Source organism: Callionymus lyra, chromosome 15 (assembly GCF_982586985.1).
Source record: "Callionymus lyra chromosome 15, fCalLyr1.hap1.1, whole genome shotgun sequence".
NCBI lineage: Eukaryota > Metazoa > Chordata > Actinopteri > Syngnathiformes > Callionymidae > Callionymus > Callionymus lyra.
The window spans coordinates 20,909,124-21,188,363 of NC_141832.1; the positions used below are offsets into that span (position 1 = coordinate 20,909,124).

At 38.6% G+C, this 279,240-nt stretch overlaps 14 protein-coding genes across 22 annotated transcripts; 3 read left to right on the top strand and 11 right to left on the bottom strand.

Moving 5' to 3' along the window:
- Positions 1-817: 817 nt before the first annotated feature.
- tspan4b (tetraspanin 4b) lies at positions 818-10,257 on the bottom strand. 2 transcript variants are annotated; one of them, XM_087809887.1, is made up of 9 exons: positions 10,029-10,257; positions 8,376-8,442; positions 6,436-6,505; positions 6,173-6,364; positions 6,021-6,095; positions 4,920-5,015; positions 3,942-4,055; positions 2,934-3,017; positions 818-1,701 (listed from the first exon to the last, which is right to left on the bottom strand). In XM_087809887.1, the coding sequence occupies exons 3-9, from the start codon at positions 6,502-6,504 to the stop codon at positions 1,633-1,635; spliced, it is 699 nt and encodes a 232-aa protein (XP_087666013.1). In that variant the 5' UTR covers position 6,505; positions 8,376-8,442; positions 10,029-10,257; the 3' UTR covers positions 818-1,632. The 2 variants fall into 2 exon arrangements, with proteins under 2 accessions (XP_087666013.1, XP_087666012.1); XM_087809886.1 differs by lacking the exon at positions 8,376-8,442.
- A 1,825-nt stretch (positions 10,258-12,082) lies between these two features.
- Positions 12,083-13,832, bottom strand: LOC148065307 (protein unc-119 homolog A-like). Its single transcript, XM_087808378.1, has 5 exons — positions 13,619-13,832; positions 12,776-12,889; positions 12,538-12,628; positions 12,299-12,471; positions 12,083-12,225 (listed from the first exon to the last, which is right to left on the bottom strand). Exons 1-5 carry the CDS (start codon positions 13,830-13,832, stop codon positions 12,083-12,085), a joined length of 735 nt encoding a protein of 244 aa, XP_087664504.1.
- A 1,066-nt stretch (positions 13,833-14,898) lies between these two features.
- Positions 14,899-22,585, bottom strand: LOC148065308 (chaperone Ric-8A). The gene is made up of 13 exons (XM_087808379.1): positions 22,496-22,585; positions 22,322-22,402; positions 21,973-21,990; positions 20,379-20,466; positions 20,002-20,335; positions 19,063-19,198; positions 18,748-18,933; positions 18,232-18,323; positions 18,025-18,172; positions 17,866-17,961; positions 17,594-17,738; positions 15,149-15,431; positions 14,899-15,073 (listed from the first exon to the last, which is right to left on the bottom strand). The coding sequence occupies exons 1-13, from the start codon at positions 22,583-22,585 to the stop codon at positions 14,899-14,901; spliced, it is 1,872 nt and encodes a 623-aa protein (XP_087664505.1).
- Positions 22,586-25,016: 2,431 nt separating this feature from the next.
- On the bottom strand, positions 25,017-49,555 carry prr12b (proline rich 12b). The gene is made up of 17 exons (XM_087810144.1): positions 49,435-49,555; positions 48,982-49,397; positions 44,445-44,602; positions 42,701-42,862; positions 38,099-42,516; positions 37,565-37,777; positions 36,662-36,736; positions 34,037-34,841; positions 32,578-33,167; positions 31,501-31,617; positions 30,059-30,192; positions 28,897-29,972; positions 28,498-28,617; positions 28,319-28,416; positions 28,105-28,236; positions 27,044-27,139; positions 25,017-26,004 (listed from the first exon to the last, which is right to left on the bottom strand). The coding sequence occupies exons 2-17, from the start codon at positions 49,062-49,064 to the stop codon at positions 25,870-25,872; spliced, it is 8,412 nt and encodes a 2,803-aa protein (XP_087666270.1). The 5' UTR covers positions 49,065-49,397; positions 49,435-49,555; the 3' UTR covers positions 25,017-25,869.
- Positions 49,556-49,745: 190 nt separating this feature from the next.
- On the bottom strand, positions 49,746-54,919 carry prrg2 (proline rich Gla (G-carboxyglutamic acid) 2). 2 transcript variants are annotated; one of them, XM_087808727.1, is made up of 7 exons: positions 54,758-54,919; positions 54,586-54,681; positions 53,535-53,707; positions 53,427-53,460; positions 53,128-53,260; positions 51,781-51,924; positions 49,746-50,045 (listed from the first exon to the last, which is right to left on the bottom strand). In XM_087808727.1, exons 2-7 carry the CDS (start codon positions 54,668-54,670, stop codon positions 50,003-50,005), a joined length of 612 nt encoding a protein of 203 aa, XP_087664853.1. In that variant the 5' UTR covers positions 54,671-54,681; positions 54,758-54,919; the 3' UTR covers positions 49,746-50,002. The 2 variants fall into 2 exon arrangements, with proteins under 2 accessions (XP_087664853.1, XP_087664854.1); XM_087808728.1 differs by having other exon boundaries at positions 54,785-54,915.
- A 1,773-nt stretch (positions 54,920-56,692) lies between these two features.
- Positions 56,693-66,117, bottom strand: rras (RAS related). The gene is made up of 6 exons (XM_087808729.1): positions 65,471-66,117; positions 62,161-62,248; positions 59,810-59,912; positions 58,900-59,008; positions 57,967-58,085; positions 56,693-57,883 (listed from the first exon to the last, which is right to left on the bottom strand). Exons 1-6 carry the CDS (start codon positions 65,555-65,557, stop codon positions 57,796-57,798), a joined length of 594 nt encoding a protein of 197 aa, XP_087664855.1. The 5' UTR covers positions 65,558-66,117; the 3' UTR covers positions 56,693-57,795.
- A 2,500-nt stretch (positions 66,118-68,617) lies between these two features.
- Positions 68,618-71,640, bottom strand: LOC148065312 (uncharacterized). Its single transcript, XM_087809261.1, has 5 exons — positions 71,584-71,640; positions 71,099-71,193; positions 70,388-70,547; positions 70,194-70,317; positions 68,618-69,533 (listed from the first exon to the last, which is right to left on the bottom strand). The coding sequence occupies exons 2-5, from the start codon at positions 71,189-71,191 to the stop codon at positions 68,825-68,827; spliced, it is 1,086 nt and encodes a 361-aa protein (XP_087665387.1). The 5' UTR covers positions 71,192-71,193; positions 71,584-71,640; the 3' UTR covers positions 68,618-68,824.
- Positions 71,641-73,092: 1,452 nt separating this feature from the next.
- ap2a1 (adaptor related protein complex 2 subunit alpha 1) lies at positions 73,093-89,693 on the bottom strand. The gene is made up of 22 exons (XM_087808439.1): positions 88,930-89,693; positions 85,351-85,562; positions 84,209-84,402; positions 83,993-84,122; positions 83,811-83,912; positions 83,465-83,724; positions 82,783-82,951; positions 82,572-82,709; positions 82,318-82,500; positions 82,024-82,121; positions 81,707-81,938; positions 80,397-80,585; positions 80,172-80,326; positions 79,096-79,158; positions 78,467-78,529; positions 77,182-77,264; positions 76,639-76,725; positions 76,191-76,317; positions 75,805-75,921; positions 75,670-75,739; positions 75,452-75,586; positions 73,093-74,548 (listed from the first exon to the last, which is right to left on the bottom strand). Exons 1-22 carry the CDS (start codon positions 88,994-88,996, stop codon positions 74,471-74,473), a joined length of 2,952 nt encoding a protein of 983 aa, XP_087664565.1. The 5' UTR covers positions 88,997-89,693; the 3' UTR covers positions 73,093-74,470.
- Positions 89,694-90,942: 1,249 nt separating this feature from the next.
- Positions 90,943-95,262, top strand: prmt1 (protein arginine methyltransferase 1). Of its 2 annotated transcripts, none has more exons than XM_087809583.1 (10): positions 90,943-91,065; positions 92,358-92,453; positions 92,545-92,700; positions 92,781-92,844; positions 93,024-93,166; positions 93,376-93,463; positions 93,527-93,642; positions 93,714-93,864; positions 93,940-94,061; positions 94,135-95,262. In XM_087809583.1, exons 1-10 carry the CDS (start codon positions 91,039-91,041, stop codon positions 94,216-94,218), a joined length of 1,047 nt encoding a protein of 348 aa, XP_087665709.1. In that variant the 5' UTR covers positions 90,943-91,038; the 3' UTR covers positions 94,219-95,262. The 2 variants fall into 2 exon arrangements, with proteins under 2 accessions (XP_087665709.1, XP_087665710.1); XM_087809584.1 differs by having other exon boundaries at positions 92,367-92,453.
- A 2,841-nt stretch (positions 95,263-98,103) lies between these two features.
- Positions 98,104-123,153, top strand: trpm4a (transient receptor potential cation channel, subfamily M, member 4a). The gene is made up of 28 exons (XM_087808936.1): positions 98,104-98,190; positions 103,437-103,498; positions 108,127-108,304; positions 108,369-108,549; positions 109,471-109,640; positions 110,431-110,608; positions 111,492-111,556; positions 111,660-111,899; positions 111,965-112,067; positions 113,964-114,082; positions 114,163-114,459; positions 114,536-114,637; positions 114,719-114,847; positions 114,931-115,060; positions 116,303-116,448; positions 116,525-116,637; positions 116,706-116,807; positions 116,873-116,919; positions 116,990-117,222; positions 118,140-118,255; positions 118,315-118,447; positions 118,876-119,050; positions 120,034-120,199; positions 120,279-120,460; positions 121,667-121,799; positions 121,922-121,994; positions 122,302-122,398; positions 122,799-123,153. Exons 1-28 carry the CDS (start codon positions 98,113-98,115, stop codon positions 122,822-122,824), a joined length of 3,774 nt encoding a protein of 1,257 aa, XP_087665062.1. The 5' UTR covers positions 98,104-98,112; the 3' UTR covers positions 122,825-123,153.
- Positions 123,154-124,002: 849 nt separating this feature from the next.
- LOC148065316 (MAGUK p55 subfamily member 3-like) lies at positions 124,003-144,910 on the bottom strand. Of its 3 annotated transcripts, XM_087809162.1 has the most exons (20): positions 144,826-144,910; positions 139,069-139,131; positions 138,875-138,993; positions 137,569-137,646; positions 137,141-137,221; positions 136,945-137,082; positions 136,797-136,878; positions 135,000-135,085; positions 133,938-134,012; positions 133,380-133,576; positions 132,892-132,956; positions 131,447-131,467; positions 130,109-130,150; positions 129,030-129,095; positions 127,935-128,090; positions 127,648-127,728; positions 126,419-126,512; positions 126,247-126,355; positions 125,954-126,082; positions 124,003-125,091 (listed from the first exon to the last, which is right to left on the bottom strand). In XM_087809162.1, exons 2-20 carry the CDS (start codon positions 139,103-139,105, stop codon positions 124,912-124,914), a joined length of 1,836 nt encoding a protein of 611 aa, XP_087665288.1. In that variant the 5' UTR covers positions 139,106-139,131; positions 144,826-144,910; the 3' UTR covers positions 124,003-124,911. The 3 variants fall into 3 exon arrangements, with proteins under 3 accessions (XP_087665288.1, XP_087665289.1, XP_087665290.1); XM_087809163.1 differs by lacking the exon at positions 129,030-129,095; XM_087809164.1 differs by lacking the exons at positions 129,030-129,095; positions 130,109-130,150.
- A 9,344-nt stretch (positions 144,911-154,254) lies between these two features.
- Positions 154,255-174,866, bottom strand: LOC148065317 (uncharacterized). Of its 4 annotated transcripts, XM_087809588.1 has the most exons (15): positions 174,748-174,866; positions 161,480-162,616; positions 161,142-161,225; positions 160,967-161,065; positions 159,156-159,265; positions 159,035-159,093; positions 158,846-158,979; positions 158,653-158,787; positions 157,402-157,450; positions 157,246-157,283; positions 157,086-157,173; positions 155,934-156,117; positions 155,057-155,089; positions 154,811-154,856; positions 154,255-154,440 (listed from the first exon to the last, which is right to left on the bottom strand). In XM_087809588.1, exons 1-15 carry the CDS (start codon positions 174,794-174,796, stop codon positions 154,379-154,381), a joined length of 2,307 nt encoding a protein of 768 aa, XP_087665714.1. In that variant the 5' UTR covers positions 174,797-174,866; the 3' UTR covers positions 154,255-154,378. The 4 variants fall into 4 exon arrangements, with proteins under 4 accessions (XP_087665714.1, XP_087665716.1, XP_087665713.1 ...); XM_087809590.1 differs by lacking the exon at positions 155,057-155,089; XM_087809587.1 differs by having other exon boundaries at positions 154,255-154,856.
- A 1,690-nt stretch (positions 174,867-176,556) lies between these two features.
- znf281a (zinc finger protein 281a) lies at positions 176,557-187,486 on the bottom strand. The gene is made up of 7 exons (XM_087809224.1): positions 187,322-187,486; positions 185,592-186,021; positions 183,560-183,661; positions 182,960-183,086; positions 180,957-181,040; positions 180,739-180,857; positions 176,557-180,659 (listed from the first exon to the last, which is right to left on the bottom strand). The coding sequence occupies exons 2-7, from the start codon at positions 185,982-185,984 to the stop codon at positions 179,148-179,150; spliced, it is 2,337 nt and encodes a 778-aa protein (XP_087665350.1). The 5' UTR covers positions 185,985-186,021; positions 187,322-187,486; the 3' UTR covers positions 176,557-179,147.
- Positions 187,487-192,306: 4,820 nt separating this feature from the next.
- Positions 192,307-217,569, top strand: LOC148065319 (G protein-activated inward rectifier potassium channel 1-like). The gene is made up of 3 exons (XM_087809057.1): positions 192,307-193,250; positions 207,935-208,151; positions 215,179-217,569. Exons 1-3 carry the CDS (start codon positions 192,585-192,587, stop codon positions 215,817-215,819), a joined length of 1,524 nt encoding a protein of 507 aa, XP_087665183.1. The 5' UTR covers positions 192,307-192,584; the 3' UTR covers positions 215,820-217,569.
- Positions 217,570-279,240: the final 61,671 nt, after the last annotated feature.

The window sequence follows — 279,240 nt, forward strand, 5'->3', positions numbered from 1 at the left end:
ACCTGATGAGATATGAGCAAATGATGCAGACTAAAATGTCGGCAGACTTACATCATCAGCTCACTTCCCTGCATCCCTGATGCGGGAGAAATTCTCAAGATATTTCATGTTTCGTAAGTCTCTTTAAAGTTCGGCTTCTGCCGGAGATTAAAGCTGCCCACGGTCCGTGACAAAACTTTATGTTCAAAAGTGGCCTCCTCCTGCTCTTGCTTCCTCCTTTGAGGGTTTGAATGAACTTTATTAACAAATCACACATTCTCTTGACATCATTGTATCCGTGGATGTATTATAACCTTGATGACATTAAAAAGATGTCAAATCCAGTACAGTAAAGCCTTTATTTTTTTGAAAATCTAAACCTTATGTTTCTGGTCTGCTCATGTTGTAAATGTCCGCGGCTAAACACATAGCAATAAATAATCCGGAGAGTTTGGTCGAAAATAAGTTCAAACATCTGTGCGTGGAGAATGTCTTCACGCTTTTTCCTAAAGGGCAGATAATGCGAAAACCCAACTCACTCACATGTTTCAAATGTTGAAGTTATTACTTTAGCGGTCACGAGAGCAGAGTTCATGATGATGTTATAACGGCTTCACTCCTTCTCCAGCCAGCTGTAATCACGCCCACTTTGTTTATACAATGAGTCCCTTGGAGGTGGGCTTGATTGTTATGTGTGTGTGTGTATTAATGTATATTATTTCAGTTGAAAGAGAGTTTTCTACAAACAGAGACACAATAGAGGCCCAACATCTATTTAAGAGACACTTAAACAACACATTTTTTGCTCTTTAATTTCAGCCGACCATCCAAATTGAACTGAAGCATGAGAGGTGGAGTTTAGAACAAGTGAAAGAAAACTGCATTAACATTTTTTTTAATAAAGATTAAAGATGATTACTATACAAGAAATAAACAACCCCAGTGTTTGGTTAAAAGTTGTCCTTACATTGTTTGTGTGCGTGTGATCGTCTCAGTCACACATCTAAGTTTAAAAACAAAATATGCAAAAAAAATCTCTAATCTCAGTTTTACATTTTTTATTATTAACATGCTACAATTTCTCAACACAGAGTTTAAAAAATGTGTATTAAAAATGACTTTATACAAGAAAAGAACATGAAAAATCATACAGAAAAATGTTTTCCAGTTAAGAAGATTGTGATAAAAAAAGCATAATCTTTGTGATGAAATTCAATTTACAGAGATATTATAAATACAAACATTAGTAAACTGGCATTTAAATCTAACATTGTTATGATGCAACAACATGAAAACTGAACTAAAAAAGACAATTATCCATCATCCAAATGAATGAATAAAGATTCAGATTGTTGAAAATGTCAAAATAAAAGCATGACAGCTTGATTCCTCTGCTCATGTGAATTCAATGTAATGTTGCAGGAAGTTAAAACTTGGCTTAAATATTTAAATACTAGTGACGTGAATTACTTTCTTTCGTCTTTTAGAGCAAACTGTTTGTGTTCCTCCGACTACTGAGACCAAACAATCCTACATTTATCAGTTCAGGGATGATTTTAATGTGATTTAATTCTTGTTATCATGGACAGCTTCTGATTGGTGGTGATGTAGGAGGAAGTGTGTGTTAACTCCACATATGTGTGTGTGTGAGGGTCAGTGCAGGTACTTCTCAGCACATGTGATCTGGCAGTACATCAACATGGAGAAAACCAGAGCCAGAATCTGAGGAGAAATGAAATGTCATGTGTCAATCTTTAAATCATGATGCATTTCCTGGAAGTCCTAAAGGAAATTCTGGCAAAAAGAAATCCTCATAAACATTTCTATTTTTTTAACATTAGAAATGTGTATATTTTATATAAATACACATTATATATTGATATTTTTAGAATATAAACGTCAATACAGTTTTTTTTCTCTCATTTGTTAATTCTTTATTTTATTTAATTCCTATATTTTTTTATTCTTCTTATGGTGCGAGTGCGTCTCATTCCTGTGCGCGGAATATCAATCTTTTACGGCCTCGCTCACTCAATCACTCCCGCTGGTGTTTTATTTGAGTCGTCAGGTTCGGAGCCAAGAGCAACATTTGAGATTCAGCTTTTGTCTCGACGAAAGCGTCGCCGGCGCTTGTTGCTGAACCTTCGCAGCTGCTCACCATCAGCTAATGAAAGCAGCTGTTCGTTTTCAAACTCCGACTCCAGGAGTCACTTTGTCAAGTGTCCGAGTCGACACTGAAGGCTTTATCTTTTGTATCGTTTTTTTCCTTTTTTCTTTAACTTTTCTGTCGTTTTCTGCTCATGTCTGCATCTACACGTTTGTCTGTGTGTGTTGGTTTCGGCTTTAAGGACATTGTTGCGTATTTTTATCAAACATTTACGATTGTGTTCAGCTTTCTTTTTTTTTTAACCCTTTCTGAATCCAAACTGAATTTAAAAAAAGGTTTTAATGTTCTTTTTTGTTGAACAATCTTCACGGATTACATCCACATATTAAAGACCTTTTTTTTAAAAAACAAATCTTAGTGAGTGTAAAGTAGCAAAATTCACTTTTAGAAATGTTTTTATCGCAGCTTAAACTTTATGTTGTTTGTATAATTAAATAATCTTATCTTATTATATTTATAAAGAGACAAGCATTTGAGCCTTTTTTGATTACAATTGTTATCACAGTATTATCTTTATTTTATATATATTTATTGATATAAATTTTCTATCACATACTCGAGGGTCGAGGGGTGGCTGGAGAAAATCCCAGCTAGTTTGGGCAAGAGGCGGGGGGACACCCTGAACAGGTTACTAGTCTGTCACAGAGAAACACAACCACGACACACATGCTGGAACTCAACCCACAACTACAACTTATTTGAATTAAACATTTGTTGTTGTTAAAAACCTAATAACAAGAAAATAAAAAGAGGTAAAAATATGTTTAAGACAAAAGGATGACGATACCTGCACGACACCGATGCAGACTCCAAACACCAGGACTGATGGGATGTTGTCCAGCAGCCACTGACGCGCCTTGTCGTAACACGGCTGTACAAGTACATTAAGAACAGAAGGGATGCTACGTCAATTATTACAAATCTATTTTTTTTAATCATTTTACTTTCCACTTACATGAGCATTCTGTTAGTATTTTACTAAAAGTATATTTTTTCTTTGTATTTTCACAAAAACAAAGAAAAAGAAAAGTACAAAATGCATGGTCTTGAAATTAAGACTGAAAAACTGTGACATGCTGCCAGAAGCAATAAGAGTAAAGTGTCTTGCTCACAACAATCTCATCTGGAGCTGGGACTGAACTCGCAACTTCTCTACCATCTGAGTAATGACACAAATGCATATTTGTGATTGAAATACTAAAAAAAGAAACTACTTTTTTCTAATCATGTAACATGCTTTACAATGTTTTTATTTTAATCTCAGTTCTTTATATTCTCTCATGTTTTTTCTCTTTATGTTCTTGTTCTTATTTTATTTTGATTTATTTTTTATTTTTTATGAAAAATTTCTGTATTTTCTGTGGCTATTGGAAAAAAACAATTTCCCGAAGGAGACCTCCTGAGGGATCAATTAAGTTTTACCTTACCTTACCTTATGTCCTTCCTACACTTTTCCGACGACTGAATCTGCTCTAAAAACATGATGCAAATGACTATTTTCTCTGCACACTCTCATATTTTCTTCCTCTAACCTACTTTCCAGGTGAACATTTGGCTTTGATTCGCTGCTCCATCCTGCAGCAACATTCTTGTGAGCTGTCGAGTTATGACTCTTGTTTGTGTGATGCATCGGGTTCTGGTTTACACTTTTATGTGCACGTGAAGCCAACGGTGATGATTACACACGTTTCGCGGAAACCTTTTGCCGCGACCGCTGGCATACGTCAACCGTTATATATCGCACATCTGGATCCGTTTGAGCTTCATCGTGAAGTCTATCTCTGAGGGAACTGACCTCACTCCACCCCTCCACACAGTGGTCCGTCCCCACGGAGCAGCAGGACGACGGCAGCGTTCCATTCAGGACCTCATACCAGTCCGTCTTGTTGGTCACACCGCAGCATTTGAACTGAGACACACATGAAACAATTAATAAATCAAACAACATTGTTATCCTTTTATTTCAAACAAAACTATATATTGTTTAAAATAATAATAATCTAAATAACTATGAATTATTCCTGCATTATTGCCTACCACCCATTAACTCCCTGACGTTCTGGCTTTAACAAAGACACAGTTTCTTTCAGTAGAAATCACTAAAACCTTTACAACATCGTTGGATATGATTTATTCGTTTTTTTTCAGTTGTTATAATCCAGTAACTGTAACTTTACCGCCCAGGAACACATATAATAAATGTTAGACTGTTGAAAAATTGACATCTTTTAACTATATTTTAAATCTCCAGTTTAATTATAAACCTAACATTATTTATTTGTCACTTTGCTACAAAATAAATGGGGGGTAAAGATAATTAAATCGGTTCTTTGGTCACATTGTGTCCAATTTATGATGTGACGAAAGTCAAAGAAACATTGAGTAAAGAAATCACATTCTTTCCCTTTAATACATTTTCCAGCTGCTACTTAAACTTCTCTGGAATCATTCTGTTGTGTCGTTTCAGTTTCATCGTCCAGAATATGTTAAAACGTTTTCCATTTTGCACCGACCTCCCCTGCAGGAAGCCCTCGTAGACATATCGATTGCCATCTTTGGAATCTGCTGAGTCGACTAAAATGTCTTAACTGACTTACACTTTGTTATTAATAATCAGGATTAGGGTTGAACTACCAACCCAAATAACAAAAGTTATCGGAGTCAAAGACAACAATTTAAAATGACTGCTCTTAAAGCAACTGGATTATAATCTACTCTAATGTAAAATTTGAAAGAAAAAAACCTCCTCCTCTCGCCCACTGTTGCTTCTCACCATTTTCTGTACGTTGTCCCAGGATTTCTTCAGTCCAGGGTCTGAGTGATAAATGTTCATTCCATCCCTTAATTCATCTTGAGCTTTAGAGTCCATCTTGAAAATAAAGGTCATAATATTTGTCAGAAATGTCTTTATGTCGATGTCGTGTACTGCCTAAGGAACTACATGAAGTACGATGTTCACAGTTACGTGGACATATCAGGGAAAGTCGAACAACATCTTGTAAGGTTTGACTCATAGATCAAAATCTAAAAGTTTCTATTCTAAACTAATAAATGCAAACATTTGTCCATGAGTGATTGAATTCTCTGTAGCAGTTCTGACTCATAATACCTCTCTCTTGACATTCTTGTTTATTGAGGGATTGTTTATTCGTCTTTCAATTCTCTTAATGGCCTCAACTCAAATTACTCGTTTTTTTTTTCTTTATTTTTCTGCCACAGCGAAATCTCCCCTGTTCCAATGTTCTTCTCATTTTAAGAACATAAAAGAGTCCAAAAATAGTTGTTATTTTAAAGCAGTGACAAGTAACATTTAGATTTTTTTGGGGTATTTTCTGGTATAATTAGTTGAATTTTAGTTTAAAATGAGATAAAAAAAAACTTTTATGAACTCTATTATTTTAATGCTCTTTAATGTCACTTTTTCTAGACAAGTAGCTAGAAACAATATTTTTAGACGTACATATTTTTGCTTAAAAATATATTATGACATTAAAATAATCACACCTGTTTATTGTTTTGCTTGTTTTTATTATACGGTTATCATTTCATTTGTTTTTAACCACAGTAATAAATTAGTAATTATTTCCTCTATTATCTATAAATTATTCAATCATGTCATTAAATCATACTTAAACTCACAAAATGACTTGTTTGATCTCTACTTGTATCTTCTATATTGTTTTTAAAAAATACTTTGTTTTAATAATTAAATAAAACGTCATGTTTATAACATATTATAGTTTGTTTTTTTTCAGCATTAAGGAAACATTCATTTTTAAATGTATTTGTTGTTTATAATAAATATATATATATATATATATATATATATATATATATATATATATATTTCAAGTTGATGTGTTTGTGAACTCACCTGGTCTCTGAAAATATGAATAACCAAAGTGAGAGTGACTTCGGTCAGAACCAGCAGCAGGAGGATGACGAAGAACTGCAGGAGCGAGAACATGTTTAAAGGAGGATAAGATGGAGTCCAGATGAGCATCTGTCGCGTCGCTGTCGTCTCACCATGAACAACAGGCAGCGCTGCTCTTTCAGGGCTCCCAGACATCCCAGGAACCCCGTCACCATGGTGATCCCCCCGGCCACCAGCAACAGGTTGGCGGCCGAGAGCGACGGGAAGGAGAGAGGCAGCGACGAGAACTCGGCCTGCGTGAAGGACAGCCAGACCCCGACGCCGAACAATCCACATCCTCCCAGCTGCTCGGGAAACAGTCACTCGGAGGTCAGGTGCAGGACGGTCACATGACTCGAAGGGGAAAAACACTCACCCAGAAAATGAGGTTGAAGATGAACATCAAGTACTTGACGCAGCATAAACACCTCCGAGACACCGACATCCTGGAAGAGACATGTGAGGATATGAAAGAACTGTTTCGGAAAACTTAGTTTGAACGGTATACTAATAATAATAATATTATTATTATAATAATAATAATAATAATCACAAATTAAACTCTAGAGGTGACTCTTCATGGTGAAATATACAGTATGTCTGATATATATTAGTTGCAATTGTATAATGTAATGTGTATGAAGTCCTTTCAGATGGAAAAAGATCTAAGTTCCATTTTCTCCCAAAATGTACTCACATTTTTTTTATAATTTCAATTTCTTTAGTCTTTTCTAAGTTAGCTTGGCCCAAATAAACAATGTGAAAAAAAGCTGCACACTTCCCAACTTTCTTTTTTATTTCCCAGTTTTGTTTTAATTTTATTACCAAAATGCTCTTTAAATAACATGTTATCTCAAATTGAAAATCATTTACTTCTATGTAAATTTCATTTTAAAAATCAATATCATTCTTAATTAAAATAATAATAATAGTCATGTGTGTATATGTGTCTTGCTTTTCCTAGTTTTATATTTGTACTATAAACAAACTATTTCCTTGTTTACCTGCTGCTAGAATGATCTGCAAAAGTTTCTTACTTAGTTTCAAGCTTAACACGATCACAGCCGAAAGATTAGTTTGATTAATTCAGTGCTTTCTTCTCCTGGAATCTGGACATGAACCAGGAAAACCTCGAAATCCCAGGTGACGTTCTTTGCATATCCCAGAACAAATCAATAGCTATAGCTTGTATTTTATTTTGTTTACTGAAGAGTTGTCGTTCAAACCTGGTGACCTCACAGGTGTCAGCTGACCCACTTCCCTTCTGTCCTTGACTTGATAACAGACCGAGAAGGTCAAGGTCACTCACGGGTCCTGAAATCCTGTTTGTTGCTTCTTATTGGACTACTTATGTAGGAGAACCACAGAACTATGGTAAGAAAAAAGAACATTAACTTTATCTTTGTGTTCCTACCACGGCGATAGAAAAAGTGTTTCACTGTCTTCAGCTGTCAATCAATCAAATGGATTGATTGGGATTAGTTATTTATCTGACCTTTATTCTATTATTATTATATAATATTATAATATATTAGATAATATATAATCATAAGCTTTGGAACAATCTTCCTCTCTCTTTGCGCTTGATGGATCTACTGACTCCTTCAAAAAACATCTTAAGACGTTTTTATTTGTTCAGGCTTTTCCTTGATTTTCTGGAACTCCTGTGTTGTTCTCAGTATTATCTTGATCTTTAAATTATATACTTTATTGAATATTGTTTTGATTGTTTAAGCGCTTTGTGACCCTGGTCTAGAAAAGCGCTATACAAATAAAAATTACTTACTTACTTACTTACTATTAGATTTTGAGTCAATTCACAATAACTTGAATTCTCGTTTTCCGTCAGGGTCACAGAACATTTAGAAAAAGAAAACAACTTTGTCCAATCAGAGAAACAAATCAGAAATGATGCGTTCAAGTCAACAAATGTTCACTATTTTTAGATGAAACTCATCACTGGATATTGAGATTGTGAGTAAAATGTGAAAATCCCCATAAATAGTAAAGCAAAGTCTAAGAAAAACTGATTCAAAAGTGATTTAAATCCATTGTATAATGCTTACAAACACACTGAGTTTGAAGTGGCCCTCCTACTCTAACTACTGACCCCACACAGGAAGTCAAGCTGCTGACAGGAAGGAAGTTCCCTTCCCTCTTCTACAGAACTAATTATACTGCTGGAGGAATTTCCCAACACGACAAGGACGCCTGAGTCAGGAGCGCTCGAGGACTAATCTGGTCACGTATGTTCCATGAGAACACACATGTGACACGTTATACATTCATGCTCTTGTCTCAAGTAACTATGGTGACCTTTTAAGTGGACGGCTCAGGGAAGAAACTTGCTTCACTCCTCCAAACTCGAGTTGCTGATAAGGAGCTGATAAAGAAGAGGAAAACAGATGAGTGGGATGTGAAGGGAACTCATGTGAAGGATAAGCTGGTCTGAGGTCAGTGAAGAGGTCGTAGATCACTGGTGAGCAATTACATTGGCTCAGGGGCCACATTGTATACTGAGAATGTTAAAAATAAATAAAAAAGATAAAATAGGAATAAATAAAAGGACAACTTAAATAGGTTTAAATTTTACTATGATTGTATGTCATTTTTCTCTCAATTTTCATTTTAAAATTCTATAGAAAAATGGTATAATTTTACATGTTAAAATTGAAAAATCCAATCCTTCTCATTTAAAAAAGGTGTTTTTATGACATTCGCAGATTTTTTTATATTATATTTAATATGAATTCGTTTTTTTGTTTTTAAAACATAGATATTTAACATGTTTTATGTAGAGTTGAACTAGTAATAACATGTTTAAATAGCCCTTAGAGACATGTTGGTCATAGATGGCGTCAAGGGGCCACAATTGGCCCCTGGGCCGCATCTGCTCAGGTCTGTTGTCGATACATCAACTTCCTCTTAAGATTAAAATGCATTTGGAATTTATTTTTTTTATAACATCTTTGTTTTATCTTCCTCTGTTGGTTTTTTCAAGTTTCAATTCAAAGGGCGACACAATAGTTTTTAAAATGACACTAAATAGGTTTCATCACTTGATCAACAATCTTGAGTTTTTGAACTTTGTTGGGCTTCAGTTCTGTTCAGGAGTGATTCAGATTTATGTTTGAAAATATAGAAAAGTAAAGGCTCACATTACGATCATAACAACTTTTTTATATGAATAATAATCCTAGAAATCATGGCTTTGAATAAATTCACATTTATTGATGTTGTTTCATGTTAAAGAGCTCAACTGCATCCTTAAGTATTTGCTGTATTATATAAATATATAATATATAATATATAATATAAGTTTCATACTTTCAAAGATCTCAAAGCCTTCAAAGTTATTCAGGTGAGAAATCTTGCTTTTTATAATCACAGATAATAAAAAATTTCCAGCAGAAAAAAAGCTTCATTATGATAAATATGAATCACAAATTAATCTCTGGAGGCGACCTCACATTATGTAATACTGATCTGAAAGCAGCAATTAAAAGTGAAGAATACACTGTAAAGAAGATCCAGTTTATAGTTCAAAGTAAAATCCAAATGCATGAAAAACCTTGTTCTTCATCAAACAGCTAAAATAAAATTCACTTTAATATCCTATATTTTTGCTCAGAATAGTTACTTTGCTTTTGAAGAATAAACCGTGTTGGTTTAAATTCTCTTATCAAATGAGGTCAAACTTTAAATCTTGACTTTATTAAATGTCCTCAGGGAAGAAGGTTTTCTGCAAAGGAGAAATATTCATCTGTCAAAGCAGGTCACGGTGTAGCTCAAAACCGTGCAGAGAAACTTCGTTTTGAAGTCTGAATGTAAATCCTTGTGCAAAATAAAAGTCATGATCTCAGCCTGTGATCTCCACATGTGACCACAGAAGAGACGCTGCTGAGAAAAGATTCATTGTGTTGAAGACGTTTCTTCAAAATGAATACAAAGTCATGCAGAGAGTTTTACCTGAAGCTGATGAGTCTTTCTTCTGTTGTTTCCTCCTCCGTTCAATCTTTCCCTGAGCTCCTTTTTATTCCTCAAAACTTCGACTGAGCTGCGAATTTCTCACCTTTCCCCCCCAAATTTTACTTGTCTTCTTTACCAGATTCCAAACTTTCTGACTTCATGTATTTTTCCATGTGGGAATTCTTACCCTCCTCGGAGTCCTCAATGCTTTCCAGATGTCCGACTTTCTGCCAGTTCCACAGAACTCCTCCCATTCCCTCTTCTTTCCCTCCTCCCCTTGTTCCTCTGTCCCGCTTATGACTTTCAAATCTCTTTGTTCGACATATTTTGGCGAGCACCGCTCGGAATACCAACAAGCCACACGAGACAATAACTGAATACAAAGCTGTATGAATTATTTACACACGAAGCTCTGATTCTTTAATTCAGATAAGAATAATAACTGAGTTCTGTCTTAGAAAAACTCAAATGAAAATTTCTCAAACATTTGCTTCGACTTCGATAAAGTTTTCTTAAAAAGTATCAGATGTTTTCTGAACTTCTACATGTTTAATTTAATTAATGTTGATGTTCTTGTCTGATATAAGATAAAACAAACAAAGTCATACGACAAGTTGTGTTATTGTCTAAATAAAGAGGATCTGTTTTGTGGTTTAATAAATATTCAGTAAAACTTGTAAATATGTTGTAAATGAATGGATCAAATAAAGCTTTATTTATATAAAGTGGGCTTAAAATATTAGTTGTCATTTCAAGGAGTATTCTATTGATATTAGTCAATTGCTGTTAAAGCCTGATTTTAAATAGTGCTGCTTTAATAATAATAATTCTTAAATTAAATATGACAAAAGTCAATATCATAGTCGTGTGTCTGAGCTGCTGAATTTTCCTGGTTGAAAAATCAACATATATTTGATAATAACTGATGTTAAAATCTTTCCACCAGTCCTGTTAATCTGAACCCGTCAGGTGATCACACATTCATCACAGTCACACTACACAAATTAGGCAAAATCTATTGACATATTTTTGGAGAAAAGACACAAGAAGCTTCAGATAATTGTGCATATTTCTATAATGTTTTTATTTCATATTGTACATGTGTGTTGATGACAGAGACCAACTACTAGCGATTGTCTGATGAAGCTTCGAGAAGCAGCGGCATATTTATTAATATAGTAATACTCAGTAGGTGCATCTACGTCACTTTATCAACCATTAATGAAATAGAAAATAATGAAACCCAGATTGCATAATATGGGCCATTTATGTTTGGACTGAGGTATTACAACATTTATTTCAATCTGTAAAAGTGATAGTTCACCCAGAATTCTAACTCCACTCATTTTCTACTCAAGGGTTAAGATTATTTTCAGAGTAATCTGTTCTTTTTTTTACAGTTATAGGCAAAAATATAGATCCATTTCCACTTGTCTTCATCTTTATCTTCGTCCAAAAAGATACTTAAAAACATCCATACTGCTCTTCTGAAACGTCCATCTTGTATTGAAGCCTCGAAAAGGGACATTATTTGGAAGAAAAATGTGTCTATATACAGTATATTAAGTTTTAAGTTTCCAGTCAATCAGCCCCTCCTTAAGTTTTTCCTGATTGAAAAACATTGCTATAAACAAGTGTAAAATATGGGCTTAAAATATAGAGTTTTTCCTAAACAATTCTTCTCATGTCGAGGCTTCAATACAAGATGGTGCTTACAGATGAGCAGTATTGAGGTATTTGGATGTTTTTAAGTGTCTTTTTGGACGAAGGTCAACACAAAGACAACTGAGCCCCAGTCACTACATTAAAATGAACAAACATTTTTGCCTATAAAGTCCGAACATGAGGGTGAATAGAAAATGTGTGAATTATGAATTCATTTTTAGCAGGTTAGTGTTAATAAATATATCAACAAAGACAATAACGTCACTGATTAAGTTATTGTTGTTGTTTTTGTTTACTTTCCAGCTAAGTCTCTTGAGATCATTTGTCTTTCTGTAATTATTCACCAGAATACTGATCAATATTTGAATCAGAAAGCGCACGTTTGATTCTTAATCACCGTTTTCTTGCGCCGTATATGTTTGTGTTTGTGGACTGAAGGAATATTCCGCTTTCTGATGCATCACCAACTTGTTGTTGACAAAGTAGAAACTGTCCGAGCGCGTCTCGAATGGGTTCCCGATCATTTCATCGACTGTTGAGGAGGAGAAAAATGAGAAAAAAAAAAAAGATCATCAAAGATTCCCATCCATGTGTTGTGGTGTCACCTGTGTCTGGGTCCAGGGGCGGCAGACAGTAGATGTGCTCGCACGTGTTCCTGCTGTGTGGTATGCAGTAGCCGATCTCGAAGTCAAAACTTTTGAGGATCAGATTTCTGAAGTAATGTCTCTCGATGAGACGGAATCGGTTGAGAGCCCTGCTGCCGACGGTGAACTCCAAGCTGAGACACACAGAGAATAGGAAAGCGTGAAGAAATGAAGTCTCAGGTGTGTAACGTCCGACTTACGTGGCTCCAATTTCTTTGAGGGTGAGGAAGGCCGGGGAGAAGTGGTACTGGATGAATCTGCTGGGGTTCAATTCAATCAATTCTTCAATTTCTGGAGGATAAAAAAATGAAGTATTTTAAGTTGATTTATTTTTAATTGATTTATACACCATTACAATGAAGGGCCTGATTGTATTATCAATGTTTCCTCACAGCCGTTACATTCGGAAGACATCCAATAAAACAGAAAGAAACTCACCTAATAGCCGATGCTTCTTTATATCCAGAATGACCGCATCGCTCCCAAGATCTCTGATCTTGAAGCGAGAGAAGTTGATGTTGTAGATATTGTCTTCAGGATGGCACAAATAGTCTGACAAGCAAAACTCAAGTTAGCTTGTTATTCCATCAAAACTCAACACTCTCAAATTGAATACAATAAGAAGACTCCAATAGAGGGTAATAATAAATAAAACCTATTTTAGTAAATTAAAGTTAGTGTTAGAGTTAAAAGAATGAACACAAAATTTGTCCAAAAAAATAAGTTGCATTTTCTTAAATTTTTTAATTATAAAATAAATGTTAACATAATAACATTATTAAATTATTATTAATGATGCTCTAACCCTGTTCTTACTGCTCCCGTCCGTCCATAATGAAATGTCATGTATTTTATTTTATTTTAATTAATTATACATTGTCATTTTATGGTAATATCACTCATTTTATTTTTTATTTATTGTATTTTATTATATTAATCTCTTTTTATTTCATTTGTATTATTTAATTTTTATAATATTTAATGCCGCCACAACAAATTCCAGTTTAGTGTTCACATTTTTTCTGATTGTGATTGTGATTAACTTAAGGGTTAAATTGTGTGTATATGTGTGTGAGTGTGTGTGTGTGTGTGTGTTAGATGACTTGCATGAAGGGCTTTGCCATGCACTGCTGCAAATAATTGACCATGACTATGTTTTTTTAAACATGTTGAATTTTTGTACTTAAGACCAAAGATTTATCAGGGAAAGCAAAACCAAATTCAAGATAAGGCATTAAAATATATTTTTCTTTCTTCTGGTTTCTCTAACAAAACACTGACCTGCCGTGTAGCCGTCCAGCTGTAAGACCTGCTGCGGTGTCACAGCTTCACCTGCTCTCCATTCCACCACCTCTTTTTGCACAGCGGTCTCGGCTGTCGTGTCGGAAAGGACTCCAATCCAGTCCTCCACGTCACCTTCAACAACCGTCTCCACGCCTCCATAATAGAAGTCATCTTCCTCCTCTTCTTCCTCAAACTCAAAGTCTCCCTTCATTGTTTCACCTTCCATTAGATGGAAAAATTCCGGCCCGGAGTTTCAATGGACGAGGCTCGTACAGCGTCTGGAATGATTACAGTCAGTTGGGATTTGACGTCCAACGTAATCCCTATTAAACCTGCCCTGGACCTGTAAGTCATTAGGGATCTGATTAACATACACAGTCTTAACGTGTTCGTTTTCAGTTCTGAAGGACGGATGGGTCAGAACCATAAGAACGATAAAATAATACATTTTATTATTTACTTTCATTATTACTGTCTGAATGATGTTTCATTTTGATAAAAGGTTGTATTTTCTTTAACATTAGCCTTTGACTCTCGACACGTCAAGATGGTCGTTTCATTAAAGTTAACTCAAAAAATAAACCTGTAAACTGGTGAAAATGGTTAAACACTAACACAAACACATTTTTTTTTAACTTTTTTATCCCATCCATTAATATAATGTCGATATTAAACAGGTCCGCAGTGTAAAAAGTGTCGAGGATCGCTACCTACACAGTTTATGACAGTTAAAAGTCCTACCATGGCACTTAAGGATTGAACATGTTTGTTTAGGGCTCCACCTTTGTTGGAACAGTGTATGTGCATTAGAAAAAAAAAAGGAACACTAGCATTTGTTTACCAAACAAGATAAAGGCTCTTCTTGTATCAATTTCTGTTCATATCCTTTCTGGTAACTCGTTTCTCAGTTCTTCTTCTAGAGCAGTTTACTGGTCAATAATCTTCTTTTGAGTTATATTGTGTAAATAAACCAATAATCAAAGAACATTAAAATTAATTCACAAAAACACAAAAATTAATATTGTTTTTTATCGTTTTTTAACCATTATTATTTCTTCAAATCTGTATATTTTAATAGAACTACTTATAATAAAAAAAAAGTCCAAACCCCCAGCATCAAATAACCTTTGTGATAATATGTAAAAAATAGTACAAAGGCAAAATAAGGAAATAAACTTTTATTATTCTTAAACACTAACAGCAGAGATGCAATTAATAACATAACAATCTAAGAGGAGGGAGTTGCATCTAAAGGTGCTACATGTTACAATCTGTTTTTATCCTATTTCATTGTCCTTCCTTCCCTGCGTCATCAGATCCATGTCCTCCTCCTCTTCTTCTTCCTCTTCATCCTCCTCCTCCTCCTCCTCCAACATGTGTTCCATCCTTCCTCCCCAGAGAGGAGCCAGACCCCCGACTGGAGTCACACCCATGGGCTGAATAATCTGGACCCTGCATGAAGAAGAAGAGGTTGAATAAACCCACCAAAGAACGAAGTGAAAAGAATAAACTCATCTACCGTCTCACCGTGAAAGCCTGTCAATCATGTTGATGAGACGACGCGCCTCCGTTTCTTTCTCTTCCTCCGTCATGCCTTCCATCGGATCAGGCTGTTCCGCCTCCACCCGACCGGTCACCAGGTTAATCCTGGATTTGGCCTCTCTGTACTCATCTGTGTCCGAGTCTGAGTCGCTGGAGTACCTGGAGATGCTCTGGCGCTCGCCGGAGTTTCTCCGTCCGTGCAGAAGTCCTCGGGCGGCCAGTAGACCCGCGGCGTTTCCATAACCCGTGTACTTAACGAAACGGCTGACTGTGAAGAGAGGGCGACGTGAGAAACATCATCTCCTTGTGTTGCTGAAATCAATCACCTGAAGTCAATTTCTAATGATCCTGAGAGCTGAAGACAACTGATGTATTCCACACTGGGACCCCATATATAATCTGCTCCTCATGAGCGGTTACTATTCACTGATGGTTTAAGAAGCTCAGCAAATACATGGAGCAGGAAAATTGGTATAGTGGCTATAGTTTGGCTGTAATCACCCTATGCTATGGCCCAGTGAGTCCGTCAATGCTATACACCTTAAGAGTATTATCGCCTCTATTCTACTGGCCTATAGAACAGGTGATATATTGATGAAAACGGTCTGACAACAGCAGTATTTTTTTTATTTTTTTTAATACTGTATTGATATCTAACAGCACTGTATTTTATTTTTTCTAATAGTTTAGATTGGGGATCACACATGAACTATTAATAATCTATTTATTTACATGTGTATTAACAGCCACACCTTGTTCACTGTGAATATATTCCACTCTATTATACTACAGTAGTATGATGCTATGGATACAAGTTTAGTTTTGTTTTCCTTAAAAATAGGAAATTATTAAAATTGAAATACATCTCTCTGTTTATACTTAATTAGCTTTAAACAAGGAGACGTTAGTTTTCACCGAAGTTCATCTTTAATTACTTTTTTTTTACTTTTAATAATCAGTACTGACTGTTGTTCAGCTTGAACTCCTAATTCTCATGCTATTAAGGTTTCAATATAGTCACGATGAACAAGGTGTGAGTTAGAACTTTATTATGGTTAATAAGAGTCTAATTTGCTGTTAATACACACATAAATAAGTAGCTTATTATTAGTTAATGCTTTCCCCCACTCTAGTGTTAACCGTTTTTTTAGATTTCAAATCACATGTTATTTTCTTTGGTTGTATTCCAAGTAGGTGTGTGTAAAATAAAACCATTTTTTAAATATATTTTTTAAATCACAATCAAACATGCAAATATTCACGCTCTTCTAAATGTTTGTGTTTTTTGTGTAATTAAACTTCCTGCCGCAAGATGGCAGCAGTCACTACGTCCTTCGCCGCTAAAGAAACGTGGAATTTGTGCGATAAGGCAATGACTGAGGATGAGAAGATACAGTTTCCTTTAGCAGCTTTTAAAGCTGATGTTCGGACATATTTAGTTTCAAAACAAATGAAAGCAGTTACGAATTTGTCTTGTGGTCTGTAAATTCTGCAACACCAGAGTCAAGTAATTGGACAGAACTACAAATATATCTTTGTTCCTACAGCATCACAATATATCAGTTCATAGCCCCTGAACCATGATACCTATCGTATCGCCAGATTCCTGCAAATAAATACAGTCAAGTTAGTTACTTTCCAGCAAGTTTACGACTTAAATGGTAGTTTAGCTGATAGCAAACGATAGCTGCAAGAGACGCAAGTGAACAACGGACGGGTGAAGGACTAAATTTAATTTAATTAAACGGAAAGAATTCATAAAGATTTTAGTAATTAAAGAACACTATTGTCAGGATAGTTTTTTTTATGTACAAGGCTGTGTGGTGACTGACTAGATCAACAGCTATGATCTGTTTATCTTAATTGAGCTTTAGCTTTTTTGGATCGAAAAAGAGTGAAAGTGACTGACGGTGTTACTGATACTGACATGACCCCTGATCTGTTTTAAACCTGCAAATGGTTACAACTAACTGTCAGCTGCTAAAAGTAATGTTGTGATGGGCTGATGAAGCTTCATGAAGCTCTGTGCTATGATCAGTGGTCAGTAGGTGGCGCCCTCAGTTTAAAAATAGATAAACTTAATGAGATGAACTTTATTAATCCCTCTGATATGAGGTTTCAATAGAATAGCTGTTCATATATATATAAATATAGAGCAGAGACCGCCATCTAGCGGGCTTTGATAATATGGACGCTGCTTCATGAAGCTTCATCAACACATTACTACTTATCTGCTCTTTAAAAGATCGAAATATTTCCTTCCCAGGAAGTAGAAACAACTGGAATAAAACGTGAAAAGATGCAAAAAACCCTGGCTTTAAATTTGAAATGTCAAACTATGTTTAAAGCTCTTGTTCAGTTTTGCATGATCAATATATATATGGAGGTGAAGTGGTTATTGAACGATGACCAACCGAGCGGGTATTTTACCATTCTCTTTGCAGAGCACAAAAAGAAACTCAGCGGCGCAGTGCTTCACATCTGTGTCCACATGTGTCATCAGACACACCAGCTGACCCCGGAGCGAGCAGTCCTGCTCTGGACGGGTGTTTACGTCTCTTAATGGTGGGAGAATCTGAAAAAAAACATAAAGAAGGAATAAACACTTGTTTTTTTTGCAATAACACATAATCTAAAAAGAGATAGATTGCATGAATGTCATTTTGTTTTAGCTCAGATGAGACTTTTATTTTTATAAATACCTGTTGTCGTAGGTAGTGACGAGTTTCTCGGTGAACTCTAGAACTCTCCGTCAGCAGGTTCAGTAGTGGGGTCAGTTTCTCCTTCAACTTCTGACCCTGGGGTCAGAGATGTATTGTTGTCGTACAGTTTGAAACCCTTTCATTGAAATGGTCACTTGCCGTGTTCAGACGTCTCTCCATCAGCAGCACCAGCGTGTGCACACACTCCATGTTCACTCCCTCCCAGATGTGCACGACTGTCTCGGCGCCGCACAGCAGGACGTCCAGACACGTCAGCGGCAGCACCGACAGGACGTTCACTGTGTGTCTGTCCAGAATTTTTCAAAAAAAACCTCCTAATGATGAGAATTTTGGGGAAAGTCTCACCCTTGTATTTCCTCCAGATGTTCTTCTTCACGTGACAGCAGCATGCAGTGTCGAAGAACAGCAGCTAGATGGCGGTATAGAGCTGCATCTTCCTAAAAAAAAAGAAAAAAGCTTGATATTGACATATATAAATGAATTAACTGTCTCTTTAAGAAGCCACATGATCACTTGGAAGAACCTGCTGAAAAATAAGAACATTGGGGTTGAACCAGCACCAGATAAGAAGCTATTCTTCTCCGTCAGGAACATGGAAGTCTGGGCGTTTCTGATAAGAACATAATCTTAACAATGTAATCCTTGGTTTTATTCTGCAATGTACAGTGTTGTCTCGATGTCTACTTCCTGCTAAAAATCCGCCCATAGAATTAAAACCAGAAGTTTGTTTTTCATGTTATTTTATTGAATGTTTGCAAGATTATTTTATTTCGTGGTTGTTACCATGTCAAATGTAACATTTATTTTTCTGTATCCACAAACCTTCTTTCCCATATTTATTTGTCTAAAGTGTGTTTTCACCTCATCCGGCTCCAGTCCAGTTAACCTGTGGCAAATGTTGAAGAGTGTCTTCAGGATCTCGAGAACCTCCTGACATGTTTCCTTGGACAGCAGATCCGTCCTCTCGCTCACCACAACATAACCTTCTCCCCTCCTCACCTCCAAGCTGTGCTCAAGGGCTTGAGTCAGAACAGAAACGCCGTGCTCCTGGAAGTTTGGAGACAAGCACGAAAACAAGTAAAGACACATATTTTATTTTGAAATACGACACCGGATGTACTTCCTCAGCTGGTCACAGCTATAGTCATAGTAATATAAATGAATGATTGGTTGAACCTGCTGTAGTTGCTTCCTCAGTTCAGGCCTCAGTGCTGTCAGCAGAAAGAGGAGCCGCAGTTCATAGAATCGTCCACCAGAGGGCGCACTACTCTTCGTCCCCCGCTTTACTCGCTCCCATGCAGCGTGAAGCAGCCTGTGGATGTGAACCCACAATTCAGAGCAAGAACCGAAGGAATATTATTTAATATAATTTTAGACCATGTTTTTTTAATTGAGGATTTTTTTTGCATTTTCTATTCTTATATAAAGTCTGATGTTGCGCATTTAAGAGCAGCATTAGCACTTTTTTCTAAGTCAAAGAGTGGCTTATTTATTCAAATAAAAAAATTAATTGATTAATATTGAGATCTAAGTATTGTATTTTTGTATTAAGTTAAAACCAGCTGAATCAGCAATATCTATCTATCTATACCTAACATTGATAGGTCAAGTATTTGCATTTATATTTTATACATTTATTTTGAAATTCTAAGTAATGTTTAATGTACACAGTTATACTAATACCTTTTTTTTAATGTATAAAGAGATACATTATAGCGTATGAAAACTTTTACTTCTTGTTTTTTGTATTATAAAAGCGTATTGCATTAATTCAAATGACAAAATATATATTTTTGTGATTAATATTTATGTTTTTCGGACTCATATATTTATTGTAGTTTTTTTTTGGTTATTCATTCTGTTTTACGCGGTAATAACGTTTTTTAATGCTGGTTTTTTTTCCACCTTTTGTTTGACAAATGTTTTTTTCTGAATTATCGATATCTTGTGACGATACGTGTATTTCTTCAGTTGCTACTTCTATCCTCAGCAGTTAATAAAAGCTAAAAATAATTGATTTTATGTCATTTTGAAGAAACTGAAAGAGTTGAGCATGACAGGACATGATTTGTACGTTTTAACCCTTTTTTTTAAAAATGTTTTAAAAGACGTCACCTGAGGGCGCTCGCTCGTTCCTGAGCCTGAGGGCTGTTGTAGATGACGTTACACAAGACCTTGATGGCCTCCGTCCTGCAGCTCTCTTCACCCCCCGACCCTGCAGTGGTCAGTGGCTCAGGACAGTGGTCATCTGTCGCAGCCTCCAAAGACTGACTCAGGCCTCCTAGTCGGGCGAGGGTGACCAGGGCGTGGGCGGTGACCAGAGGCTTCAGCGCCCTGTGGTCTCTGGACAGGATACGCAGCGTGTGCAGACAGGTGTGCAGCACCGACGGCTGCAGGTGACCCGTGATGAAGTCCAGCAGGGCTGTGGTCAGTCTCTGGAGGGAGGAGGCTGGTTGAACGGTTTCTCAACAGAGAGATAAAAACACAGAGACGTCTCACCTGCCGGAGGAGAAGATCAGGCTCATCGGAGTCGGAGTCAGAGTCCGAATCTGCAGCGAGTCTGACTTTGTTCTGACGAAACTGTTCGGACAAGAGAGGAGAGTTTTTATCATCCTTCAACTGTGGTGGTCTTCACTGGGGCCTGAGGGCCACATGCAGCCTTCGCCTGTAAGTGTGACTCCAACAAGTCAAACATTCAAACTTTCCCTTATCTTTGTCTTCTTTGGAGAAACAGTTTTTTTCTAATCATATAGCTAAATTAAATTCATTTAAAATAAAATATTAAATGCCATAACTCGATTACATTGTTGTTGTTGCAAAATATATGAAATATAAAAAGGTTTTCTTTTTCCTCTTGAAATAAAATAAATGAAAAATTGAGTAATACACAATACAATGTAAGCCTAAGCTTATTTTATAATGTATTTTTCCTATTTTTTTTTTATTATTGTAGGTTTTTACATAATTAGATACAACTTTAATTTGTCCCTTCTATCCTTTGGCTCGAGGGCCCCTCACAACAGTCACAGTATATTAAATGACCCCCTGAGGGAATCTAAGCTCTTCATTTCATTTTTATGTTGTTGTTCATCCGTCTGTGCAAATGCTGCCTCTGATCAATCACCTGTCGTGAAGTTATTTCTCTATTTCCTCAGTTTTAGAAAGAATCCTCAAGTTTCTGATTTAATTTACAATTGTTTTTTTCTCATATTTTACTTTCATCCAAGTAGATAACAGAAAGATGATTGTGCTCGTGAAGAAGCTTTAGAACTTACAGACATGAGACTCGATTAAACATACACACAACTACACACGTATACACACACGCACAAACACCTACACACACGCACTTACACACACACCTACACAATCACACATACGCACAGACACACACCTACACTCACAAACACACATGCACACACACACCTACACACTCATCTGCGCACACCTACACACTCCCCCTCACACACCTACATACACACACACACCTACACACACGCACTTACACTCACAAAAGCATATGCACTCCCAAAAGTACACAAACTCCCCCTCACACACCTACATACACACACACTCACCTATACACACACGCACTTACACTCACAAAAAAATATGCACACACACACACTCCCCCTCACACACCTACATACACACACTCACCTACACACACACACTTACACTCAAAAAAAACATATGCACACACACACTCCCCCTCACACACCTACATACACACACACTCACCTACACACACGCACTTACACTCAATAAAAAATATGCACACACACACACTCCCCCTCACACACCTACATACACACACACTCACCTACACACACCCACTTACAGTCACAAAAACATCTGCACACACACACGTACGCACAGACAAACACAAACCTACACTCACAAACACATATGCACACACACCTACACTAGCACACACACACCTACACACTCAAAGTCACACACATCTACACTCACAAACACGCATACACACGCACACACATACACACGCAGACACACACACTCACACTCATGCTCATACTTACATGCACATACGTTCCAAAATGTAACGCACGTGCACTTACTTACCTCGTCTAGTTTGGCTTGCTGTTGTTAAAAGTCCAGCAGATGACAAACAAAAACAAATATATAAAAATAAAAGAGAGAGAAATGCAATTAACAAGATGTTATAAAAATAAAGCAACTTAAACTTTCAGAGTAAATTCATCACTGAAAATGAAACGTATTTAATCTCTAATAAATCCAGTATTTTACATAATTATTATTTAAACTTTAAATCTAAAAATATTTTCAATAACATAGATCATTGTTAAATGATTAAACTCAATTAATTCAAATTATCTTTAATAAAGTTGAATATTTATTGGCTATATTTAAATAAATGTACTATTATTTCATGTCATTTATCTCATGTAACCTTCAAGGTCAGAAGATAGCATGAAGTGTTGACCTTTCTCCTCTGGCGCGCCTCCGTGCTGACAAAGAAACAGTCGGCGTGCTGAGGGCGAGCAGATTAGTGACAAGTACAGTTATGTGGCTGATCGTTTCCATGGAGACGGAAGTCTCTGATGTGGTTGCCGTGGCAACAGACCTGGGTATTGTAGGTGAGCAGATGCTGCTGGACGGCGTCCTGGTCTCGTCGGCTGACGCTGTCGATGATCCGCTCCACATCTGGATCCATCGTGAGGGGGGCCAGCTGTGCGAAGAGAGAAGCAACGATCGGAATTGAAGTAGTTTTCTTTTCTTTTCCCATCACTTCTTCAAGTATCATTCCAGCTGTGAGAAAGTATCTGAACGAAGGTTTCCAGCGAACAGCTTTTGTGTTTTAATTTTAGTCATAACCCTAAAAGTAGTGAATGCATGAACAAAAAAAGGAAAAGTTCCTGTTAAAGCCCTAGTCAGTAGAATTTAAAATAGTGCTTCTGGCTACCTCTAGTGTGGAAATAGTGTAACTGTAGTGTCAAATTCTTCATTTCGCTGTTGCTTATTTTCTGCGTGTACTTTTGTTTATAAAACAAGATAAGGGCTCTTGCTGTGTCAGTTTCTGATTTTATCTTCCTTTTAACTTCAAATACTTATATTAAAAAAAAAAACGTTTTCTCACCCACTACTGCAAAGATGTTTGCTGGTCACATGACCCTCACAGACTTCCAGACAAAGTTACAAATTAAAGAGCTTCGTTAAAATAATCGTTCTACAACAGAAAACAATAGGGTTTAAAACAAAACCAATCATTTCAAAACTTAAGTTAAAATAATATATAATAAAGTAAAAATACTTTTAAAACATCAAATCACTTAAACCTAAATGAATATTTAATTCACAGCCGTCTACTCACCAGTTATGTTAGTGTGTTTGCTGCTCCACTCTCGCAATAATCTTCTACCTGCGTCTCCACTGAGCTCTGGATTTACTCTTCCTCGTCATCTTCATCATCATACAGTGCACGTGACCGGCACTGAATCCCTGACAGCTCGGATCACAAATAAAAGACATAGTTGGACGATAATTTGGGACGTTCTTCTACACAGTCATGGAAAAAAATATCATGCTTGTCTATTTGCTTTTGACTACTATTTGAAATGTCCTTCATTGACCTTGGCTACTTGTGTCATAATGACATAGTGGACAAGAACTGTATCACAATTTTTACTGCCCAGTATTTTTTATTTATACATATGTGTGTAGCCAAATATAATGGACTTTGCTTCTTTGACTTTATATCAAGTACAGCAATTGTCTGTAAAAAGTGTTGACCTTGAGCGTCAAGAATTTACAGGAACTGTCGAAGGTTGAGTTGTTGTTTATCTATTGCCTTCATATGAGGAATCTTCTATTATGTACATTTAAAATATTTCTGCAAAGACTGTCTCTGAAGAATGGACCTCTGAAATGTGTGTGTTTTGTTTCCCATTTCAACTCCAACCTGATTTATCTTCTACATCCTTTCTTTACCGGCTTCTTCTATCCTTTGTTTAATGTTTATTTGTCCAAACCGTTTGATTTCAACATTGTATATTGATAGATAGTAGGTGTGTCTGTCAAATTCTGATCCAATTTAAAATATTTAGTACATGCCACATTGAAGGGAAAAAATCTAAATCCAAAAAGGCGCAATTTCAGACAAATTTTCACCATTTTTAAGGATGATTTTCATAATTCTATTTCCTCTCTGCAATGTTAAGGTCCATAATTCACCTGAACTTGCCTCCTGTTATATCTCATGTTGCAATTTATTCATCTGTTTGTCCTACTTTGCTTTTTGTTTCCGAAATTTGATAAGGTCCACTTATACCTGTTGCTGTGACGGCAGCTGTGGCTCCTAAAATACAGTTGTGCAGCTTAAATTCCACTATTTCCCCAGCAACAGGCGCCAGATTGTTACCTTCCTTGTACGGTACCTCACGTCTGAATTTTTCTTCTGTTCTACTTTGGATTACCTTTAAGTTAGGTTAAATTATTTTTTATCATGGTTTTCATAAAACATGGTTATTTTCCATTGTTGCTTAGCCATGTTTGGGTCCGGCTGTCTTTTTATTTGGTTTCAATACGTATTTTTAATACCCTGGAAAAATTTAGGCAACATTTATTTGTGTTAACAACTTGAACTTCGGTTTTGAGGCATTTGTTTTTCCATTTTTAGAGACGTTGAGTTTTGCACATTTTTATAACGTTTTTGAATGAAAAAATGTTGATTTCTTTCCATTATTTTGAGACTGCAGAAATCACACTTTTTAAATTTGGGCAACATTTTTTTGTGTTCACCTGGTCCGCCTGATATTGAACTTCGGCTTTGCAGATTTTTCTAGAAAAAAAAATTGGAGACGTTTATTTTTGGAAAGAAAAAAGGTTGTTTTTTTTTAGAAAATAACATTCTCAACATGTATTTGTGTTCACTTGGTCTGTTGGATATTGAACTTCGGTTTTGCTGCATTTTATATTTGATTTTTGATTTTTTGATTTTGGGGCATTTTTTTTTCCTTCTTCGATTGAACATTTTTTAATTTATTTTCCCGCAGCTAGTACGGTATAAATGCACACTTTTTTTTACACCAATCTACACAAATCTACCCACACAAAAGGCTAATGACACAAAAATTAAGCTTTGTTCATCATCATCACATCTGCCGTTGGAGCAGTTTTTATTTACTTTACTTTGTCAAATACAGGAATTTCATGTACAGAAGAGGAAACCGGGAACTAGAGAATGAAGAAGCTGTACACTATTTACACATCAAAACAACAAATATGCTCTGCAAGAATCTCCTCCGAGAGGTCAAATTATGGCAAATATCAACCAACAACAAACAGATAAAAATGACATTGACGTTAAAACACACACATTAATGCTTTTGGATCATTTCACGCCGACACTTTCTTTTAGAAAGTCGTGCTATTGTTTTTTTTTATTCTCCATCTCCTTGATCTCTCTGCTTTTCTTTTCAAGAACGAACAGAAAGAACACAGCTTGGTTTTTTTTTTTTTAAATACATTAAACCCCTGAATCTCAACCGCTTTCAAAGTGAGGCAGGTATGAACAGGAGACTATTACATAGTCTTTCCGGAAACATGTTCCGGTCAGCGCTAGTTTGATCTCTGTTGGTGACAGAAGCAAAAAGGAAAAGAAGAAGGTTCATCATATGTACACCTCTTCAGTCAGAAATGAGCCAACAATCTTGAGAGTGCCTTTTCTTTTTTTTTCTTTTTTTTTTCAAAAATGTATAAATAATACAAACTTGTTATCAATGCATTACTTATAGACAGTGTGTGTCTGTGTGAGTGCATGTGTGTGTTTGAATACTCAGTAAGCCTTCCACGAAAAGTGCTTGATCACCGTCTCTTAACTTTCACATTCACGACTACGACCTCCTCCTGCGGTCGGGACGATCTGCCCCCCATACTTCTTTTTTTTTTAAACAACAAATACTTTTTTTTAAAGTGAAATCCTCAACACTGGCTGGTCCTTCAGGCTTTGGTGCTGAGAGCCAGGAGCTCCATGAAGGAGTTGAAAAGACTCTCCAGCCAGCTCTGGTTGGCCATGCACTGCTGCACCACCTCCTCCTGGCCGGGATCCTCCGCCGCCTGCTCGATGCTGTCCGTCTGAACAGACACACGTGTTAGTAGAATTCCATCCTCAAACATATTTACTCCTGTGAGTGAAAGTATACAAGATAAGGTTGTCCCTCAATGCAGGTTAAAAGCAGCAAAAACGAACCAAATAGAAGAGAAATACAAATGCAAATGAAATAAGCTGCAGTTCACCGAGTAACCACTTGAGGCAACATAGGTAATGTATCAACAAACACTATACCCGGGGGATTTTACGTATTCTTTTACTTTATTTGTAAATTTGCATAATAGTGGGCGTGGTTGACTTGACTGACAAGTGATTGTAAAAAACTCTCTTGAATAGTGTCTACATTTCCTGTCAAGTTTTTAGTGCTCGTGTCAATTCCCACGTACATGATCAACAAGATGGCTTCCAAACACATGGTTTAGTAACAGTAAATAGATGTCACAGATACTACGGCCATGTTGGTGTATGGATTAAGTGCCATAAAACTGTTATGACTTGTTTAAAATCTGTGTTTTAGGACCTTAGTTTCTAATCAATAATAAGAAAATAGTTCTGAAATTGTTTATCTATAGTTCTCTAATGTTTTTTTTGTTTAAATAAAATGCATACAACATTATATAATTAGGTTTAATAAAAACCTTTTTAAGTTGATTGTTATTGACATTTGTTAAATTCAGTTACAAAAGAGATGAATTATAAAAGTTTAATTGTCCACACTCGTTTCTATTTATCTATCTAGGCTCCCTTTTTAACATCCAATTCCTTTGTTAAACATCCAAACACTAGTGATGGTCTGATGAAGCTTCATGAAGCATGTTGTTAAGAGGTCAGTAAGTTGCGTCGTTAGTTTAAAAAATGATGTGATGTTCCATTAGAAAAGTTGTTCAAAACAAAGGAAAATAGTGCAGAGACCGCCATCAAGTGGTCTCTGAAAATAATGACACTGCTTCATGAAGCTTCACCGGACTACACACCACTAAAAGAAAACTTCTTCCAGCGCTCGTGCTCTCTACATAAATGTTCATTCCTGTTTTAAGGTCAGAAAAAGAGTTGAGCTCTCACCTCCTTCTTGCAATGCAGGAAGGTGTGATACTTGTAGTGGTGAAGGGAGTGATAGAGACTGTAGATCCGACAGGTCTCAATTGAGAGCTTGAGATCCTTAAAGAAGAGAAAAGAAAACAGTTAGTCAGCAAAAGGGGAAACGTTGTGTGTTTTTTTTCTCTCTCACTTCACTGTTTCTGTGTCATGTACGAATCATAGAATAATAGCTTTTTCGACATTAGTCCTTGAGTAATAATGGTCAGATTTCCATGCCTGGTTCATAAGTGATGGGTTATATTGAGGCTGACTTTAAGAATCTAATAAATTGATAGAAATTGTGTATTTTTTATTTTAAAAGTTCGATTATGTCTTCGTTTACACCTTATTAATTGTATTGTAACAGTTGCCAGGTGCATGGACGATCAGTTCCCAGTGACAAATGTAGAAATAAGGCTGGAATATTGAGGTTTTAGCTGTATATTGTTTTTGATTGTTAAAGTGGTTTGTGACCCTGGTCTAGAAAGGTGCTTTACAAATAACATTTACTTTACTTACTTTACTTTATTAGTGTGACATTCCAGGCCTCTAGTATTCCTGTCGAGTTTGGAGTCAAACATTTTTCTAAATATAATATTGTATCAGTTTAAACCTTCTTATTATTCTGTTTATCTTTAATTTGTGTACAAGTCTAAACAATATATTGTCTTTGATCCTTATATCCAAATTCAGCAAACCAGGAAACACATATTTAAACACCTCAAATTGCATGTTGAATTTGAGTAAACCACACCTACACATTTCTTTACTTCTGTATTGTCTTTTACTTGTACTAGTAATTACTGTTGTATTTATTATTATTTTATTATAGTTATATAAAAGTTTGTGATATTGCTGCTGTGACAAAACACATTTAGTTGTTATTATAACATGTCTGACTAGATTCATGACTTATTATATAATGACTTGATAAACAACAATAAAAATGTATAATAACAATATGATTTCAAAAAGCATGAATGGATCTAAAAATCTGTTCTTCATCTAACGTTGAATATGTTTATCACAAAGTTCTTCAAACCCACCTGTTGTTTGGGAATACTCCTCTTGCCTCGGTTCAGTGTTTTGCGGTTGTACATCTCCCCGCCCAGATGAACCTTGACCGTCCCCGACTCCAGAGGGTCCGCCGTCATCTTGGGGAACACATTGAGCGACTCCTGAACGGAAGAAGAAGAAGAACCAGATGATGGCGGTTAAGACGCTCATCATTTATAGGTCGGAGAATAACGGAGGTCTTACCTGGTGCTGAGCGCTCATGCTGACTCTCCTCAGCAGCCTCTTCTTCTGCTCGCTCAGAAGACTGTCGATCTTCCTCATGGGCGGGAGGTACAGCTCGTCTGGGTGGAAGAGGAGGAAGAGTCAGACGTCTGAAGTGAACTCGTTCTTGCGATCGAGAGCATGAAGACGTGGCGACTCACCGTCAGTGTCCTCCAGGGCTTGGATCATGTCGGGATCAAGAGCCGTGCTGACCAGCATTTCCACGTAACTCCTGAACATCTCCCGCATGGCCCGGCTGTTGAACCCAGCTCGCACTGGTCCTGAAACAACAATCGAGTACTTTAACTTCTTTTTTAGGTCAAATTGGTCGACATTACAAAGTCTTATATAAGAAATATTGTTGAAATAACTTGTAAATTTAATTTATTATAAGTGGTCTTTTGGTTGTCAATGTAAATTTTAATTGTAAGCGCAAGAAATATCAATTTTAATAAAAATAAAACTGATTTTATACGATTAAAGCGGTTCACTAGTGCAATCTGATGTTTGACCACTAGAGGCCGTCGCCCTCCACACCAATCCCTCCATCAGCCGCTGACCTTCATCTTCGCTGGGAGAGTCAGACTCAGAGGACGAGGTCGGAACTTCCTTCAACCACTTCTTCCTCTTCTTAGGAGGAGGCTCCGCCTTGTCCTTGGAACCTTTGGCTCGGGCGTCGATCTTGACCTTCTCTCCTCTCCTCTCCTCCATCTTCTCCACCACGCCTCCTTTCCTCTCCTCTTTGACCTGCTCCCTCTGCTTCTGTTTCTCCTTCTCTTGTCTCTCCTTCTCTTGCCTCTCCTTCTCTTGTCTCTCCTTCTCTTGCCTCTCCTTCTCTTGCCTCTCCTTCTCCCTGCCATCCTTTTCCTCCCTGCGCTCCCTCTCCTGTCGCTCCTTCTCTCTTCGCTCCCTTTCTCGCTTCTCCCGCTCCTTTTCCCGCCTCTCTTTCTCCTGTTTTTCCCTCTCCTTCTGTTCGGCCTCCTGTCTTTCTCGCTCTCTCTGATCCCTTTCTTTCCTTTCCTTCTCTCGGCGGGCCCTCTCCTGCTTCTCCCTCTCTTTGCGCTCCCTCTCCTGCGCCTCCCTCTCTATCTGCTCCTTCTTGTTCGCCTCCTTCTCTTTCTGCTCCCTCTCCCGTGCCTCCCTCTCTTCTCGTTCTCTCTCCTGTTGCTCCCACTCTCGCCATTCTCTTTCCTTCTGTTCTTTTTCCAGTCTTTCCTTCTCTTGACTCTCCCTCTCCTGTCTCTCCTTTTCCCTCTCTTCCCTTTCCTTCTGCTCTTTCTTTTTTCTCTCCTTCAGCTCATTTTCTCTTCTCTCGCTCTCCTGCTTCTGCAGAATCTTTTTCTCCTTTTCTCTGCGCTCTCTCTCTTTTTGCTCTCTCTCCAGCTTTTCTCTTTCTAACTCGTTTTCTCTACGCTCTCTCTCCTGCTGCTCTCGTTCCTGCTTCTCTTTCTCCTCTTTTTCTCTCCTCTCTTTCTCCTTGAGCTCTTTCTCTACCTTCTCCCTGTGCTCCCTCTCTCTCTGGTCTTTCTCTCTCTCCCTTTGCTCCTTCAGATCCCTCTCCTTCTTGTCTTCTCTCTCGGCCCGAGGTGGAGTTTGACTGTGAACCGTGGGCAGCTGCTTTGGTAGAGACTGTCGTCTGGAGAAGAGAAAGACATTAGATTGTATCAAAACTGAAGCACAGGTGATGATTAAAATCTAAATAAATAATCTTTTCTTTCTCACCTCAAGGTCAGGCCGGCTCTGTGCCATGGTTTTCTGGAGCAAACACGGACATAATCCTTTTTGTTGACGTTCTCCAGAAACTTCACGTACAAACGCTGGTAGCGCATTTTGGCGTCGCCGAAGTATCCCAAATACTTGAAGGAAACAAAGAGAGCAGACATTAACATCCAGCGACAAAAGCTGCCGTCAGAGTGCAGGAAGAATAGGTCTTTAATTTCATTCAGTGTTTGGAGGTGAAAATAAAAACCGCTTGGATTTCTACTTTTTTTTTGGAGCACATAAGTAAATCTCTCTTCGCGCTTCCAGTTATTTGCTTGATTCTGACTATATGAGATAGAATAAATGCTATAAATCAGGGCCAGCTTTAAAAAAAACTAAAAAACTTTTAAACTCTTAAATAAGCTCTGATCCAAACATTGGATTTTGTTCACTCTAGTAATGAAATAAAAGTTAATTAAAGTTTACCTAACCTGCGTTTCCAACAAGGATGGACAAATATCTACTCTATTTACAAAAATAGAAGATTATCGGAACAGTACTGTGAAGTTTAGGCTCATATGAATTTTTATTTTTATTTTTTAAACAATGTCAATTTTGAACGCAACTGTTGTCTCTAACCCATAAATGTGGTAAGTGCTACTGCTCAAAATGCATCGATACAGAAAATATAAAAAACATATTTGATTAATATCATTATGATAAATCTTTCTGCCTTTTAAATATTTGTCTTCGATTAAAAAAAAATAAAAAAAAAATTGTCATAATCAAAGAATCTTCGGAACAGTTTGACACAGTCAGAATCTGGCAACGAAAGAGAACAAAAATATATGAGAGCGAAGAACTCTTGTTTATAGTGGCAAGGTGACATAATTAACTGATCAGACGTTTCATTTTTGCCAAACTTTGTCGGGTCTCTTTTGTCATTTGTGAAGAACCGCCAGTTTTTCTTCAGCAGATGGTGATACTCCTGCTCGGACTCCATGTTACTTCCAACATAATGGGTCTGATAGCTCATCAGAATCACAGTCAGGTCCACTTTAGCAACACTTAGCGAACCATTATTGAAGAGGGAAAAAAAGTACTTATACGCGTCAATAGTTGAGTGTCCATTTTTATATATAAGTCTTTTGCAATCATTTCCATTTGTACGCTCACTTAATATTTAATAAAAAAAAGAAATCAGGAACAACGTGAGGATTATCTTCAGGAGGGGAATATTAAGAGAAACACTATCATGTTAGTTCTCAATTTACGCATCCCAACGAACCCCTGATGATCCGTGACTAAAGATTTTTCATTAACTTTGGACTGCCTTGAGGAAATTGAACTGTGTTTGGATCTCTCTCCGGCTAATTTGCGTGCACATCAGCGCGCCGCTCTCTGCCGTTATTCACTATTGATTCCATCTGCGGGGGTGTCGGGACGTCGATGAGGAGACTCACATTGCTGGTGGCACAGAACTGTCTTTGGCCATCTTTGATCTCCGGGCTGAATTTCTGGAGCAGAGCTTTCTGCACCCTCCAGATGGGCGGAGGCTCTCGGCCGGTCTGCAACGCCAACTGGTAGCACAACAAAGTACAGCTTAAGGTCTTTCTTGACTGAATATTTTAAGGATGTACTCAGATTTATCAGTTCCGTCAGGATATTGAGTGGTTGATTTTAAACTTTTTTTTGTTGAAATATTGGGTTCATTATCATCATTTAATACTTTTTTTAATTAGGATTTAATTAAATTATCTATGTATTAAAACATTGAATTTATATTTATTCTATTGAATAATCAAATACAATATTTTATATTTAAAGGTTGAATGTTTTTTTTAAAGAATTGGATGAATTTTATTATCTTCAAATGTAAAGGTTTTTTTAAGCATAGAGATTATGAATTCAAGGTTAAATAGTGAATGATTTTTAACTGATTACATCAAAAAATGTATTTCCAAAATGGAATAATCTTGTTTTATACATACATTTTGATATTGTAATTCCAATAATTAAGAAATACGTTTTCAAAATTCTTTTTTTTTTCATTTGTAGCCTTTTAAATTCAGTGTTGTTTGGTGGCACAATTACACCAACAGACAGTATTCTAATATTGAATTGGAACGGCCATAAATTAAAAGATATTGAATTCAGACATTTTATTTCTTAATTATTGGAGTTAGAAAATCCAAATCTATGTGTAAAAACCAATCTATTCATTTGGGAATTTTTATTTTTATTTTTTATTCAATTATTGAAAGACAACAAATTAAGCCTTAAAATTTAATGAATTAAAAATGATTGGATTAAATGAAAAGAAAACCTTTTAATATAGTTAAGATATAAGTAATTGTTTTAATTAAACAAATTAAATACCTAAAAAACAACAACAACATTCCAATAAAAAAGTTGAATTATTTAAAAATGAAAAGATATGACAAACAATAAAAACAATATTTCAATAACAAAGTTCAAGTTTGAACATTAGAAATGTGAAATCCAACCATTCAACATTGATATGCTTCCATAGTGCTCACCTTGAGGGTCCCGATGTCTTCAGTGCGAACGACAAACTCGTCCCTTTCCCTGAAGATCCCCTCGCCTCCGCTCTCGCTGTCCTCCTCCTCGCTCTCCCCGGCGATGGCGGCGTCCGCCTGCTTTTTGGCCAGGTGGAGGGAGGTGAGGCGCTGAGACGCCGAGGACTCGTCCGGAGTCGGGGGCGACGGCGGCGAAGAAGAGGACGACGCCGGCGAGGAAGAGGACGGCGACGAGGGCGAGGCCTGCCCGGCCTCCGGCTCCTGGTCCTGATCCGAGCAGGACGGGGGCGGCGTGGTGGACGGAGGCGGCACGGACTGGGCCGGGGGGAGGCTGGAGAGGGGCGAGGACGGTATCGCCGGAGGGGAGGTGGAGGGCGGCGGGGAGGTGCCGGGGACGGGGGCGGCCGGGTGGAACTGGTCCGAGGAGGGGTACAGGGGTTTCACCTGCTCCTTGTCCTGCTGGAGGTGCAGGGGGGAGGAGGCGGCGAGAGACAGGTGAGGGAGGGGGGAGGGCGAGGAGTAGGTGGGCGGTGAGGGGGAGATGGTGGAGACGGAGGACAGAGGAGCAACAGCAGGTCCTGATGGTGACTCTGGAAAAAAAAATACATACATTAAATTAGTATTATTAGTACATACCGAAAATGAAACCCTTAAATAAATCAGCACAAATAGCAAATAACTATGAACCAAGATTCGTAGCGTTGGTTTCACGAAGCTTCATGAAGCAGTGTCCTATGTTGAGCTCAGTAAGTGACACCCTCAGTGAATGAAAGATGAGAAGATTCTTTATAGAAGTTGTTCTAATTCAATTTTAAAAGCATTCCATTATAGAGGGAGAGAGCGCCATCTAGTGGGCTCTGAGGAGAAGATTCTGTGTCATGAAGCTTCAGATGTTACTCATGAGAGTCCAGGATGAGATGAGCACAGACCTGAAGTCAAAAACGTCAAAAAGTTGATCTACTTTTTAATTGATATTAATTCATTATAATTTTAACCAGACATGGGAGACGTGCAGCACGGGGGCCAAATGCGGCCCTTTGACTGCATTAATGTGGCCCTAATGAAGTCAGAGTAAAATATGGAGGACATTTTTTCTGACAGTAAACAATTAAATTTTGTATTTATTATAGTATTAACTCTTAATCCAACGTTACTTTTTAAGCATTTCCTTTCCCTTTTCCTTCTCGTGTTAATAACATATTTAGAAAAAGAGATTTGATCGCTTTTCTTTTTACAAGAAATATTTACATATTTTATTCCCATATTCGCCTTATTCTCTCCGTTTCCTTGATGGCCCCTCACAACAGTCTCAGTATGTAAAGTGGCCCCTGAGGAAATGAAGTTTCCCACCCCGATTAATACTGTATTTATGCAGCAGATTGATCGATCAATGCATTGATTGATAAGTGGTTAAAAAGTTAAAAGATATTTTGACCAGGAAAAGGTCTCAACAACCAACCTTCTACAACAGCCGTCTCAGATGTCTGATGTTCGAATGCTCGTCCCTCGTCCTGCTCCTCCTTCTCCTCAGATGGCCCCCGATTATTACTTCTCGAGTCACCCATTCTTCTTTCATCATCCGTTATCATCCCCTGCCCTTTATCTTCTTCCTCTCCGACCTCCGGCTCTGCCGCTCTCTCCTCCTCGTCTCTCTTCGACAATGGCGAGACGAAGTCTTCCTCTTCCTCCTGCTGTTGAGAGTACGTCAGCACGTCTTCCTTCTCGTCCTCCATGCTGCCGGAGGGTATCAGCGGGGGCACGGCTGGAGGAGGAGGGGTGCAGAGCGGAGGCTCCTCGGGGGAGGGCTGGGCTTTCGCCAAAGCCGAGGCCATGGCCGCGGCTAGAGAGTGCGGGGTGTCGTACAGCGCCGAGATGGCGGAGGAGATGCTTTTCTGTAAGTCCTGGTTCTTACTGACGGAGTCTTCCTCGTCGGAGGAGAAGGACGGCAGCGTCTCCAGGTTCCGTTTGAGCTCCTCGTCCAGGGGTTTGCACGGACTCGGGCAGTTGCTGAGGGCCAGGTTCGTACCGTCGCCCTCGCCGTCTTCGTTGAACGAGCCCGGCTGCCGCCGCGGTGACGTCGGCGGGATGGGAGGCGAAGGAGACAGAGGTCTGATGCCTCCTTTCAGTGAGGAGCAGACGTCCAGGGCCTCCTGCTCGTCCGCGTCGGGTCCCAGCTCCAGATCCGGAGGTTTTTTGCCTGTCTTCAGGAAGTCCAGAAATGAGGCCATGAAGCCGGGTTTGAAGTCGAAGGTTTTGTCATCAGCCTGTGTGAGAGCATCAGCAGAGGTTAGAAATAAACATGGTGACATCACACCTGCTCCAACTGCAAACTGTGCCCGATATTTTTCTACATTTTGAGTTAAATGTTGTGTAAAAGTGTATCAGTGCCGTCAGAATATTGAATGGTTGAATTACTTATTGAAATGTTGTATTTTTCTTCAAGCACTAAATACTAAAAACGTATGAATTCAATATTTTACATGTTGAAAAGGATAAATATATTAATATTGAATAATTTAATTTAATATTTTGTATGTTAAAACAGGTTGGATTTATTTGCGTGTTTGAATGATTGAATATAAAAATTAATATTTTACAAATTAATACTATTGTTCAACATATACAGAATACCAAGTTAATTTCAAACTTTCAGTCAATCATGCGACTCACATTCAACCTTTGTTTCCTCATGTCAAAAGTTTTAGGTATAATGTATGTGAAAATAAAATAAAAATATTAATTTGAAAATGTATTTTTAATTATTGTAATCAGAATATCAAACTCTGTGTGTAAAATGTATTTTAAAATGTTTTAAGAAATCCAACTTGGAACTATTGAATTCAAATATTAAATAAAAACCTATTTGACCTTTCAATATAGAAATTATTAAATTATTATTTTAAACTCAATGTTTAAAAAATACAATATTTTAAACATTTAAAATGTAAAATGTAACCATTCAATATACTGATGCCAGTGATCTACTTGAATTGATATTCTATAAAATAAATGACAAACACATATTTAAGAAATTCTACGGAAGATTCATCTGAAAAAAAAAGTCCGTGAATAATCCGCGGAAGGTTAAAAGAAGAATGTGTCTTTATCCAGGATGTTGTGTAAAAAGAAAATAACTATCTGCAGTTATAGCTTTCCACCGCTAGGTGTCCTTACACAAGCTAATATATCGCCTGGTATTAAAACGTGAGTAAACAAAGATTTTACGTGCAGCATTTATGTTATTTGTATATTTATCTGTTGGAAGATCAAAATGCTTCATCATTAAAAAGAAGCCTCAAGGTTATTTTTTGTATCACAGATTAGCAGCAAACGTAAGACACAAGTGTAATAAATGTGCAGAACAGACGAGTACAGTCGGTCAGTCCAGTATATTTAATACAGTGCACTGTGTTCCAATCCAAGAAGGATCAAGGCAGTAGATCATGGAATACTGCATTAATAATGTGTGCAGGCCATATCAGAAAAGCATAGAAATTCTCTCTGTTCAAACACGTTTATGTTTAATATATTGTCAAATGGTAGATCTATGATTTTTTTCATCTCCAGCATGAAATACACAAACGCACACAGGGACGACAGTACTATTGACCACAGCCATTTATAAAACGTACATTTATGAAGAGGTAAAAGCATTTAATCGATGAGAAAAACTAAACCGTAGCAGCCGTTCTTATTCATCCTCCTCGTTCTCTACAATTATCTACTGTAAAGGTAATAACAAATAGGAGTCAGCAGGTGGCAGCACGAATCCTGCACAGAAAAAAACGTTGTAACCGTGGCAACAGCTGCCCTGGTAACAGTGATTTCTCTCCTCTCTCTTTTGTCAGTCAGAAAATACTGGCTGTCAGTCAGCTATAACCTCCTTCTTTCCAAACCTCCATCCGCAGAAACAGGACTGCAATATTTGCCCTTTTTTTTATATAAATCTTGGTAGATTTGCCTTTTGTGGACAATAGTCCTGTTTTTTTTTTTACTCTTAGGCAGCTCAAGTGTGAGGAACAGAGATAGATGGGGTATAAATTACAGATGAAGCTTGGTTTGGAGAGGCTCAGAAGCAACTTACTGAACTGGAGAGTTTCTGCATGCTGCTCCAGGATTCTGGATGAAGAGGGTCTTCCATTTCTTTCTTCCACGTCATCTGTGGCCAAACAGAAACATTAGGACGCGAGAGAGAAATGTACCTGCAATAAATTGACCAATTTATATGTTCTTAGTAAGAGAATACGAAGGTTAAAAATATTGAGGATTTCATTTGAGTACTAACTTTTATTATTTACAACATATTTGCTCTTGTTATATTTGATCATTCAATCTACTATAATGGTCTCTACGGTCCACTTAATCAGAGAATCCAGTTTTTAAAACTCATATAAAAGTAATATTTTATGAGCTACAGCTACATTGATTCATTTCTCTAGCGTTGTAAAGCCACAACCTCAACCACAATTAATGGCAATTGTTCAGCAAAACTACATCACAAAACACATTAAATATTTATTGCAAAACCACATATGACATGTAAACACAAGCGATGTTGCTCAAGTGTTGAGTCACGGCATCAATAAAATACAGTACACTGGTGAGCGTCCACTGGAAGGATTCAGTTGCCCCTTTAAACCATCACTGAGTGACAGGAACCTCATTCCAGCCAAAAAAAATCTAAATTCAAGAAAATTCAGTTTTACTCCAATTTTCTTGGAAGACATTTGTCGTTTTGCCACACTCCTCCATGTGGCAATCTCTCTAGGGAAACAAGAAAACTCTCAGCTTTGGTCACACGTCTCTGTGCCAGTCCATTCAAAAGTGCATGCTAGAAATCTCTGGTGGAATCAGACGAAGGACTTTTTGTTCTTAAAAACTCCCTTGGATACAAAATTACTATAGCATTTAAAATCAAGATGTAATGTGTGTAACCCGTGTGTACAAATAATTGAGTTATCATCAATATTTGAATATACATTTTTACCTCTTCAGTTTTCTGGTGATGCTTTATCATTTTCTCTTGCATCTGGTTGAGTTCATTTCTGCCAATGTCCATGGTGGAACTGGGTCCTGGGCTTGTACCCAAGGATGGCGCTGAACCGACTGATCCGTCGGATAGAACCGGATCAGCACTGGACAGCGAGTCTGTTCGCAACAGTGAGTCTGACGAAGTCATGGCCGAAACAGGCATTTTAATCTGGAATTCAAGAAGAAATATATTAATAAAGAAGGAACTAAAAAGAGGTTAAGATTGTAGTTGGTATGATCTACACACTATCATTTTGAGCCTTTTACTTCCCTGTTTGTTAACATGTAAAGCAACATAATCGGTTCCTAGAGGTCAATAATGTTGCTCCTTTTATCTCTTGAATATTCTCTTTTCTAGCCATGACAGCATAAGCACGCTGCAGGTTCATTTATTTATTAATCATGATCTGTTCTACATCAGTAATTGTGCGATTGCATGCACAACTATAGTCACACTATTGATTACTGCTGGTGTCTTTATTTGATTTACCTTCAGAGGTGGGATCGGCTCTTGCTGTGGATCCTGTTGATGATGATTCTGTTGATGCTGTGGGTGCAGTTGGTGTTGAGGGTATGGCAGATGCGCCGGCTGATGGTGCAAGAGATGGTGCTGCTGTGCTGCTTGGTGTAACTCTGGCTGTTGCTGAAGATGTGGAAGCTGTTGCAGGTGCTGCTGTTGGTTGAAGTGCTGCTGCTGTGGCTGCTGATAAAGCTGGTTTTGTGCTTTGTTTAGATCTCGATGCATTTCCACGATTCCTTCTTCCCTCCTGCCTCTACCTCGACCACGGCCACGACCCCTTCTGCCTTCAGCTGGAACTGTTCCCATCAGTCCCCTGCAGTAAGGAGGCTCGGGAAGGGGGCGTATACGAGGTCTGCCTCTCGGACGTGGAGGGCCCTCACGTTTTGGTTTGGTTGGTTTCCTGCCTCTTTTCTTTGGTCCATCTGGTGGAAGGAGTGGTTGAGGGTGTCCAAGGGATGAATAGCTAGATGGATGGCAATAGTCCAGATCACCCATCAGTGGACTCATCCCACTTAGGCTGGTTGTACCACCAACCTTTCTACAACTTGACACCAAATCTGGGAGCAGATCTGGAAGGCGTCGACTGTTAAGACGAATATCAGCTGGACCATCGGCTTTGTCCTCATCATCTTCAAACTCATACTCTTGCGCATATGTTTTCTTCGTCTGTGGTTGTGGCTCCCGCCGCTGTTTAAGCAAGTGAAATGAGCTGGTCTTCAACAATTTCTTGGGCCGAGAAGAACAAAAGATGGGTGAGGTGAGGCCGCTATTATTGGAACTTCCACCCACTCCCAAGTTGCCGATCATTTTGTTGACACTGGCGTCCACTGGAACAGAGGAGTTCATTCCCATGCTGGAGGTTTGTGACTGGATGAGCCCGAGCTGGTCAGTGTTCACAGTAGAGGGAAGCTCATGAGTCTTCAGTGACTCAAGGTCTAAGTGCATACTTCCGTTTCCCGGCCCTTGAAGGCTCTGACAGTACTGAGCATAGGCTTGATCGGTGTGATGACCCACCATGTTATAGCGCTCTGCAGGGCCTCCTGTCTTCAAGCCATCCATACCCTCTGGCCCTGGTCCACGTACCTGGGAAAGGCTTTCTTGAACTCCCTGTCCTTGGCCAGGAATCCCAGCACAGCTAGACTTGTAATCAGCTGAACAGAACATTTCATCCATCCCGGGAAAGAATGGCCTATCTTCATCATTTAATAGAGAGTCAGGAAAGCAGATTGATGATAAAGAAGCAAAGCGCTGTTGTTGCTCTTGTTGGTTGAGATTATGTGGTCCTTTACCAACTGGACTAACTGCATCAAACTGGTGTTGCTTGAGCTGTTCCAACTGGGAATGTGGCAACTGGTTTTCGGGTTCTCTTTGCTGTGGCTGTGATTGCTGGGAACTTCTCATATTTGTCGACATTTGGTGAGACAGCTGAGAGTGTGAGAGCTGATGGAGAGAGTGAGCCTGCTGGGGTAGGTGAGAGTGGGCCTGGGGCTGGTTGAGATGGTGCAAATGAGAAGATGTAGACAAGCCCATACTTGGCTCTGATAGAAAGTCATGGAGCTCTGATGCTTGTTGCTGAGAATGGTGATGTGATGCGAGACCATGCTGTTGTCTATGACTGTCCCCAACGACACCCTCTTCTACTGGAATGCTAACCCTGGGAGCAGTTCTATTCAGGGCTCCAACACTTGCTCTGCTGCTGGTCTGTGAAAGCGACTGGTCTATCATGTCGAGCTCAGACACCGTGTTCTGGGGGACTTGGGATTGATCTCTTGACTGGGCTCCAAGGCTGTAGTGGGCCTCCATGCTCTGAGTCTGAAGTTGATGTTGTAGTTGAGAAGTTTGGCCCTGTGGTTGGGTGTCCATCCGAACTGGCCCTGCCCTTCCAGTCTGACCCATTATTGCCTGTTGACCTAAAGTGTGTTGTTGCTGCTTGGAGTCCATTTTAGAAGAAGTGGTATGAGAAAGGACTGATTGCAACATGTGACTTTGTTGTGGAGAGTCTGTAGGAGAGTCCATCATTGAGATAGACACCTGGCTTTGCTGGGCCTGCTGCACATCTGGAGTGCTACACAAGTAACTGTCAGATCTCTCTGAGGACTTTTTAACCTCAATGTGACCATGGTGTGAATGAGGGTAGGTTTGCTGCGAGATCTGTGGTAGTCTTGAGTGCTGAGACATCAGAGATTGCTGACAGTGTTGCTGGGATTGTGATTGTACATGGGTGATATGGTGGGATTGTTGGGAATGCTGATGCTGTGCATAAGGATCTCCACGTCCATAATTAACAGAGTTAAGCGAATCATGTTGCTGCTGATGGGGGTGAGCAGTATGGGAGAGGCTCTCCCCGTCCCCAACCCCGCCACCACTGTTGGACTTTGTCAACTCTGATTTTGTTTGTTTTCTCGACATTTCTATTTGACTGTTTAATCCGCCCGCACCATCGGCAATTGATATCCCTGGGCCTGAACTGTTGGTGGTATTGTTGGCACGGATGACACTTTGAAGGTGATAGCGCTCTTCTGATATTTTGCTCATGTCGTAGGCAACTCCTTTGCCTTCTCCATCCCTGGTCATTGGGAGCTGCTGGGGTATTTGTTGTTGAGGGGGATGATGCTGTGAAGGATGACCACTGGAGCTTTCAGCATGCAAAATATGGTGTATGAGGAAATCATCATCATCTTGGTCATTTTGGGCACGCTCCACTCCCAGCATATTTGTCTCTGATTTTGGCTTTGGTGGTGTTGAGTGGTAGGACTGGCTCTGTTCTTGATGTGAGTCAGTATAACCTTGTGGTGAAGACATATATGTGGGGGAAAGTATGTTGGGTATATATTTGCTGGCCCCCGATGCTCCAGGGGACTGTGCAGGCCGGGCAGAGGCAGGCGAGTGCAAACCTGGTCGGCTGGTGGCAGAACTGATGGAAGGTGAGGAGCTTGAATCATTCACATGGTAAGAACTGCCACCCCCATTGCCAATGGAAGTGCCACTTCCTGATCCCGCTGATCCAACTCCACTTCCAAGAGTAGACCCTCCAGAAGGAGGTCCACCAGCTGATGATCCTGGAGCACTTCCATATCCCAAGGAAGGACTGTCAGCTGTTCTAAGTGACCCAGAGCCATAGCTTGAGTCACCATAGACTATCTCAGCTGAGAAAGAACGTCCTCCCGGACCTATTCCAGAATATGACTTCCCACCAGTGCCCGATGTGCCTGAACTCAGGTCCTGTGCCTGCGGTGAGCTAAAACCTCCGTATGACTGGGTCATGTGTGCAGATGAAGGCTGGTTAGGAGAGAACGCCTGGGTATGCTGTGGAGGTGTTTTGCCTTGTAGGCTTGAGTTGGATTTTGGCACAGGTGGAGATCCATAGCTTGAGAGGCACTGCTTAGGTGCTTGCTGTTGAACAGAAGCAGATGCCACTGCTGGTAATGGCGGTGGAGCTGACTGAGAAGGGGGCTGTGGATGAGCAGGAGTAGACAATGACCCTGTACTGGTCTTGGAGCTTGATGAAGATATAGACGAAGTGGATGAGGCTGATGGAGGAGTGTGGGGTGTACGAGAAGAGGATGACAAGGATCCTGAAGAAGAGTAGCCACTGCTGGAGCTAGAGTTCTTTGCTCCCTTAGTGCCTGAGGAAGAGACTGAGGAGCTGGAGGCTGTGGTATAAGGTGTTTGAATGATGGGTCGGTATGTCTGTGAGTCTGATTGTGGAGAGGGCTTAGGGTCAGAAGATGGACTTAGCTCACCAATGGGGCTGCAAGACAAACCAGGGCCACCATGTCGGTGGTGACTTGACATTTGGGGATAGCCCGCAGAACCGCAGCTAACATACTGTTGAAGTGGGAGTGTCGGAGCTTGAGCTGAAGATGAGCGTTGATAATGTTTTATCACACTGTCTTGACGGGGAATGGTCCTCTCCTGTGCCGGCTGGGACTGGGGGTGGCTGGTTGGCAGCAGAGCTGGTGTGGACGAAAACATGGAGGCATTATAGAGCTGAGATGACTGGCTGTGCAGTTGGGAGGATAGCAAGTTGAATTGGGCAGAGGGAAGATGGCAACTGGAGGAGGTGGGAGGAGCTTGGGATTGAGAAGGTGCCTGAAGGTCCTGCGAGCTCCGATATGCCGCACTCTGGGAGGATAACAAGCGATCGAAGCCCAAGCTGGACTGAGAGGGAGCTTTGATGTGTAGCAAGGGATCATGAGGGGACAGCAAACCATTGGAGTTGGGGCTATATGTGGGTGCGTCCTGGAGGGATAGTGAAGGGGTGAAGGATCTTCCAGAGAAGGACCCTGGATGTTGGTATGCAGAAAGGGCTGAGGAGGGTGGGAAGGAGCTGGAACCAGGAAGTGCCCCTGATATAAAGAGCTCTGCTGGGGCCGGTGTATGCATTGCTACAGGACATAACATAGCAAAGTTAATTTAGATAATAAAAGTATATATGTTTAAATAAGAACAAAAAAATACATCTGTATTATTATAAAAGCAGAAAAGAATCTGGACAAATACATTCTGCAAACAAATCTAGCAATATTTTTTTTTCTAATTCTGGCAGTCTGCTAACAAGCTGATACTCACCAGTCTGCCAAGAGGGAGTGCGAAACTGTGAGAGAAGTGAAGAAGCGGAGGGAGGGTGCTGAGGACCCCGGGACTCCAGCGCTGAAATCAGATTCATGACAGACGGGTCAGGACCCGAGGGGCTGGCATGGTGGAGTCCGGCGTCGAACAGCCCCGACAGGCCTGGCAACAAAACAAATCACATGCAGAAATCACATAAATGGAGCTTTTCAAAAACAAATAGCATTTTGTGGAATCCGCCTTTCAGCTTTTACTACCGACAATCCTGAAAAATGTTCAGTGACAGGAGACCTGAACATTGCACAGAGACACTGCTTCCCTCTTTGTCTTAATTAAAACTTAATTCTCTTTATTAATCCCCGTGAGGAAAAATCCAGGGCCAAAGGCTGCCATGGAGAGTTTCAAAAGCAATTAGGGTTGTCCCTGTGGACAATTAAGTGGCCCTATTTTACCTCATGAATCTTGGTCTGGGTTTACCTGTAAGCATGTTTAAGAATGTCAAACCACAGCCAGAATCAACGCTGGATTTTGGATAAATGGAGTTAACCAACTGTTACCAAGTAGAGGATAAATTCCTTAAAATCATTTTTACAAATATTTAAATCAAGACATGTAAATTAATGTTCAGAGTATGTGATCCATTATTAATTATGTACAACACCCATTTTTTTTATGTATTCGCTTTAAGTATTGGCTCTTTTAAACAGGTACTTTTTCTTTTTATAATGTTTCTTTGGCTCAACTTAAACTTGGCCACTAGACTCGTAACGTCCTGTCTGTCATGGAGCCAGTTAGCTGGGCTCGTAGATGGAGCGCCTGCATAATTTGGAGAGAGGGTCAATGTCATGTTGAGGGCTGGGCATGAGGACACCTTTAAAAATGGCGGCGATCGGACACAGATGATTAATGCTGCCAGGAAACTCAAACACATGTTTTGCTATGTTGTAGGAAGATCTTCTTAAGAGACTATTTCATGATCTAGTTCATGAAACTTTCATTTCTTAGCCCCCCTGAAATCCAAAATTTTGGTGATTATCTATTTTTTTGTTCACAATCTCAAAATGTGTACAAAGACTATTGTAGGGTTAAACAAACCCCACAGTAACCGTAAACCTCACCCTAACCGTAGACCATTACAATTACTGTACATCAAGTATTTAGGATTTTTCATGCCCAGAATATTTTTAACAAACATGGAAATTTATCAGAAGGTATCCAGGACTGGTTTAACACTGCTCAAGATCTGGAAAGCTATTCAGTACAGGATTGTGTTTTAGTTAACCATTGTGCTATCTCAGGCCTGGAAACAAATGTATTTGTGGTATCCCTTGTGTTGTCTCTGTGGCAAACTCTGTGGTTCGCATAAAAACATACTGCATGCAGTGGTGCAGGTCGTTCAATTTGACTCAGAAAAAATACAAAAAACACAATTGTTTTCGGGCCTTGGCCTTGACCCTGAGATAACACAAGGGTTAATAGAAAAACGTTTACAACTTATTTCCTGTTATTGTATTTCTGTTAAATTTAAAGAAATATTTGAACCCTCACACTGCCAAAAAAAAAACACTTACTTTCAGTAAAACCTGAGGCGAAGAACTCCTGTAATAACTGACTCATTTTAAACATTATACTCAAATAAAAGCAAATGTATTCATCATAAAAGGATCAAACACATGTGATGTATTTCATAAACTCAGCATTGACAAAATAGTTGTACAATTGGTCATTGAATGATAATTCTCACCAAGCGTGCGTCCAGCGGCGCCCCAGGCCCCTGCCTGCCTAGAGCTTCCTGGGTGGTGGTTGGTTGCATAGCCCTGGAGGGGGTGTGGGGTGCCATAGGCTTGCCGGTGGAGCAGCTCTGAGTCGGGGTGGGATGACCTGGAGCTCCCATACACCAGGCTACAAATAAAAGGTATGTTTCATTAACACCTCACAAGAGTCAGTGTTCAAAAATGTCATTAATAGCAAAAATGTCATTAATAGCAACAACTTGTGATCTTGAGCGTATAACACCAAATAAACAGACCGTTGAAAGTGGCCTCACAGGGGTGAAAGTGTGGTTTCTCGACAATGTTTGAACTAAAGAGGGACTTTGAGAAATGAATGATTTTTCAGTTGCCAGAACTAAAATTAAGCTGGAGATGACGAACATTCTTATCTTCGGGTTTGATTTCTTTTATCGTGAGATATCATTGTTTTATCGGAGGCCAATAAATTTGAAACAGTACCCTACTCTGCCGTTATCTCAAATTTGATACAAAGAAACTTCCATTTAACGTTAACTGATTATTTGAATGGTCTGCTTATCGTCACTTGTTTGTGTTTCATTTCGAAGGCTCTTGTTTAATTATAATTATATGAGCTTTTTATATTATACTTTGCCATTTTCATTTGAATTTTACCACTTGAGGGTTTTTGTTTATGACGATGTTGCTCCAAACCCTTTGCTTTCTGACATGTGTCTCCGCATCTGTCTTTGTCTTCTCGACCCACATCCATCAACAACAGCATATTGACTATCTGCCTAATATGGTGGAGGTCCCACTTTGTGCCGTTACATTTTAATTTCTGAAGGAAACCTGACCCACGTGGAACAATCTACAAATCCCTGTGTGTTCTGCCACCTGGAAACGTTTAGTTTTGACAGTAACTTGATCGTCCAACAGACTGACTCGTCTTCTAACAGCTTATTGTGGTGAGTCATCTCTAATAATGTTAAAAGTAACAATGTACTGTGTTATTTCAGAATTGTGTTGGAACCTTCTCTTAACCTTGAAGTACCCTTGGAGTACCTCCACACATTGTATCCTTTTCTCTGGCTTTGTAATGAAGAATTGAATTTTGTTTTTGCGGAGTCAACAACTTTCCCCCAAGACATCACTTTCAGAGTTTAGCTCTTTTTGATACAAGAGTATAAAGGGTTTGTGTCAGTGATTTTAGCACTTTTTATATAAGGATGTACCAGTGACTGCACCAGCCCACCTTCCTCAGCATCACCTACACAAATACTTATATGTTCACTATATAGATATTGATTTAGATTTTGGAAAAGGCCAACCTTGTAAGCTCTGAAAACGATGCAAATCTTGCTACTTCTAAGATGTTGTAGACGCTACACAAACTACCGTGTGATGAGGGCGCCTCAGAACGTGAAAGAATTAGCAACATTCAGTGTCGGATACATGGAGAGTAGCTTAACGGTTTTTGGGGTGTTATTGTCATTCACAACTCGTCAATATGTTTGAAAAGATCTGCTGGACCAAAATGAAGTGAAGCAGCATGCTTCAGTAAGAGAGGGAGGCACAAAAAGGAGGTTGAAAACTCCACTTGCTCAACTGCTAGATGACTTTCTACATCTTAAAGCATAAGGAGGCTTCACTAAAACTATTATGTTCTGGCCACCTTAACGTATGACCTACTTTGTAATGCACACTGGAACACATGTTGATTTCACACGGACATCATTAGAATCAAAGTCCAATAAAAGACCAAAATGTTGATCATAATATCGGTCAGTCTTTCCAGATTTCTTCTGATAAATTAAAGTAGATATTCATCTTCAGTACACATTTTTTTTTATAGTTAACACTCCACCTACGCTCAACACTGAAGTTATAGCGCTCGCTTTACATTTAACACTTTTGTTCTGTATATTCTGACCTTTAAAATATCCTCTCATTCTCAACACATCTCATAGGGAGAGCAGTTTTGTGGTACTTATGAGGGGAGCTGCACCTCGCTTTCATTTCTCCGTCCTCTAATCCTATATTTTATACCGACAGCGCTTTTCTCTCAGGCTTGAGCTGCAGACGCCTTAATTGTGCCGGACCTGTGTTCTGATGAAGAGGAGATTTCATATTTGGCTACACCCAGTGGCACTTAGTGGTTCTGAGCCCACCTGCTGAGTCACTCGCACGGAACCGAGCGGGATCTTCACTCTCGGAAAAAATTGAAATGGCTCAATGAACCCATCGAGTTTTTTTTGATCCGGGCAAAGTTTAATAACTGAACATGTTCTGGTCAGAGAGAAGCCAGGTTTCATTCAAATTATTTCAGGTAATATGTATTTTTAATGTGAGGCTTTTTTATGATCATTGACATTTATAAACAAATACATTTGAATTACAAACAGAATAATAGAGTCTGATTCAGAACTGGCCCACGGGCCACATGCTGCTTAAATGTGGTCCTCTCAGGGTCAGATGATCAGAATAATCCTGAACAAATGTATATTTTTAGTATTCTATTATTCATATTATTAATACTTACTTGTTCAATAAAATATAACTTGTTTATTAGGACCTTTCTCCTCCTTCTTTTACATATATTTTCCTTTTTTTAATAGGAAAGTGAAATGAGAAAGAGAGATATACTAAATTCAATACATTTAAAATTTTGAATATTTGAATTAGTTTTATTCACTTCTTGAAACTGAATATTATATCTTTCTTTTTGTTTCGTTTTTAGTTTTTCATCATGTTTTGTGCTCCTATCTTCTGGCTTGACGGCCCCTAAGAACAGTCCCACTATAAAACGTAACGCCTGAGGAAATGTAACTGTCCACCCTTGGTCTGTTTTTAATCATGCAACAACAGATGGACGGACCTGGAAAAAAATAAAATAGTCTTCTCTACACATTAAAACATCATTAGCGGTTAGTCTTTAAACGAATGATGACAATCACTATAAATAAATGTATGTGACTCACTCAGTAAGAATAAGAGAGTGTGTCGATAATGAAACCAAGTAGTGACTATAATTAATGGGAAATAATCATGATTTAAATGCAGATTAAATAGATGTCCTTTGTAGCCTTTGATCCAGCCTTTATCATTGATGTCATTTTTGTTGGTTTACTGGCCATCATATTTATCATTGAACTCAGATTAACTAGAAGTAAAATGTTAGTTTCTTTGTTATTTTTGGATATTTAAATCGCTCTGATCTCCGCTGACGTTGTCTATACGCAAAGATATACTTTTTAAATAAATCCGAATCCAGTTTCTAAAGTAAGCAGCGCCAAACAAAGGAGCGCAACAGAACCGTCGAACAGAGACGCGCTCAGAGGATGGAAGACTGATGTGGTTGTCAAGGCGACCGTTAACGTGGGGCAATGCTAACCCCTCGCTACCTCCCAGCTAGCAATGGCTGCAGGCCTCCGCTTCATTCCGACACAGCACACACGGTGACGCAGGAACAGAAACTCGACACGTCTTCCCGTCCGACTGCTCCGTGCGCGTCCGACTCTCCGCGCGAGAAGAGACGCAGTCATTTGTTCTCGCGACGACGTTAAACCTGTCATTGTTGAGCGATTAGCCTGTTAGCTTGTCGCGTTAGCCGCGGTGACGGTTCCATCCGCGGACGGTCTGCAGACTATTGTGTAAACACACTTTCATGTTGATATTCTACACATTTTTAAAACGTCTAAATCCAACTCTTATGTCGCACTAAAGTACGCGGTGGGTCTGTCACGTGACGCCCCGTAGTTCACTGTTTACTTATCCTCCCGAAATAGAAAATAAAGATACATTATGTTCACAGTTACAGTTGTTTCTACTTTTATTTGTACCTCGATCGTGAGGGAAGGAAGACTCTGACGCTGTCCCTCAAGAAAGTGACAATAAAGTGGATTTATAATGTTTGCAGGTAAAGGTGTGGATTTTAACTGAAACACTCTGGCTTGGGAATGCTTCGGATTGGCAGGGGCTGTCTGGAAAATCCAGGGAAAGTTGTCGATCAAAAAATAAATCCACTGGCTCTACAGTTCTGAGGAGACAACGATTGAAATAGAATATTCGAGTGGAAGTTTTCTCTTGTCATGGACCAGTGGTGGTCCAGACAGTACCTGGGAGCCCGGTTCTGATCCTGTCATGCACAGCAGACAAAAGCTCGCGGAGGGGGATGAGATAACAATGCAGCCCCTAAAATAAAATACCCCTTAAAATATAATTCTATCAAGTTTATTCCTATTTTATTTCTATCTGAATAACTCCAGACCCCCGGTTCCTCTTCGTACACACCTCCTCCGTGTGCCCCCCCCTCCTCCTCTCCTCTGTCTCTATCACAATTAACCTTCCATCGCATTCCTTTCGTTCTAGACCTCCATCCTCCTCCTCCTCTTCCTCCCCCCTCCTCCTCCATTCTCGCTGACAATACATGTGTACCTGAGGCTGGAGGAGCCGCCGTGGATGCCCCTGAACGAGCGCGTGCAGGACGGCTGCTGGTGATGCTGTGACCCCCCACACCTCCTCCCACCTCCTCCTCGCTCCAACCCTTACCTTGCTTTGGCCGATCTGTCGTAACTCCATCCCGTCCCGGACCCAAGATCTCCGAATCCTGCAGCGGGATAATTCCTCTCCATGAAAAGAAAGGAGCTGGATGGAAGATGGACAGATAGTGAGGGGGAGGGGAGGGAGAGGAATGTGTCTCCTCGTCTCTCTCTCTCTCTCTCGCGCGTTCACTCTCTCTGCTTCTGTTTATTTCTCCGCTTGACGAGCCTGTAGACTGGGAGGAATGGAGGGAGGAGAAGGAGCGAGAGGGAGGAGGCGGGGGAGGAGGAGGGGGTCACAACAGCAGCCAGGAGCACCTCCTCCCTCGCTCTCTCTCTCCCTCCTCCCTCCCTCCCCCCTGTGTGTTTCACTCTCTATTGTCTCCCGTGTTAAGCTGACGGGCTGCGGGACAGATGCTCCGTGTTCTTGTGCCTCCCTCTCAGAAGAGACCCCAGAAGAGACCCCCGCATCACACCACTGATCCAAGGCCCCTCACTCTCCACACGCCCGCACTTATTTTCCTTTCATTTCTGCTTCACAAGACGCCATTTTTCTTTTTTTTCTTTTTTTTTTTTAGGAGGAATGGCTGGGCTGGCTGTGGTACACCCCCCCACCTCACTCACATCCCACCCCATCCCACCCCCCTCCCTCTCACACACAATTTGTCATGCACGGCAGCAGTGTATAGTATAGTGGAGGACTGTGGTCTTCTTATGTCCTCACACATGCTGCAACATGTGACTGGTGTGATCCTGTCAGCAGTCAAATCCACCTTCAATCATGTTTTTTTTATTTATTGTAAAATCAAGTGAAACATAAAATAAATCCTTTTTAATATAAAACCCACCGAGAATGGTGAATGTGCCGCACCCTCACCTGCACCACTCAGTGGACTCTGATACAACTGTCCACACACTTCATGTCACACATAAATACATCGCTTCATACAAACGTAGAGATTTTTTTTCTTCTTCTTCTTCCTTCTTCAGGAGGAGCCAGTTTAACTATAAGATGAGGAATCTCTGCCAGCTCATTCCTGCTCTCCAGGGTCAGCAGGCTCGGAGGGCGCCCCCCTGTGGTGCGAGACACAAAGTGTACATTTGAACAATCGTTGCAGCATCAGGGTTCATTGAAGCAGAGGACACACACACACACACACACACACAGGACGAAAAAAAAAACATGAATTAAATATCGTGAGCCAAATAAAACCCACACATGTTTCACCTGCCGTCACGCCACCATGTTTTACTTATCATATGAAATAATAATTGCACTAATAAAATATACATGTATAAATACAGCGACTGAAATCATCTTTACACATACAATACTCATCTAGTATTTTTACACCTAATACCTGTCTTTTAATATTCTTTGAGACTTAAATGTAATATATTTGCCTCACTATATGAAACGATACAGAAAGAACTTAACGATAAATAATGGAAATTATACTGTATCCTAGTTAACTAAACTGTAATGAAAAACTGCATTAAAAAAGATACATTATATTTATAGGACACACTTTAATGTACTATAATCTTCTATTCTAGGTAAATCTTTTACGACTTTGTAACAATTCTGCTACACCAGAATCAAGTACTCGGGCAATACCACAAATATATCCTTGTTCCCTCAGTATCTCAATATATTGTATTGTTGCCCCCCCTACCTTAATACGTATCGTATCGCCAGATTCTTATATAAAATAATTTCAACCATATAGAAATATACTGTACTGTACTGTACTGTACTGTACTCTACTGTCTGTACTGTACTGTTATGTACTGAAGTCTACTCTACTCTACTCTACTCTACTCGACTGTCTGTACTGTACTGTACTATACTGTACTGTACTGTACTGTACTGTACTGTACTGTACTCTACTGTACTGTACTGTACTGTACTGTACTGTACTCTACGCTACTGTCTGTACTGTACTGTTATGTACTGAAGTCTACTCTACTCTACTCTACTCTACTCTACTCTACTCTACTCTACTCTACTGTCTGTACTGTAGACAGATGAGTACTGTATTGTATTGTGCCCTACTCTACGCTACTGTACTGTACTGTACTGTACTGTACTGTACTATCTATTCTACACTATGCTATGCTTACACTAAATGTCCAGGATATAATACATGGTACTCCATTAATTTATGTTACAGCAGGACAGGCTATAGGATATACTGTACTACAGAATACTATACTATATTATTATATACTGTGTTGCTCTGCTATGCTATGCTATAATGAACTCTTCAGGCTGTATTATATTACATTATCACTATAATACAGCAGGCCAATAGTACACTATACTGTACTATGTTATGCTATACTGTAAATTGAGTGCTTTGTTGTGGTCAGTGTGAGAAGAGGAGAGGGAAATATATGATTGTCAACACGACACGTAATAAAAAAAAACGACGTAAAGTCAATGAATCCCCTTTTTGTGCTGCACATATGCCTTCAGTTTGGCTCCCGGCAGCATCTCGGTTTTATCTGCACATCATTTGTTCACACGGCACCTCATATATAACCCCAGCGTTGGCCAAGAAATAAATTAAACACAGTCCTTTTGTGTTTGGTCTGAGTTGAGTCATCATCCCTGATGTCACCGTGCGTCTGAACGCAGGAGCAGCTGAGTGGTCTGTTTCCTGTTTAGATATGTCACCGCCTCATTGTGTCGGGGGCCCCCTGCCACGCACCCACACATTCAAGCATGTTTCATTGTGGGCTCTTATAAAGACGAGGTTCAGGTGGGGGGGAGGACTCCTCCCATGTCCTCGGCAGGTTCACTCACCCGGAGTAAGGCGGGGGCGGAGCGTCGTGCTGACCACTGCGCGTCAGGGCTTCGTTGTACGAGGGAAGAGCCGGAGCCATTATCCCTGCGAGGGGCACCATCTCCGGGGCCGGAAGCCCGTCCTGGGCCAGCCTCACCGGAACTCTGCGGCAACAGACACGGATCACACTGAGGAGGACCTGACATGTGTGTGAGGACCAGCACGCTCTCAACTGAAACCATCATTTTCCACACAGCTGCAGACGATAATTAATCCATGTATGCTTTGGATGAAACTCATGCAGACACAGAGTGAACGTTCAGTCCTTTCTGTCCATTAAACATGTGAACAGAATCTGTGATGAAGTCGTGTTGAGTCCAGCACTCACTCATCAATTCACTCACCCATTCATCCATCCATCCACCCATTTAACATCCATCAATTAATCTGCCCATTCATCCATCCACTCACCCATCAAAAAATCCATCCATTCACTCACCCACGCATATATAAATGCATCCATCTATCTATTCACCCACACACCCATCCAACAATACATCCATCCATTCACCCACCAGCCGATCCATCAATACATTCACCCATTCACTCATCCAACAATGCATTCATCCACCCACCCATCCAACAATACACCCATCCATCCATTCACTCACCCACCCATCCAACAATGTATCTATCCATTCACCCACCCACCCAACATTACATCCATCCATTCACCCATCCATCGATACATCCACATATTCACTCACCCACCCATCCAACAATGTATATATCCATTCAGCCACCCACCCACCCAACATTACATCCATCCATTCAACCATCCATCAATACATCCATATATTCACTCACCCACCCATCCTACAATGTATCTATCCATTCACCCACCCACCCAACATTACATCCATCCATTCACCCATCCATCAATACATCCATGATTCACTCACCCACCCAACTTACAATACATCCATTCATTCACTCACCCACTTATCCATCCATTAATACACTCATCCATCCATGTATTTATTTACCCACCCACCCATCCATCCATCCATCCATCCATCCATCCATCCATCCATCCATCCATCCATCCATCCATCCATCCATCCATCCATCCATCCATCCATCCATCCATCCATCCATCCATCCATCCATCAATACACTCATCCATCCATGTATGTATTTACCCATCCATCCATCCATCCATCCATCCATCCATCCATCCATCCATCCATCCATCCATCCATCCATCCATCCATCCATCCATCCATCCATCCATCCATCCATCCATCCATCCATCCATCCATCCATCCATCCATCCATCCATCCATCCATCCATCCATCCAACTTACTGCGCTGGTCGTCTGTTGTTCTTCTGCTTGGCCTTGTAGAAGTAGATTCCCACCACTGTGGCGATGGCAGCACATCCAAGCAGAGCTAAGAGCCCAGCGACCAGCCCTGAGACGTCCACTTTGGGAGAGTTCACTGGTAACAACAACCAGAATACATCAAAACATTTGTTTTATTTCAACGTCACAAGTTGACTTGTTTACTTCCATTTTATTTAAATTATGTGAGATGTTTTTTTCCAACAAACTTGACTTTTAATGCAATAAATAATAAACCTTATTAGATATATTTGGCTTCTCACCTTGGCTGTTGATGTAATCTTTCCAAAATACTTGCTACAACGACAAAAGAGAATCAGACCATGTTAAACTTTAACAACACGGGTGCTCGGGGTTGTTGCCGTGGTTACCGTTTTTGCATCGTCCTCGAACACCTCCCTGGCCTCCTCGTAGCTGCAGGTCTCCTCCACACACTCCCTCTCCAGGTTATCAGGCACCACCACCTCGAAGTCCCAGCTGTTGTAGAGCAGCGAGCGGGACAGGAAGGAGGACGCTTTCTCTCCGTCCACCAGCAGCGTGTCTCCTGCACACATATAGGCAGGTGTGTTGTGTAGACGTCACAGATTCAGAACTATGTTTTTCATTACATCTGCTAGCAAATACAGAGCATTCCCTCAAAATGACACAACAAACGACTGCTAGAAATGACAGTTGATATTTATATTTAGAATTAAAAATGTTGTTTTGTTAGTAATTGTGTTTTCCAAATATTTTTCGTTGTGGTTACTGTCTTATTTTGGTAACTACTTTATTCAGAAATTATTATTACTATTATATAGTTAGTTAAAAATTGAATCTCTATCTTTATTTTTTACAATAAAGAAAAATGACTAGACAAATGCATCTAATAAAAAGAGAGCCATGAGTTATGGATATATTTTAAGGTATTTACAGCAAAAACACAGGCTTTTTACGATTATTTTATGATACATATTTACACCATTTGAATAATAAAGACACCACTTATTCATCCAATTACATGAAACTATATCACAATTTATTACTATTTGAATTCCAACGAACATTCATGTGATTCTTCTATTTATTCTTTCTCCTTTTCTTTTTTTTTTTTTCAGGAAATACACAAATTGCAGGGTTAGATGTAAAATACAGAGGCTGAAACATGGGATGGAACAGTTACCCGGCAACAAACAGCAACTGAAAATGAATGAATAATTCCCCAGAGTGTCTGATTCTTAATGGAGCCTTTTTTTTCTTCTTTTATTTAACTACCTTCTGCTTTCACTCTTCAACATGTATTCTCATTTGAATAAAGGTTTTCTGTCTTTGGCTTGTACACAATTATTGATAAACCATTATATATATTTTTTTTATTTAACCATATAATTAGTGTTAGTGTTGGTGGGGAGCTGATGGGGGTGTGTGGGAGGTGTGGTCTACCTGCCGGGAGTCTGTGGGTGACGCAGAAGTGGACCAGCTGCAGCAGGGACAGAAAAGAAACCCATCCCGCTGACAAGACTGCCATCGAGGCCCGAGCTGCACACAAACACAGATTCACAACAGACAGGTTTTTCACCGAGGCCTGGAGAGTCACGAGCGTTCCGTAACTCACCTGTGTACCGAAGTCTCTCTCTCTCACCTGAGCACGTCTAACCCACGTCGGTCAGGACCTGAGATGGTTTGTTTCCAAAAAAAACAACTCCTTAAACTAACACGGTGTGGACAAGTTTCGAGTGGAGACGTCAGGGAGAGTCGTCGCTCCCAGAAGGAAGGTCTAGTTTCAAACCTGTCCGTCTGCATACCTGAAGGAGGGAGGTTCCTGTGTGAACCTGTCTGACAGCCTGTCTCTCTCGCTGACTCAGATAGCACCTCAAGACGAGTGGATCAGAAAATAAACATTTAGGAGGTTCGATCCGTGTTTGGTCTTGTTCAGAGCGGCAGCCTGGAGGTGAAGTTTCGATCACTTACAAGTCATCTAAGGTCAGGATTTCACCGATTCTTCAGCGAAAGCAAGAAATAAAGTGAAAATAATATTATTTTTAATAATTACAGTCTAAATACCTTTAGACTGTTTGACCACAGACTTGGTGGTAAAATATTGTTTTTTTACACCAATGTACTAAAATGTGTCACTCTTTAAGTTTGAAGTAAATAAACGTGATTATAAGATTTATTATTTAGCACAATATTTGGCCCAATAATAAGTGAGGCGATGAAAAACAAACCTTGAATATTACAAAGATATTTAGAAAAATAATTATTATTATAATATCAGTTCAATATTCTACAGAGATTCCCAAAAACTAATTCTGGAACACATGGGACATAAGTAGATCGACCCTATGTGTATGTTTGTACCAAGATAAATTTACTGCCAGACCTATTTTCATCTGCTCTCTTGTGCCGTCTTTGTTTTATCCTTTTAAATATTATTTTTCCTGCTTCGTTAATAAATGTAAATATGTATTAGTGTTGTGTATTGGCAAGAAAGTTGACGATACGATTAAGTATCACAATACATGAGGAACGATATAATATTGTATATTGTGGCATATTGTATGTGAAAGATACTGAAGGAACAAGGACATATTTGTAGTAATGACGTGTCACATGACTCTTGATGAAGTTGCAACTGCCTGCATTTGTTCTAAAACCAACATATGTCCTAACATCACCTTTAAAAGCTGCTGGAATCAACTGTATCCTCTTGAATCAACTGTATCCTCTTGTCCTCAGTCATACCAGACTCGTTCAGGATTTCATAATCCCTTTAGTGTCGGAGGACATGATGACTGCTGCCATCTAGTGGCCAGAAGTTTAAATGCAAAACATAAATGAACAAACATGTGAATATTTCGATGTTAATTGTACATTTATTTATTTTGCTTTTGCACTTATTTTAGAGCATCATGATGTGAAGGATAATTCTAAGATATTGGCAAAAAAATAGTGGGTGTGAGCTTATCATATTCGGCTCAAAAACCTTTTTTTAAGGTGAGATTATTTTTTTATTTTACTGTATAACTTTTTTTTATTCAGAAAGATGTTTAATTTCCATTAATAGTAAACAGTTACAGTATAAAACCATTCATCAATTTGAAATGTCCACATAAGAGAAAGTGCATCATTTTTTTTCTCACTTTTTGCAATAATTTGCTACTTTATTTCACATTTTTACACAAACGCATGAATCACTTGTTGAACCGACACGTGTGTTCATGCCTGAATTTTGCTCATTCAGGCACTTTTTATTTGGAGCAAGTGTTTGTCAAAGGTGAGGCACTCATGATCATTTAGGGGTTAAAGAAAGCATCTGTCTTGTCATGTTCTATGGAATGCCAGGAGTGCCATATTTATGTAATACAAAATGTGACTTGGAATAGAAACATGACAGGAAAAAAAAAGGAAATATATAGATTATATTGTAATACATTTAAATGGATATAAATATACACATTCCAATGGCTAAGGGGAAATAATAATGTAGGATTCAATGTATAGGTCCTTTCTTATGAGACTCTCAGGCAAAATCATGAAGAATCAGGTGTGTATCGCGTAAATGTTTAATTCAAGGTTTTTTTTGTCCTTTTCAATTGGGTATAAAACAGATTATGAGAAAAAAAGTAAAAAATACACATAAAATAAAACAGCCAATAATATTGAAATGTTAAAAGGAAAAAATAAATGAGAAATAACGCGAGAGCCGATGAGGTCCATGATCGTGAGAATGGGATGTTACTACTGTAGTGATGTCACAGTCAAGGCACGTATACATGTGGTATCAAGTGGTGCGAAGATTACAAACAGTCAAGTTGATTTGGTGACATGAAATGATGACTCGGCGATAAACCCTAATAACGCCTGCAGAAAATGGTATATCTTGATTTATTCTAAACATTGCTACGCTGGATTTAAGACATCGAACCTTCTTCTCGCACGATCGGATGACACGTGCGCAGAAGCAAAACACAAACACTTCATCCAAGTTGAGCGACGACAAGAAGCTGGAAAAATCATTCCAACATGTAAGACAACGCTGGTTAAAACATCTGCACGGCTGTTAAAGTCCAACAAATATTTACATGTTTTTTTTTTCCATCTTTTTGTTTTATAAAAAAAAGTACCACCAATGAAGCATTAAAATGTGCAAACAAAATCATTTTAAACACTGCTGTGTCGGAGCTGAATATTGCGGATTGTAGTTAAGACTTTGATGTCCTGCTTAATTTCCCCCTTTTATAAAATACTGCTGCGTGTCGACCCCTGCCGGCCAGCGAGGGGCACTACAGGAGTGTTCAGCAGAACTAACGATAACCAGGACATAGTGAAATGTAGATTTATGTAAAACCGGGCTGTACCTGCATTCTTTTCCCCTGAAAGCAGCCTGATTGTATGCGACAATGATTATAAGACCACTTTTTTTTTTTAATGTAAATATAATCTCTTTGAATCCTAAAAAAAAAGAAAAAAAGGCTGATTCAGAGGTTCGGGTGAAAGTGCAAATGAAACCATTCCGAGGAGAAAAAACGATGATCCTTATTTCCATCATTCCCTCTCTCGTCGCACAAAACCACACACACACACACACTCATACATTTTTTTTGGACAAGCTGTAGAAGGACAGGGCTTTGGTTTCCATGGCGACGGCGCTCAGAGGAGGACACAGGGACAGCCACCACTCTTCTTCTTCCCAGTGTGATGAGCTGGAGGGGGAGGACACTCGCTCTCCTGAAACCGTCTGTGGATGCAGAGAAGAAACAAACCCTTGTTAATCCAGGCTTCTGCTGCTGCTACTGCACCAGCACCGCAGTAATCCCACACCTGATAATCTGCACCAGCTCCTGAAAGCATTCGTCCACATTGTAGCGGTTCTTAGCCGACGCTTCCATGTAGGAGATCTTGTTCTCTCTGGCAAACCCCAGAGCGTCTTCCCTGGAGATCTGCCGACCAAACATGAACAATGTTCTCTGCTTTGTTGTGTGCATTTGTTGAATTCTGAATCTAAACATGTAGGTGTTGACACTTTGAGCTTTTTTATTAAAATGCTGTTGTTTTTTATTTGTTATTATACAATGAAATCTAATAATTTGTATATTGAAAGTTTGAATTTGTTTAATGTATTAATTCATTTCAATAATTTAAAGATGAAAAAATTAGAATGTTATTTTTTAATGAGTTAAACCACTTTAAAAAACTAAATAATTTCCTTTTTACACATCGTGATCATCATCTAAATTCAAAATATTTTATTCCAGAGCCTTTTAAATACAACGAATGAACAAATTTAAAATGCTACAAATTAAAACATTGAATTTAGAAGATAAGATTTGTAATTATTGGAATAAGAACAGCGAACTCTAAGTGTAAAAATATAAATAATTCATGTTTAGACATTTTAAATTAAATTATATAAAATTCAACCATTCAATATAAAAAAAATTGATTCAATTATCGCAAAAAATAATTAAATGCAATGAAAAAAATAGTTGAAAGGTTAAATTCAACAATTAAACATTTTGATGGTACTAATATACTTCCATATGCATGAGTGTTGTTGTGTTACTACATTTTTATCCGTTCATTAATTGGGAATGTTATGATTATTAATCCTTTACTTCCCGAACCAAACTATTCTTCTAAGAGCCTCCATTCATTTTATATTTAGAATTAAAGCACATTTTAATGGTGACAATATTTATATAATGCTATTTATATTCACTAAAGTGAAAATTTGGGACAAAAACCCTGGTTTACCACTCTCTGCTGCTCCAGGTCGGACTTGTTTCCCACCAGCAGCATGGGGAAGTCGTCCCGGTCCTTCACTCTGAGGATCTGGGTGTGAAACTTCTGGACTTCATGGTAGCTGCGAAAGACATCACGTCATCGAATTAAACAAAACCACATTTCCTTTTTTCTTTTTTCAGTTAACAATGTTGACATAATCTTAAAATGATTAAAGTTAAAATAAATAAAAGTTTAATTTATCAAATAATATTTTATTTAGGATTTTTTATAATTCTTTGTTTTTTAATTTTAATTTCCCCATGAAGTGCATTTTTAAAAATTTAATTATTAGTTTATTTCAGCCTGAAGATTTTAACAGTGTTGGAACAAGCGGAAACACAACTTTATTTCAAGAATGAAACACTGAACTTGCAGCACATGTGTACAATAATAATGATGCTATTAAAACGATTCATCCGTCAACAACTTCACAACCTCTTGGCAGCTCTTAATGCAATTTCCTTTGATCAAGTGAAGCATTAAAGAGCATTTACATTCGTATCCATTATTAAAAACTCTGGTCCACTGGGTCGGGGAACAGTATCGTTCACACTGCATTTTTTATCAGGCAACACAGAAGGAAACACATAACTTAATATCTGTTATTATCAGTTATTACTGTTAACTGAAAGGCTTTTATTAAAAGAAAAAGGCTGGTTTTCTTCTAAAATATGATTAAGGTCAAGAGATCTTGTTTCGATCAAGTTTACTCAAAATAATTCACCTGTAAACTAGTGGAAATGTGTCAAACACTAACTGTTAATGTTAACACGTTGTAGCTGAGAGCTCCTGCAGACTCAGCATTATGGTGACATGTATTTTTTATGATGTGTATGTTTGTCGTTTATGCAATTTATTTATTTTCTATTTCAACTCATACCTTCCCCGGTCGTTGAGTGCAAACACCAGCAGGAATCCTTCCCCCGAGCGCATGTACTGCTCCCTCATGGCACCGAACTCCTCCTGGCCCGCCGTGTCCAGGACTGTGACGAGAACATACGTGTGTTGGGAGTGACAAGCACAATAAGAATGTTTTAATATAGAGGAGAACGTTTCAATTCATTAAGTCGTAGGTGGGATACACACATTCCGATCGTGTCTCGGGACACACCTTACTGCATAGTTTTGGGCTGAGGGAGTGAACTGTGGCTGATAAGAAACCCCAATTCTATCAAAAAACATTCTTCATTTTTTTTACCTGCTGTTTAAATTCTGGACAGACTTGTGAGACACATATTACTCTGCTAAAGTTTATAAACAAACAATATTTATCTCTTCTATTCTAACCTTGGTCGTCCTCACTCGTAGCACTTCACTCTTCATCCATTCATCCCCTGATTATCGTCTTTTTTTAAAAACTTTTCCTCTCACTCGAACAGATAACCCCTGTCAGGTGTATCACCTAATTTTTTTTCTTTGTTTTAAAGCCAAAATGCGTCCAAAAATCAGTTTTAAAAGCGGCTGGAGCCTGGTTTGTCTTCACTTGTTCACTCATTGCTGCCATTTCTATGGTTTTGTTGCGACTTTGGCAATATTTCATTATTTCCTACGTGCCCACTAGTGGCCAGGCGTTGAATTGCACAACACAAATGAATGAACCCCCTGAATATTTTGAATGTTAATTGTTAAATTAAACATTGAATGGTTGTCTTTAAAACATACATTATAGAAATATAAACCATAAAATAACTTGAATTAAAATGTTATTTCAAAGGTTGTTTTTTTATAAATATCGATACGGTGCTGTAGACTATCGATACAGTATCTTAAAACATCGCTATATATCATCACGTCGATATTTTCTTATCCCTATTTGAAATAAGCTTTTACTACCACAGCTTTTCAAGACTTATATAAAAACACCCAAAAGGCCACCATTGATTGGATTGATGGATTCAGTTTGGGATATTATTTCTATTATTTTTTATCTTTATAATGCGTCCCATTTGTGTGACCAAATTAATGTTACCCTTCTTTAATGGCTACATCGATGTTTTTTTCAAACAGTTTGAACCCTGTGGCAAATACAATGGTGCTGCTGATATACGGAAGTTTAAACATTAACGGAGCATCCAGGAATAGCAATAGCAGGTACTGCGAAAAACAGGTTTTCTGGAACAATAGGTGGCGGCATTTACCACTATATATATATATATATATATATATATATATATATATATATATATAACAGGAAGTATTGACACCGCACGTTAGTTTGGCATCAATGCATTGATGGTGAGAAATGGTGAGACGGCAGCGTAAAGAACTAACTCAATGTAAAAAGTTGAAAAAAAGCCATTAGAGGTATAACAAGTATGTGTATCAAACTTGACAATAACATTTCTGGTAGGATTTTAAAGAAATCTAGTTTCACTGCTGTGAGTAAGTAAGTAAGTTATTTGTATAGTGCTTTTCCAGACCAGGGTCACAAAGTGCTTAAACAATCAAAACAATATTCAATAAAGTATATACTTTAAAGGGCAAGATAAAACTGATAACACAACAGGAGTTCCAGAAAATCAAGGAAACTGTGAAAACTGACTGTTAAAAGAGCATTTATTTGATTACATTTTCTGCACACTACGCAGACACTTATTATTGACAGGTGCGGTTTGTATACATTCATAAAAACATATACCGCTGTATATTGTTGTACTGTTGTGTTATCAGTTTTATCTTGATATTTAAAATATATACTTTATTGAATATTGTTTTTTATTGTTTAAGCGCTTTGTGACCCTGGTTTGGAAAAACACTATACAAATAAAAATTACTTACTTACTTACTTACTATATACTGGCAAATCTATATAGAATGTTTTTGTTTCATTGTTGAAACAGTACAATAAATATACACTAAAACATACTGACACAACCAAGTTCACCGTCTAGTGTAAAATTAAGCAACTAAACTTCACTTTGGTCGTCAATGATGTCTTTGTTTCGGTTTCTGACTCTGAGGTCAAGACTTTTTCCGACAAACTCATCGACTCGCAACAAGATATCTGCCTCTGGTTCGTCAAAGCGACGCTCGGCGTGCGACAGGAAACCAGCAGCAGCCAAGTTCAAGTCCTAACAAGGGAATGATGAAACATCCCGAGAGCAAACACGCTGCCTGTGTCATGTCACATCACAGTGAAACACACCCTCATGATCTCAGCACAGCCTGCACACACACACACACACCCTGCAGTCCAACGAGACCGAAAACATATGCGTGTCAGAGTCTTACTGTCCAGCCGGGTCTCCTTCCCGTCCACGGTGCAGATTTTTGTGTAGGAGTCCTCGATGGTGGGGTCATAGTCTGACACGAAGTAGGACTGAAAGACAAGAATATATGACATCACATAGAGCTCTTGTCGATCATTGAAAACTAGCATGGATTATATTTTATATTTGGAATGTTTGGATTAAGTTAGTGTTAAGATAAATACTCAACGTCTTCAACAGTATTTACTTTATTATTCCCATTTGAAATCCTAAAATATACTATATTCTGAGTCTGGATTAGGAAACAAACAAGGAAGTATAATAGTCACAGATGTAAAGAATATATATTCATAAGTACAGACAAAAGACTCACATGTGAAACATTTTAAACCATTTAACAGCCTTAAATAATGAACCAGTTTCATATGATGTGTCCAAGCAGCATCGAAGTGATTTCCAAAAATGTGGAATGCAACTCATAAAGTATATTTAATATAATGAAATAACTGCTGTATCACAAGGTTTAGTCTAAAATAAGACTACTTAAACTGTTCTGAAGAATGCATTGTTTACCCCTGAACTGTAAAGGAGTACACAGAAAAACTATTTTTTTAGTTTTTGTTTCCGTTTCTTTGTGGGTTTGTTTTTTTTATTTGCAATGGTTTTCACATGAAAAGTAAATTTAAACTCAAGAATTAATGAACTAATTGAGTTGTTATTAAGCTTAAAGTAATTGGTTTGGATCCGTGTGAGGAAAAGTTAGCAATATACAGACAAGATAATGACATTAAAATTGATTTTTGTGAGTCATGTTGCACCGAGTCGATCTAAAATAACCACAGGGAGCGGAAGTTATTGATCACTTCTAATCAGGACTGGTACGAGTCCACAGGAAAGTTACTATCAAACACAGAAATGACAAAAACAGCTCTTTACGCAGACATCAAGGTTACCAAACCTACTGAATATCTGGTGTATAAATGAAGATTATTGGCACAGTTGGTTTCATCTTAACTGCCAATATGATGATTCATTAATGGAGAGAATTTGAAGGTACACAAGTCCTACTATTAATAGAGAGTAAAGTTTTAGGGCAGTTTGTTTTTTTTCTTGGACGACAAACTCATAACCACAGGAATCTAAAAACAGAATGACTGGCATTGTTGCCCAATCCTGTCGGGATCCGTCTGCCAAACATTCGTCTGGAACTTGATGGCAACGGATTAAAAAAACCTTGTGAAACTTTCATCAGACGTACAGTCAGGTGGTGATGTCAGGATACAGTGGGGATACAGTTTTTTTTATACGACGTATCCAAGCAACAGATTTGAACTGATGCTCTGCTTTACGACTCTAAAGAACAGGATTGGTTACCCACGTTTCCTCAGGGACCACATTATATACTAGGAGTGTGTATCGGCAAGAATCTGGTGATATTATATGTATCACAATACAATAAATTACGATACTGAAGGAACAAGGATATATTTGTAGTATTCTCCAACTCTGACGTTGGGGAATTTACAGACTACATGACTGACGAAGAAGTCGTAACTTATTTTCATTTGTTTTGAAATCAAAATATGTCCAAACAGCGTTTAAAGCAGAGTAAACTGTATCCTCTTGTCCTCAGTCATTGGTAGGTAGGTAGAACGTTATTGCAGTGATCTTGCGGTATTTCAAGGATGATTTAGCTTCGGAGGACGTAAAGACTGCCGGCATCTAGTGGCTGGAAGTTTGATTGCAGCAGAACAATGTAAAAACAAAATTAATTATTTTACACACATAATGAACTATAAACCCAAAAACTATTGTTACACATACACATACATAGCATAAAATATGATTGGCAAGCCCAAAAAATGTTATAATTTTAAGTTAGGGTGTGAAATTAATGATAAAAATAAAAACAATAATATTGTCAGTAAAATATTAGCGGAATTACTACATGATCATGCTTTGACCTCACGGGGGCCACATAAATACAAATAAGAGATCATTTTTTTTAGATAACCAATACAGTGCGGTCAAATACGATACAGTATCATGGGAAAGAATATCGCGATGTCAACATTTTTCAACCACTCATATTATATACTGTGACTGTTGTAAGGGGTCAACATGCAAATAGAAAAATTTATGAAAAATTGCTGTGGATAATTTGGAAAACAACAATTTCCCGAAGGTGACATCCTGAGGGTTCAATAAAGTTCTACCTACCTAGAAATAAAACTACAGAAAAAATAGAGTGCCATGACATACTATAACAAAGCTCCCATTGTATTGCAACTACCGGTGGTCTGATGAAGCTTCATGAAGCAGTGTCATGTTGTTTAGAGATCAGTAGGTGGCGCCAAATGATGTGATGTTTCTTTAAAAACAGTTGTTTAAAACAAAGGGAAAATAGTGCAGAGACCGCCATCTAGTGGGATCTAAAAATAGGGACACTGCTTTATGAAACTTCAGACCATCTATAACTACCATATGAAAGTTGATAATAAGTAAGTAAGTAAGTAATTTTTATTTGTATAACGCTTTTCCAGACCAGGGTCACAAAGCGCTTAAACAATATAACAATAAAGTATATACTTTAAAGGTCAAGATAAACCTGATAACACAACAGGAGTTCCAGAAAATCAAGGAAAAGCCTGAACAAATAGAACCGTATTAAGATATTTCTTAAAAGAGTCAATAGATCATCAAACATAGAGGGAGAGGAAGATCGTTCCAAAGCTCAGGAGCAACAGCCTGGAAGGATTTCTTTCCTCTGGTCCTGAACCGTGTGCGAGGAACCATCAGCAGATTCTGATCCACAGACCTCAGAGCCCGAGCTGGGGTGTAAGGCTGGATCAGATCACTGATGTAAGATCGCTTGATGTAAGTGATGTAAGTGATGAAGAGTGATAATAGGCATAAAGCATGAATTTCTAGATATTTCTGCAATTTCTTTCAAAATTATTTTGGGGAAAAATTAATACTCACTAAAACGACAAATTAAAAAAAAAAAGAGGAAAACGGTTTGTTTGTTATTGTTGTTATGGTTCTGTATTATTTTGAAGTGAATAATAAAACTAAAAACAAAGATATTATAGATGATCATGATTTGACTTTTCCCAGTTCTGCTCTAAAGTCTATGAGCAAACTAGTCGTTTTTTTTCCTCCTACAAACTTTAGAGTAACAAACGAGTCTTCACAATTCATACGTTTCACCGTCTCTTCCTCGAGCGAGAGTCAACTTAAAACCAGTCAAAGTTCAGATCTAAGGTGTGTCATGGAGGAACGTGCTGGCAGTCAAGAGGGTCCACACAGGCCTCCAGCCACAGAAACAGTACCTGGATGAACTGGATGGTCAGCGCGCTCTTGCCCACTCCTCCGCCGCCCACCACCACCAGTTTGAATCTCTCCTCGTCTGCGCTCATGGTGTCGGGTCCGGGTGAGAAGCTTTACCGGGTCAGACGCTCGATCTTCCCGGGTCAGGATCAGAAGCTACTTTTTTTTTTAACAGAAAAAATCCCTGAAGAAGAAGAAGAAGAAGAACTCCGCCTGTTGCGTCTAATGTCGGCGGAGGATTGTTCCTGGACTGCAGCTTCACGCCTCTGTCCAACCGAAGCTTTGATCCAAACGAGTGGATCGATCGGTTCTTAAAAAAAAGGTGGATTCAGCCCAAGAAGTGTCCAGTCGCCTCTTCTTCTTCTTCCCCCCGGTCGTGGATTCTGCTCGACAGATCTGGAGGGCGGAACTGCTTCCTCCTTTTTTTTTTTTCTTTTTTCCCTTCTCCCCTCGCCACTAACTCACACACGCACGGACTTCACCAGCACCAGTTCCACGGTGCCTTCTGGACGCTGATAAATAAATAACTTTTACAACAAAAATATTTGTATTTTTTTGGTCTCCGAAAGTTGAACCGGAACGGAACAAATTCCTCCCGTTGGTGTCAGCGTCCTTATATGGTCATTTTCACTTTCGGTGACGTCACTTGACTTTTTCGGTGGACACGATGCTAGCTCAAAGTTTTTAAAGAGATTTAATCAAATCTTACACTTGTAACTACATTTATAAATGATGTACATGTATTTACAACGCCATAAAAACTTATTGTGCTATATTCATCTGTTGCAGGGTTAGTAGAGTTTACCCCTTTCTAAAAGTTACCACAAACTGAGCTAGCTTATTAGCTTTTTCCCTAGCTAGCTCACCCATTCTAAAAGTTAACACAAACTGAGCTAGCTTATTAGCTTTTTCCCTAGCTAGCTCCCCCTTTCTAAAAGTTACCACAAACTGAGCTAGCTTATTAGCTTTTCCCTAGCTAGCTCCCCCTTTCTAAAAGTTACCACAAACTGAGCTAGCTTATTATCTTTTTCCCTAGCTAGCTCCCCCTTTCTAAAAGTTACCACAAACTGAGCTAGCTTATTAGCTTTTTCCCTAGCTAGCTCCCCCTTTCTAAAAGTTACCACAAACTGAGCTAGCTTATTAGCTTTTTCCCTAGCTAGCTCCCCCTTTCTAAAAGTTACCACAAACTGAGCTAGCTTATTAGCTTTTTCCCTAGCTAGCTCCCCCTTTCTAAAAGTTACCTCAAACTGAGCTAGCTTATTAGCTTTTTCCCTAGCTAGCTCCCCCTTTCTAAAAGTTACCACAAACTGAGCTAGCTTATTAGCTTTTCCCCTAGCTAGCTCCCCTTTTCTAAAAGTTACCACAAACTGAGCTAGCTTATTAGCTTTTCCCCTAGCTAGCTCCCCCTTTCTAAAAGTTACCACAAACTGAGCTAGCTTATTAGCTTTTCCCCTAGCTAGCTCCCCCTTTCTAAAAGTTACCACAAACTGAGCTAGCTTATTAGCTTTTCCCCTAGCTAGCTCCCCTTTTCTAAAAGTTACCACAAACTGAGCTAGCTTATTAGCTTTTCCCCTAGCTAGCTCCCCCTTTCTAAAAGTTACCACAAACTGAGCTAGCTTATTAGCTTTTCCCCTAGCTAGCTCCCCTTTTCTAAAAGTTACCACAAACTGAGCTAGCTTATTAGCTTTTTCCCTAGCTAGCTCCCCTTTCTAAAAGTCACCACAAACTGAGCTAGCTTATTAGCTTTTTCCCTAGCTAGCTCCCCCTTTCTAAAAGTTACCACAAACTGAGCTAGCTTATTAGCTTTTTACCTAGCTAGCTCCCCCTTTTAAACCTTCAAATTAAGTTTTTGTATTTTTGAAATATATTTGGCTTGTTGGTGCACAAAAGTTAAATTGTTGAGCTACTAAAAATGCTTCAGCATAAACTAGGTCCATTTCAAGAGGACTAGCTTCAAGCTTTATTGGAAAACTAACGGTCATTTTATGTTTTTCAAACGTAAACATTAAATATTTGGGTTGTTTCTACTGTGGCTAGTTTGTGGTTAGTCTCCATTAATGATTGGAAGCAGAATAGGAAATAGTGAAAAGCCCTCCTGCTCCTGGTGGCGCCACCCTCTTATGTTTGAATGAGGTTTAAGTGTTTCTTAAAAAGTATTGCCTCAGGGCAACACACCTCGCTGCACCCGCGCCAGGAAATCCATGTCCTGTAGTTAGAAGTACAAGCAATGAGTTTTATTTTCCTGACTTCTTCTGTGGTTACGAGCTTCAGATTGACAACACATTAACCAAACTATGAGGGCCTTTCCTTCATGCTCCAAACATCTGGAGGAGGCCCAGGAGCAGACCCGAGAGACACTGGAAAGAATTGCAGGAATGACTCCTTGTGTTTTTTGTTTTTCTTAAAAGAGCAAGAGAAATGTCTTCAACATGACTGATGACCCTGCACTTGACATTTAACAATAAGATAAAACCGTTGGGTTGCGGGTGTGACTCCCAGCTGGTAACTGAAAGAACCTATGCCTTACTTTCAGTTACCAGCTGGTGAGTGACCTTTTCAGTTACACATCTCGACTTGTCTCACTGAGATATTTTTTTAGTGTATTTAAAAAAAGTATATAGTGAATAGAAGTCTATCATAAATAGACCCTCATGAGGTCAGAGTGAAACTAAAAATACTGATTATAAAAATAGGTTTCTTAAAATACTAACATTTTATTACTTCTTTCTAATAGTTAAAATGTACAATTTTATTCTTTATTCTTTGTCTTCAAATGCCCTTTTTATGAGTATTTACTGTGAGTATATTTTCTTTTTATTAAACTCATTCATAACATGGCTTTCTATAATATGTTTACGTTTTTTTAATTAAAATACATCTCTCTCGAGTCTCTTTATTCAACTTTACTCTCCCTAAAATGTATTTTTTAGAGCAGATGAGGAATATAATTATTTAAAAAATAGTAAAATAGAAAATAAAAAAAGAAGCAGCCGGTATAGAAAGCTATAACAAATACAATAATAAAAAAAACAATATAATTTAAAATTAAAATTCTCCTCTCAGTTCATTGGTCTAACGCTGTCCTCTCAAATTCAACAAATCAACAACTCTCATTTATTTGGATTACACAGTAATAGGCAGAGAAAACCTTTTTAATAAATATCATCTTTAATTATCCATAAATACATTTCAAGTGAAATACTTTCAAAATGTTACAAACAACAAGCTTTCCAGGAACAATACAAAAGAAGCAACACGAGGATGGACGTCATCTCTTCAGATAAATAAATAAATATGAGACAGAAGTCCGTGCAGATGTCCTCCAGCATCATACATGTCACATGACACAAACCTCCTCAGCATCTGTACGGAAGCGTGGGCTGTCCCATCTTCACCGGGTGCAGGAAGACCCCGCCGAGCAGAAGGCGCTCCCCCCAGTCCAGCAGTTTGTTCAGAGTGTAGTTAAGGGGGGACAAAAGTCCGACCTCTCTCCCTCCTGCTGTGCTGTGTTTGCTGGGGTCACTGCTGCACTCTCGTGCGGTTTCCACTGATGGCCGGTAGGGGGTGCTGATGTCACTCACTGTCTTTGCGTCACACGTTAGCTCCCTCTGGTGTACGGTTTTGGTACTGCTGTTTGTTTGGTGAGAGGATGCAGGGGTGTTTCCCAGAGGGGTTAGAGACAAACTGAGGGTTTTCCGTTTTTCCAGAAGAGAAGCAGACGTCGTGGAAGTGAACACTGGTCTGACCGAGACACTCGGCTCGGTTTGCTCCCCCTGCTGGTTATCAGTCCAAAGTTTTCCCGATAAGGACATTTCCCGGCTCACGTCAGAAGCTCTCTGCTGCGTTTTGTTTGTTTGGTTGTAAGGTGCCGAGTCGCTATGGTGACGGGGAAGATCCTGACCAGCGGGTGTGTTGATGTCAGCGATGGGCGGCAGCTCAGTCTCCAGCTGCTGGAGGATGAAGTCACCAGATGTGCTCTTCTGCTTCAGAGTGCCCTGGAAGTGCTGCAGCTGACCCAGGAAGTTGAAGTTTGGGGAGATGGAGGGCCGGCGCTCCTTGACGAACCTGATGGCGGCAAAACAAGTATTAAAATTAAAATTCAGGTTTTATAATGATTTATTGTTCGATTTTCCTCATTATTGAAGCTTCTCAAATTAAATTATTGATTACAAGTCTCTAGATATGACTACAGAATTTTTGTTTTAGGAGATTTGTCTTATGGCGTTTGTCATTTATGAGTATTTATTGCCGCTCAAAAATATAAAAGTGAATCCAAAAGATATTTGTAAAAAAGTGCATTTATTTATGAACATATATGAAACGTAATAAAATAGTGATTTCTACTATTTCTACTATATTGCACTATTTTTTACCTTATTAATATAAATATTTATACTTTATACATTAATTCCATGCAATATTTAAATTTATTCTGTTTATACTATATTGCACTTTTTTTTAATCTTATTAATATTTATACTTTTTTATATACATTCACTCTATGCTGTGTTTTTTTAATGGTTGCCAAGCAACAAAACTTCATGGCCAGTTTCACTCTGTTTTTTTCTGTACAATGACAATGAAAGAAAGTCTAAAGTCTAAATTTCATTACAGTTACCCTGATTTTATTATTTTTATTTTACTTTTCACTTTTTTGGGGGGTGGCTGATGGCCCCTTGCAACAATCTTTGTGTAAAATATGGCCCCCAAGTAAATTGTAATCACCTGTAAGCGTGGTCCATGTCCATCCCCAGACTGTACATGATGTAGGCCACAGCTAAAGCTGGGGAACGGGAAATCCCGGCAGCACAGTGGACCAGCACGGAGGCACCAGAGGACATGGCAGCATCTGGACACCAACACCAGACGTCAGTCAGAGTCACGCTGTTGTTGTCATCAAGTGTGTTTTGATAACTGACCTATGAAGCTGAACGCCTGCGGGATCCAGGGCAGCAGGTCGGCCCACAGGGAGTCATCGATTGGGATCCGTAGATACTTGGAGTTGGGGAGGAAAGCCGGTCTGGGGCTGCAACGGCTCACGTTGAGGACGTAAGAGATGCCAAGAGAAGCCAGTTGGTCCTGAAACATAAAAAAATGTGTCATTCATATTCTAGGCTATAAACACTTTCTTAACAAATAGAGTCATCAAGAACAGTGTTGGTACATTAAAGTATAAAGAAATAAACACTGCACATACATTTTTCCAAACAAAAACACTTGATAAATGTATCAAAACACTTTTTATTGTATCGTTTATTACTCGTGAATGTGTACATGTACTAATGTTAATTGTTGTTTATATATTTATCGTTACTTTATGTATTATTGTACTTAAAAAAAAAGAAGAAAATACTTTATCATAATTATTATGATTTAATTATTGTTAATTTATGTGTATTGTTATTTTCAATGTAATATGGCTTTTTTCTTAATTTATTTTTGTTATTATTTATTTTATTTGGTTTTTGTTACTTATTTTAATGTTTACTGTATGTCTTAACATATGTGTTTCGATGGTTAATCATTATTTTATGAAATAAATTAGTTAAAAATAGAATAAATGACAATACTGATAGAATTATAATTATTTAATAAAAATAAATAACTTTAATACAGGAAGATGGTCTCACCTGGGTCACATCGCTCTCAGCTCCCAGGTAGAGCCGCGGCAAGATGATTGACAGCCGTGGTCGCTCGCTCTCTCGCTCTCCGGACCAAACCATGTCTGCTCGAGCACGCGCACACACACGCAGATAAACAAACTTGTTATTGTTTAAAATATAATATACATATCAAACCATTTTTGCAACAACTTTCACGGGTACGTGCAAAATAATATACAATTTTTTTTTTTTTTTAGTCTCTATTAAAAGCAAATATATCAACGTGCTGTTTTAACATTTTCATCAAAAGTGCAAGTTTTAATCTCCCTGCATTTATTGTGTTATTATTGTGTTAACAATTGTTCTCATGCATGCACCACTTCTTCCCTGCACGAGTCTACACGTAAATGCGTCACTGAAACTGTTGCTCTGCGTCTAAAACAACAAACACGTCATGCAAACATTGCAATAACGAATAAATAAATGACTTGACATAACCAAACCATACTCACTGTGTTGTTGAAAGAGTTCCTCGTGCGTGTCTGCGCGTCTTCTCTGTGCTCCGCCAGGCTGAGTCTGAACGATGAGCTCATCCTTTTTCCATCTATAAATAAAGCCCCACTGCATGATGTCATCTACAGCCAATCAGACTCGAGTGTGCGCGCATGCGCTCGAGGGGAGTGGGGGCGCCATGTAAGCTGCTGCCTCATCAACAACATGAGTCTCTGCAGAACAACCAAGCGAAAAAAAACGGCTAAAAAAACGGCTAAGAAATGAATTAAATTGTAACATATTTCAACAATTTAATTTATATTCAACTCTTTTACTTCTTTAAATGCACTTTAGATTAATGCAATGTGTCATAATGGCGTGTTATGTTAGTTTGTGCACACATTATTGTCATGATGTAATAGAATAACTACATTTATATGCAAACATTGATACAATATGCTTTACTTTTTATTTGAATGTTTATTATGCGTGACGATTCCTTACTGAGTTCGGTTGCGTCATTTAAGAATACTATGGCACACCGCGAGTGACATAATTCGCATATAAATACAGAAATAAATTGGAAGAGATAAATGTGCCGATTTAAATATTAATAAGTTAAAATTAAAATGTAATATCACTCGTCCCGTGTATAGTCTCACATGTATTCTGGACGTTTGGTACTCAATTCTCTTATTCCATAGATTTTACAAATGAAAAAATATGACCCAATTAATTTTTAATAAAAACAACAAATTTAACTTTTATATTTTGTATTTAATTATATTAATTACAGATGTGGTTGACTGATAAAGCTGAAGTATCAGCAGTATTTTCTTTTCCTGCGAATCCTCCATAGAAAATGACAATCCCCCTTGATACATCATATTCTGTTGACATAGTGTGCAACATAAATACACAACGTCTGTGCTGACTCAAGAATGCGTCCTCACTCCATGTTTTTTCATCCTTGCACTGCAACACATCTGCTCAGTCTGGCAGGGGTGGCGTCATCAGTGGTGATCCGTGCAACCATTGAAAACAACACACACATCAGAGTGGTGCAGAGCCACAGAAGTAGGACACAAACAATCCAGGTCAACACAAGTGTGTCACATTTTATGTGCAAATCAGAGCTGCGTGTGCCTTTGTTCCTTCTGGGGAAAATATCCACCCTTAATATTTTTACTATTGGTTTTAGTGAAATATGGAACTTAAACTAGAAATTAACTTGTTGAATTATTGCAAACATCTATGATACTTTCACTCATGAATTAACAGAATTTTAAGTTTCTTTATGCTATTCATTTTAGCTTTTATAAGTTTCCCTTTTTAGATTTATGTCCCAATGAACACCTAAATTGTGCAATTTAAAGGAGCGTTATGACACTTTTACATTTTTTTTTTACTGTGAGATGTTCGGATCTTTGACGGGTCTTTTACTCTGTTTTTTCACACAACTGTAGATTCCGTCCATTGGTATGGTTTGTGATGTCAGTGCGGCAACAGTGAAGACAGGAGTCCACACATCAGATATATGGCATAGTTTTACTTTCACATTTTTTCCATTACAGAGTAAATCTTAATTCTAACACAGGTATTGGACAGGTTTCTTTTAAACATCAATACATGAGGCTGCATTAGCTAGTGGATACTGCATAGACACACACCCACTCACGTACACACACACACTCACAAAATGACAAAAAATGACTACAATTTTCCACCATTGAACTTCATTGTCATGATTTGCTGTGCAGCCACAGAATGGAATAAATCAGAAATGTCTCCAGGCTTGTTATTTTTCTGTCTGATCAGACGGGAGTCCCCCTGAAATGGACAACCGGGTGCGTTTACTTCCAGGCCCGGGGGTCAGAAAGCAGTGGATGCAGCATGTGGGGGAAGCAGGTTCTGTAGTGGTTGAAGGTTGAAGGCTTGTTTTAGCTGAAGGGTGAATGGTTGAGAGTAGAAAATGGTGTGAGGTGCAGGGTGTGACCGCTGCACATCTTGCTTTATTAATAATCTATGGATCACTTTTTACAGTTTGTAGGGGTCGGAGGGGGGGGGGGGAGAAATGTTATTGTAAAACACCTGAAAGTCTCACCCAGTACCCGTTCTCTCCTTCTGTCCTGACCACTTCGAACACAGGCGGTTTTTGGAACCAGCATCATGGAAATGTCAGAGAAAGCAATAATGAAACACACGGGCTCTTATTTACACACACACGCACGCACACCAACGACAGAAACAAGTGACACTGAACTGCAGAGCCGCTGTTACTCCAGGAGATGAGGGGACCTGATGGACTTCATGCCGAATGATGATTCAAAATATCCTTAAGTGCATTTTTTTTTTTTACTGGCCTGTCTGAACGGGGAATGATGGAGGAAGATAAAGTGGTGCTGTGGCCCCACTGGAGCCACATGGAATCATTTGTGTGCCGGGAGAGGACGTACACTGGACAGAATCTCCCACTTGTTGTCAAGGAATGTTGTATGAAATCTCTCGCACACACACACACACGCATATGTATTCATATATAGTAATATAGAGCAGCCAGGAGAGAGCTGAATGGGACTGCAACACACTTGCACACACAGTCCTGGCCACACACACACACAATCATACCAGCTACACAGGTAAACACCAACAAAAACAAGAATGTAGCATCATGTTAATAAACAAGTAGAAGATGAACTGGAATCTGGGACGAGGATAATGACGATTATATGGCCACTGCTGCTAACAGCGGCTGCTTATTCCCTTATGTAGGTTTTTTTACTCAAAGATCTTTTTTGAGGGAGGAAGAGGAGGAGGAGGCAGAGAGGTGTGGAGGAAGAGGGGTACGTCGCTGGTGGGGGCGGGGGGGAGGTGGTGATGGGTGCACAGGTCAGAGTCGATCAGGCTCTAGAACTGTTCCGCCAGCAGCTCACACAGACGCTGGGACACGGAATCTTTGCTGGAGCGCAGAGTCAGACGGTACATCTGCAGACACATCAATTGAGACACAATATTTAAAACATGGCATGGAAACCTTCTAATGTTAAATGTAAAAAAATATATTTGTATTGATGACAACAGACACATAATTTAACACAGTTTTATCTTGCAAACATAACTAAATGCAGCATTCTGAAAACAAGTCAAACAAAAGCACACTAGTCTTCCCTGATCAAAATAAATTGGGTTTTGCATATAAAAAAGAAAAAGCATTGGAATAGAAACGTACATAAGATCAACAGAACTTATATAACAAATAAAATAAACACCATTCTATCCATTTACTTGAGGTCGAAATAAAAAGCTGCACGTCTTCATATGAGGGACGACTGCTGAAGGACTTTCGTTCTTGATCGCGGTTTTGAACATATTTTTAATACATGAAATGCTTAATAATTACATTAGTATTAACAAATATCGAGTCGATGGATGTCGATAAGTTTTCCGTGTCTCAAACTTCAGCTTGTGATTCATGACCAATATGATTCGTTAGTAAAGCGTTTAACATCGTTATGACCTAAACTAAACTGTGTAATGCAATTTTCATTTACCATTAAAAACAAGTAGTTTTGAGCCGAGAGTCTACTGACACGGTAACGTCTCACACACAGGACTCTCAGCCTTTAACTAGTATTAAATACAAAACCAACATTGATTGACTTGAGGCAGATTGGGAAGATGGCGACATCATAAACACCTTTCCATCCTCGGGTATTAGCATCAGGTTATTGGCCAAGTGAGATAATCAAACCATTACATTGCCATGTCTCAGCTTTTAATTAATGGCTGGACAGCATTTGAGAAATGTACAAAATAAGAACTTTAAAATAACTAAAGATAAGAGCTTTTTGTTCAAAAGAACTGGAAATAAAATGATGAAGAAGGTACCTGTGCCTGAGCGTTGGGCTCCAGTCTTAGAAGACAGCCGACCTGCTGACCCTTGGTTTGAATAACTCCAGCACAGACGTAGTTCTCTGGGTTTGGGTCGACATTGTCCAGCAGGGCCGCGCCAAGTCCCAGTAGCTGAACACACGAGAATGACAAGGAGGTGAATTTAAAGCCAAGAATGAGAACTAGAAACATAAAACTGCACGCGAAGGTCGTACCTTCGCTTTAAGTACTTCAGTATCCATGCCGTGGTTGGCCTTGAAGATCTTCTGTGCTTCTTGCTGAGGCCTGGTGAGAAACATGCTTCGGCTCAGCGAACGCAGCAGATGACGCGAGATCACACTCGTACTTACTGGCTGAGCTGTTTCCAGCGCTGAAAGAAGTCGTTTGAAGCCATCTCAGTGGGCAGGAAGAACTTGTTGATGGTAACAGGCAGCTTGAGGGTCAGGTTCTGGAGAGCACCTCCATACCTGGAGGACACACGTTTATAACGCTTAAGTTCTTTTAGATTAGGGGGCGTCAAACGACAAATATTAAATATACAACATCTTAAATGGATCAAGAATGTAGATGTATAATAACAGGAGATTTAAATGGTAGCTTTAAGAAAGTACTAGGTCCATAACAACTCAACTTACTCCCAGTGATCTGTAACCTTTAGGCCCTTATTAATTCAACATATCCTGTTCCTCAAAAATGTTCATATCTTATTTAAAAGAACAATTTTTAACAACTTTACCTGAACTTAATGTTGAGCAGCGGCGCGTCAGAGAAGTCTGTCAGACACTCGATGTTGAGGACCTGCTGGATCTGAGCTCCTCCTTCTACCAGTGGCTCCACTGGTTTGGTCTGAACGTTAAGCTGTGGTTCGTTGTCAAGGAACCATCAAAAACATTTCTTCAAACCAACACCAATACTTTGAGTCATAGCATGAACTTTTACCATGATTTACTTCAATCAGCTCAGCAATAAGAATGTAAATAAATGTATATCAATTGACAAAACTAGGATAAATACATAATTGTGCACGAAGTAACAAAACCTCTTAACAGGGTTAAAGTTGTTTAGTTGCTAAGAAAGTTTCATGAAGGCTGAGGACACGCGACAGCCAACAAATGTAGAGTACAAGTGAGTGAATGTATCAGAAACATCTGAGAAAGACAACAAGAATAGAGAAAGGATATGAGACTGCAGTTCACCAGGACAGCTAACTGTGGTGGAGAAGCTGGCGAACTGAACCGATGTCTTGTTTCCGTAAAACAAGTACATCCTCCCTGAAAGAAAAGAAAGATTTAATTTGTGCCTGTTGTTGTATGATCCAGACTTACTCACATAATCATATTACACAGTAAAGCAAGTACATCTTGCTCTACCAATACTAAAGGCTTACATTTGTTTTAAAATAACCTAATTAAAGACGCTATAGAAGAACCAGGTAACTTCCACTACTAGTATGTCTGGTCAGATCCCCAGTTGCTTATGCCAATTCTGCTTTGTTTGCTCATGATCTTAACCGTTATCTGTTAATACTTGTGTTAGTGCCTTTTAGTCCTTCTTCCCATTTCACAAGTCATCCCTCAGTTAACATGCATCTTAACCAGTACAATTGATGAGACCCGAAGAACAGCATGAAGAATCTTTGCTCTCTTGTTAAATGATTGAAAACATTACTGAAAGCCACATTTTAATCAAAATATTGTTAAAAGATCTTTTCTTCTTTCTTTACTTACCCAGATTCTGTCGATATTCAGACTTGATGCCGATCTGGAGAAGCTGGTTCTCAAAGAGAACTCCATTATTCTTGCACACAAATCTGCAGGAGAAATTAAAAGAGGGTCAGCACTTTAAATGACTCCTCTAAATGTGAATTAAAGATATTCATTGGCACACAGCAGGGCTGGGCGATATTCAATTCGTTATAAAGGAGTAACGATGTGAAGGAAAATCAACTTGAAAAAAAACCAAACAAGTTTCAGGTCAGACACAGCTCTGTCACAGCCTCCAGCTTCTCTACCTGTAAACAGCAGCAAGGATGGACTTGTTTGACCAGACAGTGTCTGTAGTCTAGACCAACAAACCACAACCTATTACAAAGTTTGCTCTAGAGCCGTTTAGGTTGAAGCAACACAAATTGATTGCAGCACCTAAGGCAGAGGAGCACAGTCCAGTGGGACAAACGTAGCTCTCTGCATGACTCACAGGAGCCAGGTAGTTAGAAAACTGTTTTTAAATGCACTTAAAAAATTAAACAAAACATTTGCCGAAAAAAGGGTCAAGGAAAATATGTTGTAATGGCAAGAAGCATTACATATTTTGCTAGAATTCAATATTGTTCAAGAGGGAGAACATATGCTTTAAAGGTGCACAAAAACTTGTTGTAACTTTAACGTAAAAGGGAAATGTGTTAAATCTTCTAATAAAGCAGAATACATTTAAAAAATGTTTTCCTTCATTTGTCGCCTGTGATTAAAAAGGTGAAAAAAAAAAGAATCAGAAATGTATTATTAATAAAATATTTTTTCACACAGCCCTCACATATTCGAATGAGAAAATAATTTGTTAGAAGTATTTCTGCCTTAAAGAACATCAATTAATGACATTTTTACACCTGATCATTTGTACAAATCACAAACAAATCACAGACAGAAAATTTGGCCTGGAAATTGCAAAAAAAACATCCAACTTAAAGTAATACTAAATAAAGACAATCAAGGACTGTGTGTAATCCATGAAACTAGTTGTGGAAGCAGCAATACTTTTATACTAATAGTCTAGTTACACAGATATTTTATATCATAATATTTTCATCCACATAAACAAGCCAACCTGTTCTATGGAACTAAAACATATTAGGATTCACAAAGCTGAAGATCAAAAGTGAGTGATTGTAAAAGACAAAGGGACATGCTGTATTATGAACAAAGACAAAATGATGGCGTCATAGGACACGAAACCTTGGATTAAAAAAAGACGAGCCACTCCAACACAAAGCGTCCACGCAGAGAGAGACCTTACTTGTTAAGAAGTTCGTCAGCCTCAGACAGAGGGGGGGCAGGATCCTCAGAGGGAGGAGCAGAGCTGAGAGACCACAACACAATGCAGGAGTGAGGAGACAGCCCAGAGACACAGGACAGGTGGAGGGTGAGCGGAGATGAGAGCGAGAGAAGTTACAGAAAGGGATGAGAAGAGGGGGATAAAAGTCATATGCAGTTAGTAAAAGTGTACAACATTCCTGAAATGAGTGTTACACAATGGAATCTGACCACTAACGTATTACTAGTGTTTGTTGTGCACACAGATGCAACATGTAGGATGAATAGTAGTCAATACCATTAAACTGCTGTACTAAAGTATATTAAATCACAATTTGTACTTTTCAGTGTTATACGTCATCTTGGGCTGGTATGAACATAAACATAATCTACATAACTTCATTTATCACACACCATTTTAAGTAAATATAGAAATTACATTTTGAACTGTAGTAAAAGAATAGCAGCATTTGATACCAAATGTAAATGTCCAGTGGATCAAGTCTATAACTAATGGAAAAAACACATTTAAAGACATAAACACATTAAGTGTCAACAGCTATGCTTCTCTAGTTAAGCCTGTAGTTAACCATCTATCTACTTTGCCCTTACTCCGAGTCACCAGAACTCTCCACCAATAAGGAGTCAGAGGTCTCGGTGGGCGGTTCCAGATCTCTGTCATGTCCAATCACGGGACAGAGGACACATTCATAAAAAAAGCGCACACACAAGCGCGCACACACACACACACATACAGGGAAATGGAGAGAAGGAGAGAGAAAAAAAGACGAAAGACAGTCACAAACACAGTAAGATTGAAAAAAACCAGACAAGTTTAGTGGACCTGCAGACCCTGGAGAAATGTGTCGAAGCTTTCAGTTCAAAATGACCCGGACCGGAGATGATTCACCCTTGGCTTAAATTTGGGTTGAAATCTACACTTTAGACTATGCCTGAGGTGTAACACAAATGAGATCTAGACAACAATTGGAAAACACTGCTTCACTAAACTCAAAACCAAATCCTCCTCCTTCTCACACTCTTTTCACATCTTTAACAGATTATCAACAGATGTGCCACTGGTATGCTAGCCAGCTAAAACATGTAACACTCAAAATCTTTGAGAGGAGCCCCTGCCATTCACCCCAGCTTACAGAACAAAGCAAATGTAGGCTTATATTATATTAAAGTGTAAACAACAGAACAGCACATATTGTAATTTTTTATCAAATGAAGTTTCAGAGCAGCATGTGACGTGTCCAAACTTCAAGCGACAGAATTATGCATTGCATAACAAGAGTGTCAAACTCCAAACCTAATGAATCGTCATATGAAAGTTATCGCTTCTTTCTCCAGGGTGACCGGTCCAAATCAGACAAAGATAGAATAAAGAAAGACAGAGCAACATCACACATAAAAAACAACAACAACACGACCAAACGCATCATAAGAAGTTCCCAATAATGCCATTGCTTGAAAGATTTCTATCAGGTCATAACAACTTGACTAAAGCATATGTGCATGAAAAATACATTCATGCATTAGTACGGTATCACAGTTATATGACATTATATCGTTTTTTCTTAAGACAGCAGCATGTGAAGCTTTAGAAACTGTACTCATGCTTCTTTGAAAGTCATACTGGATTGTGGCTTAGAGCCGATTCCATGTGCATTTCCGACTTTTACCTCAAGAAGCCGTCGTCGTTTACAGCTGCAGAAGGGGCGGTTGGTCCTGCTTCAGAGAACACATCCACAAGCAAACTGCCAGCACTAGCTGGAGCACCACCGATTGGGCCAGTCGATCGGATCCCAATAAGGTCCGCTGATGGGGATGGTGTGGACTAGAACAAAGAGACAGTTAAGAGACTTAACGTTAAGGAATCTGTAGTAAAATACAAGTTCTAAACTTACAGCATTGGAGGCGGACATTGCCGATGCGTCTGGTCCACGGTCACCTCCACCATTGAGCTCACTGCCCTCGCGTTTATTGTCTTCCAGTTCTGTCACAGAAACAGCTCCAGGGCCCTTTTTCTTCTTGAGCTTGGCCAGGATAGACGACTCCCTCTCTGGGAAAGGTGGCATTTCCTCCAGAACAGTGGCCTAAGGGAACATTTTCACCACCAACATTACATCATTCGAGTAGCCATACCCGAGGTAAATCAGTAAAACCTGATGTTTTAAACGGCATATTAAAATGTCTATATATTCATTCTATTTTTCAGTGTATGCTTGTTTGACATAAAAATATTATATAGCGACGCTTAAAGTAATCACTCAATTACTGGAACGATAACAAACAACAAGTGGCACTTCACCAATTTTCAGGAGCCCAAGAATTTACGCAACCATGAATCTCAGATTCTCCCGATATGTTGTTTTCATATGGAAAAGGAATGTAAAGTATGTCTGGGAGGGAAGGACATCTGGGTGGCACAATAAGCCCTCTTCCTAGACTGAGCTCCTCCCTTTTCAAAACATTAAAACCATGGTGAAACGGATGACTATTGCGCTCCATTCGTCAGCAAAAAAAACATAGAAGCTGGACACAAACCCCTCATTACAGAGCTGACCAATACTGAAAATTCTGCCAAAACGCCAAAATACATGCAATGACCGCATATTATTTAGGTGGGAAAGCCTGAAGGTACCAACACAAAATAACTAACTACTCCTACTACTACTTTTTTTAGAATTTGTTTTATATACATTTTATCTATTCAATTTTCTATATTTTCTATTAGTTCCTTATTATTTTACTGTGTTGAAGGAATGTGTCACACTTCGTTTTCCAATTAAGTGCATTGAGGAAATACTGTATGTTAATAAATGTCAATTCAATTCCATTACATTTGTATATACATTTGTAATTTGCATTAGAGACAATGTTTTAGGTGGTGAAATAGAAGTTTAAAAAACAAAAGATAAAGAAATAATTTGGGGACAAAACAATATAGGTTTTATAGGGCCCTAAACCACCTTAGATTTTCACAGAACCGACTGTTCTCAAGTGCAAATTGAATCATAGAGAGACTTAAGCTTTGCAAAGAAAATCACTTTCATGTGAAACAGAAAAACGTGTTTTAAAGTAAACCATTTGAGAACAAACTTAATGACTCATTGCTAAGTTAGTAATGTCTATGTTTGCAAATAGCTTGAACTATAAACCAAATTTCTTTGTAACGTTTAAAACTTTTCAAAATTCATCCAGAATTAGAACTCACCAGGACGTCAGTGCTGGCAATAGAGGAAAGCTTCAGGTACTCCACTGCTCGCTGCTGCAGCTCCACATCCGAATTACGGATCTGGCTGTCGCAGCGTAGCACTTCCTGGATGGTGGCCTTGGTCTCTGGGAACAAGTTGATGAATTTGATGTATGCCGACAGCAGAAGGGCACGCGTTGGCACAGAGCAAAGGTGGAACTTGGAGTGGAGCAGGTTAAACTGGACCAGAGGGCTAGACAACAGGACAACAAAACAACTGTTAGAACTTGCATTGGAAAAGGCTTTAGATCATTAAAATAAGAAAATAAATCAATAACCTAGATCGAGGGTCTCCGGCGATGAGATTACCAAACTCCCCCAAAATGTAGCCTCCAACCTTTACCATGTTCTCGTGGCAGGCTGGAGCCTGCAAGGCCTGAAAATATACATTTGTATTTTTAATATAATTAAAGAACACACTTCAAGAGTACAATCAACAATGATTAGAATAAATGTGTAGCAAGGTCATTTTCACAGTCTACAGAACAAGCCTCAGTTTTCTGCAGCTTACAGTGAGTAGCTTTAGTTAAAAGGATCAAAAACAAGTCAATCGGCCAAAGCAAAAGTCATACCTCAAATACTGTCTTGGCAGCGTATCCCTGCACATCGTCTCTGTTGATGACAATCTGAATAACGCGATACCACACTTCTTCGCTGACGTAATCCCCGGCAATGCGGATGAGGTTGAGGATGGTGTCCACGTACCACGAGTAGTCCACCGCATATTTCTCAGCCAGGATGGCCACTTTCAGCACCTGTTGGACCATGCAAAGCTCCCGATGTCAACCATCTGTAGCGAAAACACAATAGAAAGTGTCGCACACACCATCTCCTCCCGGATGGAGTAGTCTGCAGTCTCTAGGTAGCTCAGCATCTCAGCGACAATCTGCTTGGCATTGCTACGGTCACACATAGCATAGAGAAGATCAGCTGCTCTCTGCCGGACACTCACGTCCCTCTCAGTCTGTAGACAATAGGAAAAACATTAACTCATCAGAAACTCTGATGTTTATAGGGGAATATTCCAAAGTATTTACCTTGAGGGCGTTGATGACAGTCTCAATGTGAGTCTTGACGGCTTCATGAGAGAACTCTGAGCTGGCGAGCGTGCACATGCTTTCGAGCGCCAGGTACCGCAGGTTGGTCTCTCTGTGTTGCAGGAACTGACCCAACTGATTACAGGCTCGTACAAGAAGGTTTGGCTCACTGAAACACAAATCATTTTATGTTCATGATTTATCACAGAAAAATCTGCACAATGCAGATGAAATTAGAAAAATAGGATAACATTTTTAAAAAAGATATCTAAATATATATATATATATATATACATAAACAATTGAAAGAAAGAAAATAAATGGTGTAATAAATTAACGTAGAGAAGTCTGTCAGAAGTTGCAACTGAAACCATTTCTGTGAACTCAGAAGAGTCAGGGTTTTTAGACTTAAGAGTCGGGATGGAGATTTGTTCAAGGGCCTGAAATACAACCATTTACCTGGAGCTAATGATCTATAAACACATGAAGATAATATTTAGATAAATGAAGATTTACCAAATGTAATTTATTGTTCCATTTTGGTTAGAAATAAAGTGAGAAAGGTTTAAAACTCTTTGTTTATCATCAGTATATAAAAGTACATAATTCCCATTATGTCACAACAGTTGTTGTATTCAAAAAGGCATTCGAAAATAAATCCAACATTGAAACAAAGCCTGACCTGTCATAGTGGATGATTAAAGAGATCGCCTCAAACAGGATCGCGTTCTTGGCATTGGAGTGCTGGACTTTCTTGGATTTTGGCGGCTCCTGGGCCTTATTCAGGATAGTTTCCAGACACTCAACCAGACGGCCTTTGACGGCACCATCCTCAGGTGGAGGATAGCATTGCAGCAAGCGCAACAGCTTGCAGGAAAGCCAAGGTGCAGGGACAAAATAGTAGGTGTAATCCTGCAGGTCTGTAGAAGCCGAAGAAACAATCTGGAAGGAATTTGTGAGTAGACTGACGGTTACACTTTGATACAAAAAAACAAACAAAAAAAAGGTGTTTGAAACGTTATACTGACCCTGCTGAGGCGGGACACAGCCAAGGAAACGCAGGTCTTAAACTCATCTGGATTTTTCTGGCTTAGGCAAGTGATTAGGGAGATGGCGGCTGTGACCACACCCTGAACAATAGAGACAAGAGTTTGAATTTTTAAACAGTATCTTTGACACAGCACAGCAACCAAAGCACGAATGAACTAACCATATGTTGGTCATTGAGGAGGTGCACCACCCGGGATGTCCACTCGCCCATCAGCACCAGGTCAGGGGAGGTTTTATACAGTCGCAGAAGACACAAAGCTGCCGACTGCTTCACACTGTCCATCGTGTCACTATGGCAAGAGGCATGGAGAATATTCCATTACAATATCAATAATGAAACTTTTAATTCATCTTGATGTGTAGCCGATGAACTTACCCCGCCACAAGGATGCGGGGGATCTCGCTGGCAAAAGCCTCGGCCATCTCACGGCTGCCAACATTGGCGATGCAGTGAAGGGCCAGGCACATGAAGGTGGGGTTGCGGCTGGACAGATCATTCTTGATGGCGTTGTTGATGAGACGGATCAGCTCGCTATTGCTGTTAACGAGTACCGAGATGAATAGGTATCCCTGAAACAAGAGAAAAATCATTTTTAAAATGATCTACAAACAGTGTTTTAGTCCTCAGGCCTACACAAGGTTTGATTTCTATGGACATCCAACTTTGGATGTTGTGGGTTAAAAGGTCACAGCTTTATTCCTTAAAAAGACCACAAGAAAGGCATATTGGCTTCTGCTGTCCAATTTTAAAAAACAAACATTATCCAAATTCTACTGACCTTATAGCATACAGGGCAATTGTGTGAATGCTAATCGTAGGAAGGTTTTACAGTTGTAAAGAAAAAATTCAAGCAGGTATTCCAACAATTCGCCCTCGATCTGTGCATTTCTCAGAATACAAACCAAGAATTAAACATAATTTAAACTCTTATCCAATAAATCAACCAACAAATAAATACTGAATAAAATGATCACTCTGATATGTGTAAAACTAGCTTAACGTCCTCTTGAGCCGAGTGAGGCGGGTTTCTATTATCAGTGAACATGAAGAGAGAGATAACAGCAGACAGTTAACTACAGCATGTGACATTACATTGAGTCTTTTGATAGCAAACATTGAATTTACAGCTTTTGATTTTTGCTGATGTCGGATGATTGTTTACATTCAAAAAGGACAATTTTTAAACATTAAAATAATTTCAACAGACATAAGAAGAAACAATCATTACTGGTAAGGATTTAAAAAGAAGAAAAAATCTGACCTATTTTCACTAGAGAATAGTCAAGTTCTAAAGGACCACAGCACTGGAACACACAATTTTCAAGAAATACCCCGAGTCAGCATGCTTAGTCAACATTTCCTGTTGCTTAAAGAACATGCAAGTCCACAGATAAAATACCCCAAAATGTAAAAACAACCACTAGGCCAATAAAGGCTATTCTATGCAATCTTTTTTTTTCATAATTCTCTCACTTTTAAATTGTGAATGACTTTTCTCCAAAATAAAGAGAACTTACGATCTGTTTCTCTGTGTACTTGTTGGAGCTCAGCAGGTTCACTGCCTCCATGTGTCCGAAGTCAATGTCGTGGCCGAGCAGGAAGATGAAGAGAAGCTTGCAGACATACTTCTTCTTGCTGTAGCCATCCAGGGCTTTGTCACCTTTGAACTTGGAACGGATGTTTGCCAGTTCTTTATTGATCCTTTTGATCTCAGCTTCCTTGCTTTTACCTGTGTTAGGAACAATAACACGGGATCAGGATACATGTTTACTTGCACAATAGTCTCTCAGCAAAAGAACATACTTAAATACCAGCATAGAAAAAAGGTTCCGGAGGAAAAAGTACATTGTCGCTTAGACTACCTTTATTTACCATAGCATGCCATCCAATCGATGATGTGATCAACCCCAAAAAGTTTTGCAAGCTAGAGACTACTGCCAAGCGTATGTCACTGGTGGCCTACCTTCTGAGAGAATTGAGAGAGCAGCAAGTAGTTGTTCAACTCACTCACACCTTTTTATTTGGATAGTTGTTTTATTCACTCTTTTTCATATCTCACAAGAGATACTTGAAACATTAATTACTTTTGCAAACCACAGCTGATACAGATCATGTCAAACAGCAAGACGGTTATGGTTTAGTAGAAACACTAATATTGTACTAAGAATAATAATCTTTGGAAGGAATTTGTTTACCAATTATTGGTAAAAATGAGAAAGAACCAGGGATATTTTTTGATTTTAGAAATCCTTTTTTTCGTAAGCAAAGAATTATAATGAAATAAGGTAACGTTGTCAATTTGCAATCCTGGTTTAGAAAAAATATATATATATTATTTCATCTTCTAGAGGTGAATAGTAGTGGCTGTTAGTCTCTTTAAATATTAACTCTACAAAAGGTTCAAAGTATAAGTCTACAAGTTTACATTCCCAGAACTAACCTACAACAAAACTGTTGACAGGTGTGTATGTAATTATATGATGTATTGTTAAAACCTCTGTGTTTTGAAAGCAAAACAGAACAGGATTTCACACGTTAGATGTTTCAAGAGCTGGTTAGTGGCCACATTAAAAATCATACATTTACACAAATGCGGGTCTCCAAGACTGTTATTCCCCTGTGTGCATTTGACACTGTAGTATGGCCTTTTGTGTTACTTTTGAAAAAAAAATCTTCTTACTGGTAAAGTAATAAGCCTATGTGGGTACTAGGTCATTCGTTTCTGATCTTGTGTTTATAACAACATTTACTTCTTTGACTTCACAAGAAGAGGTGTATTTATGATGTACCCAGAAAGTATCCAAAGATGTGTCTGTAGCAAACTCAAATGTTGTCAATGAACCCATCATGGTCTTTGGCATGATTATTTACATTTCCCTAGTTTGTTGAAGAAAATGTTAGTGTATGAAAGCAGACTACTTGAATAAAAAGATATCAAGTCAAAATGTTTACATTTTTCTCTCAATCTGACTCAACTATTAAAAGCACAAGCCTATTCCTATATAATTTCAAACTGGCAAAAAAATCAATTAAGAAAAGCATGGAAAAGGAGCCGATTACAAAAGTTCATAATAATCACAAATTCCAAATATGAGTAACCTTCTACAGCATGTCCTTACTAATAAAGGCAACCAACCCTTAATAACAAATATTTACTCAGGCCTACTTTATTCATAACATATTTCACAATGTGTCTAATAATGTCCTTCGAAACAAGTCGCCCTGTACAAAGATATTGTGAAAGAAAATTAAAACAAATATAACTGTTAAAATTAACACCACTTTGAACTTGAAGAATTCAGCTTTGGAAAGTGAAAAACATTGCACAGAATGGTAGTCAAGGCAGTCCACGTTTAATCAAAGACAAATAAAACAGAACTTTGCAAGTTCAAAATACGGACATTGACATTTCACTGAGGACAATTTAAAAAAAAACGTTTTTTTTAGTTAAGTTGCCCACTGTGACGCAATGGATTGGCCAAAGGAAACAAATGCTTAGCCGAATAGGTGTAACTGCTATCAAAATTACTAGTTGGCGTCATTTTGTGTTTGATCATGTAAATGATCCCACATAATCTCAGAACAGTGACTGCCTGCCTACTCAATGTTACATGACTCCACTTTCATGTGTGTTTGTCTTTGTATGTAGAGCAGGAGACTGAACCAAATCAAATTCACACATTAGATCTGTACATATCGTTTGAAGCTTCATTATAAAGATGTTGATAATAGATCAGGGTTCTTATTAGATTTAAGGGTATTTTAACAGTTTACAGACATTGCTAGTTTTGAGCATTAAGATGAGAAAACAGAGATTGACATCCGTTTGTCTAATTTATGACAATATTATACATGATGCAATACTGTTTGCACGAAATCACACTGGTCTTGTATTTAGATATAATAAAATAGCAATGATGCCACCCGATCTACCTTTTTTTCTTAAGGCATACTTGTCCTTTAATATCACTTACAAGTCACCCCTCTTTGAAGACAGTGCCCCTTAAGAAGTCAAATAATTTATGGTTATTCATTATCATTTTATAGCACTCCTTTAGAATCCCTGGACAGATTACAGAATTGGGGTTAGACCAAGTGGAATGTGCATGTAGTTCCCTAGCATATGTGTACATGTAGAACAGTTGAGCAATTCAATTTCCTCAGGGGCCACAATATATACTGTACTTTTGTAAAAGGAAATCAAGCCAATAGATAGAAGGAACAGAACCTCAATTAAAAAAAACAACATTTACATCAGAATTATTTTAAGAAAATATAAATGCTGGGAAAAAAAGGGACAAATAAAGGGGGAAAAAGAAAACGAATACATTTTATCACATGTGATATTTAGGGCTGAGTACCAAACTTTGGTTATTTTGTGGTACCAATCAAATACCGAGGTTTTAGCACCTAAAGGTTATTCAAATGATCAAGACTTGATATTTCTGCTTGTGAATGGCTGTTAAATTTGTTTCATGCTTCGCCTCATTCAGGAAAAGTACGTTGTAATGATGTTTTGATGTATATCGCTAATAAAACAGCTTGGAATGGAAATTTACTTAAAGTCGGAAGATGAAACTCAAGATTTGTACAATGTGTAACATCATTTTTTTTTTGTTTAAAGTTATCTTATGAAATTGGTATGGAAAAAAATATTCAGGAACCGGTTTTGAAGTAAAGGTATAGGTATTCGATTTTTTGATAAATTACCAGGCCTAGTCGTGGTTTTGTTATATGTTGAAATTAATCATAAAATAAGGTACACAACAAAATTGATGGTTGGCCATCAGAGGCCTTTCTACATGTCCATACTTTGACCTCATGAGGGCCAAATAAATACAGTCAAAGCAAAGCATGTGGCTCTCGGGTAGTATTTGTGTGAAATCACCGGTTTATACAATCGTTTCCGTCAAAAGAGTGAAAGCTAAATGTTGGCAGTCAGTGAGGACAGACAGCTGGAAATGATTTCCAGTATCATATTGTACAGGAGATTAAAACAAAAAACAATGCAACACTAAGCGCAAAAGGCGCCGCACAGAACAAGCTGAAGGACACCTTTTTAAAAAGTGCTACAAAAGATGAAACATGGCACTTACAATTTCTGATGTCCGAAATGAAAACTGCTAATCCTCGCATTCCATCGCCCTTCGATACAGCCGGCATGTTTGCAGTTTCCCGTTTCTCTCACTCCGGCCTAAAGAAAATCCAACTGCTGCTGGTCAGAGACTGAGCTGGAAGTGGAAGGTGGTCAACTTGACGTGTTGGGAGCAGCTAGCTACTTAGCGGTCCTTGTCCTTCCCTAAGGCTTGACACGACCGTTGCTCGCAACTTCGACTAACCTGCTGCTCTATAAAAGAACGAACAAGAACCAGTCAAAGTATCCGTTAACTGGAACGTTTCCGCTCGGCTATGGTTCAGCTATTTCATTCAATCCTTCTCTAGCTAGGATTAAAGCGACGGCGCGGCGTTTAGCAAAACCAGTGCCCCGATTTAAAACCACCAAACTGTTTGGATGTTTACTAGAAATAGTCGTATAGCCAAGAGTGACTAGTTAAATGACGCTCTCGGGAACGGTTTAACTTACTTCAAGTCACGCAGCGTAACGTTACAGCTAGCTTAACAGCTAGCTAGCTAGCTGGCTAGCACTACCATTCAAATGCTGCAATACATCACCGGTGGACGGAAACAACTGTGCGCGGAGTCGAGACTGCCAGCGAGTGTAACGGAGTCGATTCTATAGATGGAAAACACGCGGTAAAGATGGTAAATAAGACGTCCTGTATAATTTATGGTCGTTCTAATTCTCTCGGCTTGGACGAGGCTCGTGACAGCAGTACTATCACTGTGACCGCGCAACGCCCTCGAGTGCGCGCACGCAGGGTCCAGTCCGTCCGAACCAGTGCGGTTCCGCTCTGTCAATGTTCGCCAATGTAAACAGCGTTTATAAACAGTTGTTTTTGGACAAAGTCAAAATGTTGTCATTCGATGTACTGCCTGAAATAAGATGCATTAGAAACACCGACAAAATTACTTTGATACAGCATTAAATTATACAAAAAAAGTCGTACAAGGAGGGCGCGAACAAAAAAAGTAAGCTTGTTTGTTCATTTCCTTTAATTTTCGAATCCAATACATTATAAGTATTTCTTATTTTTTATTTTTTTATTTTTTATGAGCCTAAAAGCAAGTGCCACTGTTTGAAAATGTAAGATTGTGTATACAACATAGTCAATTATAAACAGATAAATGTCGCCATAAATAAAACAAAACAAACAATAAAAGATCAACGTCCGCCAAAAAAATGTTTACGAAATTTTTTTATTTTTTTTTAATAATTATTATTTAAATGTTATAACAACAACAAGAAACTGTGCAAGTCAACAGTGTGCAAAGCAATATCTCGGCACCCTCAGTCACTAACAGTATGTGGACAGTAAAAATCTTTCATACTGAGGTTGTATCACAGAAGTTTTTTATATTATGTCACAACCCTGGATGTTACGTAATTCTTTTCATTTGCCTGTTACTAAAAAAATGAAATTGAATTGTAATTTTCAGGTCATATTAATGATGGGAAGAGGAATTTAATTATTTTATTCTGCAATGCCAACACAAATATTTCCCTTTATTGTGTTTACAACTCTGGCAATTAAAGTTTCTTATCTAGATATGATTTATATTTGGTGGCTTCCTGGATTACGATCTTGATACACAAGTGGTGAAAGGAGCAACACTCCCCGTTTTGCCAAAGATTGATTGGGCAATATATTCGTTGTAGTTTATACTTTTGGCTCAGAGTTTATTGCCACCAGTGACAAATAATGTCACACATTGCCTGGCAAGCATCAGAAGTGACTATGGAGACATTGGTATTGGTGTTTTAATTTAAACTTCTCAATTTTTTCAAATAATTTACACATTCCGATAAAAGTGCTTTTGGTCTGGGACACCTATCTCTATAACACATTACTAATTAATTCACAAAATCGATTCAAATCGTATTATAGCTCAATATTCGCTTATTTAATGTGCTTATATTGGCTGCGTTTTACAGTTTCACCAGTGTGTGGCGCCAGATATTCCTGGAGCGCGCTCCAGTCGTACAAAGAAGTAGCCGAAGAAGAACGAGTGTAAAGCGTCGCGCTTTGGCGGAAAAGCGCTCACTCACTCTCACTCGTCCACCAGCGCCTACAGCTGACTGCGAAATGGCGGCACCAGCAGAGAGGATGGAGGTACGTTATACATTTAATACTAATGACTCTTATTTTTACATGTTCTTCTCTTAAATCTTTTAATAGATGTAAATATAGGGGTAGATTATCATGGCGATCTTAGAATCGAAGTACATTGATTTCACAATGTACGCAGTAGCTTAAGAGATGCATCCATTTTAACTACCAAATTGACGCTTTTGTTGCGTAACCGGCCTTAAATCGTTTTTCCCCGCAAAAACTGGCCGAAATAATTCGTAGTTATTTTTGAGACTATCTGTGTCATTCATGAAGATTTGAGTTAAGTTCTCGTGAATGCCGCTACCGGGACCGCATGGGTACGCATGTTAGCATGCTTGCTAGTTAGCCTCAATGAATGCTGCCTCATCCCTCCAATTCCAATGTCGTTTCTATTCCACTTTATTTGTCTTTTGGAAAACAACATTCACCCCTTTTTTAAACCGCTTATACAATGCTATTTAGACGTTATTGGCAAATGCTATTTATGAAAAGCTTTATGCTTATACCAACAATCGTTAATCGGTTAACTACGTATTTAAAGGAGACGTAAACTTTGTTGTCGCCCTCTGGATAGTTTTCCTTTGCTACGAACGTGATTCTGTCTGTTGACCCATATAGTGAAGTTATGGCCACATTTTTCCTCTCCAATTGTTAATTGAAGGCCAGAATCTCACCGGTACCATTAACCATGTGCTCTAGTCTTTTGTGCTGTAGACTTTTTTTGAACTTGTGATACAACCTTGATACATTAACTTATTCTAAGTTATTGATCATGTTAATACATATTTTGCACCCTTTTACGCCAAATATACAAACAATTAAATATATAATAGAGTGTACATTATTTTCCTTTTCGAACGATTCTTTTAAATCAAACATTTTCTTCAGCCTTACTATTCACAATATCTACAAGTGGTTACTTTCCTTTTATAGTTTCTCAAATAAGCTTTGGTAGAATTTGTCAAGATTGTGATTTCTTGCTATGTTAAATCAGAAACCTTTTATTTCCATAGTTTAGAGTGAAATAATAATGAAACATGCCACCGTTAAAAAGGAGGCAACGTCAGGGCTGTAAGATGATCCCTAGCCCATCTTTTCATGTTATGCCTTCTAGAAACTAATGTTGCTTTTTAATCATTGAGAATCTTAAGGAAGTGTGCAGACCCACTTTTAATTTATCAAAACTGGAAGCAAGTTGTGTTTGTTCTTGTAGCATTCTGGTTTATGAGGCGTTAATGTTGTTTTGTAGCAAAAATCCTGTTCACGTTTTAACGCTATATCTCTTTGTCGAGGTGTCTCAGGGGGAGAGCTCAGCCAAGCCTGCTGCAGAGGACATGACGTCAAAGGATTACTACTTCGACTCTTATGCTCATTTTGGAATTCACGAGGTAAGTTTTCTGATTCAAATCATAGCTTGCCAAACTTGATTGTCCAGCCTCAATTTTTTTCTATAAAAATCTTTACTTCCTGTTTCTGCAGGAGATGCTGAAGGATGAGGTCCGAACTCTGACCTACCGCAACTCCATGTTCCACAACAAGCACCTCTTCAAGGATAAAGTGGTCCTGGATGTCGGCAGCGGGACTGGTATCCTCTGCATGTTTGCAGCCAAAGCTGGGGCCAAGAAAGTCATTGGGGTAGGTTTTGATCATATGACGGTGTCTTTGCATCTCAATATAAAAATGGTATTGATGTTCTTCTGTGTTTGTTTTTTAAGATTGAGTGCAGCAGCATCTCTGACTATGCTGTGAAAATCGTCAAGGCAAACAAGATGGATGATGGTGAGTTTATAGTAACACGTTTTACCAACCAAAGAATCTGGTTAAACCCAACATTTATCGTGTATAACTAAACTCTGATCCTACTTTCATATTCGTGTAATACCTAATGATAAAATAAATGGATCTATATTAAGTGTTCTGCATACTTGTCCTAAATTGCTTGGATCATTTTCTTCCAGTGGTCACAATCATCAAGGGGAAGGTTGAAGAAGTTGTTCTGCCAGTGGATGGAGTGGACATCATCATCTCTGAGTGGATGGGCTACTGCCTCTTCTACGAGTCCATGCTTAATACGGTTCTTTATGCTCGGGACAAGTGGCTGGTGGGTTTGCTTTTCTGCATTTTTACTTGATTAGCGTTTTCTTTTAAATCTGACATCTGTAAGAAATGTAGTTGAGTAATGTGTCAATTTTAGGTAAACTTAACCAATCGCCTAAAATGCAACAAATATGACCCCAAGTTTAAATAATTTACTGACTTGAAAGCATGTAAAGTTGTTTACAAGTGTTTTCCTTTCTTGCCGCACAATAGAAGCCTGATGGACTGATTTTCCCAGACCGGGCCACTCTTTACGTCACTGCTATTGAAGACCGACAGTACAAGGACTACAAAATCCACTGCGAGTAGTCTTGGATTGCCATATCATCTGGTTCCTTTTTCCTCATGTATCATTTCATTTCAGGGTGGGAGAATGTTTACGGATTTGATATGTCCTGCATCAAGGAGGTGGCGATTAAGGAACCTCTGGTAGATGTGGTGGACCCCAAGCAGCTGGTCAGCAGCGCTTGCCTCATCAAGGTTTGTTTATAACCACAAATGATGTTTAGCATTTCTATTCTCCGACACTAAACAACTTCTTGGTTCTGCAGGAGGTCGACATCTACACTGTGAAGGCTGAGGACCTGAGCTTCACCTCACCGTTCTGCCTGCAGGTGAAGAGGAACGACTACATCCACGCAATCGTTACTTATTTCAACATCGAGTTCACACGCTGCCACAAGAGGACCGGCTTCTCCACTAGTAAGTTTATTTCTCAGGCCAAACGTAGCGACACTTTTTGGACGGCATTACTGACTTGTCTCAACCTCTACCCAGGCCCTGAGTCCCCCTACACCCACTGGAAACAGACCGTCTTCTACCTGGATGACTACCTGACAGTGAAGACCGGGGAAGAGATATTTGGGACCATCAGCATGAAGCCGAACGTGAAGAACAATGTAAGTGTTTACCATTGAGTTTTCGTTTCAAAGATTATGCTGTTCAACTAAATTTTTGATGGCTTCCTCACAGAGAGATCTGGACTTCACGGTAGACATCGACTTCAAGGGTCAGCTGTGTGAGGTGTCAAAGACGTCAGAGTACCGGATGCGTTAAGATGCCCCTCGCAGGCTCACCTCATCTGTCTCTAGTTTGTCGTTAGAGGACAGAATATACGGTTTGACCTGGAGTGTTTTCCTCAGTTAAACACTCCTGCAGCAGCATTTTAAAGACTCTTTATTTTTTTTGTCATTCTTCTCATTCAAATGTTAACAGTATTTAAAAGTTTTTCACATACAGGAGGTCAAAGAGAATTGGCGTAATTATACAGAAGTACACTCGACACAAAGTGTTAAGTGTACTTGTTATGTTTAACTTAAGACTTATCCAGCATGCATGAGCTCCTTGTAGACCCGAACACTGCGTTCCTGTTCTCATGTCGGTTGGATAATGCTGGATCCTTCTGTTGGGTTGTGATCCAGCTCTTGTTTTCTTGTGGGGAGCAAAGTCTTCTGTTCTGAACCGTGTATAACTGACAACCGAGTCACATCAACTGACGTCCAGGCTTTTGGGCCAGATGTGTGAACAAATTTGCTCATCCTCATGCACAGTTAGTTTCTTGACTTTTTGTGTTGATATAAGCGCACAGTTAACTTGTTTGGACTTGGGTTTAAGAGATATCACGATGCTGCTAGAAACTCATTTAGATCTGCAGTTGTCAAGCTCAACAGAACATGAACACGCTCAACTTGAAGTGGTTCTGCTCCCTGAACCGTGGTCTTGGTTTGCATCATGTTTGTCAGGTGACTGTTTCCATGCACCAACCGTCCACCTTTTTTGCTTTGACCAAACCTAAATCTTCCCTTGTGACTCTTTTTATAGTGTTTCCGTTATTTAAATGTGAATTACTGCAGCATCAGAAGATTAAAGGAAATGATTAAAAAATGGACCAGATACATAGATGCTGGGTCTTTTTAGAGTCCAGTGTCTTGAAAATCCTATAGGCCTTCAGTCACGATGGCGTCATTGTCTCGGTCTGAGCAGCATGTTCTGCTGTTGTGGACCAACGTTGGAATTTATTTTTTTCCATTCATTTTGTATTTTTGGTTGTCTGATGCTTCTTTTTATAGTAAAACTAATAAACTGTAAATTAAAGTCCTACACACGTCTTTGTCTTTTTCTGCATTTTCATGTGGGACTACATTTTACATGGCATTTTCCAGCTTTAGCATAACAAGTAAATTATAAATGTGTATATCTTGTAAGGTAAAACTTTATTGATCCCTCAGCAGGTCTCCTTCGGGAAATATTGCTGTACATGTTGCAACTTTTTTTTACCACTAGATGGCAGCATAAACGGTGACTCAGTGCTCAACAACCTTTTCAAACTCGGCGCCCACTTTTAGGTCTCAAACCTTTGCACCTCCGACCCTATAAATATGAAGGCATTGTAATGCGCTCATTTCCTTGTCGCATATATAAGGCTCTTAAGGAAAAACAATATAATGAATATTTGAAAATGTTTAATATCCTTTTAAACTTGAGTAAATGAGTAAAACATGTATTTTTATATTTTCAACCCTGCCACAAATTATAACTTTTTGGAAATGATTTTGCGGCCCACTTGCAATACCGTCGCGGCCTACAGGTTGAGAATCACTCGATGTTCCCAATAGTATACCAAGGCGCTGAAGTTAAAGTTTCAAACGTTCTCACCCCTTTACCCAAACTAGGAATATTTCGAGAGGTTATTTTTGGGTTCATCTGGTCACATGACATGATCCGGATGTGCATTTCCTGACTTGTCCAATGGTTTCCTGTAAACAAATGGACATCACTGCTCAAAATAACTAACACGGGACTTTTTTTTTGTGCTTTTAAAATGCAAATGTACAATTGAAAGCCTGCAAGGACATTTTTTTTTTTGTTCACATTGCTACATCAAACTTTTAATACACTTGTGTGAAAGCTGTGGCACTACTGAGTCACTAGCAGATGACAAAACCACATTTTTCAAAGATGTTGGCTACTTGACATGTAACTAGTGTTAAGTTTATGAACACGCATGAGAAAATAAACAATTATTCAATGAATGTTCTGGTAAACATCGTTTCCCATCAGGTTTCTGATGCATTTCCCTTCCCCTGTTTGTTCTTATTCAAAGGGTCCTTTTAAGAATCTGCTGGCACCTGATCTGACACCGTTGTAATCTATTCAACAACTTTATAACTTGATTTAGTAATTTTGTGCCAGTTTTTATTTCTTGTTCATTTTCTCCCACAGTAGCTGCATCACCTCGGGCAGTAAACATGCTTGCGTGTGCCCACAGCTGGCCTGTCTCCCATAAAGTAGCTCAGGAATGTGTGATCAAGTTCAAACTTGTAAAAAAACTTTTTTGACATCTTTTCCCCAACAAGTGATATTAGAAGTTTACAGTAATAACTATTATGACACAACTCAAAAAATTGCGACCAGAGTGATACCAATGAATGAACATGACCACTAAATGCGGGGAAACCTGAGAGATAATAAAAAAACAGCTCTACTTCCTCGTTCAGAAAAAGGAAGTCAAAATATTGGAAAAGTATTTCCCTTTATCTTCATTAAAACATTAGACAACTCTTGATACAAACATAAAAATAAATAATCCAAATATATTCTTCTCAATATGGCAGCTGTAGAAGCAAAAATAGTCCAAACTATGATTTATCTTCACACAACTAATACTGTAACATAATAATTGATTAAAAAAATAATAATAATAAATCAAACAAAGAATATACTTCAAACGGTGAAGGAATCGGGACATTCTGGTCCTGATGGATCACAGTCTTCGGTCTAAAGGAAGAAGTTTCAACTGAACTTCTTTAATCATAGTTCTTTTATGATTTACATTTCAATAAATTGTGGATAAAATAAAAATATTTTGGTATCTTATTTACAATGTACATGCAAATCTCCACATCTTGATCATTTTTGTGTTGGTATTCAACTTTGGCAATCATGTTATTCGAAGCTTTCGGAACAAGTAAAACAGTGAGATCCTAGCAATGACTGAGGGCGAGAGGATACAGTTGACTTAAGCAGCTTTTAAAGCTTATGTTTCAAAACAAATAAAGGCACTTAAGTACTCTGACAATACTACAAATCAGTTCCTACAGCATCAGTTCCTACAGTATATATATATTTATATATATATATATATATATCTATATACTGTATATATACTGTATATATATCCTATTGTTGTCCCTGTATCGTAGTACACACACATGCTTTGATGTCCTGTGACATACAGGTCTTGTAGCGATGGACCATCAACTATTTCTTTTTGACAAAATCCTTTTTTTCTGTCTTTATTTGTCACGCAATTCCCCTTCAAGCTGTCAAAATAGGACTTTACTGAACATCATACAGAAGGCACAGCTTCTGTTTCCTGCAGTATAATGCAGCTATATGAAGCTCATTGTGTGTCCCTCAGGTAACATTTCTTTGGTCAGCTCTCTCTTCTCATGTGTCCATTCTTGTGTAGTTCGTAAAGAAAAGGTTCCGCCCATCATTGGTTGTACTTTATTATTACGGGTTTAACCTCTTTTTCTTATAGTTATTTACTTCTGGAGGCTTCGTTTATGGGTGGATTTATCACAATAAACTAACTTTTACAACATTAAGTTTGGATAGTTGTAGGCCACGATAAAACTGTGTCATCACATCAACTCTAAAACTGTTGAGGATAGTTGTCACATGAGGATAATTTGAAAAACAATGTACCTCATAGAATAAACACATCTTCAAACTGGTTTGAACAGAAGGCTCCAGGAAAAGCGTCAACAGCCTCTCTGGTTCTCTGCAGGAACTCGTGAAAGTGGCATGTCAATATAGTCTAAAACTTGAGTTTGTGTTTGAGGGAGCGGGAGCGAGATAAGTTTGGCCGCAGGCTGTGGGCGGAGCCGCAGGATGTCGGGCTGATCTTCAACTCTGAACTGATCAGAAGTCGAGCAGCAGAGCAGGATGAAGGATCTGGACAGAGAGCGAGACACAGGAGGAGGAGGAGGAGGGAAGACTGGAAGCAAAAAAGAAAAAGATCAGGTATGTGAGAAGCATTTGGAAAGTTTGACAGGCATTGTATATAAATAGAACATCTTACGCATGTTAATGTTCACATAAAATTTATTAAATCCTAATATTTTTTCAATATAAAGTATTATTTTAAATACGATCATTACAAGAAACGTACAAACCTACTTTTGCTACCAAATATGTGGTCAGAAAAAAAAGCTTGTTGCAACCTTTTTGACCTATAAAAAAGTCTGTCTTCATCAATCTCCATTATACACACACACATACACATACACATACACAGGGGCGTTGTTAGGATCATGAGACATCGGGGGCTTAGCCCAGGGGCGAACATTGATTAAAAATTTTGCACGTCAGTTAGTTAAATGCATCAATCTGGTGCAGTAGAACAGTTAAAATTAAAATGTCAGTCCTCAAATGCCTGCTGATTGGATGCAGACCATTGGGTGTGGGTGAGTACTTATACAGGGTACAGGCTGTGCCAACTATTCTCCCCTTATTGTGATAAACTGTGTTTAAAAAATATATATATATATATATATATATTGGCAGCTTTATCGAACAGTTTGTCTTTAATAAACATCCAAGAGACAAAAGGTACATTGGAATAGAACATTAAATGCAGTCTACATATTTGTGTTATCTCGTATATGCCTATGAAAAACAATGATTCAATTAACTGATTGATTCTCAAAGTCCTGCCTGACACTCAACATCAGTAAAACAACATGCATGTACTTTTAAAGTAGAACAAATGGAAATCAGCCTGATATCATTGATAATGGAGAAAAGATCCAGACTGCTTCACATTTTAAATATTTAGGAATAACTGTGGACTCACAGCTCTCCTTCAAGAAACATGTGACGCAGGTGTGTAATAGGGTCAAATTCAATATAAGGAATTATAGGAACATTAGGAACCAGCTCCCTCTAGATGCAGCACAACTTTACATGCAATCAATCTTTTTATACATCTCATACTGCTGATCACAAACCGGAAAAACAACACTTGCTCCACTGTGAACAATTAACTAACAAACACTCATGGTACTGGACAAAAAGCCATTAAGATATCACTTGACCACTGTACAATAATTTTAAAGTAATCGCGGCAGCATTGTACATTGAGAATGCATTGTAAGTTAGCATTGAAGCTAGCGGGACCTACAAGCCCTGTTCACAAACACACACACACACACACACACACACACACACACACACACCCCCCACACACACACAGCCTTTCATCACCCTCACACTCAATGAATTCCTGCTTGTCTTTGTTTTGTGTCTGTTTTCCTTTTTTTGTTGCATAAAATCTAGGCTATCAGTAACATGTAGTAGACTAGCTTTTCATGTAACTAAACCACACAACGGTGGTTGTCATGTCTCTCTGCTTTTTTGTCTTTTACTTAATCAGTTGCTAAAAAAGAGAGCATCAGTCCTAGCTTATCTTGCCTTACCTGGCTTGGTTTGTTATAGCATCGGATACAGTATGGTATTTCACCAAAAATTAGCATACAACTTTCACAGCTTTCCTCGCTTAGAGATGGTTGCTATGCCAACGCAATGTGGATATGCTGCCCGTTCTATGGCCAGGGGAGAAACTGGAGCAATTCATCTAAATTTTCTAAAACATACATGACTGCTTTGGAAAAACGTTTGCTTTATAATCAGCGAATGTTATCGCGGGGCTATAATTTTTTAACAAAAAAAAAAAATAATGCCACTGCACATACACACATGCACACACACACACGCACACACACACACACACACACACACACACACACACACACACACACACACACACACACACACACACACACACACACACACACACACCAGTTTGTAGAAATGGTGATAGAGAAAATTAAAAAATGAATGATTACTGAGGGTGTCTGCGATGTCACATCTTTCTTTTAGTTTATTTGTGTAGTCTTTTTCAACTTAGTTGGGGAAAAGTCATGTGATTGACTGAGAACAAGAGGATAAAGTACAGTTGATTTTAAAGCTGATGTTTGAAGACATTTATTTTTCAAAATGAATGAAGGCAGCTCATACAAAAATATATGGTGTTCCTACAGTATAACAATCTATCGTTACATAAGTACAATAAGTATATGGTATTGTGTAATAAGTGTGTCTGCGATGTCACACATTCTTGGTTTGTGTAGCCTTTTTCAACTGTCTTCAATAGATTTTCCTAATCCAGAGAAGGAAATCAAATATTGCTGGCTCAGACTCGCGCTGATATTACACAAAATATATTTGAATCAATTGAATTTTTTGAACAGTGCTGGTTCTTTCTTAGGTTTGTATATAACCTGGTCTTGCAACTTTGCTGGACGTGGTGTTTTCAGGACAGAGAAAAGCATTTGTTGTTGGACGCAGGTGAATGTTTTGAGTGGTCCCAGCTGGGCCCAAAACCTCTGTGTCCAACACACACCGTCTTGAAGGAGAAACTTTTATCCTGAGCCAGGAAATTCCAGCTTAAACACTCACACGTGAGAAATGTCTGTTGTTGTGATTGTGAGAAGTCTGGTTTACGACTCTTTTTCCCAGCAGAGACAACAGAAGTGTGTATTGTTGAGACTCAATAAAAAGCCATTTCTGGTGTTTGCATGATTGTCAGCCAGGTGAGAAAGTTATGCAATAGATGCTACTTTCATTGTCCAGTTCTAAAGAACTGCACATTTTGTGTGTCAGAGTTGTCGAGCTGGTGACTTTATAGAAGTCTTCGCAGCCAGTAAATTCATGTCTCAACTTGGTTTGTCATCATACCTGGCATTTCTGTCATTCTCTTCACATCTTTAATCTCGGTTCGCCTCCAGTGCTCTTTTATTGTCTCAACCTTTTTCTTTGTTCTCGTCGCTTCTGGTTTAATCCTTCGTCTGGTCACATGATTTTTGCAGACTTTTAGTCCCACAGTCGACCAGTTCAAAGACGAAAACAAACCCAACAGCAAACAGAGAAGTGTTCAAATGCAGGAAATTCATGAGATAAATAAGTCAGAAGACGAACCTTAAGAAGGTGTTTGTTGTTGTTTGAAAAGTGAGAGAGAATAATTTAAGAAATAATTTCTCATTTCAAACTGATGTTTAGGGCAACTAATGTTTTGGTTTAAGTGTGTTTTAAATAGATCTTGGACCTCTGTTGTATCATCAGTATGTGTCTGTTTGTACAAAACATTTACATAAAGAATGTGTTTAAGCCCCGCCCACTGAAAACAATTATTTCCTTGAGATACGATCTCGTTAACCATAACAACACCCACTCTGCTGTGATTGATGAATAATCAAAGTTTGTCACCCCGCGTCATCAATCCCAAAAGTGTCCTACTCCAAGGGACTTGTTGTATGAACAAAGTGGGGCGTGATTACGGCTGGAGGTGACGTCATAATGGACTTTACCCTCGTAACCTCTCGTTCACCGAGATTTCAGATGGGGGAGAACATTATAAGCTTAAAAAACATAGTCATAATGAGGGTCTTACTGCATCTTAGAGATAAATACTTCAACATTTAAAACATCATCATTTAAATAAAACAATATAAATTTAAATTAGTAAAACAATGGCTCAACTTCAAAGTAAACCCACACAAATACAGTATGTATAGAGTATTAAAACATTAAACTGTAAAGCAAATTTGGATCAAAGACATACAGTTAGTAAAAGACCCCGTAGTCTGTGGCCCATTCCTGATAAGAATTCACCTCTGGTGGCCCCCGTTTCAGATCCATACAAAAGTAAGCCTTTATTGGCCACATAAGAAGCTGATTTTCCGGTTTGTTTTTTTTCCTCACAAAGGAAGCAAACAAACATAATCAAGGAAACAAAGCAACAAAAACATGGTTAACAAGACGAGGCAGGGCAGGAAAGAGCTCATCTAATTAGACATGGAAATGAACAAAGACCTATTATGTCAGAGTGTCATTTCCTCTGCTTCGAATGCATCCTGTTTAATACATGTCAACTACTAGTTATTAACTTATCCTCTTTAAGGAATTGCTGGAGCTTATCCCAGCTACTTTGGGCAAGAGGCAGGGGACACCCTGGGCATGTCACCTCCTTACACAGGAGTCTGTCTCAAGCTTGAAGTGAACCCATGACCTTCCTTCTGTGAGCAGTTGTCATGTAATGAATAATAATATTATACAAAATACAGTTAAATATGCTAGTTTGGTTTCTAAATAATCCTGCGTTATCGAAGGTATAATATAAATACCGGTCAAACGATTAAACTCCAAACTTAATCCTAATAATTTCCCTTAATAATATAAACTTGGTCATGGATAAAAATAGATAAAAATATAGTTAGTAACTCCCTAAAAGCAATGGGTCTAAACACTATGAAGTGTTCGCATCTGGTAGCAAACAATAAGAAACTTTAAATAAAATGACTTGATTATTAGAGTAAAGATAAATTAAAATAAATACGGTTTTATTTTTGCTGGTAATACTCCTCTTTATTTTATTAATGAATAGGCCCTTTGAGACTTTCTTAGCCTAGTCTTAATCCAAGATTGTTAAGCACACCCTGTATTTATTTATTTTTGCTGGACACTGTTATTTATGTATGGATATACAGAAATATAGATACAGAAGTAAAAGGGTTAAATTTGCCTCATAAGGTGGATCTGTTAAGACCTAAATAGCGTTTATGGCTTTATAGCTTTATATATGTCATAATAGTTTTCAGTTGGCTAATACATGCTACAAGTTCTGATGCAACTGATAAATATGAATGAGTAAAATATAAATACCGTTTAGAAAAAGCTGTTTATTGAACAGTCATCGGTTCAATTGTGGAATTTATTGGCAGTGAAATTGTATATAATTTATATCCAAAAACACTTTCCTCACATGGGTATTTTAATATTAATAATTGAAGGATGAATAAATGAATATCAGGTCATGTGTAAGTTATGAATAATAATAACTAAACATACACAGAGTTGCCCGGGGATTTCTGTTATTTATTTTTATGTGATACAAAACTGCAAAAATATTTTACATTTAAAATGCAAAGGATAGTAGTTTAGATTCAAGTATTTTATTGTTACTTGATTAATATGTAAGCTAATTTAGTTTAATACCTTCCTCGGAATGAGACAAAGAGTTTATTTACACAGAGTTCATGGCCCTAACCCGTGAGACGATAACCAAGATGACTCAAGTGCCCTTTATACATGGATTTGAACAAGCACTGTTCGCTCTCGTCACGACCCTAACATACTCTTTCTGCTTGCAGAGCTGGATCCCTAAAATCATTAAGAAGAGAGTGTGCACTACTTTTGTGGAGGACTCCTTCAGGTGAATCACAGCTTCTTTGTTGTCACTCCTGTTAACAAAAATGTAAATGACGGGGACAAGAACAGCAGCTGTAAACTCAAACAGCTGTTATCATGCTCATGATGATGATAGCAACAGTGTTTAAAGACTGGCCTGACATCTGGTAGATATATTAGTCAATTATTAAATATGCTCATTATCACTTTGTCCAGGAAAATTCCATCAGTAGTATATTGTTTTACAAGGTTAATTTAGGTAAATAAATACGTAAACATGATTTACTATATATACTGCTAATACATAACGACAACAATACATAATAGCATTGAGCTAACATTTACATCAAGGGGCAGCATCCTATATTAAAAAGTGAAGCCAATGCAGAAGTGTAAAGAGCTGCAGTTCATCAAGGGTCAACTTGAGGCTGCATCCAAAGAGAAAGAAAAAAAATATGACCCACTCAGCAATCTTGCATGGGCGTAGCAACCGGCAGCAGTGGCGTCTTCTCTCTTCCGTTTGTCTGTGTTTCAATGTTTCTACAGCTGCAATCACCTCAGAAAAAGTTGTGATCTCAGTAGTGCTAACTCCCGAACAACATCCACTCCCGTCAAACCGCATCCAGAGACTGAAAAATAACTTGCCACCGACACATGGAGGTGGTGGCTCACCACCCTTAACGGCTATACTGGCGCTCTTCCTAATGCATGTTGGGGCCGTCAATCCATTGCCTGACAGGCGTCAATACACCAGAGACTTCCTGCTTCGATTTAACAACCCCACTGTTACTGGACCGCCATCGAACATGATCTTCCCAAGCCTGGAGGAGTTTGAGATCTACCACCACCGCTCCGACGCACACCCCCGCAAGGGGGACCACCAGAAATGGGAAAGTCTGGGCAAAGAAGTCCAGACTAGCACTGCAAGGCTGTCTGGATTGCACACTGTGGAATGAGTTTATTGAATCTTCCCGGGACTTGGATGAACTCACAGATGTTGTCGGCTCATGGATCACATCCTGCCAAGATGCTATTATCCCCCAAAAGATCAAGATTTTCCCCAATAGCAAACCATGGGTGAGCAAACATCTCAAACTCTTGTTGAAAAAGAAGAAGAAGGCCTTTAAAATTGGTAACACTTTTGAACTTTATTGCCTTCAAAGGGAAATAAAGCAGGAAATAAAGAGGGCCAAACTGCACTTTAAAGGAACGGTTGAATGCAAAATGAGGAAATACAACTTGGGTTCATCTTAGGACATTATCAGGACCATGACAGGGCTAAATGACAAAGCAAAGACTATTGCAACAGTTTGCTTTCATGTCTTAACAAGAATGAGCTGTCTTGACTATAGTTGATACAGAACTCTGCAGCGAGAATTCTGACCCGCTCTAGTAGAAGAACTCACATTTCTCCGATCCTTAAAACTCTTCACTGGCTGCCAGTTTCTTTCAGGATCAAATTTAAAATTCTGGTTCTTACTTTCAGATCTATTCATGGTCAGACTCCTCTTCAGACTCTACATCAGAATCTACTGATGGTTCCTCGCACACACATCTGGACCAGAGGAGAGAAATCCTTCCAGGCTGTTGCTCCTAAGCTTTGGAACCATCTTCTTCTCTTACTGTGTTTGATGGATCTACTGACTCCTTCAAGAAACATCTTAAGACATTTTTTTTTCGTGCAGGATTTTCCTGGGACTCCTGTGTTGGTTTCAGTGGTGTCTTGACCTTTTAAGTTTATATTTTATTGGCTTTTGTTTTGATTGTTTAAGCGCTTTGTGACCCTGGTCTGGAAAAGCGCTCTATAAATATAAATTACTTACTTACAAAAGTGTGAATCGAGGGCTTCACCTCAGATATGGCGCTGGCAGAGGCACTCAACCATTTTTACTGCAGATTTGAGGTGCATGACTTCAGTAATGAAACTGCGGTGTTAAAAATAAGTCTTTTGAGTCTCTGTGACTCTACACATTCATTGTCCTTCTCTGTGCAGGATGTCATTAAAACCTTTAAGCGCTGTAAACTGAATGCTAATCCACTGCGCTGACCAATGAGGTCCAGTTTTCCACAACATTTTTAACCTGTCACTCAGTCAACATAGAGTCCCGACCTTGTGGAAACAATCCACTATCATTACACTTGCCAAAAAACAACCACCCAAAAGTTTTAAACGACTTAAGGGCCGGTTGCACTGACCTCACTAATCCTGAAAGCTGTAGAAAGATTGTTAAAGAAGGACATACTGGAGAAAACTGAGCATCTTCTGGATCTGATGCAGTTTTCATATCGCAGTCATAGGGGGGTGCATTGCCAACATGACACTTTGTGGACTTTTCTTTGGCATTTAACACCATCCAACCACATCTGCTAGAGAACATTTGAACCTGGATTGTAACAGTCACAGGGTGGATCTTGGATTTCCTCACTGAAGGTCACAGAGAGTACGAGTCAAAGAGCACCTAACCACACCGTCAAGGTCTGCCACCTGATCCCCACAAGGCTGCGTTCCTGTATATCCTGTACATACCACAACATGTGTATTGATTTTAGACGCCACCCTCCCACACCTGCAAACACCACAGTCAACGGTTCAGCGGTTGAAAGTGTCGACTCCTACAAATACCTTGGCAGAATAATCGACAACAAACTGACTTACACACAAAACACTGACATCATAATAAAGAAATGCCAGCAGCGACTGTTTTGTCTGAGGAAGCTTGCAAAATTCAAGGTTGACCGTTCTCTCATGAGTATGTTTTACAAATCAATTGCCAATTGCCCCACGGGGACAAAATAAAATTCTTGAATCTTAAATGTTGAATCTTGAATTAAAAACATAACTAAAGCCTGCTTCTAAAGTCTTAAGTCTTGACCACTCACCTCACTGTATTGAGGGACTGTATCAGTGAATTAAAATAAAAAAACATTTCCCTTTTTGATTTAATCCCGGTTCATTTTCTTCAAACAAATTGGTTCACTTTGGCTTTAAAAAACTATGGTCCAGTAAGAAAAGGATGATACTCTGTGAATATCTGTATCTATTATACAGTCTTTATGTTACAAGCAGAATGAAACAAGCTGTTCACCGAATTGTATAGTATACGGTACATGAATCAGACTAAAAAAAAGTCACTTTCCATCATCACAGCCAGACATACATGAACTTAAAAGTCAGATATGAGCCCGACCGAGGCACTAATTTCTGTTTTCTGAGCTGTCACGACTTAAGTCTATGACCAGATCCCGCACCTGTTACAACAGGTGTTGAGGTTACCAAGAGCTGTTTTACTACTTTTCAAAAATATTGTGACAAACAGATGAAAAGAAATTTCAATATTTATGACAGTTTTGATTTGCTTCTCACAGTTTATTTTCCCACAGCACAAGACTATTAATGGGAAAAAAAACAATTTATTTGTTGAAATATTTGACCAATCACATTATTATTGTTTTTTTTAGGTCAGTTTGAAACATGTCCAGAGAGATATAAAACATTTTCTTTGTATCATGCTAGCTGGGAAACTGCTACCCAAAGCAGTTACATTGTTACTATTGCATTGCTCTTATTGAGTAAATATTCACTTTTGTTAACTCATTTATAAGTTAGTATATTTGTTAAATCACCATCAATATATATATATATTTTTAATGATGTAAAGCTCAGTACAAAAACAATTATTTAAAAAGATATTTGGTAAAGTCAATGTTTTTCAGGATATAGCCTCTTATATTCCATTTTTAAAAAAGTAGGTCACCAGACAGAACCAATCAAGTAGGATTCGCTCTCGATCATGCTGCTGATCAAGTGATGCATAAGTAATCTCTGTGTAAACAGGACTTTAAATATGGCAGGAGCTCAAATCTCACACTGTTGAATTGATCGTCACTTATTGTGACATGACAGATGAAGTCCCGGGAGGCACCTTAGAAAAAGTCTACAGGTTTAATCACGCTTCCAAATTTCTCTCTTTATTGAAGCAATCCAGTTAGGTCAACACTATTCAATCGGGTTCCAGGTAAGAATGAAAGGGAACCTTGACCTTGTAATACAGCGAAGTAAAGTTTAACTCATACAAATGAACATTAATAAAAGAGGTAAGCAAGCAATTCCATTTATTTAGGCATTGAGGACAGCAGTGAGTCAGTCAGAGTTTTTGGGGATTTTGTGTAGAAGCAGGTGACGCTGAGTCTTGGTAGTCAAGAATGTAAAACTTCTTTATGCTTCAAGCATTGTCAATAATTGTTCTTTTTAAGTTCATGTAGGTTCAAATGTACTGTAAGTACTTCGACCATGATGGAAACTAATGCAACTTCCATCACCGACCCACTTCCAAAAACAGTTTGGTGGTCACATGAGTGTGTTGTGTAGTAAAGAACAGCATTAAAATAATGTCTAAGAGTTGGAGGAGTCTATAAATGAAGTTTATACTATTCTAACAGTTTATTTTCATGTTTAAACAAGAAGGAACTGTCTCGCCTGCAGTTAATACAAAACTCTGCAGCGAGAATTCTGACCTGCTCTAGTAGAAGAACTCACATTTCCTCGATATATACAGTATATATATATATAAATATATATATACTAGGATAGTTGTTTAAACTGAATCAGCAAACGTAATATTTCATTATTTCTTGTGTGTGTGTGTATCTTAGTAATGGAGCACTATGTCAGTGTGGGGGTGCACGGGACACCCACAACTCCGTGGCCACCGGCGACTTCTTCGGGGCAGCTATCGTCACTCAGTGGGCGAGCCGGCAACATTCCTCGGAGGCTCCCACAGATGCTTTCGGAGAGTTGGAGTTCGCCGGCGCCGGACGACGACACAGTCACGTGAGTCGAGCACAATCACTATGAACATGAAGACAACTAATCCGTGTATGTTCTTACTGTCCAGTTCCTCCGCCTGTCATGTGACACGTCGCCTCAGATCATCTACACACTCATGACGGTGCACTGGAGTCTCCCTGCTCCCAACCTGGTGGTCTCAGTGGTGGGGGGTGAAGGTCGAGAGAAGATGAAGTCGTGGGTGAGGGATGTGCTGAGAAATGGGCTGGTCAGGGCGGCACAGAGCACAGGTGAGAGCTCAGATAAGAATGTCTTCTTTGACACCGATTCTAAGGTTTAAGGTTTCTTTGTTTGTACCAGAAGTTACATCTGTTTGCCGAAACTAATACAGCAGTCTCAGAAAATTGAAATACACAAGAAGAAAATGACGTAGTTTACAAGGCGAAACAGATTTAGTAAAGTTGATAAACATCTATTATCAGCATATTATTTATATATGACTGTATGGGTGTTGGAAAATATCGTCATGGCGATATATCGCTATATTCTTTTTGACAATACCGTAGCGAAATTCGATATCACGTATTGATTTAAACCATCATATTTTATATATCAACAGAATTGTTTTGTAGTTTATCATTCAATAATGTGTGAATAAATTAAAATAATTATATATATATTTTTAATTACAATTAACATGAAAAATTAACACCATGTTCATTTATGGGTTGAAAATAAACTTCTGACCGCTAGATGGCAGCAGTCATTACGTTGAAAAAAAATCCCGCAAGATGACTGAGGATAAGAGGATACATACTTTTGATTCAACATAAAGGAAAGCAGTCACGACTTCGTCAAGAGTTATATAGCCTTAAAACACCAAAAGAAATTACTCAAGCAATACTACAAATATATCCTATCGCATTATATATCACATCATCACCCTTGTATCGTGATACGTATTGTTTCGCAAGATTATCACCAAAAAACACCTTCTTAAGAAGTTTTCTGCAGGTGCAAATTAAATTTTATTTTTTGCATTTTCACGTAAAACAAACAAAAATATTAATATAAGTATAAAATGAATATTGAAAGTGAGGGAAAAAAAAGATGGATGAACGTCCAAATGTTTGAAATCAGAGAAACTTAAAAAAAAGGTCACCTTTCCAATAAAAATATTATATTTACAACCCATGGTTCTGTTCCTCCAGGAGCCTGGATCCTGACCGGCGGCCTGCGAGAGGGAGTTTCTCGATGTGTTGGCGAAGCTGTGAGAGATCACGCCGCGGCAGCCTCGGGGGTTTCCCAGAAGAAGGTCATAGCAGTGGGTCTGGCCCCCTGGGGCCTCGTGCACAACAGACAGCAGCTTGTCAATGCACAGGTACAACTCATGTCCTGCCTTTAGAGCTCCATGCTTAGATCTTGTTACTGGAAAAACTTTAGTTGATGTCGAACATTCTGAAAAAGAACATACACACTTTAATCAAATGACTCCACTTTTCAAAATAAAAATGTGCCTTTACTGGTGTACCGACCAAAATAAAAACGTTTTTAAATGGATTTTATTCATCAATAACTAGAAGCATCAACAAAATAAGTCCAGAATCCTCTCACTCCTTACTGTCAAATTTCTAATAGTGTTCAGTACACTAAATATATAAATTATTCATTGGTTATAGTTTAAAATAATAGATTATTTTTTAATTTAAAGCCATAAACCAAGTGGTGTGAGGTCCAAAAAAGTTACGTTCAAGTAGAAACACCATTCAAACTTTAAAATGTAGATTAAAGTCCAGATTAACAACGTGGGATTTGACTCTTTCTTAGCTGTCACAGTTTTTTCATCATGAGGCAAAGCACAAAGCCCACTCTCGCGATCCGGCGTGGAATTGTCTAGTTCTTAAGTGGGATGCAGTCTTCACTCGTTCTTAGCTTTCATTAACTTATTTGAAGATCTAAGCTAATCATAAAGAAGAGGAGACCTATGAATGAAATGATCGGAAGTCATAGCTCATTGCTTTTATTATAGAAACATTATCATTTATGGTTCATGTGGAGACTAGAAACTACAAAAATTGGTCTAAAACAGCCATTTTTCCAATTTGACTACAATTCAATAATTTACACTTATGGATCCTGCATTGATTTTTTTCCCCTTCTTGTCAAAAAAGGGAAGCTTTCCTGCGCGCTACTACGTCCAGAACACTACTCGAGACTCTTACTGCCTCGACAACAACTGCCAGGCCTTCTTCCTAGTGGACGACGGGAGTGTCGGGCGACGTGGGGGAGAGACTGCTTTCCGGGCTAATCTGGAGGATTATATTTCACACCAGCGCACTGGCATCTGGGGTGAGATAAAACATCCAAAGCTTTTCACTTTTTAGGGGAACTTCATGCAAAGAACAAAAGAGTTATTTACATATAAAAAATATTATGTAGACTACTGACCACTCAGTGATGGTTTTTATTTCCGTTTGTTTAAATATAAGATAAAATCATTAAGAATAATGACATTTTATTATTGATTTTTCTTATGATAAAATTAAGTGTTTTTTTTTAAACAAAACATCATTTTTTTTATTCTTGGAATGATACATGAAAACATTTATTCAAGAGCTTAAATTTAATATAATTACTAATATATTTCTGCCATAAGTATCCGTCGTACGGTGGCTGAGAGGTGCAAAACAAAAAATTCAGAAATAAAACACACAATCACTGAAAACAAATTACAAATTCACGGAACAAGAAACACAATCCCGTTAATTTAATAAATTAACTGGAAAAAAACCAACAACAATTCACAATCGCCGAAACAACTTTAAAAATTCACAAAACAAAACACACAATTTGTTCCATGAATTTGTTAAATTGTTTCAACGATTGTGTGTTTTGTGCCGTGAATTTGTTTAATTGTTCAATGATTTTGTGTTTGTTTTTTTTATTTGTAAATTGTTTTCAGTGATTGTGTGTTTTAGTTATGAATTTGCTTATTTTGTTTTGCACCTCTCAGCCACCATATTATAGACCTAAAATAATGATGATGATTTATCTTGCAGTTGGGTTTAGGACGAGGCGACAGTTATTTGGCAATTTTCGAGAGCAAAAAAATATTTGTGGTGAGGTTTGCTCATAGTATACAGAATATATTACATACATATTAGTCATAAATCATATTTTATTTACATATTTGGTTGATCTGGCAAATAAAGTTGCTGCTCTGGGCCAACAGGGAGTGGCAGCATTGAAATCCCAGTTCTGTGTATGCTGATCTCAGGAGACGCCAGCATGTTGGAGGTGATCTTCTCGTACAAATAAGTGTATTAATCCACTCTTAAGACATGCTGCTGCTGCCGTGTTGTCCCAACTGCCACGTTGTTTACCGTGTCCACATCTTTAGCGATTGGAAGCGTCCCTGAGGAAATCTACGCCCTGGCTGGTTCTGGCTGGCACCGGTCCCGCCGCCGACCTGATCGATGAGCTGGTGAACACCGTCCCGTTAATTCTTCTCAGCCCGACATCTCCGTCACCAGACGGGAGCCCTTCTGAGGGTCTCAGCGCCGAGCTGAGAGACTTGGTTCGAGAAAAAGTCCAGAAACACTTTCCTGAAGAAGATGAGCTGGGGAAGTTGGTGGACCATGTGAGTTGGAGGTTGTTTCACGGAAGTCCTACATGTTCTAAGACGTTCATTGTTTTGTGTGACAGGCGCTGAGTATTTTTCAGAATAAAGAGTTCATCACTGTGTTCAATGGGGACCAAGAATCCCACGATGACTTTGATACAGTTCTCCTGAAAGCACTTGTCAGAGGTCAGTGTTTTGTCACCACATATTATTAATATCATTTTATTTATACTATTTTATTTCATTAAACTCATTAATATTGAAACTCCAAAAATAACCGTCTCAAATAACTCAATATTTCTCTTTTCCCTTTGTTTTAGTTGTATGTGTTACTCTTTCCTTGCAGGGGCCATTTTGAAATGTTTAGTTTTTCAAATACTTGTCTAGAAGGCGCTTTACAAACTTACTTACTTGTTTATTTTTTCAATAATCACACTTTCCTCTCAATTGTATTTCAAAATAAAAACAAAACAAATAAAGTGCATTAGTGTCCTATCTTTCAACAAAGTGTGTTTCCCCTCTGGGGATGAATAAAGCTTTTCTATTCTATTCTATTCTATTCTATTCTATTCTATTCTATTCAAACATTCATATTAGGAAACACTAAATAAAATGTATAGAAATGTAATTAAATATATATAACAAATACATCCATTCTCAAATCACTCACAATATATAAATGCAGTTATAGATGAAAAATAAATTTAAATTAGTCAATGGTTACCCAAACATACAAGCATCAGAAGAGATTTCAAATTAGCAAATTAGCAAAATGCTACATCATAGGCAGATTCTGACTTTTCCACTTGTCTTATTAAGCAAAATAAATAATACGTTGTTTATATCTCTGCAACTGCTTTTACCACATAAATAAGAGGCGAAGGTTTAAGCTTCAAAAACACTGACTGGACAATACTGTGTTTGTCCTCCATACCTGTCGGCTGAGTAGTTCCTTCTGTTGACACTACACTGGCTAATCTCTGGTATATACTGTAAGTAATTCTTTCAACAGGACATGAAATTAGGAACATCCCTTGGCAAAAAAAACAATATTCAATTGTTCTATGAGTATACTTGTTTAATACTGATATTGTAAGTAAGTAAGTAAGTAATTTATATGTGTAGAGCGCTTTTCCAGACCAGGGTCACAAAGCGCTTAAACAATCAAAACAATACTCAATAAAATATATACTTAAAAGGTCAAGACAACACCGAGACAAACACAGGAGTCACTAGTATCTTTGAAGTTTAGTTTAGGAATGATATACTTTAAACAGAACACTCATATATTACTTAGACATTTTGTGGTGATCCAGAACCAGTAGTATATAGAACAATTTACTCTTGACATTGCACTTGATATAAGTATGCTTCAATAAACTATAAGTATCTAACTATTACATTGGTAGTATAGAGAATAGTGTACTTTGAGTGTACTTTAAGTATTTCTTTGTTACCTAACAAAGAACCTTATTATACTTAAGCTTAAGTATAAAATTAACTTCAGGTATGCTACGTTTACTGGGGGACGTCTGTTAATAAAGAGATGCTGGTACAACTTAAAGGAGTTCTAGAGATTTTGGCAACACTTGTTAGAGAATGACATTCAGCCGTGTACAAGCCAAAGAACTGCGCCCTCACTGACCAACAGGTACTAAGAGGATCTCATTTGGCCTGCTAATCTACTTACTGTATATTTTCACGTGAACATTTTGAATTTCAAACTGTATAGCATGACTGTAGCCGTCTTTATAGTAAGTAGTACCTCGTCCCATTTATTGTTGAACATAAACACATCAACATGTCCTTATTTTTAAATCAAATTCAAAGTAACATTCGGTATAATGTATTTCATAAAGACAAATATGGACTTAATGTGGCACAACAAACCTGTTAACTTCTTCTTCAATGTCTAATAGCAACTGTAGAACTTTTACATTCATCCGGAGAGTCATCACACACAAAACAGCAGAAAAGACAAAACTGTGCAACAAAACGATGTATTATTTATGATAAATATGATTTAATCAGTGGATAAAAGTAGCTAACACTAATGTCCACTGTGTATTTATCTGTGTCAAGCAAGTAAACAGATTGCCTGCGAGGCGAGCGAGCACACAGAGGAGCTGAAACTAGCCGTGGCCTGGAACAGAGTTGACATTGCAAAATCAGAGCTCTTTAACGGAGACATTCAATGGCGGGTGAGAATTAAAATACACAGTACATTCATCTTCAAAACTGGGTTAACCATAGGTGGGAATAATTTTAATCTGATTTTCAGTATGAGGACCTCGAAGACTCCATGACTGATGCTCTGATCAACGATAAGCCCCAGTTCGTGCGCCTGTTCTGTGAGAACGGGCTCAACATCCTGGACTATCTGACGTACGATCGCCTGGAGAGTCTGTACCGCTCGCTGTCGGACAGCTGTCTGGCGTACGAGCTGCTGCAGAGGTTCCTGAACGAGAGGCTGACCATGGCTGGCTCTCTGGTCAACCTGGATGGTGGGTCGCCGGTGAAAAGTCAGACGGACCCGCTGTCTGGACCGACGTCCGCCACGGAGCTCAGCCTTTATGAGGTATCACACTTTTTCATCTCACTTTGAGTGACACCTCCTGTGCTTGGTCACAAACATGGATATGTTCATGGTGCAGGTCTCTCGGCTACTCTGGGACTTGATGGGGGACGTCTGCGAGCCGTTCTACTACAAGCCTCTGGGTCTCAACATCAAGATAAGCACACGAAAGGCAATTAAGGTCAGTAACAAGGAACATTTCCAGGTTCCAGATATCACATGTCGATTCTAATGTCTTCGTTTTTCACTTTTAATGGCTCAGCAAATCAACAAGATGCTCCTTGGCGGGTGTTTGTATCGCAGCCAGCGCTGCCTCTCGCCTTGGTCGTCCCTCTTTATTTGGGCTGTCCTTCAGAACCGCAGTGAAATGGCCGTTTACTTCTGGGAAATGGTAAGAGAAAGTGTATTTATATCTCGACAAGATGATGTCACTTTACAGTTCTTGACCTTCATGTGTCTTTTTTTTTTTATGAGGCTGGGGAAGCTGTACTGAGCGCTTTAGGGGGCTGTAAGATCTTGAGGGAGCTTTCCAAGATGGAGAGCGAGGCGGAGAGCAAGCAGGCCATGAAGGAACTAGCTCAGAAGTTTGAAGACCTTGCGCATGGTGAGTAAATATATATAAAACCCAACTCTCATGACATGTTTCAAATGTTGACGTCTTCATCTCCAAGATGCAGTAAGTCCCTCATCATGACTATGTTTTGAACTTATTACTTTAAGTTCTGCCCCGACTGAAATCTCGGCGAATGAGAGGTTACAAGAGTGGAGTCCATTATGAAGTAATAATGGCTTCTCCAGTCAGCGTCAGCTGTATTCCCCCCCGCTTTGTTTATACAGCGAGTCTCTCGGGATAAAGACTTCCGGGATTGATGAGGCGAGAGACAAACCTCGATGTTTGACCAATCACAGCAGAGTGGGTGTGGTTATGGTCAACAAGATTTAATGTTCAGTAAAGGGAAGTGTTTTAATAATGTTAATATTTCAATTAAAGAGAGTTTTGTACAAATGAGAGTAGAATAGCGGTCTGTTTAAGAGACTCTTACACCTCATTAGTTGTAACTATTAACATTTTACATTATTAATTTACCTTCATTCAATTTTCAGAGAACGGTTAAATTTTTTACAGTCATGACTCAGGTAAAATAACTTGATAGATGTTATTTCAACAATGTTTTTCATTGTGTTACTTTTTCTACACCAGGGGTACCCAACCTCTTTACACCGTGGCCCAGTTTAATGCATATGTTCATTTTCACGGACTGGTGCTTAAGATACGGAAAATAGAACCAACAAAATGTACTTTAAGCACATGTTACCAAAACGCTGAGATACTCAGATAGAAAAACATGATCATATAGATTTTGTGTTTCATTTATTATTCGCTATTTAACAGGCTTTTACTTTTAGTATGATGAAAGCAGCAACTTGACAAGAGGCTAAGACGCTTGTTTTTATCAAAATAAAACACATTTCAGACGAAATAATCAGGACAAAACCAATTAAAAAATGTGTTTTTTAAATATTAGGGGCCCAGTAACGAATATGTCACGGACAAGTGCCGGCTTAGGACTGCTGGTCTAGACTACCTTTCTAGGCATGGTTGCTGCCCATGTGACCACCAAACTGCTATACAGAAGTTTGCGTTCAATTCTATCATAGCCATCTGCCAGAAAGAGAATCTTCTTTCCTTCCTTTATCTTGTTTTGTAGCCGCACATGCTGACTATGGAGGCGATGCTGGAGCGTTTTTCACAGTTTCCACAACAGTTTCCACAACAGTTTCCACAACAGTTTCCACAACAGTTCCCACAACAGTTTTCACGACACGTACATTATTGTTTGTGCAGATGTGTTTGGAGAGTGTTACCAAAACAGCGAGCGCCGTTCTTTCACACTCTTGATACGGAAGTCTCCGGTGTGGGGGGGGGCAACATGTCTGCAGATGGCCACCTCGGCGGACGCTCGGCTCTTTTTCAGCCACGACGGTGTCCAGGTGAATATTTCCTTTTTATGATCGGTCACATGGCTTTAAGCCTTGACATATGTAGCTCGTGTGTCTTCTGTCGCAGGCACTGTTGTCTCAGATTTGGTGGGGAGACATGGAGAGAAGCACGGCAGTTTGGAAGCTTCTCGTCACCTTCTTTTTACCACCAGTGCTCTACTCTGACCTCATCAGCTTCAGGTCAGCATCAAGCTGTAGTCTCCCTGCTTCTCTCTGTGTATTATTATTTGTGTGTTTTCATGTTACAGAGAGCAAGATGAAGAAATCAAGCCTCTAGAAATCCATCATAGCCATGAAAGTCTGTACGCCAATGACGTCACAGTCTTCTCTCTGGCTGACATCGTCCAAAAGTAAAATCCAATCCTTGAGTCAACGCCACATGGCCTGTTTTTAAGATGATCTCTTTGGTTTGTAGCGAGGAGGAAGCAGAGGAGCTGAAAGCTCTGAAAGAAAACCCAAAAGGTTTGCTCAGCATGCCCTGATTCTCATGTATCCACTAAATTCTTCTGACTTTGGCATCTTTTCTCTACAGTGTCCGCTCGGTCCAACTCAAACAGACCTTTCATACTGTCGCGATGGAGACAGTTCTGGTTCGCTCCAGTCACTTCCTTCTTGGGAAACGTCTTGATGTACTTCCTCTTCCTCTTCCTGTTTGCCTATGTCCTGTTGGTGGACTTCAAGCCGCCGCCCCCCGAGGGTCCGGCTAACATGGAACTCGTGCTGTACTTTTGGGTTTTCACTTTCATGTGTGAAGAGATCCGACAGGTAGGTTTCCAGAAGTACACTTAGATAAACAATACTTAGCTGAGACGAAACTTTATCAAGAACACAAGTCCTCAGAAACGATGCTATTTACTGAACAATACAAAAGGGTTGACAGTCCACTGCAGATCACAGTTACTAATTAATATATAGGTGAAAACTGATGGAATAAAAGTGGGAGACAATGATACCCATTTTATACTGGATGGTCCATTAGACAGAATCAAAGCATGTTGAAAAGTCAGGCCTCAAATTTCATGTGGCCCTCAGACTTAAAAGTGTCACATACAATAAAAGCAACTTTAATTTAAAGTTTTATTCTTTTACAAGATTATGTTAAATGGGAATGCCACGACATTGTGCTATTAAGTGGCGTTAAAATCATTATTGTCCTGTTCATATGTTTTGAAACTAAAATTTAAATGAATAATATTTCATGTTTAAGTGAAAAACTGAGAAATATATTTAGAATATGACATTTTTAGACTGCATGTGACTATATGAAATATTTATTTATTTATACGTTGTACAAAAACCTTTAAAAACCCTTACTTGTAAATTACATGATCATGAAATAGCTATACATTTATGTAATTTATTGTACATTTTTATTTATTTAATTAGATAGAGCAGTTGTCCCCCATGCATCTTAACCATTTTAAATCACCTCAAACTGCTATTAAATCTATTAATTGTGTTTGGTTTTGCCACACTGTGGCAACTCTATGAGTGTTGGACTTTAGATTGTCTTAATCTATCTTTGCCTATCCAATTGAAAACATGTATCTATGCTTCTTTCAACACTACACACACATACCAGACAAAAGGTGCTACCTTGAATAGCATTTCCCCTTTTTTTCCTTATTTGAAAACGTTCTCAAATCTTTATGAAATGTTTATATTGTCTTCCTTCCTGCCAGACATTCTTTGTGGGCAGCAACTTTATGTGGCAGAGGATGAAGAACTACATCCAGGATGTGTGGAACAAGTGCGACCTAACAGCAATGGGACTGTTTTGTCTGGGTCTCTGCTGCAGGTGACTTCCTCTTTCAAGTCGTTTGTTTTGAATGGTTAAAAAAATAATTAATTTCACAGGATGTTTCCCTGGTCCTTTGAGTTTGGGCGAGCAGTGCTGGCCATAGATTACATGGTCTTCACACTGAGGCTGATCCACATCTTCGCCATCCACAAGCAGCTCGGACCCAAGATCATCATTGTGGGCAAAATGGTGAGAGTCAACACTGAGCTCACAAATACGTTTATTTGAACAAATAACTCGCTGAATTTCACCGGAAAAGTTTTTTAAAAGCCCATTCACGCCCTAAGTCATGTCAACAATAACTAAACTCAATCCTGGAAATTCGAAGGTAAACAATGAGAATGCAAACATAAGCAGCACACCCTCGGTTACTTAAGGTCACTTTCCCCTAAAGTAATACATGATAATACACATTTGAATTGCTTTTTCAATTAAAACATGTTTTTAAACTTGCATCAATAAATCTTAACACCATCAACATTGCAGTTTGAATTCGAGTCAGCAGCTGAAACACAAACATACTTGACATCATCTGCAAACAAACCATTCATCAGAAGGTCTCGAGCGCACATATTACCTTGTCACTAACTGGCGTCCTCCTTCATTTTTGCCCTCAGATGAAAGACGTCTTCTTCTTCCTTTTCTTCCTGGCGGTGTGGCTAATGGCGTACGGAGTCGCCAACCAGGCAATTCTCTACAGATACGATCCACGTCCCAGCTGGATATTTCGCAGAGTCTTCTACCGACCCTACCTGCACATCTTTGGCCAGATTCCCATCAATGAAATGGACCGTGAGTTGAAAATGATCCAGCGATAGCTCAAGAATTCAAATGTGATTACACATGAAGCCAAAACACAAACCAAAATAGCATTATTCCAGAATAATATCTTTTTAAATTATTATTATTTTTACTGTTTTACTTGACGTCATATTCCTTTTCAATTATCTCATATCTGTCAGTCAGGGTCATTTACATTTCAATCATGTTGTTTTTAACTACAAGCTGACAAATATTTGGGTAAAAACACCATAAAAATTACATATTTGGCTTATAAGATGTGATCACAGACGAAGAAAAAATGCCTCCATAATTCAGTTTTATAATACATTTATTTAGCGGAGATCGAATAATTTTGTTTATACTTTTGAGGACGTTCAGATAGTTTAAATCTAAACGCTAGTTTTTATGGAATCACTGTTTTTCACATCTGATTTTTTGTTATTTTCTGTCGGGACTTGACACAAATGATGACACATTAGATGTATTGCCTGCTTGAAAGAGAAATTAGGAATAATAAAATGAGTTAAGAGAATCCTTAATTCACGCACATTGGAATGTTCAGAAATGTGAATGATTAAACATACTTTGTGCGTACGAATAACAATGATAAGATGTGTAATAGCGATGGTCTGATGAAGCTTCATGAAACAGTGTCATGTTGTTTAGAGGTCAGTAGGTGGCGCCATCAGTTAAATAATTATGTGATTTTTCATTACAACAATTTTTCAAAACAAAGGAAAATAGTGAAGAGACTGCCACCTAGTGGACTAAAATAAAGACACTGCTTCATGAAGCGTCATCAGACCACCACTAGTGTGTAATGTTTTGTGTTTCTCAATACATGTTTTAAAAAACTCACAACTTCCTACAAACATGTTGATGATCAATATCAATTCATAGTGTTTCCATAATTGAAGATTTAAGATATAGTCCATTTTACTTTTTAAATACTTTCCAAAATATATTTCTTATATTTTAAAGTCTTTTTATAGTTGATAAGTTGTTGGTGGTGCCATGTACGGACAACGTGACGCTCATCGAGGCCGGTCAGGAGCCTTGTCTGAGCACCTACGCCAACTGGCTCGCCGTGCTCCTGCTGGTCATCTATCTGCTGATAACCAACATTTTACTCATCAACCTGCTCATCGCCATGTTCAGGTACACATCAAACGAGTCAATGCCATTGATACTTACTTGCCCCTTACAAACTTCATGATCACATGATTGTCTTCCGCAGCTACACGTTCTCCAAGGTGCAGGAGCGCAGTGACACCTACTGGAAGTTCCAGCGCTACAACCTGATCGTGGAGTACCACTCCCGGCCGTGCCTTGCTCCCCCGTTCATCATCATCTCACACCTCCACCTTCTGATAAAGAGATACATCCGTCTCATCCCGTCAGTCAAAAGCACACATTTTGGTAGGTCACTAGTTTGAACAAGATTGTAATTACAGTATTCTTGCTCTAGGGGGAGCCAGAACAAATATGTTCAATTTTACATTGTGTCGCTTTAATTTAAAAAGGAATCTATCCTTTTAGAAAATTGTATGGTTCTACTTTTCATTCGGTTGATCCTGTGGAAATCTTTTACTGACATTAATTAAGTTGTGACACAGAAAGAAAAAAAGATTTACATAATTTCTGTTTTATTGATGATTACTGTCTCAAAGGTGTTTTGTTTTTAAAAAAAAATCTAGTATTTTCTCTGAAATAACATTAGCTTGTGACACACCAAGACACTCGTTTCAGTCAAGTTTACCTATAAAAGAAAATAGTTTTTATATTATAGTCGGTACATAGTTATAATGAGCACATGAAAGAGGTTCGTGGTCCAAAAAGGGTTGGGGACCCCTGCCTTAAGGTGTGTAGAAAATTAACTAGGATGACACGACTAGCATGAAAACATTTTTAATAATGTTGATAGGGTGACCTATAAGGTTGCCCACTTTTAATATAAGATAAGGTACAGATTATGGATGTCAGCAATTATACAGAGACTTCTAATAAGTGTAAAAAACTGATGTTGATGGAAGAGGAAGTGTTTGGTGAAGGAGGACAAACACAGAATGAAAAGAAAATATCACGCTCATACTTCCGGTTACAGACAGTAAATAGACAAATTGTTTGCTAAAAGATTTTGGCCACAGGTATGGTTGTTTTCAGGCTTTCAGAACACCTTGACCCAGAGATAACACATAATGGTAAAACTATATTATACAATCTTGAGATGGATTTTTACCCTATTTTTTGAGGCAACATCTAACGTCAGAAAACACTAGTCATTTTTCTGTACTGCCTGTTAACAAATACCTCTTTCTGTTAGCTTTGCAAACAGCAGTAAAATAAGTTAGTTCTAGACTTAGACTGACCTCACCCAGGGTTGGTGAGGTTCAAGTTTTAGATGGAGTGGTTAAAGAGTACGAGTCTTATCTTCATCTTCACCTCCCACCATTGTCTGTTTTCAAGGGAGGGTCCACAGTTTCTCCTCAGGGTCAGCAATGAGTGTAAACAACAGAATAAGAATGGCCTGTAGTTTAAAAACAAAAAAAAAGCTGTATTCTAAAAAGGTGTACTGTTGTGTTATATTTTAAGTGGGAAATAATATCAAATGAATTTGTTCAACAGTTCTGGAGCTGCGTGGAAGACAGGCCAGCCGTCTGAACACATGGGAAGCCATCCAGAAAGAAAACCTTCTCACGGCTCAGAACAAGAGACAGAGGGAGAGTGACACCGCCCGACTTAAAAGCACCTTGATCAAGTATGTCAGGTTTAAACTTCTCCACTTTTGTGCTGTTTCATCACGAGCTACACGCCTGTTGATTGAAACATATCATCTCATCACTTTATATAATCTCCTTCATTGTTCTCTATAATCCTCAGGGTGGACAGTGTTGTGAAGCAGATGACGGAGATCCGTGACCACGATCGAAGACTACGACTGCTTGAGTCAGAGGTGAGTGACTCATTATGACAAAGCCAAACAATTTAATTTTTTATATATACATGGGGACGTTAAAAACTTTCCAGTGAACAGAAGAAAAAGTTTATCTTCACAACAAGTGAGAAACCAGAAAAGAAAGTGTTTAAAAGTGTTAAAGTCCACCAAATATATATATATATATATATATATATATATATATATATATATATATATATATATATATATATATACCTTAAACAACCTTTTAATACGTATGTAATGCTTCACTATGGCTTCTGAGCAGCATCTCTGGTTCTGTCTTTCTCTGGATTGGAACTAGGTGGAGTACTGCTGTAGCGCCCTCTCCTGGATGATGGAGGCTCTGTCGAAGAGTGACGTCATTAAATGTGACCGTCCACCGCCACTACTACTGAAAGGTAAAAACCTCGAACAACATTAAGTGAATATCTTATCCAGGCTTTAATGTTTATTTTGTATTACATACAAAATGTTGCATACATAAATACTCCGTGTTAATATAGTTTTATTGTGTTGTAAATATTCGAAACATTATTTTGTTTGTACATTTGTATAACTTTTAAATCCTCTCTATATATGAAGCTGTTCTATTGATCCTAGAATATACTACTATAATACCCTGTTAATACAACGGTGTAATAATAACGTTTACTTTAAGGAGATTTTAATACAGAACATTTATAAGAGTCAGTATAGCATTTTATTTAGTATATTGTGTATTCAGTATAATTTACACATTATGCAATCATTGTTTATAAATTTTAATTTATTTTTACGTTGTTTTTTTTTCTGTTGCAGATCTTACACCACAGTCTCCCAGATGACTCCCTCACAAACTTCACCTGTTGCATGTTTTTATATAAACCGACTTGTGTTTTCTTTCACCAGAAGCAGCCAAACTCACACACCCTTTTCTCGGGATCACAAACTGTGAAAAATGACTTCAAATGTTACTTTTATATTGCTGTAGTTTAAGTATTTAATAAGTTCATGATCTGAACTAGAGTCTATTTTACATTGAAAGCAGATTAAAAGTACAATTTGTTATCTGTGTTATCTGACAAGTAATGTGTAAATTATTACACATGCCAAGTGTTTGCAACAAAGTCTTATGTCATAAACTAAATAAAGAAGAAATTCCGATGAACAAAAATACTTTCATTTATAATTCCTTTTTCCCAACACATTTTCTGAAACTGTGTGTTTGAACCAAAATTCAAGCTGGTTTCTCAGACTTACTGCCGGGTAACGGCTTAAAATTATTAATCTGCTTGTGGCAGGTCTAATATCAGTGGAGAATCAAAATGGTGTTTAGCAGGGAGCGGCAAAAAAAGGCTTGAACTGACAGATATTTCCGAAGTGCTGTCGTCTAGGTCATATTTTAAAAAATAAAGGGAGACCTTTTTTTAAATGATTTCTTCCTGCATACGTCATGTTAACCTCTGATTGGCTAACACCACTCGACTTGTTACGCAATAACATCTCTGCGTTCACAAAACACAATAAACAATATTTTAGTTATCATCTTCATCCCAAAAAGACACACTTGGAAAAACATCCAAATACCTTCATTCTGCTTGTCTGTAACGTCCATATCGTATGGAAGCCTCGACGATTTACCAGGAATATTTCTATATCGCTTGTTGTTCTTAATATACTCACCTGGTGGCGCCAAACACAAACTACCCAACGTGGTGGTCAGTGGTTTTCTGGCCTCAGAACGACTTCTTTCAAGTCTCAAAAAGTAGGTCAATCTGCTCGGGGTCTTATATCAGTGGAGAGTCAAAATGGCGCATCCAAGTGGCAATATTGAAGCCCCTAATCTAATTTGGAAGTTTAAAAAAAAAAGGAAATAGTTCTGGAGAAGTTGTCCATCAGATATTCCAGATGTTCTATCAGAGTGAGGGCAAATTGTGTCACTCTGATAGAACATAAAAGTTGGTTGTGTCGTTTATTGGTCTTCAAAATAGCAAAATGTGTTTAAAAAACAAAACAATAAGTCTTGGATTGGTCAAGCTTTATTATGGCACTTTACATGTCACATTAAAAAGTCAACATTCTGCTTCACACACGGAAAAAAAAGGATGACGAGATCTTTGGATGTAAGTATGACTGAAGTGAGGAAGAGGAGGAACGAATCATCTGCTCGGTTCTCAAGTCTCACACTTCAAATGAAGCTTCAACAAATGACTCTTTCGTGATGGTTTCATTTAAACAACGAACAGGTGAAGCGAGTCCATCTTGACGATACACATGAAAGTTTAGACAATATTCTTTTTCACCACGACCTTGACATTCACATCCAACATGAATTTGCCACTTTACTAGATGAGTAAACATCGTCTCTTCTGCTGACAAAAATACATCGTACAAAATTTCACCATGTAGGTAGAAGTAGCGCGCGACGAGTCGCGAGCGAACTCTCGGGGTCGACGGGTTGCATTGTGGTGCTACGAGATACTTCGTTGGCACATGAGGAGTGACGTGGTCCTATTTACATCTGAGGTTAAATAACTAGCAGTCATGCGTTTCCTGAAAACAAGTTCAATAAAAAATAAACTTCTTACATTCGATGTGTAAACTTTGATTCATGGTGTTGTTTCGAAAAAAAACTGCATTCTAGGTCTCCTTCTGCTGGACGTCTATTGTGTTGAGGAAGCATTCTGTGATTGCAGGAAATAAGGATTGAAACCTCATGCTACTAGAAGTTCTCCAACAGGAGTTAATAGAAATATATGAACCATCAATCCTGACACGTAGTGGTGTGTGGACCAACAATAAGTAAACAAGTCACTGCGTCGGTTGGAGGAAGCCATGTGATTCTCTGGGTGATTGACACCCCAGGAGTATCCAGTACGGCATCGGTCCGGCGCAGAAGTCGGTGTTCGGTGCTGTGACGTTCAAGGTCTCTCTAGGTTCTCACCCAACTGACAGGGACCCAGAAGGATTCGCGCTCTAGTCTTTCCAAAATGCTTTTGAGTTCTGCACAGGCACTGGCTGAGTCCTCCTTGATCAGGACCCGGTCCACAAAGTGTCCGTATTGTTGGTCTATCTGAATGGCTGACTGTCGCATTTCCTGAAGGTTGTCGTCCTGAGTCGAAACACATAAATAATAGTTAGATGCAGGTAAGAGTAGATGACAAAAATAAAGAAAATCGAAATGACTCTGCATTTGCAACATCTCAGTTATGTGTTTTTTAGATGTGTCACTATATAGATGTGTAAGTATTATATAATAAACTGTTTTTCTTTCAATTTATTTGAATTTGATTTTTGTTAATAAACCAGCAGGCAGAGAGTATTTTACAGTAAAATAAACGAGGTACAGTGGGTTCAATCTATAAAACCTGGGCCATTTAACTTAACTCTAGCACAAATCATCTTTCATGTAACACAATTTACCTAAATAAATAATAACATTTATTTTCCATTTGTGACCCAGGTGTCATATTAAAAAAAGACGTTTTGCATTTAAATAATTTGATACAAATGTATCTTTTATTATTAAAAAGTATAATTCTAACATTGTCTTTCCTGCTTAAGAACTTGGCTCTGGCTAGAATTTGACCAATTTCACATTTTTTCTGTGATAAAACTTAAAGAAACAGAGTCTTTGTAATATAAAGGACATAGTAAAGATACCGGATGGTATTTGTTGATGCATAACACAATTAAAAAAATAAATTCGCTTTTATTTAAAAAAAAAAATAAAGAACAGTATAAAATGTCTTGTAGTATTAACTAAATTAATACATACATGTTGGTTTATTTGACTTCAGACATGGGGAAATTAGACATTTTCTTAGTAAGAAAATCTTTAATTTTTTTCTTTTCTAATAATTATTTTGACATTAAAGCATGCTTTGTGAAATTCAAAACACTAATTTACGGGTTTCATTCTGTTAAAATCTTTTTAAAAGTTCATCATAAAGAGTCAACAGGTTGTCACCCACTGTAACGCGGCTGTGTTCGCCCCCTCCTGGTGAGGTGGTAGCACTGCGGCGACGTCTGCTCTCGGGAACGCGTGGTTTGACAAATATGATGTAGGGCTTGAATTCAGATGTTCGGAGTCTCCTCAGGGCCTGGGGCGGTAATATAGAAGATAACAGAGTCAACATGGAACCTCATAAGAACTAGTGTTTACAGCAATACAACATTGAACTGAGAAATATTTCATGGAAAATTGTCCAATATCTCTGAAGCTTTTAAACTTCGTGTCATCATTGTGATCATAACAGTGTCTCACCTCTGGCTGCACGTCTACAATACACATCTTGTTCTTGGCCTGGACTGAGCGGATGGCCTCTATACTGGTTCCGTACTGGTTCTCCTTATACTCCCCGTGTTCAATGAACCTGAGGCAGAAGACGCACCACGTTAACTGTGTTCAATAGAAGTTAGAAGTGTTAGAGACTCACTTGTTATCCAGCACGTCGGTGTCAAACTGCTGTTTGGCGACGAAGTGATACTCAACTCCTTCCTTCTCGTGAGGTTTCTTTGGCCTGGTGGTATCTGGAGGTCCAGAAGTGACGATGGCAACAGACATTAGTGGAATAACTATTTCAGTTCAGATCAGACTAAACTGGTTCATATACTGTATTTTCCGCACTATTAGGCGCACCGGATTATAAGGCGCATAGAATAAAAGATACAGTCATGCGTTATGCATCCACTAGAAAGAGCTGTGCTAAAGGGAATGTCAACAAAACAGTCAGATAAAGTCATACTTTATTAAGGCGTTCTTCAAGCAGCAGTGAGCGAGACTGGTGTTGTGAGCAGACAGATGTAGAGGGTGCAGCAGTGAAGTTGAGCGCATGTATGACAGCTAGAGCGTGCGTGTATGACATGTTGAATGCATGTGTATGACTGGTTGAGCGCGCAGCAGTGATTTTGAGTGTACAACAACCAAGACACACTCGCTCAAACCGGTGGCAGTAATATCACTCCATAGCTGTCCGCCATGATATGACGTGGGATGTAAATCCCACCCTGTGATGACGCGATGACGTAATCCTGCCCACGGCGTGTTGGCTCAGTTGGCACAGAGTCATAAAAGTGTTTGTAAACAAGTCAACCACCAGGTACTGTTTATATACTGTATAAGGCACACTGGATTATATGGTGCACTGTTGTTTTTTGAGAAAATTAAAGGCTTTTTATTGCGCCTTATAGTGTGGAAAATACGGTACACAGAAAACATGTTTTCTTATCTTTTCCAAGGGGTTGAGTGAATCTTTTATTTGTGTTACATGTGAAAAAACTGTACTTCTACCATCATGACCTGAAATATGGTATTCATTTGTATTCTTCTCACAGTCCAAAAACATAGAAGTCAATTTGGTAATACAAATTACATATATGTGTTAGTGTGTGCATTCATTTACTTACTTGATAAGTAATAGATTAATAAAAAATAAGAAATGTAACCTTAAATAATAAGTAATAAGTGTCACAGATTGAACGTTTATTAGTAATATCATTAATCAATCTTGAAGTTGAAATTTAATTTTGGTGCATTACGGTCTTATACAGTTAATATACAATAATAATGAATGTATATAATGAAATAATAATAAAACAAAAAGAAAAGTGCACCCTCAGATGTATTAGATATAAATTAGTCATGACAAAGATTTTTTAGACTTACGTGGTACGGCGACGGCATAGCGATGAGGGTTTTCAGCAATGACTCTCTGTTTTAGTTCGTTGATTCGTGCTCCCAGAGAACCTTGGACAACAACAAGAAGTCACTTCAACGATTTTATGGACTTTATCTTGAATGTATTTGTAATAGTTTGACATTTTTGCAATACTCCTTGAAGTATTTTCACTCTTATATGTCAGTATATTATCATTTTTAACATTTTCCAATAAGCTGAGAAGGAAACAAACAAAGCAGATCGGTCGTTTTGACGAAAAACAAAATGGCCTCACCGATCAAGACCACCAGCCGCGGCCTCTCGCTGGATCTCTGCTGGTACCGCGTCACCTCCTCATAGGTCAAGAAGTCTGAATCCTCAGAATCGGAGCCTTCGCCGGAGGATCCTTGTCTGTCTTTGCGACTCATCCTGAAGCTCCTTCGCAGACCAGCTATGGAGTCGTTCACAGGGCCAGAGAGACATTAGACACCGTTAGACATCATAACTGACAGGATCTAAACCTTCTCCTACCATGCATTACCACTGTGAACTGACCACTTCAGCAATAGAGTAAATGCACTTTTCCAATCACTGACATGCATTTGACAGTATGTTAGTAACATTGCATCCATGGATCTGTTGTTTTTGGCCCTGGCTGACATTAGCAAGTGCTATTGCAGTAACCTGTTTTATTCTCCTGTCAAAGTCGAGTTGAAGTTGAAAATGTCCCTCTAAGCAGAACCTGGTCATGGTTTTGTCCGTTTGCAGTTATTTAAAACCAAAGTAAAAATTCTGATGATTCAAACAATTGATTTTAAACGTATATGTCTATGATATCACTTGGTACAGAGATCATTTTACCAGTGACTGCATCTCAAAGAACCTTGTTTATTCATCAAAAAACCTGAAACCAGAAAACCTGGTTCTACATTTGAATCCTAGCGTCCTGGAATCTGTCCTTTGAGCGACTTCTATACCAACTTTTGACGATTAAATTTGAAAAAAAAAACGGAAATGGCAGTCGGTGAAATGACAATGACCCACTATGCCTTACTGCAGTAAATGTACTTAACTGGCGCGTAACTTGTGGTGGCTTATCAGTGTACTCCTGTTGTCACGTTGTAGTTCTAAGGTTTGTGTGGGGGTCGACACTAAAATGTGCGATAAAATGTCATTATTTAAATTGAAATGCTCCCAAAACGTTCACTTCAGCTCGACTTTTAGTTCTTTAACAAGCCATGCTGCTCCAAACTTAGCTAGCGTGCTTTAGTGCGAAGTTTTAGTATGGCTCTGAGAGACCCTGTGTTATAACTTTTAGGGTCTCCCACAGCTCAATCCAAGAGCCCCCCGGTCAGTGAGAGTGCCCTAAAGAATAAGCCAGCCACTGTACCTGAATAAAATTCCCAGGAAAACACCTGGCCACAGGAGGGCGCCTCTGCTTTACACTTAGGAGAGACTATATCTGGCGTTAGAGCATCACACAACCCAACCCTCACACCTTCACATGGGGGTGAACGAGCAACAAACGTGCCACGGTTGAGTGTGCAATACGCCGGGTACAGCAGGGACCTTTGAGGGGGGAAAAGGTTTTTTTTTTGGGAGGGGGGGGGGGGTGCAGCAGCGGTAAATGCAGAGCGAGGGAGCAATGGTGGGAGGTTCCTGGCGATTTGGGGCGAATAGGGATGTAAAGGGAGGTGGTTACAGCTCAAAGCGGACCGCTCGACGATCAGCAGCACATTTACGTCACAGATATTAGTGACACCGTGAAGGAGGGAAGGGAGCAGATGGAGGTAAGGGTAGGGGAGGGGTCGCTTGCAAAATTAGTTTGCTTCTTGACATCTCCTGAAATGTACTACCAATCTTATATACCCTTTCCTACCTTTGAGTGCAAACAGGAAAAAACCTCCTCTGTATAGAAATCTGTCAGTACAATATAGAACATCAAATACTATTGAGCTGCAAAGTTAATATATAGATATATACAAAGGCAAAACTTCCAGGACAGCAGTTGGAGATTATAGCTTCACACTTAAACATCCTGGACTACACCACTGGTTTAACAGGGTTGCAACAAATTATCCTAAAAGTTCCTTTCAACTTCTGTCTGGGAATAAACCCCATAAAGTCAAAATGTTTATATATTTATTAGGATGATCTTGCCGTTTAGAAACAAGGTATTTCAATCTTTCCCAACATCTCTATGAAATTCCTTTTAATGTCATTTTCAGTTTTTATTGGATAATGACTCTTCTTCCTCTTCTACCTTCACACTAACCATTAAGAACCATGTATTCTCTCTGGCACATACGTGTTGCTAGCCTTGTCCACTCCATCCCAAAAAGCCACTGTCGCTCTCCAGCCAAAAAGCGATCCATGACACCAACAACAAAGCCAGGCTCGCAGCAGGCAAAGAGCAAGAAAAAGAGATGGAGGAGGAAGGGAATGGGAGAAAGAGGTTCACGCTCTCACCTATGTACTGTCCATTGATATAGCCCTCACAGTCACAGTCCTCTGTAGGGAGGCAAGCAGGGAAAAGAGGGAGTAAGCACAGAGACCTGGAAGAGTTAAGGAATAGGGGCGAGGGATGAGGGATTGCAGGTTATGGGTGGATAAAATGGAAGCAGCCAGGAATGAGGGATACTGGAAATATCTTGATGGCGAGAGAATGGAATTCTGTCCTTTAGTTAGAGTTGATCAATTTAAGCTTTCCAGAAAAACCAAACTAAACCTTCTATTTTCAATAAATAGTCTATACCAATCTTATTGACAACGATCAGCCATAACATTATGACTAGCAAGTGAGGTGTGATGCATCAGAGACTACTAGTAGATATGGGCCAGTAGTATGGACTGGTAGCCTGTGGGAGTCACAACCATCCATTCATCTAAACATAGCCTAACCCTGGTTACGCTACATGTTTATGTGACTTTGTAAGTGTGTAACGGAAGTTTATGATTAACACCTTGGGTCCTAATAGTATATTGATTCAAATGTGCAGGTGGAAATGCAGCCTCGCTTCGTCGTGCAACTATTAAAAATATCAAAAAATTGATCTTGACGGCCGCCGACTAATACGTTAAAGAAGTTAAATTAGCATACATGCTAACACCAGCTAACAGCTTATGCAGCTAGTTCAACATTAAAAAAAAACATTTATATTTGAAAGATGCTTGAGAAGCTAATTTATTTTAAATCCTCAGAAAACGGGTTAAGATCATTGGACAGGCGGAGGAAGTTCATTGACAGTGGTGCGCCAACTAGTGGACTTAACAAAACTACAGACACAAATGAATGGGTGATCGGTATAATGAAAAAAAAAAGCCCATTCAAAGGACCATTAACTTTAAATATCTGGATCAACTTTCCAAAGAAAACCCCAATTCGTATTCCTCTGCATTTTTAACCAGCTCTGTCGTTGGAGGAGAACCATGGGCTCCGACTCCACTGAGATTTGGAGGTTCATTGACCTCTTAATTCCTGGTACCACCTGCTAATAGTTGGGTGGTCATGATGTTATGGCTGATTGATGTGAAGTAAAGAAGTAACCGGACATTCCTGTCGTAGAAGGATGGGTAAGTCAAACAAAGGAAGGACACAACAGGACGAGGAGCTTTTCTTATCTTATCTTATCTATCTAAGCCAAGGGTCTCATATGAGGCTTGTTCTGAACATCACCCTCTCTAGCACGACTGCACTATTACACACATGCACTACACACACTTACACAATATTCTCTGAAACAGGAATAAAAGACAGGAAAACGCTCGACAATGCTAGTGTGTGTCTGTGAAAAGTAAGAAACCCACCTTTTTCACATCCTTGATCGACTGATGTTGGTTGCAGGAAAAAGAAAAAGAAATAAACATCGTCATAATGTTTCCATTTTTGAACAATATCAAATTAAAAATCTATGCCACAAAACAGAACAACCAACAAAAAGAGTTTGGGATTAAATTAAATGGATGCCAATATTAGAAATTTAATCATCCACAAATGATTGCGAGATTAGGTCTCTGTTTATCTAGAATTAATGTAACTTAATGTAAGAGGTTTTTTTTGTTTGGCTTTATGCGTTCTACTACTGCAGGAGCAAAAGATAAAGAAAAAAAAGTCACAGATTGAATGGTTTTATCTCTCATAATTTTTGTAAAATACACAACAGAGACTTATTTGGACAGTGTGTTGCTGATGCTGACGTTAATGTCAATTCCTCAAACCAACATATGTTGTCATAATCTTACTTTAGAGAACTTATCTCTATAGGCTCATAGGCTAAAGATGTGATTTGGTTTTCAAACTGTTATATTTTCATACTTGTGTTTTCTGTCTTTTCTGCTTTAATTAAGGTTTAATATACTGTGCATTTAATGTTATATCAAACTAGTTTATACAGTTGATGCATTTGTCTAACTCACTTTACTACACACACACATGCATATACCCACACCTACATACACAATTACACAAAAACTTACGCACACATAAGCACACAAACACATACACACACACATAAGTGCACACACACGCGAAAGAACACATGCACGCAACTACGCAGACTCGTAAGCACACACACATACACACACACCCACACACCTGCAAACACACACACATACACAAACACATATTCACACATGTAAGCACACAGACACACACACACCTACACAAACGTAAGCACACAAACACACACACATACACAAACACTTACGCACACACGTAAGCACACAAACACCCCCCCCCACACACACACCTACGCACACACAAACACACACACACAAACACTTACTCACACACGTAATCACACAAACACGTAAACACACCCCCACACACACTTACACATACACTAATATACACATACATACACACACACACAAACACACACACTCACACACAAACACCCCCCCCCCCCACACACACACACCTCTATGGCATCAAGAGAGAAAGTGATAAGCTGCAGCACACGATGTTGTGACACCGTCTGGATTAATCTGAAACTCACTGACCAGCTGGAGCCGACATGAAAGAGATTAATTCATATCTGTGATCCTGCCGTCCTTCTCTCAGCCCCTCTGTCTCACCCTCATCCCCCCTTTTCTTTTTCAAAAACATGCCAGCAGCAGCAGAGGAGACAGCGGCTGAATATTAATATTGAGGGGCGGATTATCAGAGCAAAGGTTGATTAATAAATAAATAAATTAAGCTTCAGATGACGAGAGAGAGAAGACGCCTCAAGAAAATAAGAGAATCCACTTACAGGGAGGTTTTTTAGGGGATTTAGGATTGGGGAGAGTTCCCATTTTGATCCTGTAGGCCAGTCGCCTGAAGCAGCAGCGCAGAGAAGCGAGGGAAAGAGGAAAAGAAACGATGAGGCAGGAAAGAAAGTGTTAGATAAAAAAGATGGGCAGTCCAGACATGATACACTTTCTAAAAACTGACCATCTTTGAATCATCTGGATTACAAATGAGATTTAAACCTATTGTAAGTGTTGTGTTGCATTACATGAAGAAGAAGAAATGACCAATGGTGGAAGTGACCTTTAACCCTAGCCCCGAACCAACAATATAAAAATAAAAAGTCAGGAAAGATGAACATAAATCTGAACTAGTTGAAGAAGTAATATATTATTAATTAAATATAAATATAAAAACGTGTCCTGGATGAAATACTAGGTAGGAAAAAATAATACTAGGAAAAAAATATTTCCGTATTTATAGGAAAATGAAGGCGTCACTGTTGCGTACCTTTCCTGGAAATGTTTAGACGGGATGAGTCCAGCTCTCAAGTTACTGTCTCCCACTCGCTTGGCCTGCCACCAGGTGGGGTCATCCTGGGTCACGACCTGCAGAATGTCGCCTCTGTTGAACGGAAGTCCAGCCTCTTGGCACGGTGTGGCCTTGTCCTCCACCGGGATGTAGTCGTACAAAGCTCGCATGTAAACCTGAAGATGAGCGCGTGTGACGTCCATTATTACGTCTATACGTATTTATGTTGATGCTACAAGTTTATTCTCGCTCCCCTTTTGACCTACTGTGAATGCACATTGTCCCTTGAAATGTATGTTTATTTGGCATTAACCCTCGTGTTATCTCAGGGACAAGTTGACTCGACGGCCAGAAAACAAATGTGTTTGTGGTATCCCTTGTGTCATCTCTGGGTCAAGGTGAATGACCTCCCTGGTTTCCATAAATACATATGCAGTGGTGGAGGTTGTTCAACCTTGACTCAGAGACGACACAAGGGGTTAAGTAACAAATTCGATTTTGACAATAAAGGGATTGAAGATTATATTTGAAGGTCACCTTGCTCTCCTTCAGTCGGTCCTCTTCTTTGATCGCAGGGATGATCTTCAGGGTGATGGAGCCCTGAGACTGAGACTGAGATCATAAGTGGAGAAGACAAAGAAAACAAGCCATGACAACTGTGTCCAAATAACAAGTAACACAAGTAAACATGTGTTCCATGAATTCAGGAATAGTTGGTATTTGAGTTGGCAAAACTTGACGGAAAAAATGATAATGTGATATTTGGTTTTTATTGCTGGCAAACATTGTTTTAATTCACAAATATATATATTTGTCTTATATATATATATATATAAGTATTTTTGTGTGTCCACTTCTACGATTTATTTTGCAGTTTTTTGCAAGTTATGTACATCAGCAGGAATAGGATAAATTTGATATTTTTTAGCATCTTTCTGACATTTTCTTAATTATTGCATGTCTGTTTATAAGTGGGAAACATGTGATACTTTCACAATAGTACAAGATAAAAGTTATGACCAGACTTTTTATTTTCTTTCACATAAATTTCTTTGATAAATATTATTTAAGAACTACACAACTGATCTCAAGTAAAATATTTGAATTATTTGTATCATTATTATATTTCATTTACTAGCCATCATGCTAGCACAGTGGTGAGCTATAGTAACTTGAACGACTACTTTCCTGATATTACTGGTACTAGTACTTTTTTCATTGGGTACAAAAACTTTGCAAGCGCTTGGATCTAATCCGGATTTAAAGCAGTCTCAAACTCCGCCAAAGTCATTTACAACTCTTGGTCACAGGCTGGATAAATGTTATATTTACCAAACTCTCTTCAATAGAGAATTTCAAACTCAGCATAAAAAGCCTTCCTTTTATTTTAATTCTCTGTATAATTGTTGACATTCATTATCCCTGTTACTTATTTATCCTAAACCCTGTCATCATTATATGTCAGGATATCAAAACGAACATTAATCTGATTTAATTTTGTGCAAAAGATTGTGGGCCACATTCGATGACTTGGTGGGCTAGATTTGGTCTTGAACCTTGAGACGTTCTCAATTTGAAGTTCAGTAAACTCCATCATACCAGCAGCTGGCTGATCTCGTCCGGCCTCTTGTGAATGACGGACACGCCGTTGACCTCCCTCAGTTCATCCCCAACGTGGACCAGACCTGCAGGATAAAGAGCCTTTGATGAGCCTTCTCTCTCTCATCCATACATCAGCGTGACTCCTGCGCGAGATAGACATCTTTTTATCTGCAGCCACAACAGTGGAATAAAAGCCCGTGAGGAGGATCGATATGTAATCCTCTCCGGACACGGAAACATGTATCCGACACGCTGCTGCTCCACACGCTTCCATGTATCATCACTTAATAGAGCAACAACAGGAGGAGGAGGATATAAATGATTCATGCTCTGGCTGATCTCTACACATCAGGGTGAATACTAATTCAACGCACACACCTGAGGTTGCCATGGTTACGTGTATGAAAGAGTCTGCGTTGACAGTGCATATGTTTTATTGATTCCGTGGAGAATATCTAGAAGCTTCAGCTCCAAAAATGGACACTTCCTTGTAGTCCTTTAATCTAATCTCTGCATTTATACGATTAATATTTCATATGAACTACAGCAGATGATGTCGTAGTAACCTAAGATTTCTTATTTGATTCATTTCTTAAATCATTTGTATCTTTAGCTTGAGCTTCAGGAGGAGAAGCCACTGCTTTAAATTTTCCCTTTGCCGCTGTACTCCTTTTATCTTTTGTTAAAGGTTAATTGAAGCGTTCTTCTTTACACACAGGGAGCTTGATTTCTCCACCACAGCACCAAATTCCCCTGAAGCATTTAAACCAGTAATCTTAGACTCGCAGCCTGTGGGTCATGTATGACCGTGACGTGATATTCTGAAGTTTCTTTTTACCTCTTTTCAAGAGTGCAAGCCGAGCAAGCGATTTTTGTTCAACGTCAGATGGTAAAGGAATAAAGAGGATAATATATTCATGTATTCATATTGATTATATAGTTAAGATGGAAGAGAATTCTAAAACAAAATAACAGATACTGGGAGACAAATATGGCCAAAATTCACAGTGAAACCACAAAAAAATATGAATGAATGAACTTATTTATTTAGAACTTTTTCATACAAAAAATGTGTAAATTATATGTACATACAAAATAAAAAAACACCAATTAAACGAACAAACTGAATAAAAAAGAAAACATAACAAACCCTGTAGTTCGAAAAAGGAGTAGGCAGAAGTAAAGTACTTTTTTTAAAATTTCCTACCCCTTTTTTAATTATTCTTTTGTTTGTGGCACATTGCCAAATATTTTTACACATATATCCATACAAGAAATACATATATATTAATAAATAAACACTATAACATAATATAGTGTAATTATATAAGCATAAGCTAAATAGGTATAAATACACATGATAAATTTTATATATTATTACTATCATCGTTGGTGCTCACATGTCCTCTCCATATACTTTCTAACCTTTTTCTAAACAGATTAATATGACATTTAAATCAAAATAACATTTGACTTCTTGTGGCCCCCCTTTGAGTGCTAGACCCCTAATTTAAACCCTTACTTTTAAGAATCAAGCAATATTTCAAGCGAGTACTGAAAACACTGAGTCTGACTATAATAAACAATCATCTTAGAAAATATAACAAAATAACAAATAATATCAAAATGTTACGTTGTGCGGCTTTAATGCCACTCCCACTGTGTCCGGGTGTTTAGTTTTCTGTTTTATATCTAAGCGCTATAGCTACTTCAAAAATTAAGTAAATGACACTTTTTGCTAAAAAGATGTTGTCAGTGTGTAATTTAAAGGCGATGAAAAGGTTAACAACTTACCACTGCGGTCGGCTGCACCTCCTCTCATGATCCGGGCGACAATGACCGCTCCAGTTGCTTCATCCCGCCTGATGGTGGCGCCCTGACATGACAGAAATTCATTACCACGTCCATTAAAAACCGTCCACCTTGCGAGTCGAGGTCTCACCAGAGGCTCCTTGTTCTTCACCAGACGGACGATCTTCACGGACTCCTCCTCCAGCTCGTCCTCGAAGTCGTCCGGCAGCGGCGGCAGAACCGGGTCGAAGTTCTTGAGCGCCACGGTGTCGTGGACGGAGAGAACGGCCTGTTTGGACGACGAGGAATTACACGATAATTGACGCTTTACTAGCAAGATCTACCACCTTCAGATGAAGGGAGGTCAGCAGGTTCAGCAGCTCCTTCTCCTCGCTGCTCATCGGCCCACTCTGCAGCTCCTCGACGACCTGAGCACACAACACACACCGTGACCTGCAGTGACCCCTGCATGCTGGTAATGCTCGCTGCCATTAACTGTTGGAGACGTATCTGAGTAAGTAAGTAGAAGCTTCTGTCAGCAGTCTAACACTCACTTCCCCCTCAAAGCCAAAGAGAGGCAGGATGTGGACGAGAACCTGAATGACTCAGCACTTTTCAAGCACTGAAATACACTTCCGAGTTGAAGGTAAACGAATATATTTTTTGCAGGTGTGTGCATGTTGTTCAGGTGTAGGTATTTTTGTAGACGGATTAATGAACACGTCAGCATAAATTGGGCAGTGACCGATTGGGTTGAGGTGAGGAGAGAACTTACATCATCGGCTAGAGATGAGGCACTGTGGAGAACAGGGGTTGGACTTTGTCTCTCATACTGTCGCAGCTTCTCATGGATCTGAAGATGAGAAAATACATTCAATTTGAAAGACACTGAGACAGACCGTACCTCCTCCAAGGAGATTATATCTCATAAAAAGTTCAAATTATTCAAGAATTTTAGTTGGTCTTGGTAACCAGTTTTAAATTGTCAGGGGTCCACCTTCTGTAGCAACCCTAAAACAATTCCCCGACAACTATACGTTTTATCATTAAAGTAATTTAAAAGAGTATTTAGTTACTGCTTTCCTTGTACACTGTGTTTTATAGGTTTAGTTTTTTGCTACTTTTGAAAAAACATGACATTAGAGCAGCAGTTTGAGGCCATTCAAGTGAATTACAGAACCTTACTACAAATGGAGAAATGAGTCGAGCACAAAACCTTGACACACCTAACGAAACAAGTATATTGAAGAATTTATTATTTTAAAAATAAATTAATGAAATTAAAATTTCAACCTCTTATATTCTTTTACGTCCCAAAAACATGTGTGTACAGGCATTTACATGGACATGTGTGATCAAATGATACTATTATTTTTAAAAACTTTTCTACAGGTTTGATTTTTGATATATAAAGTATTTTAATAGAATCTGCCAGTGGGCTGATGAAGCTTCATGAAGCAGTTTGATCATGTTTAGAGCTCAGTAAATAGCTAAGCTTAAGAAAGGATTTAAACGTTTTGTTCTAGCCAAAATACTTTAGAGTGAAGAGTGCCATCTAGTGGGCTCTGGAAATGAGGACAATGTTTCATGTAGTTTCATAAGTCCATCACTAGTATAAGGGTCCAATTTAATGGAAAATTAATCAAATATTAAATGGTTTAAAAAAATGTTTTGGGTTTGAAATAAAGCCATTTTGATTGTACACTGAGGTATAGTATTACTATTCTGACGCAAGTAGAATCAGTTGAAGTTAAATGTAAGTTTCTAATTGAATTAAAAAAGTTATCACAAGATTAATGCTTTTGCGCTCTCCATGGTGCTGAAAACGTGTTGTTATAGATGTAAAATAATTAAAACAGAACCCATTATTTAGTATAGATAAGAGTTAGAAGGTAATATCAAGTAAAAGCTAATCTGTAAAAGTGGTTTTAAAATAAATTTAAAAAAGAGAGACTCAGACTATCTTCTGTTTTGTCTCTACCATGAGTCTCTTATCGCGTGTTTCTGATCCATGAAGTCATTTTAAATAGATTTTTAAATAAAACTTTATCAGAAGGACCAACATGGAAACAACAGCACACCTTCATGAGATATCCCAAACTCCTCTCGCTGAACACGTCCTTCAGGAACACCATGTCCTCCTTGTGATTGGCATCTGGTCGGAGCTGAGAGGTCAGCAGGGCCAGCGTCTCGTGGAGCCCTGGAGAAGAGGAGTGTTTTTCGTGAGCTACAGCAGATGGACGACGGGCTGGAGTGTGTGTTCGGCCAACTTTACCTGCTCCAGCCGTGAGGACCGGCATGGCCACTTTCATGGGTCGGTGAGGTGAGGAGGGGAAACCTGCGTGGAAGAGGAAGAGGAAATGTTAGCGTCAGCAGGTGTTAGCTCCACAGTGAGGTGAAGAACATACACTTTGTGTTGCTGAGGTAGCATTATTTGTTCCACAGGGGAAGTCTTAAGATAGATTTGCTTGTTCAAGTCAACACAAAACCAGTTGATTCTACTTTAGATCTACAAAACTACGAGTCAATTCCACAACAAACACTGTTGACATCATGTCAGATGTGTGTGGGTGTCTTCCATGAAGCTAACCTGGAGCATGTGCTAGGATTATTCACCTCACCTGTGTGTGGTTCGGAGTGAGCTACAAAGAGTGGGAGGCTTCAGTGAGCAGTTGGTGGTCTTTGAAAACAATCACTTAAAATATTCGTGAAATAATCAAACTTCATATTTTATTTCATTATTATATTATTATATTTTATTAACTTGCCATCATGCTAGCACGTGGTAAGCTATAGCAACTTGAACGACTACTTTCCTGGTACTACTGGTACTAGTACTTTTTTCATGGGGTATAAAAACTTTGCAAGTGCTTTTTTAGGTCTTATTTACAACGTAGCAAACACAAATAGATGTAATTAAGGTTTGACATCATTGAAATGTTTGCTGAGGCATGTGCAAGCATATGAATAATGCAGTACAGAGAGTTGCTAGCTTGTCTTGGCTCTGATTCGACCCATTATTATACTTTACTGAGCACTAAACACTGAACAATGTTGTTTTTTCTGACAGATGACTGAACATATAAAGGTTGTCCAAAGGTATTCATTAATTTAAAAAAGGGAATGAAAATAAATTAATCATTAATATCTATTTGTTTAATCAGTGTTTTTTCAATATTCATACTGTTTGTATGTTTGTCTTTTTTTCTCATTCACAAATGTTTTTTTGTGTTTTCTGATATAGTTTGTAGCTTATTATAGATATTTATATATTAACTTAAATAATATAAATGCAAAATTACACTTTTTGATATTGTAACTAACAACACTCTTTTTTTTTGTAATTTTACTTCATATTTTGTCACACATACGTACATGCTGATATTCCACACCAGACTTCTGCCCCTCACAAACATCAGCAGAACTTTTCCCAACTACAAACCAACTTTTCATAATTAGCCACTGTAAGATAAGATTATCATTTAAATCATGTACCATCAGTTGATTTAGTTTGTTTCCTGCAAATTGGATCCGAGTCTTACTTTGCTGGACTCCCAGACCAACTTCAGGTGACTAAGCAGTCTTTCTGGTTTATACTGCCTCCTCGCACTAAAGCGATGCTTCTTGCAGGCCATCAATTTATCCATTAGAGTCAATTAGGGGTTTAGTGTCTCCTCCAAGGACACCAGGAAGATCTACGTCTTGGAATGCATCACGGCACATCAGAGAGCCATCGGATCTATAGGTTTCGTTTGGCACAGGTCTTCGAATTTGTATTTTGGAGTTCGGACAATGAGTTAAAGGTACATTTTTCATACCAGGTTTTACAATATTTTAATGCCAAATATCTTAAAAATACTTGCTGAAGGGATGAAACTTAGACGCAAATTCCACTGAAATTAAATTGCTAAAATGTGTAACCACTACATTCATGCACATTAACATCACAGAAGGTTTATACTCATTGATATTGGTACAGTTTTATGTGTTTTATCTTTTGGTATAGAACACTGAAGATTGAGTTTAAATTCAGAAGATGGCAGTTTTGTGTGTCTTGAATGAGTATATCGTGGTCACTGAGTATTCACAGTGTATTCACTTCTAGTTGTGTTTTCCTTTATTTACTATTGAAGACAATAATCTTGGAAAAGGTTAATATTTTTCTCCAAAAAGAAGGTTAAAGTTTTCATATCTAAAGCTAATCCCAGATGCCGTGTCTAAATCCTTCAAGTTCAATGACCGGGATGAACGAGAACCTACTAAGATCCCTCTTATCACTGTTTAAGCTGAACACTTGTCCCCCTGACATCCCAGCATGAGAGGAATTAAAGACGGTGTCCTTCTAAAGAGAATCATGGACACATGAGGGATGGGTGTCACAAGTTTAAAACTTTAACATTTTAACATAAAACATTTTTTCAAGTGCAATCACTTCATCATTTTGTTTATAGGAACATATGATTATCCTTCAGATGTGAAGTATGTACTTTTTTGAGTATTGTTTTGATTGTTTAAGCGCTTTGTGACCCTGGTCTCGAAAAACGCTATATAAATAAATAGTACTTACTTACTTACTTACTTCAGATGTGAAGTTTATTATTAGCCTGTTCTAAGAACATAACATTTACGATCAAACGCCCCACTGTATATTTGAGTTCGAAACCTCTAATATAAAACTATTTTATATATATTTATTATTTTTATTCTTCACAGCTGCAAAAATATTTTCTCATAATTTACTTTGACAAAATGGGACTAGGGGAGACTGCGCAAAGGAAATCAGGTATGTAGGTAAATGGTAGTAAATGTATTCATTGAATTTCAAAATATGTTGAAGAGAAAACTGATAATCATGTAGATAGTATTCGGTTTAAAATTTCCCATTTTAAATTATGACGCAATGATGCAATGTCCCAGATGAACAATTAAATAGAATTTTGTTTATGCTACTTCACCTTGTACTATTGATTTATTTATTCAGTTTAGTTGAATTGAGATAGAGTAAGAAAAATACACTGCAAATACACGCTTAACCATATCATAGACAAACACAAGACACCATGTAAGACTATATGATTGACGCTTGATATGATTGAGATTGCTCTGATTACATGTGCAACTCTGGTTTGTTGAGAAGATACAGACACTTCCATGTCTATGTATTTTAAAAAAAGAAGTAAAAAAAACATGTACGACTAAAATAAAGACTTTTGACTAAAAGAAATACTTCGGTATCGATCTCATATTCACCATAAACGTCTATATTAGCAGGACAAAATGAAGAAGATATTTATAATATTTATTATAAATATCTATTTGATTTTTTGCTACTTATTATTTGATCAATGCATGTATCACAACGTCACCTTTTTTCTTCTTTTTCACCCATTTCAAAAAGTTGTTTTCCCATGGTAGGCATAAGAGAATCATAAAGGTCAGATATAAGTGGCTGTTTTTATGTAACGAGTACGTTTTGGCAATTGTTACAAAACATTTTATGAAACCAAAAACTAAAAGCGTCATATTTAGCAGTTTTTAAAGACGTGTTTTTGGGATATTCATCCCTCATTTTCTGTGCCACTTGTTCGCTTATAGGGTCACAGGAGGCTGGAGCCTATCCCAGGACAGAACGCCAGTCCGCCGCAGGGCATACAAAGACAACCATTCACACACACACTCATACCTACGGACAATCTCCCCGAGTTCCCAATCAACCTCTGTATGTTTTTGGACTGTGGGAGGAAACCGGAGTGCCCAGAGTAAACCTTCAGGATAAATTCCTCCAAATTTTGGCAACATTGCTTCCTGCAAGTGACTTTCAACGTGTACTTTTTTACAAATGGCGTCAATTTGCTGACAATGACAAAATGCGATGAAGCATTATTTATGTTTGACACAACAGGTTATACACACTTGCAATTTCTTTGTGTAGTCTAACCTTTTGGAGCATTTTATTTGAACTTTTTGTTTAAATATTTAAAGACTAAATCGCATCTCTTTACACATACACTACAACTTTACTGCGCACATATTTATTGTTTTATACTACTAGAAAAAGGGAATTATTTACATAACTTGTACATTTAATTCAGTAATATTCAACCATTCATCTACAGAAATGGGTACAGCCGTCTGTCTATGAATAATGTTTTAATTCTAGGTATCTTTTTTCAATGCTTTCTTCTGCACCATCATCTGCATGCACATAAATCTGCTGCTCCCTCGGTTTGACAATATCAGATGAATTAGCATAATAGCTAAGATGAGCTGTATGAAAGCAGGCATTTATCAAAGTGGTGAAAATAGCCAACCTTATCTGCAACCAGTATCTACAGTCCTTGAATTTATATATTCATTAATCACCTTTTTGTTTTAATTAGACCTTTTTCTACATGAGAGAGAGAGACATTAAATGAATCCCAAACCAGTCAAACCTCTGTTTTTGGAAAGTATGTTGAATACTGAGTCAAAAATATTTGCCAAGGTTCAGACGACAATAACAAAATACACTTTATGTGGACTAAACAACAACAAAATAAAACACTGCATTAGGGTTATTGGTGGCTGACAAAGCTTTTAATAAAGTATATTATTTATTTAACATTATATGAAGATTCGACAACTTTAGTCAATACTATCAACTTATGTAAAAAGGAATCCTGAAGCAGGAATTCTAACAAATAGAAACACAACCCTAACCCTAACCCTAACCCTAACCCTAACCCTAACCCTAACCCTAACCCTAACCCTAACCCTAACCATAACCATAACCCTAACCCTATATCAGTACATGTTGTAGACAAGGTTGGGCAAGGCTTCTATTTACATTAGCAATTTCACCAATCAAAGGCTTAAAAATAGGTTCAAAAGAGTGTAAAATATCTCCGTATGCAGATGATGTCATATTATTCGTGACACATTTAAATAAGTAAATTGTAACTGCATTGTAATCAATTAATTGGGAGATATATCAGGGTATAAAGTATATCCTTATGATGAGCCTTAGCCTTATGTTTTTGTTTATTTTGATGTGTCAAATTATTTGTCTTGTTAAGCCAAACTGTTGGTTTGAAAATAAATAAATAAAGTGGATGGATGGAAATGAATTAAGACCTCTCGTTCTCTAGATGAATAGAGGATTATAGACTCATTAACAGTATCATTAGCTTCGGTCAAACGTTGAAGAATTAAGTAAAAACGAGGCGAGCTGTTGATACCAGCTCCTTCGTCATCTGGCTTCAAAAGTCTTGGCAGCGAGACACACCAGCAAATGCACAACAAATCTGTTTTAATCAGACTGGCTGAGGATTCCACCGGGCCACACGACAAGGTTCAGCCTCGCTTTTTTGGACACTCCGAGCCTCTGATTTATGTGAAGAATCTATTAGTGGGAAGGAGGGGAGGGAGTCCACAAGGTGTTTGATGGCACCCGAGGCTGCCACGGTGTGAGTTATGGTCTCATAAACGTAGAGAAAAAAAAAAAAAAGACGCAGCGGTTGGATATTTATAGCAGAGAGTCTTGACAGCATCTCAGTCGCCACATGATGGAGCATCTGGATGGACTTCTGCTCACTTTGATAATGAACAGTGTTCGGCTAATCCACGGGACTGACAGCAACAGTAAGCGTGTTGGCGTGTATCCAGGATGCCGTTCAAACACACACACACACACACATTTCCTGACACTCAGATGCATCATCCTGTGTTGATGAGTGATCTCACCAACGAGGAGGGTGTGGTGAGATAGAAACTTATATCATCGACATGGAGGGAAACTGGCCGGCTGACATCACTGGACTCCCGCTCTCCTCCCACATCTCCCTGGTTCACACCATCCTTCTCTCCTATGTGTGTTTAGCATAACATGTTCCCTCCGCCCTCCCTGCTCCTCCTCTCGCTCCCTGCATCCCTCTGCAGTGCTACGATGCTCAGCTCTCAGATCGCACTACGCTGTCAGCAGGCGGATGGAGGACAAAAGGAAGAGACTCCCATATCCTTTTTTTTTTTGTTGAGGAATAACCGCAGCCCTTACCTTCTTTCTTTCCCTCTCTCTCCTCCTCCTCCTCTCTCTGGGTTTGTGTCCGTCTTGACTGCAGCCACACTGGTCGAATGGTGGGTTTTCCTCCTTCTGCTTCCTTCTTCCTCCTCCTCCTCCTCCTCCTCCTCTCCTCTCACAAACCTGCAAAACATCCGCCTCTCCCCCCCAAGCCTCCCTCAGCCACTCCCCTAACTCTCTCTCTCTCTCTCTCTCTCTCTCTCTGTCTCTCAGTCCCTTTCTCTTAGGACCAGCTGGAGATGCTGCAGACTGTTTTCTCTCTCTTATTACCAGATACTGATGACACAACAAAACTATTATCTGTACTCATCTTTGTCAGATTCAGAAATATCATCAATTGTTTGGCGGATACAAACATATGAGATATGAGATATTTATGAAACCACCACACTGTGATTCTGTAAGAAGTACGTGGCAGTGTTTTAAGTGTGGAACCGTGTATTAAGCGACCATATTTCCCTGATTTCTGATTGATGACAATGATAAGACGGGCGACAGAACCCCTGCCTGGTGCTCAGTTCCTGTAGAACAAAGGAGTTGGTGTCGTACTTCAAGAGGAATATGTACATTTACGAGGGACGTACAATAATGACGTGATATGATCCTACAGGTGGTCTGTGAAGAGAGTCTTCAGACACAATGTCTTGGTTGGCAAATGGGCCGTTCTCAGGCTGAAACTTTGCGATTAATGTCCATTTCAATACAAAACACATACCATAATTTCCTTGCTATGAAGTCCAAAAAACAAGCTTATAATCCAGTGCCTTATGTTTTAATTTGGGTTGTACTTCCTTGCTTCGAAAGGATTCAATGTGGTACACAACGCTCAAAAACCCGTCAAAATGTTTTGGTATGACTTTGGTAAGCTACGAAGCTCGAGTGCCTAATGGATTGTCGGAGCATTTCAGCTACCGAACAATACTAATAGAAAAATAATAGGTATTGTGCTATTTTGTGTAAGGTCCCTAAAATGGTACCTGTTAAGAGAAAAGCCTACGAAGAACTTAAGGCTATCAGTCACACAATAGAACATGGGAATAGAGCAACTGCAAGAATAATGAATACATTCTTAATGTGGCTTATGTATGAAAGTAGACCTGCTCATTGCTAATGCGCCTTATAATCTGATAAAAAAATGTAACCTGTAAGTAACATCACAGAGGACAGGTGACATCACACTTTGCATGAGCCAAGGTCTCATGCATTTAGATGCTGTTTTTTTGGTATCTTAAAAAGAAAAAAAACTTAATATACAGTAGATACTTGGGTCCAGAAGTCTGTCAGCACAGCTGTGTTTTATCCAAGGTGGCTAATAATTATTTGCTTGGTCATGATGTCAAACTGGAATCACACAAGGGGCCCAAATCTTGAGACAATCTGAGTCGTGAGCCGAAATACATAAAGTTACTAAACTTTCATTAACAGGAGGTATGATTTCGATACTGTCTTTTCATTCTCTGAGCCTCAATACATCCTAACTATCATCGTCAGATGCTCCAATCGAATACCAATCCTTCAACGTGACTCTTACTGAGATTCCTGGTATAATTGTTAACAAGGATTACATCTGTTCCTTATATTATCTTGAACACTGGCATCCTTAAAGGTCCCAATGTCGACATGTACATGGATCTACTTTGATTTGATCCGATGATAGGGCCGGCCACATAAAATGAATTTGCCGACCAAAGTTGGCCCATGTGTCTTCAGTTTGACACGAAGAGCTTTGACTAAACTACTTCTGCATCCACAGACAAGGTTAAGATGGTGTTTCATCATGTTAACACTGCAGATAACTGCGGAAAAACATTATAACTCCCTGGAGTGACTCAGATCATCTGACACCAGCAGTTTGAGATAAGAGAAATAATAAATGACCACTTAAATAACCTCTCGGTCGGACAAGGCATTGGATTGCTTTAGATGAGGAGATGGTAGATGCTGTTACGAGTCAAAGGCCTCGATGTAATTTTCAGTTAAACATTCCATCAGCCTATAAGTGCTCATTGAAGTACATCTAATGATTGCTGGCCTTAACCCTGGGTCAAGGTGACCCGAAGTCATCAATAGGACGATGTAATATTACCCGGACGAATGAAGGCTATGGAAGTTAGTTTTCTATTTGACCCAGGATTGTGTTGGTTGTAAATAGATCTCACTTTGAATCTCTAAGAACTGATGTTCATAGACATAAATCCAATATACTATTGTGTCTAAGCTTTCACCTCCAACAATAATATCAATGAATATTCGTAACACTAGACCGACAGTAAGACAGATGACAGAGTGAGCTTCGACCATTTCATCATTAATCACAACGTGGGTCATCGTGGGTCCTTGGCCAAATTGATTCGGAGGCATCTGCTGCCCCCCCCCCCCCCCTGCTCCCTGGGGAGCGTGGGGTCTGGTGGCTACAGCGTGGGGTCAAGTAGGAGTCCGATCTGAGCGCCTCTCACAACACAATAGGTCATAGGAAGGGTCTGTGTGTGGCTCCAGAGAGGCCCATTCAAACAAAGGTCACATCGTAGCACATACAAGAGTCAGACATGTCGACTCAAAGGACGGGTCTGTGGTGAAAAACCCCATCTTTCATCTTACACACTCTGCTGGGTGGAATAATACGATTTAGAATGGCTTGTTGGATTGATTCTGCAAATCAATCCATGAGTCACTACTTTGATTAGATTCTGCAAGAAGCATATCAAAGTCATCGAATTTCTGATGGCATTGGAATCAGTGTCAGAGCAGGCTCCTTTAAATGACGGTCCTGAGTCCACATCAAGACAGAGACGAAGTCCCATGCCGACCCATAATCAACTAGATTTATAAAGTATTCTCATGACTATGTTGACCATTAGGATCCCAAAAATTAGTGTTGCAGCATGGCCTGTTTAAAATTTCCGACTGTTGAATCATAAAAGTTTTTAAAGACAAATGGACGGACCAGAACTTATGTAAGTTTTCTTCTAAAATCCAGCACAAAACCAGTGTGTCTCATATGAAACTGTGGCTTTAATAAAGTGAATACATGAGGATAAGAGAATCAACATGAAAGAAATACATAAGCAAGTGTCTTTATTTATCTAGACATTTCTGTGTGTATCTTTTCCATTTAAATGAGTGTATTTATATCCTTTAAAGGGTATTTCTATATATACATTTACTTTTATTTCCTGTCTTCCTCTATTTGCAATCGCTTTTTATTTCCTCATTATCATAGCAGTCCGTACTAGGTTCAGATGGGTTTTTAACAAGCAATTAACATTCTATCTACTTGTAATACTTACTGTGATTTCTGGAATGTTCATGCAATGTTGTCTTAAAGTAAACTTTTTTTTTTAACAAACATTTCTTTGTTTTTGCCAGAGAAGCTTTGAAAAGGAAATTGTAACGTTCAGCTTGTTTTTTTTTTGAACAGGTCATTAAGCAAATTGAAACACCTCGAGGGCGGGACCTTTGTCCTCAGGGAACCTTTGCAACTGCACCACTTTTCTGGTGTCAACCAATTGAAACACAACACATAGTTTTGTGGTGCAAGTCTTGGTCTATCTGTCATAACATGGAAAGACAAAGGAGTAATTTCAAGTTCAGTGATTCCTAAATGTCATCATAAACGATGTAGCCAACAGAACTACTCACCATTTTAATTATATCACATTTGTAATGAACAAATCTTCTTTTAAATCCTGTATCATTTACTCTTCTCTGCAGTCGTCTGGAAGGAGGAGAATAAGAAGAAGCTTAATGTCTTTTCAGACTAATGCTTGCCTGGCGCCGGATCGTTCTCACCGTGTTCTCCTCTTCTCTGACTCATTAATATAATTGTGCGTCTGGCTTTTGCTGCACGTCTCCGAGGAATTCCAGCCCCTGACAAGACTTCAGCCTTCTTCTGCGTAACGTCTGGAATAACAAAATAGTTCAGCCTCGCAGATATTAACACCATTTATTATCTCCTAAGAAATACAAGATCTCAATACATAGATGAAGTATCTTGGGCCTTTACAAAATACAAAACCAGAATTTTATTTAGTTTAAAGGGGGTAACTAATTTGAAAACCCAACTCTCCTGACTCACTCACATGTTTAATATGTTTAAAATTCCTCTCCAAGATGCAGTAAGTCCCTCATCATGACCATGTTTTGAACTTGTTACTTTATAAAGTTCTCCACCATCTGAGATCTGGGCGAACGAGAGGTTACGAGAGAGGATTCCATTATGATGTAATAATGGTCTTCACTCCTCTACCAGCCAGCTGAAATCACACCCCACTTTGTTTATACAACGATTCCCTGGGAGGTTGAGACTTCCGGGATTGAAGACGTGCGGTGACAAACTGCAATGCTTGACCAATCACAGTGGAGTGGGTGTGGTTATGGTAAACTTCTCCATATGGTCTCATAGTCTAAATTGTTCCACAAGTGATTTTTTTTTATTTCAGTGTTAAAGTTGAGCTTATTATTGGCTGCAATAAAGGTTTCAGTGATGTTTTGATGAAACTTCATGAAGCACTGCACTATCATAAGAGCTCAGTAGGTGGCGCCCTCAATTTAAAAGGGAGGTTTGAATAGAACAGCTGATTAAAGCGATCAGTTACAGAGCAGAAACTAGAGAAAAGGATTCAATGTAAAATACTAAAGAAAAGAAGCAAAGTGTGGAGATGACACCATAAAATTGGTAAATTCTTTAAAAAAAAAACTGCTTTAGAGGAGATAACACATCAGTGTAGCTGTATTTCAGAGTCGGTGAGAGTGTGAGCTGCACTGTACTCTCTGGCAGCTGTTAGCTGAAACCAGAGGATGATGGGAAAAACAAGAAGCTCTAGCACTTCTCTCTCTGCTGCAGAGCTGCATTAACAAAAATGAATTACCGTCTTCGCTGGGACCTAATAGAAACACAATCACGTTCGAATAAATTGAGCTGCAGATCTCATTGACTGTTGAAATTGTTTATACTGACTTATCTCCTCACGTTAAAGTTCACAATACTGTTTCGGAATTTATACTTGTGCTGTGTTGTGCGGTAGAACAAGCTGAGATAAACAGTTTTTATGTGAGCCCACATGCCTTCGACTTCATGTTGTGGCCCTCATGAGATCAATATAAAACTGTGAAGGGGAGCGCGTCTTCTTTGTACATCTTGAAGTATTTCTTGCTGCTAAAAGAAAATGTGTATTTAAATTCATATTTAAAAGTGAATCTACATTATACTAGCTGGAATACCCTGTGTGGCCCTGGTATAGAAACTAAGATCATTTTACGTTTTAATTTTTATGGGTTCATTTGCATGTGAGTTCATGTACATTTTTGGGAAATATTAATTTCATCAGAATTTAACTTGGGGGTCTTTGGCCCCCCTTACTGCCCCATTGCATTTCACAAAAAAAGCTAATCTTCTGAGAACCTACCTTATTGTATTTATTAAATATGGTTAAAACTTTCATTGAAATTGGACACATTTGAATTATCACGGGGGTCTTCTACCCCCTTTGAACCCGTTTACCTTTATCTGATCAAGTCGCCCATATAAAACCATCACTAAGTTTTCATGAGGGTCTTCAGCACCCCTTCCCGACCCCTTGCATTTAACCAAATCAGCTGAAAAGGGGGGCAGAAGACCACCATGACAATTTTATTTTGTTCAATTTTAAAACCATATCTATGAAATAATAAACTTAGATATGGTTTAACTCTTTGACATCGAAATTCAACAAAATCTTAAATTTCATGGGGGTCTTCGGCCCCCCTTTTGGCCCATTTTCCCTTAAGATGATCAAGTTGATCTGTACCCCAAAACCCTTCACTGCTAATCTTCAGGAAACCTACCATTAGTTAATATATTACATAGGGTTAAATTTACTTTTATTGAAATTGGACAAACTTTAATTTTCATGGGGGTTTTCCGCCCCCCTTTCCTACCTTTTTCATTGATCTGATCAAGTTGCTGACCCTCTAAAACCTTCACTAAGTGGCAAGTACTCTACAAAAAATATTAAATCAGAAATGGACAACTTTTAAATCATTCTTATGAGGGCCTTCTGCACCCCTTACTGCCCCCTTGCATCAAACAAAATGAGCAGAAAATGAAACGGCAAGGGGGGCAGAAGACCCCCATGAAAGTTTTAATTGTGTCCAAATGTATGTATGAAATGATTCTTACTTATATATGGTTGAATTGTATTTTTCATGGGTGTCTCCCTATGGGGGTTATCGCGTCACAGAAAGAACGTTTTGGTTCACGTCCAGGTCAGGGAGGCAACTTGTGACCTTTCTGTGTGGAGTTTGTATGTTCTTCCCGTGATGCCTGGGTTTACTCCGGGCACTAGGGTTTCCTCCCACAGTCCACTTGGGTAAATTGTCCGTATTAATGAGTGTGTAAATGGTTGTGTGTCTTTTTGTGCCCTGCGACACTCTAGCGTCCTGTCCAGGGTGTCCCCTGCCTCTTGCCCAATGAAACTGCAATAGCCTCCAGACCCTCTAGACCCCCATAAGGGAATACGCGGCTCAGAAAACGATTGACTATTCGGCTGGATTGTACCTTATACATGAAAGTGAAGCCAACCATCCGTCTCGGAAGCATCAATAACTTTCCTGATCCTTTGTTCCACCTCGATCGTTGTCCCAGGAATGACTTCTCACTGGGGAGGAAGTTCCTCAACGTGTCAGTGCTACTCAATTGTCTCAGTGGATGTTTATCGGACGGTGAGACCTGCAGCACGAGAGGGTCAGATGACAGAGATGTGTAGGTCCGGCTGCTAAGTGGTCCATCGACCGGCACGACGAGCCTGCGGGCTGATGTGCTGCAGCATGCATTCCTCAAGTCAAACGGCAACAACATATTTAGAGCTTATCTCAGCTCAAATCGACACAAATCTTCCACTGCTTAGCACGTCTGCTGTAATTCAGTGTATGGGATTGCTATTAAACCCAAAGATCAGGATGTCAACACACTCCCCGTCCACCAGCACGCCATATGTATGTGATTTATAACCCCTGTCCGACCACAGCCACGGTGATCCAGTGACCCAATGGCCATGATTAAAGCCTCTAAATCCAGATTTAGCTGCCCTGGCAGACAAAATCCAGCTTTTAAGAGTCTGATGGAAGCAGACTTGAATTTAATTCCACATCAGAAAACACACCGCCAGCTTTTCCTCACACATCATGACACGATGTGAGAACGCTTCACACCTTCTGTGTCGGTGTGAGACTGAACAAATACTGCCGTGTACAGGGGGCGCTCTGAACATCTGTCTCCATTGGTGTCTTTTTAAACAGCGGCATAGTTTAAAGACCTTTAACCCTTGTGTTATCTCAGGGAGGCCCGAAATAAATTTGTTTGTGGTATCCCTTGTGTTGTCAAAGGGATCAAGGTGAACAACCTCCCTGGCTTCCAGAAATACATATGCAGTGGTGGAGGTCGTTCAGGCGTCCGGGTCACCTTGACCCTGAGGTAACACGGGGTTTACAGTTGTAATACCTATAAGAAAATGTCTAAATATATATATAATATGTCTAAATATGTGCTAAAATAAACCCCTATCAGTTTCTAATGAACGACGGAGAAGAAAAAATGTACTAAAGTCACATAGACTCTAACTCACAAACATTTAATTGTGCTGACATTGTTTTATTTTGTAGTAATGCTAACTAAAGCGTCAAGTATCGTTTTTTTGTCAACGTATAGGATCATTCATTGTTTAAAAAAAAAAAAAATACATTTAAAAAATATTTATTTCATAATATTACATAATATTGAAAAATTGAGTATTAAGTATATATTTTTCCTTAAAGATAAGACATCTGCAGTCCATCATAATTCAAATTCAAGAAAAGACATAACTTTTGTTAATAAACTTACAATCTACTCCAGAAATTGGAAAAAAAAGTGCGTCCCTTGGGGCCACATTTTGGCCCTTGGACTGATTTATGCCGCCCCTGTCTGGTCAGAGTAGAACTGATTCTAAGATGAACATTTAGAAAATGTTTCTAACAATTATATTTTGTATTTATTATTGTATTTATCTCTAAATATCACTTTCATAAGTTCTTTGTTTGTGACTCTATTTCCTTTTTTTTGTCCTTTTGGTGAATATTTCTTCCCGCTCAAAATAAGTTCAGTGAAAAATTGAGATCATGTTTAGAAAGAAATTATCGTTTATAAATGTTGTACTGGCATATTTTAGTTTATTATTGTTCTTCTTTTTTCCCTTTATTTAATTTTTTGTGCTTTTCTTTTGTGTTGATGGCCCCTCACAACATCATAGTATATAATGTGGCCCCTGAGGAAATTAAATTACAACCCATGATCTATAAAATATTGCAGAGAAAAGAAGAGAAATATTATTTTAATCTAAGGACAATATCACCGCTCACACCATCACTCATTTCCAGTGATGGATTCATTCATTGAGTTTGTTCTCCGGGCGACTCTTGAACAAGTGGTTATCAGTTGCTCCCTGGTGACGACCGATCTTCCATGGAAGCAGCCCAGATTTCCGCATCAGTGAGTGGCCAATAGGAAGAGTTCACAGCTGGAAAGCGGAGTCAACAGATGCCAAGGCTGGTGAGCACTTACGGCAGATCTGAGCAGCACATTAACTATTTAGAGCGGAGAGCTGCTCTTGCTCGGAGACATTGCTGTGAGTTCCTATAGGGAACTGGTGTTCAAGTTGTCAGAACAACTTGTTCCGTGAACCTTTTTTGATTCTTTTTAAGACTTGGCATCTTGTAAAGTTCTGTTATATTCAAGGTTATAATCCAACAAAAGGGAGCCATATTTGATAAAATGTAAACGAGAGAGTGCCAAATTTAGAAACGTATTCATGAAAAGATTAAAATGTCAGTATAAAAGACACTTTTCAGCTTCTGTTTGTACTGTTTTCTTCATGTCATGTCATCCTAAAATGTTATGTTAAACTAAATTTCACAGGAGAAAAAAAGGGATTATTATTTATTTTAATATTGAATAATAAATGCTAGCTTTCTTTGGATGTTTATAAAACTCACACTCATTTATACGGATATGTTTGTAGCAATATTTGGCAATATTATTCAACAAACTAAAAAATATTTAAAATCGTGTTTTTTATTCTTCCTACTTCCCATACTATGTTCGTTTTTTTTTATTTTATTTTTTTTATGTATAAATAGCTACATATTTTAAACATTTTTTGAATAAAATGTATTCATTCAGTCATTATTTTTATTGATTTTTAACTAAGATTAATTACTTTTCTGCATTGTCATAATTTCATATTCCTTTTGAGATATAATTCCTTAAACAGTTGTTGGATTAATCTTGACATTATTGCATGGATAACCCTAAAATAAAGTAAATAACACACTCAAGATAATAAGGGTCGATTGTTCTAAAGGTAACAAGCGTGAATGAAACAAACAAACAAGCTCATTTTTGTTCATTTATTCCCACACATGCTAACAGCATCTTTCAATATTTGCAAACATCTTTATAAAATAGTGCACTTTCTCATGAACATATGTACAAGCAATGATTGGCACGTCCAGGACTTTACCACCAGCTCAGCGTTCTGAAACCAGTGAGTTCGGAACCCTCCACCGGGAATCCAGTCCCTGTTTGGATAATATTTGACTTCATAAAAAGCACGTGTTTATTGAAATTTTGCAAAAATCACCGTCAATCGTAAGCAAAGATAAAAAAAGCAACTTAAATAATGGAGCTTATCTGCAGCACCAGTGACACCTGCTGGCTATAATCCGTCATTAAAAACGATTTTGTTTATTTGTTTTTTTTGATTAAAAAATGAAATGACCTCAAGGATCAGAATCCGGCAAAGTGCCCTCATGATTGTCTTATTGTACAACATCCAGAATACTTTGATGCAGTGGAGCCGCTGCCTTCACTCCTTCCTCTCTTCTCCTGGGAGGAAGTAAGGATTCTCGTGGCCCTGTACCAGGTAGGAATACCGGGAAGTATTTTTACCTTTGAAGGTCTTCATCTTCTCTGCATTGAGGTCATATGAGCCTGACTGTGAAGTAAACACAAAGTTAGTGTCGGTTTTCAGTTCAGTCAGCTGACAAGTGCACGAATTTTAAGGATTTTAAATTTCGCAATTATTTCCCCTCACCCGGACAAACCCTTCACCCAATTGTATCTCTTAGGGAACTCTAGATCAACACCAGGCCATTATGGAGGGGGACAAAAAGGAATCTCGAAGCAAAGCCTTACCTTCTTCAATCCTTTAAGCTTCGGAAGAAACCCCTAAAGCAACACACTGGGAGTCAGGCAGAGCAAGGACAGTGGGACAGTGGAGAGTGTTACACACTGGTGGAGATTCCAGAGTGGTACTCACACACAGATTGTATGTTGTATATAATTGTTTGATCAATAGTGTTACGATTGCTGCCGGTTTAGTCTTAATTTCAACAGACATTTCCTGTTCGTCTCCTCGTTTCCCCTTGTTTGCCAGCAGCTTTCTGGGTAGTGACAGACATTGTGTAGTCGGACCTTCTAATAAACGCTGCACTTTCCAAAGACCAGCGTCAGCTCGTCTAACAGTTTAGCCTGTTAAACTTTTACCTGACACTTCCTCGTTCCCCTACTGGGTAATTATCCAATACCCAATGGCTTTGTGATTTCTCTACTCACTTTTTGTTACTTTTTCAGCCACCTCCTCCTTTATTTTATTTATTGAATAATTGATATTTGGACCATTTCAACCTTTTATTATTTCATCTGTGTATTTGCACATTTTGGTTTCTATATCCTTGTTTTGTGTAGTGTCATCCGCTCATTCGGTCAGTTTACATTTCCTTCTTTTGGTTGTATACATTTGAAGATGTTGTAGAGCAGTCGATCACATTCTACATGAGTGGGTCGGACACAACAGTCAGCACACGATACAAACATGTTAGAACGTTTTGAAGAGCGAACAACAGGCTGGTCAAGTGTGCAGTGAGTACGATGCGAGCATGAAGCAAGGCAACATGAGTGCAAGAGAAGTCTTAACGTGCATCTTCTCATTGAAATGGCTTTTTTTGTCAGTTTTTCACTATGAGTTCTCTCAACAATACACCATTTATATGAAGGATGTGCGTTTACTCACCAGTCCGTTGGTCTGCTTCTTGTCCACTAGGGCGCTGCCTCCTTCGGTCATCTCGATCGACGCAGCTCCATCCCACTTGGTTGTAGCTCGGGGTATAGGGGTCACCCCGCTGGGCCACTGCTGGTTTATGTTCCCTGAGGGATACGGGCTGAGTACGATGTCCGCTTTGTTGCCAGAGCCTGACCTGATGATTGAACAAAAGAGACTTAAACTATCCTCGAAACAACAATTTTATTTTGTCAAGTGTAATTTTTGTAAATTCTACTTCCTGGTCTGTCGACAAAAACATCCTGATTGGCTGAGGGGGATTTGGGGAATCTGTCCAAGCTACTTCCTGCTACTCTTTTTTTAAATTATTTATAAAAACGTAAAAATTACTTATAAAATTAATAAAATATTACAATTTTTCATAATATAACATGACATATAATGCAATGCAAAGGAAACCGGGTAAAATCTCTCAGCGGACCTAAAGATATTTCTACAAAAAATTCCTACAGTAGTTAAAACCATGAATGCAACACTCTGTGTTGTATCCTAATGTAATGGTGCGAAAAGGTTTTTAAATCCTGTTTTTCTGAACCCTGAACCACAAAATGTCTCTTAAAAAAGTCGGTTTAACTATGCCCGGACTGAAAGGTACTTTTTCCCTCCAAATCAAATCACCAAACCAAGTGTTAAATGTTCACTTTTTATACTTGTGTTTGACCAAATGTATTCAAATTACATTTTCATTACATTGAATTCTGTTGTTTTAAAAGTTGTCATATAAATCCTGCTTTTAAGACTGGATTTGTGATTGAATATTCCTGTTGTACACGATTATAGCTATAGCAGTCTTTTCTTAAAAATCCTTCTTTTGTTACTCATAATCACGCTAAAGGACGTGGCGCCCCCTAACGGTAATTGGTTTATTATTTTTACCAAATAAAATAATATACTCAGTTGATTTTTGTGTTTATAAATGTTTCAAAAATCTTTCATTTCAAGCTTAATTTTAAAAAGATAAAAATGTGAAATTATCACTAGGCAGTTGCAGTTTTGTTCCACCAGATGGCGTCCTTACTCACATAAAACTCATCGCAAACAGGCTTAAAACAGGTAATAAATAAAAATAATTTGTAAAGAAATATAAATCTTATTTGTAATCACCTGCAGCAATAAACGATCAGAGCTAGAATCAAGATGAGGAGAACTGAACCCAGGACGCAGGAGACCACCACCACAGCCATCAGAGAAGCTGTCGACACACACATGGGAATAGTTACATTCACGGCTATGAGGATTTGCTCATCAATAAAGTTTTACTCACTGTCATCACAGTTGAAACCAGCAAATCCAAAGGGACACCTAAAACAAACATGTTTATATGAAAAAACAAAACAGGATTGAAGTCAAATATTTGACTTATAAACTTCTATCAATACTTTGATTCAAATGATAAAATATGTCAAATAGTTTCACTTACGCTTCACACTTGTTCATCTGTTTCACAGCCTTCTGCCCGCTTGGACAAGCTGCACAGAGAAAGGTACAGACGCACACTTAGAAGCAGTTTGCCTCCAGGGAAACAACCTCAGTGCAAAGACAGATATATGATGTTCAGGTTGAAGGTTGACCTGAGGCCTTCTGTTTTCACTGTTTTTCCTCAAACCAAAGTGGGTCAGTGTGGTTGGAGCTTGTTTAAAATACCTCTCTTGGACTTTCTTTCTCATACAAAAGTTAAGATTTGATGATGACCTTCATAGGAAACCCGACGTGTTTACTCGAACATTCAACACGGGATCGCCAAGTTTTGGTTGAGCGGCCGACAAGCATGTCAGCCAATTAATTAATTCATTAATTGATTGATTGATTGGCTTCAATAAGATTTAAACGAAAGCTGATAATTTGTTTATGCCTGTTGTCGTGGAGACACAGAAACCAGAACTTTCGGTTCAGTTTCAGCCACTGAGAAGATCCTGAGACCAAGAACGTTCATGTGGATGATTCTCTGCAACACCATGAAATAAAACACAAAATGTATCCAGTGGAGTCTCGCCTACATTTACCAGATACAAATGAATTTGAAGAATGTGTCTTAGGTTTTCTACGTGGCCTCGGAGGGAAATTAGCTTATGTATTAAAAGTAAACTGGATAGATTTGTGTAAGATATGGAAAATGTTTGACTTTCTGTTTTATGTCAACATGGATAATCTTGTTATCAATATAAAGGTTTCCCGGACAAGCTTCTTTTCTTTAGTATTTTTTTGTAGTCATTTTAACTTTGTCATTTTATCTTGTATGGTTTATTGTTTTTATGTATGTAATTATAATTTTGAAATCACATTTTTTACCACAACTAATGTATGTCTTCTTCCCGAAACATGAATATTGTTGAATTAAATGTAAGGTATGTTTTGTATTTTGTATTAATTATTTATGGATATATGCCATTTATGGTTTTGTATCTCGTTTTATTTTGAAATGATTTATTCATATATTCTCATTTCAAAGTCTATCTTTGTGGCAAAGTTTTCTGATTCTGATTTTGAAATGAATTAAAATCCACCAATTAAACGCATGAACAACCCATTTCTCAACATAAACATAACCACGAGAAAAACTGTTTGACTGCAACCTTAAAACTTGACACAACAATGAATAAGAATCAATCTTTTATCAAAACGTAAAACAACTAAATGCAAACACAGCCAGATGCAAGAAGCAAATGCTCACCTGTGCAGCTGGTGTTGGAGTAGAAGTTGGAGATGTAGCCGTTCCTACAGGTGCAAGAAGCAAATCCGTTTCTCTGCATGCAGCTGGTGGTGTCGTTGTTACAGGGCAGAGGTTCCTGCTCACACAGCTTCACAGCTGGACATAGACAAGGTGAGACGACAATCCAAGTCAGAATGTTGGTTCTGTTACTCACCAGTATATTCAGCTCCAGCCAACAGTCCGTCTTGACTTCCAATAATAGCTGCTTTTATTTTCTTATCCACGGACTCTTCAGACGCGTTTGAGTTCTGGAAGATGTTGTTGACGGTTGCGAGCACACTCCCTGGTCTGGAGGCGACACAGTTAATGTTTGAGGAAGTTTAAATCAAGAGCAAATACTCACCGGAGTTGAGCGACGTCAGTTCTAATGTACCCCGTCAGGTCCTCAAGAGCCTCTCGGAGCTGCAGAGTCAAACCTGAGGTTAAACAAGTCTGTGGAACGTCTGCGTCTCTCTAGGTTCTACCTCTGCTGAGATGTTTGCTGCCGTCTTCTGGAAAACCTTCGATGATCTGTTCAGCATTTCTTCATCAAAGGTCAAAGAGGTGAGGTGAAGCTGACCAGGAAACACTTGAGCTAAAAGAGAAGCACACGGCATTGGATTTAAACTAAATATATTTTTTTCAAAAAACGTTCCTAGATACTTCAGGAATCTTGTTGTCGTCGTGTCTGATACGCTTCAATTCAGACTCAAGGTTGTCAAATAAATGCTGACATTTTTAATCTATCACAGACTATGTTGTCACCCACCAGATATTGAAGTTATTGGAGTTATTTCTAGGATGTCAGGAATGTTCATGCAAGAACTGCGTGACCTCAATGTCCTAAATGCTCTGTTTCGCAATTGTTTTATTTTAGTGCTCAGTCATGAGCTTGTTAAAGCAAATTGAAAAGACTTGTGAACAGAATAACATTGAAGAAATTAAACACAAACACAACTAAACTAAATATAAAAAAACAGAAATATACAGATGATGAAAGAAAGCGACAATAATAAAAAAAAAAACAGTAACAACATGAAAATCCATCTGGCAAAAAAGCAAACAAATATGCCATAATAAACATGTAATAACCAATAATGGTAACAATTGAAATTCTGAGCTATTTTATTAGCATAGCATTTATACGTATAAAATACATAAGTCTTATCTAGGAACCCTAAAACAATTTTGAAGGACCACCACCGCCTGGAAATGCGCTATATAAATAAAAATTACTTACTTACTTACTTACTTACATTCTTTAATGGCAGACACATGAAGGTTTGTTTTATTCTGTGTTTTCTCAAGTCAGGTTTTTTTTGTTAATATTTTTGTATGTAGCTGAGAACACACGTAGGAAAAGTTAAAAGCCATCCAAATAAAAAAAGTCTTCTCCTTTATTTTAGTCTATTTATTATCTATAGTTCAACACTGCAAAAAACTGACCAGAAAGTTTCCTTCAACTGAGAAAAATCTCTAAACTCAGGAAAATGTTGTCACAACATGATCTGGAGATTATAATCCGAGCATTTGTGTCTTCTCTAGACTATTGTAACAGTTTATTTTCATGTCTTAACAAGAAGGATCTGCCTCGCCTGCAGTTGATACAAAACTCTGCAGCAAGAATTCTGACCCGCTCTAGTAGAAGAACTCACATTTCTCCGGTCCTTAAAACTCTTCACTGGCTGCCAGTTTCTTTCAGGATCAACTTTAAAATTCTGGTTCTTACTTTCATATCTATTCATGGTCAGACTCCTCCTTACATCAGTGATCTGATCCAGCCTTACACCCCAGCTTGGGCTCTGAGGTCTGTGGATCAGAATCTACTGATGGTTCCTGAACACGGTTCAGGACCAGAGGAGAGAAATCCTTCCAGACTGTTGCTCCTAAGCTTTGGAAAGATCTTCCTCTCCCTCTGTGTTTGATGATCTACTGACTCCTTCAAGAAACATCTTACAAATGCTTTACAAATAATGATTACTTACTAACTTACTCATTCTTTAATTTTTATATTCAGAGCAAAATAACTAAACGTTACAAATATGTTAAAAACTGTCTAACAGAGTGGCAAAAACATACAACAACATAACCCCTCTTGTCAAAGTTCATAACATATATAAAAATCATAATTTATACAATACATTGTAAAAAAAAAAGAAAACCAATACCACTAGCAATGAAAGACTCACATACACATACAAATTGTCTGGCCAGTTCTTATTATTGTTGAGCCTCATGGTTTTGTTTGTCAATCTTGAATTCATGTTTGAGTTTTTGAGTGTTTCCACGAGCTCACCTTGTACACACTGGCCGTCAAGCAGAAAACTACCAGACACACATTGGCAGGTCCCGTTCAAGCAGACGGATTTCAGGGGACACGACCTTGAGGCACAAACTGTTGGCGAGATGAAGATAAAAAAGGAATTGTAAGGATGAGGAAAATATGTTTTGAGCTGCTGATCTATACAAACATATGACTGTTCTTTGAGTGGTTGATGCTGCTTCGCTGCTGGTGGTTGGTGAATCACTGGGGTTGGGTGTAGTGGTGGCAGATCCTGTTGAAACAATGAAAAATAATAAAAAATACAGTAGTTAAGAAAGAACGATTTTAGATGTCAGGCTTCACATAACTGAACATCTAACATCGAAGTAGTTTTGGAGAATTTAATATATATATATTCGTAGTAAAGTCTCACACCTGAATGAAAATGATAAATCCACCATCACACACCAATAGCTAAGTCCAAGTTGACCAAAGTCTCTACACAGTAGATCAAGAATGTTCTTCTTCACGGGTGAGAAGTCTTACCTGGAAAGGTTGATGTTGGTGACATGGCGGTGGTTGCTGGTTGACTGTGGATCATTGAGGTGGTTGAAGCGATGGTGGACGTGAGCATTGTTGCTGTAGATATGTCGTTAATATAAGTGGTTTCTGTCATGAAGGTTGTGTTATTCGGTGGAGATGTTGCTCCAACTGCAGTGATGGCATTGCTGGTAGGGGCGGTAGTATCTCTGTAGGGGGTTGTGTTATCGTTGTGCTTGGTTGTAGGTGTGAGTGTGGTGTCGTCATTGTAGTCCACAGTAGTTGCTGTAATTGTTGTTGCTGTGATCGCAGTTGTGTTGCTGTCATTTCCTGTCGTTGCTGTGATTGCAGTTGTGTTGCTGTCGTTTCCTGTCGTTGCTGTGATCGCAGTTGTGTTGCTGTCATTTCCTGTTGTTGCTGTGATCGCAGTTGGGTTGCTGTTGTAGCCTGTTGTAGGCGTGATTGTACTTGTGTCAATGTACTCCACCGTAGTTGCTGTAATTGTGACATTGTTGCGCTCAGTAGTAGATGCAATGGTGGTTGTGTCACTGTTGCCCTGAGAAGTCGTCGGGCTCAGTCTTGTGTTGGTCGTCACTCTCGTAGACTTAAAGGCTGTCGTCTTGAGCCGAGTCATGTCAGTGCGTGCACTTGTGAACTCCTGGTTCTGAGTGGTTCCATTCTGGCTGATCTGCGAGGTGGTTGGGATCCTCGTTGTGTCCGGGTCTAACAGTGTTGTCTCTGATGTCGCTTGTGTGTTGCTGCTGGTCGGAGTTGTGTTGTTATTTGTCCCAGCATTACTAGTTACTTTGTTGGACTCAGTTGGACTCTCACTAGTGCTGCTGCTGTGTGGTTCCACTGTCTCCGTCATTGTGATCAGGGTTTCTCCACTTGTTGTGCGTCCGGTTGTGTTGAAGTCACTGTTCTCAGGTGTGGTTCCGCTGACTCCGGCTGTTGTCATCCTGGAGACGGTTGTTCCTTCGGCTGTCTCTGAAGTAGGTTCTGAAAGTCTGCCAGTTGACGAGGGCGAGTGTGTCGTCATGCTATCGCTATCAGTCACTCTTGGTGTTTGGGTTGTGTAATAGTTTACAGTAACGGTTCCCTCAAAGTTTGTGGTGGAATCTGTTTGGTTTTCTGTTGTCGTTCCTAGAAAATGAGCAAAACAAAACACTGTAATATTGCTTGAAACTCTAAATCTTTACCTGAAAGACGAAAACTGAAATGTTAGGATATTCAGGAAAAAGTTTTGTGACCCCCTGAAATGTAGTTTTCAGGCACATTGATTTAAGGTAGAAGATCGTTATTAATATATATTTTTGGGTGACGATAGTTAACAAAAATTGGTCATTTTTCTATCCTATAGTGCAGATATGTTAAGTTAACTTCTGCTGTGATTTAGCACTTAAAAGTCTAGAAATCAAGTGAACTGAGTTGTTTATATATATATATATATATATATATATATATATATATATATATATATAATGAATCGGGGCTTTAAACAACTCAGTTCACTTGATTTCTAGTATATATATACTGTATATTGTGCCTGGCCTTCCCTGCGATCAGAACATTGTTTCCATTTCTGTTATTTTCGTCATTGTACAAATGTTTGATAAATCCAGATAGAAACTTCAAAAGAAAGACATGTAATAGTGAAGAGCATTGTTCATTAATCTTAAGTACTTGTGAGTGTTTACAATTAAACTTACCATTGGATGAGGAATGAGGAAATAATAATGTCAAAATATTAAAAGGAACAAAGCCCTAGAATTGTAGCTTGTGTGTGTATTTGACATTGTTATACAACTGAGAAATTCAATTTTTTTTTGTCACTCAACTATTATCCCAAAAGATAAGATTGTATGATGGAGTGAAGGCAAATGATCCTTGACATATTTCCTTAAGAAAGTCTTGAACCTCTACATAAGTTCTGAGTTGCAAGCTGTTCCTAATAAAACATATATTCTCTCATGGCTCAGCATTTATAGGTGAACACAGGAAGTAAGAATGTGACCTGAAGAGTTGCTCACTGTAGGATATCAGCCTTAAAGACTCTGTTCGCTACATCTCCTCCCCAGTGATGCGTCTCCTCTAAATGGTTTCTCTATAAATATCTTTCTATATAAAAATCAAAAACCGATTAAGCACCTTTTTCAACCGTACCAGCTTGACAGTGGTTTTGCGTAAAACCCAAAGATATCCATCTAAAATCGGTTTAAAATTATTCAAGTTCTTGACCTAAAGAATCAGATTCCAACCACGAGACACCCAAAGATTCACGTCCATAATGGCCACCACAAGTGATTCTTAAAGTCAGGACACAAACGATGAAAGAGATTGTAAGAATAAACTGTCATTTTTTATGAATGTATTTAATTCCACTACTGTGTCTCAGTTAAATTCAAATAAGTGAGATCATGAGATAGCTACTGAAAAAGCACAATTTAAAAAATATATAGTATTCAAAATACTTCTGCTGCATTCAGGAATATTTTATTTATAGTGTTTGTTTTATGAAATATGTATTTTTTTGCCTGGCGCTCGGGTTCGGAACTTGTTGTTGACGCCTTCCGTCTGTGTTGGACAAGTGAGTTCTGGAACTCTACTGCCACCTATAGCACTGTCCCGTTGACCTCATTGTTATTGATGATATTTTAAATGGTTAAAAAGGCATCAGATGATATTTATAAAAAACGAGATACACACGAGTAAGATTGTTTGTATGGAATAAACTGAACAAATGCTAAAAAAATGAACTTCAGATTTGTCGAATTTTGTCAAAAATGGAAGTATTTAAAAAAATTATAGGATTTTTTTTTTTTTTAAGAAATAATCTTTCTTAATCAATGATCTAGTAATTTGCTTCAGAGGAAAAATCGATTATTTAACTTGTTTTGATTAAGTTGGCAAAAAAACACCATTAGATGACAAATTACTCAGCGTAAAACATTATGACCAATGACCAACATCGTGGGAAACAGAGAAGTAGCATCAGGTGTTGGGTTCAAAGTCTCCTGTGAACTTTATCACTTGTTCTTAAACATGTAGTCCTGTTAAAAGACAAACCTGGATGCCAATAAAAACATGTTCAAATGTCAACATGTAAACTAAGTAATCATCAATCATCAAAGGAAAATAGTTCTGCTTATGTAAAGTAGAGGAGGGTAATATGGGGAAGTGATAGAAGGCGCATGCAGATTTGGGTTCTGACAGTTCTTTTGTAAAACAGCTGATCTTTATTCAAAGCAGAACAGCATGAGGTCATTGTTTCAACACATACGTGTAAAATTTGGTGACTGTCTCATTAGGATTAAGAATTAGTGCCAGAGGACTAATCTTCCTAGGAGACTGCGGATCAAGATTAATGGAAAACCTCTTAAACCAGGCCCAGCCAACAATGTATTCATTAGCAGAGTTGTATCAACTGTCACACACTACCTGCACTGTAGGATGAGTTGAAGGAGAAACTGTGTTCTGTCATACTTTTGCTTCTGTTTCAAACTCAGACTAGTTCACCAAATATGCACTCTAGTCAAATTCCTTCACTATCTCAACTATGCAGCTGGTCTGGGATGGATGGATTGGTGGGAGGTGTTTGGAGCACCCCAGACAAAAGCTGCACATCGACAAAGATTTTAATTTGATTAAATTCTAGCAGTTTTGTTGTAGGTGACCTCAATATTTTAGGATTTTTGTCAAGCCAAAAATCCAGGACTAAGTCATACCCCAGATTAAGTGACATACCCATATAGACGATATAACATGGCTTGTCCTCCTTTTTCAAAACAAGATAAAGGCTACTTGTGCGTCAACCTGGCAAAGTTGTGTAGTGAAGAAGAGCATTGTTACGTATTGCTGTTGTTGAATTAAAATGTATATACATTTATTTATTTAATTATAATTTTAATTTATTTAAAACAACATTTTAATAGGATGTTGTTCCATTAAGGAAATGGCTAGCCTGGTTTCAAACTATCCATTTGAATTTTTCTTTATCAAATCATGAAACTATCTACTATTATGAACAACCTACTGTCTGGACTTTTTTTCTTGTTTAAAGGGAATAAATAGCAGGTAGGTTGATTATCTGAGATCTTAAAAAGAGGAATTCAAACTGATATCATCAACATTTACAGGTACAACATCCCCAGGTGGTAACTGAACCATGATTTTTCTTTTAGGGAAATGAGGAGAGGGAAACTGCCAGAGACCAGTCGCATCATGAACAGAAATATGTTAACTTCTTCTTCCGCTTTCTCAACGGAACATACCTTATTATCTTTAAACAAATAAAACCACGCGTCTCAGGATAGCTTCCTTACTATGACGTAAACCTGTTTCACTTTTTTTCTTGGATTGGATTCCAACGTACTTAAGTACCTGAACCACAGACTTGACAGAGTCAACCATTGACATCCTATGACAAAAAAACCCACTGGATCCAGATCCCTCATTACGCTGGATCTGATGGTATAACTGGTGAATTTATCGATTCCATGACTAGTCACAGGATTATTTTCGCATATCAACGTTAGCTTTCGTTTGAAAGTTATATACCTGAATAGACAATACTTGAGGAACACATTAGTACATTATCAAAGTTTGATTACGATTACGTACAGTATATGCTGTTTAACATTGGTACACAGGTTTCTTTTACTATTACCAATATCTGGTGTAATGCTTCTCAACAATAGCAACCCGTGGATTGGTCGTAAACTAAGCTCTCTGTAAGACCTAAATCGATCATGAAACCTTATCTACGGACGTCTAATTTATGCAGATATTCAATGGTTTCCTTGTGTTTGGAGGGGTACTTGACATTATGAATACTGTGTCTCTTAAACCATCTGTTTCTTGAACCACAGAAGGATATTATCCCTCAAAAAAGTATAGACACCAAGTGTGGAAACCTTTTAACAGATGAAATACAGCATTGACCAATTTAATGGATTCCCATGTCTCATTGGGTCCTTGAAATCAGAGTGACATTATATGAACCTCATTAATTTAAAGGATATAAATTGTAATTTATTATTAGGATCATCTCATTTGTGGTGACACTTAAAATGGGTCATAAAAGACCCTCATTTATTTTCCAGTAGATCTTCCTAATTATGAAAATAATGCAGATATATACAAAGGGCTAATTTGATGCTAATAATGTATTTATTCCATATACATTCCTTTTTATTTATTTTTTAAATTCTGGGTCAGAAGAGGTCTTTACCATTCATATGTATTGAATGTTGCAATACTTTGTTTTGCCTCTAGGGTGCATAAATGTTTTTCCTTTGTAAACTAGTATACATGAATCTTTTAACTTGTGATGTTTACTATAAATGTTGTTATATTTAACAGAGTAGGACACGAATGTCCTGAATAGAACACAAGTCTTGTCCTTGAGGATTTAACCTACAGCTCCATAATCCCTCACAGACACAAAAGGGATGACCGGGTCACTCGGGGTCACATGTAGGTCTAAGGTCGCTCGCACATATATGGTCGGGAGGAGGTGGATAAGAAGGTCCGGCTTTAACCATCCCAGTAGCCGCTCATGCGGTCCGGCTCCGCCTCACACTATTGCTCATTTAAAGCTGCCGCGCCGCTCGCTCCTGTCGCCGTGGAGACGTCTGCCTCCAGCTGTCAGAGTCTCACCTCGCTTCAAACTCACACTGAACACAGAGTCTGGAGCTGATGCTCCTGTTTCAGAGCATCACGGCACTTCAAGGGATTTCCATTCACGACACACAAAAGCTCTCCTGTGAAGAACCTGCTTATGGAGGAGCTGCCAGATCCAGTTCCCCTAGCTTCCTGCCTGGACCACCGCTGCCTGTGACAGCATCAAATCCAAACTGATGATCCCTCAGTGGGGGACACACACTCTTCTTTCTCTAAGCTTGATGGTCCACACCCTTTAATTAAGTCTCTGTGTTCACACATTAATGCTACGAGAACTGGACAGTTTATATCCTGGTCAAATAATACAGAATATCCAGTAAATGAAATATACATAAAATGTAAGTATTTTTTCCAATATAAAATACACAAAAAATAATAGAGTGTAGTAAACGAGTGCAATATGTTTTCAAGCAACGCAATTACAAAAAATAAATACAATAATGATATAATATTATTAACTTCTCACACTTTTGTTGTAGGTGACCTGAATATTTAGTGGTTTTTGGTCATTGGCACCAAATCCCTGTTGTGTCTGCCGTGATTTGATACGTGTGATAGTCATCTCTTAGCGAGGCGAAAGACAAATGTATCAGGTCAGAAAAAAACAATGTGTTGCTGGGACAAAAATAATCAAATCAAATGAAACTCTTGGATAACGTTGCTGATTTTGTACTGTAGTGCTCAGGAAGTGATCATATTAAGCCAGCTGTGCATCATAGGTGTTTGAACACCACAGTAACATCAGTGCAAGATACAGCAAAGTAACATATACTGTAGATCCGTCATCAGGTGCATTATGTTCTTCATGACGACTCAAGATGGGATCTCAGATTAGTTAAGCTACCACTTTACTTAATCGTGCTTCACACACTTAACAAACGGCCAGAATGTGATGGTACTTAATATTCTTCTTGAAAATTATAAAACCTTATTGTACTTTAAATTTAAGACTAAGGGTTTGTCTTAGGGCTCAATGATATATCATTATCAAATCTCTATCTAGATGTTAAAATTCAACATTTTAACATTACATAACCAAGTATATAACTCGGTGTCATGCTTGTCCTGCATGAGAAGCTGCAGCAGTCGCAAACCTCACTTTGTTATATTTTCTTTTGAAGACTATATACTACTTCCTATTGGTTGTAGTATAATATACCTGTTTCTGAAAAATATTTGGTTTTCACTGCAGTCATACATCGTATCATATCATATCGGTATTGATATATTTGGTTGGAATATTGAGATAGGGAATTTTGTCCATATAGTTCAGCCCTAGTTTGTTGTAAACTGTCCTGACTGCATTGATGTACTGATGATGTTACATATGTAATACACGTAAGTGATGCAAGATTATAAATTTAGTCCACGTGTCAAGCAATTATTCCAAGAGTTAAGTGTCATATTCGTCTATTAAAGCTACAATAATGCTCGACTTAATTTTCTGACAAAGGATTCATTCATTAAATGCATTTAACTGACTTCTCAGTTTCACTTATTTGCTCAAGAATTTTATTAGTACTTAGTTTAGATGTGTTTTTCATTTTAAAATGTTTCTTGGTTGTTCTTATCTGTTGTGAAATGTCAAGGGCACAGTTCAATGGTTCACCGAGACAAGTTAAGAAGAGTAACAATTGTAAATAGGTTTTTTCGAGAAAAGACGTCAGTGGCATTTTCATTTTCCAACTTGTTGGTGGCTTCTTTCTCTGGAGTACAAAAATATGGGTCGCCAAGCTTGTTGCCACTGAGGGCGACTTCATATGCCATATTACCAAGACCTGTTTGATACAAACGTTTTATAATAGCGTTGTTGACACCTGATTTAGAATATTTTAATAGCAATAAACATCCTCCTGTTTGTCCTTGAATAAAAGGACAAGATTATCTGTTTATTCTACCAAAAAGATAATTCTTTATGAAATAAAAACGGATTGAAAATGTGGCAGTTGCTCTCAGAATAGCTTCAATACATGGGATCTTTAATCAGGTAACCAAGTAACAATTATTTTGGAATTTGAAATATACGAAAACAAAAAGAAATCAAGGCCACTTTTGCTTCCAACCAAGAAAAAAACACACAATTATGCTTGGATGAGGGTCCCACAAATCTGAATCATGGTTTTTCCTTGAGTGTGTCACACTGACCAATAGACTGAGACTTCAGCCCTCTCAGGCTTAAGTTGTCTGACCATGTGGACAGACCACCCACTCAACGCCCTGTGTTGTGAACCTTCTTTTTCTAAGCTGTGTTATACTCTGATTACTTTCACACTTCTTTCTTTATAACATGTCGTTTGAATACTTCGACTGTGGCACCTTTTTTACTTTGTTTATCATTTGATAATTGCACTTCATTTTCAATGTATCAGCCATTACCCATGTTTCATTCATCTTCAAACTCACTTCCTCTTTAATGGCATCACAAACTAGGAGGATAAATAATAGTGAAGAATACATGGCACCATCATTGATTTCAGACCATTCGGTGTTTGAAAGTACATCTGTATTCTATCATCATGTTCCGCAGTAGTCCTCAACCCCGCACAGGAAGAAAACAAATGATGTTCTATTCATTAATACTGCCTAAAAGGGGGCTTAATTTCCTGTAGAAGACCTCCAGAGGGATCAATAAAGTTGATCCATCTATTTAGAAAAAGAAAATGGATCTCCCATGATATTAGCGTGTCACTCTAATCTTACTCTTTGAGTAAAGTGAAAATTGGTAAAACACATCCATAATAAATCAAGTCGCACAAGAGTCTCTTAAAGCTAGAAGACACACACATACAGAAGACCATCGTCAGCATACAATCGAACATACATAGATGCAAATACACAAACATCTCGTTGAAACCAGTTCTAAGCTCTTGCTGTTATGGTGAGACGTTTTTTTTCATGCACGTCATTCTCCTTAAAGGGTCCTGACCCGACACATGTAGGTCTCAACTTGTGACCAGAAAACAATTCATTTGCATGGTGGTACACTTTTGGGCCATCTGTGTTGGCCCCTTGCTACTGTGTTTCCCTTTTACATCTTTTCAAGACATTTTTTTATCTTCAACAAATCTAGTCAAGTAGAAGGAGACTATCAACAAATGCACTCAGAGAAGCTGATGGAGTGACCCGACAGACAGGAAGAGCCCGAGGCCAGAAGCCAGGATCTCATTAGTAGATGCCCGGCCATGTGCAGAGCAAACTTAAGAGTTGTGTGTGTGTGTGTGTGTGTGTGTGTGTTTGTTTAGTACACGAATAATAGATCATGAATAAGCTAATCAAACAAATGGCGAGCAGGACAATTATGGCGCATCAGATGTTCTGTTCTACGTCAGCCTTAAACACTACGAAACAATTCCCTCTGCACATATATCTTTATGACTTCCTGGTATTTAAAGCCCACCTCCTGACTGGACACCCCAGGGTAAATCAGAACCATGCACCGCTAACAAGGATCCGTTCATGGCCCGAGGGTTGGTCGTTTCAGGGCTTGAGCCCCAACAAAATCCTAGGACTTTCATCTCACATATTTCTTTGGTCTTTTGGCTGAAGTTCCATCGTCATTATTGCCCTTTGGAAACCCTAACAATCAATGGAGCCCAATTTAAAAAAACACCTTCAAACATCAGTATAAGTTTTTCAGACATCAGTGTAATGTAAACAAAGTGATGTAACCAACAGAATAAAACAATACATTTGATGCTTGGGGTTAAACATTTGGAAGCAAGTAGATATTTATATTTAAATGTATTTGTTTTTACTCTCAACTTTACAGTTGGAATATTTGAATAGCCAAACAACTTTTATATTGATTAACATATACAAGTTACTGATCTCACACTATTAACCCTCATGTTCTATCAGGGTCAAGGTGACCCGGTGGCCAAAAAAAACAAATGTGTTGTTGGTATCCCTTGTGTTGTCTGTAGGTCAAAGTGAACGACCTTCACCACTGCATATGTATTCATGGACCTTGACCGAGATAACACAAGGGATACCACGAACACATTTGTTTTCGGGCCTCCGGGTCATCTTGACCCTGAGATAACACAGGGGTTAAAGCATTAAGGGGATCAGATATAAAAAGTAAGGACAATCAAGATGAAGAATAACCTTAAATATTACTTTCAACTCCCTTTTTTTGTGTTGAAAATTAAAAAAAAAAAAGTCAACCATCAAGGTTAGCTGTTAGCCGCTAATAACACAATTAGCATCAAATTAGCAAGTACAACTGGCAAATATCTTTCTTTCCTCACCAAAACAAAAAAAAAGAAACTATCATGTTTACCATAACCACGCCCACTCTGCTGTGATTGGTCAGACATCGAATTTGTCATGCATCATCATCAATCCCATAAGTCTCCACCTCCAAGGGACTTGTTGTATAAACAAAGCGGGGCATGATTACAGCTGGCTGGAGGAGGAGTGAAGCCCATTATTACGTCATAATGGACTCCACCTTCGTAACCTCTCGTTTGCTAAGATTTCCGACAGGGGAGAACTTTATAAAGTAATAACTTGGTCATTATGAGGGACTTACTGCACTTACTCTTGTAACCTCTTATTCCTGCATCCCTTACAACTGATCACATGACCAATTCACTTCGGGAAAACATGGTACAATACGTATGGACGAAAACGTGACTTCTTAACATCACACAGAGAAAATTATTACAGAATTATTTTACAATTATTTGTATGAGTCCATACTTTATACTTCAATAGAAACGCATTCAAACACTTTTGGTCAAATTACATATCAATTAAGTTAATTCACTGTGCTGTTGATAAGAATTACTACAAAATTACAAAAGAAAATCACTCTTAATGTGTTACAAATTAACTCAAAGTGTATCTTTGTGTCGTAGCTAATCATAGCCAACAAACACGGAATTGTTGACTCATCAGGCCGTGTGTGACCCGGTTAATCTCAGCAGCACAACACAGACGTAAGAAGTCCTCGAGGCCGGGAGGGTTCTCGGACTCTTCCTCAAGTAGAGGGTAACAGATGGAGCTGAGCTCACCGGGCCGGCGCATATCATATCCAATTAAAGCTAGGCTGGCACATGCTTGTCAACCACACAGTCAGATTGTCTCTGTGGAGAAGGTCTAATCCAGCAGAAGAGACACACAGAGGAACAGTTATGGTCCAGCGGAGACATGAGGAAGATGTTCTACACTGACGGAAGTGAGAAGAAGAGGAAGCTGTACTGTTTAGTAACTTTTACAGAAACAATTTTTAATAAACTTCTTGTCCACAATGATGACCAACAATGATCAAGCTGTTCCTGATCTTAAATAGGGGCGTGAGAATATGTTGATACGATGATATATAGTAATATTTTTACAAAAACTATATTGATATGATCAATTTTTTTTCCATTTGTCCCCCTCCATTAAAAAAAATATATAATTTAAATTGACAATTCATAAATTTGCATGAGTTTGTGTCATTTTTCTATTGCAATTCTAGCCTCTAGATGGTGGCAGTTATTAAGTCCACGGCAGCAAAAGGAACAATGAAATCCTGCGATGACTGAGGACGAGAGGATACAGTCGACTCCAGCAGCTTTTAAAGCAGTTACGACGTCGTCAAGAGTTATGTGGTCTGTAAATTCTGCAACAGCAGTGTCAAGTACTCAGAGGATACAACAAAAGTTACTCCTTCAGTATCGCAATATATTCTTGCCCTTGTATCGTGAACACAACTTGTATCACGATACAACACAATGAAAATATAACATGAGGGTTACTACTGTAGTATAGACTCCATGAGCTTGTTGCATTTTTCTATTGCAATTCTAGCCTCTAGATGGCGGCAGTTATTAAGTCACGGCAGCAAAAAGAACAATGAAATCCTGCGAGATCCGAATGACTGAGGACGAGAGGATACAGTCGACTCCAGCACCTTTTAAAGCAGTAACGACGTCGTCAAGAGTCTTGTGGTCTGTAAATTCTGCAACGGCAGGGCCAAGTACTAGGACAATACTACAAAAGTTACTTCTTCAGTATCGCAACTTGTATTGTACAATACAACACCATGAAAATATAACATGAGGGTTACTAGCTTACTATATGTAGTATAGACTGAGAACATTCTTAAAGTATAAGAATAATATAATAATAACCTTTTTGTTAGACATAAATATAAAAGAAGAAAAAGTAAAATGAAAACTACTGCTTGTTCCTGGACCTCCCTGAGGACAGGGTTGGACTTTGGTCGTCAAACCCTTCACATGCACTTGAGACTCACTCAGTCACACACACTGGCGTCACTCTGTTGCCCCTAAAACTCTTCGGCCAAACACATGACAAAACTAAAGTCACAAACCATCCCGCGGGCTCCAGACATAGCCCAGCACATGACTCTCCGGTCTAATGTACGCTAACTGTTTAGACACGCGTCCTCGTAACAGCAGGGCGACTGATGGATCTGACTGCGAGGTATAAACTCTGCTCACTCACACTCACTTCAGCGCTCCGTCGAGAGCGTCGTCAGCCAGAGGAGTACCAGCTGACGCCGAGTCAGGTTTACGTCTCTTAAATGACCATTTAGTCAACATCATGTTCTCTGATGGAAACTAGATCGGACGAAAAGAACACCTGCGTTGACTGAAACAAGACGTTCATTGTTCAAATCACACAAGTCTGTTTACAACATGTAGTCTGGAATATAAGGAGAGATTGTTAGTACAGCATCCAGTGACCACTGATGATCTCTGATGATCTCTGATGATCTCTGAGGATCTCTGATGACCACTGATAACCACTGATGACCGCCATAATTATGTTGAAATGAGCAGCAATATCCTATGTTAACCAGGTTAATGGTAAACAAGAGATCTAAATAAGGAAACAACTCAATTTAGAGTCTTGGTTCAGGCAGGAAAGTTTGATTTATTTTTTATCTTTTCATTGTTTTTTTTACAGCCGTCATATGTTTAAAGTAAATCCACACAATGCTCCATTTCATGAGGCCCTCAGGACGGTTAATCAATGTCCAATGTTTTCTCATTTTTAAATCAAAGTTAATTCATTTTTCAAGTTAATATTTTGTTAGACAAATATGTTGAAGTATTTAAGATAAGGATCAGATAATGAATGTCCTCAATCAAACAGAGACCTTAAATAAGAGTAAAACGTAATACTAATGGAATACTGAGATTTACTTGTATTGTTAATGTTGTAAGTACAACTTTATTGGCATCTTTTGAGATTTTTTTGTGAACAATAATAGAGCATGTTAGTAGACAAATTGTTAAAAAAGATCAAAATGGTAAGAAGTATTTTTTATTTTAAATAGCATATTTGAGCAACTTCATTTCTGGGTAGAAAACGTTGTTTTGTGAATAATAACAGAGTAATATCATGTCACAACAATACAATATTTACATTATGTTACGTTATTACTTCAACAACAAACATACGTAGATAGAAATATTTAACAACAATAACAGTGTAATTGAATGACATTATACAATTCGATATTAAATCTTGTTAAAGTTGAACAAACTGTGTGTAGTACACTTGTGTATCTCATGTTGTCACAGTAAATGGAGTCAGCAAGGATTTGTTTCACTGAAGGCGCTCAAACTCACCTTCGCCCGCCGTGAAGAAGAAAACGGCCAACAAACACCAGAGGAACATCTTCGGTGGTCAGAGAGTCTCCTGGTGTCTGGTCCACTCTGAGGGTGTGTGTGCGTGCGTGTGTGTGTGTGTGTGTGTGAGTCCAAGGGAGCCACAGGTGGTCTAGAGCGGACACCTCCGCAGACCCCGCCTCCCTCAAATAAACCCCGAGCGGTGATTGGTCCAGATGGGCTGCCAATCATCCTTACCGAGGACTCCACCCGCTTACGGTCAGTTGATGAAACGCTGAACGCATCGATTATTAAATAGATTATTAATGAAGTTACGTTTTATAAATATTTATCGATTCATTTATGAACCCTTTACAGCGGTCACAAAATAATCTATAAATGACTACGATTTATGAAGCAATAATTCTATCGTTGGAACCGAACCCCAAATGATTCGATTTAAATGAAACTATCCTAAAAGTAATATAACTATTACAATTATGAAACGAGTATTAGACTTTGGGAGGAGACCGGAGTGCCCGGAGGAAACCCACACAACACAGGGAGAACATACAAAGTCCTATTTTTTTTAATAATCTTTAGACAAAATATTCGTATCATATCATTAATAATATATGAAATTGTGGACAATAATTAAATTAAGTGCTAAAATGTTCCATTAATTAATGATTAGAATATTTAACATATTTCTTATTAATTTTTTTCTTCCTATTTTTCCTTTTTTCTTTCTGATTCATCAATGGCCTCCTCTTGAAAAATCAACAATTTATATATAACTCAATCATGATCATTTCAAATGTATTTATATCATCTTATCCTCCAAATAACTATTTTTGAAAGTTGGTAAATACAATGTGACTTTAACCCTTGTTATCTCAGGGAAGAAAAAAATAAAAATAATAGCTGTGATCGAACGTTCATCCCACATTTTTGTCATTTTGTTAATTAATCATTATTAGTTAATGTCACCATGATGTTGTGAAAATAGTTCTTCCCGTCATATCATCGACTTCCTTGATCAAACGGTGATGACGGTGAACCCAAACAAACACAGCTTTACAACTTAATTTCTGACTTGTCCAAATACAGGAAACATATTTCAATAACTGATGTCGACCTGTAACCTAGCAACCAGTTCAGTTCCATGACCTATACAAGAGTCAAGACACCCGATATTTGACCCAAATATGGGCCCATCAAACCTTGACATCTGATTGGTTGTTGTGATGAAATGTTTCCTCCTTTCTCCCTTAATTCCAACTCAATCTTATCTATGTGATAAAAAAAAAAAACAGTTCTTAGTTGAACATTGTCAACCAGACCTTGACCTCGGGGGTTTGGCCGCAGGACGAGCATCAATTTAATAATATAATAAATAAAACATTAAGTCATTTATTAACTGAATGTGAAACGACCAGAGCACACTCACCACTTTGACCACCGAGCTGAAAAGATCAAAGTACATTCTCACATTGAAAACTGCATTTAGTGATGGCCTCTATTGCAATTTAGCACCACCAGACACAGCGCCATCTAGTGGTGAATTAAGGATTGGGAGGATTAACTATGTTTCCAACAAATATTTGTATAAAGACATTGAAAGACAAGTTTTTCATAGGCGGCATATCATACCAATCCCACCATCCCTCAGGAAAACAGAAACCAGTATGCAATAAAATTTGTCAAAGAAACAAAAAAGGAAATGGAGAAAATATTTGAAATCTGCATCATACGAGAATAGACAATAGCTTTAGTTCAAAATACTAAGTAAATGCAGCGTCATGAGATGAGATTCTCAAATAAAGAGACTTTTTTTTTTTTTCATTCCATCATTTTATTGTTTTCTCCCTAATCATTTTTTTACTTGTTGGCCAGGTACAGTCTTGTGAGACGGATCACAAGAACCTGAAAAAAAAATATAAAAAAAAAATATGAGCTACAAAAAAAATTTTGGCAGATGATTAAGAAAAAAAGGGAAGGAAATAATTCATAAAATAAAATTTATACATGGGTCACATCGAGAACAAGTAGTGTCTTATCGTTTTTTTTTTTCTTTTTTCCGTTTTTTTTTCTTTACACATTTGTTGAGTGACATTATGGCAAAGTTCAGGAGCAACAAGGGGGAAGCATGAGACATTTACAGAAATACTTCAGTCAAACAAATCTAAAAAAAAAAAAAACCCGGGTCACATTTTAAAAATAGTCCAAGACTTTTTTGTCCAACAGCATCTCTGCTACATTAAGGTTTGTCCCTGGTTGCTCGTGATATGAGGTATATAGGAGGCTAAAAGTCCGACTACCGTAGAGTCGCCGTGATATCGATGATTGCTTCAGACAGCCGGCCTTAAACAGCCGTAAAGGGCAGCAAAGCGACTTCCTTGCTCTCAAGGCAGTTGTGGAAGTAGTCATGGAAGACAGCGCAGTTTTTAAATTCTTAAAAATGAAAAAACACATTTAGAAATTGGCATCACATCTAGGCACCCGATTTTCTATTTTCTTTAAAAAGGACACATCAGCTGCGCGCTGCACAGCCACAGCTTGAAAAGGATACATGAACACTAAAACGTCTTTTTTAAAAGGGTCACTGCTAAATTGGGACTAAATCTAGGGGGTTTGAATTACATTTACATTATCCCGATTACATCTTTTTTTTCATTTTAAAAAAACATGCCCACCTTGGCTGGCATGACCCTCCCCGAAAACAAGAGAAAATACGAATAGATAAAATTCACCCCTTCCCACCTCGAATAAATCATGACACCCAGGTGGAAAACTACCCACTATGACATACAAGACCCCTTCCCACCCCTGCATATTCCCAATAAACAGCAGCTCAAAAATTATCCAGCTTTCAACATCGGGCGGGTTATTTAAGGCTACATCCACACCACTGAGGGTTTAAGTTAAATCGGCCAACTGAATTCAGCATCAGATTAAATATAAATGTCCAAACAATGTCATCTTTAATTGGATGAGGATATAGTTAAGTTTGAAATGCGTCATTCAGCCAAAACACTTCCAGATCCTAATGGAAATACATGATCGATCATTCAGAAATTCTTTGAACGCTGCAGCTCAACTTTTGGAGTGTTAGCTGTTAAATCGGGAAGATTTATTCTCAAGAAAAATATTTGGCTCATTTAATTAATGCTAATCATCTGTCCAACACTGTACTATTGAAAATAGTGTCAATTGGAAGCATGTCTGAATATTTCACTTTATCTTCTGGTAATTTCCACTGTGTCGACACCAAACGTACTTTCTACGCCTCGAGTGTACGACCGTTGAGGTGAAAAAGTAAAAGACTAGCTTGTGATTTGACAGCAAATTAAATAGCAGGTTAAGGTAATAAAGAAAACCTTCAAAGATTTAAAGGGACGAGGGTCTAAAATGACTCCTATAATCCAGACACACTGCAGCTCCAGCACTTTTAGGTGAACAGAATTTGGAGACTAATCTTCTAAACACTTGTGCAGACTCTCTCTGGAAATGTGTCACAAGCCGCTTTTAAAATAAAATCTAAACAGTGTGGATGTAGCGAGGAAACGGCTCAAAAGTGCTAATCGGTTTCAAGGAGGAAGAGGAGCGAGGGAAAAAAGGAGGGCAAGGCCATTCCATCGCTGTCCAACAGCAACCTCTATTGGCCAAGGAAGAGCCCTTACATCCAAAAATATAACAAGGACAACACATATCCCTCCCAAAATCCACCACGTCTCCCTCGGTCTGACCTGGCTGTTCCCCAGAGTGACTTAAATCTGTTACTTTACATATAGATATTCTTATAAATATATATAGATATATTTATGGCCCTTATTGAAAAAACAGGAGGATCACATCGACACCAAAAAAAGTACCATAATCTCTATATCGCCAAGTAGAAAGTGTTGTCAGTGTTCAGGTGCGATGGCGGCGACCGTTCCTTTAAAACTCATTCAATAAAACTACAGCTGGAGCCAGCACGCCGCGCACACACACACCGTTCTCCTATCACACTTCTTTTTTTTTCCTGAGTAATACTTTTAAAACCATGTAACAGACAACTTCTTTTTTTTTTTTGCTAGTTCAACACTGGGCTACTCCCTGCCATCGTTTCCATTATAATGCAATTGAAAAGTTGATTGCTCAAACACTTCAGCTCATTGGATAGCTCTGATGCCGCGCCATGTTCAAAATAAACCATCGCTAGACTAGAGACAAGAATTGACAGCAAATACATATAAGTTAACAGATCCTTAAAAAATTGCATTTGCAGGAGCCTTGAAGGCTTCTCGCGGGAAGAGTGGGCACAAAAAAAAAAAAACAGCGTCAGTATAATTAAAATAGATGTCACATAGAAAAATAATAATAAAATAGAAGCAATAAAAAACTGTAACATTGTTCTCTCTTCCTCGCAGGCGTCTTCATCTGTAGCTTTGGCTTGTTGGAGTTTTGGAACCTGAACTTACTGGCTCATTGACATCTGATAACAAACTAGAATACCCTGAGAATTCGGACACAGGAGTCCGTATCCTGTGGTCCACTTCCCCGCTTGAGTCGGAACCGTACGACAGGCCGCGGCTGTCGGTCTTGAATTGCGACCCGAAGGCCTGAGCGAAGTTCTCGATCTGGTACGAAGGCTTGGAGGAGGTGAGGTCCTGCGACGAGGACAGAACCGGGAACACGCCGTTCTTCACCGAGATGCGCTCCTTCTGACTGCTCAGGTCAGACGGGCTGATCTGGTAGGAGGCCGGCGGGGTGGAGGAGTGCCGCTTCTCCAGCTGCTCCGTGAGCTCTTGAGAGGGCGTGAGCTGCTGGTGAGTGGGCGGGTCCAGGCTGCTCAGGTGGAAGCTGTGCTGAGGTGAGGAGCTGCTCATCATCGCAAAGTGAGACTTTGGCACCGGAGACGACAGCGAAGGCGAAGCCGCCGAGTGGCCGAATCCACAGTCGAGCGGGGAAGTAGTGTAGATGTTCTTCTCAGAGTACAGGGGGTTGACGGCGTGGGCAGTGGTGTAGGGCCCTATGGGGCCCATGGGCAAGCTGGTGCGATCCAGTGCCTGCAGCAGGAAGCGGGAGTACTCGTTCATCATGATGCTCTTGTCTCCGGAGGGGCTGTCCACGCCATCGGTCGAGGGAGGGTTTAGATCCACGTGCTGGTCGCTGAGGTCGAAGTGGATGTCGTGATTTGAGCCGTCCGGCTTCTGGCTGTAGTGGTCCAGGAGAGACTGAAGGACCTCATCGGGGATTCCTGCTTTGTCCAGACTCAAAGGGGCATCTGCATCTATCATGCTGGACACTGCGCCGTGGATGGCTGAGGGCTGGGAGGACAGAAGGGCTACCCCTACATCATAGTCTCCACCATTCCCTGCAGGCCCAGAAGAATTGACATTGTTAGTAGCTTGAATGTAGCGCCTCTTCTTCAGGAACTGCATGGCGTCATCGTAGTTGCTGCTGGTGTTTGTTCCTTTCGCTCCGTTCCCCTGCATGAGGCCCAGGTTCTCCATGCTGCCACTTTGTCCATGGGGCTTGCTGTGATCCAGGTCCACCTTATCCAGACCTTTACGATTCCCTTTCTTGAAAGCCATCTTTGGGGCTCGGCCGTGGTGGTGCATGCTGGGCCCTGGCTCACTGGACGAAGACACGGTCTGGTTTTCTGCAGAAAACTCATGGACGTTGTAGCCGCCAGACACTGGGATGTGTGGAACCCTCACCCCTCCCAAATTGTCGCCCTTCTTCTTCTTGCGCTCCCCTCCCTCTCCATTTTTGGACTTGCCCCTCCTTCTCCCAGTACTACCCGAGTTTCCCTGAGTGATTCCATAGCTGCCATCTCCCATATCCACGCAGTCCAGGTCCATCATACCCGGATCCAGCCCCTTCCTTATGGCTTCTCCACATGTCCGCTTGTGCTTCAGCAGTCGATCGGTTCTAGAAAAATACTGAAGAACAAGAAACAATTGAAGGGTCTGCAGAAATATTTGATCCATTCAACTGTTCATTCTGTGGACATGGACTGACCTGTTGGCAGGTCTCACATCTGTATGGCTTCTCGCCACTGTGGGTTCTCTTGTGTCGCTCCATGTGGTACTTCTGAATGAAGCGCATGTTGCACTGGTCGCAGCTGAATGGCTTCTCTCCTGTCATGATAAATCAGTCAGTTAGTCATGTTTACTGGAAGTTTCAATGACTCACTCGCCACAACAGACCCTGGCGTCAGATGTCGGTTGATTACTCACCACTGTGTATTTTCTCGTGCCGCTGCAGGAGGTACTTCTGAATGAAGCTCATGTTGCACTGGCTGCATCTAAACGGCCTCTCACCTGAAAATGGAGGAAGATGGACGGGTCAACACTCAGTCCAACTGTGATCTTAAATATTTACGCTCGTATTCTTGGATAGATTCAAATGCAATACAAGTGTATAGGAAGATTATTAAGCAACATATTACCGGGGGCAGTGACCTCGGAATAAGACAATGGAATTCTTCAAGTCATATATCAGCCATTGGATTGCATATTCTGCAGCTTAATGATAAGTACATTTAAAGGGGATCTACAGTATATCTCAAATACCCATCAATACCCATAACTGGGACTACAAAAGTGTCATTTTTATCCTTGTTGAGAACAAGTTTAACATTTACATTGACAGAAAGTTGACTGTTGTACTTGTAGCTTTGTGATGAAGATCTATTCGAGAGTAAAAACAAACAAAATAAAGTGAATGGAACAGATAAAATCCAAGTGCGAAGAAAACACTAAAAATTGGCCCAACAATCACACCAATTGTTTTATTTATTCCAAAAGGTTTTTGTGTTATAGACATCATACTCATAAAAGGCTTGGCATCAAACTTTCTTTGGAGGCACCGACTGAAATGCTTCAGTAATCCAGAGTATCCAAACATGCTTTGTTTGTCTTTACCAAGTTTTGAAATCCTGAAGTAAATCAATTGATCCAGACGTGATAACGCTGTCATGTTTACAGACGAGTTCACTTGCGCAGATCCATAAATCAAAGGGATGGCACCCGTGTTTGTAATGTTAGCCTGCACACCATCCCCATGATATATTGATTGACTCAATGTTCACGCGTGTCTGTGTTATGATACTGAGCCGGCTAAAATGCTACCCTGCACAATGAAAAGCATTGTAAAAAGGGTAATCATTGAATCAAAACTCAACTAATTTGTTGAAGCACCTGAAAGTAAGAGTTTATATTTAAGAGCAGAAAGTTGCTCCCTGTTTGACTGCATAAAGATGGGCCTGCAGTCAATCCTCTCTGCATTCATGCCCCCAGTTAACAGTCTCCACCACTAGACTCCCCTACGTCTGAGAACACCAACTACAGAGCCATGTCTAGATATCAACAGATAAACGTGCAAAGCACACCGGTTTAAACAGAGATCAATGTCATGCCAACTTATTATTATGCCACTTTATTTTATGGATTCATCATGTTGGCTAGTTCAACACTGAACTTACAATTATGTGAATCCAGTGTAATGCTTTCACACTTAGCAACTCTGTTCAAACAACCATAGCCTCAGAACTACTGCAGAGAAAACCATCAGACAGAAGAAGACATGTCTGTATCTTGATAAACATGTGCCAGTTAATAGCAGTGAATATTCAATTGTTTTGTTACAAGTTTGCATATACTTTTTGCACTAGAAACTTTTTTCCTTCGCAATCTTGGGAGTGAAAATGTACCAGAAAACAGCTAGAAAAATAAAACCATGGATTTGTATAATGTAAGTAAGTATGTATTGTACTTTGTATTTATATAGAGCTTTTCCAGACCAGGGTCACAAAGCGCTCAAACTATCAAATACTCAATAAAAATAGTCAAAATCATTTAGGTATCGTACATTTAGAGATGCCACGCTTGCTTGTGTAAGGAAATATTGCTTCTAAAAAAAAGGGACAAAAAACATTCAATTTCAGTGTTGCTTATGTTTTTGCAGTCATTTCCCCAAAAGTGTCTGCCGTAAGGAGTACGTTGTTTATAAATAGTTCAATAAAGGTTGGCTATTCCTTTTAACACAACCCGCTGAGCCGTTGTAAGGGTATTAAGATAAAATGCATCCCTTTATTCTAAAACAAAAACATTGTTCCTCATCTACCAGGATAAAATATAAATGCAGTACACCTGAAAAGAAGTACATCTCTGATGAATGCTTTACTCTCTACCCAACATCAATAAGTGGTTTCAACAAGAGGTTTAATTGAGAATCATACCTGTGTGAATAAGAACATGTCTGCGCAAGTGGTAGGAACTCCTGAAGGATGCAGAGCAGTGTTCGCAGATGTGAGGTTTAGTTCCTGGTGATAGGCTGCCTCCATCAGCATCCAGCATCATCGATTGCTGAGGCAGACACAAAAATGAGTGTCAAATTCATGTTGTTTATTCAGCATGGTGATATATTTAAAGTATTTGTAAAGCTTTGTATTTTCAAGAAAAATGTTATAACCCAACATTAATAATCATCAACAGGGCTCTCTGAATAATAATTAAAAAATATATAATTTGAAATTATAATTTTTTTCAATCTAGATGCTAGACCTAACAGAATATTGAGAAACAGCTCACGTGAAAAAAAAAAGAGTGACTGACAATAGATTGAGATTATAAATAATATTTTCCTCTGGAACGTCACCATCAGTTTTACTAAAAATGACTATGCATTTTAAGACTGCACTGGATGGAGATGGATGGAAACTCTATGAAATGAAAGTATTCTAATAACATTTGCAGGACAAGAAACAGTCCAATTGAACCTTTTCATAAAGAATGTTTTAATCAGGTGTCAAAATATGATATGAAAGCACAGGACAAACCTTCGCCTCGCTCCGCTTCTTTCTTGGTCTGCCCTCCTGTCCATCACCGTTTGACCTCCGACCTTTTCTCCCCATGGGCTCCTTGCCTAACTGACTTGCCAGCTGCGAGGATGACAAAGAGAAGGCAAGGCCATGAGAGGGAACCGCAGTCAGGAAGTAGGCTTAATTGAAGGTTAAGGGCCTTCGATCTCAGAGGGTAGTACAAGCATGTTTGCAGTAAACAAACGAGACACTCGAACCACGGACGCCAAGTGTTTTCTGCAGCGCATTTATGTAGGATGTCATTTCCGCCAGCGCTACAACAAAGCCCCAGATTTATAGCCCTCCCACGGATAAATGGCCTATTATTTACTTGAATGGGGGAGAGTTGTATTATACTCAGACTCTGGTTATAATGGTAGATAAAAATCTTTGAGAGACATTAGAAATGTGTCAATCGTTGATGAAAATCCCTGTCTTGCATATCTCCTTTTGTTCTGTTTGTTTACCATCCTGCGCTGCGGGAGATCACCACCATATGGAGGTTTATGGGATAAATGTAGGCACACCTGCTGTTCAGGGTGTCCATGAGTTTAGGAGGAAAAGTATATATAAAAAAAGTACAAGAAAAGTAGTGTTAATTTCTGCTTTTAGTCAAATTAAAATCTTGTATTCTTCTTGAAAGAATGAAGAAAATGACACAAAACCTACCCCAGTGGAGAAAATAATTCATTGCTTCTCTTTATACAAGAATCTCCAGCCTGATGACCTCTGAATCCTGACTATTGTTGAGAGTGTGCGCATGTGTGCGTTTCTATTTGAATGAGCACAAAAGACGTCTGAAATGAAGTGCGAGCTCAACAAGACAGCTGTGTCTTTGCCTAGACTGGAATGACATCACCATCTGAGCCGCAGAGCAAAAGAAAAGAAAAAAAGGAGGGGGGGGCTCGTAATTATTTTGCATATCAAGCTGTTGGTAGATTTATGCGACCATAACAAGTTTGACATTAGCTCCACCCCTCTACCCATCTTTGTCCGGGCTCCTCCCCATCATTCCTTCATTTGTTCTGGTACAACACCATCTATAAACAGACAATCTTAAAAAGATAGCATAAACTGTAAAGTGGGCTCAACGTGTCAACTGTCTCAAGGCTGTTCCGCCTTGGCTTGCTCAGACTTGTCATTGACAATTTGCAAACCATGAACATAAACATTGACATTTTAGAGTAAATTTGGGGTCAAATGAGGTGAGCCTGCATTCACAGCACATACAGGGAATACTGTAGTTCAATGTTCAATGTCCCAAATACAATACAATTGATTTCATGAATGTCATCAGCTACAAGGCTCCTTGTTTGATTTAGATTTAATTTTAACAAGCCCTTTTTCCCACCTCATTCGATCATAGAACGGATTACCATTCACCATTAACATCCATCCGTGCCCATATTAAGGTAGGCCAAAATTATTATTTGTATGATGTTGGACAGCCTATTTGCAGCTTCTAATCACTTATAACGGATCAAAATAAGAAGATGCTAGTAAATAATCCCATCATTTAGCCTATTCCATCTTGTAAAGCACAAAATTGTTGTATAAAATATGATGATATTAAAAAAAGGAATTCTGAAAGAGTTAGCCAACTTTAATTTCTGAAAAGTCAGTCATTTTTGGCAGATGAAAATATGCTGAAAATTGGGCTTTAAAAAAATGATTAAGGCCAACTGAAGATAGACAGACAACTCTTGCAATCAGCTTGATGTTCACATCTACAACTATCAGTAGCTGAGCTGCAATGTTACAAAAATATTTAGATCTAGAAATGCATCACTCAGGTAGTTTTAAAATGTATGAATGAAAGAAGGTGTAATTAACTGTATAAACAGGAATATTTGGAATTCCATGGTCACACTGATGTCAGTGTTGGTTTGTGCAATTTCCACAGCCTTTAAACGTTACAGTTTTTTTTTAACATCCAAATGTGGCCAATTCTGAAAAATATAATAGACATCAACGCCAATTTAAAAGACATTAAAAAATGTGGAGTACTTACGCCACCCATGTTTAGATCTTGCACCATGAGGTTTTGGTTGCTGTTGACGGTCACCTCAAGCAGGTCTGAGTTCTTGCTCATCCCACCAGGGTATAACGGCAGCCGATAATCGTGTTCGGACGGCTTCTCCTGCTTGATGCCCATGGCGTGAACGTAGTCTCCGAAGCCGCCGCCGCCGTGAGAAGCCATGCTGCAGTCGGGCGATGTTCGCTCCTTTTTCAAAATCATATCCTGTGGTGCGAGGTCCTGCATAACCGTTTGGGCGGCCAGCCGGGTGAAGCTAGTCACAGGCGGCAGGTGACTGAACATGATCATGCTTGGGCCGTAGTTAGAGTCCATGCTCCCGTTGGAGCGCAGGAATTCGTTGCTTAATTTATCTTGAACGATGCTCATGGTGCAGGAAGGCTATGAGGTATCAATTAGTGTCATCCTGTAAGAAACATAGTGGGAAAACGTTTATTGTGTCATATAAACCGAAAACATTTAGAGTTCAGGTTAATCCCAATGATTGGGAATGGTGTCAATCTCTGATCACACAACTGGCTCTTCAGTTAATCTGATGATTTGTGGGTCAACAGAGTAGTACATGAGGAAACAAGCGGGAATTAGAAGACGTACTAGTATGTTTTTGTATGTGGTTGCTTACAGTGTTGCATCTGTGAATGTGTTTGCTAGATGTATATACACAGTATCGAACCGATCAGAAAGGTCAGTGATATAATAGCCACCATGAATGGAGGCTAAGAGGGTTCAAATTGCGTGTTAATCTGGTTGATGGAGCGGTCTGACCCAGTCATCCTATTTCCCAGAGCTTATCTACTATGAGAGTTCAGACAGACCATAACACAAAGTAGTGTTTGTTGTCCAGAAACCGATCCGGTTGTCAAATTACTGTGTTTGTCAACAGAAATCACTTAGGAACACCACATATATTTAGAACTTGAAAAATGCATTCATTCAGCGAGTATTTTGGGGAAAAATGGATTTGCCATCAAACCCCTTAAAATATTTCTTATTATTATAGCTTTCTCGGAATTAAATTATACTTTAAATTAAGTAAACAAATACTAAACGTATGGATTATGGACCAGGGTCGCGATATTGTATATCTATTCGCCTTTTCTTGGAGCTAGAACGCGCTTTTTTTGAAAAACGCAATTAGCTTCCAAGCTAACCATTTGGCTAAGCACCGTCGTGGGGGGGGGGGCGTCTTCTTTGTGATGCGGGATCAAGCAATAATTAATACGGCCCTGAAATAACTGCAGTGGCCCCAACAACCAACCAAATATACTATAATACTGAATACTGAAAGTAAAGCGAGCAAACCTCCAGAGCGTTTCGAGGGCAGAAAAGGTAGTTTTAGCACTTTCAAAGTGGAATTAAAGAATAGAGCGATTGATGTGGTGAGAAACAAAAAAAATAGACCCTCATCGATAATAACTAGAGTAGAAAAACGTCTTTGTCACATTAAACATGGAGAAATAGTCATGAATGAACAAATATGGTTCGGATTTAATGCTCGTGTCGGACCCTGCGAGTGATGGAACAAACGGCCCATACAAGTCGAGGGGAACAATGATGCAGGTCCGGTTAGCACAGACGGCTAGGTTAGCATCAGGCTAGCCAGCGGTAACATTGCTGCGCGGCGCTTTGTTGTCTGTCCCGCGCTAAGAGTTGAAAGAAAAGCCCCCCGAACACAGAACGTGGCCCCGGAATAAAGCTCGCCTTACCGCTGCACCACCATGACCCACTGGCTCGGCTCGTCCCGTGTGCCCGCTGCGGTCCGTTTATGAAAAATCTAAAGCCAAAACATTGTTCTCCAGCAGCAGCTGGGTTCTTCCATCTTGCCTCGGCGCAGGGGATTCTGGGTGGCGGAGCAGGACGAGTCCTGACCGGGGACGAGGTCATTAAATAAAAGCAACGTGCGGCGAGATACGTCAGGGAAAAGGAAATAATATATGCTATTTAAACATAAAAAACTTGTAAAAGTAAAAATATTTTTTAAATAAATATTCTAATTCTAATAATTTACCGTATGTTATATACATCATACATTATTAATTTACGGTATAGAAGGGGGAAAAAAAATCGATTTTACCAGAAAAAATATACATTTTATATATATAATTTAATAAAATATTTAAAAGATAATAATTAAAAAAAATAATCTATAAATAAAACGTAGATATACTATTTTACCATAAAATATATATTTTATTATATGTTTTAAATTATACATTATTATTTTAGAAGAAAAAAACCTAATGGTTAAGATAATTTATGCACCACTTGATTTATATGTATATTTGTGTTTCAAACAAGATATACATCTTTGTTCTTGAGCAAGTAGATCAAAATCGAATATCACAGTTATCCCCCACATGAACAGTCTAATGGTCTAATTAATTCAGAAGTGGAGACTGATTTAGATGTAAAGAATAAAGAAATATTTCATGTTCTCCTTATACGACAGAGATTCCTTTGACGCTGGTGTGTGGTTAAATATGCATGATCCAGCACCATCTTGTTCCATAAATCACCAATTAGAATGTGCACATTCTATTTTAATGTTACTCACTGTGATGTTAAGAACGGTCTGTGTTTTAAATCATATTTTAAACAGCTGTTGCATTTAGAAATGAAAATGAACTCAATAATAAACAGATACGCTGGAAGAACATTATACTAAAGTAAGGTTTCTGTATCAGAAATTATTATAAATTACCAGGTTAATAAAAGTTTATTTAATATTAAATAAGATGAACATAAAATGAAATTAGGTTTGTTGAGCATAATGTTATTAAGATTGTACTTTTAAATAAACTGAACTGAACTGAACTTGCATAAACTCAATAGTTTTTCCTTATATAGTAAGAATTCAGTATGTATTTTTCTTTGTTCCTTTTGCTTCACTGGCACTTTCTCAAGTCAATTCCCAGAACATCATTTGTCTCATCCCTGTATTAGGCTGGAGCTTGTTGTACACTATTGTCCAGACTTCTCAATTCTCTTTCCTGATCGAAAGTTTGTTTGCTTCGAAACATTTCAACGTGATCTATGGAAACTCTTATTTAACCTGTAACCTTCTGGTTACATTTATGTAACCAAGAACTAACTAACTAAACTAACATGTAGCCAAATACTAGTTTAACTAATCTTGAAGTGACTTGAGCTATTTTTGACTCATTATACTCTTATACATACAGTATATCATTTTTCATTTTTTAAGTACAGAATTTCACTATTATTATTAATTTACTTTCACTGCGCTTTCATTTATTACACAATTTCTTTGAATTACCAACAAAATTTAGCGTTAACTCTGCATTAACGCTATTAGCTAAGCATTAACTACGTTCAGAATAGTCAATATATCAACCATAATGAAGTGTCAATAATGAAACCGGATTCTCAGTATTAAAATACTAAAAGTACAGAAAATTAACCAAAATATGCAAATAAAAAAGGCATTGATACTCAAGACAATAATAAAATAAAAAAATACATTTGTATTAATATACATCTATTGCATAACCTGTCTTTTATTTGGATTATTGGACTTAATGTTCAATCCTTAGAACATTATTTGGGATTAGTTATACAGGTCTCAACAAATAAAGGTAGGCATTCTGTAACCATAGGTAAATATCATATCCATCATGCATCAATCTGGGAGGAGGTTAGCTAATGTCACTGTGTGGATCATCTTTCCATCAGTCAGACGATCCTCCTCTGCTGCAGAGCAACGTAAAGGTCAGGAAGAATTAAGACGCCTCTTCCTGCGGGGCCAGTCTTTCACTTAAAGTTGACAAATCTACTTGTACCTTGAAAAAGAGAGAGGTACACACATTGTGGTACAATCAGGAGAAACCACAGAAGCAGACCACAAACCCCTCCAATAATAAAACATACAATGAAATGACCATGGTAGAAACCTAGTGAAGAATTCCCACTCCTTATTAATAATTCAGTATTTGCCTGGTGTCTTTGTTCACTCTTCCTCCTTCATGTAACTTCATCATGTCAAACATGTGGATGCTGGATTATACATCTGAAATCAAGAAACAATGTAGGAGACATTATAATCCTAAATTGTCTTCAGCATCTTACCTGTATATTTTCACACAAAAAAGAGTGGTTTATTTACAATATATCACATAAAACATTTACATTTCAACATGATAGTGTTTCAACAAATTGGAAATCTAGATGAATTTATTCCAATTTTTAACCTCTTTTCAAGAGAACATTGCTCAAAATTCAGCATTTCTTACCATAAACCCACATATGACTGAGTCCTATTTTAAATAACAATAATGTTCACTACTTCCTCTCGTTTCACTTGCAGCACTTCCGCTTTACACTTCCTCAAATGCATTCTGCTTCATTTTAAGATTTAAGTTTCAATGACTGTCATTTTAAAACCAAGCCACCGCAGAAACCGAAAATAAATGAACTAAAGCAGCTGACAGTCTTCAGTGAAATCAAAGTTGAAAACAAATCAGAAGCATTTTCAATCAAGGCCTACAATTAAACCACTTCTAAAAGTGACATGTTTGTGATTTTGTTTGATTATTATATTATTATTAAACTATTGTGTCCGGTGCCTTAAGATTAAGTCGGATTTTATGTTTTTATTATAATCTAGTTTTAGTTTTATTTGACAGGACTTTTAAGAATATGGCCCCAAAGATGCATTTTAAACAATTTATAACATAAACTGTTATTATTCCCTGTTTTTTTTTTTTTTCATTTTAAGTTGAAATGAGGTTAAATAAACAAACAAAGAAGATAATTTTGAAAAATAAAAGTCCAAAAATATACAAAAGGGTATATAGGTTGCTCCAATTTGTGATCCTAATAAGAAAATAAACTGAGGAATTAAAATTATTTGATAGAAAAAAGGGGCTTTAGAAATATCACAATAACATCGAAAATCGAAATTTAAAGAAAAAAGATGCAAAAGTCAAAGACAAAATAAAACAACACAATGAATTAAATGAAAAAATAAAATCAAGATTAGGAAACCAATAAACACTGTCCGACTTCACACATGGTTACTGCAATGAGTGCTTATTCGTTTGCTAGTTAATCTTAAGAAAATGTGGAATGCTGCTGTAAATATTAGCATTGGCTCATGGCAACAAAAGAGTGACGTAAGCTCTGCAGCACTTTCAGATTTCCAAAATATATGTCTCTTAAAAATGATGAATTAAGGATAAAAACACAGAGACACGATTTATTTATTTCAGTGATTTGATACGATGCTTTTTCCATAAAACCTGAACAATTTCACTATTTGAGTAGCAGTGGAGAGAAGACATGTTATAAAACCCTTGTGAAAATCTTTGCAGAGGTAATAATACATTAAATACACATACAAAGTTAAGATGAACGTGAAACTTGAAGATTTATAGACCACCTGCATACACTGTGATATATGATATGTGATTTTGTGATGGATACCAACCTTTTTGGTAGTCTTTACATAAGTCTTTTGATACGTCTTTTTTTCTTTTTCTTTTTTTTAAATAATCAGAAAATGCAACGTATTTGTGAAGGGGTGGGGCCAGTCAAAGTTATTCAGCAAAGAAATGTGACGAATACTTTAAAATACAATACAAATACATTTTTTTTTTTTTTACAGAAAACTTATTTAAAGGAAAAACACAATCACAAAGCATATTTTGATTAATAAATATTATATTAATCTGATCAAAGCAAAAAACTAAAAAACGTTTGTATAATTTTATGACTGAATATTCAAGAAGAAATTGGTGATGTAATCTAATTGCTGTGTTGCATGGGTTATTCCAGGCATTCTGGTTTCCTCCTACAATCCAAAAACATACACAGAGGTTGATTGACAACTCTAGAATCCCCATAGGTGTGAGTATGTTTGTGAAAGGTTGTGAGTCTTGAGACCGGCCGACAACCTGGTCTGGGGGTCCCTGCCTCTGGCCTGGTGTGTCAGGGATAGATAAAGGAATTAGGGGTAGCAAATGAATGAATGTATTAAAAGGCTAATGACAGGAAAACCCTTGTGCAACAATATTATATATAATAGTAACCTTTGGCCACTGACACCTCTGAAACCATCATACATGATCTCAAATGGTACTTTTCTCCTGAAGGTAATCGCAAATATCAAGTGGTATCAAAAAGATTAAAATTTCACATGATAGTCTGTTGAAAAGAACAACTAATTAACTTTGACTCTACATTTTTTCTGGTTGAAACTTTTTGACAAGTAGATTTACTTATACTATTATTTAATTTCTCATAGTTACATTACTTTTAATAATAATATTTTAGTAATATGTATCTATAATTTGTCAAACGAAAAAAGTGGCGCTAGTGTTTACTTGCAGCTTCATCAACATTTCACTAGATGGCGTAGTTCGATTTAAAAACGCATCGCGAGTGGCCCCATGTTTTTAATGGATTTAAGGCTCCTGCTTATTATAGACATATTAATTGTGTATATAATTTAAGCAAATAATCGACTTTAGAGACGTTTAATTAAAGAAACTTTCATTAAATGTGAATGTTTAATTTGGATCACCTGTCCTCTGAGCGCGGACGCATCTGTGGTTAAGTTCACTCCTCCTTCTCCTCCTCCTCTCGCTCCAGGCCTCTTCTTCTCCTCCTCCTCCTCCTCCTCACTTCTTCTGGACACTCTTCAATGTGGCTCACAGGCTGTGAGTGGCACATTTGGACCAACAGGAGCCATCCAAGTGCGCACTCTGGCTAAAGAACCACCACATGGAAGTCAAACTGGCCCCTAAAAAACAACCGGGAATGACACCTAAACACTAGGAAAACTGTTTTTTTTTACTCTGAACGATCATTTTGGTTTGTGGAGGATTCCTCTGTGCGCGCTGGAGTGATGGTGGCGCGCACTCGCTTTACGCACCGCACACACCTCCACTTAAACATGGATTAAACACCTGGATCTACATTTTTAAACATCTGATCTCAGAGGGAACTGGAATGGCAGCACTCAGGAGGAAATTCGGCGAGGACTACCAGGTGGTGAACACCAACAGAGCCTCCACTTTCTCCGCCCCGGTCAAGAAGAAGCGCCAGCGCTTCGTGGAGAAGAACGGCCGCTGTAACGTCCAGCACGGGAACCTGGGCGGCGAGACCAGCAGGTACCTGTCCGACCTCTTCACCACCCTGGTGGACCTCAAGTGGCGCTGGAACTTGCTCATCTTCATCCTGACCTACACGATCGCCTGGCTGGTCATGGCGTCCATGTGGTGGGTCATCGCCTACATCCGCGGGGACCTGGGCCACAGGAACGACCCGGACTACACCCCGTGCGTGGCCAACGTCTACAACTTCCCCTCGGCGTTCCTCTTCTTCATCGAGACCGAGGCCACCATCGGGTACGGGTACCGGTACATCACCGAGAAGTGCCCCGAGGGCATCATCCTGTTCCTGTTCCAGTCGCTGCTGGGCTCCATCGTGGACGCGTTCCTCATCGGCTGCATGTTCATCAAGATGTCTCAGCCCAAGAAGAGAGCCGAGACCCTCATGTTCAGCCAGGACGCCGTGATCTCTCAGAGGGACGGGAGGCTGTGCCTCATGTTCCGGGTGGGGAACCTGAGGAACAGCCACATGGTGTCTGCTCAGATCAGGTGCAAACTCATCAAGGTAAGAGACACAAGTTTATGTCTTTACTTGATTCCTTTAGAGATAAAAAGATGAAACTATAAAAGTGAAAAGAATCAAAATGTTGATTCAAAGTCTTCAGCTCCACAATATTCATAAATATACTTTTTGAAGTTTACTTTTCCCATAAAAAACAGAACACAGCCACTCTTTAACTAACCAATTTAAATACTTTTATTTAGAATTTCTTATTTATGTTCATAAATCTACTTTTTTAAAGTTTACTTATAATGTTTGTGGTTAAAAAAAAAAGTTCTTTAAGTAAAATATTCAAACACTGTCATTTAGAATGTAAAGCACTTCTTTGAATATGATTTAACATCAAATTTTTTTAACACAATTCAAACTAGTGGATCTAATTGTGAAAGTTGACCAACTTACTGTGTTAAATCATGAAGTATACATTTAGAAAATCATCATTTTATTTGTTGTACCAGAAGTTTTTTTTATGTGCGTTCGTGTGTTTAAAATTTGATTTTCCGCTATTTTGGATAGATGGTCGGAGCTTTCAGTTATGCAACAGAGCATGTGTGGCCAAAGTGATCAGAAGGTTTTTTGATATCTGTTCCTGTGATTACGGTTACATGCTGAAAAAACTTTTAAATTGTTCTGGTGGATAAGTTTAACAATCATCAAGGATCTGTTTTAACCAGAGATAAGCATAACCAGTGTCAAAACTGTGTCAAGAAACCAAATGGTTTGGATGATTGAACGCCTGCACCGAAAAACTGCCCCATTGTTCAAGGCTTACACGGTAAAACCGTGTTTAACCAAATGTAATCCTCGTGGTTCTCAAAGTCCAGGTGCAGCTCACTGTGCCAGGATATCAGAGCGGAGAGAGAGACAGCTGCTAGTGTTCCTGTTAGTGTTGAACCATGCAGTGCTGCAGCTTGTCTTTCTTGTAGCCGGGTTTTCCTGACATCCTCGCTAAAGTGTAATTCAAGAATGGAGGCCAGGGAGCTTCTCACACACCAGCTCAGATCAGTCGATTACAGGGGAAAAAAAACTGTGCTTGTGGGAGTGAGTCTCGAGACATAAAGTGAGTTTATGGCAGCCATAAAGGATGTCTGCGTCACCTCTTACCGTCAGGGGGCTTTTTTATTCATTGCACAGTGGATGAGAGGAGTAACAATCTTAGTCACATCTGCGGTTCCGATGGCTGAAGAGTAAATGATGAGTACTGTAGTTAAAAAAACAACATCCATCCATCAATGACCAGGGAGGCATATGGGAAGCATTTTTGAAAAGGTACCTGGATGTGAGATGATGCTTGTATCCAGGATCTTTTTCTTTTGGTCACTATCTAGAGGTCAGATTAGGAGCATAAATTGCCTTTTGGCTCAGCTCTTTCTTTACCACGGCAAACAGATACAAATCCTGATCTAACACATTGTCTTTCCCAAGATGTTTGAGGTTTGTGTTTATACTTATAAAGTGTTTTTTCCCCATTAATTCATTGCACATCCACAAAGTTGGCAAAATCATGTCGTATTCTATGAATTGTCAGCTTGAAAAAGTGAACCTAACTATCCTTAACTTATTTACCAACTAGATCAAGGGTGGTCGATCCAACTTTATAAGTAGAAATACTTGAAGAAGAAAGTAAGCCTCAATTTATATACTTGTAAAATGTATTTAACATGTACTCATGTACTTTAACAAAGAAAAACAAAGGTAGAACTGAGCAATGACACTATACAGATGAGCTGTTTGTTTACATTTTATTTGTAGCTTATGGATATTAATAATAAACCTATAATCTATAAATAACTATAGACAATGGCAAGATTATAGGAAGAAATAAAGACCTTAAACTAATAACTTCAACATGTTTTGAACAACAGATAAAACAAGTCTGGACAATGTGTTTTTGCTTTTTGACCCAATAATAAATCTGTACTTTTAACCCGTCTGATCTAGATCCCCAAAAATAAATTCAACAAAAACATATAAACTATATGTGTTTATAGAAGTGTTTTTTCTCGGTGCTCTGTTAAGCTTGTGTTGTTGGTAAAAGTTTTGACTGATAACTGTTGTTGTGCCGATCCAATTCAATATAAATCTTAAAGTATATATTTCAGCAATTTCTACCCTTTTCATTAAAGTTTACAAATAAAATAATCAAAACATGCAACTTTTGATGTAATCTAAATTGCATTAAAATAAAAAAATAAAAAACCTTTGTAAAATGATGACTTAATAGAAAATACCAATATTAAATATGTTAAAACAGCAAGGTCAAAGTTGTGATGTAAGGATGAGATAAGAAAGAATACATTATGAAGAAGGCAAAAATAAATAATAAAACATTAGAGATATGAAACACAGGGAACTAGGTTGAACATAATATAAGAACAATGTGGCAATTTTTATATATTTACGAAACATTTCCAACACCAAGAAAAGAGAAGTAATTTGTTCCTGAACTAGACTCTAAAACGCCCTCCCACGCATGACTTTCTCTTCCAAACACAGGATTGAAAATGACCCGGCACATGTCCAGCCATTGTTGTTTCCCATGAGTAAATACGAAGGTAAACGGCAAATGAACATCGCGGCAATGAAGCGACGTAAACAAGCTGAGACGGAGGTGCTATTGACTCCCACCCTCTTTCAATTATCATAACTGAACCACGTCCATACTCACGGTGCCATAAAGAAGACAAGCAACATTAGGGAGGTGTTTGCAGCTTGTTTATGTCTCTCATCTTCAACATCCAGCGCCGCCACGCTCTGCCTAATGATGCGTTCAGGAACACGAGGAAAGAGAAGAGTGCACTCATTCTGACTTGGGGAGTGAAGAGCACAATTAAATGTCCTTTTCCATGATCAGACGGCTATAAACAAGAAAACATCCTCGAATGTAATAGCAGGACATTGGGAAGTAGGTGGAAGTAAATGAACGCCAGAAGGGAAACAGAGGTTAGCGCTTGAGGGCAACAACGGTCATTGAGTTGTTCTCCCTGTGCTTGCGTGGGTTCACTGTTGGCACTGCCTTTTCTTCTCACAGTCCAAACACTGACACTTGATGGAGGACTCTAAATTGTGAGTGTCTGTACGAGTACTTGTGACCGGCTGTAGCTGGGATAGACTCCATCCTTGTGTTTGGCCGTAAGCTCAGTGTGTTGGTCCAGACTCCAGAACAGTTTTATGTTACAATGGATTGGCTCATCAAAATATTTAGTAAATACAGGCTCCATTTCTGAATCATACGGTGGCTGGGAAAGCTTGCAAAAATCCTCAATGCAAACACCACATCGTAACCGAAGAAGCCAAACAGAAATGACCTGACTAGTTCAGAGACCAGTTTTGTTGCGACTCAAGGGAAAAGTATTTTGGGTAAACTAAGTTTATATATAGAAAAAAATGAAGATTTATGTCAGAAAATAACTTATTTTATGACTTAAAGGGCACTAATATTTCTCTTAAACAGATCTTGGACCTTTATCAGTATGTTCCTGTTTGTACAAAACTGTCTTTTAACTGAAAAAGTAACAATGTGGTTAAGCCTTCCCAACTGAAAACTATATAACCACACCCAATCTGTTGTGATTGGTCAAGCATCAATGTTGTCACTTCACAGCTTCAATCCTGGAAGCCTCCACCTCCAAGGGACTCGTTGTATAAACAAAGCAGGGCGCGATTACAGCTGGCTGGAGGAGGAGTTAAGACCATTATTTCACCATAATGGACTCCGCTCTCTTTACCTCTCATTCGCCCAGTTTGCAGACAGGGAGAACTTTATAAAGTAATCACTTTAAAACATGGTCATGATAAGATACTTACTGTATCTTGGAGATGTATCTTCAACATGACAATGAGTGAGTCAAGAGAGATGAATTCAGACATGCCCTTAAAACGTACTTACTTTTCTAATTGTTTATCTGGAATCTTGCAAAATTTCTGATTCAGTCCCCTGGTCTATCACCAAAATTTGCCAATATATATGTAGCTGGACTGCAGGTTCTGTTACTTCTGTTGTCGCTTTTGAATTTGTTATGAGTTCTTGAGAAGCATAATCAAGAAGAGTCTTCAAATTGTATTATTCTCTTCTTGCTGACTCCACCTCTCATGGAAATTGAAATCAACAAGTTAAAAGTCAGTTTCAGACTCCACCTGTTACATGACAGACAGGCATACACGCGCTCCTGGTGCAGTCCCGGAGCAGACGTGTTGGTGGTGCTGTTGAACTGCTTGGCTCTTAACACATAAACTTATATCTTTCCTATTCAATCAGAGAGCGACAGTTTGATTAAGCTTCCGAGATAGCGTTATCCACACACTGAACCTAAAACTGATGAAATGAATTAACCAGGCTGTTCTAAACTCTACCAACTCTCTGTGCTGTCAGACTGGTGAGATATCAACAGGCTGTTCTTTTGTTCTCCAATGAATCTGTTTGTTATTATCGGTAAAATTGTTTGCTTGAATAGACAGACATGGTATGAAAAATGCTGTGTAGCTTCAGGTCATGAAGCTCGAGTTTGGTCGAAAGTCAAGGTTCATTTTCGTGCACGGAAATTAGTGTCACTGATGATTTAGGTTTGTCGGAAAATTAAAAAGCTGGACAGATTCTTCAGAAATGACTTTTTCTTGGTCATTATATCTCCCAAGAGTCAGTTTAGGATCAGACCTAGATATACTGACCTACAGGGACAACTGTATTTTTACCTCCACTCCACACAAGTTGGTTTTCATCTGATTTCCTGATGGAGATTCTAAATCAAAAATAAGGCAAGGGGTAATTTTCAGCCTTTTAGCAAATGTCTCCTAATATTATTCAATCAGAGAAGGTGGAATACAGGTTTATTTTAATTGTGAGAAAAAAAAAAAAAGTTAAAACATCAAACAAGCTTTTTTACTATTTAAATAAAAAACTATCACGAAAACCGGGCCCAAATTCAAGCAGAGCAGAGGGACTGGAAAAAAGCAAGAGTACTTTTAAGAGTAAATTATATAAACAAACACATAATAAAAATTAGGGTAAAAAGTGATTTCTTGTCTATTTGAGTGAATCTAAAATAGACAAAGATAAAGAAAATAAATAATTGCTGTATTTGCTGTGGATAATTTGGAAAAAAACAATTTCCCGAAAGAGACCACCTGAGGGATCAATAAAGTTCTACCTAACCTAACCTAACATAACCTAACCTAAAGAATACCCCCCAAAAATGTAGCAGCTTATACAGTGTACGGCAGAAAGAAACTAAAAAGGAGAAACTAAAGGAACGCAATAAAAGCAGTTCAAAGTTGAACTAAATGAATCTACTAGAAAAGCTAAGACACCAGGGAGGTCGACTTAAACAGCATAAAAGCACAGACGGTCTAACACTGCAGACATGAACCATGAAACCTAAAGGGCAGCTAATGTGAAAACCCAACTCTTTTGACATGTTTCAAATGTTGAAGTATTGCTCTCGAAGATGCAGTAAGTCCTTCATCAAGACCATGTTTTAAATTATTACTTTATAAAGTTCTCCCCTGTCTGAAATCTCAGCAAACAAGTGGTTACAAGAGTGGAGTCCATTATGACGTAATAATGGCTTAACTCTTCCTCAGCCAGCTGTAATCAATCTAATGTAGCTTTTTAAGTGGGCGGGGCTTAAGCAAATTGTTAATGTAAATATTTCAATGAGAGTTTTATACGAACAGACACATACTGATGAGTACAATAGAGGTCCAACATCTATTTGAGACAAACCTAAATCAACACATTAGTTGAACTGAAGTGGCAGCTGCAGGGGCTTGGATTGAGGATTGGTTCCAGCCAGGTGTCGGACAAAGCGGATCACAACAAAAGCACGACCAATGAAAGCTGCTATACGTCAATGCTAATTCTATATTAAAGTGTTTTGCGTCCAAGAAAAATCTGGTGTTGTACTAGATAAGAATGTAGGTGCTTTTATTTTAAACTTCCAAACGATAACTCTTGTATATTATTGTTGTATTTATTTTTTTTGGCACATGCATTCACTTTCCCTCAGTTTTTTATGGCCGAACACTTCATGGCTGATTGGTTTAACAACTGGACTTGTTGCTCAGGTGACATCTTATCACAGTGTCAAGCAATATGATCCTGACATCGATCCTGTGTGCACAAATAGCCTGGTTGCCTGATTCTATACACCTTTGGCAATGAAGGGATGAGAGTCACCTGATTTCAATTATTTGGATAGATAAGCGAATACAGGAATACATTTTATTTATTTTAGTAAGAATGGATGATGAATGGGTAACGTTCTTCTTTAGCATAAATCAAGTAAATAATAGCTTTATGAGTTGAGTGATGGACGTTTTCTTTTAAAAGGGTTAAAAAAATGAATGACTCAAGTTTGTCTGTTGATGCGAGTAAATGCGTTTCAGACCTGAGGCTGTCTCTGGTTGCCCTGTGATGGATTGGAAACCTTTTAAAGGAAAGATAGAAATGATTCACTAAAAAATGTGAAAATGGTGCTCCTGACTACACTCTAAGATGAGTTTAAGGCACTGTAACGGAAAACTTTAAATGTATTGTAAGTACTTAAAAAAGGAACTTCTGAAACTCATAAATTAAAGCACAAATATCTAGAGACGTATTATCCCTATTTAATGAGTCAACCAAGTAAAAAGTATATTAAGAATGTGTTTCAACAGCTTTTCTGTCAGTTCAAAACAAACCCAATTTAGAAGGTTCAGGCTGATTGATAGGCGACGTTATCATATTGTGATCGTGTGACAGTGAAGCATATTGAAAGTAGGTGTTACTGCAGCAGAAGTGTCACCGGCTGTCGTCATTTGTTACGGAGTGACAGCAGACAACATCAGCGCTTCCACCGTCGCTGTCATGAAGATTCGCGGCGCGAGCGGCTGAAGCGCAGCAACCGCCTCGGAGCGCACTCTGGCGTAACATCCACAGCTGAAAATGTGATTCTGGGATACACTGAGAGGCGGTCATGGGGGTGCGAGGGCATCAATTGATGCCCATGGCTAGTGAAGGAGCAGCTGTGTTGGAGGAGGGAAAAATAGTAGATAAAAAGGAACATTTCCCCTGAACAAGAGGAAATAGAACCTTCTCCTCAATGGGTTTAGAAGATTGAGGACTGGGTTTCAACATAGGTTTAAATGTTAAGAGTGTGATAGGTATTCAATTGTCTAAAAGACAGTGAAAATATATTGAATAGGAAAATTCTTCGCTTTTTCATTCATGAAAACCGAAGCTTAAAACCATCTTGTTTGATAGTAAATGGCTTTTATATACAGTATGTAGTGCTTTTCTATTCCTTTTTTCAGCACCAAAAGTTCTTTACACTGAGTCATCCATTCATTCAAACACACAATAACACACTGATGGAAGTTGGATGGGTTAAGTTTAGAAACGCTCATTCCTAAATGGGATTGAACCCACAACTTCGCAGGCTACAACCCAACCACTACAAACACATTAGTTTTCGGCCACCGGGTTACTTTGACCCTGAGATAACACAGTGTTACGCAGCCAAGTTCTACAATTTAAACGATATTGTATCTCTGGCAAGCACCGAAGAATTACTTGAAGCAGTGCAAGATGCAAGTATTGTATATAACAATATCGTGGCTCCTCTGTTGCACCATTGCCACAAACCAAAAGTGCATTTGTTAACAAAAAAAACTACTGTTGGGTTGATTTCCCGCTTCCTGGTGAGTTCAAAGAGTCTCCAAGTACGTTGTATAAAAAACATCCTGTTGACAATCACAGACTCTCTGGGAAAGTTGCCCAGTCAAAGTTATATAATGAAGAGCATCATTAAAAGAATAGGGTGTGAGTCATGCCTCTTCAAAATAAAATCAATCATTACAAATGTATTTTTATGTAGTGCTGCTCAAACACACACAAAAATTGGATTTCTCATTCTCGAACAGTCTCCTGGATGTGAAGCTTCATATAAAAAGGAAACAACATATTTAAAAAACTGAGCAACCTCAACCTCACAAGTTCCACATCTTCAACTTATACATGAGTCAGGTTTAATGAATGAATCCAGTCAGAGAAGAGCCTGCCGACTGAACAATAACACAGAGAGTAACGAGGTTTTGAACGACTTGCCAAAAACACTTAAAATCCCTGGCCAAGGTCGGAATTCCATGACAGATGTTCTAACTGCCGCTCGTGTACGGATGGACAAACGTTTCCTGTCTTCCTGAACCAATAACATCCATCAAACCTGCAGCATCTCACACAAGGACACTGAACACTGTGACTGCAGATCCAAACACTAACCTTGTTTACGGTCAGCGCGACCCTGACAGGTTTGTCACTGAGAACAAACAAGAAATTGAGTCTGAAAGGGAAAGAAAAATGTAGGGATCGTCAGGGAGAATGGAGTCGAAGCTGTGAACGAGCACAGGAAGCGACTTTACTACTCACCTAGCAGCTGAGGCACATTCACAAGGCAGTGAATGTGAATATTTTATGAATGATAGTGACAAGCATTGCTTAACATAGTCAAATTTAAAAATACATTAAATAGTTAAAACTTTAAACAAGAATGCCCAATATAACATGATTTCATGCGCATAATTAAAAATACATTCAATGTTTTATTTTGGAAACGTGTATAATAATTGTTTATAGGTTTTCTTCTCAGACATGGAGAACTGATGAAGTTTCCCAGTTTCACCACTGTAATTTTCCCTTCATGGATTCTACTTTACTACGGACAATGTGGTGGTTTTGTGTTGAATTTTAAAGCAACATGCTTGCATATTAATGAGAAAGGTTTTTAATGATTCAATATAGTGATTGTATGAATAGTATCCTTAACTAAAACATAATTTAGAGAGCTTATTTAACTTCCAAGTTTTGATTTTTGATTATTATTATTTTCAAATATATGATGAGATGCCTTATTTCAGCATTTGAAATCGTTCAAATGAGACAGTAGCTTTCCTGGAATTGTTTCCATCACTCAGGAAAGCAGGCAAAACAAGCTAAAATATCTCCTGCAACAGTGTAGCTCATAATTGCCAAAAAATAGGAAAGAAACAGATCATTATCTGGAATGCCATCTTGTAATCTAGTGTTCTTTGTTTTTTAAAACATTTCCTGGATTCTTCATTTAAATACAATCAAAAATCTTTTGGTTATTTTGCGGACAGACGGACATAGATGCACATCTAAACATGGTAGAGATCGTTGTTGAAAAATGACACCAAAACAAGTCATTTTTCTTGTATGGTGGTTGTGATGTTGTTCATTTCAAAAGGTTTCATGGTTTTCAACAGCTCAGTGGTTTGTGTAGTTGGTGATGTTGCTGTACGTAACTCTATTAAGGAAGTTAAACCTGGTCATCATATTGAGCGAGTCAAGTTCTGTAGCTTCAACAACATGTTGTGCCTGAAATAAAACCCACATTTAAGAAATTCTCAGAGTTCAACGGTTTAATGAACTAAGATTATGTCATGTTTATTTATTTATTCCTACATTTTTGAGAGGAAGATTTCTAATTATTTATCAGTCGGTATACCTTGACACAATTTAAATCTGAAGGTATTGACTACGTGGATCAAAAGATTCTTTAACATTTTTCTTTCATGATGATGGAGACATTTACTCACTGGAGGGTGCTTCATTGAAGCACACAACAACAAGGTTTGGCTCTTTCACTTGTCAAGGTTAAAGGAGCATTAATGTCATTCATTGCATTCTATAATGGAGTTAATGGGGGGGTCAGAAGAGATCTATACGTTTCCACATTCGTTCCATTAAGAAAAGATTCAAGTCGTTTTCTAAACATCTGCGACGTTGTAGAATCCTTTACAGCAACTGCTCTAAAGAGACATTCGATGTGACCCTGAGTAGCAATGAACTCATTTCATTTGACCTCACAGTTCATCTCACTCGTCTGTGAAACGTCGGTCTGGTTCAGCTCGTTCGCTCGCAGAATTGATGCTGAAGTGTTGAAGCCCGCGCTCTTCGTCTGACTCGCCCGGCGACCTGATTGCCTTCCATCTCCACCGCCTTCTCCCCTGGCTGATTAATGGAGGTCCAGCAGAGTGTGATGGGACTTCCATGGACTGTTCGGATGAGGCCACTTTAGAGGAGATCAATTTGGATCTCGCTGAGCTTCATCCATAGGAGAGTGGTTCTCCTGAAACTCACAATCCTCACTGGCATTGAGCAAGGGAAGCAGCAAATTCTTCGCTTCATCATTTGTAATGTAGTTCTGTGGGGGGGCTTCCTGTCTTGATACCTCTTCACTGAGAGGAGTCTATCTGCTGAAACACAATACTAGAAAAACCCAAAAGTATTTCCCATCTTTCTCTGCGTCTAAACGGAGGCAGCAACTCATGAGGGAGGGCAGCTGCATCCAACCTGGCCCCTGTTTCGAACCAAAGAGACAAGCGTGATATCACCCACCTCAGGGGAAGGAGGTCAAACGATGATGTCGGTCTTGGATGGAGCACCTGAAGAAAGAGAAGCCCAGAGCGAAGCCGTGACCGAGCAACTAAAATAGGATGTTTTTTGTGCCCCTGCGAAGCTTGTTTAGTCACATTCAGTCAGTGTGAGCTCGCAGGAGGAAACACACCGGCCACTGGGAGGGTAAAGGAAAGGTCAGGAGGGACGGTTATTCAACAAGAAAGCTCACTTGAGGAAAATATATTTACAGATTAGAACAGCTTGAGTAAGAAGAAGCATTAACTGTAGCCAGTTCAGGAAGCTTAAGTGAATATCTAACTCTCACTGGTGAGGACAAAGTAGCAGATTATCCCTCAGTTTTACCGAGAAATATTTTATTGCTGATGCCAAGAAGTGTTTCTGTTAGCCATCTGACTTCCCAAATGCTTTCAATTTTCTGGATACTGGCACCAGGAAGAGGTAAAAGATGGCCAATCTGGACCCAGGATTTTTTTTTGTTCTACAGTTTTATGTGCCACTTGGAAAAAACAAACATTGTTAAAAAAACTAAATCTAATAATATAATTGAATGTACAATTCTATGTATATGTGGCGCCAAATTATGTTTATGTGGTTCATTCCACATTGTTTTATGGTCGGTAGTACACTATTACTGCAATTTACTAATTTCAAGAAAATAAATAATCTTTCAATTAAAGGACAACAACAGTGGGTTGAATATATGTTTTTGGTGGAGATGAGCTGCCTGTTGATGGTCTCAGCTCTATGAGTGCTCTTTTAGTTGTACGTTGTTGTATTTCCTCCTTAAATACCTTGTTTTTCAGGGGTCAACCAAGACAAATGATGAATTTGTTTGTATGCTAATACTGAAGCAGTGAATATCACCTGGTATAAAAGGTTGATTTAGGTTAAACCCTCTATTGGACACAGGTATTCAAACATTATAATTATTATTATTATTATTAATTGTTTTTTTACAAGAACATTAGGTAGCCACGTTTGAGGGCCATGGTTAGTGGCTTCTTCTAAGCCCTTGAATGGGCTCCTGTACTTGCTTTTTTCAAGCCCATTTGTTTTTGGGGATTTTGTGCGGTTACTTGAAAACCCACTGTGACTATGAACTACTCAAGGATTCCTAATTTTGGGATTATGACATGATTAATTAGCAGAACAAAAACAGCATTAAAAAGGACCAGTAGCCAACCTGCTCATGCAACCAGATTATTAAAAACCTAGAATCCTCCCAAGTGTGATCACAATCCTTATTAATATCGAGGCTGTGTTGTGTCTCAACGTTTTACAAATGATTGTAATGTTGCTACGAAACAGTTTTTCAAGTTTGATGAGATTAGCAATAGTAATTTATTAGCTTTAAAAGACAAGTCTTCCATTCTTCTAATTCCACAAAGAGAAGTTATCTTCACAACACTTAGGATAAGGTAAGGTAAAACTTTATTGATGATGATAGGATGATGTCTGTACAATCCTGAGCTCTAGTTTAACCTTCCTAACCAAGTAAGAAATTAAAATTCAGTTTAGATAAATAGAAAACTATCAATAAGGGGCTGAAGCCAAGGGAACTCTTTTTTTTTCTCTTTTCATTCTTTAGAGCATCTTGTTAGATCAGTTGTAAATGGTTTAAATACAGTTTAAAAATGGTTTGATTACAGTTAAAAGTCTCTTCTATGTTGTTTAATAAAACCATAATTGTATATGACTTCACAATGAAATTCAAAATCACACTGTACACTGATATAGAGGGCGAGATGAGATTGAAACAAACAATATTCTACTGAAAAGCGTAACAAGAAATGATGTTGATATCCCGGCGAATATGACGGTGATTCAAGGGGACGGTGTACAACGGCACCAGCGACTATTCCACTGAAATAGGTGAGCACATTGACTAAACCCAACCAGACAGGAGAGGAGAAGATACGTCTTGATGCTCTCCCCGGCCTTCATCGGGGTAATTAAATGCTTCCGCACCAGTTCACTCTCTGTGGGCAGAAAGTGTCCAAACACACAAGCGCTTGCGTGTGAAGTGACACGTCTGTGGTTACAGCAAACAAATCTCTGACGGCAGACACAGAGCTTCTCTCTCAGAAACTTTGCTTTTAGCTGTGTAATATAATTTAGGATCTTGTTAGATAAAGCTCTCTTTGATAATTACAGTGTATAGAATACTGTGTGCTGTCATTCCAATCCTTTTATCTCCTGCTTCCACCTCAGTAATATGTGACGCATTCAATGCACTTTGCTCTAATTCAAATGTAGGTGGGTGTAGGGGTGGGGGGGGAACCATCCTGAGGGTCTGGACGCTTGGAAGTGACTAACAATCGCTGTGAGCCATCACTGGTTATTGGATTGCAATTTAAAACACCATAAAAGTCTGAAACTAATTATTGCAGACTCATCTAATATTCTGGTGCCGGTCGAATGTTCATTCTTCATCTTGCCACGTCAGAAATGTTTTGTTGTTCTCCTACTTTGGCTGATACTTCCAGGCTGAATAAAAAAAACCAAAAAAAAAACATATTCTCTTGCGACAGACTTGCGTCCTGTCCAGGGTGTCCCGTGCCTTTTGCCCTATGACTCTGGGATAGGCTCCAGATCCCCTGCGACCCCGACCCCGGGATAAAGCGGTTGTCAATGAATGAATGAATGAACAACATATTCTCCTTTTAAAACAAACTAAAACAGTTGGCTGTAGGGATGAGTAAGGAGACCTTGTACCATGATGGCACCAGTTTTGACATAAATGGTAGTTACCAAACCGAATAGCAACTCAGATAAAAGTTGCGTCATTTTAGTTTTCAATTGTCCTGAAAGGAAATCTTCATATAAAATCAATTAAAAACCCATTTTAGATGCATCTAAATAGTCAAACTTGAAATCTATCCGCCAAAATAAAAGTAATCGCAAAGACAAGTATGTTGGAATGAAAACCTAGTTCAAGCACTAATTGTCTTAAGAAAAAACGTAAGGAAAAAGTTATTGGACAAAATCTTGAGGGATTCTTTAAAAAGCATTTCAACATTAAAAGCAGAGCACCAATTTATGTATATTTAGTACTTTAACATGAGGATAATTAATGAAATAAATATTTTACTGAAATATCACACAAGCGGCCATCATGTACCAACATGTTGCTGTTGAAAAACACCAAAATTTCCATTTAAATAGGTTTAAAAAAAAAAAAAAACCGCTCTGTGCTCAACTTCGGCGCTAATCCTTTAGCTTCAACTTCTCCCTTGGACCTGCCAAAGAATAAGATGAGGAATGAGAGGAAATCCAACTCCGTCTCCAGACTGCTGGAAGAATAGAGGAGAGGTTATGCTTGCAACCAAGGCTATACCAAATTATGTTTAAACAAATTCCTGCGACTAAACCTTAAATGAAAACCTAGATTACACCTGACAAGTGAATAACAGTAGATGATGCACATGTTCACTTGGCGCAGTACATTCAGAAGAATAATTAAATTGAATGTGCTAATTACAGAATGAGTAATATCTCTGATAAGCATCAGGGGGTTTGGACCAGCAACTGAATAGCCCCGCAGCACAACACACTCAAATTGGTTCAGACGACAGAGAATGCCAACAGTGTCCACTCAGAGCCTCAGACCCTTTGCACTCTAACACCCCTTTCGTCAGTCTGTACCACCCATGATGCATTTCCTGTTCCTGTCCTGTCAGGCACTCATGTGTCACGCCTGTTATCAGGTACTTTATATGCTTGATATAGCTGTCTTCACTGGGTATCAGGAACAAAATTCACTCCCTTCCTAGTGAATGGAATGACAGTGATCTGATAGAAACTGCATCTTAAAAAACACAAACTCAATGTTATACCGATTAACTGGTTGTTGTGTAGAATGTGCAAATGAAGTCTTTCCAGCATGTATTGTTAGAGCTGTTTTTCTTCTCCAAAAGACAAGAGAGCAAGATTTTAAAAGGCTTACAATTAGTTGGAGAAGATTAGTTTCTTATTTGTCATTTAGCTTACCTTCTGTTCCTACAAATGTCTCACCATACACACCATGATATAGTTAACCGTCTCATTTAATTATTTATTAAATAATTAGTTATTCAGCGCCCCCTGTTGACCTGGGGTGGATCTTTTTTTTTGACACAACTGCCAAGGATGAAGTGGTCATTTGCTTCCCTATTGATGTAGTTTGTCGTCAAATCATCTTTCTTTTACATAAGTTTATTGGCATAAACACTGACTCTTGTTAAAACCATTGTTACTTTGTAATATTAATAAGCACTTTTGTGTGCTGCAGTCTCGACAGACCCCCGAGGGTGAGTTCCTTCCTCTGGATCAGTGCGAACTGGACGTCGGTTTCGGGACAGGAGCCGATCAACTCTTCTTAGTTTCCCCCTTAACCATCTGCCACGAAATCAACACCAAAAGTCCGTTCTTTGACTTGTCCCAGCGCTCGCTGATGAACGAAGAGTTTGAGATTGTCGTCATCTTGGAGGGCATCGTGGAAACCACCGGTGAGTACTATCCTAATTTAAAAATGTAATTACCGTAAATTCCGGACTACAAGCCGCTACTTTTTTCCTACACTTTAAACACTGCGGTTTATACTACGGTGCGGCTTATTCATTTTTTTTCCGTGGCGGGAAAAACATTTTGCTCAGCAACAGTAGACCAATAGAATGAATGAGTAACTTTGTGTCAGCAGCTCCCTCCCGACTACGAGGAGAAACTTACTTCATTCCGCACATTCACTCAAACAAAGATAGCGGAGAATTCCATCGGGCCAGATGAAATCATAAATATGGATGAAGTACCTCTGACGTTTTGTAACGGACCTTCTCACATAACTCCTCGAGAGATCGTCACCCACACATTCTTCATGGGGTTGAGCTCTGGTGCGGACTTGGTGACGCTCCAGAGTGACAGCATTAATTATAACAACACTGACCACACATGAAGCCGTTATAGAAGTTAATCAAAATACATTTACTTAATAACATTTAACAAAAAGCGCTCCTTAAAGGAGGATCAATCAAACATGAACAAAACAACGAACACCCACGACACCCCACAGTCAAATCCCCGCGATCAGTGTCCAATGTTCAAGTCCATTATTGTCCAGAAAAAAGGCTGCGTTAAGTGAATCCTATGTGAGGCGCAGAGACGCAGGACGGCCCGCCGTGAAGTCGCGTTATCAGCGCGCAATCACTGCGTTACGATCAGGTGGAAAAAAGCAAACTACTCATCCGTGTTTCCGGCGTGATGAAGAAATAATTCCCCGGTTGAAGGACACGGACAGTTTGTCAACCTGCCTCGTGCTTTTGTCGCTGGTTCCTCGTACTGTAAATATCTGAACAATGCTTAAGAAGAATAACACAGTGCTTTATTTATTTAAGTGTAAGAAATGGACGTGAATTACCGGTAGTTCATTTTTTTGGCTGTTTAAACCTGCGGCTTAAAATCCGGTGCGGCTTGTACAATTACAAAATTGATTTTCTTTCTAAAATTTGAGCATGCGGCTTTTAATCGGGTGCGCTCTGTAGTCCGGAATTTACGGTACACTATACAATAATGCTCATAACAATTTTTCTGATTTTGTACCAATCATTTTGAATAGGGATGGTATTTATGTTTATGTTGTGAGGCCAACATTTTAAAAATAACTTGAGTTGACAAATTGTAAGAAACAAGGCTGAAAACCGTTACTAAGCTTTGATAATTAACATAATTATCAATATTGCTATTTCTCATATAATCTGTCTTTTTTTCTATTGATCAATCTGATAAAGGTCTTGAAAAGTGCAATACAGGCATTTGATTGGTCACGTAGAATACTTGTGGCTTTTGCCATCTTTAATGATGTAAGCTAAGTGCAAAAATTCAAAGGCAGCAACTGGCAAATATTTTGGTTTTAGATATTTTAATGGTTTTGCATTTTACAACTAGTTTATTAAACGGCTGACTCATTTGTAAAAGAAGCAACGAGAAAAAGTAAAATTGAATTCATTGTTCCACTCAGTAGAACTGAAATAAAAACAAGAAAAAGGGGAAAATTTAAGGAAAATTGGCAAAAATGTTGGAGAGAAGAAATGTTTAGTAGATGGATATTCGGAGAACACAAATGAACTAGACAAATTAGAAACACAACTAGAACCCAAAAAATAGAAACAGTTATATCAAGGTTGAGATTTGTACACAGGACTGAACAGTATATTGTGAGTTGTGACAAACTAGAAATATTGAAAACTTAATAACTAAATAGAGAGAAGTGAGAAAAACATGAATTAGTAATTTAAGAAAGATGAAAATAAATGTGGATATAAATACATATTAATTTCAAATTCCAAAGATTAGTATTTTTCAATTTAGTAGTGCAATATTTAGGAGAACTCAATTATTGAAAAGAATATAAAAATTGGTTAGCTATGCGTGTAATACTAATCATTATAGTCATATAGCTATTGATCCACACACCATACCAGTAGGTGGCAAGAATGCTCTTAAGTTGTTGGCCAACCGCCATAAAACAAAAAGAGTAAGAATATTTTTTATCATGTATCATACCAATTCATGTATCAAATCAAAGAAAGCAGTGTGAAAAATTGATTTTGGGTTAAATAAGTCGATCATTGGTGGATTTTCCAACCGCTGTCGTGGAAGCCACATTACTCACTGATTAGCTTGAGTCAATACTGTTTGTACATTCTGAGAACAGGACAGCAAGGCTCCACCTCTTAATTCAATAGTTGCCTTAGTCAATTCAAAATTCAATCTGTAGTGGTGGGAGAGGAGGGTTGGTGTCGTGGAACGCTACAAATGGTTGCGTCCGTGTAGCCATGGAAATGTATCGGTACGGAACATAAGGCTGATGATGATGAAGGAAGAGACAAGGAGGGACAGAAAGAGATTGTAACTGAATGAACCGAGAGAAGTATTTCTCTACAGTGAAGGAAAATAACTACAGGGACTACAGCTGACTTCATAGCATGTACTGTGTTTTCAGCAAAGCTATTATGATAAGATATTCTTACAATCTAGGTTCCAAAATCTCATTTCCTCACCATTGCTGATTTGTATATGCAGAGAATGCTTGCATCTGTTGAAAAACACCAGATGAGAATCAAACAGTGATTTGATTATCAGGCTTATTTGATCACCACAGGACTGAATAATAAAGGCCGATGGCCACAGACACATGTGTTGCTGTGATTAATGTCTTTCACTTAAGGATCCCCTGAACCGTTTTAGAAGGAGGCGCTAATACTGAGTTGACACTGAAGTTGTCTGGAAATCAATGCCAAATAATATATATCTTGGAATAAAGAACTGGATGAAGTTTTGTGTTATCTTTTTTAATTTGCGGTGTTGGGATTTGGTTGGTGAAGAACAGCTGTGGCACCTTCATACGCGGAGGAAACTAGCGGGATAAGAAGTTCAACAAAGGGGTCGGCAGAACATCTGGAACAGTTTTACATTTTTAGAAAACCAAGCATGGTTACTGAATAATATTTTGAGAACTTAAAAGGTCCATGCTGTGCAAAAGTCTTTACTCCCAGCGTGATGACATGGTAGAAAGGGGTTGGGTGGAAGCAGCCAAGAAGTGTCTCAGTAGGGTGTTAGAATAGGTATTATTTGGCAGTTTGAACCTGCAAACATGTGCGTCTCATTGTGGGTAAAAATAGCAAATGATCCAAGTCAGTGTTAAGAGTTATAATAGGATATCAAAACAGAAGGTCGTCTATGCCTGACCTTGGGTAAGATAAAGGATGACATTAGCAACATGAATAGTAGCATTTTTAACATCCCATGGCCCACCATTCATCATGGCATCAAGCTGCCGCTTTTACAGCTGCTTGCTTCAGCCAGACCTGACAGATTACTAAACACTTGCTCCAAGACTTATCAGCCTCATCTTAGTGGTATTGATTTTGCTTTCACAGACTAAACAAAAAAAACACTTGAATAATCGCTCTGCATAAAAAGGTTATGTATCGTAATGTGGCAAGCTAAGCTAGCATGTGAGCTAAGATCTACAGAATGTGCCAGAGCAAAGTAAATGATTGTACGTTTTATTTAAATTGGACATTTAGACAAAGACTCAGATTGATGGGTGGTCAACTTTCTGGTGGCCGAATCAGCAACTTGACCAGGGAGGCATAGATGTTCTGGCCAATTCCACCAACTCATTTCAGAAGATCCCTAGTCGATTTAATCACTCCAGGTGGGCATGGGTCTGCACCTTGACCTTATTCCTTTCAAAAGCAGATCGCCTTCGCAAGATGGAGTAGGGATCCTGACAAGTAAAAGAGTTAAACACGACGTCTGCGCACAGACACCAGTCACTTCCCACCCGGGTCTTGTCCTTCGATGTGAAAAGAAAGATGAACAATCCAGAGTATGTTCTTGTTGTTTATTCACCACTTCCGAGCAGAAGAAATACAAGATTTCTTAACGATCGACCGGGCACTCTCCTTCCTGCGACTCTACAAATTGACAGTCCAGGACAGAATGGCCACCAATCTGTAGAAAGCTCGCTCTATTTAAGTCAAATTCCCCGCCTCGAAGGTCGGGTCTTCCAGCCAAATTGTTCTTTCAAAGTTTCCTGTGTCACGTTGCCCCGCTGAGAGAGTTCACCCCCTGTCTGCTGTTAATCTTATTATTCAAATGTTCATGGGCGGAGTTCACATGTTGTGGGCGATGTTTCCTGTTCTCTGCTTCCCCCTCTGGTGTCGCAAGCTTCGTCTTACGTCTTCCGCCCCCCGGGGTCTAGTCTTTTGTATACAAATTCAGGTGTGATTAAAGGTAGACAAAAAATATAATTTTATGTGTGTGTTTGGACAAAGGTTTCCCGCTCTTAGATCAAGCCGAGTATATTGTATTTTTCTACTTTTACTTTAAATTGATTATCTTTTAGCATTACTTTAAGTATTGCGTATACGTATACAACAGTTTTAATCTAACACAAGTAGTAGCTCTACTCATAGTAGTAGGCAGATGTTTGAGCTCCTTGTTATAAATCGAGGGGAGACAACAGCTACTACCTAAGGACACTAAATTGCGACGCTCTTTCATTCACGACCATGGATGATAGTTGTCACACATCGGAAAATCAAGAGCTTTGCCTGTTGGCTCTACTGTCTTGACCACTTCACAACGTAGCGCCGCATAATATGATGCGAAAGATACTGACATCCTGTGGTTCCCAAAGGTTAAATGACCAACCGGAAAGAACGTTGACAGTTGACCATGTTGACGACCACTTCCTCCCTTTGTTCTGAAGGCTCTTCTACCATTTGGTTGAGCACGGTTTAGTCGTGTTCATCGGTCTCGCTTGATCACACACCAGCGCTTCATCGTCATTGCCATTTTAAAATAACACTGCAGCATGTTTTATAGTGGCACATTGTAATTAATGTCAGAGGGTAACGTTGAGATAACCTTCAACTTGATCCTCTTAGAGTAAAATCTTCAACCTAGAGCAGAGGTGGACAATCTAATTTCCGGTGGGGCCACAGTATATAATGGGAATGTCTGTTAAATAATTGAATAATTTGACAGATTAAAAAAAAACTTCTGCTGATTCCTTGGTCTGAGTCACTGATATACTGTAACTTAATTAGATCTTAAGTGCTATGATCTTCTTTGGAGAGCTCCTAAAGAGGCTTTAACAAGGAAAGTGTTGCTCTTAGTTTAATATCTTTCTCTAAGAATAAAACGTAAGACGGGGCCGACCCACTCTTCAGATCTATTCAAGTCAGGGAAATTGCAGTTTTAAAGTGAAGCTTCTTACTAGTGAATCTTACAGTCTCTAAGCATTGGCCTTTTAATTAAATCAAATTTGGTTTTAGATACTTTTGTTTGGAATCGCCAGCATCATGATATTCTAAGCCAGTAATGTCCAACCTTTTTCCCCAGGAGAGCCACAATTTTAAGAGTGAAATTAACGTCCTCAGTGAAAGACAGGAAAGACATTTTCCATTAATTAACTAGCATTGGTTGAATTTTGCCCATTTTACAAGTGACTGCTGGGCGCATGGCATCGGCTAAAGGGCCACAAATGGCCCCAAGGCGGCATTTTTGACATACCTGTATTTAACAAATGAAAGCTAAGAAGTCTGCCACCAAATGATTTACATAAAATACTCTTCAGGGATTCCTCGCCAACTGTTTGTGGAGCACCGCTAAGGGTTTTTTTTTAGTCCAGGAACATTAACCAGATGGTGAAACAGCCTGAAAGACCAGGCAGGAGTTGCTCTGAAGCTGCCAGCCTTCTTTGTATCCTTTGATGAAGTCTGCTGGGGAAATATCTGCCAGGTGTGTCTTGACCTGAGATGAGCCCGTCTGTTAACTAAACGCTAAAACTCGCATTTTTGCTGAGAAGAAAGAAGGGAGGTTTTAAAAGGGGGTGAAGATAAATCCAGGAACTGCAGCAGGCTGTGAAATAAGTCGAAGAGTTCATTCTGGTGTTAAACTGAAGAGCTCTGGATAAAGCAAGGCCAATCGATTGGGAAAAAAAGGTGGTGTGAGTGCTTATTGATCTTACGACAAACATCGAAAGAATTGTGGAAGAGCTGAGGTCACAATCTAAAAAAAACCATATCTTTAAAAAGCTGGATACACTAAAGACACATCCACACAGTTTTGTTCGTGTTTTTTTGAGAAAGGGTGCAATCAACTAGTTTTTATGTTATGTTACATTATGTCATAATGTAGCCGTTTCAGTTTCCCTAATAAACAACTCATGTTTTGCTGCTCGACATTGTTTTTCTGTCTATTCCAGATTACAATCTGGATCCTTTAGACTCCACATTATTAACTGGGTTGAACGAGCAGGTTTGAGAACACTACCACCACTTGTAGCTCCATTGGGCTTATTTTTATCAGGTTGATAAAATCCTCCCAAAAATAACAATTAAGTCACAGGTGGAAGGAACAGAATAAAAAAAAAAGAGACGTTTTTTTCCTGCCCCCATACCTACTGATTTACAACATTTATTTACAAGGCATGACTTCAGGTAAGTAAGTGGAGTGACCTTTTAATTCAAAATGCAGCTAACGTAGTGCAAATCATTTATTGAGCTCACCCACCCCATCTTTTGTAATGTATATGCATTGGATGCACATAAAATGAATTGTGTTCGCAGTTACTACACAACACTAAACAGAGTAAGTCGTTTTTTTAGTGTCAGAGCTCAGTCAGTTGCCATAAAAGTAGATCAGTTCCCTCCAAATTCTGAAATATTGAATGGTTAAATTGAATACATACAAATTTAAATGTCAAACTCTATATTTAAAAAACTAAATGTATTTAACAATATTCAAATTACTAAATTAAACTAAAAAAGTAAACTTTCAATATAGAAAATTATTCAGTTCCTTAAAATAAATAAATAAATGCTTAAAACAAATACAAAACTTCAAAGATGTTAAATGTCAAATTCAACCATCTAATAATATTTAAAAGTGATTTCGATTTAATTGTTGGGTTTAAAACATTCCATGATGGTGTGGAATAACTAATGAATTCTATGTTGTTTCTAGGTATGACCTGTCAGGCCAGGACGTCGTACACTGAGGACGAGGTGCTGTGGGGCCACAGGTTCCTGCCAGTGATGTCCCTGGAGGAGGGGTTCTTCAGAGTAGACTACTCCCAGTTCCACAGCACCTTCGAGGTCCCAACACCCCCCCACAGTGTCAAAGAGCACGACGATAAAAACTCTTTGCCCTCGCCGGCGTCCACGCCGACCCCAGCCCTGACCGACGGCGCCCGGCGCGGCCGCGTGTTTTCGGTGGACTGCATCAACGTCATCGAGGAGAGGAACAGGCAGGGCGGCTCGAGGGGTCGGCTGCCAAGCAAGCTTCAGAGGATGAGCTCCTCTGGAAAGGAGGACCTGCAGAGGAAGGTCTTGCTCCTGAGCTCGCAGCACTCCGAGAAGGCCTGCAGCACCGGAGACCTGCCACTGAAGATCCAGCGCCTTAGTTCCTCACCTGGACCAGAGCCCGAGAATCGCCTGCAGCTCAAATCACTCAAGGTGGGGTTCGAACCAATGACACAGTCCACGGGGGATCTGCACAGTTTACAACCCTCGTCCACTCCGGCGCCACTCTACAGTCCCTTACTGTCGGCTGGAAGGAGACCTGAGGACAACCTGCCCGCCAAGCTGCGAAAGATGAACCGCTGAGGGACCCCAGAAAAGTTGTGTGCATGGAAACATATTTCCTGAATTCCTTTCGACTGTTCTAATCTGACTATATCGAGACCAAAACTAAAATGACTGTGATTGGGAAAAGACGGTCGAGCAAAGAAGAAGCTGCTCAATCTTTAGCACCTTCAAGTCTGCAGTAATGCATGTGAACACGGAATCAATAATTCCATGTATAAAACACCACACTTTCAGTTTCAATGATATGGAGCTGATAATAAAGGATTTCTCCTCTTTATTTAAAACATGTTCTTTTCATTCTCGCCCAAAAAAACACTTCTTAATCAGTCTAACAAAGCAGTGAGGCTTTACAAGACCTCAGTTAATTGTTGGTGATTTTAACACTGAACAAAGCTTTATTTAATCACTCAGAGAGGACGATAATGACAACCTCGGCCGAGGGCCCGTGTTTAACAGAAGAAAAGGGGGATGACAGAAAAAAAAGGTTAGATTGTTGAGGCTCAGAATAATAATTGGTTTAACTATTAAAAGGACAATAGTAGTTGACCAAGTGAATTATCCTCAGTACTCACATTCACTGAGTCCCTGGCGTTACAAAAATAGTCACAACTGGAAGGGTTTAAACATGATTTTTACAGGATCATAACTCTTGACATAGATCGAAATAAAGAACGAACCATAAACATTTCAAGTCAATAGAAATATGTGTAACAAAAGGAAAAAAAAACAAACTGTTAAGATGAATTTTTAAAAATATTTGTTTCTTTCGGATTCATATAATAGAAAATCACATCAGGAAGCAAAGTGATCATTACATTTTGTTACTTTATCTTGTTGGCAAATGAACAACCATAAATGAATATATAATAAATAACCTTAACCCTTGTGTGGCACGAAACAAATGTATTTGTAAGTAAGTAAGTAAGTAATTTATATTTGTAGAGCGCTTTTCCAGACCAGGGTCACAAAGTGCTTAAACAATCAAAACAATACCCAATAAAATATATACTTAAAAGGTCAACATAACACTGAGAACAACACAGGAGTTTAAAGTTGACCCTGAAAGAAACTGGCAGCCAGTGAAGAGATTTAAGGATCGGAGAAATGTGAGTTCTTCTACTAGAGCAGCTCAGAATTGTCGCTGCAGAGTTTGGTATCAACTGCAGGCGGAGGTGGTATTCTTTGTGTTGCAGAGACAAAACAAGGGTCAATTAACTGACTTTTCCACTTATATTTAAAAGTATTTTTTCACACGCAAGGAAATTTCTTGGAACCAATATTGATGATAACCAAGTGAGCCCTTCCAAACTTAAGTTTGTAAAGTTGCTTCAACTAAACTCAATGGATGGATTTAGATGCGTCTCAGTATTAAATAGGAATAAAAAGTAGACAATCGGCTTGTTCAAATGGATGATAAAAATGCTTTGTCAGCAGTAGTGGGTCACATAGCTCACACTCTTAGAACACAAAAGCTACAACTTTATCAACACGGCAGCATTAGGAAGATAAAATCGATGTTTTTTTTCATGAGTTTCTCTTCACAGTCAGAGGCTGCCAACACCCACTCAAACTGCACGGATGCTGTTCCTTGCATGTGGGTTTGTCTCTGTGTGGGTTTGTCTCTGTTTTTGGACTAATTTGCAACACACATGCTTTGACACTGTTCTCTCGCTGCGCAGGATTTGGAGAATTACACGAAAATGAATGGAAATAGGCTCATTATGATTCATTGAAGGCGTTTATTATCGCAGCTGAATATGGCGCTTAATGTGGGAGAAACCAAGCTTGACGGAACAAGTTCATTTCCTGCTTCATTTGTCTGAGAAGTGATTGTAATCAATAAAACGAAAGTTTATTCATGAACCATTATCTGTGAATTGTTTATCTGAGTGAGATCGATTGAGCTTCACTCTCACCTGTTCCTGAACAACATTTAATCTGAAGAATACTGAAGACTTAAAAAAGCCTCATAAAAATATAAAAGTATTAATGTACAAATGCTTGAAATGGCTGACTGACAGTTTTATTTTGTACATACTGAGGTCGTTCTTGACCCAAAGACAACACAAAGGATACCACAAACACACAAAACAAAAAGAAAACAAGGAATGCAAGAAAAAACAACAATTTGTAATAGTAAATAAATGACCAAAGTCCTAAAACAAAAACCCCTAGAGTCAAATTAAGAAACTTTTGATAAATAATGGAAATAAATACGATTTAAATTTGTTAGTTTCTGCATGATCTTTTTCGCTGCAGCCAGAGGGATTCGCCACAACTTTCATGTGTCATGGATAACTAAATGTAACTTATTAATACCAGATATCATTTAGTTATAAAACAATGTTCTTATCTTTGCATTATCTAGTGAAAGAATATGTAACCAGCTTGTTGTCTCTGGTGGCGATTGTAGCATCTATTGGCTGTATTTGACTTTAGTGTAGTGTAGGCTACTTTAAAATAGTAATTAAGTTACATTACTAGTTACTTTAAGTTACTTGTTACTTTAAAAGTGAAGGCAAACGTGCCACGTACAAGTTTTGTATGCTGTGATTAATCAATTCAGACAAAAGGTACGAACAATAAATTAAATACATATAAACAAATACAAAAACATAAATTATGGGGTGCACTGATCAAGACTAAAACAGATTGCCAATTTTTGAGAGTCTCAACAGGCCGATACTTGCCCAATTGATTCCACCCTAGGAACTTAATAATAACATAAACTTGTATCTATGAGGGGTTCGGAGCAAGAAAGCTCTGTTGCTCTGACAAGTGAGCTAATTGAACTAAATGATGAGAAGTAACAAGGCTGTTAAAATCACAGTAGTGATTAACATGTTACGGTTTTTGACAAAGTAATTAGTTACAGTACCTGTTACCGCAAAAACTAATGCAGTTACTGTAATGCCTTACTTAATAACGCGTTTCTCTTCATCGGGTTAAAAAGGCCTTTTCGTTTTATCAGTAGAAGTCATGAGAATCCACTAAAATCTGGTATTCTTTGTTTTTTTTAATCTAAACAGTGATGTTTCTGGTCTATTTATGTTGGAAACTTCCATGGCCAAACACATGTAAAGCCTTTTGAAAAGCCATGTTTGCATTGGATATGCACACAATTTCAGGTTAACTGACTTATATGCCCAAGAACCAGGGTTTAAGATGATTGAAAGTCAGTGCTAATTACTACATACTTGAAGATGAGAACCTCTTTATTTGAATTTAAAGGCCACTAATATCAGCATCGTATTGTGTTAGTGTCTCTATCGGTTTTTATTTATAGTCATATGATTATTTTCTTAGTTACTTGCAGATGACTTTTACCTTCATCTTTCCTTTTTTAAAATTGAATTATCCACCTGTCCAACACTCGGGACAACCTTGACGTGTGAGACAATGAACTCGTGTCTGAGCTCTGATAACCCTGCCGCCAATGTCTCCTCAGGTTAAAAATACCTGGGGACATAAATACTTAACGTGATGAGAGGTCATTAGCAGCTCATCGCACCGACTACAGAGATGATGTCCTTCGACTCCAAAGTGCCTTTGACATGTTCATATCGAGCTCCAGGAGAAATGACTCTGATCGTTGTCAGGGAAAAGGCAATTGGATACATTAATAACTTCTAACCCACCGCACTCCCAAGAGTTTTCAAATATGGTTCATTATTTTTGCATATAGACACACTACGACTCTCATCACATGTATGTTTGTTGACACATAACTATTATACAGCAATAATAATAATAAATAGTAATAACTTGCTGCCTAAATTATCATTATAGGCAGCAAGAAAAACTTTTATTTTATTGCTTTCAAACCTCTAAGTTAATTGTGAGTTTTATAAAGCTATTAGGGGGGGGGGGGCAAATAAATTCCACTCACCCTCTTGTTGACTAAGGGTTGAGATTATTTTAAGAGTAATCTGATCCATTTTAAAGTTGTAGACAAAAATGTGTAAGCAGAAGTTATCAGTCTCTCTGCTCCTGCCTGACGTCTTTCCAAACTGAAACACATTGTCAAGTGTCACTGAACAAGATTTATGCTGATGGCCTAGCAAATTCTGCTAAATACAATCTTAAAATATAGACTTGTTTACATTTTCTCATCAAACAAAGCTGTCCATTGGTTACATTTTGAACTGATGGACAGTTAACCAAAGCCAGACCTAAACATCGCTTCAGGTACCTCTTAGCGTCAAGTCTTGAACTTATATCTATGGAATTCAAAATCAAAGCACAAAGTGTTGAAAGTTTGTCACAACATCCAGATATTCTGGAATATTTCAGGATAATATGAGTAATATGAGTGGTATGACAAAATACCGATACTAAGACTTAGACCAAGTTCCTTCCTGAATGAGCGTTTCTTCTGAATAACTAAGTATTTTAATTTTAATTTTTCCAAAATTGCGAAAATAAGCGTACACAATTAGGTGGTAAAAGACTTGTACACTTTGATGTTCTCCATCACTACACTTTATATTGAGGAGAAGATGGCTTTTCCGGCTTCAAGGTAGTACAAGGCAATTCCTCAACTGCATTTTTACCAGTACTAGACCTTGTACAAATTGGATGAAAATGAGGTTGGGTATCCTTTGAAACGGCCCTTTCCACATAAGACATTTTTGTCATAAGACTAGTCCTGTAGTGTTACATTTAACAGGATGAAAGTATAGTTTTTTACAACACAAAATAGGGGGGAAAATCAAAGTCTTTCAGTAATGCTTGTGTGTGCAGTTGAGCTGAACATCTTATCATCATAACAATGGTTTCATCTGTCGTAAACCTGGGACACTTTAATCCCTATTATACGAAAGATATAGAAAAAAAATGGCTGCAATGAACAGTTATTACCATAAAGAGAACGCTTGAGATGATGGAAAATATTGGTTTTTCAGCGCATAGAAAGAGGACAGCGCAGGGACCGTGAGCTGGGAATACCCCACATTAACACCCGGCATCCTTTGGGAATGTCTTCTCTGTGCTTCTTCTAATGCAACCCTGGTAAAAGATGAAAGAGTGGATCAATAGCCGTCTCACGGACAACACTAGACCAGCAACCTGATGTTCAGGGAGTATGATAATCACTTCGCTCTGTTGGGACAGCTGATGTCAGGGGGGGTGCTCAGTGAAGCTCCCAGATTGGTGAAGAGTCAATCCTACACTCTGACCCGGAGCCCTCAGGAATCAATAACCAGGAGCTCCATTTATCACAGCAGCATGTAAGCGAGGACAAATACTCAATCAACGGTTCATAAATATGCAGCTCGGAAAAGAGTATATCCATTTAATGAATCATGTCAGAGTAGGAGTTTTAATTTAGCTGGTCAAGTATATTTACACTTTATGAAAAGTCAAATTAAAGCACAAAAAGGACTTCACATAAATCCTCATGTCATTATATTAAGTATTGTATTGACTATTGCAAAGTAAACAGGCCTTGCTTTTTAGAGTCAAAACGAGAAAACTCTTGAATACACTGTTGAAAAAAAACATTCCTAGAACAACAATTAAAAATATTGAAACTATATCTACCAATCCATCTATCTTACCCAAATTCCCAAATGAAATCTCCAGAGGGAGAAGCACAGGGATCTAGTTACGTCTTTGGAAAATATGGTTTTGACATCCAACTGTACAATGTGGGAAATGTAACTATAACATATAACAAATGTGTGTGAAAAAACTGACCATTAAGGCGATTTAAATACCTGGAATTATTGATCATTCTATTGGCAGAGAGGTCGACAGATGAATCAACCTTGAAGTGTTGTTATACTAAGCACTAGTGACTCCAGTTGTGTTATTCTAGATCGGTCAAAGTGACAATCTGCAGCAGTAAAAAACACTCTTAATAATTGTTAAAAAAGGATGAGTCTACTAGTATTCTGTTCCATTTTAGAGTTATAGGAATGTATGTCCATTTTAATTCAGTGTCAAAAATTGCCATCCAAAAAGACACTCAAACACCATCAAGAACATCCAAATAGCTCCATGCTGCCCGTCTTTAATGTCCATCTTGTTGTATCACCTTGAAAAGCGGAATTGTTTCGGACAAACTTAACAATATATACAAATATATATCCAGTATATATATATATATATACAATATATATATATATATATATATATATATATATATATATATATATATATATATATATGCTTGTTTGTAGCAGAAGCTTAAAGACTAACACAGTAGAACAACAGGAAATACTCCTGGTAAATAGTGGTTCCAGTCTACTGTCTACACTACTGTAGTGCGTGTTAGTATTGTTAGTCTTTAAGCTTCTGCTGCAAACGATCTTAAAATAAAGACTTGTTTAAGTTTTTGCCTGTAACTTCACAAAGGAATGGAGTACTTTGAACATAATCCCAACCCTTAGTCGACATTAGGGTGAGTAGAAAATGAGTGAAGTTTGATTTTTGGGTGAACAATCCGTTTAAGAAAGCTGATACACTGATCGGCTATTCTTTTACCTAAATTATTATTATAATTATTATCACGAGTTGCCAAAAACAGCATGTGTAGTTGTTAATAAAACAGAAAAAGCTTGTAGTCTTAGTTTTTCTGTTGAACTTTATTGGGAGCTTTAACCTAAAATACATTTAAATCCAATGTTTAAATACTAAAAGTTAGATATGCTAATTTAAAATAGGTCCTGACAAAAGTAGGCATATGAGCAGGACTACCAATTTAAAAAGTACAAAATGTGCTTTTTATGCAGCTGCGTCGATGTCAGCTGGTTGTCAACTATGAGATGAAACCAAGATGAACCAAGAGCAGAAAAGCCCAGACATTTTCTTTTCCCATTTCTTGGCTTTTACTCGCTCCGTTGTGCGTGACAGGCACTTCCCACCCGGATCATTTCTTTCACTAACGCTACCTTCAGCAGAGTCACATGCCTTTGTGCACTTACACAAAATACAACTGCAGTATTTCAAACGCTCACAGGTCACGGAAGCCGATTGCCTTCTCTTATAGTTTCCCACTTTCTTTCCTCCAACCGCAAACTTATTTTTTTTAACACAAAATCCTCAGACTTCACTTTTTAAAAGGAAGAATCCTCATGTAGAACAGAGTGTGTCTGTGAAGAAGGGATGTGGCCACCGTGTGAAAGCCCAGAGAATGAAAAGAGAAGCATCAAAAAACACAGGGCTTCTATCAGAGGAACAAGACGACCCTCCTCACCCGCGCCTCCTGACACACGTAATTGGGTTTTCAAAGGAAAATTTCGAAGGATCTAAATTGCATTTGTTCTGTCTGCCTCTGTCCTGCCCTCCTCAGCCCTCCCCTGCAGCCACAAGTCCATGAAGGCTTGGTGGGTGGTAATAACTCCAGTTGTCAGAAACGGATGGTCATTGCCGCATAACTTCATCACCACAGGGGGCATAATTAGGTTTATCCAGAGGAGGGGTGAGTCAGTGACTTCTCTTTCAGGCCAATTTCACAGGCTGTGAGTCAGACAGGCGTTTCGGATCATTCTAATAGAGCCTAATAACATAAACAAGGACGCTTATCTGGGGATTGTTGCTGCTCTTTCATTGACTACTATCAAATGTTTTTTATAAATTCACGCTACATTTGCCTTCACATCTAGAGCTGGGGTTTGTGACTGCATTTGAACAAAACAACAGCTTATCTTTTCAAAGTAAATAAAAAAGTGTTAGCCAGGTAATTTAGTTTAAAATATGTTATAGCTACTTTAACATGCTTACATGGACTTTAATGGGTGCTAGTATCATTTTTTGGCCGATTGAGAGGGATTTGGAAAAATGACTCCGACGTTGCTAAGGGCTAAAAGAGAGCCAGATACGATGGAGCACATGCAATTTTTTTTGTTTTTTGTAATTGCCCGATATTTGAGCTACATAATTCTAATTTAGTTTTAATAGTCCTTTGAATGAGGCAGAGAAAATAAGCCTATTTACTCCATTGTAGCACTAATAATAAGGGAGTAGTTAAGCACAGTCACCAAAGATCAGGCTTAGTTCGGACATAGATTCATGGCGGCCATTTTGAGCCCAAGAAGAGACTTAAGTTCCCTTTATAGATATTGATTTACAAGTATTATTAACACTCAGTATAAACTTTTTAAACATATCTCAAACACTATCCGATCTCTAAAGAAAACCTAGCAATAGTGAAACAGTAAGAAAAGGGAAGTTACATTTTAAGGGATAAATAAATACTAAACTGTTACAGATATGTAACTAAAAATGCAACAGGTTTGGTATGAGATTATTTCTCCTTTTAAAATGCTTTTGTTCTCTGTGTTCACAACAACTCATGGAGTGACGGACCTCCTGATGGCCACAGATGATGTTCCTCTTTGATATGTAAAGTCCTGTCCGTCTGCCCACTGGTGACATGTGTTTTTTTACCCGGAATATCCTGCAGTCACCTCGTCATAAAAGAACCCCACTTGTGTGTTTGATGTCTCAGACTGGACATTTTCAAGATTGTCCCACATGCAAGCAGATTAATTAAATTTCCTTCCAAGAGTGCCGCAGCGTAAACAACAGACGGGCAAATAAAAACAGCCTGAGGAGGAAGTAACTGCAGAAAATTACTCTCGCACAAATGTCGCCTGATTTCGACTGTATTGACATCATAAAGAAACAACATTATTATGAATTTAGATAAGAAGCAGTCAATCCAAACAATAATACTCAAACTCTTCAATCAAAATTCATTTTACTCTTGAATTACCTGGCAAAATCGCTCATGTACAATTATACATACAGAACATATTTAAAAAAACAATTGAAACAACTTCAAATCAATTTTTTTTTATTAACAATTGTGCATTGACACCACAAAAATAAAGTTTTGGCACTAAAACAAACACAATTCCATCCCTAGTTATCAATTATACAGTTGCAGTCCAGTCAATAGGACAGATCACAACTTCCAGTTGTCCCCAGTCTTTCCACCGTGCCTGCACTCTCTTCTTCACAAAGTGCAATATTTAAGGTTCATTCACACCAAATGCAATGTACAAATAAAATATCAACTGACACATAGATCCAGTGTTGAGGTAAAAGGGGCAAAGTGAGTGCAACAATATGGGTACGGGATTGCTAGATTTGCGGGCATTAGCATTAGTGAGTTTCTAGCTTTTGATCTACTATTTGGACTTTCCACTTACTTTAGACCTTTGCAGAATATTTTGACCTACTTTTTTTTAGCGAATTAAAAGATAGTAAAAACACAACCTAAAGCAGCTCTATGTGATATTTTGAGGTTTAGTTTTCCCCAATTAGTGGTTCCAATTTGAATAATTATGTATGTTTTTTTTTTAAACTCACTAGCACATACTTTAATGGTGCTCTTCACCATGTAACTTTGTCTGGGATTCCCAACCTGTCTCCCATGTGACTACAAAGTTGGGTGTTTTCATCCATTTCAGAAGGAAAACTCCCCAATTGTATAGACAAATATGAAGTATGGCCTCAGTTTTACAGTTGGTAGAGACCTTCATAGTACTGCTTTGAATACACTATACTCAAGAAAAAATATTTTTTCTATTTTAATCAATAATTAAAGAATGGTTTCAATGGTCTATACTGATCATTCAAAAATAGATCAAAAATCCTGATAAAAATGGTCTTAAACTCTACTTCAGCACCAGAAATGGTCTTTAAATTTTCATGAATAGTGTTACTTGGTTATTACTTGTGTTGTTTCTCGCCAACTGGAAACACTCGCTGTGTGACAGACAGATGGCTCACTGTGTGATTCATATCTCAGCGCCAGACGAGGCCAACAGTGACTAGCAGGAAAACACACACACGCACACACACACACACGCACACATATATTGTAGTAGAAAGACTATCGACACTGCTACACAAAAAGCAATGCAGAGTAAGCTTGACTCCATTCTTAACAATAGCTATTAACGATTTCATCTAAACCTGGTGAGAACGAGGGTCTTCACATCAGGACTTGAGCTGCGCTGTTTGCTCACGGAGCCCAATTTTGTTCTCGCCTCTTGTTATCTCGCCCCGAACTTTGTTCCTGTCAAAGTAATGGAAGCTGCACAGACAGTGACAGAGACATGTGATGAGTTTTCTGTGTGTGTGTGTGTGTGTGCTGCAGACTTGTGAAATAGCAGAAGTGAGGCTGTAACTTAAGAACTTTTCATTATAATTGTAATAATGTTGCTGTCACACCTAAGTGTTATGTGCACAGGATACACAATCGAGAAAAGAGTACGAGTCAAGCCATATCAACACGTTCACCACTGAGTTAAACAGCTTCATAATTTTCTAATTAGTCCTGGATCTTAACTACAGAACCATCGTTCACATCTGTACTAGAGACTAGACCTCGGGCCATTTATTAGGGAGATAAGGTGATCGAGCTTTTCTTCAGGAATTGGCCTCTGCTGTATTAAGATTATCACCACAAATGTAGGCTAACTACATGCTGAGGAGAATCTTCCACAAGCTACTTATCAACGGTCCACCCTGGTGGATTGACTGGACAAAAGCCTTTTTTTTGCAAACGCATCAGCAAGGTGTTTACTGAAATTTCTTGGACTCCGGATTATAAATCACAATATCAATCCATGGGGTCTATCTTTATACCTAAACCGCACCGGATTATATATAGGACACCATGCTACTGGCTAATAGCATAATGAATTTAGTCCTGCACAAATAAATAGGTCTTAAGTTGCATTGTTTTGAAGGAGTCGTTGAATTTTTAGAATTCAACCTAGAGGAAAACAAAAATGTAAACTTTAAGAATAGAGCGGGACAGAATTCTCGCTGGGAAAGTGAAACAGTGCTGACAAAATAGCTGTGAATTCATGGCTAATACGAAATTCTAGTCAAAGATAAGTGTTTGTTGTATTTGTACAAGGTTTAAAATGTTCATTGTTACAAATATAATGCGGCAACTTCGCAGATTTTCAATTACTATACTGTAGCTGATCCTGGAACCTAAAACCCGAAATAAACAGGGGACATAAATAAGCCACCGTGATGTTTCCCATGTTATGGCTCATGTTGTTTGTATGTTTCCGGTTTACTGTTGTGTTAACAGGTATGCATGGTTGAAGATGATTAAGTGGCAGGTTCTTCTAATGGATAAGAAGGATCCCTACCCGGAATAATCCGCCAAGGTTATTGCATCTCCTGACCAAGGTTTTCTCTCGTTATTAGATTGTGACTAATGCTGGTTTACCTTTTCCACAGACTTTAACCCTACAAATGTAACCCTGAAGCGTAATGTTGGAGGAGACCAGGCACCCTTCATGACCAGAACCAGTATCATGACCAGTTACAGTTTAGCAAGGTGGTGTCAGCGTCATGCTTTGGAAAACAACTAAACTATTCTAAGCATCAAGTTCTAAAGTGACCCAGAGCTCAGACCTGAACTAGATCGACATCTTCTGAGAGAAAAGAAGGGCCCACAGACAGGTAAGTCAAGGATCCGTCATCAACAAGAATTTACAACAAGAAGAGAGGCTGTAATGTCTTCCAAAATAATTAAAAAAAAATTCGACTGTTTTTAAAGTCAAGTCTTTGTTTCTCTTACAGCAGTAGTTTCTTGAAGCCACTGGTCACCTTATTGTCCTGAATGTCTGTGGAGCTTGAAATGTAGGTGAAGTGGTAAATCCAACTTTTAAACAAAATACTTTTCCCCCAGCTGGTAAATATGTTTTAATTGTAATTGTATTCAATCCTACATTAGGTAACTGTATCATTTGCTCGCCTCTTGAGCTACAGGCTAATGATACAGATACTGGAAATTACTTAAAAGTGTTAAAATCCAGGCAATCATAGCTTATCAGAATACCTTGTAGCTGAAGTTCTAGATACTAAATGACTTAAAACCATAGGATTTTAACAAAATGCCTAAAAGGTGTATGGCTGCAGGCCCTTCCAACATAAATTGACCATCAAAATCATGTTTAGATTTTATACAACACAAGAATACACAATGGATTTCAGCTGACTTTTAAGATTCACACTGCTGGCACTGACATCGGTTTAATGTCATCATGAGTATAAAATATTTACAGGTCTTTCATGGTCTCTTCATTGGTGTTGACAGGTGCAGGAGACGTTGTCATTTACATCAGCTATAATCTAAAGAGTTCAGGGAAAGATTTTCTGTTCACCGTACACATTTAAGTTAAGCTTCAACACACATCCACTGTAGGTTGTTTTTAGAGGAGGAGATGTTTGTTTGTCTGTTTATCTGCCGTCATATTCTGTATTTGATAATGACGCGATGGATGACAGTTGTACACTAATTAACTCTGATGGGACAAAGTCCTGACTTTGAGTTCTTTGTTTGGATTTAATTTCATATTTGCTGCGTCTTCAAACAGTACTTCTGTGATAGGTGTGTAAAAGCAAACAGCTGATTATTCAAGGAGAGCTTCAAAGCTTCACTTTTCTTTCAATACAATGAGCATTTCTTCACATGCATTTGTTGTCAGTATAGATTTAAATAATTGTCCTCTACATGGAAATCATATCAGTGGTGTATAAAAATAGCATGTTCACACAACTGCACGTTCTATGAATGTGTATTGGTCACAACATACAGTAACTTTTAGTGTTTCAATTTACTTTATTGATGGATCTGGAGGTTCAACCATTTTGAACTCACAATATCGCAATAGACTCTTCGAAGAAACTTTTTAGACATATTTATTAGATCTTTTTAATTTTACGTTTTGGTTCGTTGCTTTTTTGCACTTAACTTAATTATTAAACAGTAATTAAGGCTGGTTTTAATTTTCCAAACCATTGAAGCTAATGCTAAAATTATGATTCTGTTTACTAACTTTTGATCAGGGTAAGATATCAAGTCAGCAATAATCAAGGACACAAAACAAATAGATAATAGAAAGATATAGAAAATCATAATAATAATTCTGTCACTTTAAATTGTTATAAACTATTTTGACCTATAATTCCTTTGTATGGTGTTAAACAAGTAATATTTGTAGCTAATTAACTGTATTATGGTCAACAAAAAAGGAGGGAATTAACCAAAAAGTCCTTATAGAAAAACTCTTATTCCAATTGTATCAAACAATGAATCACTACTACAGTAGTTATGTGTCGGAAGCTTTTTTCAGTTTTACTGTTTTCTTACTGGAAAGATTTGTGAGGTACTAACAGGAGCTGTGTAGTAAAGTAGAAGATTTATTTTCTTGAATATTTAACGTTGCAATATCAAGGGACCCATAAAGCGTGAGATGCACGTCGTTCTTCAGCAGTGATGGAATTTTATGATTGGGTCTGGAACCGGGGTTTGTCGAGTGAACACTGGAGGCTTGTGAGCTGATTGAAGAGCTCTGAGGGTCTTAACTTACGGGAAGAAACTATGCATTTTTGGCTAGTTCTGCGTCTGACACATGCCACTCTGGATATCCCAGACTCCACAGGGAGGGAGTTACATCATTACCATTCAGACTCCATTTCTTTTCTGACAAAAAGGCGACAAAATCTGTGGAGAGTAAATAACTGATTCGCTCAGTTTGCCTGCAATTTCTTTCATCCTTCCTTTGGGAGCAGAAGGAGACAGAGCATCTCACTTTGAGTTTATTTCCCAAACAAAGTTGACATGACCCTATGAGGAGTTAATGAACCAGCGGTTAACCTTGTCAAACACTGTTAATACTTGGTCTCGCAGCACTGGACATGTTTCCGGCTCATATTAACGTTTGTGCAAAGACCAATTAATTTAGTGTACTGACAGTTCTCAGGCTGGCTGTGGTAGCAGCAGATTATTTGTGTTCACACTTGGATCTAATCGTCAGATATTAAAATCATAACCAACAACAATTCGTTTTTTTATTGCTCTGCCAAATAAAAAAATGTACAACAAATGCAATTCATTTTCTATTGTTATTTGTAATCATTTTTCTTAGATAATACAAGTGCTTTTCAACCTTTAATTCTAAAAACATTTCAACCCAATTGATGTTTTGTTTCTCTTTCACGAAGGTGAGTTAGTTTAAGAAGAAAAAGGAGAGAAACAATGGTTTCACAACTGAAGTTCAGCCAATCATAGGGATGTCAAAGAAATATCTGACAGCTTCCTGTTAGTGTCTTTTTAAATATTTATTGTTCTAATTATTGATCATTTATTTTACTGGTGTAGCAGACTAAGTGGGAGGCCAGAGAAAAGTACACCAATAGGTAAAGACTAAAGAATTGAGTTGTTATTTGTTGATAGCTTTCTCTGTTCAAATGTGTTGGTTATCTTAAGTTATAAACACATTTCATGAGAAAGACCCAAAGTATTCAAAGTAGAAGATGCTACTTAATTAAAAATGTATCTCACATTTAGAGTTGCTTAGTTTTAGACAGACTTAATTTGATCTTATAAAAAGTTGGTCCAGGAAAGTTTCTTGTAGTGACCAAATTAATGATTGTGTTTGAACTGAAGGGAAACACACTGTATTTTTTTCACCAAAGGTCCAATGACCTGCTTTGAGGTCAACCCCACCTGCTGGTTTAAGGTCTTTTAGCGAAACTCTTGTTGCACATTAGTAGAGCAGCATGTTGCCGGGTGTCACCAAAGTTCAGGAAGTTCTAGCAGGTGATTACTTTAATATGAAGTTCAGCTACAAAGGACAATGCTACAGATCTGTTCGTACCGTAAATGTGTTGTAGAATTACAATTAAAGCTTTTCAAATTCATGTTGAACAAACAGATACCAAGAACTAACATTAATAATGATAATTATAAAGCAATACATGTCATCATAGGTTGGTTAATAACTATGCATTTATTACAGATAGAACAGGCTCTTAAAGATGTCATATTCTAGGATCTAGAGGAAAGAAGATATGATTAAAACAAACCCTCACAAGAATGGTCGGGGGGCTGAAGGAAACAGACCTCACCACTAGAGGTAGCATATGGCTGTGTTTGCACCCTACAGAAGTTTACAAGAGGGGCTTGTGCTCATAGTCCAGCACTATGCCTGCCAATTGGCAATTACCATAGAACAACAGGATGGGAAAATTTGCCATCGGTGCCCTGTGCTCTTCACGGATGAGAGCGGGTTCACACTGAGGAGATGTGACAGACGTGACACAGTCTGAAGATGGCGTGGAGAATGTTCTGATGCCTGCAACATGGTCCAGCATGACTGTTTTCGGCAGTGGGAAAGTGATGGATCAGGCAGACGTATCATTGAAAGACCTGGTCTGTGTGCTGGCCAGAGGTGCCCTGACAGCCGTAAAGTACCAGGATGAGAACCTACTGCTGGTGCAATATGTTTCTTCCAAGAATCAAAATTCTTTGTATTGCCATTATCAGTGCAGGGTTCCCCCAATTACCAAATTACCTTAATATTTTTGTACTAATATATTTTCATAAAACTTGTGACGACACATCAACTTAAAACTAGTTGATTGACTTATATATCATATTTTAATATACACAATCTAATTTATTACCTCATTGGTATCCATCCTTCATTCAGCCAATGGAAGTCTGGAAACAGAAAATTCGTCGACTCGGATTCTGCAACTTTTGCGACGTTTAGCGAGGGCTCATGGGAAATGTGGTTTCCCATAGGGCTGAACACTACCACTTCAGTCCACTGGCGTCACTCAATTTTAAATCGCATAGAATCGCTTTAAACATAAATATACCTACAGTCAAACAGTGTATATACAAAAAAAAGGAAAGTGTGTGTTATAATAAATTTGTGTTAAAGAGGAAGAAACTGTTGTTGTGGCTGGAATTTCTAGTTCAGATTGAAGAGGTTCTAGTTTGAAATGAAAAAGAAAGTGCAGAACCTCATGTCACTGCATATAAGTTCCTGAATGATGTTGTGGGGCATCTTGTTGCCTTATCGTGAAGCTGTTTTTTTTATTTTTTTATTGAGACACGTCTGGGACCCCTTAGCCTAAATAAAGCTGTTGACGCTACACAGTAACTTATAGAACAGTTATAAAGCAGTCATTTCAGGCTACAACTTTGAGACTTGGTTTTCTTTCCTCCCTTTATTTAGTATTCAAAGATGAAACACCACTAGCCACTCGTGAGAAACTGTCAAATTTAAGTATTTTAATCAAAGAATTCTTCAGTCTGCAAGCGGTTTAATCTAAAATCTCATTATGGAGTTTGTTCTGATGAAGACGACCCCCTCAGGCAGAGAGGAGAGAGAGACTTTTTTATGTTTGCAGATTCTACAATCAAATCGTTTTCACTGGATATGATGCTGTTACAGGCATATGGTGGTATTACTCACAGTCCAAAAACATTACAATAGAATACAGAGAATTATTGGGAACTCGGGGAAATTGTCCATAGGTATGGGTTTGTGTGTGAATGGTTGTGTGTCTTTGTGTGCCCTGCGACATACTGGCGTCCTGTTCAGGGTGTCCCCTGCCTCTTGCCGATGTAACTGGGATAGGCTCCAGCCCTACCCCATTATCCCAATAAGAGAATAAGTGGTACAGAAAATTAAATTATGCTGCTGCATGTAGTCAGAGAGATAATTTATTTATTTCTCTTTTGTCGACCATATAGTAAAATGTGCATCAACTTAAATAATTTTCTTCTTTAATCGACTCTCTGTCTAAAATAACATTGAACAGGTGTCCGCCCCATTATATGGTGGGAAACTCTGTCCACCCTTGACCTCTCGACGAGTGCTATCTCTGCCGCTGGAGCGCCACACACACCTTCCAAGCCAAACGCTGTCAACATCCTCCCTATGACAGCTTAGTAATATGATGGCGAGGTGTTGGAACACAGTTCTTGCTCGACGCCTTTTAAAAGGCAGCCGCCAGGAGAGGCAGAAGATAGTTGCATTATCTCACCGGAGTGGTCACAGATGTGGGCCACTCACCTGCTACTGACATGATAAACTAATCCCACAGAGGCGAAGAGAAATCCTTACATCGCTGTGTTCACAGTGTGAGGTTTTTTGGATTAAATTCGGCCTGATATTGCAGTCTCACAAAACAGTTTCAAGTTTTTTGATGTGCCTCGAAGCGCAACTGTGGTCTGAAACTCATTTCCCGTTCTCGTAAATGACTGTCCCGTTATTGTCATGGCAACAAGGATTTTGTACGGACATAACAACGTTACAATTGTTATTGCATGCATGTGTCAGAATGGAGGTCTTCTACATTCTAAAACAAAGTATCACGTTGAGCACAGTTTGAAATACAATTGAAATAGGACCCCAGAGTTACCATCTGCCACCTTCCTACTGACTGAGTGATAGAAGTGATGTTTACCTCTTTGCAAGCTGCTGTCTGCTCTGTCCCTCTCTTTTTCTTTTTCATTCTTGCTTTCATCAATGTATTCAAGAAGGAACAGCAACTTGAGAGAACACAAAAAAAATACAAATAGGCAAGAAAGTTATTCTTCTTTGGGGGGAAAAAAACTACTTCCTGTACTATTAAAAAACTGAAAAATATATTTATTAATCAAATGAAGAATGCCTTTGTTTCAAATGTTGAAGTCTTCTTTTCTAAAAGTAGTAAGTTTGAAGTTATTACTTAATAAAGTTCTCCCATGTCTGAAATCTGGGCAAACGAGAGGTTACGAGAGCAGTGTCCATTAAGACGTAATAATGAATTCACTCCTCCTCCAGCCAGCTGTAATCACGCCCTGCTTTGTTTATACAATCAGTCCCTTGGAGGTGGAGATTATGGGATTGGTGACGCGTGGTGCAAACCTTGACGCTTGACCAATCACAGTGGGTGTGGTTATCGTAAACAATCTCCAGAAAAACAAACCAATACTGATGAGTACAATAGAGGTCAAAGGTCATGTAAATCAATTGAGCCCAGAGGCCTAATGACAAATATAGTAGAAAATGTACACTATATATATGTGATGGCTAGGCAAGGCCATATAGTCATTAGCTATAATTGATCTAGGGAAAGAGTAATCTGGATTTGTAATCTGTAAACTGTCGTCACTTTTGTTAGATTCAAAATGATTATACACTATACATATACACCATACTTAAATGAATGCTAAAAGATAATCAAAATATAAAGTATAAATTACTTGCTTCATCTAAGAGCTTAAACGTTTGAATACACATTCACAATCAACATTTCACTCCAGACTGACACACTGTTTCAAGACAAGCTTGGAACAGAATTATAGATACGACACCGTTTTTTTTAAAACATCTGTTTATCTGATAATCACACCTTAAATTGTAGATCAAAGAACGAAGCAAGACACAACCGGGAAAGATGGGTTAAAAGACGGAAACCCCCACCGAGAACATTTGAATAATTAGATAACAGGAAGACAAACTAGGAAGTCTCGCTACGGGGGATCGGTGGCACAGGGAACTTGAAAGAACCATTTGGCCGGAAAGAGACGACCTCCTGGGCGGGAAATTTGCCTTAAAAATAGCGATTTTTCTACAGATCGGGACCTTTACTGCCCGAGGCTATTGACCTGTACAGTCATACTAAGAACCGGAAGTGACGTGTTGGAGCGACCGAAACGGTCTCCGTGTTTTGACCGTTTTACTTTTGACAAGAGTTTTATTTCTTTATATATAAAAAGAAAGTATTAACTTTAATGGTGGTTTCAGCATGTATGAATTGTTACCAATAAATATTAAGCGGCGTCAACATTGAAACTGGTTGACTCTGCTCCTACTACCATGTTCTAGCAAGGGAAACTTCCACTCTGTGTTCCTACAGGCAGGAGCAGCACTCTCAGTGTGAGGACTTGACACGTTTGTCAAGCAACAAACACCATGTGAAGGAGGTGACAGCGAGCTGTTCTGGGAACAGGAGCTGCACGACACAGTGCCCACATCTGTCCGCACAAGAAGGTCAGCTTTGAACATCCTTCCCCTTTCAGCAGCACCCAAAGTGGTCATAATGTTGCAAGCATGCCAAGTTGGCCAGTGTTGCGACTCTGAATAAGTCAGTCCTGGAGCCATCTGGAGGATCAGCATGATCCAGTGGATGATGACGACCGAGATTAATAGTCCAACGTGTTACTTTGACAGACATCCTCAAATGTCACTCAGTGAACAAATGTCATTTGCCTTCAACAAATGCCCAAATAACATCCAATTTTCTTTTTCTAAGCAATTGTTTGATGTAATCAACATTTGACACAATATGTATTTGTTTTTATGCTTAATATTCTTAAATCCTGATGTCATCAATTACATAGTAATATTTTACCAATTACAAAATGAATTGTGGCTACAATTATAGAAACAACAACTGAAAACAGATGACAGGTATGACAAGTAGAAAATAGAAGTTTCTTTGTAGATAAGATGGCCCTGCTGAGAACTATTATAAAAAATGTTCAATTAGCAAAAAGCACAGGCAGATATATGTTTGTATAGCATTCTTGGTGCCCAACAGGTCTAAACACTCTCCTCCAGTGACAACTGAGTTTAAAGTATAAAATACATTTTTAATCTGACTGAACGTATAGTGATTTAATCAAGTTTTTCTTACAAGTTGAATTTAAAATTAAGTGTTCTGTCGGTAAAGGAAAGACATAGATTTGTAAATGTGTGTCTCCTGAGGGCCACAATATTCTCCACCGTCTTTAGCATTTTTAGCTCGACATTTTTACTTTAAAATATAGTTCGGGCCACCCCCCCCCGCCGGCCATATATCATATATGGAGATTAAAACTTGTTTACCATAAACACGCATAACAACCAAGCCTCCACCTCCGAGTGACTGGTTGTATAAACAAAGCAGGGCATGATAACAGCTGGCTGGAGGAGGAGCGAAGGCCAGTATATATTTAACTGAATATTGTTTTGATTGTTTAAGCGCTTTGTGACCCTTGTCTGGAAAATCGCTATATGGAAACAAATGACTTACTTAATTACATTATTACATCATGATGGACTCCGGTCTTGTAACCTCCCATTCGCCGAGATTTCAGACGGAGGAGAACTTTAACAACAAGTAATAAGTTCAAAACATGGTCGTGATGAGAGACTTACTGCATCTTGGAGAGGAAGACTGCAACATTTGAAACAACAGAAGACAATGGCTGTTCCATGTAAGTATTTTAGTCCAGTAAATGAACCTTTATAAATATTTGTTAGCCTATCATTCGTCCTAAATAAAACATTTTTGGATAAAAAAAAAACATCAAACAGACAGAGAGAGTTCTACTCCTTTATTGTGCATATACAAGATGGACAGTTGGCTGCACCTCTTTTTATCCCTCTGTATTACTCCTGGCCACCTAACATCCCTTTTAACCTAAAAAAAACAACCTTCACCTTCACCTTCTTGCTCATGATATGACCAGAGCCAGATCAGGACTGTGGAGAACAACAGGGACACCAGTGAGAAGAGTGTTGCCTTTGTTTTATCCTCCGGTTCATCATCTGATGGAGCTGACAGATGGCTCAGCTTAGCACCACCAGGTAATGAGTGGTTGTTCACAGTGTATAAAAGATAAGGCAGCCAAGCCCACGAGAATCTCAGGTTGAGTCAAGGGGTTTCACCTCCAAATGCCATGTGATCCCCTGCATACTGCTGTAGATAACCGGAGATTGTTGTGTGGTATGAACGAGGCTTACGTTTCCTTTTCACAAAATAACTGTAGCCATTAACAGTTTTTCCCCTTATATTTAAAACCTAAACAATTTTGTACGGTCAAATACATGTTCTTCACCCAACCAATGCTTTATTGTGTATTAGGATCAAATGACAAACTGATGGAAACTATCATACACATTGTTTAGTTGTTTTGTGTTAATCTCGAAACATAATTGTTGGACTGAAGGTAAGTGTAGGAATATCTTTGCACATGGGGAAGAGGAACCACATCTTGATGAAGTCATTTAAAAACCTAATGGCTCCAAAGTGTCTACTTCAAATGCATTAGTTGGGGACGAAATTACTTGTGATCAACCTCTTTTTGAACCACGCAATCGCTAAAATGTGTTGCAAACATCATCGAGATACAAATGGAACGACAAAGTCGACAAAGTTCTTACGACCCTCACAGGAATGTGCTGATGATGTTTTTTAGAAATATAAATTCCCCATAAGGTATGTGTCTAATGACTCTATTAACACACTAAATTCTCACCTTATTATGGACCAAATGATAACATCTGCCAGTAAATGATTCAATAACTGAGGTGATCTTCAGGAAGTCACATGATTCCCAGGTGAAACAAGGGAAGAATGCGGTAAACGTATACAGGGACAGACAAGGGAGCAGGTGGGAATGGAATTGTCTTCCTGCAAATAGCCTTTTTCTCAAGATTCTTCAGAAGGTATAGGTGACTTGGTTGACCTCTGACCCCTCTTCTGTGACACAAATGTGTGGTCGGGCTTCCGGGACGATAAGACGGAAGGTGATGACACTTCTCAAATGTGTTTTGCTGTCATTTATCTACTTGACGGAGCGAGATTGCAGGGAAAAGTGGACGAAATGAGGAGGGGCAACGGAGAGAGGGGAGGCATGGTGGTCTGTGAAGTGTGGAAAAAACAAGAGAAGGAGAGAACTCAAGAGCAGAGGCAATCAAGAGGGAGTGCTGTCGAAATGGATGTGCAGGTATATTTTCCTCACACTTCTGATTATGTAGCACGAAACCCGCTGTGGATACATTTTGCATATTTATAGAAATATAGGGGAAACATAAAACTTGTCTGACGTTAATGTTCATCTGGAGGTGTTTGAGTGACAGGTCTGAAAAATATTATTTAAATGTAGGACCAAAACAAACACTCTTTGATCCAGTGGAAGCAAGAAATTTAAGCCACATATTTACCACATTTTTAAATATTCGTCATGTTTGGGTCAAACTAGAGAAACCCTTTTTGTTAGATGTCTATATAGTCGTGGAGAATTCATCCATTTTGATTAATGTCTATTTACCCTCATGTTGACTAAAGGTTGGGATTATTTTCCATTTTGTATTGAAGCCTCGACAAGAGTTATTGTTCCAGGAAAAACTTAGACAAGTCTATATTTAAAAAAAGTTGGTAGCAGAAGCTTAAAGGCTAACATGCTACACAGACAGGACAGGAAGTACTCCAGGTAAATATCGCAAGCGTGTAAACACTGAAAGCACTCGCAATAGTCAACCGGAGTACTTCCTGTTTTTGTAGCATGTTAGCCTTTAAGCTACAGTCAAGTTTATAAAATATATAATCATTTTGCGTGCGTCATGTTGGACGAAGAAAACCGAGCTCCAGGTGCTACGTTAAAATGAACTTACATTTTTGCCTATAACTCTATAAAGTAACAGATTACTTCCATTAATTCCAACCCTTAGTCGAAATGAGGGCGAAAATTAGAACTGCGTTTTCTGGGCTTGGGTTTATTTAGATGTTTAGTTCAAACATTTTGCATCTAAATTAAAAAAAAACTTAAAGCGATAGTTCAACCAAAATTCAAACTTCACTCATTTTCTACTCACCCTCATGTCGACTTATAGTTGGGATTATTTTCATAGTAATCTTTTTCTTTTTAGAGTTATAGACAAAAATGTTTATTTTAATGTAGCGACTGACGCCCAGTGGACTGACGCCCATGAAGGTATATGGATGTTTTAAGCGTATTTTTGGAGGAAATCGTCAACTGGGCTCCAGGAAAAAGACGCAGATTACTCTAAAAATAATCCAAACCATTAGTCGACATGAGGGTAAAAGAAAACTATCACTTGAGAAGTTTTGGTGAACCTTGTCGGCCTTGATACAGAAGTACAAACAGATAACACCACACCCAAGATCCCTGTGAAAAACTGGGCAGAACTTTAGTTCTGTGAATCTTTAGGATGTCGCTTGATGCTCGTGACGGCAGAAGAATGCGGTTATATTTCAGCATACGAGGGAGATAAACGTGTAAATTAAATCTTGTATCTTCATAGAGCTGTGCAAATGAATACTGATGAGCAGTGCGCCATACCCACAAGGTATGTTCTTCTGTCTCCATAATCACTGATGCATTTTACATCACGGATACATTTTTTGCAGACTAAGCAAAGACCAGCAAACAAACGACATCAGCATTATAGGCCTCGATATCCCTCAAGCATCTCAGATGATGATTATACTAAACTGCATAACTATACTGTATTTTATGTGTTCATCATCAGACAAATCCCCACGTTGGCAGTTCTACTGTTCCACATGTGTTAACTTCTGCTGGGAATGATAATCCCCTCCCTGACCTTACAGCCCCACCATCAGCGCAGCCTCACCCTGGTGCCCCTCGGTAAATGTTGGCATTAGCATTTTGGCATTTGCGCTGCTGCTACATTTTCAGCATGTGATTCACATGTGGCTGGAACAAGAAGGAGTTTTCTGTGGCTCTTCAAATCCAGCTTCCGTCTCGTCGCTGTCACTTGGGATTGCCTCGGTACTCGAGTTGAATTTTGAACATCAAAAACAACCTCACATTGCCCTTTTCAGGAGGTCAGAAGCTCGATTTCCACTGATCTCATTATAGACAGTGGCATTTCATTAGTCAGGATCCATCATAAAGTACCATTATCTGTGGAGCTGATCCAGTACCAGCTCCTCGCAGCCTCACTGCTCTATAAATGATTGCTAATCTAATCCTGGCACATAGACAGTCCCGAGTGAGGGAGCAGAGCCCAAAGACATAGACGGAGCACTACATCAAATTCACATGCCAGCTCCTGCTATATTGTTAATTTCTCGCACAGGGCATCGAAAATGAATTTCCACCAGTTAATGCTTTATATTTTTGTACGTCAACATATTGTCTGAAGAAATCTAGCATCGGATGAAGAAAATATTGATCACTTATAGTAGCGCTAGTGGCTACATTCTAAACAAGGCACCTTGTTTAATTGACTTGCTATTTTAGCTAGAGGTGTAGAAAAATACAATATATTGACATAAAAGTCATTCATTCTAGTGGAGTCGTAGGGGCCTGAAGATACGGGAGGACATCGTGTTCACGCACACACCTATGGACAACAAAGTATTATCAATCTACATGTGTTTGTTTTTGCATAAAAGCAAACTCCATTTTATAAACCACGAAATTTGATTTCCGTAAAAAGCCAGATTGAAATTTCCTTCTCTTTAAAACCCAATGAATAGACTAGAGCTGGAACTTTGGTTATTTTGTGGCACCGACAGATATCCTTCAGTAGTACCGAGAATTCCAACATACTTTATCTTTCCGTGCCAACTTTTGGAGGTTAATCGCGTGATCAAGACTTTATAATGCTTTATAACGCAGAATAAATACCCAATAAGCAAAAATATATATTGAATCAACGCTGAAACATTGTCACACAACATCGATATCTGATAGTTGAACAACATTAAATATGCTGCCAACGATTGAAAATGAATCTAGTGAATTTTAACCAATTCTAACAATGAATCAACATGTTTTCAACTATATACGAGACCCAGCTCTATCCCAACTGGTCTAAAAACGTCCAAATTACGGCCACAAATTTCTATCTATCTATCATCTATTTGTCTTATATTGAATAAAAGTTGATTCAATAACAGATTGAAGTGGTAACAGTAATTCAACATTAAAATCAACTTTGATCATTGTCAACGGAAATAAACCAATTGGACTAATAATCAACATTAAAATGTAATCTCGGTGTGAACTTTACATGTTTAGTAGTAAGTAAAATGTTTATTAAATTTTTTATTTTACTTTGGAAATATACCAAAAGGAATAAGATAATTAATCTGAGGTTTGTACTATGTGAAATGAAAACTATTTTTTGTTAGAATTTATCATATAAAACTGGAGAATAGCTTAGAAACCGGTATTGTTGTCAATGTTGATACTCAACCCTGGGAAAGAAAGAAAGACATCTCAGTGAGTCCACGTGACTCAATGGGAAGAAAGGAAGTGACTTTTAAAATTTGCTGAGAGAAGTGAATTTGCAATAAAAGCTTTGACACTACTCTCCCTCATGTAAGGTTTTTTTTTTCAGAATAATCTGTTCCTCTTTACAGTTATAGGCAAAAATGTTTGTTCTTTTGGATGAAGCAACTGGAGCTCAGTTGTCTTTGTCGTAATATTCGTCTATAAAGAAACTTAAAAACATCCAAATACCTCCGTACTGCTCGTCTGTAACGTCCAACTTGTATTGAAGCCTCGGCAACAGAAGAATTGTTGTGGGAAAAAATACAAGAAGTCTATATTTCAAGATAAACAGGAAGTACTGCGGGTAATAGGTAGGTAGGTAGAACTTTATTGATCCCTCAGGAGGTCTCCTTCGAGAAATTGTTTATATTTATAATATTGCGAGCGCTTTCAGTGTAGACAGTAAACTGTATGCGCTCTGGAACCGCTCGTGTTATTTACACAAAATAATGTGGTTGACATGAGGCTGGACTCACTGGTGACAGTTGCTGAGAGGAGATCATTGAACAAACTACTGTCCATCATGGACGATGACATCATCCTCTGAACACTGTCATCAGTGAGCAGAGAAGCAGAATGAGTGCACGAATGCTCCTACCCAGGTGCAAAACAAATAGACTCAGGGACTCATTCATTCCTCGGGCTATTAAATTGTACAATTCTGAGTTCGGGGGCAGGAGTGGAGTGAGAGTATCTGGATGTTCTGTTCTATGTTAGTCTTTGTATCCTTTGTTGTTTTTCTTTGACCTATGTTCTTTATCTTTATCTTTATACTTAGATTGTGTCATCTTGTTCTTTTTCTCTTTATGTTCTTCTTATTTTATTTTTATTTATAAGATTGCTGGCTATTCGAAAAAAAAAAATTTAGTTCAATAAAGTTTTACCTTACCTTACCTTAAAACTTCTATATATAGATTCACCACATTTGATTTTTAAACCTTTATTGTTCTGGCTTTTACTTGATCTTGCGTCTCCTGATCGCAATTGAAGTCATGTAGTAATTACTTCCTGCTACATCTTTCTTTGTGAAAGTACTCAAAGACACTTAATATGTGCGGCGTCCTCGGGCTCAGCCCGGCTCGTTGAGCTCACCATGACGGCGTGGTATGTTCGTGGCCCCTTCACCTCTGTGGGATGCAAACGGCCCGGCTCGATGTAATTGAGTTAATTACGTCGAGCCGGGCCACGGTATCACGTTATAGCTTTAATTAACGGCCATGAAGTAGCACAGGTCGTATGTTTTATGCGTTCTGGGTGAATAGATATCGCAGCTGTCAGCACGCTGGCGTCTGTTCCTGCCATTTAAAAGTGAACATGAAACACACACGTGATGTCAGCATACTGGGGTAGATATTTTTAAACATATAAAATGGAAAATATAATTCACAAACTACATTTATGGCCTTTAACGTGCATAAATAGTTTCAGAGTGGAATCATCACATAAAAGATTAATCTTCAGTTTATTCCTCTTTATTAATCAATTCAATGACCATTGTTACGCTTAGATGCCGGCGTAACATTTATCCAATGTCGTGGTCACAGAATCTGATGAATGACTATGTTGCTATTACGGCCTCTCAAATCAGGCTAAAGCCTGTGAATAAAGGAGCCTGAAGGATGTTTTTAACCTGATTCATCAAATAAGAAACGCTTCTATTTAAATTAAAACATACTCTCGTTCTGTCGGCGCCCAGAGGAGCTACTTGAGAGTGCGGAGCTTCAGGGTGCTTCCCTTGATTACTGGTTCTTTTCTACTTTTTTTATCACAGAGCTATAGAATAGAAAGAAACACTCTAGTCCCACTGCATTATTGTCTTTCAGAGACAATAGAACAGACTTTCTCACTGTGACTGCATCGACTCTCCGGAGCTTTGAGTGAAGATTAGTTGTGTTTTCACAGGAGACAGGACTGTTGTTGGAGTCAACATCCAGTGAGAGTGTCCCCCGAAGATTTTGTTTGTGTCCCATTTCTTCTTAAAAGAGGATTTTTACGCTAGCTGCAAAGATCATCTAGCCATTTGTTTTTTTATGTCTATTCTCAGGGACAGTCCCAGCTAGTTTGGGTAACCATGGACATTCCACATCTAAAGACAATTAAGGGTTAGCAATGAATCATTATATATTATAAACTTTTACAAAGGTTACCCTTACAAGTACAGAGAAAACATAAAAACTACACAAGGAATTGGCTCATAGTGCCATCAACCTTCTTGCTTGAGGCTATATTAAACACACAACTTTGCATATACCTGCCTTTCGGACATCTAAACACATAAATAGAAGTTTCTTTTGACAGACTTTCTTGTTCGGATGTAAGTTTAAGTCAAGTCAAAGCAGATCGTGGAAATATAGACTATGATCACGTATGCCAAGAAAAGCTACTTAATTAGACTTTTGTCCTGATCAATAGTTGTATTTGTTTTTATTTTGTAACCTTATATATTTTCCTTTTGCTCGTGTGTTCCCTTCACAGTTTAATGAATCCCAGCGAAGACTAATCTGCGATCAGTGTTGTTCCAGTCCGTGGTGTCAGATCTTCCATCTCCTGCAAGAGCTGATTCATCCAAAATTTTCTCTTACTTCTTTCTTGGGTTTTTCCCTGGTACTTTATAACCCTTCCTCTATTTTACTCATTAGGCTTTCAGTTTCCTGTTCTACTATTATTACTTTTGGACCAGATTTTGTTGGATGGATGGATGGATGGACGGACGGATGGATGGATGTTTTTTTTTTATATTTCTTTCTTTGTTTTGTGTTCCGCTGACTGTTGGGTCTTGTCTGTTCAGTTATTCCCAAGTTTTTGATTTTCCTCCCAGTTTATTGTGTTGAACATCTAAATAAGTTGTAAACTTTATCTTTAGCAACGTATTCTCCATGTTTCCTGTAACTCCCAACAATGTATATTGTCTCCACATGGTCATCTTGATGTGGCAGTCGCAGCTTTCAACTGCCCCCATTATCTTATATAAGAAACACAAACATTTGAGCTTTTCAGCTGCAGGTGAAACTATACGTGTCAAGATGTTAAATGCAACACAAATGCTGATGATGTGCGATGCAGCCCACACAACAACAAGGCAACAACACTGTGTTTCGAGAGAACAGAAAAAGTCAATTCGCTCTGATACAGAGAGAAGGTGGTGTGGGCTGCGGATTTGAGGAGAAATGACTGACTGTTCTTTTCATGGTTCCACTTGACAGCATTTTTGATGCACGGAACCTCCTAGCTACGTCAAAAAAGACCATCTCTGGAAACGACAAAGTGGTGCAGAGGCAGATATAATTTCTCAAACTCTCGATTCTACTTTACAATCCTGTTTATTCAATATTAAAGGGTCCTTTTTTGCCAATCTCATCAAGTCTGAATTAGTGTTTGGAGCTAATGAGGCTATTTCAGGCCAATAGTAAAACATACGAGTAATATTTGGATCTTTTTTCCTGTTTCCACCGACCATTGTAGAACCACCAGACTGATGAAGAGTAGTCCTGCTACGTAGAAAAATGATTTTTTAATTGTATTGTTTATTGTATCAAAGAAAATCATAATGAAGGTAAAAATAGTCATGATGTGGGGATTAGTTCACTGAGGGGGAGCAAAAGTCTGTGGGGTGGATTGCATTATTTTAAGTCTCAAAACTATACATAGTAAGTAGGATTGAGCTGCTCAGTAGTACCACACTGACAACTGGATAATAAAAGTCCACCTTTTTTCCATCTCCATCTTGTTTTATCCTAATTACTGCTGAACAGATGGCAAGTTCAAAAAAATCAACTCTCCTAGTTTTAATCAGTCAGTAAAATAACCAAAAAATAATACATGTTTGACAATGATTTCCACCAGAATCACAAGAAAATATTTTTTGGGTTATTTAAAATATGACATTATCTTTCAGAAGATTCTACAGGAGAGTAGCAGTGCATGTATTTGTGTATCATGAGGAAGAAAATGTGTGTCCTGTGCATGTGTACGTATCAAATCACTGACAATTTATAACCTCCTGAAAAATATCAGTACTTTCTCATCTCGTCTCAATATTTTACATACACCTAATTGTGCAAATGACATTCATAGTAAAACCATTGAAAACAACCGACTGAAGGAGTTGCTGCTGAATTTCATCCATGTGTAGTTATTGTGTGTGACGTGAATGATTCCACTCAAATATGGCAGTAAGAGGACAAAATAAAAGAAAGAAGGGGAAACCCACGATGTGACATTGACCTCTGGCACAAGATACCTTCTCCAAGTGACTTCCCACGAGCGACTAAGGCGTCCTATAAATGCACGGAGTTGTTCTTGGTTCCTCTGGAGCATTTGACCTCATGCACAGTAACACTGATGATTAATAATAATGTCCTGCTCAGGCCATATGGAAGCAACATCCCAACGGAGAGAGAGAAACACAACTCTTAACAGCTGAGAGTGGAGTGTTTTCTTACCACTTCACTGATCTTCAGCTGTGTTATCACGACGAGCTCCTATGGACACTACCTTTATCTGATAGAAAACCGCACAGTCTTCGCTATACAATCCATCCTCCAGCATCACGTAGCACCTGCATGCATGGCTGCACTGACTTGATCACACCATATAGAAACGGCTCGGATAAAGAAAACATATTTATGCATGAACTGTTGCGGGGGGGGGGGGGGGGGGGGGGGGGGCTCAAGCTGTTTTTATCTTTTGGCTTTCAGCAGCAGTTCCAATATACATGACGCAATGGAGCGTGTGCCAGCAATTGTTCACAATGCAGCATTGTATACTGCATCTGAGGCAGCACCACAATATAGAATGGAAATATTTTTGTATCATACGAGCTAGCTTTAAATTCAGCCGACAGTACAGTAATAATGAAAACGGCAAAAATCCTTTTAGAATATATATATATATATATATATATATATATATATATATATATATATATATATATAAAAGGTAAGGTAAGGTAGAACTTTATTGATCCTTCAGGAGGTCTCCTTCGGGAAATGTTTTTTTCCAATTAGACCCAGCAATACAGACGATTATTCATAAAAATAAAAATACAAATAAGAACAAGAACAAAGATAAATAAAGAGAAAGAACAAGATGACACAATCTAAATGTAAAGAACATAGCTCAAAGAAAAATAACAAAGACAAAGGATACAAAGATTAACATAGAATAGAATGTCAAGATACTTTCGCTTCAATCCTGCCCCCGAATTGTACAATCTAATAGCCCGAGGAATGAATGAGTCCTTGAGTCTATTTGTTTTGCACCTGGGTAGGAGCATTCGTGCACTCATTCTGCTTCTCTGCTCACTGATGACAGTGTTCAGAGGATGACTGTCATCCATGATGGACAGTAGTTTGTTCAATGATCTCCTCTCAGCAACTGTCACCAGTGAGTCCAGCCTCATGTCAACCACAGAGCCTTTCTGATCAACCTGTCCAAGCTGTTGACACTCCTCTTGGACACATTTCCACCCCAACACACCACAGCATAGAACAGGACACTGGCCACCACAGACTGGTAGAACATGCAGAGGAGCTTCCTGCAGATGTTAAATGAACGAAGCCTCCTCAGAAAGTACAGTCTACTCTGAACTTTCTTATATACATGGTCTGTGTTGCAGGACCAGTCCAGTTTAATGTCCAGCCACACACCGGGGTACTTATAGTTATCAACTATCTCCACCTCGTCGCCTCTGATGGACACTGGACGTGGATTTGTCCTGGACCTCCTGAAGTCAAAGACCAGTTCCTTCGTCCTCGCTATTGTCCCTGATGCATCCAACAATGGCAATGTTGTCAGCAACTTCTGGATGAGACTCAGCTCTGAGTTGTAGCAGAAGACTGAAGTATAGATGGTGAAGAGGAGATTATATAAAACTGTACGCATGGATGTCTTTTCTTGAATAGAGTACATACATTAGTAACAATTTTCATTTGTTGTCTCACTTTGCTTTACAAAATTCATTTAATTTATTAGCTCACATTGAAGTCGTTTGTCTCTTGACAGTGTAGACAGCACCGCTCTCTCTTTGTTTTTTCTCTGTGAACTCATCCCATAATCTGTGTTAGGTATATTTTACTATATTCTTGTGTATGCTAATTACACATATAACAGCTGTGAATAATTACAACATTATTTCACAGACCCTCTAAATTTTGCCCGACTAGAAATCATCTGTAATCAGTGCCCCTGTGGTTGTTATATTAACTTCCTGGTTCCAGTCCGCAGTGTCAGATCATCTCAAGTTCTCTTGTTTCTTGCTCGTCGTTCTCCCTGATGCCAACACAGTTTTCTCATACACATCCAGCTTTTCAAACTTCTGCTGAAAGAATAAAATAGTGAATCTTTCGTCTGATGGCGCAGGTTTGCATCTTTGCTCTTGTTTTTGATGAAAAAGATAACTCTAAAATACTGGTCAGATGTCGGTACTCGATCTTGTTGAGGAGGCCGAGAGTAGCGACGGGTCATAACTTGCATTCAGTAATGTGACAAACGTTGAGTGGAGAATTGATTAAATTTGAAAGAGGTGTCGGCGTGCGGGGGCCGGTGCTGAAGAGACGCTGAGCGAGCGAGGCTGTGACTGAGCGATATATACATGAGAGGTGAGAATGACGCCGGGGACACAAGGACCACAAACCTCCATGGACTGATGGATGTGGGAACAAGTGCTTGATGGATGATGAGGGGATGTCAGTAATAAAAAAACACATGAACTTATACAAGTGATTTTTGCGTCATAAATATGTAACACTTTTAAGGAGCCTTCACATCTGAATAAGAGTCTGCATGATGTCCAAGATGCTGGGTTTGAACCTGAAGAGCAACTGATTATCATTGTAATCAAGCTTCATGTTTAATTCAGCTGACGAAGCAGAATTGATTTGATTGGTTCTCCTCAACTCTGCAAAATAACTTTTATGGGAGCTTAATGTTGGATCACTTTACAAGACGCATTATAAATACTTCACCTGGAAGATATAAAATGGCTCTTAAGGTGTCACTTACGCTCTGATTTACCTGTTGTCTGTGTGTACTTAATTGTGTGCAGGTGGTGCCTGTGTCTTCCTGCAGTGCAAAGTCAAGTATCCCCAAGTTGGTACCTTGCTGTATTTCAATATGAAATTTGAAAAATTAAGACAGAATTTGGCAGGTTTTTTTTCAAAATGTGGACAAAACTAAAACTATTGTTATTGCGCCTGATCATAAGGTTCCAGGTTTGAGTCAGTACTTGGGTGACTTAGGTCAGTCTGTCAAACTGAGCCTGAGAAACCTGGGTGTTATATTTGACAAAGACATGTCTCTAGATCAACACTTCAGAAAACTGACCAGAAACTGTTTCCTTCAACTGAGAAAAATCTTTTAAACTTAGGAAAATGATGTCACAACACGATCTGGAGTCCACGAAGCGTGTAATCCATGCGTTTGTGTCTTCTCGTTTAGACTATTGTAACAGTTTATTTTCATGTCTAAACAAGAAGGAGTTGTCTCTCCTGCAGTTAATACAGAAATTTCTCAAGTAGGAATGAGTTCAGTCCAATGCCAGTGCAAAACCAGGACTTTTTGAAACATTGCAAGACCTTAAAAAATTATATTTACATTTTTTTTTCCAAGTAATAAATTAAAATACATAATAAATAACTTTGAGAATGTTTCTATCAGTAATAAACTTTGTTTGAGTTATTTTCGGTCATTATAATTTAAGGCCTTAACTGTGAGTTCCGATGCAGAGAGACGGTGAAGTTCACAACTGTCCAGATGTTAGATCAAATATTTTATCAGGGGAAAATGCATCCAAACCGTAATGAGACACCAAAATCAGTATTGCCTTTTCGGTCGAACAGAACGGGACGCTGAGAGTATGTTAGCGTCACCTCCATACAGGAGTGATTCTGAAGGGTCATGAGCCGGTCAGATGCAGGAATGAGTGGGAAGATGAGAATCACCTTCATGTAAATCTGTTTAATCCTCGTCCGCCTGAAGCTCTGTTCGTGGATGGAAGCTATTGTGTTGTTTGTGGAATTACGATGTTGTTGTTTCTCCATAATCTCGTCTAACAGACATTGTAGAGAAGAAAAGATTGTGTTACCCTGCAGTCACATGCTCCTGCACACAAATGAGATTGTTTCAAATATCTTGCAAGTTCGAAAGAAGGGAAAGCTATAATGGCTCCTGTTGATCGGAAAATGGACGGTTTCATATTTGTTCACTGTTCCGTGTCCGTGCCCGCTGGGAGGGGGAGCATGTTTTTTGTCCGGTTCACTGGCCAGCGCGAGGGAAGTGTCAGGTTAATTGAATCTGAGTGTTGTTGCTGTGACAGGTCAAGATACGTTCGATCGCAGCCCAGGACGATTACAGACAAGTTGTTTCAAACCATGAGGTGATGCTGATCTTTTATCAGTCAGGCGTTCCAATCCAACGCGTGCGCCGGTATTGGCTCGGAACGTTGATGTATAAGCAGCTTTTGAGAAGTTTCTACACTAAAATTTGAATCAGAATTTGACTAATCTTAAGTTGACATGATACCGAAACTGTCAGGGAGGGATTTTGCAAAAGACAAATGACACTCGCAATAGTTAAGAAGAAGGTTTGATTGCAAAACTATTCCGGGTGTGTTATTACCTGTGAAGCTCCCAGACTTGGCCGGAAGAAGAAAATGGAAGGGGGTCAACACATAAAAGCAATACACAACAAATATTACGTATTGTCACATGAAGGTGAATTACATTAAATTCATATAAACTGGTGGTGTGTATCGGCGAGACTGGCAATACGATACATAAAACAATACAGGGGCAAAGATAAAATAAGTTGTGATATATTATGATACTATAGGAACAAGTATATTTGTTGTATTGTCAAGTACTTGAATCTGGTGTTGCAGAATTAACAGACCACCTCTTGCTCAGATGACGTCCTTCCTTGTAGGCTTTTTATCAAAGTATTTGATGTAATTGGCCCCTGGGTTACCAATATGGTGAACCTCTCCCTTTCCACAGGGGTTTTTCCCAATGCATTTAAACATGCCATTGTGGAGCCTCTGCTCAAAAAAACAGGTTTAGACCCAACTGACCTCAGTAATTTCAGGCCTATTTCTAAGCTCCCTTTCTTGTCCAAGATCTTGGAGAAGGTGGTGTCTGAGCAGCTGTCTTTGTTCCTGGATCAGAGCGACATTCATGAGAAGTTTCAGTCTGGCTTCTGTAAACATCACTCTACGGAGACAGCTTTAATGAAGGTGTCCAGTGACATCATGATGTCGGCTGACTCGGGTAAATCACTGTTCTGGTTCTCTTGGATCTGTCGTCAGCCTTTGACACAGTTGATCACCAGATCCTGCTGAGAAGACTGAGGGATGAAGTGGGACTGTCTGGGTCCGTGTTAGAATGGTTCTCATCTTATCTTTCTGGGTATAGTTTTAGTGTATCTGCCAATCAAATGAGGTCTGAATCGGCAGATCTGTTGTGTGGAGTCCCTCAAGGTTCTGTTCTGGGTCCTTTATTGTTTTTCAGAGATTTCCTGATGTTTCTTATCAAATTTTTGCTGATGACATCCAGCTCTCACATTCATGCTCTTTTGATCCAACTGAGCCCCAGAGGCTGAACAGCTTAGTCAATTGTTTGCTAGAAATCAAACAATGGCTGAGTGAAAACACTCTTCAGCTAAATGTGGACAAAACTGAAACTCTGGTGATTGCTCCTGATGATAAGGTTCCAGGGTTGAGTCAGTACTTGGGTGACTTAGGTCAGTCTGTCAAACTGAGCCTGAGAAACCTGGGTGTTGTATTGGATAAAGACATGTCTCTAGTTCAACACTGCAGAAAACTGACCAGAAACTGTTTCCTTCAACTGAGAAAAATCTCTAAACTTAGGAAAATGTTGTCGGAACATGATCTGGAGCTTGTATTCCATGCGTTTTTGTCTTCTCGCCTGGACTACTGCAAAATTTTGTTTTCATGTCTTAACAAGAAGGAGCTGTCTTGCCTGCAGTTGATTCAGAACTCTGCAGCGAGAATTCTAACTCGCTCAAGTAGAAGAACTCACATTTCTCCGGTCCTTAAAACTCTTCACTGGCTTCCAGTTTCTTTCAGGATCAACTTTAAAATTCTGGTTCTTACTTTCAGATCTATTCATGGTCAAGCTCCTCCTTATATCACTGATCTGATCCAGCCTTACACCCCAGCTCGGGCTCTGAGGTATGTGGATCAGAATCTACTTATGGTCCCACGCACACGGTTCAGGACCAGAGGAGAGAAATCTTTTCAGGCTGTTGCTCCTAAGCTTTGGAACGATCTTCCTCTCTCTTTGCGCTTAATGGAGTCTACTGACTCCTTCAAGAAACATCTCAAGACGTTTCTATTTGTTCAGGCTTTTCCTTGCTTTTCTGGAACTCCTGTTGTGTTATCAGTTTTATCTTGATCTTTAAAATATATACTTTATTGAATATTGTTTGATTGTTTAAGCGCTTTGTGACCCTGGTCTGGAAAAGCGCTATACAAATAAAAATTACTTACTTACTTACTTACTTACTTACTTACTCCTGACAAGGTTGTAACCGCTTTTATTCAATGTCCAAAATGAATAAAACATCAGCTTTAAAAGCGTCTGGAGTCGACTGTATCCTCTCATCCTCAGTCATCTCTAGGATTTAATTGCTCCTTTAGCTGTGGACTCACTGGACGCTTAATTGCAGCACAAAATTTTTTTAAAAAAAATGAAGATTTGTGCATGTTAATTGTGAATAAAAAAAACATTTTTTTGAAAGTGAGAAAGTTTTTTTGTAAAGTGCCTTTCACAGACCAGGGTCACAGAGTGTTTTAACAACAAAACAATAATCAGTTTAAAAACAAATTTTTATTTAACTGTAAACCATAAAAAAAAAAAAATATGATTCAAAGGCCAAAAGCTTTATAAATATTTGAGGAAAAAATTATATGGTGCCGTCAAATACAATATTAATACAGTATCATGAAAAAATATTGTTTAACGTATCAACGTATCTATTCTTTTCCAACACCCGACATATAAAGTCAATTTTGAGAACATGTTAATAATCCATTGCTGTTAAAAAGCATATTGTTTTGGATTTTATTTCCTCTACTAGTCATGATTGACTGAATTTTTTTCTGACCTTAACATTCCTTAAGAACGAACAATTGTGTATTCCCTTTATATTTTTCAGTATAACAAATTGTATTTTTTATTTATTCATTTCCGTTTCTACTTAAACATATAACCTTCTATCTTTCAAAATATCATGCCATTTCTTTAAAGCAGTAAATTGATTAAAACATTTTTGTAGCTGATTGTTTTTAACTTAATATTTAGTCTTACAAAAGAACACTTCGAAAAAACACAATAAGCCATTAAGCTAATGTTATGCCTTGACATAGCAATGAAAGCATCAGTAGAAACTAACATATTAATATGAAGACGAACTATTACACACAGAACTTTTAAACATTTATTTTCATTTTTCAAGTCGATGAGAATCTGCAAGGTCTTTTAGTTCAAATTACTGGAACTATTACCTTAAAAATATTATTAATGTTCAGAAAAATGACTTGCACAAGTTGACTATAGTGACGATAATACAATTTAAACTCAATTGAGACTCTCTTCTGTTTGTGCTCGGGCCGCCTCTCGGGAGCAAACACCACCAGGAACGTTCAGTCCCGCAGCATTTCCATATGAGGCGTCTCTGTTGTGCCGTGGTTGTCCCTGGTAATGGAGGGCCCATATGTCCCACACTTGTTTACACAGTCATTACTGTGGGAGCCTTTATCTCAGCGTCAGGGGAGTCTCGGTCACAGGGAGGGAAGAGTCGGTCCAAAGGATATTAGTAGTGTGACAAGATAAGACTCCATCTGATACTGTTCCCAAGCAACCGGCGAGCAGCGAGGACGACGGTGACTTTGCTGCGTCAGCGTTGTACTGTTGACATTATGAGTTGTTCCGTACTTGCTGGACTTAGACACCCCAACTTTTTGTGTGACGACATCAGCATTAAAATCTTTTTCTATATGCAGTTCAAAGATGATCCTGTACATTAATATACTCGTAAATGACCTTGTTCTAAATCAAGTTAAAATAACATATTCTACAGCATAAGCACAACTCACAGTATTATAAGGCTTTATATATGCAGTGACATTGGTGCCCACAAGAGGGCTCTCAGGTAACATAGACATGGCTCCTATTAACCAACGTTAAGTAAGGAGATAAATTGTCTGTGTTTACACTTCCTTGTAGAGGAATTTTGGAATATTTGAATTAGGATTATGAGGTAATTTATTTATATATATATAAGTACGCCAAACCACCTTGAACAGACATTTCCCAGATAGCCATTTAATGTTTGGGAACATTTGGGCCACCCGAACATAAAATATATTAAGAATCAACAATTTTAAGAGTTTATTTTCTTAGTATTTTCAGTTTTAAGTAATTCATAAATATTTTATCGTTAGTCTGTTACTTGTCGAACACTGCCTCATATATTCTTATTTTAGATGGCCATAAGGTCGTAGCTTTTCAAATCTACCACAGCAGGGCTTTTGATCTGCTCCTTGGGCTACTTGGTGCAAGTTCAGGGCAATGAATGTAAAACACACAAATCCAATTTTCTAAAACCCTCTAGTGCCCCCTGGCAGCCCCCACTGTTCTCGACAATCTAAACTAGCAGATGTTCATGAAGTGTCAATGGTAAAACTTGTGGATTTCTGTTTTTCAGTTTCCTTTCATCTGTATTTTCAAATTAAAAGTCCAATGGCCACAGTCAAAATGGACCTTGTTCCTATGTATTGGCAAGAATCTGGCATCATGAAACATATCACAATACAGGGACAACAACACGATATATAACAATACTATAGGAAGAAGTGTTTTTGTAGTATTCTCGAGTACTTTGTTGCAGAATTTAAAGACCACATGACTCTTGATAAAGTTGTAAATGTTTTCATTTGTTTTGAAACCAAAATATGTCCAAACATCAGATTTCGAATCTGCTGGAATCGACTGTATCCTCTTGTCCTCAGTCATCTCTGGGACCTCGTGGGATCTCATTATTCCTTTAGCTGCAGAGTACACGTTGACTGACACCATCTAGTGTCCGGAGGTTTAAATGCGACAAGAAAATTGATATTTGTTCATTTTTTTTTTTTTTTTTAATGTAATTGTTTTATTTTCAACACACTTTATTGTAACTGTAAACTGTACAAGAAATGTTGTGAAAAATAAATTGTGATTTCAAAGCAAAAAAGGCATTTTTCAGTCCAGAAGTCTGAATCAAGTTTCAATGCGGAGTGGTTTGAGCAGTGGTCGACAGCGCCATTGACGCTCAAGTTGAATTGAGTGTCTGGGACAGGAAGAGGATGTTATCAGTGATTGTTTCTGGTGAGTTTTGACAATCATGCATTGTTTACCTTGTATATTTGTTTTGACGTTAGCCTTTATGCTAACTCGAGTGATGTGTAGTTGCCGTGGAGAGTTGGAATAGTAGATAGACAGCAGTTAGAACTGTGACAGGGCGGACCAAGAAAAAAGAAAATTAACAGCAAGAAAAAAGCTAATGACGGTGTCAGTGCTGCGTAATAGTCAGAAACATTGGAAAGGGCTGTAAAACCGAGGGAGTGGCTCCAATAATTTCACGGAGGTTTGCACTGAACCTAGAAAGCCATTATCTCTGCCAGTCCAGCCGTGTACCAGACTGAGCAGGGAGCATGTTTTTTAAAGCGGATTTTCTGACTAACTGTTCAGACGTGCCTCCATTGTGACGCCATGACTAAGAAATCCCAGTGAGGAGATTAAAAAAAAGAAGTGTCAATATGCAGAATGAAAGTGAGCTGCAGCACAGCGAAGTGACGGCTGATTTCTACTTTGGCCGTCTCATCTTCAATCTAAATGATCCTGATGGAGGGACGCTCACTCACTCTCTTCACATCTTTCTTTCAACCTGATGACAGAACAGCTTCTTTTAATATCTCTGCTTCATTCCACTGCTCACTCTCTCCTCTCTCTTTACTTCATGGCAGTGATGGGAGGAAACAAGACGTAAAAGGCCACAGTATTGACTTCATTCCCTCTCTGAGCTGTATTCTGCGACCTCTGTTTAATCGAATGAAAACATGCTCACAGTTTTGACTCTTATTTTCCTTTTTTTATTACATTAATTATTCATCATATCGTAGGTAACTAATATCAGATTTCAGCCATGTCTTTTTTCTTGAAAAGGTAACAATTATTGTAGCCTTTTTTTTGTCATGAGCAGTTCAAAACTAACTATTTTTGTTGACAAATGTATCTTATCTTTCAGTATGTAGTTGCTATTATTGTGCTTTAACCTTTTGTCTATTATTATTGTTAGTATTGTTTTGATTGTCTAAGCGCTTTGTGACCCTGGTCTCGAAAAGCGCTATATAAATAAATATTACTTACTTGCTTACTTACTTACTTATTAAGTTGTGTATGTTACCAGCATGTTCTCCACACCAGACTGAATAATATTGTGCATCCATTCTGTAAACAGATGCTTTTATTTGCTGTAATTTATATTTATTCATTGACACATTAACCTCAACATCCTGAGCTGAAAATAATCTAAAAATGTAGTTTTATTAATCGAGTGTATTGAGATGCCTTAAAGAAAAAAAAATGTTTTCTGTTTTTAACTGTTTCTATGATTTTCATTCAGCACATGTTTTTTTTCATTCTGTTTGTCCCACACAATTGAATGCAACATAGTCTTTCCTGCGCTATTGAACACACCGCATTGAGATCAGATGCAGAGAAAGGCTGTTATTCTTAACAAAACAAAATTATGTCTCATTACATAAGCTTAATAAAGGTGACGTGTATATTATTTCAACTACATTTAGTTGTATTAGTCATGAATTTTGCAATATACAATTAATATTATATTATAAAGGAGAAGAAAACAATCTCCCACAACGAAAAGACCATGAATATGTCTCAACACTTGAGCAAATGTATTTATTTCCTGCTCAATGGAAACACTTCTGAATGGCTGTGATTCAAGAGGGAAAGCAGTGTGTGTTATGCAGCGTCAGTGGATCAACAGCCGCGGGTGAAACAGAGCCAGGTGTCGTCTTTAATTACGGGGGCATCACGATGTTCCACCAGGCTGAGAGCAGTGGAATCACTTTGACGGCTGATTTACTTTCACGCAGTCGTCGTCTGTTTAGAACGAAGCATCTGTTTGTAAACACGCTTTCATCATGGATCCATTGATTTGTGGATACATGGCCATGAGACAGAAACAATATACGACACAGAAAAAAATTGAACACACTGACAAACATACACATCACCATAACACAAAAACTCACAGCAACAGAGAAAGAAAGAAACACACACACACACATACATATACTGTACACCATCTCAAAATAAATAAACACACAGGTGAAACACAGACATACATTAACCCAACACAGGATCACTTACACCATGACACTGAATCAAAGGCACCAGTCTAACTAAAAACCCCTGTGTTATCTTCATAATCTCAGGTTCTACGAATTGGTGCCAAGCCCTCTAACCGCTTTGCTATTGGTTTATCCTCGAGGCCCCGCCTCGTCTCTGAGAAAGCTTAATGAACTCGCCACCCAGCTGGGTGCAGTCAACTTCCTATAAAAGGCGGGAAAAAAACGCCGCACTTCCTCCAACTGAAAACTCAGCGAGAAAGGCGGCTGCTGGGCGACGAGGTTAGAGGGCTTCGCACCAATTCGTAGAACCTGAGATTATGAAGATAGCTCAGGGGTTCTACTTCATATTGGTGCTCCGCCCTCTAACCGCTTCGCTATTGGTTTAAACCCAAGGCGAAGCCCGACGTGATCAATGTACCCCCAGCTAGATGCCGCTCCTAACAGCAGCATCACTAGGGCCCCGCTGGCCCAGGATCCAAATCCATTTGGGCCGCGGGCCTGGGGGGAATGTAATCGCTCAAAAACAGTATGAGCTACTGATCCTGTCACCATGTCGAGGAGATAGGCTCTAGCGAAGACTGAGGTGGATGGCCAAGAGGCTCCCAAGACAACACCCCGTGAAAGAGCCACTGAAGCTGCCATGGGTGAAATGTGCCCCTAATTGGCTAGGAGCAGATCCACCCGCTGCCTGGTAGGCCTGGATAATGGCCGATATCACCCAATGAGAGACCTCTGAGGTAAGACCGGCTCACCAGGCCAACATCTACCGCGACAAAAGAATAAGGCATCAGAGTGGCCGAAGAGGCCAGGCGCCGCAAAACAAACCCGCACAGGACAACAGGTGAAGACTATCTTGACCAGGGTCCAAGTGGGGCGGCGGTTGGAAGGCCCGCAGCGTGAGAGTTGGTTGCCTGGAAGGACCTGAACCTTCGGACGACGGAACGCTGGGATGGGACGCAATGACTTTGATGACTCCTCGACTTAAGGAAGACACTCAGGGCTAATGGTGAGAGCACAAGTTCACTCGTTCTCTTCGTGGATGTCAGGCCCAGAAGGAGTGAAACCTTAAAAGACAAAATGCCACTCATTTGCAGCAAGCCCAGCCGCCTTTGAGCTGCTGCCATGAGCCCCAGGGGGGGACACACAGCGCCTGCTGACGTCACATAACGTCAAGCTTCCAGCAACTGTGTTGTCAACTGGACTAATGGCGAGAGCACAAGGCTCGCTCACTCTCTTCGTGGATGTCTGTACCAGAAGGAGCAAGACCTCAAACAAAATGTCCAGTGGGACATGTTCAAGAGGCTCAAATGTCAGGTCTGCGAGAGAATCCAGCACCAGCTGGAGATCCCGCAGAGGGCTGGAAGGCCTCACAGGAGGTCGAAGCCTGTAGGCCCTAGTAAGAAACGCACCACCAGAGGGTAGGTAGGCGCCGAAGCACCTGACGTGCCTTGTTGCTATGGCTGATGCGAACACTCAGTGTGGCCACAGTCCGTCTGTTATCCAGCAATGCTGCTGGAAAAAAACATGACATTCTCCAGCGTGTGGAGAAAAATATCCGGGTCCAGAGTCCCGCTCAGCTTGTCCCATGCAAGAGCCACACTTTGAGAGGCAGATCCAGCACCAGGGGTGCCGCCAGAGTCCCCCCTGCTCGGGGAGTACGGTGCCTCCACTATTAACCTCAGACTCCCCCGCTTCGCTCCCCGAAACAAGGGGAGGAGTCGCTGGAGGAGGGAAGGCAAACAGTAGCCGGCCAGCCAACTTAAGTGGGCCAAAGCGTCCACGCCTAGTGGGGGGCAATCGGAGGCTGTGAGGAAGAACCAAAGAAGACATTTGAAGTTCTCCTTTTTGGCGTAGAAGTCCGCCAACGTGAGACCACATCTTGGCAGCCATGACTCGGACAGACCCCATTCGTCCTGGACAGCCCCCCTTGACAGTCTGTCTGCTACTACATCTAGCGCACCGGCACATGCTGAGCTCTGACCCTGGCGATTCACGTACGCCACTGGTGGAGCTGTCGATAGCACTAGGACGTTGGACTGTGACAGTTGGGGAGAGAGAGGTGAAGCAGGACGTTGTGAATTGCTTTCAACACTAGCCAGTTGATGTACACCGGTCTGTTCCAGACACTGCTGCCGTAGGTCTGACCCAAGGTGCCTCCCCAACCTGTCAGGGATGCGTCTGTGAACACCTAAGTGTAATGAAGGACGCAACCTAATGGAACTCTCCTTCTAAAGTTGGTTAGAGATTTCCAAAAAACTTGATGTCCTGCAAAACCAAAGGGAAGCTCACTTTTCGACCTCGGTCCCGCTTAGGGTCTAGCTTGAGACGACCAAACCATCTCTGGAGATCCCTCATATGCAGCAAGCCCAGCCGCACTCATTGGTTCCAGTGCTGCCTCCACACACGTGGTGAAGATCCTGCTAGGCAATCAAAGCAGACATGTGTGTCTCCCATCTTCAGGGAGGCTTAGCACTTAATGCACACATTTGTTCACTTCGATTTTCATTCGCCATCATTACATTCCACTGTCAGGAGCTTTCTGCTGAGTTGTAAAGGAGGGAGTGCGGCTGGTGTTTCCCACCTTTATAGGAAGTGGACTGCACCCAGCTAGGTGGCGAGTTCATTAAGCTTTCTCAGAGACGAGGCGGGGCCTCGAGGATAAACCAATAGCGAAGCGGTTAGAGGGCGGAGCACCAATATGAGTAGAACAACAAATACAGATGCAACATCCCAACACGGAAACATCCACACACACATATCCAACACAGAAACACACACACACCACCCCAACTCAGAAACACACACACACCACACCAACACAGAAACACACACACACCACCCCAACACAGAAACACACACACACCACACCAACTTGTAAACACACACCCCACCCTGACATAGAAATACACACACACCACCACAACATATAAATACACACATACCACCGCAACAGAGAAACACACACACACACACCACCCCAACATATAAACACACACATTACACCCCAAGACAAAAACACAACAAAACCAACCCAACATATAAACACACACATACCACCCTGACATATTAACACACACACTACCCCAACATGAGTTAAAGATGTAAATGGTTGTTTTATTGTTCTGTTTAAAAAACTGTTAAACAGGTTACATGTGAGCAGGAAGACTGAGGGAACACGACAGATGTTTGTTCACGATGACCTTCTGTCATTCTGTCAACCCCGATGATCAAACAGGACTTCGCAGCAGGCTTCATCTCAGTCAGGAACGAGGCTCATCCGTCACAAGACGCTCGTACAGAAAGTGTGACCTTCAGTGCTCGCCGCAGACAACACAGGCTCACAGTCGGCGCCCGGTGAGCAACACGAGCCAAAAAACACCCGACGGCACATTTTCAGCAAGGTCTGAATCCGACGATGCTGACGACACGCTCTTGCTCTGTTGGCCTGGGATTGTCAGCATCTAATGTTCAGCAGGGTGTCTGCTCGCGACCGGGCGCCGACGCTACAGCAGCAGCACCTGAAAGCACCGTGTCACTCCACATCACGTATGTGCTTCATCTCCACATGCAGCTGCTCCCATGCTGGCCACACCTCATGTCTCTGCCTTCAAACACCGCCCTTCATCTGTGGCCCTGCTCCTCAGCCAAGACTTGTTCACTGCCGATGATCATTAGTTCTTTGTGGCAGCCATATTTTAGTGTAACCTTTGACCCGGGGAAGATGTTAAGCCTGACCAGAGGCGGCCTGTCAGTCAGACGGTCATTCCTGGAGATGGGGTTGGGGGGGGGTCACAGCTGGGTGTCTGGCTCACTGACTCAGGTCCTGGCTCGGGCATCCCTCCGGCCCCGGACACGTAAGGATGCCGGTGACGCGATGACTAAGAGACAGGAAGTCACAGATTAGCTGTGCTTAGATGAAGCAGGAAGGGCGAGTCATCTCCCCCTAAGACCCCGCTGACTTTTACCGAACACGCAAAGTCACGGCTTCTACTGTAACAACGCCGCCTTTAAACAGACTTGGATGTGTGTGTGTGTGTGTGTGTGTGTGTGTGTGTGTGTGTGTGTGTGTGTGTGTGTGTGTGTGTGTGTGTGTGTGTGTGTGTGTGTGTGTGTGTGTGTGTGTGTGTGTGTGTGTGTGTGTGTGTGTGTGTGTGTGTGTGTGTGTGTATGAGTCAAAGTTGTCTTGTGACAATTTTAAAATAATTAAATCTTAATGTTTGCAAGTGACCTTCATTAGTAAAAAATAATTGTTGCTAATATGTAATGGTTCCTTCCATGACCCTCCTCTCTCACTGATGGTATTCATCCCACAATCAGCTCCAGCTCAGAAGCTCCGCAGTTCCAGCATTTTTTACTTCTTGTGACTGTTCTGGACCTTGTGTTTTCCCTGTTTCCTAATTTTATTCATAAACTTTTTTCTTTTTTTTTTCTCCTGTTTTGTCCATGGCACTATGATGATGCAACATGCAATTCTTCTGTTTAAGTTTAGTATGTTCTCCATGTGCTTGATTCAACATTTTAAAACATTTTCTCATCCTCTCATAACCAGCAAAATAACATGAATGGTAGAATAAAGTGTGCGTTAAGTCACATCAGTTAAGTGAGAGCTGGCATGTTTTTAAAACTGGGCTGTAAAATGCTTTTTTTAAATGCGATTTTGGGTGAGAAAGAAAATTAGGAAATTTACTTGCACTCATACTGGCTAAAATTACACAAAGATGTTTCATATTAGGTGAACATGATCAGAACTTTCACCTTAATTGGAAGAAGATATTTGTTAATATCTTGTGTTTAATGAGTAAAACTATCTACATTTTGGTTGTTTACATGGGATGACATTTTTATTTAACAGGGTGTCATTTGTACAGGGGCTGTAGTGTTCCAGGGGTTTGTCTCTGTGTGCCGCGTCTCGCCCTAAGTAGCCGGGATAGGCCCCATCCCACCATGACCCTAATAAAGAGGTAGAAAATTAAAAAATAAATGCATTTTTTGACCGCCATGTGTATTTAGATCCATTTTATTTTAGGTTTTTTTGCAATAAGTGTGAGTTCCGTGCGTGTGTAATAACCACCATGTGTGTTTGGATTCCCTTTGTCTACCAGAGACATATTTAGTTAGGATCTTACATTTTTAATTCCAGTCTTTCTTGTTCAATTATCCTTGGACTCATGAATACATCATAAAGTACAAGAGATCTTATCTTATATGTTCTGTATATGTATACATAGATCTGCTTAAATCTGTTACACTAATGAATCAATCTTTTGAAATCAATAATGTGTGATCTAAATCAATATCTGTGCTGTGCGGGGTTAACTAGAATCATTAACAAACGTTGTATTAGATACAACGAGCACAGAGCCTAAGCATTTCTCAATTTATTGTTATATATTGTTAATAAAGTTTGATATTTCAAAGCTTTATTTTATTGATCGTATCCTCAGGTTAGAAACACCTGTCCTGTGAGAAGCTACTTCCTGGTGGTGGTGAAAAAAAGTCTAGTGGTAAATAAATGGTAGATTTCATGGAGCTTGATGTTGGCCGATGGTTTTCTCACCTAAACTTTATGAAATTGTAAGAATATAAAAGAGACAGTCATGGAAAAATGACAAGAACACGCTTCAATTACTTGTTCACTTAATGGCAGGTACAACTAAAGGTACATTTGTTCTGACAAATCTAACGATAAGAAGAAATACAGCTGATACAACTTTAAGTTAAGAGCTGATATCTGGACCATTTCACATGGTACTCAGGATAATGACCATCAATAGCTATGACTGTACTGACAAAAACAGTGCTTTTAGGCATTCCATGTTAGTCACAGGATCCACACAGGATTTAATACGTGATATATAACCACTTTTTGACCAAAGCAAAGCTGATATGATACTTTCTGAGATGAGACAGATTTCTAGAGATTTCTGAAAAAATACCGAAAAGATAAACACAGAGTAACAAAAGTCAAAACTAATAAAGTCAGATTATAAACATTTTACAATTAAATATTATTGACTGTTTTAAGTACTGTTATGATAGATTTTTATTTTGTGTTCAGGTATTTACAGTAAATAGTAAAGGTAGTGACACGGAGTGAAGTATCGTATTGTGTATCTTGTGTCGCTGCTGAGAGTTGCATGTGTGACGCGTCGCTGTGTTGTCAGGTGGATCATATATTAGTGTCATGAAAAATAGTATGTGGATAATTCTCAGCTCAAAGCACAGGACAGTCCACCTAAACCGCTTAAGTCTAATTCCAAGGATTTTTCCGGATTTATCTTTGCTTCTTCTCTTCCACCATGAAGTGACTTATATTTCTAGTACTACCACACAGAATCATCTACACAAACCTTCGGGATGTGATGCTCAGGTTCGACGACATCAGAGCATTTGCATTTGAATGTTTACCAATCAATCTCCTTTTTGACTCACCACCTTCTAGTGGTGGATACAAGCATTTATCTATAGTCATTATTGTTGATGTATTGACAATATAGACCTGAGAATACCATAGACTTGACTCTAGTACCTTACCAACAGCAAGCCATATCGCAACTATTGCAAGGTAAAACTGCCTCTTACAGGATGAAACCTTTTAAAAAAAACGGATCTGGCAACTCCTCCCCTGGTACGGCCAAACACAATTGCATTCAAAATTCACAGAAGGGAAGAGTAAAAGTAGAGTGGAGAAGGATGAGAGTACCACCCATCTACAGTCCTTAAGAGGAGACACTGGCACCAATCACCGGTGCTAACCAGGTCCCTGAACCATCACTAATAAGCATCCCACAGCCTCTCATTTAAATCAAAGTTTATGACTTGGCCTAATACCATTTTATATTCACTTAATTATGATGATACTTCTAGCATTTGTGCTTGAACGTACACAGAGTCCATCATCTTGCAAGAGTCCAAAACACCTCAATAATGACAAACCAGGAATAAAACAAGTGCAATTCCAATATGAACCAGAAAATAAGACACACAGCTTAACTAACATCCTGAAGTTCTTTATTAAAGCTCACTTTATTGAAGAGATTTTAGCTCAGATTATAGCGAAACTGTGAAAGTCACAGACCCGTCACATGAACAGAAACATTAACAGCTGATGAGATATGAACATATGTTATAGATTTAAACATTGGATGAGAGGAGAGATTCTCAAAAGTGTTCATGTTTCTCAGTAAAGTATCGTCCAGTGATCATATACTCGGGTTATCAAGTGAAAGTATAAACCACCTGCTTCTCTGCTGGAGAATAAAAGGTTTCCTCGGTCCTTGACAGAACTTGAAGCTTGTTTACCATAACCACGCCCACTCTGCTGTGATTGGTCAAGAAACAATGTTTGTCACTGCGTTTCATCAATCCCTAAAGTCTCCACCTCTAAGGGGCTTGTTGTTTAAACAAAGCGGGGCATGATTACAGCACCATCATTACATCATGATGGACTCCGCTCTTGGAACCTCTTGTTCGCTCAGATTTCAGACGGGGGAGAACTTTATAAAATAATAAGTTCAAAACATCATCATGATGAGAGACTTACTGCATCTTGGAGAGGAAGACTTCAACATTTGAAACATGTCAGTGGATGTCAGGATGTTTTAACATATAAGGTTGAGTGAGAATCGTCAAGGGTGATATTAAGGTCTAGAGTTAGAAGTTTTGGAAGTTTTTTTTTTTTTTTTTTTTTTCAGGCATCCACTGGTTTTTGGACAATCTGGGATTTAAAGACGAAGGTACCTATTAAGTGAATAACACAAGACAGCAATTTCTTCGTGGTTCAGATACTGCAATGAAAGTGGGTTTCTCTAGGCTCCTCTAGCTCTCTAACTATATGCATAATTCTACTGAGACTATCCAGCTGAGAGCTTTAGTCAAACCTTTATCAGATACAGCAATGAACACATGATTTAAAAACAGTGGGTTCAATCCTCAATATTGTTCTGATATCAACTTTGATGGAATAATACACAACAAAAGCAACAAATTAACAGAATGTGAGCCTCGTCCCAACACTCACTTTGAATAAATAAAACCTGAACTTTTTATTATCGTTTAACTTAGCTCAAACCCAAACCCTCTTAGTAAGTTTTTGTTTTTAACAACCTTGTTTTCTGCTGTAGAGAAGAAGACAAATACGCATACGTTCCACAGCGTAGCCTGGGCGATAAAACAAAGCCAATTATTGGCATTTTAATAATCCACTTGGCTTTCGGTAATGAGGTAACTTTCTGTCTATGTTTATTTCTGCTTTTGAACTCTTTGAAAGCCACCATCCTCACAGGAGCTTCCTCTGTATCACGTTGAGCTATTGAATCAAATCGCCAAAGTTCCGTTCTTGATGTGGATCCAGGCCGTCTGAAGTCCAGCCCACAATCCAGACCAACCTTTGCTTCTATTTTTGTTTTAATCATTGAGAGAAATGTAGGAAACTCTGGTGAAAAGTCAATTATGCTTCAGTTAAGATTAATAAAATGTAATGTAAGTTTGCGACATCTCTTTTTGAAATGACTAAATACCTCAACTAACGCATTAGTGAGTCAATTGGGACCTCAAAAAAAAAAAGTCAAGTTAATTCAAAATCTGTATTGAAATGAAGCTTGTCTGTTTTCTGAAAGTCGTACATAGAGGATTTTATTTCATATTTTATACCACTCAAGGAACAAATAATCATAAGTCATTTTGCCTGTTTTTTTAGAGAGAAAATGAATGACTGGATTTGGTCCAGAGCTTTTTGTGAAACACTCATTTGCAGCAGAATAGTATCATACTGTGTTGTTACTTGTAAAGAACTGGTAGGCGTTTTATTTTCACTTGTTTCAATGAGTAACTCAATCTTATTGTATTTTAACCAAACAACCAAATGAATATTCATCGCACAATTAACAAAATTACCATAAAAATGGCCACAATGGGGGCCTGAGCATTAAGCCACATTTTCAAATCGCAAGTCAAATCATACCTTTTCAAATTGGCTATTCTCTGTAATATTTTAAATGTATTCTACTGTGTGTTTTCAATGATTTTTGTTGTGCTGCTTATATCCTTTGTACGACATGCTTGGGTGCCTTGAAAGATGCCATCAATTAAATGAATTATTAACTAGTTTTGCAGATGGATTTTTTTTTAATTTGCTTATAAGTAAGTAAGTAAGTAATATTTATTTATATAGCGCTTTTCGAGACCAGGGTCACAAAGCGCTTAAACAATCAAAACAATACTCAAAAAAGTACATACTTTAAAGATCAAGATAATACTAAGAACAACACAGGAGTTCCAGAAAATCAAGGAAAAGCCTGAACAAATAGAAACGTCTTAAGATGTTTCTTAAAGGAGTCAGTAGATCCATCAAGCGCAAAGAGAGAGGAAGATCGTTGTTTCCTGCATATTCTATGAATAAATAATACTTCCAGTTTCTTGACATTCCATAGCTTCAGTCTTCAAATGAATAGTCCTACTATCATTTAATCGCTCGCAGATAACATCAACGTTGGGTCAGCACTAAGAGCATCATGGCATTGAAGCCTTGTATTTGGTGCAAAACATTCAAATTGGTTGCTGGATTCTCATGAAAGGGTTTCAGTGATATTCATCAAAGAATGAACTGGAGATGAGGAATGATTCAGAGACGCCAGCCCAGCATATGTTTCTCCATCTCATAATTGGACCAATAATTGCATTTCATTGAGCTTCCAGAATAGATGCACAGCTTTCATGAAACTGTTGGTCCGTGATGCAGGCTGAATATAAATGCCGGAGCTCAAGAGACAAATAACTCATACTTGAATTAATATTTTCAACATTAAGTGATTCAATTGTTGGGTGTGAATAGTTTTAGTTTAGGGATACGTAATTCATTACCAAAACATTTTTTAGTAGTTGATATAATAAAAACCTCTGTAAGTAAGTAATTTTTATTTGTATAGCGCTTTTCCAGACCAGGGTCACAAAGCGCTTAAACAATCAAAAGAATATTCAATAAAGTATATACTTTAAAGGGTAAGATAAAACCTTAAGCCTTATGTTATTTCAGGGTAAAGGTGACCCGAAAGCCAGAAAACAAATGTGTTTGTGGTATCCCTTGTGTTGTCTCCGGGTCAAGGTGAACGACCTCCGCCACTACATATGTATTTCTGAAAGTTGTTTTTCATTTTAGGTCACCTTGACCCTTACATGTCACAAGGGTTAAACAAAAAAAAAGGTAAAATTTTACAGGAAATATGGATAGATAAGTTTGTGACCAATGAAATGTAAGATACACACTTTTATGAAAATCTAAATGAGCAAATTTGGGGATTTATTTTTTATTTTTTATCCAATTAGTTTTCTTTTAATATGTTTGATCGATATAAACTCATTTATTATTCAGACATTAAACTATACAGTGGTGTGTAAATGTGTTATTTTTTTATGCATCTTTGTCACATTAAAGTGTTTAAGATCATCAAACACTTAAAGTGACAAAAAGTCAAACACAAAATGGTTCTTTTTAAATGAAGGATTTGTTTTCATCAAGGTAGAAAAAAGATTGATCCTGAATGGCCCTGTGTAAAACAGTGATGGGGCAAACAGTGTTAGAACAAAAGTGAGCTGTCGTCTATCACACCTGAGGCCTGATCACCGTCACACCTGTTGTCAAGCAGGAGCACAGACCTGTTAGGTCGCTGTTATATATATTCTTCGCAGTTTCACAAGCCATTTATTTACTAACCAAAACACCAAACAAACTTGAATGATTTGCTGCTGTTCAGGCTCACACTATAGACCGACGTTCACCGCTATAAGATTTCCAACTGGTATGAAGTTACTCAGAGATAGATTTGTGTACTCCCCATGCTGTTTATCCACACAAGCAGTAATAACAAATACAATAAATGAGAGAATTATATTTTATGTGGTAGGTGAATATGATAAACATTCTTAAGCTCAGCTAATACATTTCGGCGACATGTATTATCTGACTAAAAAATTGGAAATAACAATATATGCATAAACCAAAGATCAAAAGTTCATATTTAGTAGATGTCTATTTTAAGTATCATTTTTATAAGTAGTATTTGTCTCTATCATTGTTTTTTAGCTGTTCTCTAAAATGTTTCCATAACTTTTGTTGTATTCCATTTTAGTAGTTTTTTTATTTAAAAGGTAAAAAGTAAATATGACAAATTTACACATGATAGTATTAGCAATAAACATTTGTGGAGAAAACAAAACATTTGGCTATATTTCAACAATGCAAAATTCCTCAACAGAGACTCATTTCAGGTTATTTAAAATGCTTTATTCCAGTTACTTATATAAAACAAATTTTAATTTATCATCTGGAACATTTAATCTTGATGAACATGCAACTATTAAGACATTTATTTTGCTTAATTTGTGGTTGGAAGAAGTGTTTGGTTTATGGCTGTGGAACACATGATTTAAATGGTAAGGAAACAGGAAGTTGCTCTTTACTCAACAGTCCCATGCATAAGGAAAAACAATTGAGGAGAAAGTGAGCTCGCTGCTTGATTTACAATTTGCAAGTCATCAGTTACTACTTGATTATGTGAGCATGACTGGCCATGCAAACATGAGTATTCCGGCTAATTATTCTGGCTTTTTATTCTGAAAATGGAGGGAATCATATTGAATACACACACATGTAGTAGTAACATGAAGACTATAAACCAAATAAAGCAGTCTGGGTGGGTAACTACATTTCTAAAGGGGTCACTCTAAATACTGTGACTGTCTCAAGGGTCCAACTTAATATGATGTGAAAAAACATATATAAATAACAAGAATAGAATGAATAGAAAATTGGAGAGTAATTAAGCCATTATTATTTAGCCATTATGTTTGGACAAGTTTTACTTTACTTCATTCTTATTTTGATTTATTTTATACAGAGATTCTCTATCTAACATGTAAAAATGTAATAAAAGTTAGGGTTTTGGTTTTTTTTTTGTAGAACAAAAAACATTTCAATGTGACAGTGGATCATTCTAAAATATAGAAAATGATCACAAAACAAGATCTCAATGGGGTTGTATTTTAAATGTAGTTTGTTGTCATAAACATTTTGCCATTTTTATTTTTTATTTTGTTACTCTGATCTCATAAGAGCCAACAAATACCGGAAAAGGAACGCTTATAGGTCCGGAGCCACACTTCGTCCAGCACTTGTATAAAGGAAACTATTACTGTTGTAGAAATGGTTGCAAAGCTGTGAAATCTTTTTTTTAGATCATGCTTAGCCCTTGTGTTTTCTCAGGGTCAAGGTGACCCAGAGGTTGTCCACCTTGAACCAGAGACAACACAAGGGATACCTTAAACACGTTTGTTTTCGGGTCTCCGGGTCACCTTGACCTTGAGATAACACAAGAGTTTAAAAGCTTCATTGATCCTTGGGTGAGAAAAAGTATTCTTCAAAGAGCGATCCAGATCCTTTTTGAAAAGAACGCAGACTCAAAAAGCGGTCAGGACAACAATCGAGGAACGAGTGGAGAGAATATCCAGACGGTCGGGAGGGCAGGAGAAATATTTACCCGGGTAACAGAAGCAACCTGTTGAGGCTGACCGTTGGGTGTCTCTGGTGCTTGACTGCCTGATAGTCAGCAGCTGTGGATCACGCAATCACGAGTGCAGCCCGGTAATAATATAAAAATCCGTAAAGCATCCACACAAAAGTTTAACAGTTTAAAATTGGATGTGTCCCCATTAACAATGTTTATAGTGTTTTATAGATGTTGCGCAATCCCAAGTATAGAGTCAACATTGGTACTGATGCAGCCAATTATGGTGCAGTTGTCCGAGAACCGTCTCATTCTACCAGACAGCCAATTATGATGGATAAATAAATAACAAAGCCCAAAAAAGGAGCTCAATTATGGTCCAGAATGAGAGCAGTGTGTTGTTTAGGTTTAACCTAATACCTGCATTACTTCTCCATCTGGATATTTCAGTAAATGTAATCATAACTTAACCGATCACCTGAGATATAAAGACAATAATATGGTTATATTCTGTTATTGTCCTTGTCTATCAGTTTCTCTGGCAGCAGATGGTGTTGAACACTATGGATGTAAGAGTAAGAGTATAACGGCTGTAGAGCATCAGGTCATCAGTGTGGTCGGCGTCTGAATGGTCGAATCTATTGAAGAACATGTTGAAGCTGTTCGCACGTCGATGACTCTCAGACAGCCACAGATTGGAGTTTGTTTTGCCGCCTAATAATCTTCTTCTATTTGATCCCAAACTGCCTTTTTTTTCTTTAACCAGATTGATCTTCAGCTCCTGGCTATTGCTGTTCTTAGCACACGAGAGAAAATCTAACTTTTTAATGCATCCCAACAAAAGAATGTGTGCAATAATCTGGAAAAACTCATTTTCTGTTATAGAAGCTATTTAACGTGCTCTGAGATAAAATGCCTTCCAAATAAATAGACAATGTTCCCCTTGAGGCTCTTTGCAGGGAAATAGAGATCAGGGATTTGAGTATTTATTGCTGCCACACGAGGCTCCTCATCCCTGGGATTATTCCGACACATGATCTCTGGCACATGCGTGACGACATTTCTGTCAGTTGAGTAACGCAGGGGATGTGTTGGAAAAATGACATCTATTTTCAGGAACCGAACAAGCAGGCGCCGTCCCACACTTTCGTCTTAAGTGCAAATGGAACACGGAAACACACAACTCCGCTGACAGACAGAAATCCCTCGATACCTGGAAGCTGCCGCACCTGAGTCTCCATCTCACGCTCGGACGGACCGACAGATCCTCTGGTAAATACTGCTATATATGATCAGTCATCCTTGCAATGGAGGAAGTTCACCTGATCTGCCTTTCGATTGCACTTTTACACAACCTGCTTACGGAACGCTGGATAAGTGAGCATGAATAACGCGCACGTGTACATCCTCCCTGCTGTCGATTTTTGTGTTTTATCCGAATATTTAAGGTTAAAATTGAAGACATCTTATACATGTTTGTTTTTTAACTAGCATTTCTTTTTGTTTCTTAATGAAAACAACAAAAAAAAACAAATCCACGAAACACTGAATGGGTTGCATTGATGTTTCCTATAAAGAAAATATGTAACAAAGTTCAAATAGTCATCAAATGTAAATCCTTGTCAATTTTTTGCGGCTATTTTCTTCCTCTGTTTTTATTTCATGGGTGAGCAATTCTATCTTCTAATTTCTAGAGATATTTTCTAACAAGCAACATGTGAGGAGGTAGGTATGCGTCTTCCTTAAGTATGGTATTAGAAGAGAAAATACAGAGACAGCTAAAGTACAAAATGAAGTACATCTTAAACTATTTATTAAAAAAAGGTAGACTGAAAATAAGGCCAGTCTTATCTTATAATTTGTATGGAATTTGCTCCATTAAAGATATCCACAATCAACAACGACAATCAATATACAGATTAAAGTATCTCCAATTTCAGTTGACAATATTTGAATGCAAAAGTTCAAGCCCGTTTTCTGAGGTTCAATGTTATATTAAGTTGAAAGTAATTCAAATAAGAAGTTTAAGTCGTTGCAATTTAGCCTCAAATAGGTTCAATTGATGAAGGAAAGAGAAGTTTTTTTTAAAACATGGTGTTATCTGTGATTAAAATCACATCAAGATCCAGATGGATCCAAGATTTCCAAAAGGAACCGTCCCAAGTGTATTTATTGGTCTGTAACCTGTACCAACCAACCATGGACGAGGTACTGCAGAGAATGTGTAGGAGGCCATTATAGGTCTGAGCACTTTCATTTACCATGTAATCATGATACGGTTCAAAACCACGTTTCCATTACCCAAACCTAATTCAAAGGTAGAACCATCACTCCTGATTCGACCGACTCTTAATTCCAGCCGTCACTAGCTTAAGGGTCTACGATGAGTCGCATCAGCCGCGGTCATGAGTGCAACCTCCGCATAGACAAGCAGCTCTCGGACTCAACGACGTGTTCTGTCGTCGCGCTGGAGGTTCTGTGGGTGTGAGAGTCAGGCCGGCATCCTCCAGTCATGGAGTGGGACTGTGGAGTGAGCAGAATATTTATTTTCTATAAAATCCAGAGAGTGTCTAATTACCAAATGCTGTCAGGTTATCAGTTTGTGTCATTACTGAGTTGAAACTGTACTTTGGATTGTAGCGTCATCTTCCTAAAAATGCCAGGAAAACTTGATTGAATTTCAAAAGAATCGTATAGCATAAGAAGTCTGGAAACATTTAACATAAACTGGAAAATATTTGAGTATACAATAAATCAAATGCAATTCACAAGAAACAATAATGTCAGGGGAAGAATATCATGAGACACGCTGGTACCGTTAATAAAACTAAAGTGGTTAAAGTAATCATCAAAGTAATATGATACAGGGAGTGATACATTATTATTTAAAAAAAAAAAAAAAAAAAAGGTAAAAGGGTTTATTCGTATTATTATTAATATGAAAAATATGAAAAATCATAACATCAATAATAATGACAATAACATTATTCACAATAAATAAATAATAATCATCTAATATTTTTCACTATAAATATATACAATAAAAATACTTCCGTATAAGGTTCACGTGAGAACGAGTGACATTTCCTTATTAAAAAGAACGGAAGCCAGAGCATGTGTTTTTTCTTTGGAGTTCCTATTTCAGATCACTGATGTACAGACTAGGCATGGAGGAGAGATTCACTTAATTATATCATATCTACCGAGTCTAACAAACTTCTCTCTTTCATCAGTTTATTGCTTCTATTCCGTGAGTCTAATTTTGTGGTCCGCTGCATCAATAATATAATTTATCCAAATAAGAAAATGGGGACAATGTATTGCTAACATTTCTTTCTCTCGTTTCCTTGAACACGGCAGCTTTATGATCAAATTACCTACAAAAAGACATTAAACACCTCATAACTTTACCTTCTCCTCACTTCTGTACTGTAAGCCGCAATACACAACATTTTTTTTTTCTTTTTTTTTTGTGCAATCATTGGTTTTGTTTAAAACCGTCATAGTTCATGTTATAAAACCCTTTTATTTACTTTTGGCTGGAGTACTTGGAGATGACTTTAAAGTAACAAGGATGATACAAGGAGAGCCTTTTCCTTGTTTAGTAAATTAATAAATTAAAGTAGTAACTTGGAAATGGCGAAATGGGTGTAGCAAGAAAACAACAAACGAAAATAATATTTTGCTCACATAATTTCTCCTTTGTGTCAAAATCCAGCTGTTTCTTTCCTCTTCTTTGTTTTAGAAGACCATCCATCAGCTGCTCCTATTACTTCCTACGTATGGTTGTTTAAACATCTGGCTGGTAGACAGCAGGCGACCTCCACCGCCATAATTGGATCCAATCTTAAAACTTTATTTAAAAACTCAAGACTTACTACACTTATCATTATAATAAGAAGAAGTTGTGACAGGCTTAAGACCCCCTTTTTCTGTCATCTTTCACTCCCAAAAAGACTAGAATAAAAAGAAAAGTCTAGCATGTATTTCAATATATTAGGAGGTAATAAAGGTGTCATAACTGCATAGTTTGATCTACGTTTAATGGTTCATGGATGGTTTATATCTGTGCTGTGATGCCCATTCAAGTCGTAATTGGTCTTCAAACACTCGAGGCAGAACAAACTGCGATCATTAAGTCGAGGATTTGTTGTCTTCCACACACAGACTACGCGTAGATCCCTTGTGGGGTCCTCACACTTGATATTAAACAGCTCCCCTGTGCTGCCGTCATTAAGTAGGTGTTTGAGTGAAACTGTCGGATTGCAACTCAGAGGTGTTAGATTCATATGCATCTAAAAAAACAGCTCAAGTCAGACTGCATCATAGAAGTGACCCAGTGACCCTACATCTGCTTCTCCTTCAGACACAGAGGTTTATTTAAACACCATCTCTCTGAGATTCATCCTTCACAGCGGTGGTTGTTTGTTGCGATCTCATCTTGTCAGTTGTGGTCATCTGTAACGGGGCTGAGGGAGGAAAAGCAGAAAATAATCCATCATTGAATTTCACCTTCTTTCATTTAATCTTCGCTATTTCTCTTCATGCTGCTTGAGGCTCACGTCTTCATAACAGAAGTCATCTATCAGAGGAACCCAACCTTCTCGTTCCACTCCTCCTCAGTTCAGTCACTCCCTCGTTCAAGTGCACCTGCTCGACATGTTCTGCATCCGTTATCATAACGTTATCAAACCTATGTTAGGTCATGTGATGCTGAGAATGTTTGGAACACATCATTTTACTCAATAATGAATTTAATATTTGTTCCGATTGTTACGGAACAATACAATGAATAAAATGACTTGTGAAATGAAATGTTGAGGTTATTTTTAACAATCTGGCAGTTGAATAAGATAATAGAGATGCTACATATAAGCTTAGCATCACTAACTTCAGTGTCAGATTGTCAACTTTCCCTTGAGTGTCGGAGAATCTCACTGTCATTTTTTAAAATTGTTTTAAAACCTTTTTATTCCCTGGCTTTCACCTGATTCTCCACTTTTATTGTATTATCTTTTATATAATTTGAAATATGTATATAATTGTGTATTATTGTATATAACTTTGTGTCAAATTCTGTTTTACAGTGCTATATAAATGAAGTTGAGTCGAGTCAGACGTTGGAGACGGCAGCGTAAAGAACGGCCTCAAATGATGAATTTAGCTTTTAAAGGGAATAGAATTAGACGACAATGAGTGCTGTAGTAGGCTGTTTTACCGCTGTGTTACGTTTTTTTAAATGAAAAGAAATGTTTCTGTTTATAACCTTTTTCCGTGCAAATATATCATGTTAGGCAAAATAAAAAAAAAAGTTGCAATAACTGTTTCTGTGATTGTTTCTTATATTGCTGTGGCCTTTGCTGTTGCGCCCCAATTCATGCACTGGCGAGATAATGTTATGTAAACAAAAGGATGAATTAACTTCATGTCAATCACATTGTACATAAGATTGAAACAATATGTATAACATACTTTGTAGCTCACATTCCTTATTATAACAAGCAGATGAACCCCATGATGTATTTAACTGTGATGAAGATTACATTACTTAAATTAAAAAAGAAATGGGATATAGAATACTGACCTCTCTGTCAAGGCTTTAAACCATCTATATTACACACTACATGTGAAATATTTACAGAATTTCTGCTCCTTTTGTTAATTGCTAGAGGGCGCAATTAGAGGGAAAAATAGGTCCAATCTCATTGGAATTCATACCATAATAATACATCTTATTTTCTGCCTCTTATTCCCTGTTTGGGGTCACAGAGGTCGAAACATATTCTCACACACACTCATTGATGGAATATTTCCCCAAGTTCCCAATCAACCTCTGTATGTTTTTGGACTGTGGGAGGAAACCGGAGTAAACCAACGTAACACGGGGAGAACCTACACACTCCTACTCTTATACCATTAAGAAAATATATTCTCAATATTAATCGATAATGTATTTACCTGTGGACCAAAGCAGTCCATAGCTTAACTAAGCCATAAAATGTTTCCAGTTCTTGGTTAGATTATTTTTCAAAATTTCTACTTGAGTTTTTCTTCCTGTTGTTACTACACCACACATATATTCTTGAGAAAGAAAACACAAGTGGCGGGCAGGAGATGTGTTCATCCATGAGAGGTTTATACTCCAAGTCAAGCCTGGGAAAAGAGAAGCTGCCAGACCATCTGCGCGTCTACCTGCTGGGTGTAAGATCTCAGAAGCGGTTTGCAATGCAAAGTAGAATTAAAACCAGGAATATGAATGTTGGTCCAGGCTATGCAGAGCGATGTTCCAACAAGCTGTGGCTTCCACGGAGCTGTAGGGCAATTACACTCGTTCCTCAACCTTTGTTCTTCGCTTTGAAACAAATACACAAGAGCAGGACTGAAATAAAAACCTGAGTCCTTGTCAGAGACCTGCCAAGTGTAGTTTTTTTCTGCACGCCTCATCCAAGTTGGCTGATTCAAAGCCTGGAGGGGATGCAGGATTGAAGAGCAGCTCGCGAACAATAGGTTAGCATGCAGCCGTGTGAATGTTTATGAGGTGGTACCGCGGAGATGCAAAGTTACGCTCCACTTCATCATGTCTTAAGCAGCACGTTCATGATATACTCTGCTAAGATATCTCAAGGGGTTTGAATAAAATCTTTCTATTAAATGTCTCATGTATATCAGCTTTGTATTATACTATTATTTGACCATGTGCTTACTGATGAGACGCTTTTTCTCAGCTCCTGCATGATTAAGGTTATTTTGAGTTATGAATAAACCTTCTAGCTTATAAAAATTATATTTTTATTACTTAATTGTTTTGTTTCCTGGAGTTATCTCCCAAATGGACTGTTCTTGAACAATGCGAGTCAGTCATTAACTGTATAACTGTTCCTTTCTTCAGCCTCCTAAAGCCTTCCGTACTCATGTGGCCAGGGCAGGTTATTAAATTCCAAAAGGGGCCACATTATATATTGCGACCATGCGAGGGGCCGTCATGCGAAAAGACAGGGTTGAAGAAAAAGAAGCTTTGACATCTCGTGTTTCTCAGACCGCGCGCCATAGTTAGTTTAAAAACACCTTCTTGTATTCTTTGGATAACCTTATATCCATTGTTCCTTTTTGTTGACATCTGCCAGCAAAGAAATCCATGTCCTTGGACAAACAAATGATAGTATAGCAATGGAATCTCACTGAAAGTTTTCCTGAGGCAACTCTTCTGGTATGTATAGCAAATACATACCGGAAGACATCCAACAATACACGGATTTATGTGCAAGACCACTCTTGAAAATTCCTTTATATTGTTGTGTTGTATCCCAACAACCGTTGCAGACATTTTTTCACACCTAGAAAATGGAGATAATGTACAAATATCAGTGGTTTCACATCAGCTGTAGAAATGCATCTGATTGGACAATAGACGTCACATAAAATAGAATTTCTGTTCTATTGATTATAACTGTCTAGATTTAGTTTTTTGTTTTATTTAGAAAAACTAATTTTCATTAGCCTGTTACTCTCGTCACATCAAGAACCTCGTTTTAGTAAGGTTTTATCAATGGAAAGGAATAAAAAACCAAATCTATATGATTTATTTCTACTGTTTTTATCTGAACGTCGGTCCGTAAATATAACGCGGACATTAAAAAAGATAAAACATGTTATAAACTGACTTCATAAGATAATAAACATGTCGTAAACTGATATTACAAGATAATAAACACGTCATAAACAGACATCATCAAGTGTTTAAAAGGTATGCGCCCATTTTAGAGGTGAATGAGGGGCAAAAACAAATATTTTTGTTTTTTTACTACTACAGTTCAAATACACATTTACAGTACAGATACAGATCCAACCTAGTAAACCCCTTCAGACATATTTCTTACAGACCAGAATTTATTTATGCGTTTTGTCTGTTCATTACTCTTCATCATAAAAGGAAGCCCTACTTTCTCACAATCTTGTGTAGCTGGCTGAATGCTGTTGGTGCTGTTTGTGACTCATGGGTGAAAGAATAATAGGATAAATCTGCGTTCTTTGAGCCTCACAAATGATTCTGCTCATGTATGAAACTGCTGCAGTAGTTGTTGCAGTGCATTTCACAGATGAACAGGCTAGCGTTCAGGACTCTTTAGTAGTATATTAGTGTCGGAATTCTGAACGGAACTCTTGACCACCGGTAGGACTCTGAGCCCGGAGCTCATGACGAAGTGAAAGGCAGGTAAGTGAACGAGAGTGTGATGCTAGAAATGCCATACATCGGAAAGAGAGAACAAAAGATGGACTTAAAAAACTAATAATGTAATGAAACATAGTGTGAAAAAACGAAGGATCTATACTGTATACTAAAAATAAAAATAAAATGTATATCATAAAATAAAAGCATAAATGACAAATTGTTGATTTGATGATTGATTTGTTGTTTTCCTTCTTCTAGTAAACTTCACATTTCACCTTTATGTATGGAGATTCTGCCCCTCTGCTCAAGTAACTTCCCAATATGTTCTGCCCATGTTTTTACTACACAACTTTTATTCTGAAGTAAGTTACCACCTTAGTGTGGCGATCCACAGGATTCCAGCAGAGCAGAGAACAAAACTTGATCCCAGACTGGTGACAAAAGTTTTGAATTTCCAATCATACACCAGAACTGGCTGTACTTCCATTTGTGGTGTTGCACGATGACTACATAGGGGTTGAATTCATTGGCCGGTACACAATCCCAGCCAAATATTCAGACTCCATAAATAACTGATGGCCGATGATTATAGTTCCAGTATTTATTTAGTTTACAAGCACAATGTAATAGTAACAGCCTGGAAGGATTCCTCTCCTCTGGTCCAGAAGCGTTTTCAGGAACCATCAGTAGATTCTGATCCACAGACCTCAGAGCCCGAGCTGGGGTGTAAGGCTGGATCAGATTACTGATATAAGGAGAAGCCTGACCATGAATAGATCTGAAAGTAAGAACCACAAATTTAAAATTGATCCTGAAAGAAACTGGCAGCCAGTGAAGAGTTTTAAGGATCGGAGAAATGTGAGTTCTTCTACTAGAGCGGCTCAGAATACTCGCTGCAGAGTTCTGTATTAACTGCAGGCGAGACAGATCCTTCTTGTTTAGAAAAACTGTTACAATAGTCTAAACGAGAAGACAAACTCATGGATTATAAGCTCCAGATCGTGTTTTGACTATATTACTATAGTATTGAGTTTTGAGGTCAGTTTTTTTGCAGTGTTGTTATAGCACTAAATACTCTTGAACCTCAAATCTATGAGTTCATTGAGTCATGTTCACTGCTCTGTAGACTAAGCTGGTTATTTAATCAATCCTGGTCGTGAATCCATAGTGTGGAGGTTCTGACTCCTTCTCTTCGCTCCGTGCTTCAGTTAATGAAGTGTGCGTCCGTATTTGTTCCCCGATATTCCTTTAAATCGGACTCTTTCTTACTCACCGATCATCAGCATCTTCATCCTGCCGACACCATTAACCACGTCGACCAATCGACGCTGATTGAACGACGTCGTTTAACCGACAGTCGATGGAAGACTCTTAATGGTCCTGCTTATTGAGTCGGGACGGCTTGTCCGGCGGATGACGTTTCTGCTGGTGATTAGATCTTCATTTGTCAATGTGCTATGATGCTTTGACCACTCTCAACACTAACACACGCGTGCATGCATACGTGGCTCATTGATTAAGTCCCGGTGATATATGATCGCACGCCGGCTGAACAACCGATCGATCACTTGATGAACAATATCTCGCACCAGGCCAGACACCAAGATGGATGAACGTCAGTAATGAATTCATCTATTTAAAGAAATATTAAAATGAGGTCAATAACATGGTTATTAAATACTGTATTTATTGTACTGCATTTATTGTCTGCACTTACATATTTAGTAACACAATTCAGGATTCTACTTTTTAGAATTTTGATTCAGTTAATTCAACTAAAAGTGGTTGATTTATCAACTGATGAAAAAAGAATTATGTTATCGTCATTTTAACTGGCCTGGCATAACAATATATTATTTTATCTAATTAAACTAATATTTTAAAGTAAATATTTTGAGATGCAAATTAAGAAAGTGATGGATTGCAGGAAGAGATACATTTGTTCTAGTGGCAATTTGTTAATTTGCCATAAATTGATTAGTTTTGTTCAAGGTCAACTCATTCACAGGGGTTCAATTTTAGATTTGATGGAGATTTTTCCTTTTTTCGATTCAATTCAATTCAATTTTATTTAAAGTGTCTTATCATAGAATCACAGTGTGGCAGTGGCGAGGGGGAAAAAAAAAGTTCTTTTAGAAGGCAGAAACCTCAAGCAGAACCAGACTCAGTGTTGATGGCTACCTGCTGCGACTGGCTGGGAGGGTAGAAAGATGGATGGAAAAAAGAGTGAGGGAGGATATGGTGAAAGGAAAGATGAGTATAGAGTAGAGCAACAGAGTCAATCATCCATATTTTACAACTATATTGTATTTAATTATATTCCAGTCTTCCCTTCCCTCAGATTTTCCGTGTCCCCTCCCTGGAGGCCCCCACTTTGATACAAATTGTGGCCCCTTGTGTGATTTTCAGTCTGGTTGGCGACGCAACTCATTTATTTATTTAAAAAATATATATATTATTATAATTATTAT

Bases quoted from the DNA above. Each gene is read 5' to 3' on its own strand.
- tspan4b (XM_087809886.1), bottom strand. From the start codon at position 6,504: ATGTCGGTGTCTCGGAGGTGTTTATGCTGCGTCAAGTACTTGATGTTC. The intron at 4,056-4,919 runs GTGAGAAGCAAC...TGTGTGTCTCAG, and splicing joins GGGACAACGTACAGAAAATG to TTCAAATGCTGCGGTGTGAC. The intron at 1,702-2,933 runs GTATCGTCATCC...ATTTCTCCTCAG, and splicing joins TCTGCATCGGTGTCGTGCAG to ATTCTGGCTCTGGTTTTCTC.
- LOC148065307 (XM_087808378.1), bottom strand. From the start codon at position 13,832: ATGAAGGGAGACTTTGAGTTTGAGGAAGAAGAGGAGGAAGATGACTTC. The intron at 12,629-12,775 runs GTGAGTTTCTTT...TTTATCCTCCAG, and splicing joins AAAGAAGCATCGGCTATTAG to AAATTGAAGAATTGATTGAA. The intron at 12,226-12,298 runs GTGACACCACAA...CCTCCTCAACAG, and splicing joins GCCCCTGGACCCAGACACAG to TCGATGAAATGATCGGGAAC.
- LOC148065308 (XM_087808379.1), bottom strand. From the start codon at position 22,585: ATGGATCCAGATGTGGAGCGGATCATCGACAGCGTCAGCCGACGAGAC. The intron at 18,324-18,747 runs GTGAAAACACAC...CTTTTTTTTTAG, and splicing joins CTGGACTGGAGCCGGATGAG to GAAGATGCAGCTCTATACCG. The intron at 17,962-18,024 runs GCAAGTGACCAT...CTCTGACCCCAG, and splicing joins TGGAGAGACGTCTGAACACG to GGTCAGAAGTTGAAGGAGAA.
- prr12b (XM_087810144.1), bottom strand. From the start codon at position 49,064: ATGGAGAGGAATTATCCCGCTGCAGGATTCGGAGATCTTGGGTCCGGG. The intron at 29,973-30,058 runs GTGAGAAAGAAA...TCTCTTCTCCAG, and splicing joins AGAGCCGGCCTGACCTTGAG to ACGACAGTCTCTACCAAAGC. The intron at 28,618-28,896 runs GTCAGCGGCTGA...TTGTTGTTTCAG, and splicing joins CTCTCCCAGCGAAGATGAAG to GACCAGTGCGAGCTGGGTTC.
- prrg2 (XM_087808727.1), bottom strand. From the start codon at position 54,670: ATGGCAGTCTTGTCAGCGGGATGGGTTTCTTTTCTGTCCCTGCTGCAG. The intron at 53,708-54,585 runs GTAGACCACACC...ATATGTGTGCAG, and splicing joins CACCCACAGACTCCCGGCAG to GAGACACGCTGCTGGTGGAC. The intron at 50,046-51,780 runs GTGAGTGAACCT...CTCGCACCACAG, and splicing joins CCGCCCCCGCCTTACTCCGG to GGGGGCGCCCTCCGAGCCTG.
- rras (XM_087808729.1), bottom strand. From the start codon at position 65,557: ATGAGCGCAGACGAGGAGAGATTCAAACTGGTGGTGGTGGGCGGCGGA. The intron at 62,249-65,470 runs GTACTGTTTCTG...CTTGTCTTTCAG, and splicing joins TGACCATCCAGTTCATCCAG to TCCTACTTCGTGTCAGACTA. The intron at 59,009-59,809 runs GTATGAGTTGAA...TGTCTTTCGCAG, and splicing joins GCACTCAACGACCGGGGAAG to CTACCATGAAGTCCAGAAGT.
- LOC148065312 (XM_087809261.1), bottom strand. From the start codon at position 71,191: ATGGTTTGGTCCGGAGAGCGAGAGAGCGAGCGACCACGGCTGTCAATC. The intron at 70,548-71,098 runs GTGAGACCATCT...TTTATGTTTCAG, and splicing joins CTGAGAGCGATGTGACCCAG to GACCAACTGGCTTCTCTTGG. The intron at 69,534-70,193 runs GTGATTACAATT...TGCCGCCATCAG, and splicing joins GACATGGACCACGCTTACAG to GTTCGTCAAGGAGCGCCGGC.
- ap2a1 (XM_087808439.1), bottom strand. From the start codon at position 88,996: ATGCCGGCTGTATCGAAGGGCGATGGAATGCGAGGATTAGCAGTTTTC. The intron at 79,159-80,171 runs GTAAAAGTCGGA...TGGACATGACAG, and splicing joins AACGACGACGGCTTCTTGAG to AGATCTGGAACCGCCCACCG. The intron at 76,726-77,181 runs GTAAGTAAAGAA...CTTTTCTTTCAG, and splicing joins TGAATATCGACAGAATCTGG to GGAGGATGTACTTGTTTTAC.
- prmt1 (XM_087809583.1), top strand. From the start codon at position 91,039: ATGGCGGCACCAGCAGAGAGGATGGAG. The intron at 93,167-93,375 runs GTGGGTTTGCTT...GCCGCACAATAG, and splicing joins ATGCTCGGGACAAGTGGCTG to AAGCCTGATGGACTGATTTT. The intron at 94,062-94,134 runs GTAAGTGTTTAC...GCTTCCTCACAG, and splicing joins AGCCGAACGTGAAGAACAAT to AGAGATCTGGACTTCACGGT.
- trpm4a (XM_087808936.1), top strand. From the start codon at position 98,113: ATGAAGGATCTGGACAGAGAGCGAGACACAGGAGGAGGAGGAGGAGGG. The intron at 108,550-109,470 runs GTGAGAGCTCAG...CTGTTCCTCCAG, and splicing joins CAGGGCGGCACAGAGCACAG to GAGCCTGGATCCTGACCGGC. The intron at 116,449-116,524 runs GTGAATATTTCC...CTTCTGTCGCAG, and splicing joins TCAGCCACGACGGTGTCCAG to GCACTGTTGTCTCAGATTTG.
- LOC148065316 (XM_087809162.1), bottom strand. From the start codon at position 139,105: ATGAAAGTGGCCATGCCGGTCCTCACGGCTGGAGCAG. The intron at 133,577-133,937 runs GTGACCTTCAAA...GCTCATCTTCAG, and splicing joins ACCGACTGAAGGAGAGCAAG to GTTTACATGCGAGCTTTGTA. The intron at 131,468-132,891 runs GTAAGTGGATTC...AACCAACATCAG, and splicing joins ATCCCCTAAAAAACCTCCCT to TCGATCAAGGATGTGAAAAA.
- LOC148065317 (XM_087809587.1), bottom strand. From the start codon at position 174,796: ATGTTCCTCTGGTGTTTGTTGGCCGTTTTCTTCTTCACGGCGGGCGAA. The intron at 161,066-161,141 runs GTTTGTATAGAT...TCTCGCCAACAG, and splicing joins CACTCAAAGAACAGTCATAT to TTTGTGCCTCAAGGTCGTGT. The intron at 159,094-159,155 runs GTAGAACCTAGA...TTGACTCTGCAG, and splicing joins CAGCAAACATCTCAGCAGAG to CTCCGAGAGGCTCTTGAGGA.
- znf281a (XM_087809224.1), bottom strand. From the start codon at position 185,984: ATGAGCATCGTTCAAGATAAATTAAGCAACGAATTCCTGCGCTCCAAC. The intron at 181,041-182,959 runs GTATGATTCTCA...CTCCATTTTCAG, and splicing joins ACATGTTCTTATTCACACAG to GTGAGAGGCCGTTTAGATGC. The intron at 180,660-180,738 runs GTCAGTCCATGT...CTTGTTCTTCAG, and splicing joins GATGTGAGACCTGCCAACAG to TATTTTTCTAGAACCGATCG.
- LOC148065319 (XM_087809057.1), top strand. From the start codon at position 192,585: ATGGCAGCACTCAGGAGGAAATTCGGCGAGGACTACCAGGTGGTGAAC. The intron at 193,251-207,934 runs GTAAGAGACACA...TGTGTGCTGCAG, and splicing joins TCAGGTGCAAACTCATCAAG to TCTCGACAGACCCCCGAGGG. The intron at 208,152-215,178 runs GTGAGTACTATC...TGTTGTTTCTAG, and splicing joins GGGCATCGTGGAAACCACCG to GTATGACCTGTCAGGCCAGG.